A 288,358-nucleotide genomic window follows, 5' to 3' on the forward strand; every position below is an offset into this window, starting at 1 on the left:
CAATTATGCTTCTGATGTATAAACGAACTATCAACAGGTTATCAATAATTATTTGTGAAACTTAAAAAAAATGCTGTATATGCTAAACAAAAGAATAAAATATAAGTTTCGTTTTTAAAACCCTGCAAATAGCCGAATAAAACCATTTAAAAAAATATCTTCAGCAAAAACATAAGTAACAACCAAACACGGTAAAGAAGTAAAGAAACACGATGCTATTAAAGAGGGAAAAGGAAATTTACTTACTTAAACTTATTTACTTAAACTCTTCCAATCGCAAAGAATATCCCACGCAATCACCTCGAAACGCCCGTTCTGTTGTAAAATGATTCCGAGTTAATGCGATAATTAGCACCTCATTACACCTTCAAATATTTACATACGAAGGTTAGACGATTTTCCGTTTCGCTAATGCTCTTATTTACCCCCACACCCAAAAACCGCGTCGCTGGATGATGATAAATCTCCCAGCGAAACGCTCCACCGGTCAGCATAATTGGTTTATAACGATCGGCTTTCCGCTGGGTAAAGTCAAGCACATGGCCTACTACGGTAATCATAAACGGTGACTTCCCCGCGCGGCATAATCCCCAATCCCCCATTGTTGACTTTCAATCACCGGTGGACCGGTGGAGTTCGAGCAGTATCCGAGTATGCTTCACCCCTACACGCACGTTCTGACGTCACGGCCGAAGGATCCATCATGGTGGTGCGTTGGTCTACCAGCATTGGCCATTGGTTGACCATGGGTAAGCATCTGTGCCGGTTCCCAGCGTAAAGTGAAAGTTGACCGGACGACCAGGATAATTGTTCTGTTTACATTAGTTTGTCACGAATATTCAATTTTACGCCCCCGGAAAGGAACGCTAACTGCTGTTTGCTCCGGTGCTGGTGGTCCTGTTGGACAAACAGTTTGGTTTGACAGCTCAGCGAAGGTTGTAGTCAATATCCTTGCGCTCGCCGCAAGCAGCTCGTCCAAGTGTTACACCATCGTATCATTGTGCGTTCGCTTGTTTGCTTACACATCCGGGATAATCCCACCGAGGATTTAGATGCACTTTGCACCATGCTAAGCATGACTCCCGTGGACCGAGTGGTCCCGAGTGTTCGCAGCTCGGCTCGACCGCCATCAACACCGTCCACCGCACTGGCTGCGGAAACGCCGGCCACAAGTACACGGGCCCGAGAGTGCAGCACACACGAGGCACTGGCCGCGGTCATCTTTGTTGGGCAACTGTTTTCGCTCATGCCCATCACCGGTTACGGCCGGTCCTCCAGTGATCCGCGAACCGTCACGCTGCGTTACCGTTCCGTTCGGTTCGCATACGGCTGTGTCACCCTCTTTATCATGCTGACACTTGTCGCGATGCTGGCCGCATACACGGTCACTCAGCCCTCGTTCGGTATGCAGGAGGCCTGTAAGTAAACCGTCTTAAAGTGAGCTTGAATTCGGCTTCATCTTTTTGTCCCGACTAAAATGCTCTCTCTCCCGCTCTCCAATACAGCATCACTCGTGTACTACGCCGTCATCGTGTTCTTCATGGTCGAACTAATGCTGCTGGCACGCAACTGGTGCCACATTATGGGCCGCTGGTACGTCGACGAGCTACCGTTCCGGAGTGAACCGTATCAACCACCGGCCGGCTCCCTACCATTCCAGCACAAGGTGCGCCTCATCGCGTTCGGTGTGATGTTTTTTGCATTCCTCGAGGACACACTCAACTTCGCGTCGGCGTATCAGCTGAACGAGCTCCACATACGCTACTGTCCCCATCGGAGCGGATTTTGGAAGAACTTCTTCCACCGCGAACATCCGTACGTGTTGCGCATTATCCCGTACCATGCGGTACTCGGTTGGACGATCGAGCTGACGATGCGGATCGCCAAGTTCACCTGGCACTACGTGGACGTGTTTATCATCTGTCTCAGCCTGGGACTTCAGCGTCGGTTTGTGCAGTTTAACGAGCGGCTGGAACGGCTCGATGGGCAACCGCAAACGCAGGCCGTGTGGCGTGGACTTCGGCTTGACTTTGTGCGCCTGTCCGAGCTGGTCACCTTCGTCGATGAGCGCTTCTCGAAGCTGATCCTGTTTAGCTGCGCCAACGATATGTTCTTCATCACCGTGCAGCTGTTTAACAGTTTCGAGTAATTATTATTCTATTCTTCTTTCATTGTGAGCGCGTCATAATATCTGAAAAGAAGTTCGTTGAAAAAAGCGCGGGAAAAAACGTTTCTCAGGATGGGATTTGATCCCACGACTTGTTGTGTAACAAACCATCACCACTATCACTGCACCACAGACATACTTCCAACTGGGAATCGCTAAATGTTATTCACATTCAACGCTTTCTTACAGTCTGAAACCGACAACCGTGACCACGATTTACTTCTGGTATTCGCTCGGATTTCTCATCTGTCGCTGCTTTCTCATGCTGTTTGTCGTATCCTCGATCAGCCGGGCCTCGGAACGTCCGCTGGAAACATTGCGTCGCTTTCCCAGCTCAAACTGGAACCTGGATCTAAGGCGCCTTTGTGACGCGGTGGCCACCTCCGAGAATGCCCTCTCCGGCAAGCGGTTCTTCTTCGTCCGGAGGCCATTAATACTGGCGGTAAGCTATTCCGAGAAAATGATTTTTTTTTTACGGCGCACCTCGCTTATCAATTGACGCAATGATGCAGCGTTGCACAACAGTAAAATACCGTCGTCATTGCCATTACTTATCGGTTGATTCACCAGCAATGCTTGCCCATAGGGCAATTGAAAACACACACGCCTTTATCAGTGTGCCGGTCCTTTAGATACAGAGCAAAACAAGATACGCTTTGTGGTACTGCACTAGATTACCGTCACCCTCTCTAAAGGGCTTTGTGTTTCGATAAAGCAGCTTTAAGGCTGTCCCGTTTTAATCTGGCATGTATTTATTGGAGCCTCCATTACACTGTTACTGATTACATCTCGCTTCCCACAGATGGCCGGTACGATCATCACTTACGAGCTGGTTTTGCTTGATCAGGTGAAGAAAACTCCCGACACGACGAGAGACTGCACATTTTAAATGGATCACCTTACAGCTTCTTCGCTACGCACCTCGTCAACGTACTCCCCAAGATTACAGAAAAAATCCCACCCTGCTTGATGATCGATGATTAAATGGAAATAAAAAAAACAATTGAAGTGCATGCATGTGCGACTAGTTCGACCATTTTATCGACCGGAAAGAAAGGACCAAAGATAGAAACGCTGCTCAGTGTTCGATCAGCACCTCGTAGTTCTTGATCGGGATCTCACTGCCACCGTACGGTATGTAGAGCGTCTGGTGGCTGGGATGGACTTTGCCCGGTGTCAAACTGCCCATGTAGTGCGCCCGGCCCACGTACAACGCCTCGCCGGTTGACGTGCGGCCACCAAACACGGCATTCGGCGGTACGCTACCGAATCCGGACGGTACCCAGGACACGTTGCCACCGACCAGCACCTCGTACGAGTGCTTGGGAATTTCCATACCATTGTGGCAGACGTACGCGATCTGCTTGGTTGGCATCACCTTGGCCGGAAGCTGATCACCATCATGGAATGCACGGCCAACGTAAATTGGGGAGCTGTCCGAATCGTGTCCCGCCAGGATTGCGTTCGGTGGCATCGGTGCATGTGCCGAGCAGTGTTGCCAGTTCGCTACAAAACAAAGCCACTCGATCAGTACGGGAACTCACAAGGGAGAAGGGTTTGATGTTGCCTAACACTTACAGCGCTGCTGTCCAACGAGAACTTCATACGACAGGAAGCTTTGTTCCGCACCGTTGAACGGAATGTAGAGACATCCGTGGGATCGGTGTATCTTGCCCGGTGTCAGGCTGCCCTCGTGGTGTGTACGTCCAACGTACAGCTGCTCACCGGTGGTTGTGTTACCGCCCAGAACGGCACCAGCCGGAACATGTCCATTTCCACTACCGACCCAGGAGAATCCGGTACCCGTGAGGACCTGAAGCGGAAGTTTTTATTAAGGTTAATTGATGATCCCTTCCTCTTCCCTCTCCCCCCCAAACCGGCCCATTGCGCAACGTACCTCAAAGTGTGTCTTGAATAGTTCCATACCATTGTGCGAAACGTAGGCCGCCTGTTTCGTTGGGATCACCTTGGCCGGCAGCAGGTCACCCTCATGGTAAGCCCGGCCGACATAGATCGGCGACCCGTCCTGGTCATTTCCGGCGTGCACCGCTACCGGTGGAATGCCCTGGTGTGCGGTCCACGGAATCCAGTTAAATCCTGCAATTTAATCCGAACCGGTAAAGATAACAGTGAAGAACGCCCTTTCACACCGTTCCCGGTCTCTACGCGCGTGGAGGGATGATAAAATAAAACCCCCCCGTACTGGATCTCTACTTTCGATGGGGTGGCTCTATTTGTTTGTCACCCCTTTTTTTCGATTTTTTAGCCATTTGTCGGTGATAAGAAATCAATGGGGCGTTGGTATGACCGATTGCGGCACGACACCTTTAGCGCAAAAAGATAACGATACTCCAGTCCAGTTGATGTTTGTCGCACTTTGAGAGTTACGTGACCAGGTACTTGATGCACTCAGGAAAATACAATCATATTTTATTCGATTCAGTTTTTCTTCTGGCTAAGGCCTTCGAATAAAACGAGTGATAGAAAGTATCGCACATGATTTGCACCGGATTTCCCCAGAACGGTATTGCACAAACTGCTTGCAGATTGTTTGAACAGTTGATGCAGATCAAACACAGGTTCGATAGCTCAATAACACATTCAGTTGCAGTTTCAGAACGATAAAAATATGCGTAAACGGCTGCTTACCTGAGTTCATCTTGTGCTGGAGATGTTAATAAATGCTTTTAGGAAAAAAGAAATAAACTAATGAATCGTAACGGAACGGGTTGCACACCACCTATCTCGGTTGTGTTTCGCTTTTCGACTAACTGTTTGGGGCGGTCGGTTGCTGGAGAAGTAAAATAAATACACTACACACTGATAAGAACGGTCCAATGTCGTTGTGTTTCTACCACCATTACGCACGCACACGCGCTGCAGACATGCACGCACACCGATCCGCCAACGGAATGCTTTGAAAAGTTTGTAAACGATATCAAAAGTGTTGCAGTTGCCACTGATCAAACGTTGTCACCAACCTACACATAGAACGCTGTTATCAGCTTATCGTTTGGGAAATGATTCATGCATGATATAGACAGGGCGTACTACACTCTCGAGGAGGGTTTAATGATTCATCGCTAATATTGATGTGCAGATGATGTGTAACCAACCACCCGCGGGGGCAGGTGCTGTTAGTTACAAACAGGTAAGGGTATCGAGATAGTATGACTAGTTAGTAAACGCTTGTATCATCTTTTTCATACTAAGAGCGATAAATATTCTGAATGGTAAAACGAATCCTTCACACTCACTGCCAATGTTCGATTGTGATCGTTTTATGTCTTATCGGGTGATCGATAAGGGACGGAAGTTGCTGGTACTGTACTGTAGATGGAATACCTTGTGTTTGTTTGTTGATAAGGGTGTTTTTTTTTTTAACTTTTATTACTTTTTTGCCGTTTGCGTTGGGATACTGTTTTATCTTTTTTTTTTGATTACCTTTAGTGGTTTTTCAGCATGATTTAACTTTTGTGGATTTGTGTAAAGGAATTTTGGAAATTTGACCTATACTAATTTGAATCAGATCATGCGTTGGTTACTTTGCTTTAACTGTTTGATTCTATGAAATAATGTTACTCAAAGTAAAATGAGAATTTTATTTGTTTTGTTTTTATATTTTATTTAAGTTCAATACATCATGTCGTGGTTATACGGATATCTCTTTATAGATGATTAATTAATAATAATAAATGTAACTAAATTGAATACTTAGAAAAAAATACAACAAAAAAGAATTTAACAGCTCATTATTTGTTTATAAATAATTTGTGCATATTTTTGAAACACTGTTTTTGTTTTAAATATTTTTAGTAAATTAATCATGTTTTATCTGTTCCGTACAGCAAATTCCATTTAAAACACTATTCCTAAAACACACTTAAACGTCATGAGCATTATTATGTTAACACATTTATATTTTTTTTTTCGTTCCGTTAACTATATAGTTATATCTAAACTTGCGAAATTGATGGATTTTTAAATTTTTTGATATTAGGCTTTTTTTTTGTTCCAGTAACTTTTCTTACCGTTCACAACGCTCGCGCTCGGTACCACGTGCTCGCTCGGGTGGCTGCACGAAGCAGAAACCGAAAATTCACCCCTCCAACAACCCCAACGGGAGCGAAAGATTGGTTCATTTTTTTGGCTTGGCACAAGCGGTTCAACAGCTGAATTGTTGGGCCCATTTGAGGGGATGTGAAACGCGGAAGTTGCCCGCGTCGTTAGATTGCTGCTGCGATGAGTTTCGTGTGAACTTTTGATAAAACAGTTTGAATAATCGTTGCTTGAGCGATTATATTTGGTTAAATTACCATTTTAAATGAATATCCTCGGTAGATCTTAGAATAATCGTGTATGTGTGTGTTCACAACAGCCCAAATCTCAGAAGAACGAGAAGGCACAAGAAGCAGTGCAATGTAATCTAATATATAATCTAATATAATCATTATCGATAAATTTGAATCAATACAATCGGGAATGATACCATATCGAGAGCAGTTCAGTTTGTGGAGTCAGCAGGTGTGAAAGGCAATGAAACTTTATAGTTGCGTGGTAATAAAAATCGCTCCTTGCGGGCTTCCATTTGTGGTTTGCTCCATGGTGGGGGAAAACAAGTTCAAGTTCAGCGCAACTGTCATTTCAAATGGTGAGTGTAGCATTCCGCATAAAAATAGTTTTTTTTCTTTTGAATGGTTAAAGAATAATTGGTTAATTTATTTAGCTTATGCGTGTTGTAATAGTTTAATTTTTTTAATTTAGATATTGAAATTAAGTAAGTGTAGTAATTAAATTATTTTAGTTTTCAATTAACATCCATTTATAATCATCGCTCTTTGAAGTTCAATCTTAAATATTTAATTGTATATTATTTTACTCTTTTTTTTATTTAAAACTTTATGTAACTGTTTGAGGTTATTTCAATCTATTATCCTTACGTAATATTGCACTTCAACTAACGCTGCACTAGTTTTTAATTTTTCGACTTGTTTTCGTCGACATTTTTTATAGAAATATTATTATATTATATTATACTAATAATAATATTTCGTTTTACTATTATTGTGATTAATATAATATTAGAAAAAATATTATTAATATATTATTATAGCTGACTTACTATTTATTTAAAATCATAACCTAATTTTGAAGCGTCGTTCCACAACACGATACTCTACTCCAATAAACAAGGTCAACATTAATTATAAGAAGGTTCTAGATTTCATTGCACCATTGCCAACACTTGCTTTCGTCAAAAAATCAAGGCCTTTAGCAACACTGCATTCAGTACAGGCCCCAATTGAACTTTTGTTTGAAGACAAACCAACAAATCAAACAGTACCCCATAACGTCTCTCTTCTTACATATTTCCACAGCCAACAAAAAAATCACCTCAGCAAAAACCAACTATGTCATTTATTATCCTTTTAACCACACGGCACCCGTTGCGCATCGTTCCGCAAAGCAAGACATCTGCTTACCACGATCGATTACCCCGATCGAGCAGCACTCATTGGTAAGCAGCAGTGTCGGTCATGTGTAAACATTTTAATTTGCTTCCAACGTGACGTGCGCCGGTCCGATGGAGTCGGTCAACTTCCGGGGGGCTCGGACGAGCGCGCGTCGCCGTGGACGCGGGCGTGGACAATTAATGTAATTTTTATCCCTTTCCGAGCTGCTTCTCCGAGATTATGATATGATATAGGCTCGCCCGTCGCCCATCGCTACCAACCCGGTGACCTCTGAACCTGCTGTTGCTAGCGGGTTGCCTGAGCATCTCGGCAAAAGCCACACCTCACCCAAGCACCGAGAGTGACCGAACGCCGGTGGTTTAGAATAATTGCTCCGCGTCGGGCTGCGTGTGTGTTTCCGCGAGGTGCGTATATGAAGCACCCGAAGCGATCGCAACATCAGCATTCCGTTCTCGATCGTTGCCGGCGACTGTTGTTGTTGATCGCTCGCCAGTCTCCGCGCGCGCGCGCCCGATTTTCGCTGGTACGGCGTGGTATAGATTTGATTTTCGAAACGTACCGGTCAGTTTGCTGTGTGGGTTTACTATTTTGAGCACTTTATTTCACCGCTGTGTACCGGATGTTTGATCGTTTGGTGTGTGGCAAATGCAATTTTTGGTTGAGTGAACTTTATCGAATGACAAAAGTGCTAATGTTTGGTCAATTAACGATCTAATAATAACTCGCGCAAATGGACAAACTATTAATGCGATTTTTTAAACAAAACAAACGAGCTAAAAGTGATGTTTTAAGGCAGTAAAAGTTAACTAAATAACGGTTTTTTATCTCCCATCTCCCAACAGTGAAACAATTATTATAGTGACTTTGAACCTCAGTGTTTAAAATTGTTCGATAGTTGAAAGATAGTTTAAAGTAAAATAGGTAAGTGATTGAAGAAAATAACAAGACTTTAAATGTTTAAAGCCATTAACCTATTGCGCTCCACGTGGTTAAGTGAATTACGCTTTAAAGTGACACTTCGTTGGTGGGAAAATCTAATTGATTAATGTCAGTTGCCCAAAACCTCTATTCACCATCATCCGTTTCGTGTCCTGCAAAATCTAGAACAAACAATCTTGCACGCAGCAGCACGCAGCGAGAGGAATCATTAATCCAACCACAAACATCACATTGCGGACATCTTCAAGGTTTCATCAAGATTGATTTTTTTTTCCGCGCTGCTCACCTAATCCTTTGCAAAACACTTTTTAAAAGCTCGCACAATTCATTATCACCATGCTGAAAGATCGTCCGGGCGGCCATCGTCCGCGTCTAAAACCGGCCATACATCAAGCCCCACGGTGCGGTTGTTGCCCTGCACAATGCGTGGGCTATCCAGAGGCGATGCTTCAAAGTTCAATTGTCACTCCAGCAAACAAGTGCTTGCCGAAATTCCACTTCAGACGCCACCGTCAGCGATTCTACTGACGCAACCCGGAGAATATGGGAAGTCAGAATTGTCAGAAGATTTCAAACGCTTTGATAAGTCATATTTCATCCATGCTGCCGAACAAAAGGGAAGCTCAAGAACTCCCCAATTGCTGCCAGCTGCCTTCATCCAATTGCAAATAGATACCGGCCGCAAATAGGCGCCGATGATGACGCCGGTACCAGAAATAGAGAGGCCCCCCAATAAAGTGTGGAATCAACAGAAAAAAATGATTTGCTAAAATTCACGCTTCTACGATTCCTCGCGTGAAGTGCTTTTGGGGGCGCTAAGCAAATGTGTGTTTTGTGTGTGGGGGAGTTTTTTTTTCAAAATCCTTATACAAAGTGTAATGGTAAAGAATTGTGGAATTGCCGCGGAACAGATAAAAACCTATCTTTCCTTCCTAATGTATCCACTCATTGCTGCTTGGGGGTACTTTAAACTGTGTCGTTTCGTCACTATCGGATTACTTCCGCATTGATGCCGTCCGCTTCACACTGGCCACCCAAAACGTGCCTCGCTACCGGACCGGGTCTCCGTGGGGTCTGATAAAAGCAAACAAGTTCAAGGGCTGCCCGTACGCTGATGTGATGATCAACCTGTCAGCGTTGGACAAATGACAATTTTTTTTTTTCTTTCGGGAGGGACAGTCACAATTATGACATTGCGCTTGATCCGGTCAATGGTCGTAAAAGGGTTGTGCGTTTGTTTTCCCACGAAAACCTCCGGTGACCCTTCGGGACAGGTTACGGTCCCCCCCGCTCCCCTTGAGGCCCACCCTTGTGCACAAACCAGTAGCTTGTTTGCATTGGAACAGTTGCCGCGTACAGTGTGGTGACGTTTAATGATGGATCTCGGATCCGGATCGTGCACCCTGGTTATCTCAGCTAGAACGCGACTATGCAACACCACAGAAAGCATTCGCTAGGCCTTAAAACAAAAAAGCCGCCCGATTTAGTGTGCCCGGGCGGGCTACAATTAAAACTGCCCTCCGTTCGCTGCGGGTTGACTACGGGGTACGATCGATTATACGCTTGCGCGGCATGATTGATTAATGCACACGCGGGTGTATGGGAAACAAGACTTCCCTGCTAGGGTGGTGCATCAAGCGATCAGGTTATCAGGTGGCGTTCAGCGGGTAATATGGAAGCAAGTGTGAAAAAAGGCCATCCACGTGGGATAAGATCAATCAATTATTGCACACCGGCATCGCCCGGAGACTTGTTGCGAGCATCCTATTATTTTCAGCTAGCAAGGGTATTATCGTAGAAGTAAATGAAGTTTTGAAGTAGTGACGGTAGTATCATGCTACGAGCTGATCAGAATTTTAGTTTCATTATAGATCAAAGGAAAGTTTTTCTAAACGAATAAATAGGAGTAGCATTGTTGCAGCGCTCCGGGCGAGAACTCAAACCTTCAAGGGCGAATGTTGTTAAGAGCTAGTTTTTATGTTCATTTTTGTGCTCAAAAACCAGCCTTTAATATTCACAATTTTTTCAATTTATCATATAGCAACATAATCAAAAGATTCTGCTTACGATAATAGAAAGGTTAATTAGAATTTAAGAAACAATATACATTTTTAATTTTTTAAAAAAATATAATTTAATAAATAATTCATTTTATTTTATCCGTGAAATTCGCATATCTATTCTCCATGGTTGAATTCTGATAGACGGAAAAAGTTGCTCTAGGCTATTCACACATTCCTTGTTGAGGGACTCCTAAATACTTACTCGCCCTAGAAATCAGATAAGACCGAATAAACGACGTTCCCACTATATATGCCAATGACTGTTGAAAGTGAGATTCGAACCTCGTACCTTCGGTGTATTAGAGCAATCACCGTCCAGAGAGACTATTCGTTTACCCTTCTCGATGATTGATTGAATCCCTAGATAAACCAATCATGATGTGGTTTTTGAGTTTATTTACTCTTTATTGTTTATGGAGTCGTTTATCATATTATTTATGGAGAACATTTTATCTTATAAATCAATTTTAGTTTAAATTTAGAGAACGTAACATTCAATCAACTAACTTACGTCAAAGTTAAATATTTAAAAAGAACTAAACTACCTTCGTTCTATAAAGAATGTATAGGACGAGTTCATTAAATTTGTCGAGTATAATAGACCGTTTTGTTGTTAATCATTCCATCCAATATTGTTGCTACCAACAGCGTCTACGTTTGCGGCACATCATTTCATTGACGTGTCCAGTTGACAAACGGAATATTTAACACGCGGCTGCTAATTCCATCTGCCAATGAACTAATCTCAACATTTCCGGTTAAGGAATCCGTTTCCTCGTACCATCGCAGCGTGGTGCTACACAATTATTCAATTGAATGCGCACAACACAGTCCGAATTTATGTGTGTTTTTTTTTGTTGCTAAATATACTGTTATAATACGAATGGCGTTATTTTGCATACCGAAAACACTTGACACGGAGTTATTGCTTTCACCTTGACCGTACCATGCAATTATTCGTGAGTACAGGTTATTTTTTGGTTGATTTTTAACCCCCCAAGTCCCCGTTGTAATTAATCTACAACTACTGATCTACTACGCTGGTCCGGATGCGTTTTCAATAGACGTCATGCAGCGATAAGTGCAGCACGGCATTTGAAGATCTCACATACCGGAAGTATGTGTCCGTCTTCACACACTACCGGCACTTTCGGTGGGCAAACATTTGAATAGCAGCAGGAATTAACCGATTCGGTAATGGCGGTAGGCATGATTGGTCACTGTCAAGGTTTCGTCATAAAAGTGAACCCCCCCCTCTCGAAAAACGAGCCTCATTCACGAAGCAATTCCCCTTTGTGGTGGATATCGTAAGATCAGCGTAGTTTGCGTTATGTGGTTTTTATTACTGTTACATAAAATTCCTAACCAAAACAAACAGATGGAACATGAGTGGAAAAGCTTCCCACTTTGTGCCGTGGCCAAGGCCAAGGAAGTGACCGCTTCGAAACGGTGGGCCAACCGATCGGTAGATCGATAGGCGAAATTATTTCACAGCCTTGAGCGACGGGGCCCGGGCGCGGACATTAATGTGGTGTCGTAAAGTGTCCCGCCGTTGTTATCGACTCGACCTGCTCGGAAGCACCGTTTACCGGTGTAACGGAGTTTACCACGCAGTGCAGCAACAATTATTGCCCTGCGAATGGTTCTGGTTGTCCGTTGCTCGTGTCGTGCGCCGTTCAAGATCAACGGGTGCCGGAAGATGTGCATGCAAGGAGGATGTGCATCTATAGCGTATTATCCCACGAGTAGCTGTACTGTGCAATAATTCAACACACCGATAATTATGTGCTTTTCTCCACAGTCTGTTTGTACACCTATACGCACGGTCAAGGTCGATGTTCGTTGGACGCCGGGACGGTTCGGTGTCGGTAGATAAGATCTGCGATTTATAATTAAATTCTACCGTATTCCTTCTGATGCGATTATTATGCAATCTGAACAGGTTTAATCGAAATCGTATGTTCTAAATTTCCAAACATTATTGAATGTTTTCAAACAGTTGACCTTTAACCTTCAACCTAATTGAAATATTTAAAATGGGGAATAAATTCTTCTGCTTTGACGTAAATTTGAAAAACAAAATTCTTCTGCTTACGTCAAACGCACCGAATCGATCGATAGAATCTTTCCAGCCAACGAACTATAGTGCGAAAACATGTTTTAGTTCCCATTCCGATACCTTTTAGAACTAGTTATGTTGATTATGGTGTGGTATGTTGTCTTAAAAGAAAAATGAACCACGATATGCCATCTATCGTTCAATTTTTTTAAGTACCAAAATTATGCTAATGTGCGCGGGAAGATGCTTGAACCGCAAAAGGTAATTTAAATTAAAATTGCAAATACATTCTATATCCAACAGATGTCACACAAAAATGTTGCAAATTTTAGTAAACAAACTTACTTCTCACACTAGTTCTTCTATTATTAATCGTTGTGTTTACGACCAATCGAGCCCAAAAGGAGGGAATCTCCCTATTATCCTCTCTATATTCCGCGGAAGGCGCTTAGCAGGAATTATCCTCACCACACCAGCCACCGGGTAGCGGAATCTCCCAATGACGCATTCCTAACCAGCGCGAGCGGTTGGCAGAAATGACGTGACGTCGCGTAGAGTGGCGTGTTTTATGTATGCAAAAGCAACACGGCATCAATCGCAAAGCCTAGAACGCTATTAAATTTGCATCAAGCCTGGGAGGCACGTTTTCAGCCTCATCCCGGTACGCCACGGTGCCTCATGATTTATGGGCGGATGCGGGCGAACATTCGCCGAGTGTCCTCACGCCCTTACGATTTAGAAGTGTGAGAGATGGAGAGGAAGAGCTACAGTACGGTAAGATTCGCTTAACATTCACCGACCGAGTTTGAGGCCGGACAGTAAATCCCATAACCGCGTACTCTTGCAAAAGATCCCGACCTAGCGGATTTGTCTAGCGAAGGCACCATTTCCGGTAATTCATGCTGCCTCAAACCCGTCCAGATATCTATTGTCCCAATAGTGGTTGTCCAACAGGCAGACAGTAGATTTACGCAACACTCGCAACATCCACCGCACCACACACCAAGTATAGACCCTCAAGGGTGATCAAGGAAAGAAAATGGTGAAAAGCGAGAGTACTTCAGCAAACTCACACCAGAAGGATCATGGACGTAAATGGGGCAAATTATCAGCCTCCCTATATGAGGTTGGGGAGGTTGTTTGTTGTAAACAATGGCGAAACCTAGCCTTGCATCATGGGTTTGCAGTCGGAGGTGCCCACATTGCCCGGTGCATCATCGACATCGTTGCACACGTACACCTTGACGGGTCCGGTTTCCACTCGATATGGGTTGATCCGAGAATGTAGTTCAAAGTCAACGGCTTGATAAGCACTTGGAATATTCTGATGTAATGTTCTTAAGGAATTCTTAACGTTTTTTTAGGTTAAAAATTCTTCATTTATTTAAATAAGTATTAATTTGGCCCACACTGAGAAAGGGTTTTCAATCTAGTACTTCTAGACACTTACATATCCTGAGAGTCTTCAAGTTAGAATTCCACATAAAACACACCTAAGGGCAAGTACGGATCATTCTGTCGCTGTCGGTGATTGCAGCTTGCAATTAATGCTTAGACCCTGATCTTGCCGCGTGCAACTCAACAAACCGTAACCAGTAAATAAATGTTAGAGAAGCAGCGTCTCGCTGCGCCACGAACAAACAGAATCGTACAGAAATCCCCACTAAATCACCAACACCAGTTTGTGACGCGATGTGGACGAGAACGGTTCACGATTGAGGTTCTTGCGTGCATCCTCATCCACAAGAAAGCACCGTAGAGGTACTGTAAACATACAAAAGCAAACCAATTTACCTCTTTAGTAATAAAGTGATACAAAAAAAAGAGCGCGGAAAGGCGCCACATAAAGAAGGTCTCCCGTGGTAGCAGCATCCATTACGGTCTCGGCCGTGTCTCGTGCGTGTGATAAGTGAACAAATATTTGTCTTGTGATTATATTGCTGACAGCGGTGCATTAAGGAAGAGGTGCTGGAAGCGACAACATTCGAGTAAAACAAGGGCGTATAAGGAGCCACACGTCTGTTTAATGAACGCACGCCACGATGCGTAATCAATTCATCATTAAGTCAAATCAGACGACGTACACGTGAGCGCAAGTACAAGTATTGCCGCGCTGTAATAAAATCACGCCACAGCAAAAGAAATGGGCATCCCCAGAGCATCGGGTCGAAGAAGAAAAAATGCAACTGTAGCCGGTTCTCGGGGTTCGTCGCTCAAGGTTTGAGGTGAGACCGATTAATGTCTACCGAGTCAAAAGGTGAACCGATGATCGCTTCTGCCCCAAACCCCTCCGTCTCCAGCTAATGGGGCTAATGAACTGTTACCGCCCCTAATGGGGGGATGAACTTGTTCCCCTTGCCGGAAATAGTGCTTTTCCGTTTCCTTCTCACATTGATCCGCGTCGAAATGCTCTGCCAGTGCAATGTTAATCCTTTGTAGGGAATGGATATGGGTGGATGGGACTTTTGCTGTTGTTTGTTTGCTTCTTTATCGTTTGGTGGATTTTTTTCTGAGCCCTTTTGCGGTTACGCCGATGATTCGATAAGGATGCGCAAGCTACTAGAACTGGACTTATGTCTTTAACCATTTATTTATCTTTTATTGTCAGTGCTTACTTGAATAGGGCGGTTTAAAGTAGTTAAGAAAGTTTCTTGAACAAAACGATCGTCTAAAGAACAATACGTAATTGAAAAAAGATCGATAGCATAAGATCCAATTCCATGATATTGACAATTCCATGCCTTGACATTCTGGGTTTTACACTGAAGGTCGTGAACTAATTTTCTTTGGGACTTCCAGACCCTCCAGAGACCAAGACCTCCAGAAATAAGGATTAACTATCCCGAATAAAATATCCAGAAGAAGTCTAGTGTGATAAATGTGATCGTTTAACCAAGAATAATAATTCTTTAAATACATCTTTATGCACACACAACAAGATCGATCTCACAAATATGATGAAAAGCTATATAGCCTATACCTACAGTAGATTATAGCATGAATACATGAATAATAGTATGGTCATACGTTGAAATCCAATAAACCATTCCCTTCTTCAGTACGACCGCATGATGTTATCGCGTCCTTCAGGAAGACGCTCCTCGAACAGCTATTCCGAGAATCCGGTCGCTGTCACCGGAGATGCCTCCGATAAGTAGTTGCTTGCCACCCGCGAGGCTAGGCACTTTCTTGGACATCTTCCGCCGCGTTCTAGAGCACGCGATGGAATGTGTGTGTACGCATTTATCAATTCCATTCGGGGACAGACGCAGACAGGAAACAGCGGCGACTTCTTCGGGACGTACCACTTTATGACTGCAATTGTCGCATAAAGAGCTGGGCTCGAAACACAACACAGCGTACCAATGGGTCGGTGGTTCCAGAGAGTTCAATATGCTTTATGGGGTCATCTGCAGGCTATGCGTGAAATCATGATCTTTCCCCATTTTGGTGGCATTGAACTTCACACCACCGGATAACCTTAGCCCGAAGCTCCATAGCCAATTGTTTATTGTGCGAAGAAGCGTCTACGGTGCTCTCTGCGCACGATGTCTTTCACACAGTGGGAAAGCTTTTCGAACTAAACAGCTCATGCATGTGTGATCGATTAGAATAGATAAGGCACACCCATTACGGGGACTTGGAAAACGGTCGATCACATCACTAGCCGACGTACCGGTTGTGTGGACCGTTGCGGGACCGCTGTTTGACATTCCGAATTTACCATTCCGGCGGTGTAGATTGTTTGACTAGGCGGCATGATGGGAATTAATGTGTGCCAAGCGTGTGGTTACCACTACCGTTTTAAAGCAGTGCAAGCGTCTGGTTCATCCATTGGTGTACTACCGCCCCAGCAGCATCTGTGTGCTGTCTAATGGGCTTGGCCGGTGTGTCATTGTACAGTTGATGATGGCAAACCCGTAGTATTGAGGAATACACAGCCACCAAACGGAAACGTGCCTTCGCTGGACGTAACCATCGGTGGAATATTTCAAGGCAATTCAAGGTAAAACTGTACGATTTAGATGCGGTTCGTTGAAGTTTTGCTTGTTGTATGCGTTACAACTAAGGATCAGCGGATTAATGTTAGAACTCTTTATAAAATAAAGACCTGCGTGCTGGATGAGTAAAGATGGGCCCAGAACCAACTTTGTCAAGTTTTTTCACTTATCACTTATCTAGTTTTTTCACGGTTAACATCATTGACCGATTGGTGCTCTTTCGGGCGATCATACCTTGCTGATATCTTGGTACACTCCACCCAAATCATAAATATTAAACCATTAAATAGTATAAGTTTTCCGTGACCTTGGTCGTCTCTCCATGTCATCCTCGAAACTATAGGATGAGATCCTTACTTTGCAGTTTGTTCTTTAATAGTTCTCTCCTTCACAATCGAGGACCTTTTTTCTATCTTTCGTGAAAGGAATCATTAACCAATCAAAAAAAAAAATTTGCAAATACTTCAGTCACTCGTTTGGGAGATTACCTGCTGGACAGATACTAGTGGTCTTCTGGGCTGACACTTTCATAAAACAAAGTCCACCTTGTCCAGATACTATTTCACTGTTTGTCCGATGGATTCAACCTTTCAAGGAATCTATTCTAGATTCTACTGCTCTTCGTGGCAACGTCTGTTGTCGGATAGCTATAGCACGAGTAATCTCTGTCTAGTACTCTGGTCTTTCACCAGATGGGATAAACGTCAAATCGATCATAGTTGGTAGATACGAAGTGCCTCACTACATGAAGCTCTCTTCTATCTTCTGGGACTGTATCTCTTCTTGGCGTAATATGACCTACTCCTAGATCATGCCTGTCATTTCTGGCTTACTAGATTTATTTTACCTCGTAGCCGGAAGGTCAGTCCTTGCTACGGGGGATTGGTCCGGATGGGATTTTGGTTCGGCCCGCTCTTGTGAAGACTGCGTCTTTACCATCACGCCACCGGGCCGCCCCAGGGAATTTTTCGTTTCTTATTGTAGATGAATATTAGATTATGGTTTACTACGTTTATTATAGTACGTACGTTAGATTATAGTAAAATAATTATAGTTAGACATAGGTTCGTTTGTATTTGTTAGTCTGTTAGTATTTAATAGAGAAGAGCGTGATTGGTAGTTGTATAACGAAATAAGATAGAATAGGATAGGTTACATAAAGATAGGGATAGCCTTTAGAATAGTTAGCATAAGAAAATTAGGAATACATAATGTTAGCTAGGACTAGATAGGTAGGATTTTGGTATAAATAGCGGTTAAGGATTAACAGACAGCATCAGAATTTATATCCGTGTAAGGGGAAACTCTGCCCGAAAATAAGCAGGAGCAAAAATCATAGATCTAAAATAAAGGCCATACACTTCGACGGAATTTTCTTAACTTCGCCTAAATTCATACTACATGGCGACCGTGATCGTGAAACTTACGACGACGCGAACTAAAGCTAAAATTTGAGCGAGTGAACTGAATTAAAGATCCCTTTACGAATATATACACGGAAATACCAACCGTCATTCCCCGAATCATCAAATCAAGGTCGAACGGTAAAGTGTGTAATTTCGGAAGTGAGATAGTGGTATTAGCCGAACTCGTATGAAAGTGCATCGACCGACGTCTGGAGCAACGACCGACGATCGCATCGACCGACAGCCGATACCCATGCGGTGTATCTGTGGGAAAAAAGTGTCGCAGGACGAAACAGGCATACGCAAGTGAGAAAGAGAAAGGAGCGATGTTCAGTGAGATGACAAAATACGTGCACTACAAGATGAACAGTAAATTGAACGAGCGAACGAGTATAGTATGATCAGCGCAACGAATGGTATGCCAAAGGAGGGAACATTAGTGAACCTAATGCAAAGAATAGTGGCCTGAAGGAGAAAGCGACAAAGTACGGCGTATCGCAAAGAGCAGCGGACGGCCGAAAGAGTGTTTCATCAGCGACGATCTGAGCAATACTAGCAGTGTGTAAGGAAATCAGAGCGAGCACGCGGGAAGAATTGTACGAGAACTACAGTGTGAGTGAACAACGGTGAGCAGCGGTAACGATATTGCAACGGGAGCATGCGGAACACTTCGACGCAGAGTTCTAAACGAGGCATCGACGGAGAACAGCGGTAACAATATTGCAGCAGGAATATGCGAAACAAGCAATCGCGTGTATTACTTCCCCCCTTTCGTGAGTAAAAAAAAAAAAAAAAAAAACTATTGTAGTAATTGTATGATGATTGTAGAATAGTAACGAACATACAAAAGTAGTTTGAATTATTTAAATAATAGTCTAGCTTAATATTTTGTAATTGCTCAATTATATTTCGGTGCCCACTATTCAAATACATACAAAAATCATTTACATTAACATACACTTTTTTAACACAAATACTTGCTATCACTACACTACTACACTCATAAAACTGTCACGTCACCCACATGCTCGCCTAAATGCTATCGAGAATTCGTGAATACATAAAAAGGTTGCAAGATATTGAGGAAAAACTAAAACCAGGTGGTAAAAAATTTCGCGGGTGTTTGATTGAACAATATAGTGCTTCTGCCTATGACTTATACGTGAAAGTTAAACACCTAACAGGAAAACTAAAGGACACAGATCCAGGTACAGACATAGATAGTATTAACAAATCTGCAAACAGTTGCTACAATAATATCCTCTCCTACATTAAATCGCAACTACAAAACAGAGTTCATATTAAATTAAAAACCTTAGCTAAAGTTATTATTGTGCTCAGACGTTGGAAACCTAAAATGGAAGAGTTTGATATAAAGACTGCAGCGACATTAGTCCATCTGTACGACGGTAATGCCGACAGTTTGGATAATTTTGTAGGATCAGCAAATCTATTGCGAAGAATTTACCCAAAAGATTCAAAACAAATATTAGTAGAATTTCTCAAAACCAGGTTAACAGGAAAAGCACAACTAGGGCTAGCCCCAAATATTACTGATTTTGAAACCCTGATAAATGATGTGAAAGAACGATGCCAGGAAAGAATAAACCCCGATAAACTCATAGGAGAGTTAAAAGCAATCCGTTATACAGACACTAAGTGTTTATGTAACGAAGTAGAAACACTAACCACGAAATTAAAAATAATGTACTTAAAACAAAATATTCCGGAGAAGGTTGCCAATGAAATGACAGTTAAGCGGGGTGTCGAAACACTAATTGAAAAGGTGAAATATCCAGAAACAAGAATAATATTACAAGCAGGACAGTATTCTTCCATATTAGATGCAAGAGAAAAGGTGTTAGAAAGCGAAAGAATACAAAACTCTACGCAACAAGTACTGTCATTTAGACAAAAATTTGATACCCCAATTCGTCCCTTTAACAGTGGCCATAGCAATCAATACACCCGAAATATGTTCAACAGACCACAACAAAGAGGAAATTTTATCCCAAACAGGCAAACAAACACTAGGTTTCAGCACAATAATTACTCCAATAACACTAACAGACGATTTTTTAGAAACACGAACAGAAGCAATAACAGGGTATACACGACACACGCCATCGAACAGGAAAATTTTTTAGAAGAAAACCCGCAGCATACCGATGGCCAATCCTAGCTATAAACTTGAATGCTAATAATATTATAAAAGTCAGAGTTAAAATGTCAACAGACGATTACAGCCACCTCATAATAGACACGGGAGCAGATGTTTCTTTGTTTAAAATAAATAAGATTAGGCAAAACCATCAAATATTCGCACAGAACAAAATTAACTTAACCGGTATCACGACTCACTCAATAGACACTTTGGCTACTACAAATACAACTATAAGCTTCGGTGACACTTCCGTCAATCACCAATTTCATCTGATACCAAAAGAATTAGATATTGGCGCAGATGGCATATTAGGTAGAGATTTTTTTGCCCAATTTAGATGTGTGATCGATTACGAGCACTGGTTATTAAATTTCAACCATAACGGTTTAACTATCTCCCATCCAATAGAAGATTACACAAATGATGGTTTTATGCTACCAATACGAAGCGAAGTTATACGGAAAGTGAATCTACCTAATATAATAGAAGACTCTATCGTTCTTGCGGAAGAATTCAGGCCAGGAATATTTTGCGGAAATTCAATTATATCTAAAGAAACTCAATACGTTAAGTTTATCAACACAACAGATAAGAACGTATTTGTAAGTAATAGATCATTTAAACCTCAAATAGATTTAGTAAAAAATTACAATGTAAGCAAGCAAACCTACCCCAAAGGCGTTGATACTTCTAGGGTTAAAACAATAATTAATACAATAGAAACAAAAAACGTGCCAGCATATATTGAGAACGATTTAGAGAAACTTTTATCGCAATATACAGATATATTTTGCATAAACGAGGATAAAATCACCACAAATAATTTTTATAGGCAGTCACTACAGTTAAAAGATAACATTCCATGCTACATTCCGAATTATAAACAAATTCATGCTCAAGCAGATGAAATTAAACAACAGGTTGACAAAATGTTAAAGGATGATATTATCGAACAATCTGTTTCATCCTATAATTCTCCAATACTGTTAGTACCAAAAAAATCAAGCACGGAAAAGAAATGGAGGCTAGTAGTAGACTACCGCCAGCTAAATAAGAAAATAATGGCAGATAAATTTCCTTTGCCCAGAATCGATGAAATACTAGACCAACTTGGTAGAGCAAAATATTTCACAACACTGGACCTCATGTCGGGTTTCCATCAAATTCCCCTGGATACAAAATCTAGAAAATATACTGCGTTTTCAACCGCTTCAGGGCACTATCAATTTAAAAGATTACCATTCGGACTAAATGTGAGTCCCAATAGTTTCCAACGTATGATTACAATAGCAATGGCAGGATTAACCCCAGAGAGTGCTTTCGTTTATATAGACGATATCATTATAACAGGATGTACTGAAAGGCACCATCTCGATAATTTAAAACGGGTTTTTGATAGACTACGTCATTACAATCTCAAATTAAACCCTCAAAAATGTAAATTTTTCCAAACTGAAGTCACTTACTTGGGTCACAAAATCACAGACAAAGGAATATACCCAGACGAATCTAAATTCGAAGCAATAAAGAACTATCCCAAACCGCGTAACGCCGACGAAGTTAGAAGGTTCGTTGCATTTTGCAATTATTACCGCAAATTCATTCCTAACTTTGCGCAAATCTCGAATCCTTTAAACAATTTGTTGAAAAAAGGAAAAACCTTCTGTTGGTCACAAGAATGCGAAAACGCTTTTGACACTTTACGCAAGAAACTTTTGTCACCTATAATCCTAAAATACCCTGATTTTTCAAAGGAGTTCATAATCACTACCGATGCATCAGACACAGCATGCGGAGCCATACTTTCACAAATAACCAACGGAAATGACCATCCCATTGCTTTTGCCTCTAAAAGCTTTACTAAGGGAGAGAAAAATAAGCCAACCATAGAAAAAGAGTTGACAGCTATTCATTGGGCTATCAATTACTTCAAACCTTATGTCTACGGTCGAAAATTTAAGATTCGTACTGACCATAGACCTTTGGTATTCCTGTTTAACATGAAAAACCCAACCTCCAAACTAACACGAATGAGATTGGACCTGGAAGAGTTTGAGTTTGAAGTAGAATTCGTAGCTGGTAAAACCAATGTCGGTGCTGACGCCTTATCAAGAATCATAATCAATTCAGATAGTCTGAAATCATTGTCAGAACATACTAATGAAACTATCAGCAATCAAGCGTTAGTAGTAAAAACTAGGTCAATGGCAAGATCTAATAAAGAGGAAATAGCGCCAACAAGCCAGAAGGATAGCAGAGAAAAAATAACCACACCATCGTTTTGGAACACAGAACATTCATCAGAGGTAAATAAGTTGCTAAAAATTCAATCGAAAATAAGCCAAGGATTCATCAAAATTTCACTTGTTAATAGCAAATGTAATAAGGAGTTAGACAGTGAAATGATCAGAGTACAACAAGATGGAAGTCAGGCGCTCGAGTCTGCTCTTCTAAAATTATGTGGTTCTGCGAAAAAGTTTAACAGAAATAAACTAGCTATCTCTATGGAGGACGAACTATTTAAGCAATACTCGTTTCAAACCATTAAGGAAATCGCAAACAGAGCCATTTCCGGTTGCGAGATCATTGCATTCAAACCACCAAAGTGGGTCACGAGAAAAAATGAAATAGAAGAAATATTGACCAATTACCACACGTTACCTTCGGGAGGACATGTTGGCCAATATCGTCTTTATTTAAAGATAAGAGAAAATTACAAGTGGAAGAACATGAAAGAAGAAATTCAGAATTTCGTGAAAAATTGCGAATTATGCAAAATAAATAAAGTCACTAGGCACACAAAAGAAACGACCATAATAACAACGACGCCCGCGAGTCCATTCGAAATAGTTTCAGTAGACACGGTGGGTCCATTACCAAAAACACCCAGAAATAACAGATACGCGGTTACTATACAATGCGACCTTACAAAATACATAGTATTGATCCCAACACAAAATAAAGAGGCTAACACAATAGCAAAAACGCTTGTAGAAAATCTTATATTGACATACGGAAAATTTAATGAAATTCGGTCGGATCAAGGGCTAGAATATAACAACGAAGTGTTAAAAAAAATGGCGGAAATACTTAAAATCAAGCAAACATTTGCGACTGCTTACCACCCTCAAACTATAGGCGCTTTAGAGCGCAACCATAGAACCTTAAATGAGTATTTGAGAGCATTTACCAACGAGCATGGGGATGATTGGGATGATTGGGTGAAGTTCTATGAGTTTACATACAACACCACACCACACACAGACACTGGATACACTCCATTTGAACTGTTGTTCGGAAGAAAATCAAATCTTCCGCAAGATATAGTGACAAGCAAAGTAGAGCCATTATACAATCATGAACAATATTATAATGAATTGAGGTTTAAATTACAAAAGTCTAATGAAGTGGCACGAAGAAAATTAATTGAGCAAAAGAAAAAAAGACAGGTAGAAACAAACTGTAACATAAATCCTATTACGATTAGGCCAGGAGATGCAGTATATTTAAGAAATGAAAATAGAAAGAAACTAGATCCAATCTATTTAGGCCCATACACGGTAATTAAAGTCGAACAACCAAATTGTACGATTATTAATAATCATAGTAAAAAGGAAAGTACTGTACACAAAAATAGATTGGTGATACGATGAAAATCTACGCTATACGATTTTCATTTTTAAAAAGGGGGGAGGTGTAGATGAATATTAGATTATGGTTTACTACGTTTATTATAGTACGTACGTTAGATTATAGTAAAATAATTATAGTTAGACATAGGTTCGTTTGTATTTGTTAGTCTGTTAGTATTTAATAGAGAAGAGCGTGATTGGTAGTTGTATAACGAAATAAGATAGAATAGGATAGGTTACATAAAGATAGGGATAGCCTTTAGAATAGTTAGCATAAGAAAATTAGGAATACATAATGTTAGCTAGGACTAGATAGGTAGGATTTTGGTATAAATAGCGGTTAAGGATTAACAGACAGCATCAGAATTTATATCCGTGTAAGGGGAAACTCTGCCCGAAAATAAGCAGGAGCAAAAATCATAGATCTAAAATAAAGGCCATACACTTCGACGGAATTTTCTTAACTTCGCCTAAATTCATACTACATTATCTTCTAGGACTAGATTATTGAAATTACTGTTTTCTGAAATTTCATGTATGTCTAATGTACTGTCGTGAGGGATCTGCGGTGCATTGATCAATAAACTAATTAAACAATACCTGTCCTCTCCATTAAGTTCAAAACTACTGACAACTTTTTGTAGATCATATTTCAAAGTTGAAGTTAAAGTTGAAAACATAAACATAGATCATATAATGTAGTAAAGTTTTAAAATAGTTTCTCTCGATGCGTAAAACCATTGATTGTTGAAGTTCATTCAAAGCCTACTTTTTGGGCAGTTAAAATATATGTTTCAACCGTGCCGAAAGATATCAGGCTGACATTTCCCCTTGAATTCCCCTTTTTTGAATAGAAGAAACTATTCGAAACTTTTATAAATATACTTGATAAAATGGTTCGAATATGATCAGAATTAAAGTTTTTTTTTCAAATGTACCCAGTAAACAAACGAGAGAGAATAAAGATATCCTTAATAAAAAATATTTTAGATTGTTTAAAACAATCATTTAAATTAAGAACAAAGAACTGGTAACTAACCCAGCCCATTCTGGTACCGCTAGTCGTTTTATGATCATTCCACAACAGCTGGTTCGTCCACCAGTTATGACCGATATTCGTTTACCGTTCTACCAGTTTATCGTGATCTTGTTTGGCTTTTCGGGTGATGCAGTGCCATTTCAAGGTTAAAAATCAACTTGTCAGTAGTTTCGCTTTCAGGCTTTCGGGTACCTCGGTGTCCGGCACACACCGCGCCGTCTGGCGCATTCAAAACCAACGGCTTATTATGATAATTTATGCGAGATCAAATTTACAGTTCATCGCTAGACGCGGTCCGCTCGCGACCGCCAATTATGATTGACAGCGGTGGCGCTCACCTACCGGAACAGAGTTTGAACAGTACATCAAACGATTCCAATGATTTATATCACGCTTATCATTTGAGAGCAACGATCAAACGGGAAACGCATTAGAAATAAGATTGTTTTGGTCTGATTTTGGACATCTTTAATCGCTCACTTCACACCTCCATTTCGCTTGGTTCCCATTTTACAACGGAAAATTTAGCACTGCTCCAAAAAACATTCCAAGCACACCCTTCGCCCCCGCACCTAATCGCACCGCAACCGCCATGGCACCGGCAAGGACACTCACGCTTTCACTCTGCGGTACGGCTGCAACACTCACGCTGCTAGCGTTCTCGACCACGATCGGGCCCGCCGATGGGCAGGCACTCATAACGCCGCTCGATTCACCCCTGCTGTCGAGCAAATACCGTGGGCTGCGCGAGATCATGTTCAACTTTATCGGCCAAACGGGCAACAATAAGAACAAGTTCCTGGTTAATCTCAAAAAGGGGGTAAGTAACGCCGCGTATTGCGTGTTAGTTGTGCTATTCTCCTTTCAGTTTAATCCTGATTGATTCACTATTTAACATTTTCGTTTCCCTCTCTGCTATTGGCTGCGTTGCAGAAAATCCAAAAACAGTTCGGCCCAGACGAACCATTCTTCTGCAACACGACCGGCATGCGGAGTGCGACTGTACCGACTTCCGTCGACAGATTGCGGCCCGGCGATATCGATGTCGTTGGAGCGATTGGTGACTCGCTGACGGCGGGTAACGGTGCGATGGCTACCAACATTCTGGAGGTGTTGATCGAGAACAAGGGTCTGTCGTGGAGTATTGGTGGGCAGGGAACTTGGCGACAGTTCCTCACGCTGCCGAACATACTGAAGGAGTTTAATCCGAAGCTGTACGGGTACCCAACGAAGGATGGTCTATCGTCGCGGAAGTCTTCGCTGTAAGATATGAAAGTAAACATATCAAGCATTAGCAATTAGTTGCACTAATATGCACAATTCTTCTCCTTCAAGGTTCAACGCAGCCGAAGGTGGTGCCATGTCGCAGGACATTCCCTACCAGGCACGGAATCTCGTCAAACGAATGCTATCCGATCGGAACGTGGACATCGCGAACCACTGGAAGATGATCACGCTCATGATCGGTGGTAATGATTTCTGTGCCGAAATTTGCTACATGGCCACGCCGGAAAAGATACTGCAGTACCACGAAAAAAACATCCTCAGCGCACTGCGCACCTTCCGGGATTATCTGCCCCGCACCTTCGTCAATCTGGCCGCGAGTCCGAGTAAGTAGCGACACCCGGTGCTTCCAGCGCAGCAGTATCACTAAAGCCCATTCTCACCACCTTCCAGAGGTTGATATACTGGCGCGGTTCAAGAACAAACCGCAAGAATGTGTTTCCATGCACGTCGTCGAGTGTCCGTGTCTGTTGGCCACACGGTTCCGCAAGCAGCGCCAACGGTACGTGAAGCTGATCGAGGACTGGAACATGCTGCAGATGGAAATTGTCGCGCGGGAAGAGTTCCGCACCCGGCCCGATTTTGCCGTCGTTTATCAACCGTTCACCATGAACCTTACCTTCCCGGCGACACCGAACGGTGATACGGACTTCACGTACATGTCGCTGGACTGCTTTCATCTCAGCCAGAAAGGGTACGCCTTGGCCTCGAACGCACTGTGGAATAATATGCTTGAACCGGTTGGGGGTAAATCCATGAACTGGGAGAGAGAATTCACGCTGTTCAAGTGTCCTAGCGCGGACGTACCATTTCTGCGTACACCCGGCAATAGCTAAGGACATCGGGTACTGCACCGCACCTGTAGGAAAGCGCACTTTATCTAAATGTGATATTAAATCTATAAACACACGCACACATGGTCGGAACGGGTGGATTAGACAGGAGCGTAAGGCTATCCATACATCAATCGTTTTAAGGTTCATCTCACTACTCGCTGTAGGGTCATACGATATGCGTAACGGAGACTGGACACTGCCACCATTAACCCCGTACACGCATTTGCTATAATTCATGCGGTATCCTTCATCATACGTATTCATTGTATTACCACCCGCAGGAACTTCTCATTTAACAATAAGATTTTTACACTTAATTCAACAATGGTGGGGTGTTATCCCAAGTATTTCTAAGCTGCTAAACATCCGAAAATGCTATCCACTAATGTCGACTTTCGGAAGAAATTCTATGCGCGATTGTAAAATAAAACACAAAACATCATAATTTGTTTCATACAAGCAGAAAGCTTTATTGGTTAGTAATTGCGAGGCGTATATTTTTTTTTAATCATACCCATTGACAGATATGTTTGCACATTAGTGTAAAAAATCGCTTTTTATTTGCGATATGAATAATGCTTTGTGTGTTAGTAAAATAAGTTTGGCACAATAAGATTGTGCTTCTTCATATAAATCGTGTTTGCTCCGCATGGTGCGGGTTAGTATGTAGTTAAAATCAATCGCGTTTGGCTTGCGACAATCAAGTAATGTGTTGATAAAACATTAAAGCACATTATGAAGATTATTTATCTGTCGTCCTTGATCCCCGTGGCACGGGCGAGAGACACATAGAGATGCTATAAAAGCTCGGGTTCATTTTACAACCGATTTCAAAACAGAATACAACGCTCCAACGAAAGCAACGCGAGAACGTGATTGAACCGTCTCTGTCTGTAAGCCTTTACGGTCTTCGTAGATGAGCTTCGTGGCCTTCGAAATCGGTTGCACAATTGAGCAAGTAATTAATGTAAGTAATTGTAAGTAATATAAACATATAATCAATGTTAAACGCATTTTTCCAACGCAGCATGGATGTTTTACCATTGTTCCTGTCGCTATTGCTATTATTGAACACCAATGACGCTACGATCGCTCAGGAGGAAGTGTCCTTTCTCGATGAACCTCCATTTATAACGCTTTATCGGAAGATACACAACTTTCTGTTCGACAATGTCGGTCCAAATGCGGACCGATTAAATGAGGCACGCTCACAAGGGGTATGTCAATGTCGGTCAATTGCCTTGTTTGAATTTCCCTCGTAATCCTATTCGCTTTCCTATTTCTGGTCTAGAAAATACAATCTCCCGTACCATCTGAGCAAGCGTTTCCCTGTCCTACGGAAGGTATGCGTAGTTCCAAAGTTCCCACCTCGGTTCACGAACTGCGTCCTGGCGATATCGACGTGATTGCGGCACTCGGTGATTCACTAACCGCCGGTACGGGAGTGCTGGCAACCGGAATTCTTGAGCTGATCGTCGAGAATCGTGGCCTGTCGTGGTCCATCGGAGGACAGGGTACCTGGCGTCAATATCTAACCCTACCGAACATACTGAAGGTGTTCAATCCGAACCTGAATGGGTATGTCGTGGCCGACAGTCTATCCATCGACAGGGAGTCGAGGTAATTGATGGCATTGCTTTCCCGCTTGCAAAATAGACCCTCCTATACTATTCTTTAACCTTCATTTTGGGCTTCAGGTTTGATGTAGCCGAAATAGGCGGCATGAGTCAGGATCTGCCACATCAAGCGAGAAATCTAATCAAGCGTATGCAATCGGATCGAACGGTGGATATCAAAAATCATTGGAAGCTGATAACTATTCTCATCGGACATAACGACTTCTGTAGCCGCATCTGCTACCTGCCTAAACCCGAGAAAGCACTCTACCAGCATGAGCAAAATCTGCTGGAAACCTTAAGACTACTTCGCAAGTATCTGCCTAGAACTATGGTTAATATTGTGGCTACAATCAGTAAGCATACGACTCATTGCATATATGTGAGAAAAGAAATAATATTGAAAAGAATCGCCCTCTTCTCTTTCCGTTTTCGTTCTTCTTCCCTTCAACTGCATGCAGATGTTAGCATCTTGAGAACGTTCATCCCGAAACCAGCCTCGTGCGTTACCACCCATTCGTTCGAGTGTTCCTGCGTGTTTGGAGCACAGTTTGAATCCTTTCAACCGCGGCTGGAACGTATCATGAAGCAGTGGAACCGGGTACAGCAGACCGTCGCCGAGCGGGACGAATTCTCCACTGATTCCGATTTCGTCGTTAACTACCAACCATTTCCGGAACATCTGACGCTACCGACGCTCCAGAACGGTGATACGGATGCAGGCATCGCTTCGGTCGATTGTTTCCATTTCAGCCAGCGGGGACACGCGATCGCGGCGAACAGCTACTGGAACAACCTGATCGACCTCGTGGGCAACAAGTCGGAGCTGGTGCGAAGGGAGTTTGAACGTTTCAACTGTCCGATGAAGGGAAGACCGTTTCTTGCGACGAGTAAGAACAGTTTAGATCGATTCTGAAAGTAGACAAATATTTCAAACTGTTACAAACCATGAAGAGCGTTCGTTCCACAGTAATTGGGACAACACTCTAGCATAGAAGAATTATTTGTTATTGTTGTGTTATGCTGTGCTTCTTCTAAGTAGAAAATAAAGTTGAACAGGAAAAACATACTTCAGCCTTGAATAGGGGAACTATCCGGAGAACCCTAAATGTAGAAAAACGCACGTACTACACAGACGCACAGAGCTGTGGAGCACATTTTCTATGCGATCAGCAAATTTTGTGCTCGGGCCGACCCGACCCAGCCACACATCACACACTGGAAGAAGGCATGTGAAGAATTTCTAACAAAGAAAAACGGGCGACACAGACGCGCCGGAAAACAAAACCACTCATAAGCAGTTGCGTTATTTTACGATGATATGCGCAGAGATTCGATCCGGTCGTGCGATCGTAAACAGAAGGACCACTTGCGGAGCGAACCCTTCACAGCAACTCGACGCAAGTGCTCCCAATTCTCCCATAAAGTCATAAAGTCCATAAATAACGAAGGTTTGTGCGTGGGTCGCGCAGCTGGAACCTTCTGCGATTGCTATTTTTACTGGATTGCTTATATCAGCCAATCAAGATTTCGATGAATCATCGACATTAGCCAGAACAAGAGTTGAACTAAGCTAAGGCTAAAGGAAAGACAATAAATTAAAAATGATCCTGCAATCCCCAAATCGACCTCAAGCATGTAAACCTGAGTGGCAGTGCAAAAGAAAAGATTATGGCAAAAAGAATCCCTAGCAGTACTTTTTCTAAAGTATAATTTACTTACCTTGTTCCGGCTGGACATCGTCACAACCATGAACGACCAAAGGATCTTCGTTTCTCGGTGGTGCCTGATTCTCTGGTCCTGCAGGTTCACGCCCCTCGGCATTACTGGATGGCTCGTCGTGTGGAACCGGAGGTATTAACGGCAGTGGTTCTGTGGGTGCGTGTGGAATGCGCATTCTATCGGCACGCCGACATACTAATGCAATTTCTAAGTTTGAATTTGGATCCAACGTAATTTGCCTTTGAAATGTGGCCGGGTTTGTAGTAACGACAGCTGGTGGAACTGTGCCCGTACGTGGAGTAGCTGGCATATCGCCATCCCTTTGTACAGCACCCGAACGTGTAGTATCCGGAATATCGCCAGCCGGTGCTGCAGGACAACAACGAGTTGAAGGTTGGATATTGCTCTCCACTGTTGCAGACACAACACGTGGAGGTGCTGGAATATCGCCCGCCGTTCGTGCAGCACCTGAACGTGTAGTATCCGGAATAACGCCAGCCCGTGTTACAGGACCACAACGAGTTGAAGGTTGAATATTGTTCTCCACAGACATAAAACGTGGAGGTGCTGGAATATTACCAGCCGGATGAACAGCACCTGAACTAGGAGTAACTGTAATATTGTCAACCGGTGCTGCAGGAACATATGGTGGAAAATGTGGAATATCGAAGGGCGGTGCTACACTAACACCGCGTGAAGTAACTAAAATATTGTCATATAGTTCTACTACACCACGTGGAAAAGCTATTATATTGCGAACCGGTGCTGCAGGAACATATTGTGGAATAGGTGGAATATCGAAGGCCGGTGCTACACAAACATGCGGTCGTACTGTACCAGAACGTGGAGGAATATTACCAGCCGGTTGTGTACTAGCTGCTGTCCACTGTTGTGCACCAACCCCTGGTGTAAGTGGTGTATTGTGGACATTTTGACCGTCTACGCCGGTAGTATAATCCCGGTATGTTGCTGGGATGCTGGACGAATTTCGGCGGCCTACTAGACGTACCCGGGGCTGGCCGCTGGACGGGACTCGAGCGGGAAATGGCTCCACCGAAGCTGCTGGATTACGTGGTAGTGTACCACCGGGATACAAACTGCGGCGCGAACTACGAATACGAAGCCGTCGTCCATGGGTATAACCATTTTCGTTTTTAAATTCCTGCAAATTTCGTCCAACCAGCTCCAACCAACTGCTTGCATCAGCAAGCCGATGTTGCTTTCTTAATTCTCTAACATAGTCCAAAAGGACTCGGCTAATCTCCAGGGTTTCCTGGAGACTTTTATCAAGAAGGTTTTGTGCCATGTTTATGTGGTTTTGTTTATGAATTTTGAGCGGAATGTCAATAACTTTTTAAATTTCTGTCGTTAAAATACACTTTCACACACTTTAACAGAAAGCTCAATGGAATGGAGAGCACACTTCAATGGAACACTGCGTTCTGCGACTGGAACTTCGACAATGCGCCAGAACTCTTGCGTTTGAACTGATCGTTCTGCGCCTTCCGAACCGATTGGTACCAAAGCACAGGGTGACCCGTGACGTATGTCAACCGCTATTCAGCAGCTGCTGTCACAATGCCGCGACTGGCTGACGTTTCGACAAACGCAAACACAAACAACAATGGAACGCCAACAGCCAACGTCAACAAATCGATCGTGAACCGGTTTGAACCAATGTGCCGCGCTGTTGTGGGTATCGAAAAGTAATGGTTAAAAGTGTTCAAACTGATTGAGGCCGCAACATGTTTTCCCTACTTAGCACTGCCACAATGCTAGGCGCATTTACTGCTCTGTTTGCAATCGTTTTTCAAGCGTACCTTACTTCCAATGAGCTCGTACGGTTGACCGTCATTTTGCAGCATTTGCGAGATTTGGAGGTAGAATATCCGGTCAACAGTCCACGCGTTGCCATCGGGTACGGTTCCTGCAGTGATTTGCACGTGCGGGCGATAGATTTCCTAGAGTACAGTGACAACATTGGCCACGCGCTAAATGCGAGCGAATATACCTTCGACGACATTACGAACGAGGAAGAGTTTCTGCTTAATTTTGGCTATTACTTCCAACGCGGCGCAGCTGCAGAGTAGGTATAAATCGTCCCGTATGGCTGTTGGTCAACATGTCAAACACTTTTGTGCCTTCCTGTTTTAGGAGATTTACTGCCAACAGGGAGCTGTTTATGAGTTTGGTACAGCGAGCAAAGAAATCGAGCACCATCCAGCATCACTGGGCGCTAGGCGGCAATGCACCGGTCATAGGAACGCGTATGGCGATCGAGGGTGCAAACGTGCTGCTCGGTGCCAAAATGTCCTCAAAGTAATGCAAAGGTAAACTAGAGTCGTGTCGCAGTTTGCAATGAACGTTTGACTGTTGTATACCGACAGATTGAAGACACACCTGCAACCAGAAGTTCGCCTCACCGGAAGCCTTATCGAGGACGATGATATTCATCTGATACTTGAGTACAACACCGGTGACACATGGGGCGATTTAGTTTCACCCCGTGCAAACCGCTACATCCTACACAACGATCACCACAATCCGTACCTGAGCTCGCTGGAAGAGTTCAATGCCGCACTCAGCGGGTTTGAGCCGCATCTGTTCGTCGTGAGCGGCTTGCAGATGATGGACAATTACCTTTATCCCGCAGGAGTACGGGAACAGCTACTGGAACGGGTACGCTCTCAGATGCAGGCTCAATCACGCACTCAAACGCTGATCCATTTCGAAATGGCCAGCTTCGTGGAGTTGGAGTTGCTGCAGCTGTTGCTCCGGGCAGTGCTACCGTACAGTGATTCGATCGGTATGAACGAACAGGAGCTGGACAATCTGCAGCAAGTGTTGCAAACGGGCCGCATCAGCCTGGTGGCCGACTGTAATCCACGCGTGGCCCATTCGCTCGACCAAGCACGCGCCGTCTTTCGGAAGCTGAACGAAGATTTCCACCGAAAGCAATCGAACGCTGGGGATGGAGCAACCCGACGCCCACTTTCTCGCATTCATCTGCACACGCTCGCCTATCAGGCGTTTATTGTGGCCAAGGATGGTCGCTGGCAGCACACAAAACATGCTGCTGCTAAAGCCTCGCTTACGGCACACCGGCACGTGTGTGCGAGTGCGATCGTGAATCCGGATGCGGCGTACCTGCAGATGGATGGAAGCTTTGCCGTTTCTGCTGAACCGGGAGCAAGAAGGATACACTTTAACAACCGTGAGCCGGTTTCGTGCTGGGAGGAAACGCTCGAACTGCAGGATCGTGCACCATCGATCGTGGTGGAGATATGCGTAGCGCCGGTTTTAATATGCAAACATGCAAAGCAAACGGTCGGCGCTGGAGACAACATTTCCGGTGCGGGATTAGTGCTGCAGATATGAGCCCGTGTGCGTGGAAATTGCAAGAGACTGCTTATGAGGTGTTCCACTGTTCCTGCCACAAGAGTTCCCGTTGAAAATCGCCAACGGTAGAAGCTCGATTTTAAAATTGCCTAGCTTAATACGAAGATACTCTTTTTAATTGTGACAAATCAACATTCCATGTTCGATTGCTCTACGCGCCATTCCAATGCAATGCGTTCCAAAATTATAACCACACTCGTTTATTGCTACCTAGGATCAAGATAAATATCATTTTTTATCATTACACATACATGTTTATCAAAATTTAATGAATATTTAAAAGCTAGTGACTAAGAAACCCCGAAAAAAGGTCGTTTGCCGAAAGAATAATTTCACTCGAAATTTTTATCAATTACCCAACTAATGAGACCTTGGATTGATGAAAACAGGGTGGTTTTGGGGGGATTGTTTTGACGCTATCCGATACTTTGCGTAGCAATTCAAGATAGAATTATAAGAAATTAAACAATGACTAGACCAGCCATTTCAAAATACCTTAAGTATAAAAGGTAACCCCAACTATAATAGATGTCGTTCATGAAGATAAGAAACGGCACAAGGTCGAACATTCACCACACGCGGCTAGCTCACACGATTAAAAATGGAGCACCTTTAATCTGCACGTTATGTGGCAGAAAATTGGTAATATAACATTTATTCACAATATTGTAATGGATATAACGAGGAAAGGATTAGGAAGGAAATTAAATAACTGAAGCACTGGCCTTTACAGCGAGATCTAAACAACGAACACGAAAATTGGCAAAGATCTTCCATAAATTGGAAAGGTGAATGCGGAAAATCCTGATAAAAAAAACCATCAACAACAGCAGCTTGAAATGATCATCAGACAGAATTGACTGCTGTCTGTTCACGGTCTCAACATACGTTATCGAAATGCGTGCCAAAACTACTTTTACATTTTCATCGATCCACTGGTCTTTCCAGCCGGCATTTAAATAAAAAAAACCGGATTTAGGCTGTTTTTAACGCTATCAACAAGTTAGTTTCAGGGTTTATTGCATATGTTTCCAGCATATTCTTAATTGAAAGTCATTCGTTGAAAGTGGCACAATTTCTGTTTATTTATTGAATAACTTCTGTTCTTAATCTTAGCCCCAAATATAATAAAAATCCTGGGCGAGGTAGTCGCTTTGAAACGCAGTGTATATTTTGCTATCGATGTTTGCTGTCTCGTTTTTTAAATACTCCATACACGAATGGCAGCGAAACACAAACTGATTCCACTCCTTTGCTAGTTTAGCGACGTTTTATTCATAATTTATTTAGAATAAAATTAACACTTTCCAATAAAAAATGTACTAAAAATTAGCATCCCGTGGTGCTTAGTACATTCTTTTTCCGCAAACTGATTGTTCGGGGCAGAAATATTCTGTTCTGTAACCAGCAAAAACATTCATATCCGAAGCTCTTTCCATCGATCTACATTCACTTTTTACCTTTCATCTTATTTCAGAGTCCTTTCATAAGGTACTCAAGGCACTTGCGACATCCGCTAATCTCAGGACAGTCAGCTATCATGGCGGTGAGCTTCTGCTGGAACCGTGCAACCCGCTCGATGCCGAGTCCCAATGCGCCATGCTTCAGGGCATTGGTGGCATGGTGGGCCAGCAGCTTAAAGCAATACCGCCGCATGGCATTATGTTTGGCATTATCGTACACGGGTGTTTCGCGCACGAGCACCCACGCCATCAGTACGTAATCGAGCAGTGCGTCCCAGTGCCGGGAAGTGTACAGATTCTGTGCCTGACTTTGGATGGTCAGCTTGAACGTGGCCAGATGGGTGGCAGCACGCAAAAATCCATGTCCATCGGTGCGACTCAACAACTTCCTGTTCGGGACGCATGCGTAAATGTTCTTCTTGATGCGGATCAGCTCTTCTTCCAGGGGACAAATGTCCGGCAGCGGCAGCTCACGTCGAATGGCACCTTCCAGCTGTTCGTTTTTGGACACGATCGAACCTATCATGCTTACCAGCTGGTCCTGGCTGTAGCCTTTCAGTATGGTCTCCAATGGAATGGTACCATTCTGACGAGTCATCTCCGTATCGTTCACCTTTGGCTTCTTCGCACTGGTTCCGGGGGAATCGTCAGTGGATGTTTGTGCCGTTGACATTCTTTGCGAACACGGCGAGGATCCACCACTCGTGGACGGCACTTCGGCAAATTCCTGCATTAGCGATCGCTTCTTTGGCGAGCTGCGAAGCGTCATCGTAGACGTGTTTCTCGGTGGTGTTTGCATCGGCGATGGATATGGGACACGATCGCGATTATCCGGTGACCAAACGACCGGTGTACGGCGACGACCACGCTGTCGAGTGAACATCTCTTCCGGCGTGAGTGTCGGCGTCAGGATGCTGTCCGGTATGTTCCCTCTAGGGCTGTCGATCAATCGGGGAGCTAGCACAGCACGTTGCGGTGTGGCAGGACTATTGCCCGTCGTGGGGGATGCATTCCCCACCGTTTCACCCGGTACGACCGGTAACTCGCCCAACGGTGTTCGATTCCGTGGTGTTATACCCTGGTGAGCCATTAGGATGACCCTTGAATTAAAAAACGACAAAACAAACAACTAAAGAAACACAAACACACACAATTCTGCACAAACATTTTCTTCCATTGAAGAGGGTTTACCTGCTGCAAAACAGCGATCAATTTCACCCACTGTGCTTGATCAGGTTGGGAAAACTTTTTACAAAACACGCAAACAAAAACAACACGCAGCACAGAAAACAGAAATTAGCATTACAGATAGGACGCAAAAATAGGAAACTCCACAAACGACGAATAAACAACGAATACAATATACACGAAAGACAATACGCTTTGCTACGCTGTCACACAATGCCTGATGCTGAGCAGAAACTTCGTATTTTCCCGCTCGATCAGAATTTTCCGTTGGAACGTTGCGAGTGTGTGCGTGCCGTAAGGGTTGCTTCCTCTCGCTTTGACATTCCGCCGCACGTCAAACGGGACGATGTAAACAAACAAGCTGATGAAAACACGGAACGCATCGGTTTGGGCTGCATGCATTGCGCGATGGAAAATTTAAAAAATCACAGTAAGCTCATATTGATCGCTCGGTAATTGTTGCTGGCATCGAAATACTTCCCAATTGGGCTTCATTTCAGACGATCAGGAAGTGACGGGTGTGTCACGAAGTGGCCGCGTGTGTAAAAAGCCATCCAAATTGATGGACTTTCAATCGCCGGATGATATTGAGGCGAAGCAAAAGAAACTTCCACCCACACAACGGCACTCCGCAAAGCTGTCCTCGTCACAGGTATTCGAATAGAAACGCAACTAACGTTCATTCATCACATTATTAACACCATTGCACGCTACACTTTAGGATGATTTACTTTCCCTACAGGACGATGTGCATACGGAGTCGGATGAGAATGAAGAATTTCAATCGAACGGTTCGAGCGGAAGTGAAACGGACAGCAGCGAGGACGATGCGATGGACCATGAGGAAGGATACACCGGAAAGGACGATGGTGACAAGAGCGAAGCAGAACTAGTGATTGATTCTACGTCGAAAAGAAAGGTACAGACGGCGAAGAAAAGAAGCGATAAAACCAAACGTTCCAGCCGTGGTGCTAAATCCGGAAACAGAAGCTCTGCCACGAAGCGAAGAAAAACGAAGAAGCGTACCAATTCAAACTCACTCACGCACAAGCGGAAGGATAAATCGGGCCCGGCTAATAAACCTACCGCTGCCGGAGGCTGCTTGCCAACCGATGTAGCAGCACACCTTAGCCTGCTGGGCGATAGTTTAACCATTATCGGCGAACGTCTGAAGGAACACGAGGTAAGCGAGGCCGATTGCAATACTATTCGTTATGGAAAGAAACTAATCTCTAGTTATTGCTCTTGCAGGGCCAAATTACCGTTTCAGGCAGTTTATCGGTACTGTTGGACAGTTTAATTTGTTCGCTTGGTCCACTCATGTGCTTGACGCTGCAAATACCCGGATTAGATCGCAATTCGGACCATCTGCGGGGATTGTTCCGTACCACGCTGGATAACATCGCCTACGTAATGCCCGGTTTGTAGCCAGGGTAGCGGTGGCCAACCATTTTAAAATGCTTTTTATGTAATTAAGTTCCTTGGACAGTTCGCCAAAACGGATAAACATACAAAAACCAAATATAATGGTACTTCATCGCTTTATTGCAATATTATACTTCACTGATCACAATTATTCACACCTTACATGTTTTTTTTTTACACGCTGCCTTTAAGTTAGTATAATGTTACGAATAAAAATATATAATTTAACATCGTGCAACACATTGTAGGTTCAAAACGGAGCCGGATCGGTCTGTACACTGATTTGTTTACTTGTGACCGGAGGGGATTCGAAATACTTTATTAAAACGATTGAATCAGCAGCATCAACTCTTCCTTTAGAAAGTCGGTCAGATTCTTGGATTCGTTTTCGTACATAAAATTAAACACGACCGTTGGAACGAGTCGTAAATCGTACAGCGACTTATCCAAATCTTCTCGCTCGTCGAATTTCTGTCCACCGGGCAAAAGCAGGGCAAACTCAGCCGATTCGTGCATCAAACACGACTGGACGAATTCCCACACCTGGCCAAACTTTTCGTACACGTTGAACGTACCCTGCAGGTACACACCGTTCGGAAATCGCACACGGATCAGCGAAAACTTGTAACGATTAATCGTGCGTAGCTCCTCCCGTTCGCGCATCGCTTTCGTTTTGAGAATTTGCGCCTGTTCGATCGCTTCGGTGCGCAGCTGCTGCTCGCGCTTGATTTCTTCCGCCGATATTCGGAAGAAATCTGGCGGCAGATTGTTACGCTTTACCTGTGACGGTAGCAACACCTGCAGATTGCGGTCCAGCACTACCGGAATCGTTTCGGCAGCTTTCAGTGCTTCAAGCAACACCTCAAGCGAACACTCCGGATCGATGTTATCCTCCGACCAGATCAGGTGCGGTTCATTGTCCAGCTCGATCTCGGCAAACCCGGCCGCACGGAGAAAATCGAGCGAACCTTCGCACACCTTAATCTTGTCGCAAAACATACGGTTGCTCATGCGTAACTTCTTGTACTTCTCCTCGTTCGGGTTATTTACGATGTTTTCGATACATTTGGTTAGCGTTTCGATGCACACCTCGGCCTTATCTTTGGGATTGCAGTTGTAGATGATCAGACAGGCCGTAAGACCCCTATCGGCTGCCAGCTGCTCGTAGAGAAATTCTTTAATTTTGCCTTTCCATTCCTTGTACGGTAAAATTTCATCCCCTATCATTGGGCAGCGGAAAAATACACCCCGAACCGCATAATCACTGCGTGCCTCCTGGGCAGCAGTATCCGGCTCGGGTGTTTCCTGCTCCGATGTATGGTCCGTTTCTTTGGCTTTCCTTTCCGCTTCCAGCTCTTTGCGGACCTGTGCGCGGATGGCTGCTAGGGAGGTGTTGAACTCCTTCTTGTCCTTTCCTTCGAAGCGTGCCAGTGCGGCATTTGCAGCAGCTTTCGCTTCGGCCGACAGTTCGTTCCGTTTCGGTGGAATATACACGTCCTTCTGCTTCGACGAGCTGGCCTTCGATGGTGGTGGTGCTTCCGAATTGAGCTTCCTTCCGGGACCGGCAACGCCGAGCTTTAGCTTCGCTTCGGCTTTCTTTTTCAGGAAAAAGTTCTTTATCTTACTCGGTGCCATCGTTTGTCGTCGTTGTTTCGTTAGATCCTCGGCGTATGCTCCTTGGGCAGGTTCAATCGAGCCACCGAAAGCTTCAGCTCCTCAATCTCCTTAGCAGTGCCTAACGAAAAGGGAATGATGACAGATTTCTAACTATTTCTGACTCATTTCGTTTCTTATCACTTTGAGTTGATGAGATGAAAAAAACAAACTAAACTCATGTGAAAGATGAGTCACCGTCGATCGATACTTACTCGGTCGGATGAAACGGTTCGTTATTCGGTTGCCGTACTTGCGCCAGGATAATGCGATCAGCACCAACAAGGCCAGCAGTACGGAGGAAAAAAGTTGTAGCAAAAACAGCTGAAAATCCGTAAAATTGAACCACCGCGCTCCGCTTCCGAGGGCAAACTTTGCCAGCTGCAGTGTTTCGCACAGAAAGCACCAGCCAGTAGTCAACAGTTGCAGCTCGTACGCGCCGGATTCGCCAACACTTTCACCAGCTGCGTCGTAAGTGTGGCCAGCTGCTGGCGATACTGCTGGTGGGTCAACCGTTCCTGGCAAGGATGATTGCGACGAGAACGCTGCCGATGCTGCTGTGAACTGCCTGCGCACCGAGTTACACACCAGGAGCAGAGTGTCCGATAGCACCTGTGTTATGTTGAGTGACGAAAGCGCATCGAAAAACATCGGAATCGGATGCGATAGAAAAGAATACGATATAATTGAGCAACAGAAAGTGGGAAAACACACGCGAGGGCTTTTTCTTTCAACTATTGCAGTTTTGCAATGATGACACTCAGGTTTGCAAAAATTGATCTAGGTGTTCGATATTTACGTTTCCGTTGTTTTGGCTGTCAACCGACCGACCGAAGAAGGAGTGAGCGTTTATGTGCTACAATTGAATCTGAATCGAAACCAAATTGGGATGCATTTTCAACACGTTAATTGCCTTTTTAAACCAACACACACTATTAATTCGATTAAAATCACAATTCACGATCCCAATTCCATAGAAAAAGTAGTCTTTTTGGTGCTAAATAGCCCACATTCTGCCATTATCTTCCTCTACTGAAACTGCAATAACGAAACACGACCGTGTACGTGCACCTTGAGCCCACAAACAAATGACAGCTTTCCCAGCTGTCACATGACCTGCCTTTGACGGCTGAGCAAAAAGAGTCTTGTGATCAATTGCAGTGGCTCCAGGGCGAAGAAATAGTTTCGGGCAGGCGTATTTTCAGCTCGTTTTACACACATTTTCCCGACCCAACCAGTATTGACGCGCAACGAAAATGCCCATCTGCGGACCGAAACTTTCCCTGTGCGGGTTGATCATCTCCGTCTGGGGTATAATCCAGCTGGTAAGACTGCGACCTTCCCGTTTGTTTATCCGAGATCTCCCCCCGAACGGGATGATGAATAATAATCGATAATCGGATTCATCTCGGAATGTGTGCTTCCGTGCTTCATACCCATTTCAGCTGCTGATGGGAGTGTTCTACTACATCAACAGTGTCGCCCTGATTGAGGATTTACCGCTGGAGGAGCATTATAGTACCCCGCAAGAATTCTATGCGGCCGCTGACGTCGCGTACAGTCAGGTGATTAAAATCGAAGCATCTTATCAAATGTGTCATGATATGAGACAAATAGTTAATCGCATTCTTTAAATGGTTCCAGAATGCTTATAACTGTTGGATCGCTGCCTGTATCTACGTCGTAACGCTGCTCGTCTCTGTACAGCAGTTCCATGCAAACAGCCGCTCGACGGTCGCCTAAATTCTCCCCTCCCATTAGCACCATCACATCTTCATACTCTCCCCTGCAAGAGCAAACAGCACCTTCGGGCATAATTTGATATGAAGGGCCGGTACTTCTAAAAACAAACATGCGAAGCAACTGCTTTTATCCTATGATGTAAATATGTGTTTGCCCCAATCTGTTACCAGCCTCGTTTTCCCTTCGCTCTGCGAACAACGTACGTGTCTGCACAACAACATTCCGTCGTCTTGTTTTGAATTTCGGTTTCGGGCCCAGCATTAACATCAACAAAGGCCCAAAAATTCTTCAGTTTCGTTTCCCTAGTCTGTGTTTCGACACCAGGCCACATCAACAGATGATCGTAGTTTCGCCTGTTAGAGAACCATTATCATTATGAAGCCATACAGTGAACAAAACGTGAACAAGTCCACACAACACACATTAAAAACCAGTTCCGGAAGGTTCTTATAAACCTACTAGAGGACACGAAACCGTTTTGTCTCCCTTCCATCTCTGTATGAGTGTACACTCTGAAGGAGTGATAAATGTAAAGAAACGGTAAATATATTATGAAAGTTTAAACCCAAAAACAGCAATAGTGGCGTTAAGTTTGAAAGCATTTCCCTACATCCACCGAATCGGATTTAAAAGCGCTCCACTTGGTTCGATTATTGATGTAATAAACAGTAGTAAAAAATATGTTTTATGTTGCAATTTGTATACAATTCATAACAACAACAAAAAATGTCCCACAATATATATCTTTTGCTTGTTCTTTATTTGCTGCTCTGTGACGATAGATGAAACACACTCACGCATAAAATAAGCTATACGCTAATGGGGATGATAGATAAATCCAACTACCCTTACTTAATATTACTACTGATAATATTATACCACCGAAGGAAAATGGATTCTTTACGATTCGATCTACTCTATCCGATAAACTTCATGCTTATATTTTCTGCGAAAAAATCTTCTTCGGTTTTGAGATATTACTGTTTCATTTAAATTTGCCTGAAACCTGTAAAACAAGCCTGTACGCGAAAAATGGTCTAGCTTTTGATTTGCAACAGACATTTTGTTTGAATTGTTAAAAAAGACCAAAAACTCCTAATGATGTGTGATGTGGCCAAATAAATGTGATCAAATTGGATTGAAAAAGGATAATTAAAAAAAAATTTATAAACACGCACAGGCGATTGACGAACGATGGAACGTTCTACAATAACTAATGTGAAGATAATATAAAAGTCTTCCGGATACTGCTTCTCTACACCATCGTCGTTTAACCGTGCGTCGTATCATCATCAACGAAGTCGCGCGCAACTTCCTTCGTGACGCAATCCACGTGACTTACCTTGTTGCGGAACCGCACACCGTAAAACTTGTGCGCCTTCTCCATCAGTTCCGGTCGGAAGGTGGTCGTAATGAACTGGGCCCGATCGCTCTGCTCGTGTATCATATCCGCGACCGCACTGCGATGCTGTGCATCCAGCGCTTGATCGATTTCATCGAACAGATAGAACGGCGCCGGATCACACTTCTGGATAGCGAAGATCAGTGCTAGCGCGACTAACGATTTCTGCCCTCCGGAAAGTTGATTCATTTCACGCATCTCCGCATCGACCTGCGTAAAGGACACGCGTATACCGATACCGGTGAACTCATCGGACGTTTCGACCTCACGCTCCATATCGTTACCCTCCGCATCATTCGTGGTGCGCAGTATCAAGTGTCCATTGCCCTGGGGAACCAGCTTCTTAAATACCTCGGAAAAGTTGGCCGCTACCTGCCGGAACGTAAACTGAATCGCTTCCACTTTACGCGCCTCGAGCAGCTGCATCAACTCGCAGATCTTATCCTTGCCCACGTCCAGTTCCGCCTTACGCTTGTACAGCTTTTCCTTCTGCTCGGAAAAGCTCAGAAACTGATCGAGCGCTTTCTTGTTCACGTGGTTATACTTCTTCAGATGCTGGTTCGCCTTTTCCAGCTCCTTGAACAGTGACTTCAGTGACATCTTCTGGTAGCTGGCATCCACGTTCGGGAGTGCACCCAACCCGGCAATCTTTTCCGTGCATTCGTCGATCTTCTGGTGTAGCATATTTTCCTTCGTTGCCCACTTCTCCATGCGCTTGCCGTCCTCTTCCAGCTTTTCCTGGGCTTCCTTCTCCTTCTGGATCCAGGTTTCGAGCTCTTTCTGTTGCGTTTTCTGTTGCTTTAGCGCTTCGCTAAGCTTGCGATCGACTTCCTCCGTGTCGGAAAGCACCTTCTTGATGCGCTTTTCTGTCGCAACCACCTCATTCCGGCAGTTCGTTAGCTGGCGCTTGCGATCCTCAACGGATATTTCTTGCAGTGCCTGCACGAGCTCATCCTTGCGCCGGAACAGATTGTTCGTGAGCAAATTCTCCAGCTTGTTCTTCGTCACCTCCAGGCTCATACGCGACGTGAAGGCTTCCTTGTTCTCCTGGTTCAAACGACGAATTTCATCGTTCAGCGAATCGACCTCGTGCTGATCCTGTACCGACAGCTGTGACATCAGCTCCTGATGCAGCTCGTTCTCCAGTCCCTCCTTGGTGCTGGTCATCGCTTCCAGATTCGCTTTACACTGGGCCAACGAACGTTCCTTCGGGCTGCGGAAACGTTCAATGCGCGACAATTCATCCTTCATCAACCGTATGTCCGCCTGTATCTTCTCGAACGCATCCTTCGACTTGCCCTGCTTCGTTTCCGTCTTTTGCATCTCCGACACGATCGAGTTAATGTTCGCTTCGGTTTGCTTCAACTCACCCCGAAAGTCGGACAGCTCCTTATCGTGCTCCTGTATCAGCTGGCTGTACTCGGACCGTTTCTTCTGCATCTCCAACCGCGACCGGGACGTGTTAAAGTACCCACCCGTAAGTGATCCCTTCGACGAGACCTGATCACCCTCGAGCGTTACGCAATCGAGACCGGTGCTTTTGGCCAGCTCGGTTGCACGCTCCAAATTACGGCAGATGAGCGTCTTTCCAAAGATGTATCGCAACGCTTTATCGTACTGCTCTTCGTACTTAAGCTTCGAAATCATCGGTATCGAATCGGGATCTTCCGGATAGTCGTGGATCTTTACCTGCAGCCGGTTCAATGGCATAAACGTCACCTCGCCCGGTAGCTTTTGTTTGTTCATCTCCTTCAGAATCTGTGTACCGACGCGGTCCGATTCGACGATGTGATGAAACAACCGGTTACCGGCCGTCACCTCAACTGCCGTGTAGATCGATTTGTCGCAGTTAAAGTTCTCAATCACCGGACCATAGTACGCGTTAGCAATGTCCGCATACTCACGGCCACGCTGCTGGAAGCTTTCCAACACTTTGCGCACCGAATCGCGACCATTTAGAATCGGCTTACCAGCCATCGATCGAAGAGCCTGATCTGCCCGTGCCAATTCCTCCTTATATCCCGACAAAGTCTGCGTCACCGCTGTTTCCTTCTTCCATATATCATTCCTCAAACTCTGATAATGATCCTTTTTCTTCTTCAGCTCGTAAAAGTTCTTATTGTGCTCATCGATCTGAACCCGCAGCTGCTCGAAAGATTCCGTATGCTCCTGGATTTTCTTCTCCAGCTCACTCTGCTTCGAAATGTCCTTCTTCAGATCATCCTGCAGTTTGTTCTGATGCGAAATCTTATCCTTGATCTGTTTGTTCAGCGATTTCAGCTCACCCTGGATCCACTTGTCACGTTCCTCCTTGGACGAAAACTGTGACCCACGGCCCTGCTTTGCGTACAGTTCCTTGCGCTTTTGCTCCTTCAGATTCAACTCACGCGAACATTCCTCCTCCTTTCGGCGCATTGCTTCGTACCGTGGCCGTACCTGTTCCAGCTCCTTTTCCTTCTCCGCGATCGTGATCTTAAGTCGCTCCAGTTCCTGCTCGGCCCGTTCCTTCGATTTGTTATCGCCCTGCACCTCATCCGAGAGGTCGGAAATCGTTAGATCTAGCTTGGTTTTTTCACGCAGCAGTTGCTGATGTTCGGTCGCTAGTACCGACTTTTCGTCCTTTGCTGTCACTACATCCTTCTTGGCATCTTTCAACGATTTCTGGGAATTTTTCAGACGTTCCTGTGCTTTTTGGATTTCCTGCGTCAGAAGCATTTGTTTGTCGCCGGACGATTTCCGCTGCGTGTCCAGCTCTTCCAGCTGTTTGCGTGTTTCCCGCAGCTCCGTTTCGTAAATGACGTACTCGAGGGTTCGACGCGCCTTGTCCCACTTCTGATATTCGGACAATTCTTCCTTCTCCTCCTCCAGCGTCTTCAGCCGGTCTTCGATCGTACGCAAATATTCGGAAATCTTCTCCAGCTTGCCTTCGCTTTCACGCAGCAAATTCATCGATTCTTCCTTACGCTCGTCGTACACACGCGTTCCGGCCACTTCACGGAGCAGCTTCAATCGATGCGAATCCGGTGCCGTTGCCATCTGATTGATTTTACCCTGCTTCACGATGTAGTACGGGTTGGAGTTGGAAAATCCGGCCGATTCCAGCAGATTGACTACCTCCGAACGTGGCACCACCTTCTTGTTGAGGAAATATTGGTCTTTCTTGGCTCCGATCACTCGGCGCAGATAAATTTCTTCCTTGTCGATCGGAACGCGATTGTCCGAGTTGTCGAAAATGATTTCCACGTAAGCGGACATTGCTCTCGGGCCAGTTCCCTCGTGAAGCAGTGCCTGCCTTTGCTCTGGGCGCAGATGCGTAAACTCGTCGCTAAGGACAAACTGAATTGCGTAGAAGAAATTGCTCTTGCCCGATCCATTTCGACCCACCACGACATTGTGTCGTTTGTCGAAGGGCTCCACGACGGTTTGCTCCCGGTAGCTCTTGAAGCCCTGTATGATGACCTGATGTTGGGGTAGTTACAAGTCATTAGTTTGAGATGAACAACTAACAATTGAACACGAAATAGTTTACCTGTTTTATATGCATGGTTAATGCTAGATAGGAATTCTTTTTATGCAAAACCACACTCAGGTTCTTCTTCTTCCCTTCTTCTTAAAGATGGAGTTAAAGATGGAGTGTTCTGATGTATAAGAAGAAAACGGTTAATTTACGCTATAAAACTTTGCAAATCGCTTACATTACTGTCTCGAATGTTGAAGTTGCCAGCATAAATCAAGGAAACATTCCAGAACCGACGTTATTTCACACTTTGCTTGAGTAAGAACAACACACAACAATGCGGCAACAAAAAGCCACCCGCTTTATGGAAGTGTTTTGTCTTCCCTTTCGAACTATTCGTATTGCATTTAACTATTGCACGCACAACACCGGTTGTGCTCGCAACTAGGCGAAGCCCAACCAAATTTGGCTAACTTTTCCAATAGAAAAATGCGTATTTCGAGTAGGACGCCACTGTATAAACAAATTTCTCCTCAGACACGCTTTGACGAGTTAATCGACTTTTTTTTCATCGATTATTCGTTTCGTCGACAAAACAACGTAAACAGTCCTTTGACAGCTGCCAGGAAGAGCAGCTGTCACAATAATGCGCGCGAAATCAAACACCAACGTCGCTTTGTTTTTGAAGAAAAGTGGCAATTTTGCGAGTGCTGTGGTGGTTTGTTTTAATTTTAGAACGGTATAAAGGCGCAATGATAAACTCCAGACAAAACTATCTGAACGCAAAGCGTTTTTCGGCGGATCTGGCGCTCGAACACATCATACCGCACAATGTGTGCTTCTATTTGATTCCCCCCATTGTGGATCTTACGATCGATGAGTTTGAAAAGCTGGCACTGGAAAGGTTGAAGATGCTGCGACTGCTGGAACAGGCGACGGCCAAAAACCCGAAAGTATTTTCCGATGCCTGGCGCGATGAGGTTCTCGCCGATGTTAACCAAGCCGGGCTGCGTACGTACGCCAAACTGGCCCGCGGAAATTTAAACGATGATGTAAGCAAAGCCGCTCGTCGAAGAGATTATTTGTCACATTTTATACTACGGTTTGCCTACTGCCGGTCGGAAGAGCTGCGCAAATGGTTCGTGGCTCGGGAGATGGAACTGTTCAGGCTGAAGTTTGGCGCCTTGTCGTCGCGTGATGTGAAAGATTTCCTGGAGGTGTACGAGCTGGACTACAAACCGCTGCCGGATGAAGAAAAGCTGGAAATTTCGGAACAACTGTGTGCCAGCACATTCAACCTAACACGGCTGAAGATCGAAACACAGGATTTCTACGCGGTTCACTTCACCGAAGTGTTGAACCTGGTGCGCGATCGCAAGTGTTTCCTGAAAGGGGGCACCGCTTACATTACGCTGGAACACTTTGCACACGTAATCGGCAAGAAGCACCAGCAGCTGATTGAGGACGGCCTAAAGGGCCATCTGAGATTGCTGCCCACGCTGGAAATCGACGAACGGTTTTCGATGCTGCTGAAATCGATCCACACATCGTACACGGGCAAGAACTACACGGTCGCCAAAACGGGAGCAGTGCCGATCGAGAGTCTCGATCAGCTGTCGAAGAAATCGTACGCTCTATGTATGCGCAACGTGCACGATACGCTGCGCGCGACACATCACCTCAAGCACGTCGGTCGGATGCAGTACACGCTGTTCCTGAAAGCGATTGGCGTTACGATGGAGGACGCGTTACGTTTCTGGCGTGAAGAGCTCACGCGCGGCAAGGTACCGATCGAGAAGTTTGAGAAAGAGTACGCGTATTCCATTCGGCATAACTACGGCAAGGAAGGATCGCGCATCAATTATTCTCCATTTTCCTGCATGAAGGTGATCACCACACCGATCGGTCCGGGTGAAACGCACGGTTGTCCGTTTAAAAATCTCGATCCGAGTTCGCTCAAGATGAAACTGACCGGGTACGGACTAACGACACTGGATGCGGACGAGGTTACAGGATATGCGGCGAAGGGCCATTATCAGATAGCGTGCGGGAAGTACTTCGAGCTGCTGCACGAAACGAAGCTGGACGAGGGCATTAATCATCCGAACCAGTACTTCGAACTTAGCCAGCTGACGATGAATGGCAAGGAACGATCAAGGCAAGGTCACGCACAGTCTAAAAACCGGAGTCAACCGAACAGCCAATCTACACAGGATGGTGGTTCGAGCTTTGTGATTGATACAAGCACACTAAACGGTGCGGAGGAAGATCTGGAACTTTGGGAAATTATGGAATCAAATGATAAGGAGGCGGATAAGGATGTTACGATACGCGATGATTCTGTACCGAGCGACGTCAAGAAGCAGCTGACTCCAAACCAAACCAAATCGACCCAGGAATGGGAAGACGATGATTTCGATATGCTAGAGTTTAACGAGTAAATAATGAATGTATGTGTTGTAATTTTTGTTTGTTTTCAAACATAATACAATTTAATTGGAATAAAAGGTTAGTTTTAAGGTTAGCTTTAGAGGCAAATTAACTTAAAATATATTGGAAAAGTAATTAAAAATGGTCGTTTGACAAAGAATTCTTCAAATCACAAGAGCGAACAGATAAACGCCTGAAAGTATGCAATGTGAAATGAAGGTAGTTCACACGGTTCGAGTTACACTGGAACACTTTCTCTACTAACTGTACGTTAATGTGATTAATTATCGAAACAATTTCTCCAACACATCCAGGTTAAGCGTTACAATAATGCCCAGCGGCGGATCAAACGGTAGGCGGAGTAGGCGATCGCCTAGGGCCTCGCCGTGTTGGGGGGCCCAAAAAATTTGTGCCGATTGTGCAATTTTTGAAAATTGAACAGCAGAGTTAATTTATAGCACAAAATTTAATTCAAAAGGTAAAACATTGATCAAAAACATCTTCCTTGGTTATATAAAACATTTGTTTCTATGTGATAAATTAAATGCAGAGAAGAATATCGACTTTGTGACTTTAAAGTATAAACGAAATTGCACCAGGATTTCCGAATGTATAGTACCAGGAGAGCATCCACGGAAGAGGTAGCACCTTGTACAGCAATTTTGGTCGAAACCCGCCGAAAGGTATGCAATGTTTAAACACTAACTTTCCCGTTTTTCGTGAAAAATTTCTTCGAAAACTACCTGTTTCCGAATTTCAAGTACCAGGAGAGCATCCACGAAAGAGGTAGCTCCTGGTACTGCGCCGAAAGGTATGCAATGTTTATACACTAGCTTTGCAACCAACTTGCAATGCAATGCGCCGTAAGGTATGCAATGTTTATACACTAACTTTCCATACATACCAGCTGTTTTCAGATTTCCGATACCAGGAGAGCATGTTTTTCAAGAGGTAACACCTGGTACCAGGATGTTGCACAACACATGTTGTACAACACATGTTGCGCAACATATGTTGCACAGCATCTGGCATGCAACATGTGTTGCGCGACATATGTTGCGCAACATATGGCATGCAACATCTTACATGCAACAACTTGGGTGTTACCTATTGAAAAACATGGTCCGTGGATGTTCTCCTGGTACTATACATTCGGAAACTGGTAGTTTTCGAAGCAATTTTTCGCCATCAACGGGAAAGTTTATGTTTAAACATTGCATACCTTTCGGCGGTTTTCGAGCAAAATTGCTGTACTAGCTGCTACCTCTTCCGTGGATGCTTTCCTGGTATTGGTAATCTGAAAACAGCGGGTTTTATATGGAATTTCGTACCAGTCGACGGAAAGTTTGAGCGAGATGAAGGATGCTTTCCGTTTTATTGATCTTCCTTACATTAGCGATCGCTCTCACGAGTTTGATGTCGACCTTGGGCGAAAAATCGTAGAAGGCGTTGGAGTAATCAGGAATCGTAAATGTACGTAAATCGTGAAAATGTGATCCAAGTAGTAGCGTTATGGTTCTCCTTAGCGCATACAAACGTTTATATATATATAGACTAGCTTACTAGGCCCGTTTACAGGGCTACGCAACAGAACTCTGAGGTGTACGTAAGGAAGCTTTCTTTCCGAGACTTTGCTGGTGTTGTTAAATCATGTTTGAAGTACACCTCCCTAACACCGATAATGCTGCAGCAAAATTATAGGCCCCCCTTTAAAAATTCCGCCCTGAGCCTCCAAGGGGATTGATCCTCCACTGATTATGCCGTAACAAGAATGAATAACGTTAATTTTTTATCAAGAGCAAAAGCATCATGCAAATAAGAATTTGGGGATTTTCAATAAATCTAAGCACCAAAGAGTAATACAAGTAAATAGAACATTGTGTAAAAAAGCTCTTTGATTCTCATTGTGGTTTATTAAACAGATAATTTTTAAATTCAAAATTTCATAGACTTGCTGTGCCGTTCATCATTTTCTTTCTAAATTGCATTATCATAATTCGCTTGGTAGTAGCAGCTTATTCTTTGTCATGCTAATAGTGTCACAGCATTTAGCACTCCTATCTCGTTCCATAGAGCTAAATTCATTTCGTTCCACCATCAGATACTGCACAATCCCATCCGAGGGTCTGAAGGTCAACAACTCCACACAGCGAGAGCCGCCAGTAGTACCACCATCGACGATGACGTAATGCTGCTACAGCGGTGCGATGAGCGGCGCAACTACACACAAATTCCGATTTCTGTACCGTACCGGAGGAAAACAACAAATGCAAATAATTCAGCATTCAAACGTTAGCAAAATAATCGTAAGGTTCGTTTTATTTGTAAATATCTTCAAAAATAAGGTAATAAACGAAAGCAAAACGAGCTTACCAATAAATATGTTCCATTGATTTTCTCTATCCCAGTGCAGCACACGGTGCTGCTGCAGCTGTTTGCACAAGCTTACAGAAGAGAAGGGTTTGCACAAAATTGCATCGTTTTTTTTCTGTTTTGTATCGTCTCGTATTATTAGCCTTCCCACCTGCTCACACTGGCACACACGCTGACTTCCTTCTGCTTCTGGTCGTCGTTTACGACAATATAGATATATTATATACATATACATTGCACGCACGTGTTTGCAAAATATACAAATTTAGAAACTTCTTTTCCTATTTTGAGAATCGAAAGAAAAGTATGCGTGCCCGCCCCATCTAAACTCCCATCTTCCGGTGGATAATTATTTCCTTGTTAACACGCGTACACTAAAATTGCTTCACAATTGGGAAAATGATCCTTGCATTATGGCATTACTGACTAAATTCTAGCGCTTTTTCCTAGCCACTCAATGAAGCAAATAAATTGAAGTGATAATTAATGCGGCATGGTCGAAAACGTGGCCTTACAGAGGCCTGACACGTGTAAGCTATTTAGATAGTTTGAAATGGACACTGGCTAGAAGGTTTCCTGTTTGCTTTCAAGAACATTAAACTGGGAAGCGAAAAAGAGACCATTTGTGACTGGAATCATTTGTTACTGTAATGATACGCACACATACACATATTTATCACCTGGGAAGCAAAAAAGCGATCATCCAAATAAATCCGCTATTAATAAAAAAAACGAGAAAACATATAAGAACTAACATATATGACACTATTGCATTGCATTACATTCGAATCGTGTTTACACCGCGGCGTACGGAATAAAAAGCTCAAATCCAACGACTAGAAGCACTTGTTGTTTCAATCGAACCTGCTAAACATTTAAAACAAAACAATAAATCTGACTTGTTACTACCGCTACTAAAACCAACCTGCCGGTGGCGGTGGTGGTGTTGGGGACTTAACAAACTTATTTCTAATCCCTAAACCGAAACTTGTTTGTTCCTCGTTTGTCGCATTTGCACTGAAACTTATCCTTGAATAACATAGAAATTGGTTAACACTAGATTTATCCACCGTTTTTACGTCCCCCCTCTTGCTTTCTATCGCCCGTTTAGTGGTCCTAAAAGTCGCCGCAAAAAGCGACACTCCTAACACGCACAGTTATCAACTCTAATACGATAAGGCATTTCTGTGTTTCACAATGACAATAAGCTTTGTTCGCTGTGTAGTTTTGTTTCGCTCTTGCTACGGCTAATGTTTAACTGCTGGCTAGCAACTGTTGCTGTTTCTTTACGTTGAACAAAATCGAACTGTTCCTCCGCGAACGTCCTGCGCACGTGGTTGGGTTTGTTTTTGTTGCCACACAAACACACTTCTTACAGGAACAACTTCTTGTAACGCCGAACGCGTAACACCTTCGACACGTTAAAGCTAAAAGCAGAAAAGCACTCAGAACTTGCCCACCAGCGTGATCGTACAGCCGGAATTGTGATGTTCGATCACTTGCTGCTTCAGCTGGAATATGTGCTGCTTCAGACTGCACACCACACCGCCCAGTTCGGAATTTTGTGCCTTCAGTTCCTTTACGCGATCCTCCAGCTTGGAAATGCGTTCCAGCTTTCGCCGCCGGCACTTGGAGGCGGCCACCCGGTTTCGCAACCGTTTCCTTTCCAACTTGATACGTTCCTGCGACTCCATATCGATCGGGCTTACGGGGGGCGATTGGTTGCTGGAGGTAGCCTGTGGTTCCTCCTTTACAACTCCCGGGTAATCTGTATCGAGTGAAGAAAGAATAACTATTAATAAATGCTATTCAAGATAGGAAAGTACGACAACTGATCATTGACTAACTTACCCAAATTGGTGTACGTTATTTCTCCACCGCTCATGCCATTATTGTGACCGGAAGATAAGACCGTACTAGTGAGATTGTTTACCGTTACAACGGCTGTTGTGGGGACCGTTGGACAAAGCCGTTCCACCGGCACGTGACTATTGTTATTATTACTGGTATTGCTGTTATTGTTGTTGTTCGTGTTAAGCTTGCTGGTCGTGTCCTTCTTGTGGATGGACTGCAGCGCATCTTCGAAACCCTTCGCAAACTGTTCCTGCGTGTCCTTCTTGTGGATGGACAACAGTGCATCCTCGAAGCCCTTGGCAAACTGCTGCTGCTCGGAGGTTGCCGAAGGTGGAAAGATAATGGCACTGGGTGTCGGCGTGGGCAAAGTCGCATTGGTGCTAATGATTTTCTCCAACTCCGGTGATACCAGCTTCAGCATCTGCATATCGGGCGATGGCAGCACCGAAGGCATGGTGACCGATGTATTGTAGCGGGTTTTACGCGCCTTCCCGGGGGCAAGGTTTAGCTCGAGCGTGGCAGGCCGCTTCAACCCGTTGCCGTTGCCCGTCGTCACACCGTTCGTGGTGGACGGTACGAACTGGGCATTATTGTCCTCGTAAAACGACTCCATCGTGTTGTTGTTGTTAGGGTGCTTGCTGTTCAACACGTTGTTTCGCATCTTGCTAATTGGATTCAGGCCTGCGTATCGGTTTATTGTAGGAACAATGCACTACTAATTGCACTGCCACGGATGCAGCTAAACGTATTTATCCGTTTTGTTGTTTTAGGACGAAAAAACGTCAAATGTCAAATTGCGTACGATAAACAACAACCTTCGCTTTTTTTTTTGCTCTTTCCACGCACTGACACTTGTTCGGTTTTTACACACTCGCGCACACACACATATTCACCCGTCTGCTGAAGTTGCAATCTTCATTAACAATAACGCGTTTTTGAAGGTTAACGAGTGGCCGTCCTCCGTACTGAAAGTGCTTTGTAGCAGCTAAAACTGATATTTTATCTTCAGTCGCATTAGCAAACACAGCGACTGACGGAAATCTATCACAACAAACACACACGGGAAGAGGAAATGACAGGCAATTTGAAGCGCACACACACACTCATGTGAAAGATACACTTGCGGAATATGTATTTGCTTTTTTCGCCTAAGGTCACTTGGATGTTGTTTTCCTTTATAACGTTCACACCCTAAGTTCTGTGCTGATAATTGTGTGTATTGTTAATATGGTTTTGCGTGCATACAAATCGTACCGTTTTATCTGCCTTGGTCGTAGCTTTGCTTTGTCGCGCACGCACACTTCCTCATATGTGTGCTCGGAACACACACACGCGCACGCACACACACACGTCACAATACGAAAGACCGCGCAATAATAATGAAAATGTCCCACTAGTGTGGAACCGCGGAACAACAAAGTACACACCACTTTTCACGGCTCTTGTATGTGGAGACGCACACAACCAAACACGCGCGACAAATGAGATTTCGCAATGCAAGGCGGCCTACGCCTAATTTATTGGTACGTGTTTTATGACGGGGGCGTCCACCCAAAAACGGGATTCACGCCTTTACGCGACAATGTTTCACCCTCAATCGAACGACACTTAACGCATTTGAAGGCTCAACAACGAAAACTCGCACAAGTTTGCTTGGTCACAACAAAAATCTCGGAGTAAAATGTTCTCGTGACGGAAAACGATCGCCCACTGGTGCACTGGTAGCACACCGCAGCAGCAGCACACACACGCGCCCGTCCGGCTTGAAGGTAGATAAACGAATGAATCGGGAATGGGGAAAAAATGAAGCCGACTTGAAAACCCCGTGCGTTTGTGCGGGTAGTTGTGTGCGGCCGTGTTTTTGCTTGGCAACATATGATTCATGGTGCTAAAAATAGCCACGGGAGACGTCATCGGTCGCCGCTCCGATTGGCTACCCGTGCTCGGGTTTGATCGTGTTGGGTCGGTGCTTTTGCGCGTGTATTTTGTACTGCGAACGTGTGGTCGATTTTTGCCTGTGTCCATCCCACCCCAAACCAATAGGAGATGCCTTTTTTTGGGGAGTTTCTTGTGGGGCTGTTTCGCCCGCCGGAATGCTTGAGCGACAGTTTGAAATCGCGCGACCGGGCAAAAATCGGCCTGCTGCGTTTTCGGATGCGAAGCAATGCGTATGCAAGAGTTGAAAGCTGTTAAATCGCGTCCCCCCTACTCGATTTATACAGTGGAGCACGCATTTTGGTGCAATGGTAGCTTCGAGATGGGGGTAGTAAATTTTGTAATCTAATTGTATTGTTTTCCTTATTGTTATCTATGAAGCATGATTTGAGGTTTTTAAATTTTAAGTTCCACGAAACAAGATTAATAAAAAACTACAGTAAATTCAAATGTTGAAAGAAGCTTTTCAGAGAAGTTCAAACATTATAAAACAACATCAGAGTGTTATTTATCTGGAATAACATAAAATGCTATAAATGCTCTCATAAAGAATATCACTATAAACGATCATTGGGTTCTTTTTTTTTATTGCTCGGTGCCAAAGCTGTAGGAAAAACTTTGATCAAGACCAATGTCATCAGAGAACCAACGGCAAGAGTACCTGTGACATTGTTTAATACTGTAGGATTGAGATTTGAAAGCAACAACAATAAAGATAGAGGAAAATCTAAGAAAATCTAATGAAAATTCACATTTGTTCGGAGACATTACTGTCTCAGTTCTATACTGTGGAAGGTCAGCTTATTCCACGTGTACTCGGACAATTTATGAAGTTGCTTATGACAAGAAAATGGTTTCTGCAGCAGAAGACAGACATTTCAGACCATTCTTTAATCTCCCGAAGACATTCTGAAAGTAGAGACAAATAGTTGGCCAACTCAAAGTTACCAATAAAAATAACATACAACAACAGTCTGAAGTTGTTGAAATCGTTGGATGTTGATATAGAACGGATTTTATGTTTCATACAAAATATTCGAAAAAAAATCATGCATAATATTCATTATGCCACATGAATTTTAAGTCGTCTCGTGCCGACGACTTAAGCACTGGAATGGATAGCACTCGCCACAAGAACGTTGACTGTATTTATTAAAGTCTGGTCTATAGACAAACTATAGACGAAAGCATTTGTTAATTCTCTAGCGTTGCAAATTGCACAAATTAATTGTTTTCGGTGAAAATTTTCAAAAATGTTTAGCAGGACTGTGACGTAAACTCGTTTCATGCACGATTTGCAGTTCTAGCGTCTAAGTAAGCCAGATAAAAAATAGCGACAATGTTATTGGTAGTTTGTCGAAAATATGACAACGCGTAAGCACTACCTGGCGACAGAACCTGTACCGCACTGTACGGAATAAAATTAATGGAACGGTGGTGGGTGTATTGCACGGGGTGGATGCTAATGTTTACCATATACCCCCGTTTGTCGTTCGTATAGCTTTTACTTAGCACGTATGCCTTCAGTCCAGCTTCGGCGGCGTACAATCCGGTTCCGAAAAGCAAAAACCACCGTAAGAATCCACTTTATTTTGGGTAGCTCATTCAATAATTGCCGTTGTGTGCGTAGGGGGAATCGCTTGCAAACGGTGACAAACAATAAAATTGTTGATAAAAACAACAATAATATTAATTATACGAGGGACAGGTAAACGAGTTTCTGTGTGTATTTTGTTTTTCTTTCGCAAACGTAACCCTTTTTTGGCACACAAAACGTGTAAGCATTGCGAATGCAGAACAGGCCAGCAGGAGTATAGAGTTTTTTGACCTTTGTGCCGCATTTTAGCGACAGTTGATTTGCATCTCGCAATGTGGCAGTTACATTTGTGCTAACGTGCTTGTTTTAAGCAGGATTTTTGCAAAGATTTAAATAATTTGCACAATCTTTCAACCTTCAGAACACACGCAGTCTGATGAATCAGAAATTTGTAGATTTTAGCATTTTTAGATTTCAAATAATTAATATAAATTTTTCAAAATTTCAATAAACCACCACGTGTCAATAGTGACATTGAAATACGGCTTTTAGTTGTGGTAGCACGTTTGTGCTTTCTTTTGTTACTCACTGTACGCTCTCAACGTTTAAAAAAAGCTTATCATAAAACGCTATAGCGCCACATGGTCGAGGTCTCGGATGACCGGATAACGGCCGAATTCCATGCGACATCAAGAAGAGAACGTGCAGAAGCGCGTCGAAAGCCTTCCCCTATCATTCTCTGTGTGCGCCAAGGACAAACGGGCCGTGTTCTACTTCTTTCCTGTCAAATCCGGCGTTTTGTTGCGCTTCTCCAAAGCATTGAAGTCGGAAGCGACAAAACAGGTTGTCGGGACACGCACGAGCATGCAGCACGAAAGTGCAGTGGGAATGTGCACTCTAGCTGCACCCGGGAATGCATTGGTGGTGTTTTGGTGGGAAGGGTAGAACAGAGGACAGGCAATCGCTCCGAGGGGTAAAGATAAGCAGAAACACGTTACAACACGAACTCTGGTCGAGATCTGTTCTCCCAGAACGTGAACGCGATCCGTTCTGAGATCATTCTACCCATATTGCATGCCCTCGCCTCAGTCGACGGTTTGTTGCTATTTCTATCCTGCCTTTTCTATGCTGTGTCCCCACGCTGAGTAGGGTGCACAGGCTGGGATTTTATTTATCTTCTGCGAGTTTATCGGAAAGACGAAACATGCTAGCGAACTGAGACGAAGGTACGGACAAAACAACGAACAACTTGTTGTGTTTAAGCCCCTGCCTACCATCCCGCGAGAGCGTCTTGCGAGCATTTTCAAGAAGCGAAGCAAGTCAAAAGAGGCAAATACAGGCCAGTGCGCGTGATGAGTCATCGCACAATTATTTCCACGCCGTCTTGCCACGGCCATCCCATGCCCTTGGGCCGTCCGGTTCCGTCGTCTTTGGGTATTTTTTTTTCCCCCGTTCGGTTGTTTCTTTTTGGGTCCTTCGCCCGCTATGCGGACACAGGATTGCGTACAAAGCGATGGACGCTGTTTTGAACGTGGGATACAAACCGATTGACGTTATGACAATATCTGTGAAAATATATGTTCTTAAATTATTAAAGTTTAGTTTCAATTTTAAACTTCAAATTTGCAATGAAATAAAAAATTGCCGTACTAAAACCTCTTACGGTTGCAGCATCGAAAAAACAGGAAAAATAATTAACTTGTGCTTTTAGAATAAAGGTGGTAAAGTGACCTCAATTGAGCACATACACTTGAAGGCTCGGCCCACTCGAGATTCGATCGCATAGCACAAAAGCAAACACTATTTCCGCATTTTTGTAGAAAAACAGAAACTCATAGGTTATTGTGTTGATAAAATCAGGCACACACTGTAGGTTGCTATAGTGATTTATTCTTGTTCAAAAGCTAGATGTATATTCTTGTACATTTGTTTATGTTTCAGGAATCAAGCTATTATTACAATAAAAATGATTTTTTTTAAATTCAATGTAATGAATTCAATCTTTTTTATTAGTAACTTTCATGGTAAAAATAAAATAATTGGAAAAGAAACTACAACAAGAAAGTAAATTGAAACGAAATCTCTCACAATCACATGTTCCACTTGCTTGCGCACGTGTTTTGGCGGGAAACGAATGGCATTTCCTTGTCGAGAGCATTTTCCAACCCCCCCCCCCCCCCCCCCCCCCCCACACACACACGCGCCTCTCACCTGTTTCGTCGTGTGTTTTCAGTTTTTGGCAAATCGCGAGCGGCTGCCGTTCCGAGAATCATGAATGAGTCGCCGTGCACATCAAGGTGCGTGCGCGTGCGCGCACCGGCTTGGGGAATTCCCACCGAGTTGGACCAGGTGGTATTGTATGCGGGCCAGAGATCGAGCTAGTGAATGGTCAAGGAAAAGATAATGCTCAACATGTTGGTGCGGACACGTTGGTGCTTACGTTAATGCTGCGCACGGAACCGGATGAGATGGGTTTCGACGTCATCGATGCAAGTTTTTCGTTGGAATGAAACGTCGGAACGGAGCGAGTGTGAACGTTGTTTGTTTTGCTGTTCGTTATGTTACTGATGAATCGAAAGGATGTATGAGTAAACTTTGTAAAGAATTGGTTTTTTGGAAAAGCATTTCAAATTCTAATTGTTATAACAAAATGTATCCAACCGAGAATCCCCGAACCGAGCATATACGAAGCGAAGAGCCTTGATACTAAAGTAGTAAATAAATAAAATGTTATCCAATTTATGGATAGTGTTGATATATTGATTCTGATCTTACTTGCTATCCCTTTGGCAATATTAAATCATAATAATATCTTTTTAAAATGTTAGCAATTTGTTTTGGGGGTTTTGTAGTTATGCCATTGTTTATAAATTTATAATTAAATAATCATGATCATCACAGAATCCTTTTTTTCAAATCGACGATTGAAAAACACGATCGTTTCCGCGTTGAAACGTATTACAAGGTGTTATTTAGTATATTAATTAATATACTAGTGTAATATTAAGTGTTGTTGCATTAATTTCCCACTAGATGGCGCAACGGGCGGTGGTTTATTTGTCAACGGTGCCGGTCTTCACACGACAGGGCCGGTCCAAAATCCCGGTCGAACTAATCGCTTGTACGCTGGACGGAATATCCGGCTATGGGTTTAATACGGTAAAAAAAAAAAACAGAAATGGCAAGCCTAGCCCTCTTGAGGTTGTTGTGCCGATGTAGAGGAATATTTCGTTAGAACGGCCAGACCGTAACGACTGTAAACTTATTGTAAAGAATTAAATTATTTCTGCACCTGATCCCGAAGGCGAAAAGAACTTAAAAAGCATCCACATTGCAGCATCAGTTGTCATGGCCAGTTTAACGATCCATTTAGAGAATGCAACATGGATTCTGGCTCTGCCTTACTAACAACGAATTCTGTCAAAATGAAAAACCATGATGGTTTCTTTATTCTGGTTTTTTCTGCTGGAGTTAACGCAAACGCAATAGCCACGTTCATACATAAACTTCGAAAAGGCTGTAATACTTAACAACGCGCTATGCGAACCCTGCAATGGATTTGAATCGGGATTGCAGCTTGCTGAGTTTACCAACAGATGTCGCCATAGTAAACATGCGCCACTCGAAAGCACATGGTTCCAACTTCGTTTTAAAATGCACTAAAATAAAATTATTAGTTTGATAAGGAAATCCAGATGCTCTTTAAATTTAACGTCTAGTAATTATCTGCCCGCAGATTGATTACGATTCTTTTGTGTGTAATATCACCTAAAACAATCATTATCCGATTTCTTCTCAAGGACACGAAAACCCATTCACACTTCAATCCGCACTACAGAATTGAAAAGATTCCAGACACTCACGATTAGCGGGATTTTTATGCACCTCACTCCTGTCTCGAGTGTCATCGTGTGAATGATTAGCATGAATAGGAATTTGCTGGGTAGAAAGTACAATTATAGTGAACCTATTTTTAGAAATAAAAAAAATCCAGGAATTGTTTGTAGGGTAAAAAGCTTCTTCAGTTCCGGTAAAGTTAAAGAGCAATTGCAAATGGAAAGCACTTGACTACATTATGATCTACTCTAAAGGAAGAAGTTCCCGCTGCAATTCCCGCTCTTTTGATTGGGTCAATGGACAATAAACAAAGTACTTCACTCAGCTTCTGGTATCCGTTCCTCAGATACTTCAACAACCTGTCTCGGCATAATCTACATGCCTTCTAGTCTTCACCTTATCAGTTCCAACAATGATTAGTAGTAGGCATTTCGATAAGTCGAATATAAAAAGAACGTCCAACCGTATGGAGTGCATAATTCTTTCGCACGTTCTCTTTAGACGAGGACCAACAACTCGTAGACTAGTATCGGAAAGTGTATTGAAAATTTAAAATGAACACAGCATCGGTGGTTCTACTGGTGGTGGCTTCGATCGCCCTCGCCCAGGCAGCGCCGGGACTTCGTGTGGTGAACGGGGAAACGGCTACCCTCGGGCAGTTCCCGTACCAGGTGCGACTTACGCTGGACGTTGGCAATGGACAGCGTGCCCTGTGCGGCGGTACTCTGCTGAACGAAGAGTGGGTCCTAACGGCAGGCCATTGCGTACAGGTCGCCAAATCGGTCGAAGTTCATCTCGGTGCAGTAGACTTCGACGACCAAACGAACGACGGACGGCAGGTGCTGGTGTCGACGGAGTTCTTCAAGCACGAAAGATACAACCCACTGTTCGTGGCAAACGATGTGGCGTTGGTGAAGCTTCCGCAGAAGGTGGAGTTCAGTGAGCGTGTGCAGCCTGTGAAATTGCCGACCGGAAGCAGCGATTATGCCGGCGAAACAGTCGTGGTTAGCGGGTGGGGTTTGATGGAAACTGGAGGCTCAGTAGCACAGGAGCTTCAGTACGCCACGCTGCAGGTCATCACGAATTCCGAGTGCCAGAAAACGTTCAGCCCGTTGGTGGTCCGTAAGACGACGCTGTGTGCCCGCGGTGATGTGAAGGAATCGCCCTGCAACGGTGACTCCGGTGGTCCGCTGGTTCTGGCCGAGGATAAGACGCTGGTCGGTGTGGTAAGCTTTGGCCATGCGTTGGGCTGTGAACGTGGCTTCCCAGCTGCATTCGCTCGCGTCACTGCTTTCCGTGAATGGGTAAACAAGCATACCGGTGTGTAAGGTGATCGGTCCCGATACGCAACAAAATCGAAAATAAAGCAAAGAATACGACTCAAAAAATATGTAGCAAAAATAATTATTAAGTGAATCTGATGGTGATTCATGCAACTTTAGACCGAAATGAATGACTCTGATTCTGTATTACGAAGATTCATGAACCTCCAAAGCGTCGAATTATATGAGTTTCAAAGTTTTACGTACTGAAAAGTTCGTTTTTAGCAATATCTACGCATATTTCATCTAAAATATGTACTAAACTATAACTAAAGAACTTCAAAAATCTTTTCCGAATCGACTCGCTATTGGGAGAACTCTTCACTGAATGATTCTTCTCAAAATGTACAATAAACTCAGCGCCGTAAAAAAAATTGAAAATGAAATGCATCTGTTTTATTTGTTTTCCTTTCTGGGGCAACATATGCGTGTACACTTGTGTGGCCATCAAACGTGACGCAAACATGCAACATGTGCTGTAAGCCCGCACACATTTACACGCATTCTCACCCTCCGAACGTTCGTCCCTTGCCCGTAGGCTCGTACTCTTCCGGCTGTTGTCGTTGCGGTTCGGGCCGCAACACTGCACGCACTTCGGAACATCGTCACCGGGACGAAACGCTTTCAAAGTAAGGCGACTGTTAATCAAAGGTAAAGTCAATTACTCTATATGTACAACAGGATCAAACTTCGCACGCACACACAGACATGCTCTCACGCGAAGAGATATGGTATCCACATCTCGATGATTATTGCTGACGATTCTAACGATTTCACTCCAACCTATCTGCAAACCTCTAAACTCTTTCACTTTCCACTGCCTGTACATTCTCTGGCATTTGCACGTACAGTAACGCAATAACAAAACTCAACGCAACTCTGTGAGAGTACAGCATTTGTATGCTAATTTTGTTTCCCTTTCTTTATCTCCAGGAATCTTGCTATGATCCTGCTTTTTTATGGTAAATAGAAAGAAAGTCGAAAAAATGGCCATCTGCTGTTAGCAGATTTCGCACTCTCTTCAAAGAATTTGTTTTGTTATAAAATGAAATTTCCCCATTTGAACAGATGAGTTAGTAACTTTTCGTTTTCAATGCTGTCGTCTCTCTGTTTGGTGTTGTTTCGTTTCTCTGTTATTATTTAGCGTGTTAATTTTGATTCTTTTTGAAGCGAGAATTCACACAATTAGTACGCTAATTCTTTTTCTTTAAACGGAACCATTTAAAAAAAACAAAAACCGCGACAGCGAAACAGAAACAGATGAGTTTGTTTGTTTGTTGAATTAATGTTTCTTCCCTATTTTCCCTATAGCTATAATTTAAAACCAACAATTTTTTACATAATTAATGAGCGGGCACACTTTCCACATGTTGCCAATCTCACGTGACCGTTTAGCTTTACTTTCATACGGACTGCTTCACCGACGCCGTACGTTTCGAACATTAAATGCCTACGCTACGCTGCAGGACATACGCTTGCTTGCTTTTCTGCGTGTTATTGCTGTTTCGGGTTGTTCCTTCGTTGCTGTTCCACTGTGCCAAATACTACGCGTTCACGAGGTAGATGAAGATGCTACAAAAGCGATTCGTTTCTGTAAACATAGCTCGTTTCGCTTGTCCAAAAGCGACTGACAGAATATTACCGACAGAACAGTGGCACTGTGTGGTGATGTGATTTATGCTTTCGACTGTAAAATGAAGCTGTTTACTGTAGAGATTCGATGGATCTTTCCGAACTGAAAAGCAGAAAAAAGTGGATTACGCTTGTTGTGTAGTGTAGTAATGGCTGTGCAGAACAATAACAGAAACACAGAACACCTCTAAATATTACGTTAAATAGAGAGAAAGAGATTGTGCCAACTAATGTAGAACCAAATTGGAACAAGTTGGCCTAAAAGACTGCAGCCTCTATATTAAATTCCAGTAGCTTCTATTCCGAAAACAGCAAAACCGTAAGCGTCGATAGGATCGAAACAAACCAAAAGCGCATACGATCGAACAGTGGTAGTTCATCTTCCGGTACAGAAAGTAATTCTTCCCCCCCCAACAACATGGGGTCAGTTTTTCTCCCGTGCTCTAAAATTAAACAACTCGCAACATTCACGAACACGGGTTTTAACACTTAACGAAAGGTTCCTAAGGTAGTTTTTATGTCAAGGAAGCGCCATACGTCACGCAGCAGCGGTGACGCTTTGCAGAGTGTTACTCCAGGTTATGTACCGGATCTCCAGCAGGTTTTTCTACAAGATCTCGACCAAGCCGCTCGATGTTGCCGTCCCGCTCGATCCCTGCTGCTGCTGCTTAAGCGTCTGCACCTCTTTCTCCAGCTTTTCCACCCTGGCCCGGTACTCTTCGTTCTGCTTCTGCGACAGTTCGAACTGTTTCCGCAGATCCTCGATGAGTTTTTTTAGCTCGACCTGCTGTCGTTCGAGCAATTCCACCACCAGGTTGGACGCCGGCCCGCTTCCGGACTTCGAGGAGGAGGATGAGGAGGAGATAGACTTGGTGGTCGTATGGTGATTGCCTATCGTGGTGACACGATGATACACCGCGCCTACCCGAGGCCCCGGTGACGATTCGACCGACACGACCGTATCCTGGGGCAGTTTGGTGGGCAGTGACGAAATGATCTCCATACCGGCAGCGGTCCGAATCCGTTTCACACCATCCGCCGACGTTATGATGTGCCGATTGTGGCCACTGGACAGTCCGTTCGCAATGCCGCTGCTACTACTACTACTACTACTACTAACTTTCGTCTGAACGAGGTCACCGACGGATTTACCGGCAGCCGTCACCATCGGAAACCGTTGACCCGATTTCGTCATAACGATTTTGCTGATCGGTTTCGTGCCCATGCTACCACCGGACGATGGTATAACATGTGACCGACCACCGATAGGAACTCTGGAAAAAGGGGGTAAAATCAACCAGTGTGTTTTTGTCTATTCGGTAACGTATTAGCGGATGTTCGAATTTCTTACCTCACTGATGCCGATCCAACCGCTTTCTTGTATTCCGACGAGGATACACGCTTAATCCCACCGACCTCACCGCCACAGATTTGTTTAAACTCTTCCGGCGATAGAATTTTGATTACTTTATTCGTTTTTATCGTTGGCGTGGCACCCGTGCTCGAGTGATGCACGTGATGCAGGTGTGAGTGGTGCAGGTGCGATGAGGCAGGTTGTTTTTTGATGATTTTGATTGTCTTCGTTTTCGAGTGCGTGATGTTCGTGCCGTGGATGGACGATGCCGTGTGGAAAGTTTGCTTTTGTAAATGGTGCGGTTGCTGTTGTTGCTGCTGTTGAGTGTGAAGGTTTCTCGTTTCCTTGAGGGCGTATTTGCCCGCTTCCGAGAGTACAATTTTCCTACCGCTCTTGATAGCGGACGTTATCACGCTGCCACCTTCGTCCGTCGGCATAAAGGCGATACCGTGCTCCTTGAGCATTTGCAGCGTGGACGAGTCGAGATTTTTCGGATCCGTCTCCGTACTCTGCTCCAGATTCGTTATGGCATCGCTCAGACTGTCCTCCTTCTCGATGAGCATGTCCGTATCGTTGAGCGGGTGGTCGGAGTTCTCCGACAGATTGGCATTACTATCGTTACTCAGTTCCATCGTAATATTATCCTCTATCTCGTCGTTCTCGCTCACCATCGCGCTTTGCCCTTCCGCATGACGTTCTTTGTGTTGTTGCAGCTCGTGCATAAGACTATCCGTTGCCTCCTTTATCTGCAATTAATTTGAATAAATTCATTAACATTTCGTTCTAATTCATTCTTGCCCATTCTTGCTTTCGTCCAATTCAACTTGTTACATTTAACTTATCTCTATCTCAAGCACATTGGATCTTTAAAATCTTTGACATTCTTTGAAATGAATTCTAACCATTCTACCATTCTAAACATTTTTCTTGTCTATATTAAACAAAACGTGAACAAGAAAGGTAAGATTATGGATAAGTAAACTTTCAACTTTAATGGCAGTGCGAAGCGACCGAAGCTAATGTTATTGCATTTATCGACGAATATTGTTAGAACATTGTACAAGTACAATCTAGAAAAGGCCAGTATTGCATCCTGACTATTAATACTAATTACGCTTACGTTAATATATGGTCGATAATCTGTAATAGCTACCGATAGATCATGATGAATTGACATTTGAGGTGTATAAGGGGATATCTGCAGAGTATGTAAGCAGATGAAGACATTCCATTTACACTATTCCTCGAAAATTCAATTAAGTGAACAAGAATTGAGTCATACACTGTGCGACTAGTAGGTGTGATTTGCCTGAAGAATTATTCTACTATACATACCCCTACTTGTTCACTGCTTGCGGCACGTAGCTCGTTCGCCAGCTTCAGTATCCGCACTAGTTCCATCTGTTTTGTTGTTTTGGCAAGCAGTATCGGTGACTTGTCAAACTTGGACAGCGCATTCGGATCTGCACCATGCTGTAGTAACATTTCCACTACCTTATCGTGACGTTTTTCAACCGCCCAGTGCAGTGGAGTCATTTTTAGCTACAGTAAAACGCCAATATTAGCTAGCAATCCGATGCGCACTTTGAATCTTCACTTACCAAATCCTTTGCATCCACTTCACATTTGTTGCTTAGCAACAGTTCCACGATCTCGATGTTCCCATGGTAGGCGGCCATATGCAGAGGCGTTCGCTCGACCTTGGTCTTTGAATCCTTGCTTATGCCGGCCCTTAGTAATGCCCTGCATGTTTCGATGTGGTTGTGCCGTGACGCTAAATGCAGTGGTGTTGTCCCGAGCTGATAAATAATGAAAATGGAGTGTTTAATAAAAGTTGTAGTGTATGCAGCTGTGATCAAATCGTATGTCTCACCCAGTCTGCAGTAAACGGTGCGCCACGGCCCATCAAATCGAGCACTTTCGGTGTGTTGCCTGTTCGGGCTGCCTGCAGCAAAGCCTTCCCGAGATCTGTTATCACCGATTGATATTTCTGAAATGAAGATTCAACCGGAACGTTGTTAAGGGCATTCGACCCAGCCGGTTATGTATCTCATTCAAACCACAACTTACATTGCTGCCGATGCTGCCCGTAAGCTTCTCCATCGATTCTTCCGAATCATTGCTGGTTATCATATCCACGCCAAGATTGTCAAAAATCTTCTCCGTAAACATGATCTTTCGGTCGCGTACGTTTGCGATCCGCTTTCACTATCCGTGCGTCCCTCGTTCGATGGTGCGCTTCGTTCAACGGCCGGAACCGAGTACGTCGGAAAGAAACTGAAGTAACCTGCAAATGCAAATACGGATGAAACGAAAGAAACGTTGCGCGTTTTCTTACGCTCACTGCACCAAAAGAACGTAACGGAAGCAGAAAGCAGAAAATCCAGTTTTCCAGCCATCCAGCCTTCCAACACCCTTCCCTACGTTGGGAGTGCTGTTGCCCTTTTGTGCTGGCGAGCGAACCTTTCACCCGAGAACCGGAGCAACTTCCGTGTACGTTTTCCTCCCCCCTAGCTATGCTTATGATATTCACGATTCACCGGAATTTGCACGGGCGCTTTGCGGTGCATTCCATCCTAGCAACCAGCACAGCAGTGGTGATTGATACGTGAAGGCATTTCATGCTCGAATTGGTTCCAGCGTCCACAACTCCGTACGTGGAGCGGAAGTGAAAATGAATCTAAATTGTACACAGCTGCCAGTTGATTCCGGCGCAAGTTTCCACGGATTTGGAACGGTCCGGGTTTCGCCTGGCTGGCAAAAACAATATAAGGGCAAAAAGAACGTTTTGTTTACCACTAAGAAAAAGAATTTCCACGGTCGGCACAGTTTTGGCGTACATTGAAGGTTCTATTTTGTATTCAATATTTTGACAGCAAGTAGTTCGCGTTGGTGTTTGAAGTTTTTATCCGTGCGATTGAGGAGCACGGTGGGTTCACTAGTGGTGATGCCATTTTGGCAGCTTTTTTTGAGGAAGCAACATTATTTAGTGAAATGCGCATAAACGTTACTCGAATATTTCAAATTGGACTTTAAATTAATGTGCGCGATTTTAGCAAATGCTGATCGGTTTAAAATAAAAGTTTGTGAATTACAAAACAAAAATAATATGAAAAGGCCTTTTAAAACCTTGCCCATCGATCGCCCACGGTGCACACGGTGTGGTTCCAAACAGTGGCTGTCAGGTTACGTGTCAAGGAGCCTGGAGAAAAATTAAATCGAAGAAATTGTGCCAACATGTCGAACCGGGCGGTCGTCGGAATAACGGGAGTACTGCTTTTCACGCTGCTTATCGGCACCGCATCGGTGGCCGTTGCGGAACCCGGCGAAACATTGGTGCTGCTGGACAATCTGGCCATCCGGGAAACCCATTCCATCTTCTTCAAATCGCTCCAGGAACGTGGCTACAAGCTTACCTTCAAGCTAGCGGATGACGCCGGGCTTGTGCTGTCAAAGTATGGTGAATTTTTGTACCAGCATCTTATCCTGTTTGCTCCATCGGTGGAAGAGTTTGGTGGATCGTTGAGCGTGGAAGCAATCACGGAGTTCGTGGACAATGGAGGAAACGTGCTGGTGGCCGGTAGCACCACGTCGGGTGACCCGCTGCGCGAGCTTGCCTCCGAGTGTGGGTTCGAGGTGGACGAGGAGAAGGCGGCTGTTATCGATCATCTGAACTATGACGTGTCCGATGCCGGCGACCACACAACGATCGTCGCTTCGCCTGATAATCTTATCGATTCGAGCATTATTGTTGGCAGCCGTGCATCGGTGGCACCCTTGCTGTACCGTGGAACCGGACTGTTGGCTGATCGCGAAAACCCGCTCGTGCTGCAACTGCTGACGGCGGACAGTTCCGCCTACAGTTATGTGCCGGATGCGCCCATCAAAGAGTACCCGCATGCTGTTGGCAAGGGAACACTTCTGATTGCGGCTCTGCAGGCACGCAACAATGCGCGTGTTGTGTTTTCCGGATCGCTGTTCTTCTTCTCCGACGAAGCGTTCCTGTCGCCGGTGCAGCGTGCTCAGTCCGGTAGCAAGCATTACGCCCGTTCCGGCAATCAGGAAGTCGCGATGGCCATCAGCAAGTGGGTGTTTGGTGAGAACGGTGTTATCCGTGCCCGGTCGGTCAGTCATCACAAGGAAGGCGAATCGCAGCCACCGTCCGCGTACACCGTGACCGATCCGGTGGTTTACACGATCGAGATCGAAACGCGTGCCAGCGACGGCCAATGGAAGGCGTTCGAGGCATCCGACGTGCAGCTGGAATTCGTACGGATTGATCCATTCGTGCGCACGACGCTCGTACCGGTGGGTGGTGGTCGTTATGAGGCCCGTTTCCACATCCCGGACGTGTACGGTGTGTACCAGTTCAAGGTGAACTACGATCGAATCGGTTACACGCACCTGTACTCAACGACGCAAGTGTCGGTGCGTCCGCTAACGCACACCCAGTACGAGCGGTTCATCCCAAGCGCTTATCCGTACTATGCGAGCGCCTTCTCAATGGTGGTCGGTATGTTCCTGTTCTCGTTCCTGTTCCTTCACTTCAAAGACGATGGGAGCAAACCATCGTCCCGTCCAACTGCTGCAAACGAAAAGAAAGCACAGTAGGCGTAGTGGTTCACCAACTACACAAATGGTCGAATAATAAAATCGAACAAATATAAGTAATACACCAGAATCTCACAACGTAAGTTTGTATGTTTTATTTTCCATTGTTTTTCATTTCATTTTAATTCCTTTATTAGATTCCATTCTGTTTCCGCCCGGCAAACTTTCGGTGATGGGGTTTTATTTTACTTAATTACGTTTTAGTTAATGAGTGTGAGTTTTCTTTTTAGGGCGAGCGAAGTAAACCAAACACTCAAAGGGTTTCTAACGCAGTAGGCGAATTTGTGCTATCTCTCGAAGAAAAAAAACCTAAAGTGATGGTGGAGTACGGCCAAAACTAGGATTGCTCATGGTTTATGCTGCAAACGAATGCACCTTTCTTGCGTATGTTTTTGCGTCTCTGTAGAACCTAGCGTATTTTTCTAAAACAAACAGTCAATATCGATCGTACGGGAATTGCACTAAAACTGAATGATCAAGATTATACTAACACAACACATGTTTTGCGTCTTCAAACGAATACTTCTCGTGGGATGCATTATTTCCGTACACCGACAAACACTGTTCGATATGTTCCGTTCCAAACGACAACTTTAGTTTGTTTTTTTTTGTGCTGCAGTTTCGGTAAAATGTTGGTGCAATGTTGTAACTGTAAATGTTATATTCATTTTGTTCGCATTATTTCCCTCGAGAGGGCAACTCACAAACTATTTACATGTGTGCTTCTTTGGCATATCTTGAACAAAAACAGCGGGACTAAAATGTTCTAATTAGATAAGAAAAGTTGTAATGTGTTTGTTGTAAGTTGTTTTTTTAAAGAACACGTTTCATTTGTGGTCACAGTTAGGTGTGAGGTCGAAATATTTGATAAACATAAAAAGATAGACGGTACAAAGGGTTTCACAAGATCTTTTTATGTGCACCGATTTAATGTTGTTAATTAGACTTTTTTTTATATCGTATTTGATTTATGTTCTTCCCCACCCCAAAGCTCCCGATCTCCTAACTCTCTCACCCCCGCGGAGTTGAGGGTATATTTGAGCTTGATTTTTTTTAAAGTACGCACAATTACAAGATGTGTTACGCGTGTATGGTTTGTGTAACAGTGTCACGAACTTCATTAGCTCCCAAATGAGCTTTTCCCAATAAGTAGTATCCTAACCGATCATCTACTAAAAGGTAGAGTGTTTGCGTTTTTCAGCAAATATCTTAATGTATACCGATTTAATTATGTTTTCCGTGTTCCTAATTTGCCCTTCTTTGTTCTTCATTTCAAACAACACACAACTGGTTAAGCGCAGCACTTCTCTACGTAAGTTTTTGTTTCCAAATACACTAAATATATTCCTGTATCAGGGACTACAAAGAACTGAAGGGCGAGAATGGAAATTACATTCTCCAGGTTAAATTTGTTTTCCTTTCCGGTATTGTTCCTTCGCATGTACGCTTTCAATAATTGGTTTGTTAAATGTTTTTTTTTTAAATAACCCTGTAATGTGTGTAGGTGAGCTTTGCCTTAAAGCATATGTAGTAATAGTAAGAGAGCATTTATCGTCCTGTCTTCCTGTTTCTGCTCGCCGTTTGTTAAAGTCTTGTTTGTTCGAACGACCAATCTTTTTTCGTAAACCGAGTGTGGAAGCGCAAATGGTTGTGAGTAGAAAAGAACAACAACATTAGCATAACATTGGCATAGTGAACAACGACGGCCATGGGTAATGGTAAAAGTAAAGCCGGTAACGACTAATTCTATGATTATGCGAAGCTGTATGACGCCACTGTTCAAGTCTAGTTTCTGCCAGCAGACTACACGCTTTTGTTCTACAAAGGGAGAAAAACAAACTGGAAGTTCCACATTTATCTGTTGGTTCATTTCACTTGCTCTATATATTGCAATATATTATTGCCATGTTTCACAGTACCAGCTCTGTGGGGCTTAGCTTAGCTTTCCTTGCTGTTTCGCTCCAGCTACGCCATCCAACTATCTATTCGTAGGTTTAAAATCATGACACATAATGTCCTTTAAGCGCGTGTAATTATTACTATTCCTTTCACTTATTCACGTTTTCTCACCAGCCCGATGGAAATGGTTTTGATTGCTTGTTTTTAGTTGTCTATTTTTCGGTACATGTGGAGAACTAGGGAACACAAAGCAGAAACATAAATAAATTCGGTGAGCAAAAGACCCTTCTACGATAAATTACAAGATACCCTTGAAACCTGCTGGTTGGTTTGATTTAAACAAAGCTAGCTCTCCTTAGTACGATCGGCAAACGTATGAGATCATCTTTCGAGCACGATCTCGTCATATAATTCTCCCATAATAATAATACCTTTTATCGCACAATTACAACCAACGCAAACAATTGACGACATTAAAACCTGGTGGTTATTAGTGAAATAAAACACCGGTTCCAAACCTATGCAGAGCATTTTCACTCGTTTTTCACTTTCACTTCTTTCCTTCTATTGTTTAAAACATTTATACGTGTCTCTGTGTGAGTTTTCTTTTCGTCTACTCTCAATTGAACACTGGTTTTCCTCTTCATGTTTGTAAAGTTGCTTGGAAAAACTTTTCCTTTTTCACCCTCGTTTTTCTTTGGCTCGAATGGCAGCAGTGGAAATGTTGCGAAGGATACACTTCTTTTTAAATTACTTTTTTTTAAGTTTTGCTGCTAATTTTACAAACATGTTGTGTTTTGTTCATTACCGGTACGGGTAACGGTGCAAAAAAGGAAAGTTTTGGGATTCGAAATGAGAGTACAGGGTTACTCTAGTTAAAACAATTCTAATAACTGCTGTTGTGTTACATTCAATGTGCAAACCCCTCTAGCTCTCTGTGTTTGTCCTTTTGTTTGTGGTTGTTTGGTGGTGGTGGGTGGCTTGATTTGTTGGGTTAACAATTCTTTTGGAGAAGGAAGGAGTAGTGAAGGATTGCTTTAGAACAACAGCTCATCTTTGTCATCATCTGGAACAAGAAGAAAATTGAGCAAAGGATGAGCGATGAGGATGTGGCATTATATAGGGATAGATAAAGAAAACCCCCTCTCTAAAAACAACTACTTTACACTAAATGGGGCTACACATGTGCACGGAGTATGAATGCAGCAAAAGATAACATACCTGAAAACGAGATAAAACAATCGAAAAAATAAAACAAATCCTTAACAATACATTAAATTAAAGAAACAAAAAAATAAGAACAAATAGTAATGTAAACATAATAAGGTTTTTTTTATTGGTTTCGTTTCTTGTTACTCGGGTTTTGCTATCTAAAAAACCAAAACTTTTCCTATATATCATCTTAGCAAGTAAGTTTAAAAGCGGATGTACAGAATAAAAGAAAGATTAATAAACACGTGTATCTTTTCCGCGTTGCAAAGCCGAAAACAATAATTTAATACCGATCGCGAAAGTACGGCAGTAGTACACACAAAAGTACAATTTAAACTCCTTAAAAAAATCGAAACAAAGTACGATCAGTTCTTCCTGTTTCTTTTTCTCGTTCTATACACACCAACCACGTCTATAGGCTGCCTATACAAATTTTGCCACATATCGCAAAATAAGAGTAATATTTAATAATATAGATAAGGCTTAGTAACTACTGCTAGAGTACTACTACACATACACTAATTTAGTTCGTAGTTCGTGTTTTGTATTTCCCTGGCTTTTGCAGTATTTTTTTAAAGGTAAAGATTTGGCATTTACACAAAGCATAATTGTGGTGTCTGTATAGTGGGGTTCGTACCAAATAAGAGTTAAACGTAAGAGCTACGACAGCTGCCTACTACTAAAAGCCACTTAAGCGCACGAGAGAAATAGAGAGAGAGAAAAATGCGTATGAAATGATGCAAATGTGAAAATGGGGGGGGGGGGGGTCCTTGTCCCCTTTGGGGGAGATAAAATGGCGAGCAGCTGGTAACGCGGGAAATCTCTATAATTGCAATCGTATATATGAACCGGAGGCGAGATAGAAGACCGGTGTAACACATTTGGCGCCATGAGATGATAACGTAGTGGTGTGGTGAGATTACGCGATGATGATGGTGGTGATGGCGAAGGAATGATTACTATGTGGTGCGATGACTGATCACTGGAACGGATCGGCTTCGAGAGCGCATTCGCCTGGTGTGGTGTTGTGTGGAAGGAGTTTACTAAAGCAGGGTACTCTCGTACCCTCAGGAGGAAGCTGCCGTCGTAGTAGTGGTTGTGGCGGTGATCGAGATGGGTTGAGATTGAGATGATTCTACCACTGCCACTGTGGCGGATTGGTCAGCTTTCGAAGGTTTACCTTTGCCACCGGAACCGGACAGTGCGGTCCCGCTGCTGGACAGCGTTGTGCCGGTGGTACCGAGCGTTGAAAGGGTGCGCTGGTGCGGGAACCCGCTGGTCACCAGACTGCTCTGGGATGAGCTGTCCGAGTGAAGGTTGTTGTTATTGCTGATGGAGGCAAGTGACATCGCCATCGGATGATGCGTGGGGCTTTGCGACGGTGTACTGTTGGTGCTTTTCGCTTTGCGGAACCAATTGCCCAACTTGCGGCGTCCGAGCGAGTTGGAACCATAGTCCGAACCAGCCAGTACTTGCTGTTGTTGCTGCTGCTGCAAGGATGCTGTCTCCTTGGGCATTTTTCGAGACTTTTTCGGTAGTGTGTTACCACCGACAGCACCCGGTCCACTGCTGGATGCTGCCACCGGTGGCATCATGGTTGTCGTGGATGGTTTACTGTGAGATTCTTTCGCGTACTGCGAACCGGCCGACAAGGACGAAATGGTACTCGCCACCGATGGGCGGAATCCGCCACTACCGGAATCGACCAGATCGTATAGATTCTGATCACCACCACCGCCGTTCTCCGCCTCCTTGCTATCGTCCACGTACGGGAAGTACTCCCGATCGGAAAGGTTATCATCGTCGAAACAGGACGCTGCGCCACCGTCCAGCTCGGACACGAACAAACTTTCACCGCAAAACTGTCGCTCGGAGGAGAGTGTGTTAAGGAAGCGCAGTTTGCTGCTACTGCTCCGGAAGCAAAAGTCGAACCACTTGTTGCGCGTGTCACAGTACAGCCGGAGAGCGTTTTTGAGCGTTACGCCAAACATTTTACCATCCGGAAGGTTCAGGATTCGGCAGTTATCGAGAAAGATGCGCCCCTTGTAGATGTAGTTGGTGCGCTTGAGCAGATCCTTCTTGCAGTAGATGAGCTGCCGATCGAACAGGAACAGTGTGTACGTGTTGTTCCACAGGTTCGGTGACATCCGGATTGCGTCGGTTTGCAGAAACAGCCGCGTGCTGTGGACGTTGATCGATGGACCTTGGAAGTTTTCGAACCGTGCCTGGATGCGGGACAGATACTCGCTGTGCCGTTTGCCTGCGGAACCGGAACCGTTCGAGGTGTATAAGAAGAGGGAAAGCAAACATAAGAAAGAGAAAGAAAACAAAATCGCAAAACAATGTACATCACTACAAAAGGAAGAAGCACACACACACTGGATGGGAGAAAGAGACATCACACATACTAGTCGCTACAGTAGTACATATGGGCATAGTTGGCATTGGAAAAGCAAATCATAGCAATCATACCGTTCTCTATAGGGATATCGTTTCTTTTTTGTCGTAATCGCAGGGTGCACTAAAGGACACAATGGGTAAACGTCAGCGGCAAGCGCAAGATTCGATAGATGAAGATTATACATCCGACTCTGGCCCGTCGACATCACAAGGGTATCGCAGTAAAAATGGTGGTGCGAAAAAAGTGAAGCTAGAAGATGGTGAAATGCCACGTCGACGCAACGACGTACAATCCACCGACAAGAAACCGGCAAGGTACATCCCAATTTCTACCCGCTACAAACGTACAAAATTCACCACCATCACAAAAATCAGCCGATCGTTGGACGGGCGGAGTGATAGAATTGAAACGGAAAGTGTACGGGAAAGTGCATCCAGAGTCTTCCATCACTGAGAAGCGGTCGACAAGACCATTTTCTACACAAATTCTAGTTGGTAAGCATACATGCAAGCGCATCTCAACAGTCTCGCACATAAAATGCTGCCGTTCCATTGCCATTCCCCTCGTCGATACTCACCTTCGTTTACCATTTCCGTAACGCGGCGCATCGCCGACAGTGCCATCTCGAACACCTCCCGGCAGTCCATCGTTTCCAGCTCGGATTTGGTACACTTGCGCAGGTTAAGCGTCGGCAGCAGCTCCTTGCGGGTGAGCGAGTGTTTGACTAGTTCGCTGAGATGTAGCGGGTAACGACATATCCGTTGTATCGGCGCTAGCAGATGTGCCGACAGTGGTAACTCCGGTAAATTTTCCGCCATTCGACAGCTGTGTAAATGGAAGCGGAGATGGTTTCGGTCAAAAGGAATGTTACAATGGCATAAACAAATTACAAGCTACACCTACTTTTCCAGTATTTGATTCGCTTCCTTATTGTTGGCGTAATTCTCCAGCTCCATTAGCGCACGTGGGTACGAGTTGCAATAGGAAGAGTACACCATAAACGCAGATTGCTGTAATAGTCCATTAAAGCAACATATAAATTAGTACCCTTCCAACGTACTTCCATCAGGCATGCACCGTACGGTGGATACTTACATACTCCAGGAACACTTCACCGATCCGATTGTTTGGCACAGCGACGCGTAACGCGTCTAGAAAGGTTTGCTGGAATCGCCAGATCTTTTCCAGGTTGGAAAATATTAAATTCACACTTTCCACCGAAAAGATGTCTTCCCGCTCGCGCAGTGGTTTAATGAAGCTGTGGCAGGAAAAACATATAAGAAAAATGCGTTAAGAGTTAGTGTCGCGTTGGAAAATGGTTTGGATTAAACATGTTTTTTTAAAGCCTTTCTACTAAAGTGTTGTACTCGAGTTATTAGTCTGGAACCTCAACACCAAGGTCCTGATTGGCGTTTGAAAACCTCCACTAGGACTCTTTTTTTTTGAGATCATCGGTACGGAGAGCGACAGGCTCTTTCTTCGTCCTCTGTCACTAACATGAATCTTAACTTTGAAATTGAAATCGCCTACTAGCCGTCGCAATATAAAGCAGAACTGGACCATAACACCATTCTCAAGATCATTGATATTCACCAAATGACATCAATAACAGATATAAATAAATATTTACCCTAAACACAGCGAATTGAGCAACTTCACGAAGTTAATTTCCGTCTCCAGCAGCTCCTTGATGATGTTCTCCTTCGTTAAGTCATGACTAGCGGTACCACCGTCCTCTGGCAGTCCTACGGATGCTGCGGACGACGACGCATCGCTCGCTACCGACAGTCCGCCCATCAGTCGGGTACTATCACAGTTGCTACCTTCGATCAGCGTGGAAGCACTGCTGCCACCATCATCATCCTCGCACGCGCCATGATGTTTGCCCGCCTCACTGTTGCTAATGATAAGGATCTGCTTCGGTTTGGCGTACGTCGGCACAATCTTCACAAAGTCCTTCGGGAACCATCCACAATCGGCCGGTTTACGGTCAGCATCACCACCACCACCACCAGTCGCCGCAGTCGATACGATGGCGTCCGATTTTAGTCGACCCCACCACCAAGGTCCCTGTTCACGCTTTAAAACCTCCACGAGGGCACCCTTCTCGAGACCGAGTTCTTGCGGACCACCGGGACGGAAGGAAAACAACACCTCGGCAAAGGCGGGCTCGACGAGTAGTTCATCCTCGACCGCTACCGCTTCATCTTCGTCCGGATGGGACGATATGCTCTCGCTATCGCTCAGGTCTAGTTCGGTCGGTATCGTGGTGGAGGTGCGTGTATGCTGTCTTCGACGTCGGCGCCTTCCGTCCACCTCACAATCACCGCCCGGTGCAACGATGCAGTCTAACCCGGACGGTTGACTAAGCGATTTGCCACTCAGCCGTGATATGTTGGTGACGTTTTCTTTGTCCTTGCCCTTGAGCGATAGCTTGTGCTTGAGAATGGACGAGCTGGTGGTGCTGTTGGTCGTGGTGGTGGACACTTTCGCTGAGTTGGCCCTCCGTACCGGTACGCCAGCGACGTACATTGTGTGTGGTGGGGGTGGTATCTCCTGAAAAGAAAAGGACATAATCGATCGAATTAGACATCACACACACCGCATTCATCCGATCTGCCGATCCGATCTACTTACTCCATTGCGTACACCGTCCGGCACTCCTTCCGGGTGGTGTTCGAGTGGGTGAAGCTGCTGCAGTAGCAGATGCTGATCCGCATCATTGTCAAGCTCGACCTGGATGCCCGAATCGCCGCTATTACATTTGTCCCGCCGGTGGGACTTGGTCTTGCGGCGCTCCTTGCTCGATCGCCAGATCAGTGGCCCGAAACGGTGGTGATGATGCGATTGCTGCTGTTGCTGCTTGTCGTCCACACTCATCGTCACTCCGTTGTGCTGTTCCGGTGTGGCAAGGGTCACCGGTTGAGTGGGCGCCTTCGAGGTTTTAAAATGGGAGAACGTTTTGCGGAACTTTTGCAGTACGCTTTCCGAAACTGAAAGTGGAGGAACGGTATGCTTATTAAACTCAGTCTATAAAAGTAATGTGTAAGATAGTTCAAACTAATGTTGGATGAAGCTGAGTAATATTCATAAATTCCAGTGAAGCTTTAAACTGAATCTAAATATCTCTTTTGAAGATTCATGAATGTCTAAGGATTCTTGATTCTATGGGAACCCATAGATATTTGGAGATTCATGATTCAGTGAATCAATTAGTATGAATCTTTCTCTAAGGATTCATGAATCTTTGAGAGTTCAAGGATCGTTAAAGATTCATGGATCTTTGTAGATCTTTATTAATCCTTGAGCAACTATGGATGTCACAGAATAAATGAATATTTGGAGAATCGACTAATGATTTGAATGACTGATCACTAAAGATCCATATATTCACATTAGGCACAATACTAGTACGAACCTTGCACTGGATGATGGGTGGACACTTTGGTTTGGGCAGTCTTCTGATGCGGAGATGACGATGATGGATGCTGATGTACATTCGTGGTGGGACTGTGTTGGGCATTGGCACCGACCGTACCTAGGTGGGGATTCCTTGCATCCTGATTGTTACGACCAGCCGGTGCCGCTTCGATCGGTGCCTCCGAAATCGATGGACTAGAAACGGCTCTTAGCTGAAGGGGCTGCCAACGGAAGAAAGAACGGAAGGGTGATAAATTAAAAAGGGAATCAAAACAAAGCTTACTTAAGTACGCCGCCAGTAGCTTATGAGTCACTGGCTGGCTTTCCGTTTGATTGGCCAATCGGTTTAAAGCAGCTGCGGGGTACGATATCGGGGGTTCGTCCAAATTTTGCTATTTCATTTTATAGCACCCCGCACAAACATCTCCCCCCGTTTTTTTTTGGGGGCGCGCGCGGAATCGGAAGGAACATGCGATAAGTCGTAATGCACAGGATGACCGTGCTGGAACGGGTGCCTGACGGCCTTGTGCAATAAAAATAGCACTTCCTTTTCCCAGTGTGCAAAGATTTCGATGAGGATGAAACAGTGTTTCGACGGTGCCATTTTATTGTCACTCATTTCGGGGGTCCACCAACATCCAGAACGAACCGAACCCACCGCAAGATGACGACAGTTCGGGCCGATTCGTTCCCCGGTCGGGACACTTTCCGGATGTAGGAGGCTTACGAGATTGAAGGACAATGGGTATGAAATATTTGCCACAGGTTGGAATTATCATGTGAGTTGTTGTCAACTCAAAGTCCTCCCGTAGTTCGTGTTTGTGTGTATGTGCGATAAGCAGTTATTTTTGTACATTGAATGAAAGAAAATATGATATGTTTTTTTTTGCTGAGGAGGAATCATTACTTGTTTTGCTACCGTTAACTCTATTTTTATCCGCACTATCAGTTGCTCCAACCTGGAGATGGTGCTTACGATTGACATTGTCAGGGTGGTGTCAAAATGATATGATTGCGAATAAAGTAGTTGCAAATAAAGCGAAACGAGATTTGTGTTCTCCTCCACCGCGGATGGTGGATGTGTGCGCCCCCGGTTCCGCTTCGGAAATGGGAAAATAACGATGCGTAGTTTACTTATCGTCGATACATGAGATCTTATCGGGGAAACAGTAGTAGAGCTGTTGCTATTAAATTTACAAGCCCAGCATGACCCTACGGATGTTTTCATTCTTATCAACACCGAACCGGCAGATGCCACGTTCCGCGCCGAGTGTGCACTCGTTTTGCTCTCAACCGGTGTTGCGTTTATTGGAGCAATCGGGCCATCTAAAAGCCTGTTCAGCGATAAACCGTGTCACAAAGCACACCTTTCTCCCAGGTCAGGACCGGCAGGGAGTGGGAGTAATGTTACAAAAGAAAGGGCGATAACAACGCGGGAATGCAACGACGATGATGCATCGGGGAGGGATAAAAATGCAACGTGAAATAGATACACAAGAACCATGTGCGATAGATGGACAGATGGACGTGATAAAAGCATGTGCCACTCCTTTTTAATGTTCAACATTGATCGAAGCCTGTTCAGCACTGTTCGGGAATTCCCCAGTGATGATGGTTGGGCAGCTACATAAATTGTTTGCCAAATGTAAAAGTGAGTGGGGGATCGTCACTTAACACTTAACCTTAGCCTACAAAAAATTGTTCCGGACTAACATCACTGACAAGCCCCCCGGAAGGAGGCAAAACGACAACTCAGCATGAGCTGGTACCACCGCCAATCGGTCCGATAGACGTGGAAAAGGATTATGCTTGTCAGGGGCGTGATGATGATGGATAGATGAAGTAGTTAAGACGAACCCACGTGAAAGTTCTCCACTAGTCTAAGATAATTGAGGGCAGATCAGTGATCAATGGCGATCGTGAATCGAATTTCATCTTGACTAATACCTCTCATAAGGCAAGAATTTGACTTAAATTCTAGTGTCATTCGGACTTGAAAAGTAGGTCGTTAAGCCCTGAAGATGAAGTACTCTAACAAATATTGACGTAGAACATTTTCCAACAGACAAACACAACATAACCTGTCAACCCAAATGTGCTCCATACCGTCTGATTGTAACGCCACTGGTATTCTTCCGCACTACTACCGTCTGCCATTGGAAAATCATCATCATACTCCGAGTGTAACGCTGCGTAACGCTCCCGGACACTAGGCGTCACGGGATGCAGATATCGTCGGTGGTACCCAATGTCTCCATACCCAAGGTAGGAACCGTACGCCCGTAGAACACTGCACCCGAGACGTAGCTTTTCCTTCTGATGCGGATGGTGTTGGGTCACTGTAGCTCCAGCAGCACGCAGTCTACTAATACTATAGGATTGTCGATTTTTGACTAACATTTTCACACGACACCGTTGTCTCTTTTGGTAGGTTGTTTCCATCTACACAAGTCACGCTTTCGGGAAGAACACCGAACTATATACCTTTGCACTACCTTTTTAGGCAATTATTTCTCCTTCAACACTCACACTGTTTGGTATGGTCAGGTGAACACAGTAATAAATTAGACTGTAGAATAACAAAAAAGTAATATTAGCTTTAACTAAGCAGGGCAGAACGTTCGGAAGGACACACTATATGCGGTCAGACTCAGCACAATACTGGCATCTGGCAGATATTTTTGCACTACCGGGCGGCCACTGTTCCTCAACTAAGTTTGGTTGATTGACAGGTTACAGGAGAAAAGATACAAGGTGGAACTTTCCACACGTAGATAACTGGCAATACTGTTCCGCGGAATTGTGGATTTGGGGTTGCTTAGAGGCTCTTTTTTATTCGCATGTACGCGTCTTATCGGTCTTGTACGAAATGACGTTCCGATTCCCGCGCAAGGAAGACTTTCCGAGTGGATGATTGATTGGAGGATTACTTCGCCCAATGGGAGAAAAAACGAATGTGTATGGCCCCCGCCCGTTCGACATGGCACAGAGTTCCACACATCACCGTTTCGGGGGGGACTATCTCTCTAGTAGTACCGTCAGCAGAAAAAATGTTGCAGATAAGTTGCGCCTCAATCAACAGTTTTGATATTGGGAGATCCGAGGAATCTGTTTGCGTTTAGTATATCAGTTCTACGAAAGGTTATCACACCCCCGGTTTACAACTTCGATGAGTAGTGCAATGCGGTACCCCGATTAGTAATGCAATCGGTAAGGTCTTCATCTTTAGGGACCACTTCTCGTTACTTGATCACGCATCGGCGATACCATTGAGCCATCACGGGCCCATACCGGTCCGGTATCGGTTGTTTCATCATCGCGGCGTCGGTGGGTCCTTCTTTTTGGTGGAAATCATTCCCGATTACCGTCCTCCCCGGTGTTGATTTATGGCGTTCGAGCTCAAAGTCACGAGATCGCAACCGCAATTTGTGAGTGCCAGCGCCTTCGATTTCCAGCGCTTTCTAGCAATCATCAAATAAGTCCGGCCAAAAAGGGACCAGCGGAGAAGCCCAATCTATTGAACTGATACCTGCACGTCGAAATGGTTATAAATTACCGTATACTGCTGCCTAGCCAGTGGTAAACCGAGGCTAGCTAGTAGCTGCCGTTATCAGTTAATTGCACGTTGGAAATTATACACACACAACACAATAGCAGGACCTTATTCTTGGTTGGTTGTACCATACCGGGGGAATCTTTTGGCACAATATTTATCCCAACTGGGCGTTGATGATAATAATGATTGGAAGGGGGTGTGCGGCCTTTTCTTCCTCGCTTTTTTTCGGTCACATCATCCACTGCACGAGACAAATGTCACTGTTAATCGATCAACCAAACTCAATCGATCATGACCCTCGGCGTAACGAGCGAAACAGATTATTTGCACGTGACATTAGATTCGCATGGTCTGTGTGGTCGGTGCTCCATATTATTCAATCGGCCATTTGTCGAAAGGATTGCTATTTATTTTTGTTTTTTTTTTTATCATGAATGGAAGGTGGGCTAGCGGGCATTGCACGCGGAAGAATCATGCACCATTCATGGGCGAGATAGCAGCTGTAACGAGTAACGCATGTGGAGAACGCCGAGATCGGGCACACGAAGAAGGGTAATTGGATTGAAAGGGAGTTTGGAGAAGATTTTGGAAGAAAAGAACGAAGGTTTTGTAACTGCTTTTACTTATGAAGTTTACTGAGCAACTCTAGACACTTTGACACTTCAAATCACGGGTATTCTTCTTCTACTTTGAGACCTGTAACGCCTTTGTCTTTTTATGGATTTCATGCCTCTAAGCACCCTTTTCAGACTTAAGCCACTCATAAATGAATAGTAAATTGCTGTTCTTATGGGGGGGTTTTGTGCTCAGAGACCTGCCCGTTTTCACGCAACATAAAACCAATAATAACGCACAATGTCTCACACTCTTGTCTTGATGCCAGTTCTCGCTTCAGATCACATAACCCTCCGCAATTTGTTCGCCTGCGAATGAAGAAGATGTCTGCCGTCTTGAACTTGACCCCAATTTATTCCACACAAAACGGATGCTCTTCGCTTTCACTGCTGCTTCAGTGGGCCTGATGCTAATTAAATGTGTCTCGAGTGTGCAAAACCGAAAGCCTGCAGCATCATGGGTGCCGCTAGCTAATTGGGTGGGATTCTGTTGTCTTTAACCGAAAATGTTGTGCCATCTCACGACAGAAAAAATAAAAACCGCAAACACTTCACGACACTCACTGTAGTAAGGAAGGCCGGACACACTGGTGGCCGAGCGCGCATAAAGGCTTTAATAAGAACCGAACTCGAGCGCGGTCGCGATACGAACTGATTGAGACTGAAACATTGCGAGAGCTGTGCCCATAATGTGCCGCTTTATGGTTCGATCAGATACGCCGGCCTATCGTCCTAAGGAGGGAGATAGGGTTGAAGAGAAGAAGAATAAAACGAGCAGAGGTAGGTCTATCAAATCGGATTGGCACAGGACCGATGGGCAGACACAATGGTGACGACAGCGAGACGTGGATGTTTCTATTGTCGGTGGTCTTTAATGGCGTTCACTGATTAGTAGCCCTGTGTCCATTTGGCACCAGAGCCTGAGCACGATGACGACGATCCGTTATCGTATTGGCACTATCAATTTCAAGATCATCAAACTCCATGGGAAACAGGGTAAAATTGCCGGTAAAATCCGGCTGTGCGTTGAAATAGTTTACAGTAAAATGTAGCACGTTAAAATGATTCTTCCCATTAAGTGCAGTCCTTCCCTTAGGGCAATGCACTTCATGCGGAGTACCGTTTAATGTTTGCCCGTCACGTGAAGCCGTTTAAGTAAACTTTAAACCCGGTGACATCCACGGTACCACGAATCAGCTCAGCTGAATCTCTTGCTGATGGGTTGTTCTGATTTTTACTGCACATTCTTACGAGCTTACTGGATGGACGACGCCTTAATCCAAAAAAACCCATTTTTATCACCATCTGGCCTGTGATCGGGTTATGTTTGATTTTGTTATCAACATAAGCCGTGCCCTTACCTCCGGAATGTCCTCCGATGGAAAGGGCTCCGATAAGCAAGATGGACGATCGATACGAGCTGGTAGTGTTAATAAACGAGGCAGGTGTAAGTTGGGTGGAAAGGTACAAAAAAAAACAGTTATTTCAATTATCCTTTCCGATACTGCTTATCTGACATCTAATTCCTTCTTTTCATCTGGTAACGCTTATTCATTAATTATTGTTCCATTGTTTCGACTTGTATTACATCGTTCTTTTATAATAAATCACAAAGCTAGCGCGTAAGTTACAAAGCATAGCAACAAAGCAATCACAATGATCACAGTTCGTATCATGCGCGTTTCGTAATAAGAGATAAATTCTTTGTTGGTAAAGAATTATAAAAAAAACACACAATAAATAAATTAACTACTTCCGGCCTGTATTACTCACAGGCGCATCTCGGATGGATAAGATATTATTTCACCGACAGTAAATTTCCTCTGCCATTGATCGTCTAAAGCCAATGTCCGATTAGTCACGCTTGTTGTTGTTTGGAGATACTGCATGTCTCGCCGTCTCTCGTAATGCTAGACACGGAATTTGATGTTTCTATTTGTTTATTTTATTTGCTTTACTGCTTCATGCCAACACATTCCGAGCTCGTACTCGTGACCATTCTGTTTTGTGCTAATCACGCCGATTGTACATGGTTTTGCAATCTCCAATCAGCGACGATCTGATTTTGGGTGTAAATATTTTGGGCGGCAGGTTCGCGCCATTATCATCACACCACCGTCGGCGGCATGATTGTGATTGATGAACTGTGGGAAAAAGCTGTGGTTGTTTTATTCGCTACCTTTCAAAAAGCAAATAATAGCCTCTAACAGCAGGTCGGGGAGATGTAAACGCAAATCTTGCGTAGTATTTAAATTGTCAACAGTGGTACGATCGTTCAAGGAGGCGATGAAGATCGATCGATGAAGTAACTGGAAATAACCTGTTGCAGTACGATGCAATCTATGCAATTATGTTGCCGAATGTAGTGCGTAGAAAAGTTGCATATTAGCACATTATTTTAAATGAGCATTGTTAGACAAGTATCTGCTGGTAAATGGATAAATACATCTAGCTTCAAAGTCTTGTTTAGATCTAATGCGTCTGAGCGAACCCATGGCCCTGTGCCGCGATGTTCGGTAAGGTGCACCAAACGTTTGAGGTTCGAATCTCATTCGGATCGGCAAGCTGCATATGAAGGATTTGACTTTTCCTCTGCATCGTAAAGTTTTATATGGCAAGTAGGCGCATAACCCCTACACTAGAGAACGTTTAAGACAAGTAGAAGAGGGTTTTTTAGACCTAGGAACCTAGGAACTTGTCGTATCTATTTTACAAGCACTAATACTAATTCCAATGACCATAAAGAAGGGGGTCTCTCAGGTTAATGTGTTACGATCGCTAATTTTCCCCGCTGATCCACACACTAATTAAAAATCGATCGTAAAATAGCAAGAAACTAACTGTGACCTGTTACATTGGCAAAGGAGGAAAACCAGCACCGACACCGAATGGTCTCGTACAAATCAAATTAGAGTCAATTAAATAGAGTCGGCAGTTCCCGTCACCGGAACTACCATAATCCGCCCCCGTACGGATGTGTAGCGGATGGAAACGGATAAAATCGTAAACCTGCTGCAGCAAAAAAAAAACCCTTTCCTTTCCGACTGACTTCATACCCAGCCACACTGACGCAGGTGACATGGAGCCACAGAAATGCACACCCACACACACACACATACACGCATAAAACACATCCGCCAAGGTTCTTTTCGTACACGGTGGTGGGTATTTTCTAACACTTGCCCCGTTCGCATCGCAGCGTTCGTTAGTGGAAATTCAATTGCTGCTCTGTTTTTTCTGACAGCTCTTTACACCACGCCGGGAAACAACTGCTGGAATTGAGAAGGAAAACCCCCGGAACCAGTTTCCATCTGGGCTATTGAATTCCAATGCGCGTTAGCATCGTTTTCGAGTGTTTATTCTGTTAATGATTAAATGCAAAGCTCTAGCTACCATTTGGTGGAAGAATTTCGCTTGCAGCAAAACTGGGTCACTCTGGGGAGATTAATGAATTTCGAAAACATACCATCATCCCCATCACTGGGTTCGGTGATTGGATATTCTAACGAATCTTGGCCCCGTTTGGCTATTTGTCTTTCTAAAGTGCTCTTTCGCGTACTTTAAAGCTCTAATCAGAAAGTTCCATTAGAGTATTGTCATTAAAACGATCCTTTTCCTATAGTCTAGTGTCTTGCAGTTGGGTATTCTACACTGAAGGTTGTGGATCGTACCTTATCTGGACCGGCATCCCCAATTAATGGTTAGAAGCCTTCGAAAGTAAATATTATTCATAGTCTTTTGAAATGAGTTTGAGATAAAAATACTCAAGAATATTATTGATAACATCCAACAAGGCTTCAGGAGGCAGCGCGTAGGCCTAATAAACCCTTAATGTCCATGTCTAGAAGTTTCTGTCCGGGTGTCCTATTTATACGTTAACTACAGGAGTTCTAACTGCATTTAGGCGCGAATTTGTGAGAGTTTAATTTGTTTCTTTAAATAAATAAACTATAAAACTCGGTGACGAATTAAGCCATGAAGAGGAAGGAAAAGCACATTAACATGAGCGCAGCAATTTATATCGAAACGATCGTTATCGGGCCAACCAATTAAATACGCATTCCATTAGCCATCCAGCCGAACTGGTGGTTTAAGCTAATGCTTTGTTTTTTTATAAAAACCAAAGACAAAGTGCGGAAATTGTGTCATTTGTAGCCGATAACATCAATCGCATCTTCGCATGCGGAGCGGATTCCGCGAGATGACGACGCTTTTCGAAGCGTGAACACAACCCAAAAACTACCCAAAAGGAACAAAAAAGATTGAAAAAAAAACCGCCAACAACCTTCACCGTCCGTTCAGTGTGTCACTTTCAGTTTCTTTCTCGATTTCCGACAGCTTTACAACACCTCCCCAAAAAACAAAGATACACCGCTTGATGGCGCTTAATGTGCGTAAAATTGTACACAACGCCACAGCCACAGCGGTCGTTTAGCGAATCGTGTACAATGAGTCGAAAACCGGGCAAGATTGCATACCCGATCGGTCGGCAGAAAGGCAGAAAGCAAACAAAAACGGGCTGCTGCTGAAGATGGCTGCTAATGATGGATGGGTGTTGAAAGGTGAATGTGGGAGAAAGAAGCTTTTATGCAATAAATGATAACGGAGCGATCAAATGTATGATTTGCTTTCTTTTTGTGCATGGCGAAGGGAAGCCACAGACAAGTGCGCAGGAGCAAAGATGGGTGGTGGAAACTCAGGGGCCACCGGGGCAAGGAAAGGGATGCACGGGAAAACAAAACACCGATTGTGTAATGATAATTTTTCATTTCCATTACACTGGTGTGGTATACCGAATTGGACGGGTTTTCCCTTTTTTTTTTGGGGGTTGTTACAAGCATAATCGTTCTGCATCCGAGATTCGATAAGGGCATTGACGACCTGGGCAACCAACGCTCAAAGTTCATTTCCACTTGTTACGTCACAACCCAAAATTTTGAACTTTGAACAGGAGAGCTTTAGATTGTGAAGGAATTACAAGGATCTCTTCGTTGGCCGTATGTCCTTTGATTGAGTTTTGTGAGCCCTCCAACACAAGTTGTCGGATTTGTAGGCTCCTAGTGGATGGCCACGTGGCAGATGTGTCTAGCACGGCAAAGATCCTTCAGGCGCAATAACCACACTGCTGTAATCCGAGACTTTGGAACTTTGACGAACATCATCTCCACGGCAACATCCCGCCATTGGTTGCGAAGTTCGGGGTACCTGCGGTGCCACACTATCCCTTGTTCGAACTCTCCAACGAACTGGAACGGTTTTTTGCCCGGTTTCCCTTTTTTTCATCTCCATTCCTTCCGTCCTTTTAGGTTGTGGGATGGAAATTTTAAGACAACTATCAACAATGCCTCGAAGGCTCTGAATAAAGAGGACACAGCACAGCAGAGCCAACAGCTGTCAAGTGTTAAGTTCCTCGAAACGAAGCGAAGGTCTTCCAGCGGTGATCATCTTCCTCGGCAGCTGCTTCGAACCGAACTAAAAGTGATGGTAGCGAGAGACCGCGTAGGAATCGGAAACCGGTGATCGAAGCGGATTGGAACCAGATGGTGGTGCGGACTGCGTCGACGATCTCCGAATGCGAGATCACTCCGGCCCAAACGATGCAAAAGAGCAACCGATCGTTTTCGTCTACCTTCTACCTAATGATGATTGAATGATCCATCTGGCCGGTGCAGTTAGAATTTCACTCCCGGGCTCAGAAGCAAAGCAAAGGTTTGCGTCCGGGGGTCACCGATCTGGTTGGCAATCACGTGGATTATGAATCACGGTGCGGAGTTATTTGCTTTTGCCCGATGGTTACACACGGAAAGGTGGGAGCTTCCGGGCAGACATCATCTCAACCCTCGGAACCCCCGGAGGATTGGGGGTGGAAACATTGAAAAAGCACTGGGAGAGAAAACGAGATGCACCCGAGTGAGAGGAACCATCACACACACACACCTACACGCAGCGGATTCAAAAAGCATCAGCAACAGGCGTAACACCACCATCATAGAGAGCTGGCCGTAGCCTCCCTCACGGTCATGGTTATATGTTGTTGGGCTTTGTTTCCATCGTTATTTCGTTTTATCTTCAAATTCAATCGTAATCGGAAGGATGCAAAGCGTACGGTGTGTGCGTGTGTGCGTCGGAGTGGGTGGGCGAGGTCAGATTATTGGAGGAAACAACAGTAAGCTGAACCTCCATTGGCCGTCCGTTGGCCGACCGGCGAGTCGGCTAGAAAGTAACAGCGGCGTTTGATGTTGGAGCCACCACGCGCGTCAGAGTTTAATGTTTGCTTCTGAGAAACTACCTCCAAATTGGAGTAAATTGTAATAAAAGTATTATGAAACAATAAAACTCACCTCAGTGAAGTTTCTAACAGGTCCAGAGCAGAGCTGGGACTGATATGTTGTTGGTACGTGAAAAAGCACTGTTTAACACATTCTGAAGAATTCTTCCTGAGCTTTCATTGCACAAATGTAAAATCGATCACTCCTTATGTTAAAACTTTCAGTAAAACTTTCATTAGAACAAGAAACAACGAACTTTTCCACCAAAAAAACAAACGGAGGTTAAATAACTGCAGTTCCGGTCTGCATGGATTAACGCGACTCACTCAACTCACACTGGCCGTTACGTTACGTGGCTGGGTTTGATGGAGGGAGGGTGAACTGGTGAAATATGCTTATTGCTCTCACTTTGATAATCAATAGCCCAACCAGTGAAAAAAAACACCCGGATGCCGTAGAAATTCACCCTTTTCACACGATTTGTTTATTTTTGATGGCGCACGGTGCAGCAGCGGCACTGATATGATTCGATTAGCTCATCTGGTGGGATGAGGATTTAGGAAAAAAGGCACGTGTTAGCTTATTCGGTGGTGGTTGAGATATGGTTGGACACCGCGACACACCGCAGTTACAACTGCGGACAGCTCCGGAACCGGATCTGAGATGGAACTGAAAGCACCACAGCGCACCGGACCTTATGCTGGCGAGGCTCTTGACAGTGTCTCGTCGAATATGCATGCCCCGAGAGCATACCGTCGTGCTGTGAGAGAAGCGGTACCGGTTTCCGAGAGAAAACTCATCCGCGGACGTGCCGGGGAGTGCACAAAACAGCAGCGGGATATATAGAGCCCAGCTTCTTCTTCGGCCATGGACGGTTGTGCGCAGCCGGGGAAACCTTGGGTGGAAAACTGATTCTAAGCTGCTCCGTGTGAGCGGGAGAGAGAGCAGCAACAGCACGCCACCCGACGGGCTGGCAATCCGAGCTCAGTTCAATACACCCACCCAGCCCGGCACAGAACAACGAACCGGCGGCGGTGGTGCACATGCTCCTATACACCAGACGCACCACCTACAACAACAACGGAGACCGAACACGAGTGGGAAAAAAACGGTGGAAAGCATTGGGTGCAAACCGCACGAAAAAAAGGCTCATAGATGTTACGGGGTACGGGCGGACGACGCGGCAGCAGGTTCAGAGAGGTTCCGAATAGCTCCGAAATGTAGCCAGGATCGCACCGTGAAGGAACGGACCGGAAAAAGGAAAAGGACAAGGGGCTATGAGATGAGAGATGAGCTGCTATTGTTTTGTGGCTGGTGATGTTTTCCAAGCCGGCGAGAAAGAGAGATGAATGTTGGACAGAGATGTATGGATGGTAGATGAGCCATCTGCTTTATGTGGCTAAGGATTCGAAGAATTGTCCTTGTTGGTATAACACAGCATCTTTTGCGTGTGTTTGATAGAAGATTGAAGAACAACACAGGGTAGCAATGTAATAATATTTTGTAAATAATGAGACAATATTTTTTATTAGAAAAAGGTTTTGATTAAATTTGACACTTATAGCTATGGAAAATCCATGAATGCATCGTAGATCAAGCAATGCTTCTATCAAACAATTCGCGCTCTGTCACGTCAACAGGGACCCCCCAACCACCCCATCGTTATCAACATTGGTATTTCCATTTTTTTGCTTTTACCCGTCAGCAAATTCAAGTGGCTGCTGGGGAATGATGAAAGGCAACAAAATGCCGTACGGAAAATGCACAACCTTGCATTGCAACATCGAGTGCAAAGCGTGTGTTGCACATGCACGCAGAGGAGTTTGATCGCTCCGCTACTACCCGATGATGGCGGTTCGACTAACGAAGCACAACAGAACACTCTTTCTTCTGGCGGTCCTTCCTAGAGAGATGGTCCATCGAAGGGAAAACACTCTAACCAGGGGTGAATATTATTGGGTGGGACTTGGGAGGGAAAAAAGCGAGCGAACGCTAAGTATCCCGCCAAACATCGGGAAATTTGGAGCAAGGATAATGGCAATAAGTACCCTCAAAACGAGTGAAGCAATATGCTGCGACCAACCTCGTGCCATAAGGGCATGCACTTTAAGGTGAATAACACGTGAATAAAACAAAGGAATCCAGATACACTTGGGATGATTATATGGCGAAGGAAGTTTTAACCAAACAACAATCTAAGTTGAGCTGCCATTTTTAGAGCATAGAAGACTTAAAATCTGTCACACAAAATAACAGGTCAGCTGATATCATTTTTAGTTTGTACCAACCTTCAAACGAGTTCTGTCAAAATTTGACAGTAGTCGGACAATATCCTAGTAGGCTAGAGCAATTTGTGTGACGCAGTTTTTGTGTTTTGAGTAAGCATGGAAAAGAATGAATTTCGTGTGATGATAAAATATTGGTTTTTGAAGGAGAAAAATACAGTTGAAGCCAAAAATTGGCTTGATGAAGAGCCTTTGGACACTGCTCCACCAAAATCAACCATTAGATATTGGTATGCTAAATTTAAATGTGGTGAAATGAGCCCTGAGGACGGTGAATACAGTGGACGCCCAAAAAAGTTGGTTACAGACAAAAAGATTAAAAAAATCCACAAGATTATTAAAAGCAACCATAAAGTGAAGTTGATCGAGATAGCTGACACCCTGAAGATGTCTAAGGAACGTGTTGGACATATCGTTCACGAGTATTTGGATATGAGATAGCTCTGTGCAAAATGGCTGCCGCGCGAGCTCACATTTGACCAAAAACAACAAGGATTTGATGATTCGGAGCAGAGTTTGGAGCTGTTTGAGCGAAATAAATCCGAGTTTTTGCGTCAATATGTTACCACAGATGAGTCTTGGCTTCTCCACTTCACTCCACAGTCCAATAGACGATCATTCGAGTGGACAGGACGCGATGAACCTGCTCCAAAGCGGGGGAAAACGCAACAATCAGTTCGCAAGGTTATGGCCTCAATTTTTCAGGATTCGCAAGGAATAATCTTCATCGATTATCTTGAGAAATAAAAGACCATTAATTGCGTCTACTATATCAAATTATTGGAGCGTTTGAAGGACGAAATCGCCAAAAAAAAACGGCCACATTTGAAGAAAAACAAGTTTTATTTCATCAAGACAACGCACCGTGCCACAAATCAATGAAAACAATGGCAAAAACTCATAAATTAGACTACGAATTGCTTCCACACCTATCGTATTCCCCAGATATGGCTCCCAGTGACTATTTCCATTCATCAGAACGCAAAAAGATGCTCGCTGGGATAAAAAATCGTCGAATGGAGAGATGGCCGCCGAAATGCCTTTTTTGAGGCAATTGACAAATGCTACTACAAAAATAGTAACCAAAAATTGAAAACCAGCTATAACCCTTGAAGGGATGTATATGGAATTATTATAATTTTGCAAAAAAAAGTGTTTTACTGTCATAGGCCAAACAATCATCAGCCCACCTGTTATTACAACTGTTGCTCGCATCATTTATGTGAATAATTTACAAGCTGTTAAACAATTATCCCCAACTCGGGAATATAAATTAGAGGAAAATTTGAAAAGCCGTAAGGCAACCCCGTGCTTTGGATTACCTTCATTAGTGTTAATGAATCATTGGGCCAATGTCGTCAAATCCTTGTACTTACCGTGTTCGATGTAAAAATAGCCGACAGCTCCAAGTCATCCGTCGTTAGATTGCTGCGAGCGAGAATGAGAATGAGAACGGGAAAGAAGGACATTAATTGTACTGCGCCAAATGGGGGTGTACCGTTTATTGCTCCGGCAAGGATAAGTTAGTTACCGTTCCGGCGCAAGTTGACGATGTTCTCTACTAAATTGAGTTGTTTTCTGTCTTTCTGCTTTTTTGCAAACTTTTACGACACGTCTTAAAGAGATGTTTACTGTCTAATCGTAGGGGTCAGGAAGGTAAACATCAACATGTACCCAGCAGGGAGTAACGTGACCTTCCCGGTACGGGGTAAAATGCCGACTATGACCACCCGCTCCCTCTATCTCTCTGAGTGTGCCGAAGACTTCGATCAACCGATTGAGCCGGTTTCTTTGCAATGGAAAGCTAAGATGTCACAGGATACCGCCCCGTGTACCTTACATCACACAATGAAAATAAACATTTTATGTGCACGGAATGTCCACCAAACTTCGGGCAATGAATGGCGTCTATATCTCACTCCATAAATTAACCCTCATTCGAACGAGAAAAAACGAAGGAATCTCCCAAACGGGATGGTTTTTGTTGGTCAACTGCACACAAGAGAGACCACCATTAGAATCTACCTGAATCACTATGAAATCTATTATCCCGGGATTTGTTTCCTTCCATTTTGGGCCCTGCACCCACCACCATCAATCCCTGGAAGGATTTTCCCAACCATGTCCAGGAAACGAGACTATAAACAAAAATTGCTGCGGACATTAAAGATACCGCACTTCACACAACACGAGGTGGAGATTTTATTGCAGCATAAATCCATTACAGCCCCCCAAGGTACACCACAAGTGGACAAATAAAATGCGGAAATGCGGTTGAGGCGGACACTCACTCCCGGGTCCGCCGCCATGAGCAATTAGACCATTGACGGGAAAAAGGATTTCTAATCACAGACCGGGTGGTCTAGACAGTGAGCAGCGGCGAGGAGTGAAAATTATGGGTTCGGTTTGGGATCAAATGATCCGATCGGACAGTAACATGAACCCCCGGTAGGATGTCTGATCAAAAACTCCGAACCCAACGACGACGAGGCAGGTCGTGAGGGCGCCGGATTGTCGCATTAGGAGAATGGTGTTCGTTTCAGAAATTAAATTGAATTTGACCACTCGAAGACCACACAGATACCGTGCGTGTGTTTGAAGCACCGACACTGACAGTTCTTGCCTACTTGTTGCAGATAAGAACTCGGACCAGTCATACAGCAGCATACGCTTACGACACTCACGGGTTAACTCTTTTGCGAGATAAATGGCCATCACAAAAGTGCGTGAGTAGGAAGCCGTTTGTCAACACCAGCGCCCTGACACCTGTGACGGGTCGGGATGATATCTGGGTGGGTCAAGCCAATGAGTCACATAGACCGTTTTTAAAACCCAGCCACAATGAACCAGCATTCCCACGGTTAGGCAAGCGCGCGTGCCTTACGTCTTGTGGTCACAGGAAAAAAACAACAGACGCGTAACATCTTTTAAAATATCACAAAACCGTGTGCCACATCACCAGCGTCCCATTCGCGGCACAGGTCGGAAGGGGACAATACGGGGGCCAGCAATACACAACGGCAGTAAATAAAGATTTGCGAAACGTCAACCGGCGGTTAATTTCAGCCAAGACTCCATGAGAGAGGCACACGCGAACCCGCGTTCGGTGAAGAAGCGTAATGTCGCTCGACGAAAGCGAAAGACGATGGACACACGGTCGGGTTGTGGGTTTATTAATAGAAGTAGTTTAAAATAAACTATAAGCCGTAGTACCACCGTACCGAACCGAGAGAGCCAAGAAGGAAGAAGGTTGGTTTGATTGAGTAGCGAACTTCCTTGTATTAGCGTGCCTGACGCCAGCAAGTGTGAAACAGGAAGTTGGTGCATGTTTGCATTTTTATAGCATCACTTTATTAGGAAGGTTGTTAGGGGCCTGCATTCCAGTGCAAACAATGCATCTTGAATGCAAAAGGGCACGGTGCAAGGATGCTAGTAAAACTCGAAATCGAAAGGAATTAGAGATATGATCGGGAAATGCAACGATCATTTTAATTGGTGACTGCCAATAAATCAATTAGAATATTTGCTATAAAATCTTTTTAATGGTTTCATAGCGTTCTATAATTTGCAACAAACCATTGATCGCGTGGATTCTCCAGAGAGGCAGTATGTCTTGAAGGAAGTGTTCGGAATGTCTAATTTATAAAAAAAAAATTATTACTATAGTTCGCTACAACCCAAAAGTTGTTTTTTGAGGATAGTTATGTGACAGTTTTTATGCAACTTTTTCGGTGATGGGAGACTTCATATTAAAGTGTACTCCAGGCATACTACTGCGCTGAGTCGTTGACGTTCATATCGACATCAATATGTGATGTTATTAAACTTACATAAAATTTTCGTTTTATATAATGTATTTTACTGATGAAAGACAGTATAATTCAGTGAAAGAGAATTATGGCAAACATTTAAATGGATTGCACGTAATTTCGGTACGTAAAGAACATATTGAATAGTTAAAAATATCCATTAAAGTAATAATTCGCTTCATCGGCTCATACTGATGTTTAGTAGATGATTATTAGAAAGTACAGGCAATCCCCGAGATAGGCGGTTCCTCTTATACGCGGATTCTGAAACACGTGATTTTTGAAAAATCGACAGCTGGAGTTAGTTTATAGCACAAAATGTATGCAAAAAAGTTGATCGAAAACACCTTTTTAATTAATTCTAATGCATTTCGTCATAAAGTCGCCTACTTTGCTGAATAAATCAAGTGCACAAAAGGAAGTCGACTCTGTGACTTTGAAGTATAAACGAAATTGCACCAGGATTCGGCTTACTTTGATGATTCGGAAATTCAAGGTACGCTGATTTTTCCCGGGTTGAAGCGGTCCGCTAAAATAGCGTATTTCGGGGACTGCCTGTATTCTGCTTTAAGAAAAGCTGCGAGTTCCTGTTTGTGTTCCTAGTCGTCCTTTTTATTTTCGTTTCTTTTTTATCATCATGTAGTTTATTTTAAGCTTAAGTCTATTTTCCTTTAAAATAAAAATAATTCAAATTGTGAAATTCGATTCCACCTCAGGTATCCTCAAGATATTTGATCTTTTCATCTGTCGCGAGTTGACAACATTATTCGATTCGAATGCATCGTCGATTTGCCATTAAGCTGACATTTAGTTGACCATGTCTCAATCTCTCCGCTCTCCGAGCACTAACATGATCTTTCTTTCCACCCACAACTGCAACCAACAATGTAATGCATTCCCTTTTTATTCACAACATTTGATGTGCTACAAACGATTCTACAAAGTAAACATTACAAATATTAGATTTTATGTACGCTTTCCTATGCTCAATCACCATTCGCTTCCAGACCGGACACTATGGCGGTGAACAAACGGGATCCGATTTTCCGTTAGCGGGAAAGGATGGAGAGAGTATTATACCGAAGCAACAAGCAAATACGCCGGTCCAGGGGTTGTTCTAGAACACCCCCAAACATACAGACACAGACGTGGTCGGTTCAAAAATAGCGTATAATAAAACCTCCCCCCGAATGCACATGAAGTCCGGCAAAATACGGCGCAAATTGTACGATCGTGTCTTTCATTGTGCGGCGGGGCGAGAACCCCGATTGATTGTAGGGGTTTCGGTAGATAATCAAGCAACGGAAAGAGTTGGCCGCTCAATTAGACCACCGTTGCGGGCCGAATTTAATGTGAGCAAAAATGGCACCATTTCATAAAGGTCACAGCACACTGGTGGCTGGGAGAAGAAAATATGGGTTTTGCAAAAGCTGGCCTTAGAATGCGTTCTACACCTACACCGTGTCTCGGACACGTATACATCTCGGTGCTTGTGATTGGAATGACGCACACGAAAAAGGAAACAGAAGGACTTCGGGGCATCGCAGTTGATTGGCGATGCAAACGTTGGTGGAACGAAAGTCTTTACAAAAATAGATTCAATCGACATCGCATTCAGTCGCAACCATTTAAATTGTTCCCCAAAAGAAAAGCAAACTTATCTTACATACACTGCAGACATCCATTAGCGAAGGAAACTCTGTCTGTTCGGACGTAGCAGTAGCGCCGCAGGACCGAGATAAAGCCATCGCGGTTTCATTCTGACTACTTTCTTCAGGTTATCATCTGGTAAAGATCAAATATTATAAGGTCCCGCGCAAAAGGGCACCCAACGTTAGGGGCTACTGTGTGCGCCGGAGATGGTAGTACGGGGCAGATACTTAGAATTGCAAGACCGGTTGGTGGACCGTTTGTTCTGGTTTGTTTGGACGTTCCTGTGCCTGACAGCCAGCACAACCAGATCGGGGAAGCGAAAGGAACACAAAAAACGATGCTCCGTAGATAAAAGCACTAAAATATGCGCCTTATGTTCTGGCACTGGTCGAGCGGGAAAGGCCCCGAACAGATGATCCCGTTTGCCCACGTTCGGCCACGTTTGATTAATCGAACACACTCGCAATTGTATCTAAAACTCAACCGGCGCACCATCACCACTAACCAACACAATTCGGTTTCGGCACAGCCGTGCTGAAAAACAACAGATGCGATTGCGAGCTTGTAGAAGAGGTAGATTTTCCATACATCCGAAATACATCTCCCACACGCCGTGACGCTACATTTGGAAAACCCCCAAAGTCAATGTAAACCGTGCATGAAGCATAGGCAAAATGGAAACTTGGATCAAACGTGCCTCTTGTTGTGGTCTGTTCTTCTGTGATCGAGAGGGGTGAGATGCGGTGGTACCACCACATGGTATGTCGATCAATCTTTCACTTTTTCTTCGACATTTCGGGCGAATGGACCGCCGTGTGGCACAGTTTTGTGCATAGCTTTGCGAAATGCTGCTAGGAAAATGGCAAATGGTGGTGTGGTTGCTTTTAAAACGTAACGTTTTCCGCATGGTCCGTCGGATATTGATCACAACAAACAGTGTCAACCAGTGTTCTGGGAAGATGCTGGGAAAAGAACATCAATCAAATGAATGGGAGAAGCAAGTTTAGTAACATTTTATTGATTTTTTTTGTTAGAAGGCTTATTTTCACCACGCCTCAGCGCTTCGGGGAAATGGTCCGGGATGGGATTTTCCACGCGGGCCTGTCGTTTCGTTTGTCATTGCGATTGTTTTCTCTGCCCTAAAATTAAGACCAAAAAGACATTTCAAGCATTATAGCCAGTTTCGTAGTGGCCTCGAATGTCAACTGCACATTCAAATGCAATAATCTCGATAAGAATGTTTTCAAGATTGGTGGACATCATCTCTCAAACTCAAAAATTCAAATTGAATTCTAAAAGGTTTTCATTAATCGGAAAATGAAAGCAAGCTTTTGAATTTAAAGCAATTAATATAAATATAAATAATTATATAAATATAGATATTATTTATACAAATATAAATAAAAATCTGTCTGTATGAAGTTCGCTGATGAGCGACTAGCCTAATATAGACTGAATAAATTGTTTAAAACCAAAAAATGACAGAATAAACGTATGTGTTCCATTTTTGTTATACATTTATAGGAATTTTCAAGAACAACCTCAAAAATTGTCTTTTTTCTGGTAGCCTTCCACTAAGTACTACTATTAAAATCATCATTTTAGTATAAGCGCTATGACAAAGTGATAAAAATGATTAATTACTTAACCGCAAAAAAATATTAAATTATATAAATATTAGCAAAAGTAAATTTTGGAGCATTTTGTAACTTTAAACGATAAACAAACTCTCCTTTTCACGTTGAAAGCAAAAGGGAAAACACACAAACTGTAAATAGAAATTTGTACGAATTAATCAGAGCATTTTTTCGGTGCTTTGCTACGAACAATTTAACTAATTTGACAACCGTCATTAAACGTTGTAGACCTCCCCAAAAAACACAGTTTACACAGCATTGCCCCATTTCACCGATCCGTAACACATTAAGCAATGCAGGCAGGAAGACGAAACATAAGACCAAAAAACAACAGTTGCAAACCTTAACGCATAAAATTAGTACCAGCTACTACCAGTGAAGGGTACGACGCGATACGTAACGAAAATGGTGGCAAATGGAAATGAAAATGGCTTTGCACAACCCGACCACCCCACCCGGCCCGGCCATATCTTTTCCGCTTGGGGGTGACTTTTGGTGGAAATTGTAACGGATCGATGGGGTGGGGGTGGGGGGGGAGGGGCGAAGGCTAAAGTAAACAGAGTCACAATATAAACCCATAACGTACGATGGGCGATCATCGATCATCCCCGCAACAAAAAAAAACAAAGTCGAAAAGCTGCAAAATGACGGACACTGCAATCGGGGTGTGGATAGGTCGGAAAAATGCATGCATTTTCCGTGGAAAACCCCCGTTGTGGAGTTTTGCTCATTCGGGCGAACTTACCCGCTGCTGCTGGGGTAAGTGATATAAGTAAAGAAGGAAGCAAACATTGCAGTAAAACCGTAACAGAAAAAAACAAAAGGAACCCCCAAATAAATGGATCAAACAAGCTCGGTGTGGGCTCGGTCAGTTCACATTATGCTCGCCCTGCCATGCTACGGGGCAGCAAATCATCGGGCTCTCTCGGGCATTGCATAAGCCGCGAAGAAAGCCTGCAAGAGTTTGATGGGTTTCTTTTCTGTTATGTATATTTTTTGTTTGAATTTTCGGTACTGCTTCGATGTAATGGTTTGGTGCGCAAACACACAAACACACACACACATGCTGGGGGTCTATAGCGCCTCATGGTGCATCGTCCCCAGCCAGCTCTCTGCATTTCCAGCCGCAGCATGGTGGTTATGATCAGGGGGAGCATTTTTCTGGTTTGTTTCGCCTTTGAAGTCTTTCCTTTCGAATGCCGGACATACCCGGCCGTTGTTCGGAATGCCTTAGAAACTTCCGAAGAGACGACACAACATTGTCACGCAACCCATGTGCAACCACCGGATTTTTTTTCTGTTTTGTTCGTTTGTTTATGTCCGTATCGGGTGACCTGCCGTCCTCGCGCCGTTTCGGACGCGGACTGTTCTGTCTAATGTTTATGTTTATATATACACAACCGCCGTGTGCGCGCCGGGTGATGATGTGGGGCTCCCGGGAGCTTCAACGGGGAGCCGCCGCGGCGGCTATTGACTTTTTGGCAGTTTCTTTCGGTTCGGACTGTCCGCGACCTTGCACGGTTTGCTTGGCTGGGCTGCGCGATGGCGCCGGTGCACTACACGCCGTGGGGGGCTAAGAAACTGGTGGAGTTTGAGTGCCGCCACACACACACACAAGGTGAAAAACATATTCGTATTTTCAAAGCATCCTAAAAAAAGAGAAGCGAAATCATTGATCCGTGCGTTTACTGTGGTATGGAAATCGATTGCCGATTACCGTAGCACAATAGCCGTGCGAAGTAATCGGTATCTAATTTCTCGTGAAGTTGCTCAGGTTCAATGGCTGGTTTGCTGGTCAAATTAAAAGTTATTTCCGGATTTTTTTAATTGTGTTTTTTTTGTTTTTGTTCGTTACACAAGTTGGATGATTGATAAATCAAGGGCATTAATTAACACACTGGAGGATCGTCGTCGGTGATCGCTAGAATATATATCTAGCCCTTAGACATCTATTAGTTAATTGGGAAGTAACACGGATCATTTCCGTAGATTATTTCATTCAGCCCTATATCTGGCATGATCAGAGGCAGATTTACACTTTTCCGTGCTCCAAGCGATGGTAGCTAAAGGGGTCCTCAACTGTTTTCCATAATATACACAATCTAATATTAGGAATACTTGAAAATAAATAAATAAATCATTTCAGTTTCATCAAGTACCATTTAATTTTCTATGCAAACCAGAATCTTCAAAATATGCTACAATAGATAGCCTAATGTAATGCTAATAGATAGCCAGGGAAGATAGCCAATCTTCTTTACCAGCATAGGGACCTCTAGAGGTCTAGAAGCCCTTCTATTTGAGGCCTTCTAGAAGGCTTTCTTTGACTTCATTTACCCGTAGCTGGAAAGCCAGTCCTTGCTGCGGAGAATTGGTCTGGATGAGATTTTGGACCGGTCCTTTCATGTGAAAACTGGCGCCTAAAACCAAAAATACCATCGGACCACCCCAAAGATGGGCATAACCATACTTATTTTACCTAACATTATAGTCAGGTTTATATAATTAAAATTCATAATATTACTTATGCTATTTTTTTGTTTAATTACATGTATGTTAATTTTAACGCCTTTAGCAATTTTTTCTTTAGCTTTGGAGTATGAATGCAATTATTTCTGTGTTTACGCAATTTTTTGATAAAAAATCCTGCCTTCAAAAATACAAATTAAAACATATCCCTTGGTATCACAACTATACTGCTCGTTATGTGTCTTTAAGGCTTAGATGTACATTACTTAACAAGTTTATTTTAGAAACCAGCATCAACTAATGTTTCACTAGTAGGCCAAATTTAATCTTCAATATTTCTTGGTTGGTATGAGATAAAAATTGCTTTTCCAATAATAAAATCGAAATAAAATGTTTAATGGAAGCACGTCTTGCAGCTACGATTCGGAGCCCTCTTAAGGTTTGGGACACCCACCGCCGCTTACAGGAAGATCCGCCTCTGGGCATGGTACAAGACATGCAAACAAGAATGAACCCAAAGTGGGCTCTTATAGAAAGCGAAAAACATTTATCACCTGAAGAGACTAGAAAATGATTTATAGACTAGAAAATGTTTTAAAGACGAGATATTACATGAAAAATACAAATGTTGGATTACAATGCATAAAATTGGGACCTCAATCTCCCGTAAATGCCTGGGATTGGTTCAATAAAGCTATAAGAAATGCCTAAGATTTTACAGAAATAATTGACACTTATTGCAGCAAGCCCGTAATTAGTATAGAATTAAATAAATACATACGAACTGATAATTTATAATAATTTTTAAATCAATAATCTAGCGATGGTTCAAATTGGATTCAAGTTCAATTGCCCGTGTTGTACCCATTACACTTGTTGCTTAATCCTTCTAAGCTCTAGGACAAGATGCAGTAAAAGATGTCGTCTATTGAGCGTTTCAGAAGCGGTCAAGTGCTTTGATAAGAAGAGTTAAATCGTGCATTGACTACAACGGTTTCACTTTTAATTAATTTGATACAGTAATGCGAGCAAGATTCCGCGAAGTAATTAGTGGCGGTAAGATGCATCAAGATGATGAAAAGGAAGAAATTTGAGAAGAGTTTCTGTCAACATGAACTTCAGGAAAAAACCATTCTTTCATCCACCAAAACCTTGACCCGCTTTAAATTGGGTGCACCTGGAAAAAAGGGTTTGTACTACAAAGGTTTTGTGCAAAGTCCATCTACCGACCATGACCGAACCGACGCCTTCAAGTGGTTGAAGTGTCTCGGTGTTCGATTGATTCCCGCAATTCCCGCGCGTAACTAACCGAAGCGAGGAAGTCTGGTACACATCGGCAGTTTCGCTATAACGCAGCACTGGCCGCCGCGGACAGATTGGTGGGATTTGTGTGAGGTGTTGTATCCACATAACAATAGCTTGTAAACTTGGCAATATTCAAGTGGTCGGAGCTTCCCGGGTGACGTGTATTCACGCCTGGCAATCCGCATGAAGTAACGCAATGGAGTTATGTCGCCGACGCGAACGATATTACAGGGTTTTCAACGGTCATCTTACATAGAACCGAACTACGCGATGGTAATTCCATCGAATGAATAGCTGCAAGATTTGTTTCATCTTACTTAGCGCGCACATCGCAACATTTACGGCATGAAATCGATAATTAATGCCACATGTGGTGACCATACTGGCGCATTATCGTGCGTAACATGGAACGCAACGCGGTTGTTTACCACGATCTTGATATATCCCTAACGGCAAGCATTCCGGGAGTTCACGATCGCGATGTGATGCGGCATCGTTTGAACCGCCGGGATGGAAAACTATTATTGCCATCCTCTCCGTTGGAGAAGCAATTACGTGCGTGTGTTTGTACTTTAATCGCTTTTATTATTGACGAAGCATCGAAGCTCCACAGCACGGCGCGGGAAAAAAGAATCCGATTACCCGCTGGAGGAATGTTTTAATCACTCGATCGAGAATGATTACTGGCAGAAAACTTAGTATGAGATCATGAATTTTTAAGAATCGTCTACGTCACCCAAGCACGCGTGATGATTATGCATTACTCTTACTAAAAGGGGGAAAATTCAGTTCCAGTAGGATTAAAAACTAACATTCGTAATGGCGCCCAAACCGTGTGCGGCTTCCACTGCACGCAATCGATCATGTTATTGCAGCTGCCATCAAACGGGCTGCAACACGTTACGATCATGGAAGCATGATGCAAAAACAGTGCTTTATTGTACGGTTTCCTGCCCGGTGTTACAATCCTGACCACGGCATGCACCCACCACCACCATCACCCGGCACGGCGGCATTCGTAACTTCTACGAATTCTTTCCATCCCGTGAATTATGCAGCTGGATGGGCAAAGCAACAAAAATTGACCGCGCGCTGGTAAGTGGTGCACAGCACCCGGGGAGAATCGTATTACAACACACTTTCACTGTCAAAAGTGTGCTCCCACCACCTGTGGCCACCTTTTCGCATTCGCTCTTCCTCAAAAAGGAGATGGGATAAGACCGATCCGGCAAAGTATCGGATTCAAATAGCAAATTCAAAGTGTTGCGGTTTCGCCATACCCAGACGGGGGTGTCCATCATTATACTACGGTGGAGAAGCGCGAAACAAGTGATTACACAACAGTCAACCCCAAGGTAAACCATCCAATCGCCAGCAAAGCGACAAACCGCAAGAGCCTTCGCGTCCATTCAAAATCACAAGAACACACGTCTGGTAACGAACTGTCAAAAGGTTCGTTTTGCAGCTTCCCGCCGCTCGGTGTTCCCCAAATACTGGCGGGCCCCTTTAGTGTCCCTTCAGCCGTACAATGGATGGCACAGTTTCATTTCGATGGTTCTGTGTCAGGTGTTTCACCGGGCGATGGGATAAGCAAAAACTGAAACTGAAATGCGATGCACCGTCACGAGTGACACCGCAAACAAATTCAATCGAAAGTCAATTTATTCAATTCCAAATTGGCGGACAACGATCGCGTTTCGAGGGGTTTTCTGCGTGTTTCAACATTATTCCAATGGTTTTACCCTTCTCCGTATTAGTATAGTTTACTGCTGGAAGAACGAAAAGTAGATAAAAGTTGACTGAAATGAAAATAGCACGCTGTCCACTTTGTGTGTTTGTGTTGGTTGTGCGGAGGTTTTGGTTGGGTTTACATTTTCGCTGTGGGAATCATCATCCGGGGAAAACTATTTTCCTTTTTCCATTTCTCAACCACAAAGGAAATTCTGTGCGGTATGCAGGATGTGGAGAGTGACGTGGGAGACTCGCTTCCGGTGACATACGGTTTTGCAGGGTTTCTCGATGTACTTTCAAGGCACGCAAAACGTTCATGATGGAAAAATTGTGACTTTTGAATGTTAAATAGTAGTTTTTTGTATCAAGTTCATTTTTGAAGACGTTTTATACAAAAGAGTTTTATGTAATACAATTATCGTGAGAGTAATTATCCTTGGTAACCTGATTAATCGATTTTTCCATCGATCACGAATCGAATAATTTGTTTAAAAATAGAATTTGAATAAGCAAATTAAATTCTCTATCTTTTTTTAAATTATTCTCAAACTACATACAAGCATACCTTCTAAACTAATCGTATCTTTACGCCAGAACGCTCCTGATTTCCTCATCGACACCGCATCATCGATTTTCCTCATCGATGAAGAACACGAGTTCTTTCGATCTTTGACTCTATCTACCCCGAACACTTTTTCGGTCTTCCAGTTCATCTTATCGTTCTGCCTAATATTGTATTTAATGAATTTTTCAAGAAGAGTTAATCATATAAATTTAAAGCATTGAATGCTAGCAGTAAATATATTAATTTAATTTTTTCTCGAGAGTTGTCATGTACAATTGTACATATAATTAATTTATCTGTACACAAATCTTATTTCAGAAGCAAATTAAATAGCAACAAGCATTAAACCATGTTTCCACAATGTCTTTCAAGATTTGAATCCATGAAGATTTATGAATCATTGAGGATTAATGTATATTTGTAATAAAGGATGAGAATCATTTATTTCAAAGATTCGATCAAGTTGAAGAATCTGCATTAGATTTACCCACTTATACACTTGTACTGAGAAACCCTGCTAGACGGCCTGTCAGCATCCGGTGAGCAACAGTCCAAACGGTGTCCACCCGCAGTTAGAAGTCTTCATCAGTATGGAAAATAAGTCACAATAACCAATCCGGAAGGTTTCGATCTTCCTCATACGAACGGTTTTTACATAACTTCCACACGCATACGATCGGTTTGCGCTCTCCGCAAAACGGAACCAACTCGATCTATACATTATTTAGCATCACCCTCTGTGCTTAATGAAGCGAGTTTTGGTTGGTACGACGGTACTACCAAAACCGCTGCAAATGGGGTGTTCGTGTTTATTAAAATTGCTTCCATTTAACTTTCTAGTAGCGTGCACCACATGAACGATGCAAAGAAATATTCAATAGTTGGAAATTTGGATGCGATAATGCGAAGGAAAGGCGAGTTCGAAACCGATCGAAACGTTCCGTAGCACCCATTAGTGAGCGATGTGGTTGTTGTGGTTGGGTGTAGGCTGCTGTTTTCCCATTTCCATTTTTGAAAACAAATCCCGATCCGACCCCGGATGTGAAGTCTTTCCCAGTTACCTACACACGGTCCTCGTGCCGACGTCCCCTTCCGGCTAGAACAAATATCGTGGGCCATCAGCACGAATCGAAACCAACAGTTTAGTATGGCCAGGCGGAAAAGTCAAGCATGTGGGGATGAAAATAAATTGCACCAGCTGGTGGAAAATCATTTTCTTACACAAAACGCGCTTCGGAATGAAGCAAACGGTGCTAAAACGAGTTTGCTTCCTATTGCACTTGTAACGAAGCTTGAACCACAATTGTTGACCTATGATGGGAGAGATTCTTTGAAATTCTCCACAGCGACAGCAGGAAGAATGGTTGTTTGAAGAAATGAATAAACTTCCTGCCTTAATAGATGAAACGCTCGAGGAAGCAAGTCAAAAACACGTGGGATTTCCGACATGAAAGGCCCAAGTGTGTGTGTGTGTCAAGTGCGTCTTCGACAATGTTCGGCAAAGTCGGCCAAGAACCGTACTCTTAAAATCAATACTAATATCCGCAATGTGTCGACAAACACTAGCGCGGCCGGGGCCGCGTGTGTTACTGAAAAGGATACGGTCCAAAAGCAAAAGCCAGCCGAGTGGCGTTGGTTTGTGCTGATGTTTAAATAAATTATTCACAACCCATCCATTCCGGAATGGTATAAAGCAAGGGCCACAACAATCCAGTTCGCAGCTCGTTCCAATCCTTGGGAATATCCTCGTCAGGGAAGAAAACCGTTCTTTTTGCTTGCCCTTTCCGGGTTGTGATTAGATATGTTCCAGCGTTTGAGAATGTGTGTTTTATTTCACTTTACGGTGTGTATGTATGTTTGTTTTCTTTTCTTGAACTCCAGGCACAGGCACAGAGTTCGCAGCAACCGGATATGCGTTTCGGTGGCCGTGAAAGCACAGGGTGTAGGTAAAAATAATTCCCAGAGCCACATACCGGAGCCGTGCTGGGATCTTCCAGTGCTGCCTTTCTGGACGGGGCATCGGGACCATTGCACTGTGTGCGAGGTCAACACACAAAGCTGTCAAAAGCTGGCAGTCTCTGCTACGCGGTACAAACTTTCTCAGACACCAGAGCGAATCAGAAATCGTAATTGGTAGTGAGAAGATAGAAGAATAGCTAAGAATGAAAACTCATTCGCCGCAAAACGCTGGGACTGGGTGGCAGAAGAACGTTAGAAACTGTCCAACGAGAGAGATATAAAAGAAAAACATGGAATGAAGAAGAGAACCAAAACAGGAAGTCATTGACGGTGAGGAGGTCAGATACACTAGGCAGCAAACCAGGTTACCTCCTCGAAGCTGCTGCAGAAACCTACCGCTTGGTTTGCTCTAAATTATTCATTTTACGATTATGGGTTTCGTACCGAGTTCGACCCCAAGCAAAAAAGCGGAACTTACGAGTACGAGCAGTAGTACGAGCAGTTGGAGATGGTTGTTTGGAACGAGCCTGGCCCGAGTATGGACCTGCCACTTCGTTCTGGTGCCCGGACCACATTCAAGGAAAGTGCTGATAATTATTTTCTTATGCTGGGAGCCTATAACCAGACATAAGGCGGCCGGAGAAGTTGATAGTTAGTTTCGGAAGTTATGCACACCCAATAACATGTGACCTGGATTATGTTTTTCGTCTGTGGTTCGTTTGCGAGACCCTCTTGCGGAGCTCTTGACACACTGAACTTAAGAAGAGGCCATTGAAGTGTCACGTTTTTTTTTGTTCGGAGTTGGTTTGTTTCAGCATCCTGAGCGATATTTATCGGTGCGATGATTGCGATTGCGAGAGCATTGATTCAAGTTCTAGGCGAGTGCTGGCTGATGAAATTTGACCATCTTCACTGCTCTTCATAATTAGACCCTTTTCGAAGAAGTGAAGCAGCCTACCAGGAAGCAGTTTGGGTGTGTCGAGTTAGTTTCAATCGCTTGAGTACATGGTGCTGCTGTAGTTCAAGAAAGAGAACGAGAGAAAGAAAAAAACACGACCCGAACCACCACAAGAACGATCACTGGGTGGATCATCCTCATCATCTACAGTTACGGTGCAAAAAACATAAAAAAAGAGCAGCCCAACATAACAAAACGAGCATAATAGAACCAGATGATGATGATGATGGGATGCTCATTTCGCGATGAGATGGACACGCACTTGAGACACTGGCTGGCAAAACCCGGTGCTGGCATTCGTTTGGCGTCAACAAGAATCTGCATCTGAGAATGATTTGAAATTTCACCCCGCGCGAAGAAGAACAGGACGCAGATGGCACTTCTTGGCGTTTGCTGAAGGAGGTGGCGGAGGATCATCAAGAGAGGGAAACAAAAAAATACCAGAAGGGAACAAAAATTGATACTCAAAGGCATCAACAGAAACAAGTAACGCAAGAAGACAGCGCGGATAAGACGCGCAAGAACGAAAGACAATGTGTGGAGAATTCGGTTTTCGAAACGGCAAATGAAACGGAGGCCTCGGTCCGTGTAAGATTCAAATCTTTGGCGAAATTGAAACTTAAGACGACCGGTTTGCAGAAGAATCCAAAGAACATGAAGCGATTTACTGCAAACCCCGCCAGGTTTATGATTCTGGGCCCTGCAATTACCACCCCTGTCCATGTTGTTGCCAATTTGCACGAAGATGATGACACTGCAGCACGAAAGATGGCCGGTGCAACGAATCGTGTGCAACAACAAGCTTATCCTAAATCTTATCCGTGAAGATGTTCCAAGAAGTTGGGTTGTTAACAGTAATCGCACAGGTAAGCTCAAGGGTTCCCCGAGCTCGGGGTGAGTGATAGGCTCTAATTAGAGCGATAAATTATGAGTATGGGAAGGATGTGTGCCACCGCCAACACAAATGGGACAGGGGAAATACAGAAGCCCTAACAATTAATGGCATCGCTTGGAAAGATTACAGTCGGCAGAAGAAAATAAAAACAACCAAAACATGCTCGCTGGATAATGATGAGAAAAAGGTCACATGGCAGTAAGGGGTATGTGAAGGCATCACCAGATTTGGAGGAAATGCCTGCCGAACTAGAGCACCCGAACAAGTACTTCCACACTTCCACCATCTGTAAAATATATTAGTTCCCAAAGTTGGTACTTATATATTTGGAATGGATATCATAAATGATTTAAACATTCGTAAACCGTGGGAAACTCCGCATACTTTCCTGGTGGTGGTGTAGAAAATTTTGGGAAACCCCTCATTTATTGGTGTTGGACCCGTCTAACTACCATCCCATTTTGGGAAAAACCCTCCAAACCTTGCTGTGTGTGCGGCTTTCTGTCCCTCGAATCGAATTGCACCGGATGTACACCATGCACATACCTGGTGGGTCTCTGTGCACGGCACATATTCTTGGGCAACCTTTTTGAAGCAAATTTTGCTTCCTTTTTAACTTGTTGCGCACCGGAACGAAATGACCGAGGGATGGACCCGTTCATGTGGGATAGAAGCATGCGAAGTTCAACTCATTCGTAGCTCATTTACAGCTCCAAGTTGCAATCCAAGTTGCATGGACGTGCAACATGAACAACCAAGAATGACCTTTGACATGTAGCACCATAATATAACCTTGGGAATTAAATAGGCACAATGAGCAGTTATGCTGGTGCAACAAAAATTGTGAGGTGCAAAATGACGTGCTTAATGTTGCATTAATATTCACAAGACAAGAAAAGGGTTTAATGTTTCTCCCCCTCTACGAACTTCAACATTACTTCAACTGATGCTTCATTTTGACATCCATTGTGGCCATATTAATGATGGATTTGTTTCAAACCAAAGAAAAAAGAAGAGCTTTGTACCATCATTATGAAAAACAAAATCTGTTCCATTCCGATGCAGAAAAATTGGGACATCTTTTAACGAAGAAGAGAAAAAAAGGGCAAAATGGAAAACTTGGAAGCGGTGCTTTCGAAGGTGAATCAGTGAGCTGGCGCGCCGACGTTGATCTAATTACTCGTTTGCCGGTACGGTGTTATTAAGTTTGAAGTTTGAGGTCTCTCCCTGGCTCACTCCCTGATTTTGGAAAGTGTCGACGAAGTCGTCTGAAGGGGTGTGTCACGCTGAAGTGAGTTACTTAGTGGTACTTCACCGATAAGCTGGAAACGCGGGAAGTGGATTCAAAATTGAGAACTGCCAAAATGACAGCCTCAAAGTCGGCGGGCGCGCTAGTTCCTTCCTCTTTTCGGCCGTTGTCGCAACACTTTTGGCCCTCTGTTGGCGAACGAGACGGGCCAAATTGCATTTCATTACCCAGCGTCTACCTTTTTGGAGGACACACGTACAAAAAAATGATGGAGATGTATAAAACAGAAGCTTCACGACAGGAAGGCTAAGACAACCGCACTCAACACGACGGCACACACCACCAGCGAAAGACAAACCAACATTCATTATAAACGATTTAATATTTAATGACATAATACGAACCAGACAGAAAATTGTCGCTGGCCTACGAGGTGGAACTAAGAAGACCTCCCCCATACTCTCCGCGGTGTTTTGTGGTTGTTGTTCCAACACCAGATTTCGGTCTTCGGTTCCCCACTAGAGGCACGTTAAATGCACTATTTGTGCAGTTGGGGAAAAAAACACATTAATCATTTTTTTTTGGTTTTACCCACACAAACATAAAATAAACATGCGCACGGAAGCACCAAACCAACCCACTACTAAATCCCGGTAGCCAATATCAAAGAGAATTCGAAAGCGAAACTAGGTTATCCATCTCTGTAAGGTCGTTCCGGGCCACGAGAGCTGGACGAACGACGGATGTCCACGAGAAGCGAACACGACACCAAAAGCAAACTACAAGATAGTCCACCGAATTGACCATATCCTACCACTGTGGGAGTGTGTTGCTAGCTGCCCGGTCAGCTGATACACGCGTGGAGCGCTTACTGGTCCGCTAGATAAGGGCCCGGACGAAGAAGGGAATACTTCCGATCTTTGTTAAAAGCAACGTGCGCTCGACTGATAGTTGGCGTGTGTGTGTCATTCCCCGTTGCGAAGAAAGATGCCATGGGAACCGAACGGGGGAAAGGAAGATCGATAGCTGATTAACCACTATCGATACGTCCACACAGTACAGCACAAACACATGCTGCTTATCGAACAGTGCAAACATGCGTCAAGTTCTGGAAGATACAAGAATTCCTCAAAACACCAAAAACTTCACTTCCTTTGCACGGTTCCTCCGAACACGGTGTCGAGCACGCCACGATAACATCACCACTTAGTGTACGATCGAATGTGTAGATCGAAGTAGATCGGTGCGTTAAGTTCAAGTGCACCGTAAACTGCGGTGTTTTATGAGCTTATTTGTAAGACGACGGTGAGCGGTGTAAAAACGTGTGCAAGGTTGAATTCTACACTTTGGATGTTGTTGTTTACATCCCTGACCACCCGAGATCTTTACGATCGTAATGTCACTGATCTTTACCAGATGATGGGCTTGAGGAGGCATAACTCTGATTGCAGCACCACCATTTCCGGGGGAGTTTTGTACAATTATATCACATTAATTTACGCTATAATATGAGCCTCAATATTTATGTCTGTCGTACAGCGGTAGAAACGCTTTCTCAGAATTCTAGCGACTTGAGAGTGATCGTAAACATAATTGAACGAATGCATCGATGGTTTTATAAGCAGGGCGCCAGCCATGATAGAGTTGTCAAATTTCCACGTACGGTTCGCGTCATCTGACACCTTTACACCACGAGGAAGCCCTTGTCTGTCCGGATGTCGGCAGGCACTGGTAGAAAGATCAATCTCAAGGGCACACACACATTAGGGATTCCACGGTTTGAAGGGCGTAAAGATCTCGAAGACTGATGCTTTCCTTGACGTGTCTCCCTCTAGTGGATCGTTCAGGGGAAGAAATGGGATGAACTCGGTAAAGGTTATTTAAAAATGTCTTGTTGAAAGATATGCTCCAGCGTCGTAACGCGCTCCCTTCATTCATCTCAACAGAGGCGAGAACATAACACTTCACTTATGCTGCGTACACCGGTAGGTTCTATATCCCCGTCTAAAGAGTTCTCTTTCTCTCGAATAGAATTCCTCGCTTTTTCAAAAGAGCATTCTAACAAATGTGCTGTTTTTCTATTTAGTTTGGGCTTCGCATTGCTTCCACTCCCTCTATCAAAACGAAGTGTCTCTGTAAAATAGCGATGATGTTTAAAAAGTTCTACCCGCGTGGTAGTATCATCTTCGGGTCGTCCGTGCTGACGGCAACAGGAAACGACCATTTCTTCTGCCTTCCACCACTCGGCAGCCTATGCCGTGGCCGTGCCCGGTCGACGGAAGGAAAACACGGTGTTGTTTTTGTTTGTCTACCAACTGGCAAACACACGTGTGTGCATCCACATGGTGTTCGGGCAAGCATTAGAGTTTCCCACTCACTCGGATGTGTTTAACCGCGAGCAATACTACACCAAATGGGGGTTGGTGGGGACAAGAATTTTCCTTCACCAAAAACGGAAAAACCCACACGGTGTGGTGAGCGGAAGGAAAAGTCATCCGTCACTGTTGTAGCAGCGGTTTTGGGTGTCAGAATGGAATGATTGTGTTTCCTTTTCTATCCTTTTAATATCATTAGATTACAGGAATGTTTTAAAAGGGGAATGTTTGAAGCTTCTTTGAACATTAAACGTACGTGGGAAAATGACTTTTATTGCGCTGCGAAAGGAAATCCCGTCGCACACGGCTCGCATGTGTGTTGGCTGCTGCTCGCGTTACATGTTTTTCTATTTGTTTTGTAACACAAGGCGTTGGGCGAATTATGAATTGGCTATCCCTTATTGGAATTAGAGATGAGAATAATCACTCTTTTCAATGATTTTAATCAAAGAGTCAAAAAGTAAGTTTAAAGATTTGAAACCTTTACTCACTCTTTTGCGATTAATTAAAAAGTATTGCAGTGCATTAATGTTTTTACCACTCTTTTGCGTTTATACTCACTCTCACTCTCTCTGTGCCGACTAGAAACTCACTCAGGAGTGAGTAAAATTGTTGAATCACTCTTTGGATTATAATCACTCAATCACTAATTCCACGTTGAAGGTGTCAACTCTTGAAATCCCAGAAAATCCCTGCTGGCAGCAATGATACCCCGGAGGTATGATTAGAAGAAGGATATACATTTAAACGCAGTTCAACCAAAATTAGTCCCAACAAACATGGGCCAAAGAACCGGAGGAAAAATGAATGTACAAAAAATGTGTTTAAATTAAAACAAATTTTATATTATAATTTACAAAGAATCATTAATTACACGTACAGAATCATTTAAATCCAAAAGGAGTGATAAAATAGTTTTACTCACTCCGGAGTGAGTTTCTAGTCGGCACAGAGAGTGACAGTGAGTATAAACGCAAAGGAGTGGTTAAAGAAGTCATAAAAACTCTTCATGCTGATTTATACTATCTCGAAGGTTTCAACTCACTCACTCACTCTTACTCAGCGTGCACATCTCTAATTGGAATGCTAGCTTTATTAGTGTGTTTCTAAAGTAATAAACTGAATTAAATAAAATTCCCCAGAAACGATCATAGCAGCAACTGCATTTAATTGCCCCAAAACAGTCAATGCTTGCTAACGGAAAGAAGGACTCATGCTCATTCCGCTCATGCTCCACATTTTGCTCTACAAGAGCCTTCTTCCTGCTTAAACATTCATGTCCCGTGTGCAATATACAGTGCACGGGGTGGTAAAGCACGAAACAATAATCTCTTTCCATCCGTGCGGGAGATTTGGTTAGATAAAACCGAAGCCGGAGAAACGTGTGGGTTTTGTTTCGGATTATTCCATATCAAGACTTACAACTAACTCACAATTTTCCGACATTCTCCTGCTTGTTTCCCCCCCTCCTTACAGCGGGCCGGCTGCATATGTGACCAACGGACGACAAAAAATGATGAATATTTAAACCGATCCAGCGAGATACCATTAGCCCGGTGTGTCCCGGGCAGAGATTCGAAACATTACCAAGCATTTGCCCCCGTCGCCGAAGAAGTCAACTGACGGCCGGAGCTCCAATTGTTTCGATTGTTTTCGTTTCTCTCTCACGTGCTTGTTGTAACTTCTGCGCACCGGTGTGGGCGCGTCGGTCCCGGAGGCGACCCAGAAACGGGACACAACATTGAAATGGGATCGGACGTGTAGTAATCCGGGGAGGTGGAAACGGTGGAAATGGGTTAATTTATTAGAAATCAGTGGGGAACTCGCGGTCATGTGCGGTATGGAGCAACGAGGAAGAACTTTTCCACCCGGTGTGGTTCGAGAACGGGACACACTGTGCCCTTTTTTTTCTCCCAACCGGGACACTAACAATAAAACGAAGTTTAGTCGAGGAAAACTAATGAAAAGTGAAGTTGAAACTCGATCCCCTCCCCCGGGGCGGACCACCGTTAGGGGCTGTGTGGCGGACACGGATGGGTAAGGTTTCCTGGTCGTGGCGTTTGTAGCGCCTCAGGGGTTGCTACTGCTCGCTGTCATTGCATGCCCTATTGGTCACTGGAATTGATGATGGGGGTGGGTGGTTTTGAATTTCTCCTCCCTCTCTATCCAGTTCGATGACACTCAGCTCCTAAGATCGGCCACGCGTTAACGACCCCCTGGAAAGTTAATCGCGATGGTGACAACAATCGTCACGAGAGTCTTTGGGGTTTAGTTGAACGAAGTTTAAAACAAATCCTTTAGTAAACATTTTTTTATCGAAGCCACAAAATTTAATAAAAACTTAATTTATTTGACAAAAAAATAACAAAGAAAGAAAAAATTACATGAAAATATGCAAGTAACATAAAAATATAACCTGACTTTGACAAAACATAAAAAAAACAATGAAAACCAAATATAGAAAAAATAAATATAAAAACAAAATGTAAATTCTTCAGTGCAGTACTAGCAACACGAAAAGTGATTTAAACATATAAAACAAACAGTAAGGAATATAAAAAAAATGAACGAATTCAATAAAACTTTACAGCTTTAAGCTCACCGTGAAGACCGTGTCATGTCGTAAAAGAGAACGAAACCAAAGCGGACAGCGCGGGGACAAACAATCTTTTCCAACCGATAAAGATCAACCGGTTTCTTTAGTTTCGGTTGGCCCGACGAACCGATCTGTAAGCGCGATTGGAATGCAGACCGGAGATCGGTGCACCACCGGTGTGTGGTGGATAAGTCACCGGCGTCGTATTCTACCGCCAGCGTATGTGCCGCCGTACCCTCGGAATCAAAACGTCTTGCACGTGCATTGGGGAAAGCCTTCGGAATTCTTGGCCCACGAAGCAAAACAACCCTATACGAAAGCCTATGGTAAACGGGAATAAATCACGCCATAAAAATGTGGGTCGTTAAGTTTGACGATACTGAGATGCGTGATGTCGCCGTCCGGCACTGGATGGATGGACGCCGGTGTTCAATGTGACTGACCAGAGGAACATCATGAACCTGTGACCCCATGGATGCGTTAGATGGGGTGTACCGGGACGTGGACGATTAATTTTCCCATCGCAGACCGCAGTGCATTTCTCTAGGCGGCATCATGCGGCCGCTACAAATTCTTGAGCCCCGGTGCGCTTTAAAAGATCGATGAACGGTCACGTTTCTCTCACCTGTCCGTTTGTTGGACGGTTCGTGCAGCTTCTTCGTGGCGACTGGCGACGTGGTACACGACGTGGATGAATCACTGCCCGTTGGAAAATAGTTTCTACCAGCCACGCCAGCAAGCAAAATTAAAAAAAAAACGGAACCAGTTCGGTGTGAGTAAAGCCAGCAACACAAAGTTCCATTATCTGGCTGGTGCTGTTCCAACTATGGACAGGAATTTTGCAGCTAGCATCTCTGCCCTTTAGAACACATCCGCTTTCCCGTTTGGCTATGGGATGAATGCAAGGAGGTGCAAAAATGATGGACAGCTGGGAAGAAATGGAACGAAAACCGAGCATAAAACATCCCCAACCGATGGGGATGGGGAGGTCGTTGTCCTAGAAAGCCGTACCGGGGGCAACGATAAAACGCTTTGCAAAATAAAAATGGGAAGAAACGTTATGGGACGACATCTTCATTGTAAATAAATTTGCCCCCAACGTGACGTGCTTCCACCCCCATTGCCTTGAATGTCCTTACTTTACTCCCATTTTAACTTGCCTAATGGAAACGAAAAAACTAGGAAATGGTGGGAAAAGTTTCCACATTAAACATGCTGTACTTTGCTGGCACGTCCGTTCCTGGGACCAGCATGATCATTTTGGGGCTATTTTGCCTATATTGCTGATGCTGATGGCAGAACGCCTCTGCTCGGAGGGTGACAATGTGACAGCATAATAATGAACGAACGAAGGAAGGAATGGAAGGACACATAAGTTGGGACACAAATCGATGCTAATGCACGACAAACACGATTGAAGCACTCGTTTGTGAGAAGAAGTTAAGGATATGGGTGGTAGCGCAAAAAGGACCACCTTCTCACCCCCCTTTCGATTGCTGCCCGTATTATTGAAATTAATGATGTTTTCCAGTTTTTTTCCGATGCGTCAAAGCCACCCCCAAAGCCACCAGTGATGAGGAGGAGGGATACAAAATGACACCCATAAATGATTTTGATGAGAAAACTTTAGCTTTTCGGTTAGCGCTGTTGTGCTTGAACGCTTAACAATTTGTTCTACGTGTAAAAAAGCGGTACACAACATGTTTCCTGACACAATAAGGTGTAAGAAATAGCATATTTTTTAGCAACATTTTACAGCGATTAAGACGCTGAAATTTAATGAATGAAATTTCACCATTAATGCTCTCGGGGCGTTTAAATTCTTGGCGAATTAAATTAGCCGCACCACGGTAAACAATGATTCATCAGCAAACGATGATGATTCCCACTGATTGCAAGCCGAGAGTCTATTGTTCTTAGCTTTGCGTTTCCCGTAGGGCGCACACAGATCAGGCTGGCTGGTACGCGGAATCGTCTACACCGATTATCTAATGCGCGTGATAAAACCGTCGATCGCAGCAAAACCGTTTCCTCTTGAGAAATTCGTGACTCAGGCCGACTGGTTTCGCAATGATCAGAATGATCACACGCGCATATCTTTTGATTGATGCAAATTTAACGCAACACATCGTCGCAACCACCATTATTATTTGCCGGGGCTATGTGCTCACATTGCGTGTACGCAAATGTGTCACCTTTTGCTCGGATGAAGAGCATTGGAAAGTGCCCCATGCCGGGTATTATTCACCGGTATGCTGGATTAACACACAAACACCGAACACAAAGAGCATCGCGGAATGTCACAACACACGCTGTACGCGCTGGTGTACGGCAGCATAAGCGCACAAAGCCGCCAAATAAATCATGTCCTTTCGCTGGTGAAAGCCTGACCATTTAAGATGCCACCAGGCGTACCACGGTAGTATCGAAATTGGATACTTTCAGGTCAGGATGGGAGGCTGGGGTATAGTGGTTTGCGAAGAAGATTTTCACACGATCAGACCGGTAACGAATCTCATCAGTTGATAGGATAAATATTTTGGCACCTACTTCAACATATTACAGGGTATCCCACAATTCTTTGACAGTTTCCCAAGGTTTTTTGATTGCGTCCCATCAATTTTTGAATACGTTCCACAATTTTTTGACTACGTCCCACAAATTTTTGAATTCGTCTCGAGGTTTTTTGACGGTTTCCCAAATAGTTTTGGAATGCTACTTTAAATAAATTGTCTTTCGGTTGACCACAGTATCCTGCAATTGTATTGAACCACAGATAAGGGAGAGAAGGTCACAGGTTCAGATGCATTCATGGAAAACCGTTGGCCTCTCTGTATGTCATCTTTGAGGCGAAAAATGGTTAGGGAAAATCCATCGCTGCGGATGAGCTGCTTGGTTAGCGTGCTAGCAATCCGCATAGAGATTTTACCGTCAAGCTCATCACCAATGATTGATTAACCGTAAACATCTTTCTTTCTTGTGTATCGGCACAACAACCTGAAGAGGCCTAGAGGCCTATCATTTCTGGCTTTTTTTGTTTCTATTTATCCTTTGTCGGAGAGTCTGTCTCGTGTACAGAAAATTGTTCTGGATGGGATTTTGGACTGGTCTTGTCGTGTGAAGACCGGGGCGGATACCTATAGATCACCGGACCGCCTCAATCAGAAAACCTCAGAATGAATTCAAAATTATATGGGAAACCGTCAAAAAACCTCGGGACGAATTCAAAAATATGTGGGACGGATTCAAAAATATATGAGACGCAGTCAAAAAATCTTGGGACGGATTCAAAATTATCTGGGATGCAGTCAAAAAATCTCAGGACGGATTTAAAAATTGATGGGAAACTGTCAAAGAATTGCGAGATACCCTGTAACAGCTACAACAGAATAAAGTCAACAATTAGAAAGAATTAGCGGCAAAAGGGTATTTGGTGCCGTGACCAGGATATTTTTTAAAAAGTGACGTTTAGTGTATTTCTCCGGGCTGATTGTACCCGCGAACCTAAGGTAGAATGTAGAGAAATGGTTTTGTAAATCCTCTAGTGTTAAATACTTCAATTCTTCTAGTATAATACAGGTAAAGATTAATTGAAAAACTAAAAAAAAATGCCTCCTGTTTGTCACCGTGTGACATATCCTGAGTGAAGCATTACATCGTAGTAGCCGGTCTTAAATCATGCGCTGTACCCCCCACCCCAGTCTGTGGTCTGGCTGGTTGCTACCGGTTCGTCGTATTCCGGTAGTGAGAGCAATTTAAAGCAAAACGACAATACGTCGGAGGCTGAAGGGAAGGCTGGCGATAAACGTACCCGTCCTGCCGGTAGGCAGACAGGATCTGAAAAGAATGATTCATCGTCACCGTATGGATGGCAAAACACAGAAAGAAACTGGCTGCTGTGCCACCAATTGGTTTGTTTATATGCACGGAACGTTAGCGCGCAGATGTGTGTTTATATGTCGCTCTTCTCTTGCCGTTTTTCCCCCCGACAATAGAGAAACAGTGCGCGCAATGTTGTACGACACCATCTGAAGTGCATGGAGGGTGTTTGACGGTGTGATAATAATGTCTCGCCAACCGACGTCTTATGCTCTGTCTCGCGTTTGCTCGCTTAGCCCAAGTGTTACTTAGTTACACTTCAAGCAGTGCGCGACGGGCCAAAGAAGATTCCACACACACTCACTGTTTGGACGGTTCCGCTCGGCACGGCGAAGCATGAACGGGAAAATTTATGTCACGCTCACTTAAGCCCAACCGAGCGGCTCCGGCGGATACGACGCGGACGGCGAAGAACAGGCGAGAACAGCCTGGAAGCTGCGGAAGGCATGGCGGACTGGGAACAAAAGGGATGCTAGGAGATGGGACGCCAAAAGCCATACCTCATAGAAGCGCCGCTGCCGGGCAGAAAAGGACGAGCCCGTGTGAGTGTGGACCGGTGGTAGGTGGTACGGGAGAGCTACCGGTTTTTTGGACCGGCCCGTAAATGGAGTGACCGTGTCTTCATTAAGTGTACTGATTGTTTTAGATTGTTTCGAATGCGGATACGGTCGGAAAGCCGCCGCTATCCTGGGGCTGGGCTGCATTCGAAATGCCTTTGCTTTTATGGTGCCCAATCGAAACACCAACGGTCGGATAAAACATTATCGAGAGTGTTATCGATCGATGCCGAAAGGCAAAAGCCTCCGTTCTGGATGAACAATGTTGAACGGTTTCACTCTGATCCGTTGAATATTTTATTGGAAGCTTTAGAGGGCGATAACGATTAAGTCTAGACCAAAGTCTTGTTGGCTGTACACTGGTGGAAATAAATATATAGGCACAGTTTAAGTTGACCATTGATTGCTATTAATCGCAGCAATTTCTTTAAAAATAGTTCTTCATTTACAGTGGTGGCAATTGGTATAAGTCCACTCGTGTGAATTCGTTACATTATAAAACTATACACTGTTTTTTCCCCCTTTTTTAGATTAAATAAAGAATCTGGATTGGTTTGATCAGTACAATAAGATCACTTGTCGGAAGAAGAACAGTATTAAGTGAGTTATAATGTGTTGTTCCATTGTATAATTCAGCTTCCAATTAAATTTAATTGAGGAAAAGCACCTTTATTTATTTAATTATCCGACTATTGATTTTGATAAGTAAATTATGGAGGGTTTGCATTTATTGTAGCATTACTGGACCTGTCATTTAGACAGGTACACTCCATTTTTGTCACAATATTTGTTGAGGTTAAGTAATTCTACCGATATTGATGAATGACTTTTGTATAGCTGTTCTATAATACGAACAAATAAAATGAGAAGAATTCCAGCTTTCGATTATTCTTAAATAGGTTCTCATAAATCATGCTTATTGCATAATTTAGGGTTAATGACATTTTGTTTGAAAAATAAATCAACTTTCCCACCCAACACATTGATGCTACTATTATTGCTAATAATCAATACTATTTAATGTAAAAATCATTTAAGTCAAAATTTAATCTGTTTTATGAAATTGCTTTACAATTGTGGAAGACCACAATTAAGTGACCATCACTGTACCTTTCTTTAATCAGTAGAGTTTCTCTACACAATACCGAACTAAATTGGCCAGAATCATTCAGTCACCACGTCTTCACATTTAATATCATTAGTGTAGAAAAGTTTAGATTAAATTTCCATTTTTATGGCCTTTGACTGATTTTTAAAGTTGCTATTAAAATTTAAATCGTTTCGTCTAAGACTCGAATGGGCAATCGTGCCCATTTTACATAATTTAAATGGAGCTGTTTCAGCGAATTGTTTCAACCATTACACTGTCAACTTAACAGTATAAACAAAGATAAGTACATTTGCATGGAAAGTAACCCAGCTCCTGAACACATATACGTACAGTGTGAGCAATAAATACATTGTTATGCACTATCAACTAACCGTGCCCTCGTTAAGGTTCATTAATGCAGCCATTAGCACCCCGGTAAGTATCATTTTACACGTACTGGTGGGGGACTTTCACAAAAAAAACGTTAACCTCTCGCGGGGAGATTCACCATGTCTTAGACACGTGATTTTTCTACATCATTCTACAACACGCCACTATTTAAACACGATTCTGTAATGGCGGGGGAGGAATAAATAGGCTTACTGTTGTTGTTCTTGCACATGCTTGTTTATGTGTTTAAAACAAAGCCCGTAAAAAAATGTTACTCTATTAAAGATGAATTTACGTCGCTGTTCGCTCGTTCAAGGGGGAACATAAAAACCCCGAACCATCCCAAAGAACCGAACCAGTCGACAATGGGGTGGGGGGAGGGAAGGTGTCCCATGTAGCGTTTCTTGAAGCAAGAGAACGCATCACTAGACAACCAACCCCGGAAGTACGGTTTGTGGCGCATCGTAATTGCATTTCGGCTAGGGGGACTTCTGCTCGGGCTGATAATTTCATCCACTCTCCCCCTATACACTTGGGGGCTCGGGGACAGTTATGGCTTTCGGAATCGTTTCACGATCGGTCGATCGTTTGAGTAAAGAGAGGGGGGAAATGCAACACAACCAGGATGATGTTAAGGTTTTAAAAACGCCTCCAACAAACATAATTTATCGTTCGTAATCGTTTGCTCTGTATATAAATGGGTCTAAAAATGTCAAGCATCGCGTCAAGAAATTCAAGTTCCGGTCATTGCCGGTGAGAGACGGAAACCGCACCATTTCGAAACCGCATCTCGCACACGCGTGTCTCCTACGCCGTTTTTTGCTCATACATCTACAAAGGCAATTGGTAATCGCCAACGGGGGGGGCAACATATGCGTCGCTACTTACATCTGGGTCTCATTGTCACAGTGCCAACTGTGTCTGCTCGTATCGAGCAGCGGTGGTGGTGGCGGCGACGCTTGCTGACGGTCGCTGGCGCTCGTTTCGCACCGTGCCGTTTCATTGACCACCGGCGGTTCCAGTAATGGATAGCCGGGGTTTCGCAGGTTGATAATCGCTGCCGCATGCTCGATGACGATCAAACTGTCACCGTCACCGTTGGCGCTTGATGCGGGCGATAAGTTACGCAGCTGTTCGCTCACAGCCTCCACCGGTGCGACCGGTTGACCTTCGGCGGCTGCCTCGGTATCGTCGCGTTGCGCCGCCGAGGTAAGCTCCATCGTGACTTCCACCTGCATCGCATCGGTGGCGACCGTTTGCACCGCACACAACACGGCGTCGTTCGGCTCCAATAACAGCTTTCCCTCTTGATCGTGGTCACCCGATAGCATCTTATCGGGCTGATCGTTGACATTAGCGTCGTAGCGATACGGGGGGGACGATCCGAGACTGTCCTTCTTGAGCTCTTTTTCGCGCTGCTGCAGCACGTGCGCGTCATCGTCGTCCGGTTTGGTTGGACCGTGCACCGGATCGTACGATTCGAGTGGTTCCATCTCTTCGATCACTTCTTCGGTCGTTTTTCTTCTTCTCGTCCTACCGGGCGCATGTTGTAGCGATTCTTCTTCACCGACAGTGAGCCTTCTCGGGGACGAAACTACATCTGCCATAATGCAATCAACGCACAACACACACACACAAACACACACGCGAGATCTTCGCAAACTTTATGGCTAACGACACACTCTTTGCTCAGCAATATGGCGGAGGAAGAGGTAGCATAAGATCATAATCATACACCGAGGAGGGAACATTTCATTTCGGTACACTAATTTATCTTGCCCGACCCCGCTAGGATATCATTTTTCACAAAGCATCATTAAATAGGAACACTTCACCATTACGCACGTACGCTTGCACTGGGAGTGGTGTGGAATTTTCACTCACATTTGCACACACACACACAGGAAGTAAAGCGAGGCGTTGTTTTGGCATTAACGTAATGTAAGATCACACCAAACACGGTGTTGATATGTGTAACAGGACACTTTGTGCCGTTCGATATGTAACTGATATGATTTTGCTATTCGCTTCGATCACTAACTGCTATAGGAATAAATCAATAAGTAAACAGTTGTTCACGTCGTTATATTTACAAACAATATAAGCTCCCTGTTTAAAAGAAGGCTAACACAGTTGAAGTTGATCAGTTGAGGAATAATTTAGGATATCATGAACTATTAACACTACGAAGGGATTTAAGCGTTTTGTTTGAGAGTAGTTATTCGAATATGAATTATGTTTCAATAGGTCTAAGTATGTATTACAGAAATGGGTTAAAATGGTAATATTTTAAAATAAAAAATTGTTTATCCGACGTCTGCCAATCCATTATCCCGACCTTTCTGGTGGACTCCATTGCAATTTGGGCCTACCACGCCTACTCTGTGCATATGGACAACCTAAAAGGACTTTACGGGTTGGGTCGTCCGGTATCATTCTCATGACGTGACCGGCCCACCGGAGCCTAGTGAGTCTAGTCCGATGTACGACAGCATCTCAGACAGAGCTTATCATTGCAGCGGCTCTCACATTGTCCTTCCTCACAAACGGGATCAAAAATCCTCTACGCAACTAAGAGAAAGTCGCCAGTTTGGGACAAATTTTTGGGCTCAAAAATCGAAAGTCCATGTCTCAGAGGCGTATGTTAGTACTGGAGCTATAGAAATTCTAGAGAAATTTCCTCAGACTGTAAAAAGACTAGTTGGCAGCCTGAAACCGACCGGGTATCTCAACATGAATGTCATTGTCGGGACAGACCCTTAGATAGATGAGTTTTGGACGACTTCGAAATTGCGATCTTCATCACTATGTAAGTTAGAATTTGATAGTAGAGGCCGTTGGTGGTGCTGCGATCAATTTGGGTTTTGCCTGACGTTAATCTTCAACTCGAGGTTTTTTGCAGTCTGCTCGATCTTCGATCCGCTACATAAAAGAGTCATAAACCAATGTCTATGTCGTCAACGTATGCTATTGACTTACGTTGGATTGGAAAAAAAAAATTTAATATATTCTTTATGATCGCTGTAAAAGGATGATCTTTTGGCCGCTAGACCAGGTGCCAGCAATTCCCCATCATAGAGGCCGCAATATAGGAACTAAACCAAATCGATCCCATACCATTCTGTTTTATCGGCACAATAACCTCAAGATATCTAGGGCTGCCATTTCTGGCTTTCTTTTCCGCTTTGTCTTGCGTATACGAGATTGGTCCGGATGGGATTCTGGACCGTTCCTGTCGTGTGAAGACCAGCACCGCTATCAATACACCATTGGAACACCCCATCTCGTCCCCTTAATTTTCGATAATTTTGAACTACTCACAATATTTTTAAAAACTTATTTAAATTTTTGGGCTCAAAAACCGAAGATCTTACAAAGGAGGCCCTTAAGCTAAATGAAAATAGCTGTGTATGATGGACATAAACACTTATGTGGAATTAAAAAGAAGCGTTCAAATCGCATGAATTTTTATTCCGAGTTCTCAATTCTCGATATTTTGAAAATATTGCTAAGAAATGATCGTCTTTGAAGTTTAAAGTCACACAGACACTCCATGCTAGCTGAACTGTAGCTCAAAGTAATTGTATCTCGATGTTTAACAATAAAGCATTTTTTAAACATGTTTAATGTACTTCCCTCGTAAATAAACTAAAAAAACATTGTTAAACTCATTAGTCAGTGTACAGCTCACTTCGATAACATGCAGTTTATCATGCGAGAACGGCAGAATAATCGATAAAACGGTAGCCTTTCTCTTCGTGAAACTGGTGCAAGAGATCTCCCGGTTTGCAATTTACGCATGTCACTGCGATCGATTACAGGAAGCATTAATTATGCAAATAATGTAGCCGCATCGAATTAAACATATCTGCGTAAAATGGTAAAAACCGCTTTCAGTTCTGCTGGCAGTTGAGGCGTTGGAAAAGTAATTAGTGAAGAGTGGGGGTAAAGGGGTTTGCAAATAATTAATAAAAAGAGATTTTTGAACATTGAAAATTGTGCGCGCCCGCAGGGAAATGGTAGCAAATGTACATCAGCAGTATCGCTCTGTATCGCGCTTTCGGGACTGGGTTGCTTCCCTATTTTTTCGAAAGTTACCATACCACCGTCGTTGGCGATGCACTCGAGTGCACCAGTTTGCACGAGAGGTGGAGCAAGCTATCGAGACGTAACAAGTGCATTTGGGTGTGCAAAATGCAGTCTCTGACACATAAATACCGCCCCCGTCCAAAAACCAGCCACCCTCCCGGATTCGAAGGAAGGTGTAAATTATTTTCGCAATCGATAGAAGACGCGCACGAACGGAAGCGCGTGCGGTGACGGTCGCGGGACGTGGGCCGGGGCAGGTTGTTTATTGATCACCTGCAGAGAGAGAGAGAGAAGGAAAAAAATAAGTCGGCCATCCGAGCGCGGCCAGAAACGGTTAGCAGATCAATAGCCCAGGGTCCAGGGCGGCCCTTTGTTCGGTGGTTCGTCAGGGTTGCGTGCCGGTTTTGTGCCTTTTTTTTCGTTGTTGCTTCTTTCGCATGATTTGGGTCGCGACTGGCAAATCCATCCATCAGCAGTCACGATTCCAGACCGAATGCACCGAATTGCTTCTCTTTCTGCCACCACCACTCCGCTCCAACAAAGTCTCAGTACACAATCAGGGGTGGAAAAAATTGTAGAAGACGCATCCAAATGTTCCCCACAGCATAGAATGAGGAACGAAAAATGCACCAAAGTTCAATGCCTTCGTTCGTGCGCCAGAAGTTGGGTGCTACTGCTATCTGCCGACGGCTTCTAACTTCAAAAGCACGCACCTGCATCAGGTGGAACGAAGGAAGCTTTTAGGTTTGGTGCAGGCGAAGGGGAAGCGAAACATTAACGACCCTTCTTAATCTGCCCGGGAAGATTGTGTGGCTGAAGCTGGAAAAGCGTACCGAAGGTAGCGGCTAGTATAACAATAATAATAATCCACAAATATTATCCCCTTACACGGGGTATATAGCTGCCGGTAGGGCATGTACTTACTGTACTGCTCTCCCCAAAACAAAAAACTCCATGGAATGCGTAGATACTTTCAAAGCTACATAGCACATTGGAACCACGATGGCAACGTGCAAGGCAACGTGAGGGGTTTTTTCCGGGAAACTGAGGAGGGAGTCTCAACGGAAGGCAAACAATGCTACAACTGCGACTGACTTGGGATGGCCGGCTGTGGGATCTTCTGACACCAATGAGACGAACATCTGCTGCCGGGGCGATCTTTGGGTCACGTTCACATTCACTTTGCGGTTTGGAAGGTTTTCGTGTGTGTTGTCTCCCGGAAAACAAGCAACATGTAATATTCGTTTACTTTTATGAATGATTACCTTTGACAAATAGGTTCTTCTTTGCATACCGCAGGGACGGTTAAACACGGCTTTTACTGCGTGTCTCGTAAAGTACAGTAATTCTTGTTACGGATCAACAGTACAATACTAAACCGAAGTAAGTACAGTTAGTACCTGTGATGCACAATATCATTCACAAGCATTCTCACCAAGTAGAAGAACTCAAGCGAATCAAGGTAATATACTCAAAAAAAATACGGAAACATGAATATTGTACCAGTTTAATTAAATATTTAAAAGAATATAATTATTAGTTCATGGTTTGAATTAACAAGTTAATAATTATTTTATCCATTTGACACACAAATTAATTTTACCATTTCCAACAACACAACTATCCAGAAGTCTGCTGAAAGTTCAATTCCCAAATGCATTGATATTTGGATTTGGCATCAGTATCATCTCCATAAGATCTTCGGTGGATGTTTGTGTTTGATTCTCATACTTAAACTATTAAATAACTTAACATGTTCATTAGATTGGTTGGTAGGAAGATTCTACAGTTTTATAGATCTGAGCAGCTTCTGAACATTAACGGAAAATGCTCATTATTCGAAAACTCGTTTTATAGGAGTTTTCTGTATGATATTAAGGTTTAAGTATGCGAATACCAGAATCGTTTACTGAGTTGTTAAATTCCGCTTGTACCTTAGATCGATTTGATTATAAACGAATTATACTCGTATTTACATCAATCAATTGCAAAAACACGTGCAGCTGCAGCGAGCTACAGTCCGTTTATTACGACGTGTAAGTAAACGGTTCGTTAGCACCGGCTGTGTGTAATAATTAAAGAAACACGAATCCAGAGCGATTACTCTGTTGTGGTGGTAGCTGAAATTAATACACACTCTATTAAAACTTTTCGCTATCAAAAAAACCAAACAAACAGCTTCATCGTCGAGCTTGAGAGTGAAATGAATGAATTAATACATTACGCATTGAAGACGGCAAAGGTTTGCAAAAAGGTTTGCTTCCCCCTCGGGGGTACGATCATCGGCGATCAACAACCGTTTTGGTCAGGTAGTTTGATCTTGTTTGCCTCGTGCCTGAGGTTTATGGACCGGTTGGGAACCAAATAACAGGTCCGCGCGCTGGTTGATTAGCCAATAAACAGTGCGCGCATGTATCGGGTGGCCCGGTGCTAATGGATGGCCCAAATTAACAGCTCACTCTCCCTGCTTGTGTTTTTTGTCTTCTTCTCCAAAAATCGCTGCTTTCCAGCTGCCCTTGAAGCGGTCGCACGCGGATAAGGATGGTAGTAGGTTAACGCGTGAAAGGTGTCCCAGCAATAGCCTCATGTGAAGAAACTCTCAAAACAAAATTCAGTAGAAAGAGCATGGATTTTTGCAGCACCAAAGCAAAAAAAAAAATCCTTTCTATCATTCTAGTTCCTTTCGAACGAACACAAAAGGTCCCGATTTTTGGCTAAGGATGGTTAAGGAACAAAGCAATTCCCGTGTGTATTGAATTCCGACTTCCCTTTCCTAGTTTTCTTTGTTCAAGGTGAGATACGAATCACATCCGTTTGAGAACGAAATTCAGGATCCTTCCACACAGTTCTAGCCAATCAACCGTGCGCTGTAAACGGACGCCTAAAAAAGGACATCAACACCAATACGCACACACACACCTACAGTACATGCAACAGGCACGATTCCTCATTTCCACGTGTATTCCAAGGGGCAGCACAGTTTTCTTTCCACGGCGTTTGTAACTAATTTATGCACAGCTGTTAGCCGCTCACACAATCCAAGGTCATTGGTTCAACGGCGCGAAACTTTGTAAAAATCACCTTGCGGCGAACGTAAGCCAAGGAAAACCTTCAACTGATCAACTTCATTTGCGCGCGTACACTCTGAAAACGGCAGGTGATTCCTGGGCCGATGTTATTTCTTGGTTTCTTCTGACCGCCTGTGTATGGTCGTTATCTGCCTTGCTGATCATCACCCTTTGGACGCGATCGCATCGATATGTTGATGTTAAAAACGAAATGCACTCCGCACAGACGGTGTAATATAATGCACACACAGCCGCATACATTCACACACGGTGTCGCACAATAAACAATACCAATTGAGGCGCTATTAGGGCACTGCAAAACTACACTTACACAACAGGCCGCACTTGTCGATGCGTTGCACTGTTTCCGAATGCAGTCACGGTCGCACTATACGCTTGGGCCGAAAAATTATGCACGATTTTAGACTACGCGTTTAGCTCCCAACATTCGCGTCCGATCCGTTTGTTTATCTTTTTCAAAATGCCCGTTGGCTGACAGTTGCGGTGGTTAGAGCGAGTGTGCCCATAGTGCATTTTGACCGTGAAAGAAATTCACACTGGGCGCCGATGATTGCCTTCTTTGGCCTAAAACCAATACGCGAGCGCCATCTAGTTTTGAACGTACAAACCATTGCGTTACATTTTAAAATGCCCGTTAGAGGCGACATTTTGAGTGGTGGTGCGTAAAAATATCACATTAATTTTTATTCTCTACGTTTTTTGCTTAATAGAGGGAAGAGTTTTGTATTAAAGAACATTCTGACATGCGAAATAACATGATAATAAATACACTTCACTCTATTCTGTGGTGTTATCAATGTACCAGAATGTAAAAAAGTGTGAACCGTATTTATAGCTACATTTGAATGTCTTTTATCCGGTGTCTCACTTACAATCCCATCAATTGAACAATAAATTGAATCTTCGATAGCATACCGTAACAAACTCAATTTTGTAGTCTTTTCGTCCCGAGCACATTAAGCGCGACCAGTCCCAAAATTAGTCAAGCGTAAATCAATCCAGCAGACACGAAAGGTGTCTCGTAGTGGACCAGTATATATAAAAAAAGCTTTCCCGTAAAAGTAAACAAAGCGAGATAGGGAAAAGAAAGCTTTTTTTATAAATCGCAATGATCCACACCTCGCCCATGGCTCGATTCGGGTATTTGCAAACAGATTTCCACCGGAGACCGGAGATTTCCCCCAGGCGCGCTAGACCGGATGGTGGATGAATTTTGTAGAATTCTCTGCCCTACAAAATGGTGCGAATTAATACTAGGATAAATCAACGAAACGAAACGATACCCTTGTCAATCGACCAGAAACATTCACCGCCGTCAACCGTCAAGGGTTTTTGGGGATGCTTTTTTCCCTGCTGCTGCTATTGTTGCGAAAAGCGAATGTTTTGTTTCTAGCCACCTTCCCTACAAAATAATACTCTTAAGAATTCCCCATCATCACCGCTGGCATCATCGCACATCGAGCCGGTCACTAGGGTTTTGCAAAGGGTCGTACTGTTCGTGGCAACGCCCTTTTTGTACTGCCAATGTGTAGCCCATTGTGCTCTCGAAGGGATTGGGAAGCATTTGTAAACGAATCTATTTTACTACGTGCTAAGCAGTGTACATCATCGCCCTTCCCCACCGCCAGCTGGCCTTTGTTTCTTTTGCGGTACACGGGTGGGAAAATTTTGATACGATAAAACTGCTGCGCGGCGACCATAAGTTAGGCACGGTATCGGGTGGACATGTAGGGATGATTTAGGAGGATGAATAAATTATTGCGCCAAATCGTGGCGATGTTTCCCGGGAAATCAGGGTAGATGTCTTAGTTGAAAAAATTCGACCGCAATGTTTAAGATTGCAGGGAAACTTCTTGGGCCGTAGTACTATTTTGTCGGAAAATTCTCGGAAAAAACACGGTTCATCGATCGATACAGTATCTTTTGCTTTCGAGGAGCTAAAAAAGCGGGAAGTAGTTATCCTGTGTCTGTCACATTTTGCTGGTTGTACATGTCTGTTTTACTTTAAACTCCTGTGAATTCGGAATTCTTTGGAATTTCTATAACCGACATTGATCTCCTGTGACCGGATTAATAAATGATCCTTAATGAATTGATCATTACCCGAAGGACTAGCATCCCTTGTTTCGGATGATAAATCCACCACATTAATCCATAACATGGGTCACTTGCCTTGTCTGGGATATTACAACTCCCCGAAACACACATTGCAGTAACCGAATTGGATGTCTAAAGTAAACGGATTACGGTGCATGGATATGAGGTATGTTTGAAGCGGCGATTACCATCTTGACCAGTGGAACAAAGAAATCCACACGTAGAGTAATGTCATTTGCTTTGCTTTCGTTTCTTTAAGAGCAAACAAGATAAAGAATGAAAGCTTCCAAAGGCAGGGAAACACCATTCAATTACTCACCTGTAGCGCATGAAGGACTTTGGCAGGGAGCGACTCTTGAGTTTCATCTCAAATTTTCGCTTGATGGAACCGGGCGCTAACGTTGTCCCTTGTCCCACGGTTCGAGGTTTGGTCGACTGAGGTCTTCAGGTTGGGATGCAAATCACGTTCGCGGTTGTATCGGATGTACCGCGGGACGACGACGATGACGATAAAATCCGTGGGGAAGAAATGATACAGATTAGAAATTGGGTTGACGGTAATATGCAACAATGAATTATTAAACCGATGTCCAGCGAGATGATTGTTTGGTTTGAAAACAAAAGGAAAAACAAAAGTTATTAATTATGTTTACACCTTTCCCAGATGTAAATGATTGGTGTTAGCACATAAAGTGAAATTATTTATCTCTCGCACAGATCGACCAACGATTCACTTTTTCATGACAAAAAAAAACAAAAACTCGCCTGATATCATCCCTGTCTAACCAACCGAAAGATAGATTATCTTTCCGAGAAAAAGAAATTGAGAACAAACGTAAAAAGTTAAGCAAATTACGTTTGTTTCGCTTGTGCAGCATTCCACGGAAAAACACAGCCACCCAAAGTGAAAGCTCAGGTGACGAACGGTGCGCAGACAGCAACAGCTTCATCCCCGGTTTCGTGTTCGGCTTTGCGTCATTGCCAACCGTGTATTTTGTCATTTACGGTACCAGGGAAAGGGCGATAAAAAATCCTCCCCGACTCCTGATGAAATATGATTTTCCTTCCACCGCCAATGCCGAGGAGGCAGGAAAAAAAAATAAAAGGGTTCCCTCCCGCGAGGCAGAAGAACCTTCAGGGTGGTAATGATAATATTTTCTCACCCGTATTCAACACCACCACCGCCCTGCATATTACACGCTATCGTTTTGGTTCAGAAATTCATATGAAAATATTCATACGAGAATGATGCTTCCGTTTTTGAATGAACGGATCTACGGGACCGGTCTTTACGAGTGGTGGCCATCGCATCAATACCACCTGCGTGGCACATGTCGGGCCGAAACGTTGAGCCTGAGCAAAGTGTGTGGAAATACGGTTCGCTTGATTTCGGTATGAATTTCCACGGCCGTCCGTCTTGTCAATGGACGGAGCACACTTTGACAAGGATACCGGTGGCATTTGATTTGCAAAGGTTTACCGGAACGATGACAGCACAACCGGGAGTCCGGGAGTTTTATGTTTTGCTGGTGCGGGAAAACACATCGATCAGTACCCGATTATCATGGACTCGACAGGAGAGCAGATTGAAAATAATAACAGATTGTCACTGTGTGAAAGAATGTTTGACAATAAGTGGGGGGAAAAAAACATATTACAGCATGATGTGATAAATTCCACAGAAAAGAGGTTTTATGCGGCCCGAACAATGCGAAGCTAATTTTTCCTTACATTGGAATGTTTTAGTTATTTTATTTTTTTAAAACAGGAAAAATGGGCAGGAAAATTAATGAAAATTGCTCTATTGATGTGGTTTGCTTAAAATCGTACCGATCGTAGCTCACTAGATTGGTTTCAAACGAAGCGTTATTATTGGGGTGCCATGCAGATTGCCCACATTTAGGCGCATTCATATTTTGTCAAAAGGAACGTGTTGTCATGAATACGCAGCAAAATTGTACGAAACGTTGTTGCCCGATTCGTGATCACACCTCAACGAAATCATAATGAGGAATGTTTCAATTCGCATTCTGCGAATTATTAAAACGCGTTTTAATTGATATTACTCGCGCTGATTGCTTACCTTGCTCGGGCGTCGCGTGGTTCGATGCCAGTGCCAGTGCAAGCTGTGCCGTGCTGATTGCCAACGGTCGTTTGCTGATGTCGCTGCTGTTTGCCCTGATTGGTACGGTTGATTTTTCCGTTCGCGGGCAACGCACCCGGTACCGTCGCCGCCGGCGGTGTCATTGATGCTGTGCCGCTATTACTTTTCACCGTCGACGACGCACCACCGGAACAACTGCCAACTCCACCGACGGTTACGACGGTTTGACCGGTACCGGCCGGTACCTTCCCCTTCGACGTGGAGGCACGGTCACGCGTAATTGGCATCTCGTGCTCACCGAGAAACGTTATCGAGTTTGCTTTTATGATCGTGCTGATGATGTTGCTGCTATTGCCACCGGCACCGCACTGGCCGTAGCCGGCCGATAGGCCATCGCTCGGACCGGCAGCAGCACCGTGGGCGGGTTTCGCTGCCGGACCGGATGACATCCGGTAGGACATTGGGCCGGCACCATCGTCATCGTAGAATTCAAAGTTTTGCTGCTTGCGTAAAATGCGTTGCTGGTGTGGTTGATGTTGATCCTGATGATGCTGCTGCTGTTGCTGTTGCTGCTGCTGCTGTTGCGGCTGCTGCTGTTGGTAATAGTGATGCTGTTGGCCGAAGCTACTGACACCACCGTAACTGTTCGCCTTCACCGGCACCGGTACGGCGCGCCCGTTCGCGGATGTACGGGTAGCCGTTGGTTCGGTCGCCGCTTTCGACGTGTTCGGCCACATGATGGCTGAACCGTTGCTATTGCTACTGCTAATGTGACTACCATTGCTACTATTGCTACTACTGTTACCACCCGCATCGCCACGCGGCCCACCCGCACACTCCTCCACGGCAGCACCATTGCCAATGTATATCACTTCCGCCGGTACCGCACGCTTCACCTTGCGGCTCAAACAATTATCACTACCCGATTTGGACAAGTGTTGCGCATTCTGTTCCGGCGAATGTTCCTCGCACTGCAGCGCACTTGCAGTTGCGCCCGCGGACGACACGCCACAGTGTGGCCAAAAGTCACAGGAGCTAGCGGTACAACTGAAAGTATATAAGAAAACATGCGTCATGGTACATGGAGCGTATTTACGGCAAGCCAAACGTTTGCTGGGTTTGTTTCGGGCTGTATTAATTGCACCGTGATCCGGTTCCTTGCACCAAACTCCCCCCGGGGTCGGTTAGATTTAGCGTGTTAGAAGGAGCTTTTTAGAGGAGCTTGTTACTGCTTGAGCAATTGATTTAGTTTCGTTTTATTTAACTTGCCGGCACCAATATGTTACGAGGGAGGGTGCGTAGGAGGTTTGGTTCCTTATAACTACCATTCTCGTTCCAGAGCACCTTAAATATTCACCGAACACTTCACCGCGAAACAAAGTTCGTGCACAGTCAGACTTTTTTCAACTACTGGGATCAACTACTTAGTACATCGAACGGGTTTTAAAAAATCTGTACATTAACGCTTTGGTTTAACATGTAACCGATTGAATGCTTGTTAAAATATATATCTCCTTTTATCCTCGTGTTTATAAAGTTCAATATGTATTTGTACACCTGTTTGTCCACCCGGCTCAGCACAGCGAGCGGTTAGCTGGTCGCACACAGTAGGCGGCTACGTTTATCGTTAGTAAATTTATACGCTAGTTTAAGACCGAAAGTTCATTTCTTTAACACCACAACATCGTGCCGTGATTGTTGGTTTAAATTGTTTAACGATCGCAGTTTAAGTTGCCAGCAGTGTTTTGGAAGCAGTGCTGTGTGTAAGTGTATAGTCGTGTGTCGGTTTTTTTGTTATTGTAGAAAAAGTTTAATAATTCGTTATCTATATTGTATATCCTTAGATTGTTTTGATTAGTAGTAGTAGTAGTGGTAGTAGTCAGTAGCATTCGTATCTCCCATGTTGATTAGTGTGTAAGCGCGTATTTAAGTTATTCGTTTTTAAAATCCTTCCCATTTACTTCGAAATGGTCCAAAACACACACATGACTTATTCCGTATGTGTGTGTGTCTTTGCTTCTGTTTGTAGTGCATCCCGCTGTGTAAATATTTTACGCGAGTACCAGCAACGGGTTGCCAGCACCATTCGTTATTGACACCAGTATTACGGGGTTTATAAGGTAGCGGAAGAGGCATATTCATTATTTCACCAGCGTACGATGCTGGCCACCATTTGACAACACTGTGTGCATGAGTGTTTACACGGTTAGTAGTGGTTCTGTTTCGGGAAGGTAGTAGCCTGCCGTTCTTCTCTGCCCAATAATGCACATGGATATCCAGATAAGTGAGTGTGAGACTACGTGTACGTGTCGATGTGTCTGTCTACGGTTAAGTGTGCATCTACTACACACACGAAACGCGTGTGGTGCCGCGCTCAGGGATCGTTACAAAGCTTGTGTGAAGCGCCATCTGCATTAGCTTAGTGCGGTTAGTGAGTGCGTGCCATAGTTCAATACCTTCCAGACGATGGCGTTCCGGCGATGGTCGGCGGTGGCATTGCATTCCGCGCCGCCGATTCCCGATGCATTTGCACCTTGTTCTTGGTGGCGTACAGGAATTTCTTCACCAGCTCCGCCTCCTTGAAGGTGGCTATCGGTTGCACCGGTCCCGGTTCCGCACCGTACTCCGGTGTCATTCGTCGTTCGTCGTACTCGGAGTCGGGTGTCTGCTGGCGCATCAGGTATAAGTCACTTGGTTTTTGATAGCCCGGTACGGGTGATCGTTCCCGCGATACGGCCGATCGAGCCTGTCGGTAGGCCGACCCCATCATGACGGGCGAGCGTGCCATTGTGACGCGGTTCAGCTCGTACGGTAGCTCCGGTTCGTACAGCCGGTTTAACCCACCGAACAGCGAGGTCTGTGGGGAACGGTTGCGCGACGTGGATGACTGGCTGGTGGCGTACTCGTTGCTGGAGGAGTTGGTCCCGGTCGAGCCGAACACACGATCGTGCGAGTACGAGCGCTTCTCGTTCGTCACGTACGTGCGCTTGTCGGACATTCGATCGGCAAGCGGCATGCCAAGATTGTCATCGAACGATTTGCTCTTGTCGAACTCGTACTCGTACGGATGGGTTAGACCTGCGGCTCCCAACCCGAGTCCGTAGTTGTTGTTGTCGAAGGATTTGCTCTTATCGACCACTTCCAGCGTGTGAGAGGCGGTTTCCCGGCGCAGACGATCGAGCGTACTGCTTGGCGAGATGCGACTGTACATGTGGGCACCGGCCAGGCTCAGACTTTCCTGGCTCAGGAGCTGTGCCGTGGTAGGGCCCTGCTGCTTGCGGCCTCCACCCATAACGTTTGGTGTGGCATAGGTGGGACGCTCCTTCGGCGGTACCGTTCCCAACCGAACGACCACCTTGTGGGGCATCTGCTGCACTGGCATTTGCTGGCGACTTGGCGATCTTTCCGAGAGTTGGAGCGACCTGACGTGGATCCCACGTGGAAACGGTGCCGAGATGGAATAGCCCGGATGGAGACAGGAAGAAACATTAAATTGAACAGAGAGAGAGAGAGAGAGAAATAGAACAGGGAATTAGTGTGATACGTCTAACGGTCATGAGCCTGCACTTTGCGCACTACCGGACGTGGACAGGCAACGTTCTTTACGGACAACTTGCTCTACAGTATCTCAAATAGATCTAGAGAACATAGGCCTACGCAGAGCTGAGTAATATAATACTAAGGATGAACCAAAAAGTCACAGCCAAGCGGCGGATGTGCGGATGGGATAATAGGGTGTGTTCCAAATGTGTCTGGTAATGCTAATGCCCGTTATCATGCCCACGATTTTGGCTTCTTTATCTTGCTTCTTGGCATTTCCCAGCTGAGTATTCGAAGCGGAAGCGTGTTGTTTGGTGTGAGGATGTGTGTGTCTGCAAGCGCGTTCCAGTGTCGGTTGAGCTAGGCCAGTGTCTGTAAGGTGTAGATTAAAGAGCTGTGCTACATATAGAAAATCGAAGTAGTGCCATTTTGTGAGCCATCAACGCTTCTGTTTCGATTCGTACAGGACGACTACGTCACACGTCCTCCCATTTTGGATTACCACCAACAACCGAACCGTCAGTGTCCGATCCGTACCCAGTTTGAGGCTAGCAAGCGTACCACCAGCGTTCGAGAATTATCAAAGCAAAGGTAGTTAGTATCTTGGTGGTGGGGAAATAGAAGATAAATCCGTTAGCGTTATAGTTATGGAGCATGTGAATATGAGGAGCAGTATGAATGCAGCGAACTCCAGCAAATGGAGCGAACAGACAAATGAAATGGTAATGAGTGAATTTGGAATGTCTGATGTGGCATGTTCATTTCGATAGCGTACAGCACTACAGTAATTGAAGTTCTGAGATCTTTAGTTTGGAGCAATTGCTCTGGAAGAAATAGACTGTATTCTGAAGATCACATCGTGTGATCTCATTGGAGACAGTGTAACAGATGTGTGGAATGTCTAGCATAGCATTGGGGTTACCCCACGCATTTGAGAAGGGGTTCGGCTCTTACTGTGGATTGTGCTCGGATTGTGCAGTACAGTACGAAATCAACACGAAATATATCGAACGTGAGTGAAGATCGTGAAACAGAGTGATAACCAAACGAGTGTGTGTGTGTGAGTGATGTTGGCGGTGATGATTGCAAGCACTAGGTGACACTACTGAGCGGCAACGGAAGATACTATGGAGGTAGAAAATGAAGCCACTACTGCCACAGCTATCACCTACCTGGATCGGCGTATTTTGTAATCACCACCGAGGGCCGTTGGACCCGGCTGAAGTCGCACATTACCCCGCAGCTGATTGCGCCGATAGGTGGAGCTGGGGCTGGTCGTCGGTACGTTCTCGTCCCGGCTGTAACTCGAGCTGGACGAACTCCGGCTACTGGTGCGCATATAACCCTCGTCGTAGCGTAGCTGCTGCCGCTCGAGAGTGCTACTGCGGGAGCCCGAGCTCTGCCGCGATACGAGCGACGACTGCGAGCTGTTGTTGCCCTGATCGCCAACGCCTTTTCGTTTGCTGCGATCGTCCGGTGTCCGGGAGCGTTTCTCCGGAGTCAGAGATCGCTGCTTCTTCAGGTTCCGAGCGCTGCCATAATCGTCGTTGTTGTCGTAAAGTCGTTCGGGTGTTAGCGATCGCTGCGATTTGAGCAGACCGTGCGATGTTCCAGCTGATAGGAGTGCGCTCTGGCTCTGACTAGGACTACCGCCGGTAAACGATGCGCGTCCCTTCATCTGATTAATGTAGGACGTGGATGATTTGTAGCTTAGTGCCAGGGAGGAGGACTGATCTTCGCTGATATCATCATCGTCGTCCACGTCGTCGTTAGAGTAATCTGAAAGTAAAAAGATGGAAATGGCATGTCAAACACTGGCCTACACACGCATCTCGAATTCGTAACTCACCTGATCTAGCACCACTATCACAGGAATTGAGTCGTTGATTACCCACCGAATCGGATCGAAAGCCGTACGGCAGGCCCGGCGCAGAGTTGGCCTTGGTCGAGAACTGTGATCGGCGGGAACGGTGACCCGCGTTGAAAGCACCGCTCCCGATAGATCCACCCGCAGCATCGAGCGACTTATTCTTGTCAAACTTGCGCAACGACTCGCTTGATGCGTAGCCCAGTGTAGCTCGGTTCACCGTGAGACTGTTGCCCGGTATGGCTTTCGGAAAGATCGGCGAGTTGAGCTTGGCTGGTTTCTCCTTTTTCGTGAGATAGTTCGGTGAGTTCCCGGTAAGGGTAGCGAACGTGGGCGAACGGTTGCGCCTTATTAGAGAGCTTTTGAGTGGTTGCTGTTGTACAGCGGCGGCAGCAGCAGCAACAACCGGCTGCTGTTGCAAGCTGCCCATCGAGCCGGTTGGATTAAAATCGTAATCAAAACTTTTCGAAAAGGCATCCGTACTGCTGCTGCTGCCCGGTCCTGTCGATGCCCCACCGTATCCGCCGCCCCGCTGCTCGGCCGCTTCCTCCGGGGGGCGCCGGTTCCGTCGATCGTACTCAAAACTTCGCGAAAATACCATTCCCTTCGGATTGTGGTTTTCATTATCCACCACCGAGAGGAATATTCTCGTGCCGGGTTTAATGTCCCCGAGGCGGGTTTTATTGGATTGTTGTTGTTGTTGCTGTTGCTGCTGTTGCTGCTGCTGCTGCGTGTCCTGAAACGCGGGAGGTGGCGAAAGGATGGGAGTCACGGGCGGAGGACTTCCATCCGCTAGGTTACGTTTTATCGAAAGGCATGCCGGACGGTTGCCTAGCGAGGCGGACGATGCCCCCGGATCTATCTTCAGTATCGTTACATTGTCCTGTCGCTGCTGTTGGTTGGATGGACGGCTACCTCCCTTGCCACGCGATTCGTTGCGGTTGATCAGATCTTCCAGCTTGCTGGGACCGGTGCCGGAACGGCCTGTGTAGCGGTTTTCATCATACTCGATGTATTTGCGTGTTACTTTCGGACCTGCTGCTGGTATGCCAGCCGACATGCCGGGACCGCCCGTGCCGAGCGGGTAGGATCCGGGCCCTCCCCGGCCCGGGATGGGTTGCTGTGCGCCGGTGACCTGCACCCAGCCCGATTTGTTGAGAAAGATGCCATTCTTTTTGACGTTTTCACCGAACAGGTACGTCGGCTTGCCGCCGTTCGCTGCCGTCCGGTAGTGCATGCTGCCCTGTTCGTCCTGCTGTTCGGCGTCCCCGTCCTCGCCGGTTCGTTCGCGGTTTCGTTGTTCGGTTTCTAGTGATAGTACGGTTGCGTCGTCCACCAGACCCGCGCCACCATCCTCCGCATCCGTTGCCGTGAGGAAGCTGTCGGAGGATGTTGGATCCTGCCTGCTGCTCACCGGGAGCTCCGGCAGTGGGAAGTCACTGATGTCACATTCATCGTTGCCAATTAACTTCGTCAGTTCACCACCACCATCGTCAGCGTCCGGCTGCAACCGTTCGCTTGTGGTTGTTTGTGATGCGTCTACGTTCGCGTCCGACGCGAGTGTTCCAACCGAAGGCTCGGAATTGGTCGGCAGCACTTCCTGGTCCGCTGATGGCGTTGATGGTGACTGGTCCTTTGATCTGTCAAAGCAATCAAAGAGAAATGGATTACAATGGATTGCAAGCTATTGTAGGTGTACAGGTGTACAGAGAGAAAAGCTGAAGCATTCACTTAATTAGAGGGTTGAGTGTTCGGTAAAAAACAAAACCGGTGTCGCGAAGTAAAATTCGCCTTAATGGGAGTAATAGTACGCTTTCTGAGCGAAATGGATGTTTCTCGTATTAATTCACAATTCACTGCGCTGTGGAAGCTCTTTGTCGGAAGCAATAATACAATTTTAATTAAGACCATTTGTGCGAATGTACTACTTACACAAGTAAACTTCTAGTGGTCCACATTTAGGCAACAGTAAAAGAATGTTGTTGAGCCCTGCAACACACAAAGCTGTTGCCTTCCCAACACATGCGATTGTTTGTACTGCGATGCTTTAGATGGCAAATGAACATAAATTGAAGCCCAGTTGTCCCAGTTGTAATTCTGGCAGGAAAATGAGTTTCATTTTCGGAAAAAGGCATGAAACAATGGCGGAAACGGTTGCATGATTTCCGGGTTTTTTTTTCTATTTTCTCTCCTGCCATTATCATTATCACGAAACGGGACACATGACGGCGGAAAAAAATGGGTTTTTCTTTTTCCAAACTCATCCTCGCTTTAGGTTGTTATTGCGCTCTGGAGCGATTTTCCCGTCAGTTCGTCGGGGAAGTGGGTTTTTTGTAAAATTAATGAAACTCATTCAGGAACGTTGGCTCGGAACCTTTTCTTGACACCAATTTTTGCTGATGCGAGATGCCACCACCGGACGCTAGAACTGCGGCGTGAGTGAAAACACAGTCCCGGCTTCCGTCCCGTGACCGACAGAATAGACAGGCAAATATTTGCCGATCTTGATGTCTTTGCTCGGTTCGGGCGGAAACGAAACCCCACCGATCTTGCGTTTCTTCCTTGCGGGCACAGTAGACCATTCTTCTACACAGCGAGATGGTAGGATGGTTTTCGTTTTCAGTGGCCCCGGAAGGCGAAGGCATTCATCCAGCTCGGTGCCGGAAAAAAGGCGTCAGTAATTAGTTTTTCCGCCGAACGTCAAAAGCGTGTTTGTTTGTCCCGTTTGGAAAGCACACAAGCGCCAACGTGAGTGAGTGATGGGTGGTTGGGAGGCTGCTTCGAAGAGACGTGAAGATGAAGCTTTTCCCATTGCCATCAAGAGTGTGATAAAAATCTTCACTTTCTATCAGCATGAGGGTAAAGCAGCGTTGATAAGATTGCACGATAGCGTAGCTTATTATATGCGATACGAAGATCACAACATAATCAGGATTTGTTTGAAGAATGTGAAGAGAGAGAAAATTCAAGAAATTCTTCGAAACAAACGCAAAGTGTCCAACATCGCGGACATCATCGTTATCACTGACTGTAGCCAAACTGCAAACTGAAACTTTTCTAATTATTTTTATCCAAACCGATCTTTCAAACGGACCAGGTACGAGCTATTCCATCATATTCATTTCACTTCAATGACCTCCCCCCCCCACACCGTGCAAATCCTCAGGTGCAATTACTTTGGACCACTTCGGTTTGGGAGGGGAAAATGGTTCATTCTATCCAGCAGGGTGAAAAACATTTTCCCAAAACCAACCGACCCCCGGAATTTCCACGCGGCGAAACCGCTACATTCCACGGAGATCCACGATCTACCCAAAATTTGCGCCCATGACAGTCACATTTGGCGTGTAATCATTTATCATTATTTTAAATAACTCTTTCATCAAACCGAAACCTGTTTCTGTGAAAGGTGTGACATCGGTGTGACTGGTGCAGGCAGGCTCGCCCACGCGCAACCACGCGGACGAAGATTGATTTTGAAAGCATAATTAGGGAACCGTTGCCGTGGGTTTGGTGGCAGGCGAACAAGCGCATTCGCGTTCGGATGCGGCATTTGATTAATGCTTCACGGCTGGGCAGTGTTTGTGTCACCAGCAATGGTTTGCGTGTCACGTTGGAGGTTGTTTAAATTCTGGAGGACACACAGCCGAAGGATGTAATGCAGGGTGGATAATTTAGTGAGCTTAAATTATTTGTGAAGGATGTGGTTCCGTTTCTTCTGTCATTTAAAAACTCTTCGCAGAGATTGAGCGAAAATCGTCCTAGTATGTGGAATTGTGGCTTCTTGTGGAGATAGTTGTAAAGAAATACAAGAAAACAAATCAAGTAATGGGAATTTTCTCAATTGAAGAAATCTAATTTGCTTAATCACTGATCCTCAAAAACCAAAAACTAATCATGCTAATACACTTGACGTTAGTAAAATAGATCAATCATTCTGTGTGGCACAAAAGTTTCGAAATTTTCTTTCAAATATTACCGAAATCTTCGGCGAACCTTCCGTTTTTTTCCCGGGAATTGAACTGAACTTCGCCGTAGTGGTATGAAGCAATTTAGCCGAAGGCACAAGTCACTAAAGCACATCAAAAGTTTCGGGAACATCCCGGAAGTCGTGTGTACCATGGCGAATTGCTCACTGAGAAGCCTCAGGAAGCGACGAAGCATCCAGTTGGATCTTACGAATTATATCGTTCCAAAGTCGAACAATTCATTCCGCACGCACATTTCATACATGTTGCATACATTGGGAGTTTCCAAGAACTCCGCTTAGCGCAGAAGCTTTCGTTTCATTAGAATTAATGTCTGCTCTGGTCGATTATCTACCTACTGGCCCGTGGAGTAGGTTGACCAACTTTTTCCACGAAGCTTTCGGGGTAAATGGGAAAGTACGCAGCTGACGGTGAGGTTTTCTAAATCCATCCATCGCTCACGCTTGCGTTTTAACAGAACACACGCAGTTTGTTGATGTTCCGGTGCTCGTTAAAGTTAATTACTCAACAGCTTTTCCCACGCTCCCATCACTGACGAACGGTGGCGTGGAGGAAAGCGTTATTCGATTCGCAGATTGGTGGCGGATGGCTGCGCAGGGATAATTCGGAACGATAGCGCGGGGTCCAAGTCGCAGATGTATAAAAAAATAGACTCCACATTCAGCAGTTCTAACTGCTCCACTCAGGGGAAAAGCAGTGCCCGCTGGATGATAATAATTTTCCAGTAGAAACGTTCTTACCATCTAGCACTTCTCTCGCTTTCTTTATTGTACCGTGACAGTGACCCATCAGCCTTTTGTAATTTGTTCCACGAAAGGAGTAAAAATGATTACGCCAGCATTACACAAGTACGCGAAGGATGAAACTGTGCGATACGAATTTCCAAAACAAAAAAAAAAAGCTCACCCGGCAAAGGCAGCGAAGATGTGCGAAAATTAACGTGGAAAAAGGCGGATTGTAAAAAATGTGAAATCAGACAAAATGAGAACATAATTACTAATCCGCTGTGCCTGATGGTGGCCTAAGCCTAACGAGAACGGCTTTCGCCGCTCGGATGGGCGCCGCTTGTCGATCGCGGGTGTGTGCTGTATGTATGTGTGAAGCAGCGAAGCAGATGGGTTCTACTCTCCCGTCTCCACTGGTAATAAAATGTTTAAATATAGCAGTTTTCTGCTGTAGCAAGCATACTGTTCAGTCGCTTTGGCTGCCATAATCTCGGATAATCTCAATGGGATGAAGAAGGGCAGAACGGTATGTTAGCGTACTGCTTCGAGTGTTCGAAACATCAAATGGACGAGATAAGGCTCGTGAGTGAAATGTTATACGAAGATGTTGCGTATTTTAATTGCGCGTAGCGTAGATTATGGTAAGAATGCTTGCAGAAATGATCTATAAAAATTGTTAATTTTCAAGCCAATCTTTAACATATCTTCAAAATTATTCGTTTTTTCATTTGAAATATAAGTAAATAAACCTTAAAATATTCACAATAAATATATCCATATAAAACAATAATTATAAAAGGACTAGAGTTACTTTACTTAAAGTTTAGAGACAACTAATCAAAAGAAACTAATAGCGAGTAATGATGAGATCAACCTCATGCTTATGTTCCTCAGGGTTCGACCAAGTTGAGGTAAAGGTTGTGGGTCTCATCTGGAATGGATGTGGAAAAATATGTCAGGGTGATTTTTTCTGCCAATAAAGGGCTGTTTGAGCCAATAAAAGGCACAAGTTTTCTGCCAATAAAGGGCTGTTTGAGCTGCGGTTATAGCTTTCGATTGGTTCTGTTAAGTCCGATCAGATGCCTGTTGCTGAGTGACGAAAGCACCTTGGAGGAAATGGGAAAATATATACTTTTTTATGATAAAGTAGATTCAATGAGTTGAAAACGTTCACATCAGCGCGCAGTCAACGTTCAATATATAACTCCAAATCAGAATGTTTTGACAATGTACTTATGTCTGTTGAGTCGTGCCAGAGGTTTCTTCTCATCTTATGTCGATCGTTGACTAATCTTAGGCCTAGATACGCTAGACGTCAGGCGTGATAGGGCGCAAGCAATGTTTGTTGTCAGCCTAATTTTTGGTAACACTGACGCTCCTGATCTCCTGATCCTTAGTCCCTTTCTATGCCTTGCACAACCTTAGAACTCGCGATCTCCTGTGTTTACCATGTCGCCATACCAAATCCGAGCACCGTGAACCGTTTTTGGAACCGTTTTTTTCTTTACTTGCTTTGATTTTAAATTGTCTCTAGCTGCTTTCCTAACTTGACTCTCTTCCTCGAAACTTTAACTTTACATATCCCCATATACCAACTTTCTCTCCTCTTATCCTCTAAACCTGCTTTATATCTATTGTTAGATTCTAGGTGTAAATGCATCCTAAGATTATTGTTAGTAAGTTTGTATTTTAATTAAGCTTTTAAGAAAAAGCTTTTAAAAAGATAATAATAATGAAATAAAATGAAATGAAGAGAATAGTTGCGAAATATTATCAATAACATAGATGCATATAAGAGCATAAATTGACAAACGTTGTATTAACCTTGATGTAGCTAGCAAATCTACATTATTTATTGATGGAGTTTATATTTGTCTAATTTAGGACAAATCTTAAAGCCTACATCTATCCGCTTCTGTAATGATGACAATATTTTACTATCCGAGGAACTCTTGAATAAACATTTCATCGGGAAGCAATCCTTAGCCACTGCATGATGAATTTGTTTTGTTGATTGAGCACCCGGCATTAAGTCCATCGATTTTCGATAGCCTACCACATGACGGAGCACAACCCCAACTAACCCACCAGAAACCGTTTAGCGCTAAGAACTAGCATGTTTTTGCGAGACCCAATCGATACGGAATAAATCGCCGCTCCAGCCGCATTAATAGTGCGAAAAGTATCGATGCGTGATAAACCTATCTCTCACGCCGCAACGTAGTTCCCGTCCCGCAACGCCAAGTTAATTCTGTGGCCCATCGAATGTATCTCACCCTCCCGGTGGCACAGCGCATAATGGCGATTGGCATCGTGTCACGCGTTTTACGAGTGAAATAAAACTCCATCCACCGAAACAACCCCTCCGGGGGACCTTTCAACGTGCGGTGCCATCTTGCGCGCTGCTGGAGTTGATTGCGGTTTGGGACTGCCCGTTTCGCGTATGGAAAGCATGGCGAACGAGCGACAGAGAGATAGAAAGAAATCTGTATTCCAAAATAAAGAGATTAGACGTGGCGCCACAAGTGAGGCACAAGAAAGGCGATGTGCCACATTGGAAAAGGATCAGATTCAACGACGTTCGGGACTTATGGTGTACTGGCGGCTGTGCCGGATAGCACGAGTTCGCAGTTAAAAGGCTTTCGCGGGCGGGTGCTTTCATCAAAGAGGCATACATAATTTAGCGGAAATGGTTCCTACGATTTCCGGGTGGCGTATCCCATTACAAAGGATTATTTTACGAGCGAAAACGGGAAAAGCGAGAAAAATCTCTGCTTTTGGGGTGGAAATTGCTTTAAAAGATTTCATATGAGCAGTAAAGAAAATTGGATGTATGCAAGGACAAAGCCATTAAATCATGCAGTACGGTGATGCACAGTTTCAGATAACAAAAGCACCTCGGTTATTAAGAGTAAATCAAGAAACTGAAGAGCCGATGTTAATTTTGATTGGTAGCAGACGAAACAGCACCAATATCGATTACTGAGCTTGGAATGGCTTTAACGGCTGAGCAAAGTTTAAAGTGCAATTTAAAGTTTTCCCAAAGAAAACGAGCGTGTTTTCCTTGCGATGTTCATTTAATGGTTGCACAAAGAACAAAAAAAAATAAGTTAATTGCCACGTGTTCTGGTTAATTAATAGCGAGCTGCTTAAGTCGAGCTTTGGCAAGGCCTACTCTAACGACAGTTTGAAGCAATTTCGGTTCGAACGTTAAACGGAACAGCAGGCGGCGGAAAGTTTTCCCGCTAAAAGGCTCGGCTTCCGTGCACGAAGATGCCACCCACCCCGAGGGGGGGTTAGTGGTACAATTGTTATGAAATCATTAAAACTTGTGCGGTTTCGCCGGTGTTTCGGTTCGCAATTATGAAAATGATCGGTACTGTCTTTTGGGGCTGGAAAAGCCTTGCCCAACCCAGTAGGTGGGTGGGTGCTGTAGAAAATGCAATCAATATTTCGACACCCGGCAGTAAAAGTTTTTACCATGTGCACCACCCACATAACGGTGTGACCTCTTGCTATTCAGAAAAGAGATGTCCCAAATTGGGTCATATATAAAAAGGAAAATTAAGTTAACACCTCCTCACTGCTGGTGCTGTGCAGCGCTTCAGATCGATAAGAAAGCCAGCGGTTGATTGTGATAGCATACAGCACAAAAGGGTGAAACAAAAGAGAAGCTTTCCGATACGATCGGCGAGAGAAGCATCGTCAGATGTTTCACAGCAATAGAACGTATGTGGGCACTTACTTTAATGAATATGAAATTATTCTCCGATTCTGTGTACAGCAAACACAGTGCGGAAAAAGCAACCAACAAAAGACACGAAGCACTATGCTTTTCTTTCCCCTTTTAATCCCTGCAGAGTTTCCCGAGTTTTCCTCTCGAAATCGATTACATTGCTGTTGTCGTTGTTGCATTCTGTTCTGAACCCGAACATTCCAACCAGGAATAGCACGAATCGACGATATCCAGCCCTCGGCATTTCGGTATCGTACTTGAACGCTTCACAATAGAGAGGCACACTTTCACGCCATTTGCCCAAAATTCTCCTTTCATCAGTGAAGGTTCGATCTATGGTGGCTCCCCGGTACGGGTGCTTCCATTTTCCACGTCCCGTTCGCAATGATTTTCCATTTTTCCGCACCAATTTCCCGTAGTTTACGACTGAAAAGCCTGGCCTTTGCTAGGATGGTTTATCAGCGGAGGAAAAACCAGATAAATAGGCTGAATGGAAGCAAAGATAATATTTTACTAGAGTGGTGAAGCAAACTATCGTCTCCGCATTTTCCAGGAAAATTCCACTTTTCACGTTTCCCTCCCCGCTTGGTTGGGAAATGTTTTCTTTACCGGCTTGGGGAAGTGTTGCGGGTGTGGGTGAGGTAAATAATGACATTTGGCCCCGTAATGGGTTCAATAAAATGGATGGGTTTTGTAGAAAGAAAACGGTAACGATCGTTTATCATAATGCACTTATTAGTTTTGTTTTGATAATACAAACTTTTAAGTGACTGATTGGCTTGGTAAGGAATGTTGAATAATTTTGAAAGAGAAGAACAATTTAAATAGACCGCTTTTAGAATGTATTCCTACTTAATATTATTTTGAATAAGAACAACAAATATAAAAGTGTTTTATAAGTCATAAGTGTTAAAGGATAAAAAAATAAAAATATATATAGCTTACTGAGCAACAATTAAAAGTGAAATATAATTCACTGAAAAGTGAAAAAGAAGCACAAATTAAATGGACTGCTTTTAGAAAGTATTCATGCTTAATATTATTTTTAATAAGAAAAATATACATAAAAGTGTTTTATAAGTCATAAGTGTTAACGGATAAAAAAATAAAAATAAATATAGTTTCACTGAACAGTGAGAAAGAAGAACAATTTAAATAGACTGCTTTTAGAATGTATCCATGGTAAATATTATGTTTAATAAGAAAAATAAATATAAAAGTGTTTTATAAGTCATAAGTGTTAACGGATAAAAAAATAAAAATAAATATAGTTTCACTGAACAGTGAGAAAGAAGAACAATTTAAATAGACTGCTTTTAGAATGTATCCATGGTAAATATTATGTTTAATAAGAAAAATAAATATAAAAGTGTTTTATAAGTCATCAGTGTTTAAGGATAAAAAAATCAAAATAAATATAGTTTACTGAACAACAATTCAAAGTAAAATATATTTTTGTAAGAAGCAAAGATACTAAATCTTTCAGAAATTAAACCAAAGACTGTTAAAGTACATCTTCAAAACCAACAGCTTAAAATAAATGTATTCAGGGAAAATCTTTCACTTCATGTAGTTATCCAAATTTGTTACTCTGACGTTCACCACAGCTTCATCCAAAGCCGATATCGAGTATCTTAAATCTATTAGTAAGTTTTTTTAACTTTCGCTTACAGATCCACCTGCTTCTACGCCTGCGAATAGAATCCCGTCTAACGAACACCGACATCCACCACCGGGAGGAAATTTTAAGCCCGAACGAAAACACCCCACAAACAATGGCTTAACTGTCGATGGAGCAGCCTGGTGGCTGACGGGTTGTCGGACAGGAATTTGTGAAGGATCATGCGGTGAGTCGTACGGTTTAATCTATTTGCCACCACCACCACATACACACCGAAAAAAAACAACACTACTGCATTTAACCGTAACCTTTCGCTGGAGAAAGTATTAACTACGTCCAATGCAATACACCTGCAGGAACCACGAAACGAACCAGGAAATCTTTAGGGGGCTCTTGCAAATGGAAGTCTACGCCACGACGAGGCCTAATCCATCTCTAATCGGATTGGAGTTTTCCCGTACCCGTTTTTGGTACGTTGGGTGACGTATGGGAGGGAATGAAGTTCCTTGTGCGATCTGCTCCAAGTCCGATCCGTTCGATCGCCTTAGCAGCATGGGCCAGCTAAAACTATCCTAATGATTCGAAGGCTTGAGTTTGGTGTGCACCGGGAATATGTCCTTGTGAAGTTTCATCGAACGTACCAGCACAACTGCGTCCATCATTTATGCCCTTTGTGGACGCACGTGGTGACGGTGGATGTGAAATAACCAATTGACCACCGTCCTCCCCGATCCCAGAACCAATCCGGATGAAAAGCTTTTACGGCAAATTGATTATTTTCCTTTGTTTTCCACGTAATGTATCTCACGCGGATCCAACCTAAGCCAGTCTTAGGTAAAGATTTTCTAGATTTAATATCTCCACCCCGTACGCCCACGACGCATTCCCTCCATTTTATTGTGCCGATAATTAATGTACGTTAAAGCGTGATAACTTTGTCGATAAATATTTACCACACTTCCGGGCCGGGAAACGTGGACGCCAACCACGCTGATGGAATAACTGGTTGTTAATTGATTTCGTTGCCTCACCGAACGGCGCGCCGTATGAAAGGTTTTGTTGTCTGCGGTGAGTGAAGAATTATGTAACAAAATGGCCGACAGTCAGTTGACGGGTGGGGGGGGGGGGGGGGCGGTTTCTGGTGCGCCATTTCGGTTAGGACTTGTGAAAACAAGGACGTGCGTTCGCCTATCATCCGCCGTAAAGCTAATCGCCGTAATAAGAGCGAAAGCGAAACATTGTGTGTGTGTTGAATGGAAATTAAAATGAAAAGCTTTTCTCCGATACCGGATTCCTTTCCCTTACCTGTGCTGAATGAGCATTGTGCTAATCATTAGTCAGCAGCAGCAGCAGGCAAAGGTAGGCTGATGCCAATTGATGCAAATTATTATGATTGATGAAGCCTTATTCGCCAATTTGGCGATTGTTTATTGCTGAACAATGGCCGTTCCGTTATTAAGTGGTGTCCATTGATCGAATTGTCAGTCGAGTCGGTTTTAATGAGAATAAATCGTTGTTAGGGAGGTTCACTTCACAAGAGCTTTCAGATGAATTTTGGGATCCCAAGATAAGAAGATAACAAGAACGAGGCGAAGCTTTCTACTTGATTTATCCTAGTTTGAACGTAAAAATGTCGGATTTCTTCAAAAGTTTATATAAAAAAACACAAAGTACTCTTTCAGGTCTCAGGACTAATATTAATGTGGACACTAGAGATGAGAATAATCACTCTTTTCAATGATTTGAATCAGAGTAAAAGAGTGGGTTTAAAGATATGAAACCTTTCAATCACTCTTTTGAGATTCATTAAAATGTATTACACTGGATAATTCACCTTGATACCGAAAACCTGGAAATTAGATTCGTATTCCAATACGTTATGAAATTAACCAGGAATGCAAACTTGGAAAAATAAATCGTATATTTATTTAATTCCATTATGACGGCCGAGGACCGTGTGATCAATTTTTAACAGTCCTTGTTAAAACAAAAAAACAGTTTAAACGAAATTATATTTTTACTGTGGTTTGCAATAAACAATTTTGATGGATGTTATTGGCAAAGCCAGCTGAAAAATAAATGTACAAAAAATATGTTGATATTAAAACAAATTATATGTGAAAAATTTATAAAGAATAATTAATCACACCTACAGAGTTATTTTCATCATCCAAAAGGAGTGATAAAACAGTATTACTCACTCCGGAGTGAATTTCTAGTCGGCACAAAGGGTGACAGTGATCATAAATGCAAAAGAGTGGTTAAAGAAGTCATAAAAACTCTTCATGCTGATTTATACTCATTCACTCTCGCGAAGGTTTCAACTCACTCACTCACTCTTACTCAGCGGGCACATCTCTAGTGGACACCACTAAACAAGAAATACCTTCAATTAAGCTACTATTCGAAGCCGTACAATTAATTCTAAAAAAATTCGCCAAAATTCTGCAACACTTTTATCGATCTTCGCCAGCTTTCACCAGAGCTTGAAACGTCCCCGATTACGTGGGGTTCGCCATAATGTCGATCATAAAATCGACCACATTTAGATTGCATGCCAGAGCGCTTATCACACAAGTGTGTGCATATTTATTGCCGGAATGTGCCGATTAGATCCGGCCTAAATGATCTGTCTGGTTGCATGGTCGCCGTGCTGGAGAGATAAATTGCGCTCTTTGTCTCTGTGCGCTGAATATCAGCTGGATGTGTGAATAATAAGCATACGCGGGGTGGATTATATATGTACGGGCTCGGGTTACATAAAACATCCCATCGATCTGGGCACACCAACCAGGCCACCAGGAGGAGCCTCGTGTTCGTGTGCTTAACAGAGATTACAAAACTGTGCTTTAAAACGAGCGATAAAATGTTTTATGCATCGTACGTTTCATGGAATGTGGCATGTGTGTCAGCGAAGGTTTTCCGCGTAATGTTCCGCCTTTCTTTCTCTAGGCCCCTAGCAAATTGGGATGTAGATATTGAATGCAATGAATAATATAACAAGCTAATGCATGATTGGAGCATTTTTATGGGAGCTTAATACTGAGAAATTTTCTTTTTTTTTACGATAAATTACCGCAGAGCTACTGAATGGTTGCATTACTGTAATTAAAAGGACGCTTCGTGCAGGAAAAGCATAACAATGAGAAATGTCAGCAGAATCGAATCGAGGGCGCAATATCGATGCCGGAATCAACTCAAACCAAGTCAAGATTATTTGCAATGTACAGGCAGTCCCCGAGATACGCTATTATAGGGAACCGCCATAACCTGGAAAAAATTCGCGTAACTCGAATTTCCGTGTAAGTCGAATCCTGGTGCAATTTGGTTTATACTTCAAAGTCAGCGAGTCGACTTCCTTCTCTGGACTTAATTTTTTCCACCAAATCAGGCGATTTTAAGAAAGAATACATTAAAATAAGTTAGAATTTGACCAATTTTCATCTTTTTGCTAAGATTTTGTACTATAAACTAGCTCATCTGTCAAACTTCCAAAAATCGCGTATCTCCGAATCCGCGTATAAGAGGAACCGCGTATCTCGGAGACTGCCTGTACCTGCACTGACTAGCATTCGATGAATCATCAATGAGTAATTCGCCCCGTACTTGATCAACAAGTACGATGGTGTAGAAGATTTTTCTCGAACAGCTTTAATTGTACAGTTGTTGGAATTATGCTACTGCTTTTAATGTTTTTAAAGCCATAACGAACGAGACCAACATTGCTTTTAATCTCTTCCAATGAAGCAAAGCTTACCATCTCAACAGGTTCCAGTGCTAAAATGAAGTAAAAGTGCGGAACGGCAAACCTCCAAACGGTCCATTAGTGGAAAGCTTTTTTTTTCACAACTCTGGTTGGAAAACCTTTTAAAGTAAGGCCGTTGCAACATGTGAATGTGAGCATTGCATCTGTTATTGCACTTAAATGCAGCTTCCATGGCTTGGCCAAACAAGCGTTTCGCTACGGAATACTTTCGGAAAAAGCTACCGGTACCGATGGCACACATACATGCACACGGAGAAAAGCGTAGCCAGGCGAGCAGGCTGGACCTTATCACACTACGCGCCACCAAACACACATGCAACCGATCGATTTCTGTCGGAACTTACCGTTCGGTAAGTTCCGGCTGCCGGAAGCAGACAGGCCGTGTTTCCGGTACGGATTGCAACCACCCGGCACACCTGTACAAGCTCGATGTAGTGTGTGTGTGTGTGCGATTGTACGGCTCGTTTGACAGTAAGGACTTCCGTTTCGGTGGTGCACTCGTGCGAATACTGATAAGGCATGGAGGCAAACATTCACCGTAGCAAACAGAACTGGAGCACCTACGACGAGGCGCAAGAAGTAGCAGCAGAATTTCATAGTTTGATTATTCTATTATTGAAAATTGCATTCGCTTCTCGTTACCCAATCTGGTCAGCTTCCGTTCCTTGCGTTGGCAGCGGCGCAGCTGAAGTGCGCGAAGGTGATGAAGTACGTGTGTGATGAATCAATTGCTCTGCATCATTGATGCGTTTGTGTGTCGATTGGTCGCAGTAGACGGGGTGCGGTGTTTTAGAGCACCGAAATGGAGCATTGTGTTTGGCCCGGGAGCTGCCAAGCGTGTTAGGCCGCTGCCGGTGTTTATGTACGGCAGCAGCGGAGGGTTAATTTGTTAGTAGATAGCAGACAAAAAACAGGATGGAAATCGAACAATCTGCAGCTTAAAGGGGCTTAGTTAAAGCCGAATTGAAGCTCGACCTGGAAGGGATTCTATCGCCACGAACGTATTGGATCAATTAGCGCATACCGGACAATGTCACCCTCGGTAACCATACGACAGCCACACTGGCATAATTATGTCTAACCTTTCCAGCTTCCCATTTAATTACGCCGGGATGTGGTGTTATTGTGGCGAGATAAAATTCACAGCCAATGACACAATTTTCCCCGCTTAGTTTGTGTGTTTTAATTAAACAGCTATATGGGTGGGATGTTTGCCATTCAAAGCTCTTTGTTTGTTTTGCTGGTTTGAAGTAATAATATGATTGTTTATCATTATATTAGCGATTGCTGCAGTATACCGGGTATGAATAATGTATTCTAAATAATTAAATAATCGCTACAAATATACGCGAGAGCGTTAAAAATAGAATTGAATACCATGGAAATTTATACTCATGAAAATTAGTACAAAAGCTTATTAAGTGCTTTTTAGCTAATTTCACGAAGTGTGCCATGGCAGGGCATTAAAATTCTGGGAACTTTTGGTTGACGAAAGTCACAATCGGATCTAAAATAATTTTATAACGAATGATTATTTTGAGTTCTGAGTTCTATTGGTTCTTTTTTAATAAATTAATTTATTAAATTTTTACTCTTCTTAACTTAATTTCCGTAATGAGTTCCAATAATATTCCATACTTGCATATATCTGAATAAAAATGTGTCTTAGATCAACGTAGGCAAGCTAATTTTGACTTTACCAAATATTTATTCCTGAGTGCCCCATGTGTGTATCGAAATTATTCAATTGTGTTTCCCACCTGGTTAATAGTTCTACAGATTTTTTGAGACGATTCGCCTCGTCCGAAAATACACGAAAACAATGAAAATGTCAATTAAAAAAATGATTCCTTCATCTTGACACCTTGGCACTTCCGTCTAGAACTTTCTCACCACCCAATCGAGCCTCGCACGATCAAATGCTCTCAAATGGTTCCATCCGGTTTCCGGTGGCCGTAAAAATGAGTCACACTTTGTTGTGATTTGATTCTCCCATACCGCAAAATCGCAACCCATCGATAAGGTTTGCAATACGCCCCGCGCTTAGTCAGTCACATGCAGCCAAACGACGCGCCCGTATCGTTTCGTCAATGAATAATATCGATGGCATTACGCTGCAAAAACTGCGAATACGTCCATGGAACATGAGATTGCATCGCTTGCCACGGCGATGCTGGACGGCAAAAAGCTTTCACAAACTGATTGTCTTGGACTAAAGAAAAGCGCTTGGCGCTACCATCTTCATGGTGTTGTTTCGCGATACCATTCGGTCGCTAGAGATTAGTCGCCTTATCGATTGCCAAAACGGCCACCTTCTCGAAACATATTGGCTATCAATGAAAACCGGATAAAACCAACTCAGGTCGTCCACACGTGTGTATCATCCCCCGGTGGTGTGTATTCTTCCAGGGGGCTTACTTTATTGGGTTATAAAGGGACCCCGAATGGCCGCGTGTCTGACTGCGGGGCTGTGACTCAATCTTGGGGTGTCCGCTCCGCTTCTTCCAGCTGTGTTTATCTTATCACGATGCCGGGGAACCAGTATTGGTCGTGTGCTCGATGTGCGGCCCCACGAATGCTTGGGTTTTGATTGCCGGAAGGGTACCCAATTTCCTGGCCGAGCGATACGGGCAAAACATTCGCGCCCTATGCATATCTCGTCGAACAGATACAGACATACACATACAGACAGAAGAAGACAATTGATTATCACACCTTCATATATAGATAAGCTGGATGGTGTTGTTATAACAAAAAGCACGTTATAAGTGGTGCTGTTAGTCACTGCGAATCGAACGTTTCCCGCAGGTGAATCTCTCGGAAGGAGGATCAAATTTTTACAGTGAAGTAGGAGCAGTGCATTTAAATCATCAACGGTATGTAGTGCAGTTAGATTTGGATCATAGAGATAATGCTTTTGGTGCAATTGTTTGTGAAGAAGCTGCTGACATAGAGTTAATAGTGTAATTAGTGTAAAGATGATAAGTTTGTCTAAGCAAATTTCGTCGTGAGTGCTTAATGTTAAGAGTGAGTCAAACATTCCACTGGATGAAGATATGAAGGTTTGATAAACGTTTTCAAACCGTAACATTGTTAATGACATACGTGACAAACGTATTGTGTAACGCGTAAAACGAAGTGCTTAAGTAACGAGCAATTAGTTTTGGTCGAGTTTAGTGACTCATCATCCGTTGTTCACTTCGTTACAGCAAAATGGACACGTCAGTAGAAGCGGTGCTGACTATTAAAAGACAGAATATTGTTGGTGACAGACCTCTAACGATCACACTGAAGTTAAAGATATCCCAAAGTGTCTCAAGAATAAATGTTTGCAAAATATTAAAGTGTAAAAGTTAACGACTTATATAAACAACAAAAAGATTGAAGAGAGAAACTCAATACAATGCAAGTATCTCTGTAGTGAAAACGCATGGAATTCTAACTAGAAAATAAAGACCATCAAAAAATTCATTTCAATGAGTTCGGTTAATTACACTTGTGACAATTTGACAACGTAAAGTAGTTTTTCTTCTTATCTATCCAATTTGTTTTGTGATAACATAACAGTTTACTATCTAGTAAAGTGTAACAACGCACTTAAACAAATCCCTTTACGAATTCAATTCATCATAAACGAACGTTGAACTGAAGTCCCAACTCGTCTCGAAAAATTCCCATCGAGAAATCAGTGCGATCAGTCACAAGACCCAGTTATCATTACGGCCACGCCAATAGTGATAAGAGTTGATTCTGGTTATAAAATCACACACCCTGTAATTGATGTGTTTCCATCCCTTGTTTCTACAGTGTCGCCGTTTGGGGGCCGATAGACAAATGGCAACGAGCAATTGGGAGAAGTTTGTGCTTCTCCTGTGGAAGAACTGGATCCTACAGAAGCGCCACTACATTCAAACGCTGTTTGAAATTCTAATACCGGTACTGTGCTGCTCCATTCTGCTGCTCGTGCGCGGACTGGTCGATCCGGAGTATGTCGATCGCGACACGGTGTTTAAACCGCTCGAAACTGACCGGCTAACGCATCTGGCTAAAATGGCGCAGGAGAAGAAGTTCGAGTTTAAGCTTGCCTACTCGCCCCGGAATGGTTTGCTGGAGGAGATCGTACAGAACGCAGTGCGATCGTTGAACGCGAATGATCCTGAGGCGCGATTAAGCTATGCGTCGTTTGCTGATGCGCGGGAGATGGAAAGCGTACTGGTGGAGTCGACATTTTTGGCGGGCGTCGAGTTCGACGACAGTTGGGCCAGCTGGACGATGGGAGACGCAGTGCCGGATAACCTGACGTTCGCTGTGCGGTTTCCGGCCGAGCTGCGAAACGACGAGTTCCAATTTTCGAACTGGGTTACAAACATGCTGGTGGTACCGTTCTCACCGCGGTTGCGAAATCCGGAAGATGACGATGGTGGCTCTCCGAGTTATTACAAGGAAGGATTCCTCGGGATACAGGGAGCCATCTCCAGGGCATTGCTGGAACGCCGGCTAGCTGGTGTCGCGTTGCCGACGGTACATGTGCAGAGATACTCGTACCCACCGTACTACGATGATGCGATTCTGGAGGCTTTGCAACAGCTGTTAGCGCTTATCATCGTCATATCGTTCTTCTACACCTGCATCAACACGGTCAAATACATCACCATCGAGAAGGAGAAGCAGCTGAAGGAAGCGATGAAGATTATGGGCCTTTCCAATTGGTTGCATTGGTCGGCATGGTTTGTGAAGTGTCTCATCCTGCTGACGGTCTCGCTTTCACTCATCACGCTACTCCTTTGCGTAAGTACCAGCTGGAGATAATGAAGCGAAGCCAAGCGTTTGATTAATCGGTGTTTCTCCTTCAGGTTCCCTTTAGCTCGGCGGCCATCTTTGAAAATTCCGACTGGACGCTTATCTGGTTCTTCTTCTTCATATACAGCATCAGCACGATCTGCTTCTGCTTTATGATAAGCGTGTTTTTCAGCAAGGCCAACACGGCGGCCGGTATTGCCGGGTTGCTCTGGTTCGTTTCGCAGCTCCCGTTCAATGTGAGCCAGCAAAACTACGACGAAATGGCAACGGGCGCAAAGATAGGCATGTGCCTGCTCTCCAATTCCGGCATGTCCTTGGCAATGTTTCTGACCGTTCGGCTCGAGGCAACAGCGGTTGGACTGCGGTGGTCAAATCTTTTCGAACCGGCCACCATCGATGATGGTTTCAACATTGGGCTGGTGATCATTATGCTGCTAGTAGACGCGGTGCTTTATCTGCTGATCGCGCTCTACGTGGAGCAGGTAATGCCGGGCGAGTTCGGTATAGCACGACCGTGGTATTTCCCCTTCACGAAGGAGTTCTGGGTACGCAACCGGACTCCATCGCGTGACACACTGTTTAATCGCGAGGAGCAGAGCGCCACTACCGATTCCCGCTACATCGAGCAGGATCCGGCTGGGTATGCTGGAGTGGAAATAAAGCAACTTCGCAAGGTGTACAAAGGAAACAAGGCGGCAGTGGATGGGTTGAATCTGCGGATGTACGAAAACCAGATCTCCGTATTGCTCGGACATAATGGAGCAGGCAAAACGACGACCATGTCCATGTTGACCGGTGTCTTCTCACCCACTTCTGGGACGGCGCTTATCAACGGGCACGACATCCGTACCGATATTGAGGGTGTACGATCATCGCTGGGGCTTTGTCCACAGCATAATGTGCTGTTCGACGAGATGACAGTGGATGAACATTTGAAGTTCTTCTCACGCCTCAAGGGTGTGCCGGTGCAGTCAGTCGGTGAAGAGATCGATCGGTATCTCAAGTTGCTCGAGCTGGTGGACAAACGTGATGCCCAATCGCACACACTGTCCGGTGGTATGAAGCGAAAGCTTGCCGTTGGCATGGCACTATGCGGTGGTTCGAAGGTGGTACTGCTCGATGAACCCACCTCCGGTATGGATCCGTCCGCCCGGCGTGCCCTGTGGAATCTACTGCAGAAGGAAAAGCAACATCGCACGATGCTACTATCCACGCACTTCATGGACGAAGCGGATGTGCTGGGCGATCGGATAGCGATCATGGCGGAGGGCAAACTGAAAGCGGTCGGATCGCCCTTCTTCCTGAAGAAATCGTTTGGCGTTGGATATCGGTTGATCTGCGTGAAGGATGCACGCTGTGACAAGCAGCGCCTGTTGGCTATACTGCGGAAGTACATCCCGGACGTTACGATCGACACGGACATCGGTTCGGAGCTATCGTTCGTTTTGAAGGAGGATTATATTGACGTGTTCCAGCGGCTTCTTGAGGATATCGAACAGCAAATGGATAGCTGCGGCATCACCAGCTACGGTATCTCGCTCACTACAATGGAGGAAGTATTCTTGAAGTAAGTGTTGAGGAGTTGTTTGAGAAGAATTGCATTTAAAGTGTAATAATTGTTTGTTTTTTGTCTTACCCAGAGCCGGTAGTGACAGTTTTGATGAAACGGGAACTCATACAAACGGTGCTGTTGTAGAGACAGGCAGTTCAGAATGTAAGTGCGCTTAATGAGATGTTTTCGAACAAGAGTTACTAAGACGGGTATCTCCCTGTAGATGCATTAGAACGACTGCACCTGCTGACCGGTAAGGAGCTCCTGTTGAACCAAATACAAGCGCAGCTGCTCAAGAAGTCTTTATCGACCGTACGCGCCTGGATTCAGCTGGTGATGATGTTTGTAATTCCAATATTCTTCGTCTGCATGACGTTCATCATCACGAGAAGCATCTCGGCAGGAAACGATCTGCCCGCACTGGCGATCAACATGGATGCTTACGCTAAATCCATCACAGTACTGCAGGGTACGAACGGTGATCCGGCAAGGGTTGAAGCCTTCCAGAATATGTTTGCAGAGCAAGGCGATCTAGTCACGATCGAGGAGGATATGACGGAGTACATTGTGCGCAAGGTAAGTTTCTCTCGCTTCTATCGATTAGTAGGGGCCGTGAAGGCTTTAAATTCCATGTTCTTGCATTCCAGTCCAAAGAGGACATAGCCTCGGTAAATACGAGATATTTCGTGGGTGCTACCATCGCCGGCGGTTCATCGTACGTGGGTTGGTTTAACAACAAAGCCTTCCACACGGCACCGTTGGCCCTGAATCTAATATACAACGCCATCCTGCAGGCCCAATGCACCGAGTGTCGGTTGCATGTGGTGAACAAACCGCTTCCGTATCGGTTGGACACGCAGCTGGAAAAGCTCAACACCGGCCTGAACGCCGGGTTTCAGCTAGCATTCAACACGGGCTTTGCGATGGCATTCGTGACGGCGTTGTACATCATGTTCTACATCAAGGAGCGCACGTCGCGTGCCAAGTTGCTGCAGTTCGTCAGCGGTACCAACGTGACCATGTTTTGGCTGCTTGCTTTCATGTGGGACTACACACTGTTCGTGCTGAACAGCTTGGTTTACATCGCAACGGTGGCCATCTTCCAGGAGGAAGGCTGGTCGACATTTGAGGAGCTGGGGCGAGCGTTTCTGCTGCTGCTTTTCTTCGGATTTGCTGCCCTGCCCGTCACGTATCTGTTCTCGTTCCTATTCAGCGTGTCAGCCACCGGGTTCGTACGCACGATGTTCGTGAACGTTCTGTCGGGTGCTATATTTTTCACCACGGTCAACATTCTCAAGTTTAAGGGCATTGATCTGAACGATGTGGCCGAGGGCCTTGAGTGGGTGTTTATGTTCTTCCCCAACTTTATCCTGAGCCACGGGTTGAACAACCTAAATGCGGCGTCCAGTACGGCGAACTTATGTAGGAAGACTTGCGAGCTGCTTGGTCCTCTGTGTGACGTTAACAACTTGTGCGCGAACGATGCACGTTGTTGCGATCTGGAGGTGTTCTCTTTCGGCAAGGTTGGCATCATACGGAATCTACTGTTCTGTCTGTTGATTGGATGTGTCAGCTTTGGATTGCTGTTTATGCTGGAGTATGGCGTACTGCAACGAATGTTCCGTCGGACATCCAAGCCTAGCCCATCCGGAACGCCTAACCACCCTAGCAGCACCGACGTAGATTCGGACGTGCTGGATGAAAAGCGTCGCATACAGAATCTCAACCGAAAGGACATGGATGGACATAACTTGCTGTTGCGCGATGTGACAAAGTATTACGGCAATTTCCAAGCGGTAAACAGCCTATCAATTGGCATCAACCATTCAGAGTGCTTCGGGCTGCTGGGCATCAACGGGGCCGGTAAGACCACGACTTTCAAGATGATGACCGGCGATGAGGAAATTACGTCCGGTGATGCTTGGGTAAAGGGTATCAGTCTGCGTACGGATATGAACCGGGCACATCGTCAAATCGGGTACTGTCCACAGTTTGACGCACTGCTGGAAGATCTGACGGGCCGCGAAACATTACGTATTTTTGCGCTACTGCGAGGCGTACGAAAGCAAGAGGTGAAAAATGTGTCGTACATCCTGGCGGAAGAGCTGAACTTCACGAAGCATCTCGACAAGCGCACGAAAGCGTACAGCGGGGGCAACAAGCGAAAGCTCAGCACGGCGTTGGCACTGCTTGGTAATCCATCGGTGGTGTACTTGGACGAACCGACCACCGGTATGGATCCGGGGGCAAAGCGACAGTTCTGGGATGTGATTTGCAAGATTCGTAATTCGGGCAAATCGATTGTGCTGACGTCGCACAGCATGGAAGAGTGTGAGGCCCTATGCACCCGGCTAGCCATCATGGTGAATGGGGAGTTTAAGTGTCTCGGTTCGACGCAACATCTGAAGAATAAATTCTCCAAAGGATTCCTGCTAACAGTCAAGGTAGCACGGGGAACTTCCGAAGCGCAGCAAAAGCGTGTCGCCGGTGTGAAAGACTTTGTAATGAGTCGCTTCAATGGGGCAGTGTTAAAGTGAGTATTTTGGCTGGGTGGTCGAAAGCAGCGCCTATTTCCATAACGATATTTCATTGTTCAATCTTTACAGAGAGGAATACGAAGATTCGCTCACGTTCCACATACCGGTGACGGACCTGAAATGGTCCCAGATGTTCGGTCTGATGGAAAGCTCCAGACAGTCGCTGGAAATAGAGGACTACGCTCTCGGTCAAACGTCGCTCGAACAGGTGTTCCTGTTCTTCACCAAATATCAACGTCTTACAGAGTAAACCCCTCTGTGACTGTGGCGCGTCTCTTTAATTGAGACTAGCAACGACAGACACGAGACACAAACGAACAAACATTTTGAGAAATATGTTGCAAAGTAAGCAAAAGCGATGTTTGTTTCAACGACAAATTAAAAAGGGGGTGCACATTAAATGTTTGTAATTTATTGTAAAAAAGATTGTAGTAAGAAAGCAGTAAGTTTAGCATGAAATAATTTAATACATCGCAAGTCAAGGTTGTTATAATGTAATCCGTTGTTAGATGTAGTAGACATTGATGACACAAAAATCAATGGCAGTAGGCCGGTTGGACGGTGATTCGTAAACAAATCTAAATTTAGCTGTCACATCCATTGCTTTTTGAGTGTTGTGAACATTTTGAACTATTTAGAGGTAAGAAAAGTAAATAAGTAAATTCCACTTACGAATTGTGTATTAACGAACAAATTTAGCGAACAAAAGTTAGGTGCATTATAGACGTTTTACCTGAAATGAGAAAAAGAAGGTTTCAGCAATTAATTAAAGATGAATTCTCGTGATTAGTAGGTGAGTCTGAATTTCATAAAACATTGTAAGTAATTGTCTGTTCATTTTTTCATGATACATAATTTGAGCCTGGGTGATATGATGGATAGAGTTGCGCCGGTGATAAGAGGTTAACGTATCTAATATTCAAGTACCATCATACACCGTCAGATATTGGGCGAGGACATTTACATGCATGTGTTTTAATATTCCTCCCCACGCCTAATGGCGTTGACGTGGAGTGAATAATACACACCTATCCGTTATAAAGTGTTGCTTTGAATAAAAGTACCGTGGAATGCCGGAGTGGGGCCAGATGGTGCCGGAAGAAACTAAATGAACGTTTGCATCGTAAAACGACGGCCCCAGTAGTGTCAACGGTAAAAGGGGTCATCGATCGATTTCTTTAGGAAAAATCAATTTTCCAAAAGGTCACTACCGTTGGTAACCTTTGCTGCGTGTGGTAAAGGACATTGGTGTGTTATTGGAATAGTTACCCACACACGGATACAGATTGCCGGCTAATAGTTGATGACGTTACGGGGTGGTTTTATCAGCCCCCCCAAACTTCAACACCACCGTAAGGTCACACGCAAACAAAAACACCTTCAGCTAGCGTCACGCGTGGGAAAACACGCGTTCAAATGCAGAACCAGCGTGTAATAGTGCTTAGTAATGCTCGCATACATAGGCTACCCGGGCCATTAGTAGCCAACCTACAAAGTTGGCTGGTGTTGGTTAGCGCGATTTGTTGATAAACATTCGTACGAGTGCCGTAATTGTGGAGCTTGCGGCTCGTGCACGATGGAGACGACCGCAAGATCGTACCGCGAGTGGCACAAATTGATTCGGCCCACAATCAGTTCAACGTGGACATGCGGCACAAGCGGATCGTTCCTGCTTTTTTGCACGGTACAGTGTTTCCGGTGGGAAGTGGTCAGTGACGTTGGGAAGCATTAAAAAAATGGTGTTCATTCAGTGGAGTTACATTATTGGTCTTGTAATACTTGGTTGAGTGTTTTGGCATTAGACGGCAAAGGAAGATAGTTGTGCAAAGTCTGCAAACAGCACAAGTGATACCGATAGTGACGCAACGTGATCGTGATTGTGACGCATGCACGCAAAAGGTACCCGTCCAATTGGCTCAGATTGTGCGTAGAATTTGATAAACTAGAGAAGTTACGCGACGTTCTCGCTTATGGAAAAAGTGTGTCCAGACGCGATAAGGGACAGGGAAGATATTTATTCTATTCCGTGACACATGGCGTACTGCTGAATTGCGCTACCCATGCTTCGACTTGATGCTGGAATGATAAGAAATGAATTATCATGCTGGTCATAGTGCATGGAGTATGATTCACTCAGTATGATTCCCATTGAAAAATGGGCCAATCATATTGTGTTTTGATTCCACATTTATCATGCATTAGGGGTTTTAAACGACGAATTGTGGACTTAGAAAAATTGAAACTTGTCAACCGAATGACATTGAGGTGCGGAACTGTTAAGGACACTATTTTCAAGATTTCTCAAACGCTTCGCCGAAAATATTAGAAACCAATGTGAAGTTAACAAGTTTTTAAACAATTTCGTTCCACTTGCTTAACACCACCCATCGACAAGCGTGAATCGTTTTCTGCAAACGCTTGTTATCGTCATCATAAATGTTTATCTGTGAAACGCTATTGAAGATAAAATTCATCAAAAGCCAATTACATTCCGAACGCGTGTGTGTGTTTCTATTGAATGATAAGATGAACGACTGCTAGGATTAGATAAGTGCTATTCATCGCATTGATGAGAACACCCCGTTAAAAACATCGCCAATTTTGAGTGCAAGTTGTGATTACCTTCCCAAAGCGCTACAAAGCTGGACGCAAATAAAACGTTCCGGTTCCTAATGTAACGTTAATTTTTGGACGTTCAACAGCCCTGTTCCAAAATCTCCCGCAATGGCGTCTACCTCGCGCTGGAGCAAGTTTGTGCTGCTGCTGTGGAAGAACTGGATCATACAGAAGCGCCACTATGTGCAGACGGTGTTTGAGATCCTGATACCGGTGTTCTGCTGTGCGATGTTAATAATTGTGCGAGGCCTCGTTGATCCGGACCAGGTGCTTAAGCCAACGATCTTTGATCGTTTAAATATAGGATCACTGGTTGATCTTGAAAGTGGTAAGTACACTGTGGCGTGCTATGTGCTTGTATGTGGTTTCCTTATTAAATTTAATCATTTTCCTGAATAGTTTTTCCACCCGTATCGTTCAGTGTGGCATATTCACCTGAGAACGAGGTACTGCAAAAGCTGCTCGAAGATGCGCTCGATACGGAGATCAGAACGATGCGCAATGTGGCATTAATGTCGCTGGAAAATGCACGTGAACTTGAGAGCCGGTTAATGCAGAGCAACTACATCGGTGGAATCGAGTTCCCGGATAGCTACGCTGTGAGTAATCTATGTCGGAGATTAACAGTATCCAACTCTCCAACCCATTAATTGCCCCCCCCCCCAAATCTTACCACTTTAGAATATAACCGAGCTGCCACAAAAGCTTCGCTTTGCCGTTCGTCTTCCGGGCGAATTGCGCTTCACCGGATGGACATTCGGTAATTGGCGCACCAACTTCATGGTCGTACCGTTCGTGCAGGGGCTGCGGAATGCCAACGATTCCGATGGTGGCAGTCCAAACTATTTCCGTGAAGGTTTCCTCACACTGCAGGCCGCCATTTCGCGAACGTTCATACGGCGGCAGAGTGCCGATTATGCACTGCCCGGTGTATCACTGCGGGTAAGTGAGTCATCGCTGGTCATCGAAGTTCGCACGAGTTATTTAATGTTGTCGCATCTAATGTCGTCCACAGCGATTCCCTTATCCACCGTACTACGAAGATTTGGTGCTGGTAGCAATGGAGCGTTTACTGCCGATGATTATACTGATATCGTTTTTCTACACCTGCATCAACACGGTGAAATTCATCACCATCGAGAAGGAAAAGCAGCTGAAGGAAGCGATGAAGATTATGGGCCTACCGAACTGGTTACACTGGACGGCGTGGTTCGTACGATGTCTCATTCTGCTGTTGATTACCATCTCGCTGCTGGTGTTCCTTGTCAGCGTAAGGATGCGCACCAGCAATGCTCGCGACAGGGAGATGTATCTCTTTCACTCTTTCCCTATCCCATTGCAGGCAAATCTAACATCAAACACCGATTTGTCCGTCATAGAGTACGCCGACTGGACGGTGCTGTGGTTCTTCTTCTTCACGTACATTTTGGTGACGATATGCTTCTGCTTCATGATGAGCGTCTTCTTCGACAAAGGTAAGCAATGCCCTGTGTGCAATCCAGAAATCTGCTGCTGATGATTAATCATCTTTTGTTTAGCGAACACTGCCGCGGGAATCGCTGGACTAATGTGGTTCCTGTTTGCCATACCGTTCAATATCGCCGTGCAGAACTACGACGAGATGGCGATGGGAACGAAGATAGCTTCCAGCCTGCTCTCCAACACGGCCATGTCGTTCGGCATCATGAACATGATCCGGCTGGAGGCGAACCAGGTCGGGTTGCAGTGGAGCAACCTATTCGCATCGCCCTCGATGGGCGACGATTTCAGCGTGGGGCTGGTGATGGTAATGTTTCTGGTCGATGCACTGCTCTACCTTGCCATCGCGCTCTACTTCGAGCAGATAATGCCGGGTGAGTTCGGTGTAGCGAAACCGTGGAATTTCCTTTTCACGCGCGACTTCTGGAAGCGGAATCGCATCGAGGATGGGTCCGGTGAACGGCAGAAGATGGAAAGCTCGGTGTACTTCGAGCAGGAACCGAACATCGAACGTGCCGGCGTACGGATCGTGAATTTGCGCAAGGTGTACGGGAAGAAGGTGGCGGTGGAGGGACTGAATCTGAACATGTTCGATGGACAGATAACGGTGCTGCTCGGCCATAATGGTGCCGGCAAAACGACGACAATGTCCATGCTGACGGGAATGTTTTCACCCACTTCTGGGACGGCGCTGGTAAATGGATACGACATCCGGAAGGATATCGAGGGTGTGCGGTTCTCGTTGGGGCTCTGCCCGCAGCACAACGTGCTGTTTAACGAGCTGACCGTGGCGGAACACTTGAAGTTTTTCTCGCAGCTAAAGGGCGTAACGCGGGACAAGACGGAGAGCGAAGTGGAGAAGTATGTCACCCTGCTCGAGCTGACCGACAAACGGAACGCACAGTCCCACACACTGTCCGGTGGCATGAAGCGCAAGCTGGGCGTCGGCATTGCACTGTGCGGTGGTTCCCGGGTGGTACTGCTCGATGAACCCACCTCCGGTATGGATCCGTCGGCCCGGCGTGCCCTGTGGGATCTGATCCAGAAGGAAAAGGTGGACCGTACGGTGATTCTTTCCACGCACTTCATGGACGAAGCGGATGTGCTGGGCGATCGGATCGCGATCATGGCGGAGGGTAAGCTGCGTGCAATCGGGTCACCGTTTTTCCTGAAGAAAAGTTTGGGTGCCGGGTATCGGTTGATTTGCGTGAAGGATGCGCACTGCGACAAGCAGCGGGTGGTGAATATCCTGCGGAAGTACATCCCGGAGGTGCGCATCGAGACGGACATCGGGACGGAGCTGTCGTTTGTGTTGCGCGAGGATTACTTGAAGGTGTTCCAGCCGATGCTCGAAGAGCTGGAGGACAAGATGGGTAGCTGCGGCATATCGAGCTACGGGATATCGCTTACCACGATGGAAGAGGTGTTCTTACGGTGAGCATTGGAGAAATGTGTGCAAGGACAGTTAATTAACTGGTGTGTGGTGGATTTTTTCTTTTGCTAGCGCCGGAAGCGATTCACAAAACACGGACAATGGAATGGCAGTGACCAACGGTCCTGGATCTATAGATATGAGTGAAAGCAGCGATATATGTACGGAGACAAAACACAAAAACCCTATCGATTCCGGAAATTGATAATTAAATCGTACTCCGTCTCTCTACTTTCAGACGCACTCGATGGACTGACGCTACTGGACGGATCGCAGCGGCTATTCCAGCAAATTTATGCGCAATTTTACAAAAAATTCCTCACAACAGTTCGAAGCTGGATAACACTTTCGCTGCAGATGATAATACCGGTGGTGTTTGTGCTGCTGTCCTATCTTATTTTTGTAAACTCCTCCGCTGGGCGAGATCTTCCCGAGTTGAAGATAAACTTCGATGGATACACCGCATCCTTAACGGTGTTGGAGACGGCCGTTGGTCTGGAAGCGGCCACTGAAGCATTTCGCGAACGATTCCGTCAGGAACCTCCAGTACATCAGCTAGTTGTGATCGAGGAAGACATGAGTACGTACATACTGAACAAGGTGAGTGTTGCTTTTCAAAGGAGGTAGATACCATCACAACTGATTGCGTTTTGTATCTTCCAGTCAGCGCAGGACATCGCGGCATTCAATACCCGCTATTGGGTGGGAGCCTCCCTGAGCAGTTCCATGTGTACGGCATGGTTTAACAACAAAGCGTACCACAGTGCACCGCTGGCGGTCAACTTGATTTACAACGCGCTTCTACAATCCCGTTGCCCCGACTGTGAGCTCCAAGTCAGCAACAAACCCTTGCCGTATCGGTTGGACACACAGCTGCAGCGCTTGGAGACGGGAGCAAATGCAGGCTTTCAGCTCGCTTTCAACACCGGTTTTGCGATGGCATTCGTGTCGGCCCTGTTCATCCTGTTCTACATCAAGGAGCGCATCACGCGCGCCAAACTGTTGCAGTTCGTGAGTGGCGTTAATGTGACGCTCTTCTGGACGATCTCCTATCTGTGGGACTATTTGGTGTTTGTGGTGTCGGCGATATGCTACATTGTCACGCTCGCCATCATCCAGCAGGACGGCTGGAGTACGTTCGATCAGCTCGGCAGAGTGTTTTTGGTGCTGCTGTTTTACGCCTTCTCAAGCCTGCCGGTAACGTATCTGTTCGCGTACCTGTTCCACGTGCCCGCCACCGGGTTCGTGAAGATGATGCTGCTGAATGTGCTCTCAGGGACGATCTTCTTCACCGCCGTCTCGCTGTTGCGCTTCGACGGTATCGATCTGCAGGACGTGGCGGACGTGCTCGAGTGGGTTTTCCTATTCTTCCCGAGCTTCTCGTTGACGCAGAGCATGAACGCGTTGAATATGGTCGGTGGACGGGAAGCGTTGTGCCAGCGGGCCTGCGAGCAGATCACGATCTGCACGGAGGAGCTCAAATGTTTGCTAGTGCCCCAGTGTTGTGGTACGAGCGCGTTTACGTTCGATCAGCAGACGGGCATCAATCGAAATTTGCTGTTCTTCACCGGCATCGGGTTGGTAGCGTTCGCGATCATACTGCTCGTCGACTATCGTGTGATGAAGAAGCTTTTCGCTCGCAAAGCGCACAATGTTGAGGTATCCAGCGAACAGGGAGACACTGACTCCGATGTGCTGGAGGAGAAACGTCGCATTGCTGCTTGCAGTGATGGAGAGCTGGCGTCGTACAATCTGGTGCTGAAAGAGCTCTCCAAGAGCTACGGCAAATTCCAAGCGGTGAACAAATTATCCGTTGGCGTCCGGCACTCGGAGTGCTTCGGGCTGCTCGGCATCAACGGGGCGGGGAAAACGTCCACCTTCAAGATGATGACCGGCGACGAGAACATAACGTCCGGTGATGCTTGGGTGAATGGGATCAATTTGCGCACGGATATGAACCGAGTGCACAAGCACATCGGCTACTGTCCACAGTTTGACGCGCTGCTGGAAGAGCTGACGGGCCGGGAAACGCTGCACATCTTCGCGCTGATGCGTGGCGTTCGCCGAAGAGAGATTAATGGTGTGTCGCTGACGCTGGCGGAAGAGCTGAACTTCACGAAGCATCTCGACAAGCGCACGAAAGCGTACAGCGGTGGCAACAAGCGTAAGCTCAGCACGGCGTTGGCACTGATTGGCAACCCGTCCGTGGTGTACTTGGACGAACCGACCACCGGTATGGATCCGGGGGCAAAGCGACAGTTCTGGAACGTGATTTGCAAGATTCGTAATTCGGGCAAATCGATCGTGCTGACGTCGCACAGTATGGAGGAGTGTGAGGCCCTATGCACCCGGCTAGCCATCATGGTGAATGGGGAGTTCAAGTGTCTCGGCTCGACGCAACATCTGAAGAACAAATTCTCCGAAGGTTTTCTGCTGACGATCAAGACCAAGCGCAATCAGCCGGATGCCGCCGAGCGGGTTAAATCGTTCGTCACTAGTCGGTTTACGGGGTCTGTGTTAAGGTGCGTTGTACAAATTAGGTGCAAAATTACGAAACGGCTTTTGCGATGATTAATATTTCTTCCATTCCAGGGAAGAGTACCAGGACTCGCTCACGTTCCACATCGCACGCAGCAACCAACGGTGGTCGACCATGTTCGGTCTGATGGAAACATCAAAAGGTCAGCTCGGCATCGAGGATTATGCCCTCGGGCAAACAACGCTCGAGCAAGTGTTCCTGTTTTTCACCAAATATCAAAGAATCGCAGACTAAAGGCAATACCCTCGTGTGGGGGTGTGTGTCAGAATCAGTCAACGTGCAATGGAAGTGCAACCAAATTGTGATCAAACAATATATTAATTGTTACCAGTGACAGGTGTCGGTTTTAAGAATTGTTTCCAAAACAAAGTATTGATTTATGTGATCTGGGGATGGCTGAGTAGAACAATAAACAGACTAATGTTGTCTTTAAACAAGCGGTGATCGTAAAAGGTGATTATTTGTTTAGAATATTTAGTACTAATTGGTTTTCGGAACGGGCGACATTGAACCATTTGTAACGTAATATGGTAACGGCGTCAGTTACACAAGTCATGCTTCCGAAATTTATCCTTTCCACCACAGGAGAAGCAAAGGAAAGGAAAAACAGTCCTGCAAATCGTCTCCTTCGCCTACCGCATCTGCAACAATGCGTTCGACAAGATGACAGGACATGAATTTCTAGCATGTGTCGGATTGCTTTCATCAATCATCAGCGGCCGGAGCAAAAATTCATCCCTTCTGCCTGCGGCTAACGTGACATAATGCCGTGCCGCGCTAACAAGGTTACGGCCGTGCAGCACCATTACCGAGAATGTGATTAATTCCGAAACAAAGCCAGGCTGCATGAACGGCAAATGAAATTAATCAATTTTGACAACACTCTCCGAGCGGAAGTAGCACATACTCGCGACGCACCCATCCCACCCCACCCAAAACTTTTGGTGTTCTATAGCACCAGAAGTGGAAGGCAGAATTAAAACCAAATCCACTGGAAAAAAAAGAAATGGAAATAAATAATTTTTCCTTCCGGGACAGCGATCTCGCGATCCCGATGTACTTCGATGGGTTATGTTCCTTCACATGCTCGTACAGTTCCTACAGGTGGCATCGGGGCGCGATTCCCGGATCCTTTCCGCTTTCCGGTGAAAGTTGATACGAAATTTATATTAAAACAAACACAAAACACACACATTCACGTAAAACGTCCTGTACGATGGTGAGAGCGCAACACCGCGAATCAATATTGAATTTCTGTCAATGTCAATGGCAGACGCGCCGGCCGGTAGTGGGCTGGGTGGTAACGATTATGTTTGTGACTTGGTCGGGTGCCGGTCGGGTATGGGTAATCGATTTTAAAACAATCAAATAATCGTTCATATTCCATCATCAGTCATGGACAGGCGGTTGGCTGACGCAAGTAAGACGTCATCGTGAGTAAGTGACGAAGTTCGTACCTTTCGTAAATTGTTGTTTGATATGATTTTGCGAGGGAAGTTTGCAGCAAATTGTTCGTTTTTCTTTTATTATTTTTGAGAAATGCATTGAACACGGTTTTGGGACAAGAGAGATGTACGGGTGCGTGCTGTAATATTACGTGTCGATCGTGTTTTAGTTTGATATGCTTCAGAATTTTAGGCTTGATTCGAAAGCTTTCATTTTGTTTTTAATGTTAACCTTAATGTACTACTCTGATTGTTCATCGTAAAAATTCGTTACCTTTTTATGATTGAATATGCTGAAGATTGAAATTTTATTAAAATTTGTGCATTTCTTCAAATTAAATCCACGCCAGGATTTTATTAAAATTAATTTAAAAAAACATATTAAAATGTTTATGTTTATAAAAAATGAATTTAAATATCCATAAGCTTTTCGTAAGTATGCGTTTCTTGTGCAGGGGATTAAATAACGGATGAACTTGAACTTCAGATATTAGTGCTTGATTTACACTTCATTTTTATGAGTCAGAAATTCGTTAATTCAAACATGAATTACTATAAGATCGAGATGAATCTAGAACGACTCATACGCAAAAAGAATTATACTCTTAGATGCTTAAGCAAGAGTAATCCAGCCTCAAAATCTAACGAGTTAAACACTACGAATGAAAAAGAATGGAAGAATAATTGGCATTACTTTTTCGAACATTCTGAGGCCATTTGTACTATTCTTTGAAATTATGAATTTATGATTATTGATAGTTTAATTTAGTAAATTGGTGGTGGAATCTTGAGACATTGTCGGGTAACAGGTAATTAACAGTTAAATTATATAAAATATTTTTAAAAGTTTTACATAAACTTAAGCTTAACTTAACTTAAATTGTATAAAAATTCTTCATTGTCCATACGTCCTCTTTACGCAAGTTGTTCTCATTTAATGACAATTAGACGCAAGAAACAGGCTAACGGCTACTTTAAACCGATGACGCGACCATGCCAGGTCAAAACCAACGCCAACCATCCAAGCAGCCAACGCACAAAGAGAAATGACCGAAAGCGGTTTGACACACACAATGCGGACCGCGGCCAAATGCTGCGAAGGTGTTTGCCGTGCTGTATTTGTCGCCACACCAGTTCCACATGCCCGATATGGGCCTGAAACCGGTGGTGGGGCCATTATCCATTGTCACAGGGAGCGACACGGATTGGCATTTGAGTGGGCAGCCGCTCTCAGGTGCTTCAACTCAAACGGTGCACCAAAAATCACCCGGCGCAGATTAAAGATCGACCCGGTGGTTGAACGATTTCCGGTGAGGTGGGGAGGCTTTGAGCATGGTACGGGGCGTTTCAGGCACGTGGGTGTACCAGTAGGAGCCTCTAGCTTGTGGGGTTGGTAATGAGTTTTTTGGCATACTTTTTGTTTGCTGGTCAACGGGTAAGCCGCACGTCTAAGGAACGTGATCAGAAGTTTGGTAGACGAGTGTTGATTCTATTTCCAAGTGGTTTTTTCTTGGGGGGAAGAAACCACTTCGATTGTTCAGTGATTTTTGGAGCTTTCTTGTTGATGAAAATGGTAAGTATTGATGTTTATCTGGTGAAATACGAATTGTCTGTATGGACAGTCCTGTTTTTAATGTTCCGTTATGTTGGAGGAGGATGGCAAAGCATTTCTTTTCGTTCGTTAATAGACATTCTTAATAAATCTCAACAGAAACAACAACGTTGTGTTATGAGTAGCGCTACAAATTATTGGAAAGTAGCTCTTTTTAAATAGCTACACATTAATATATTATTTGATTGCAAGAAAAACGGTATGGCCAGATTGTCATTTCTTTAATGTAATTAGAATACAAATTTAATTACATTCAAACCAAAAATATCACAAGCTAAAGAGTGTTATAAAATTGTAAGGTACCCCATAACACCCAGTGGCTAATGAGCGAAGGTCAACCATTACACGCTGGCAGCTTCCAGTGGCGCACCCCCAAAAATAGATCCCTCGATCTTGAAATCAAACCCACCAAAATTTCGCTCCGGTCAGCAGTTCAAAGTTTTGTGAAAAAGAATCAAAATAACATCCATCAATAAAGAAACCATTTGCCCCAGTCCATTTTTGGCGATGGCCAGTTCCCCTCCGCTCGTCTACGTAGGAATGAGACAAGGGAGGTATTTACGATTTAGCTGCCCATCACGAGTCAAAACGGTGCACTTTATCGAGCGCGATGCATTGATGGCGATGGCGAACGAAAAGCCTTCCGCCGGCCGGTTGGGAAATTGAAGCCGATCGATTTCCATCGACTCCAAGGACGAGGTCGTGTGGACCGTAATGGACCCGGGCACGAATTTTGACGGTGCGCCAATGTGTGTTGATGATTTCTGGCCAGCGATCAAGCACACTTAGCGTGCAGCCAATTTGACCGACAATCGGGGTATGCATCGGGGTCTCCGTTTCGATGGCAGGAAAAGCCCTTGGAAAGTGAGCTGCGAGCGTGGTGGTAGAACTTTTTGTTTGAAGAAATACCTCTCCAAATGGTTCGGTGTGGTGCGGCGGCAGCTCAGCTGCCAATGGATGATAATTGGAAATTGGATCATCAAATCGTTTAGCAGGTTCAGCAGATGCACCGTCGGGCTGGGCTTTGGTCTAGAGGGAAAAACTTTTACATCAAAGCTTAACGGCTAGCCCTCCCACCGATGATCGCCACCAAAATCGTCCTTAAAACGGTGGTATGCCCGCGTAGTGCAGTGTACGGGGTTTAGCTGCACAAAATCCCCCCCCGTAATTAGCTCCGGTGATGCAAATACTCGAAAATGAGGCTGATACCACTTTCCGCAGCAGCGGTGCAAAAACCGCAATTAAATTACTGCCACAGAACGAGCGCGATAGTGCTTGATGGGCTTTCTTCATCGGATCGGATCGAATTATGTGTCGGTCGTTTGGTATAAGTGCCACGGGAATAAGCGGCTGATTGGCACGAGCGGTGGTAATGTTGCAGTTTTGGGGTGGTTTGCACTTGCAACAGCACATTTTTGCAGCACGTGAGAGTTAATTTACATGCAATGAAGCTCAATCAAAAATTTGTTTTCGAATACGAATGGATTAAAAAAAAGCTTTATAAAATAGACGTTTACAGAGTTGGATGTTCTGTACAATAAATATGGTATTTAATAGTAATATGAACGATTTTAAAAGAATGCCTTATCTACTCCAGTTCAAAAGGAACATTGCGTGTGTTAATCAATCCGTTTGTTAGTAATTCCATAACAGCATACGATAAGTATGCGTATTGTTAAAATTTCATTAATTACCAATCGATTATTACATGTTGTCCAATAAATAGGAGCTAAGAGTTGCAAAAAGAAATAGTTACAATTTTTTTTACGATTTCGCAGCAGTTTTATAGGGAATTTCCATTTTTTTATAATTTTCCACGTGTTTTAAAGTAGATTTTTCACCAGCCTACTTTACAGATGCTCTAACCGGTGCACGATCCTGCTCAGCAGGCTGCAAGAGTTTTCTGAACTGTTGACGCACAAGTGCCGTCGTCTTTTACTGCATTATTCCGGTCTTTCTTGTGGACGCTTAGTTCCACGCCTGCTCTGTCCATGAGGAAGACTTATATATAATTTACGGATCAGGTAGTCCGGTATCACTCCAAAAACTTGGAACTATTTTTGCCAAATCATTAAAGATCATGAAATTAAAATGCCTACATTTAGCCAGCTAATGAAACCGGAGGTAAAATTTATGAGTACAAAATAAACGAATTAAAATATTATCGATTTTTAGTAAATACCAGCGTGTTTTCAATAATGAATTAAATCAGAACGTTGCAAAAGATGAGCTAAAACAGGTGATAGGGTAACAACGGCATGGCGCCCTAATAGGAAATTCATAATGTAAGCTTATGTATACGAATAAGGTAATAAACTTTGAAGTATTGTTTTATATTAAACAAAAACTCCCATGAAATGACCAGCACACTCCCTTGAAGTTCAAAATTTTATTCGTTATATAATGGTGAGTTCCTCGTAGAGAACGTCGTTGTAACGTTTTTCTTCCATAGTTATTCCATTAATATGGAGTACAAAACTGCTTCTAATAGTTTTTCTCTTGAACGTCAACTTTGGACACAATGCATCTTAGAAGTGATCGATGCTGTTTAGTGGAAATGCAGCTCCCTTACTACTCCACTATCAAGAAGCATTTATGAAGAGCTGATTGTTACACGCCGATCTTTTTCGGCAGACCAGGCGAAGGACTGATCCTTTTGCTGAAGACTTAGTGCGACGGTAACGGAGTTTTCTCGGTGAAACTGAGGTGGTGATTCGTCCCGCTTACCAGACCTTCCCGCTAGTTGCTTCTTATCCAATGCTTGGGGAGCCTATTCAGACAGAAGAGGGTAAGGTGCCGAAAACCAGAGCTCTGATAAAAGAAACCGACACTGTTCGCTGCTTCTACTTCAACCGATTTACAAAAAAAACTTGAAACTTGAACTTGAACTTGAAAAACTTGTTTTATTGAACAATTGCTCCCGCTTATATAGCCATTTTAAAAAAAAGTCATAGCTTCCTTAAACTATTTTACTGCGGTTTACAATGTTACATTTTCGTATGGTTACTTCGATTCAAAATTCCAAAACGCAACACAGATAAATATTAAATTTGTTATTACTTGATGGTGGCATAATGACCCTAATTTTATAACGAATTTAAACAACTCCTGTGAAACATGCGACATACTTGCATATCCACTTCATTTCGGGCTGCTCGACATGCACGCATTGTGTGCCGCTTCCGAGAAGAATGAAAGATTGCTGCACAGCTTTAGCGCTGAGCCCAATTCGTTAAAGCATTTTACAAAACCATAGCACCCTCATGGGTTTGTCTCATGTTAAGGGTTTCTCCTTTACATGACTCACATATCGAGTCACAGAAACGTGGCTCGAGCTACACATAACCTTTCCAGCGAATAAAAAAATTGAAACACATTCTTGCGAACCACCGAATGGAAAAAAAGGAAAACAACCAAACAAAATTTTCCATTCTAATGCCCATTTTTTTCGTTTTGTATTGTGAAAGTTTATTTCTGCTCGGGCAAATGAAAAAAACAAAAACTTTCTGCCTGCGTAACTATATGCAACAAATTCCGGTGATGTAATTTATTAAATTTACTCACTTCCCAATTGTTTTTTTGTATGCCGATGGAAAGGAGAGTACCCGCTGTGTGTGCATGATTGATAAACAATTCGATCTGAAGCAGGCACACAAAAACACACACAAAGGCTCGACCATATTCAAATAACACTGAGCTAAAGCATTAAAAATTAACCTAACAAAACCGTAGAACAATCGAACCCGGTTGTTTTGCGTTTGCGCTTGGGCGGAATGTGGGTTGGCGCGCCGGTTAAAAGCAATTTACTTTCAATTTATTTCACCGTACAATATGCGAAAAGTGTGCGTGCGTGTATGTGGAAAAGCCAGCGTATGTGCGATTGTTCTTTCGATTCTTAATATTTCTACTGAGCCAAATGGATGGAAAAAAACGATTCCACGTATGCGTATTTGATGGCGCAATGGTGGAACAAGCTGGTTGCTTTTTTGGGCGAAACAAATACGGAATACATTTTAACTCGCGAAAGGTGGCCAGTACGTGCGGTTTTCTATGGGTGGTGCTTGTGGAAGGTCGAGTGGAAAATCTTTCCTCTCGTAAGGTAATGTTTTTTTTTGTTTATAAATCGTCATTCGTGGTTTTGGGCTACGGTGTCTCCAGTAGTTTACTCCCTGGTTTAGGGTGGTTTTACTCCCGACGTCAGAACTCTTTGCCATCGATCCACGCCCGAAAGGCAATCGGACCACCTTCTTGTTTTTTCTTACCTCACAACACCATGCAACACACCGGATGGTGTGCGTATGTGTGGGCTCGGTTTGCGTATTATTTATGGAAATTTATGGCAAGATGGTCATGGCAACCTTGATCACCTGGAATGCCACCAATCGATCGATGGTGGAGCGGTGCGGTGGAAGGCAAGAAAGGCAGGAAAAACTTGAACCGCCTCGATGGCAGTGAAAAAACACCCGCGCATTTACCACATTCGTCTGGCAACAAGTTCACCCCGCCTGCTTATTGAGCAAGGTCTCGCGAACATGCTACACACTGCACGGGCGAAGGCAACGTGAAAGCTGCGAAAATGTTTGACAGATGGCGGCAATGGTTGTTGCATGTTTATTTAAAGGAAAATATTGCTGTCGGTTGCTTAGTTCTAAGCGAAACGGAAATTATGTACAAAACACTGATGCTTCCATTTTCATTGCGTGAAGAGAAATCTCCCTGTCAACACCTCAAAACGTGTTGATGAGCTCGAGTTAATCGAGAAAAAATTGTGCGTGAAACAGTGATGAATCAACGGCACATACTGGGCATGGGAAAATGTGTTAACTGCAGCATAAATCAAGCGGACCATTTTTCTCGTCCATTTCGTTACCGCCCTAAATCGTTTGTCCCAGATTCCGTTTGCCAGATTATCTCATCTCGAGCGAACGATTGAGCCGTCAACCGGGGGGCTAAGCTGCGTTTTTTTCGGTCTCTCTCTCTTGTGACGTGCTGTTTAGCCTTTCATGCAATTAAAAGTTTCACATACGAAGCAAGATGGCAAGAAGCGTAAAAGGTATTGGAATGTGGGGGGAACTGCAAAAGACGATGCTGTACGAGATATTCGGTTTAGAAATATTTGTTTCCATTTTTTACAAGCGATACATCCTACATCATTAATGTTTGATTGACGATTGTTTGCTTCGAACATGATATGGAAGTCTTTCTTAAAGCTCTTAAAGTCTAAATTCTGGAGAGCTGGAATACTGCAATAGCTTTAATATAATAAATAATGAATTAAGCAAAAGCATAAAGTCCCTAAAATAGGAGTATTATTTTAAATGATTAATTTTTTATGACTCGTAGAATATATATCTATAAAAATGGAATTGAAGAAATATGAAATCCTAGATTATATAATTCTGTAAATTGGAGTCATTTATGAATTCCCCCTGCAAGCAATAACAGATGTATGACGACATGAAGGCAATACCATAAATCGAACTGCCGACAATTGAAGAAATGATTAGACATTAGAAACGACATTAGAAACTATCAACGAAGATGAGATGAGATGAGGAAGAGATGAGTCAGATTCATGAAACCGAATGAATCTTCGACCTGAATCTCTACTTAAAAGATTCAAAAATCATCCAAAATTTATGGCCACCAGCTTCACGCCTATTTCCCTCTCCCACCGCTCCACAACTCATTCTTTTCCAAAAATGGGTCCAACTACCATTCCGGTAGTTTAAGGGGCATGATCCGGTACTGCTCTGAAGATTCATGAATGTTTTGACAGTTGACTCCTCATTAAAAGTTCGTATGAATGACTTTTCTCGAAAGATGACTAGATGACATTGTAGCGTTCCGAATAAATACAAATGTCATCTGTGAAAGCTTTAAATTTCCGCGAGACATTGACTACGGGGCCCAGGTGGTCGAACAAGGAATTCCACTCTGCCTATCGTTGCATCGGCCAAGTTTTTCAGGTATTCTTGATGTTCGGGGCCAATGACTAGTTTGCTTTAGTATTCGGTGTTGACTGGACGTACTGGACTTCCCCGTAGCAAGAACTTAATTATTTGAGCTCTCTGTTTATGTCTTTTAAGTTCATTGTGTACTACGAACTATGTCATTCAGCTAAAAAGATGTTTATTGTTGATTATTGTTACAACATCATACACCTGTTGACGTATGTAGGGAATCTCAAACATTAATGTTCACAATTAAACAGTTGATCTTAACTTGTATTCAACTTTATTTTGATGGGAAGGACAACATTTATTAATTTTAAAATACAACCAGGACTTCTGTAGCTTGTTACTGATTAAATATCAAAAATTATTGTGTCTTGTCTCCTTCTGGTGGAATTGTCGTAGCAATTGATTTAAATAATATAGTTTTTTAAGAATTTTATTCTGAAATGGTGTCTGTTTCTATAGGTATTGAATATGGAAGTATAATTACATGCAATTAAATGTACCTTTTTTTAAATCATGCATTAGATTGTATTCATTGTTTCTACTCAAAAAGGCATCGCATGCTTATGCAGTTGTTCGATCGGTCCAAATCAAGTATGATAACATCTTCCACGCAAGTGTTTCACGCTCTGATACTTTTAAATTGATGTATTTATGCATTGCAACGACAACTCGCAACATATCGAAATCGTGTGTGGCGCACCACGTTACTTAATCGCAACGCAAACGCACGGGAGCTCCGAATCGCTTCGAAACTGCCGGCAACATTGCATAAAATTTGACAGCAATTATTTGTGGCGCTTATTTCGAGTGATGCTTCGAAATGGTTGATTATCTTCCGTACTCATATCAATTTCATAACTTCCACTCGCTCATCGCGCTTAGATCGGGCTAGGAATGGGTGGGGAAAAAAACCACTGTGCCACTATCAAATGCGGCATCATCTGCGGCAGAAAGCTACCGATATTTTCTCTACCAGTAGCGTTTACAATTGGTCTTGTCTGGTGCGAACTGTCAGTCAGCTCGGGGTTCGGGGCGATATCTCTGTCCACAGGCAAAGCACCTTGCCGACTACCACATGTCGGTGGTGTCGTTGCGCAATCGAACCGATTCATTGAACTGGCGTCCCTCGCTTTGCGTCCGTTCAGCGGCAGTCGCGTTCGGTGTGCCCTTCGTTTGCTTTAACCGCCACCAAATGGTTGAAGCAAAATTTTGTGATACGATCGAGTTCGAGAGTCAGCGAGCGATGCGATTGCTGCTTGAGATAAGTAAGCTTCTGCACACATCGCGCACACGGAATCCGGTCGTTTCAGCTTTTGGAGCTAAACCAGTATCGAATGGCAGAAGGTACTTTGCGTCCAAACATGGTTTGCCAGACCAGTTCGGACCACTCCGCAAGGGGCGAATAGTTGGAAAGACAGCGAAAAAAAAAGGTGAACACTTCTCCGTGTGGGATTTTTTGTGTGTCGCGGACGCCTCTCGTCGCGAAGATTCGAATGTCGGATTAGTGCTCGAAGTCATTGTGGGAGGATGTTTGATTGTTTGTTGTCATTTTTGGCATACCATAGGTGAATAACCTTCTTCTCTGTACCGTGGACGAACTGGTGATGGTGATGGTATAAAAATATGCAGATTAAATGAGCGGCACTTTGATTCGTTTAGCACAGAATCCGAAAAAAGCTCGACAACGTCACACGACTGACGTGTATGGCGAAAGACATTGCGTTGATAATTTATTCTAAAAGCCTAAGCAATGATGGTCGCAACCCCAGTTGTGCTTTCTTCGCAACCTGAGTCACATTAATAATACCCATTGCGTAAGTGATAATGGCCAAACGAATGGCCGTTATCTACCATTGTATGGGAAGCTTAATTGAAGCTTTCGGGAGTTCTTCCACAGAAAAATGGCCTGATTTGTGGCGATGTTTAGACGAGCGAATTAAATACTTATGACCTTTAGGGAGACACTGTCACCAAGCTGTGTGGCTTTGATCCGTACAGCAATCCGGACGGAAGTCCTGGCGTACACCAAGGATATGAGCTGGAGACGCATCCCCAGGCGTTAATTACGTTAATTTCGTTAGAGAATTCCCGTTAACTCGACTGTTCTCCTCACCCATACGTGCTGTTTGACCGAGAGCCCTCCTTCACCAAGCATGCAGCAACTGTCGCAAACAGACTATCTGCTGGCAATGGGAAGAGAAATAAAGGGAAAATGTAACGATGGTTGTGGCATGTACAACATCATCAGCATTAAATGATCCGATGGGTTTTAGCCCGAAATTTTTGGTTGTTTATGCGACGTGAGCGTGCTCGGTGATGTGCTCCACAGGAGCAGCGCTTGAAAACGGAACAGTGTGTAATAAATTTTGCCATCACACCGTTTTACTACGCACGCTAATTTAACTAGCACTGTACGAGTAAACACAGCAAAGTGTTAGTTGTTGTGCTTTTTTCCACTCGCTGTACGACCCCCAAAAGGTTTTTGCTCGCAAGGAGAAGATCATCATCGTCTCATCGATCGTTGGATAAATGACACAAACAACCGGTACGACCGTTACGATGAAGTATCTCACACACCGTCGTCACTCTTCTCGGTACTGTTATTCTATCTGAGCAAACGAGGTGAAAATTATCAATTAATTTTCTCTCCTCGTCCAACCCCATAGCGACGCCATAGTTGATGTAGCGGGCGATATGTCATTGCATGCAGTTGGGGGGGGGGGGGGGGGGGGGTGGGGGGGGGGGCATGAAAAGTTTCCTAATCGCAACTGGTGTACATACACGTGCTTAGCACGCCCGTAAACAAGGGGCCCCCAGCCCACTACGATGCTTGAAGAAGGGCGAACAACATCATCAACAATTTAATCATGTTAGAGTTTCTAATTTTCGTGGCAATTTGTTTGGTGGATTGTTTTAGACGGCACGGAGTTTTGGGGAACAGGTGCGAGGGGTGATGTAGAAGAAGTGAAGTCCTCTCCACGTGTGAGTGTTGGAAAAGCATGAAAATAGATGGATTTGGAAAACTTTGGTAGTTTGATCGAAGTTCGCTCGCCGAAAGGAAGCATAGTGTCTCTTTTGCAGTGTGTTCCATGAGCTGGAAGGAGTTGTTTGGAACATGCAACATGACTTAATAAGTTTTAAAGGAACTCTGTCGCTTAGGGTGCATTTTCCGAGTTAGCTTGCGGAAGGGTTTTGTGTGTTGTTCGATCCGTAGGAATGTGTAGGAGACTTTACACTAACTAACTTTTATTTAAAGAATGCAATATCCAGTTATTTGAATTTGAGAAAGTTGTGTTTAAAAAATAAAATAATAATAATAATAATAATAATAATAATAATAATAATAATAATAATAATAATAATAAAATTATAATTTATAGTTTTTTTCATATTTTTCGTTCATAAATTTGTTAAGGTCAAGAAAATTGGATGTGAAAAAATTATAAAAATTTATTGACATAGAACATAGACTTCGTCAGTATTTGACAGTTTTGACTACTTCTAGGAAATAAATGAATTTTAATTAAAAACCAACATGCAAATAAACGATCAAAACACATTTAATTTACGCTGATTTCGAGAGAGTTCCTCAATGTGTCTTCAGACAAAAATTGTTGTGGATAAAAATATCTCTTTAAAAATGGCTGTCTATGACATTCAAGGTACGGACAGGATATTAATCTAGCGTAATAGAAATATCACAGGCATTCAAATACGCAGGACAAGTATAACGAAGCACCTCTGTCACCGTTCTGTTCCGCACCGTACTCATTTTCAGGGACGCAAGTTTTACTTGGACTTGCGACTTGTGCTGCCACAAGAGCAAAAGTTTTCATACATATTAACAAGAGCACAGAACAGAGAGACGAAGCAAAAACGGCCCAACTTTTAGAAACCTTCAAGTGGCAAAGTATTTGCAAAATTTTAAAGAGAACGACCAGCAAACAAAAAAAAACAAACTAGAAGCACTTCCTGCCATTTTATCGACACGGAAAAGCTCTTCATTCATCGAGCGATTCTTTTCAAACAAATTTTACCAAAAGAACCTAGCACGGTGTCGTTGTATGCTGGATGCTGGAGCGCAAGGCGTGCAAGAATATAAACAAAAAAATAAGAAGGGAGAAGGGTTTTCCTAGCCCGAGGGGGAAAAAAAGGGAAAACTCTTGTGCGATAGCGTATCAAACGGTGAAGTGGCTTTGGTTGCAGCTTGTTTACGGTGAATGATACCTGACGCCGTACCACGGAGCGTGTCTCGTCAAAGCTCGATGCGATGAAGCGGAGGGTTTTTAAGCATTGCAGATTCGTTGCAGAGGAAAATATTTTTGGACAAACTGCATCCAGCTGAATGGAAATGTATTCACACGGAGTGGATGGAAATTGAGATTGGCAAACGGTGCTATCGAGCGGTGGCGTTGCGGTGCAAGAATATCGATCGAATATTGTACCAGGGAAGGCAGAGCATAGAATAGGCAATATTTATTACATTTTTACATAATTTCCCTCTCATGTGATTGATATGCAACGTTTGAGGTTTGAGGGAGTACAACGGCACTTGCAAGAGTTTCCGTTTTTTTCCTAAGAAAATACCAACACGAACCACAAATTTATTCACTTGGCTCTGCATGTCAAACTTTCTATAGAAACTACACACACTCAAAAGAGCTGTCTCAGCCATGTGTGATTGCGTTACATTTTTCAACTACATTGTGCTTCACAAAATGCACATAATTGATGTGCTATAAATATTGCAACCTTATATTAATCTCATTACACGTGGGGCGGAACAGTTTGTTTTTGCATAAAAATGCAGAAAACTTGCTGCCCCGTGCCGTCCGGGAAGTTCCAACGCGAAAAAGTGTGGTACGCGTGCAGCGGATCGAATGAAGCTTTAATTACGCGTATAAATCATGCTGCGGTACGCAATTAACTGCACATTGCTGCGGTTACGTCGCCCAACGACGACGGCTGTGGTGTCACTGTCATCCGGGCGAAATCTGCTTATCAAATGCAACCGACAAATCGCAGCCAACGATCTGTCAACTGTCGTCAGTGTGTCTCTTATCGTCCACCCCTGCTTAACGGACCTCCCCGACGATGGTGCACGGCGGCATCAATCAGCGGTACCGGTGGATTACGATCATTGCGCTTCTAGATTGTGGAGATTGCTTTTCCCGATTTCCCTTGGTGGTGGAAATGGTGGAACATCTTGTGAACCAGATTGTTTACTGCATAGATAATCTAGATCCCCCACCCCCTGTGATGCTGTAAGAGGACGGTGGTGCCGTGACCAGGATAAATTTGTCCAGTTTTCGCGCGCGCGACTGTCACATAATCTCGAAGTGGTCAGGAAGCAGGTGCGACGGTGCGATTGGGAGCGTACACCAGACACCGGACGGCTTCAATTGCTTGCGCCTGAAGTTGGCCTTAGCTTTCAGGAAAGTGAAAATGTTGATTAATTGTGAGATGCAGTTGGCACCCGGTTCCCGGAAAGTGGGACGGATGCTGAACGGCAAACAAAACAGGGCGGGTGTGTTGGACCGGTTGGACCGAAAGCCGAAAAAGCGGCCAACTGTTGGCTGATGGTGGTGCGCGGATTTATGAGCGCGTTAAATATTGACAGCATAACCGACGCCTGCTGTGTTACGCGCGGCACACGGATGCCGGTGCCGTCGTTCAAAGGTTACGTGTGGCGAAAGGGTGAACCGATGAAAGAACGGGCACAGCTCGGTGATCTTTTTGGTAGGTAAAGGTGGAAATCGCGGCGGATTAGATAACAGCTTGCCGGTTTATGTTTATGGTTAGGAAATGCTTGATGAAAGTAAAAACAAAACACCGCGCCGGAAAATCTTCTCTCGGCGTGATAAAATAGTTTCAAGCAGGAGACATCGTTAGTGCAATCGATTACGATATCTTCATACTGTTGCTAAGGCCGCAAAGAAGGTTCATCTAAAAGGCAGCCTCATAATGTGACCAAAACGGAACCAAATTTTCACCGCACGTAGCACGTATGGCTGTGGCGGTTCGATGGGAAGCCATCATGACCGAGGTCATCATATTTATGGTTCCGGTTCAACCACAGCATCCTTCTGCACCATGTGTAGGAATATTTCGCAGCAAACGTCGGTGTGGAGGACCAGCTGACGTTGATTACGATTTAAAGTAGTGCCGTTCACCTGGTCTACTACTAGCCCTTTTGGTGCACCGCCTTCCGCACAAGCTTTCCGTCGATTAATCAAATCACCTCAAAAACCACACCACCTCGCACGTACTGTGTGTGCGTGTGTGATATTATGCTTTACACTCTCCTAAACTGGATCGTTTTGTTACGCGCTGTTTACCACGTGGTGTACAAGGCGAGCATTTGAAGAGAGCCTCTAATTCCACCATCCCTTCCCCCCCCGAGGCTCTTCCGGAACGGATCGTAATCGGGTTACCGGTTTCGGTGGGGTTGGTTTTGAATTCAGAACTGAAAAATCAAACGAATCATTTCGGTTACACTTTCACCTTTCGCCGGCGCGCGCTGCTTTGCTTCGCACCTTTGGACAAAGCAGATTAATGATGTTACTTTGTCTTTTGGCGCGTGCATGAATAATTTGTTCGTGCGGTAATGATGATGATGTTGATAGATAATGGTGGAGGTGGAGGTGGAAGGGTTGGGGTGATCGAAATGGATTGATTTGTTAAAAAGGGCGTCTCGGGGGGAGTGGTGGTTTCTTTCGTTTTACTTAAACAATTGTGTAATCATTATGCACAATTTGTTTTCATTTACTTTGTTCATTGCAGATAACTAGTGGTGAATGTAGATATGCTTCGTCTATAGGAACATATAACCGTGCAAATAGACATGTAGCGATTTTTCTCAGTGAGACTTTTCGCAATGCTATTCGATGAAATGCGATGATAAGTTCATATATAAAAAACGGCTTTTCGTTTAACAAATAAAAAATCGGTGTAGGTTGTGTTTAAAATTATATTTTTTTGTAAGTTGTAGATTATAAACGAATTTATTCAACAATGAGGAGAATGAGGACACGCTTTTTGGGCAACACAGAGCCTACTGATGCGTTTGATTTTGCATGAGGAGCTGGACAATGTAATGATTTGACAGCCTTAGTAGGCGCTAAATTGTTCCGAAATGAGTTGTGGGTTTTTTTTTGCAAGCTGTGAAATTTCGCTGTAAGAAAAATCGCTGCATGTCTATTAAGATTAAGACGCTAAGATAAGATTTACAGATAAGATCTGACAACGTCATCAGTTAGTTTAAAACTTTATTCGCTCTAGGGAGGAAAGGTTTAGCATCCCTTAGGTGTGTCATATCCATCTTGCATCTTTCACCTTGCTGAAGTTTTCATACTTCGTTTACAGAGGCTTGGAGCCAGTATGGCCTCTTTACTTTAGCCTCTTTTTCTGGAGAAATGCAATAACGTCGAACAGAAGCCTAGTGCCGGACATACAAACAATAACATCAACTACAACTACTACAAGATGAAATCGTAAAGTGCCATAGTGACTAAAGATGGAGACCGATATCAAAGTGGTCTTGACCACCCCATTAACATGAAACAACTTACCAAACGATGAAAGTGTCAGCCAGACAACCACTCAGCTTGGGAAAAAGCTCTCAGATGCTCGTGTATTTCGGAGTCTGGATAGATACCGAAACTTTAAATCGTATGTGGTTCCTTTCCATGAGTCCTCCAACAAGGAAGAGAAGCTCTATGACTTTCAATCCATTGTCTTCACTGGGAATTCTTCACTGGTTGGCGACTTGCTGCTTAACATACGTTCCTTCAGAAGTTGTGGAATCGATGTGGATACATCCTAATAAAATACTCACATTCTTCTTGAAATATCACGTCAAGAAGAACGCGATTGTTTGAACGCGATTTATTATTATTATTATTATTGTTTATTGTTCGTCTGCCGAAGACGGCTTAACGAGGCATTACAAGTGTAACTTAAATTTAAATTTAACATACATGTGAGACTTAATACGTAACGCGTAACATTTCTTTGAACGAAGACAGGGACATATTAAAATCGAATTCGTCGTAGCGATCGTTAAAGCGGCGAATCATCGCCTTGCCTTGATTTAGCCTTGTTGATGGTTTAGACCTCACTGGGTGCAAACGTATTGCCGTAGACCGAACGTCCTAACAATGAGCTTCTGATATGACCAAAAGAGCTTTGCTTGGGCAAAAGACACTTGGAATATCTACTCCAGTAATATCAACGCCAAAAAGGGAATGACATGTTAATCCCAAAGGAAATTATAGAAAATTGATCCAAATGCAGATGTTCTTTTGCTTATCGGCTTCTGTTTGGGTTTCGATAAACTATCATAAATGTGATTTCAACCAATGTTTTACTTTCAATACGTATAATTAGAATGTTATTAATAGTAGCTAATCGTATTTCGCTTACATATATAACATTGTCAGTTAATAAATTGGAATGATGCTTACTACATGAACAAAACTTTAACAGATCTCTAGTACCACCTCTTGCTTATGGATGTTATGTGTTGAATCTGAACCCTAGTTCCTTCACCTGATGGATTGATAAATCGATTTTTATTAACCCCAGTACATTAACCACCGTTGGTTGGTTGATTGGATTCAACCAACCTTCATGTAGGTGCCCGCCTGTGCCAGAAAAGCAGAACCCCAAAAAAGATGCCGCACATGATCAACTACAGCCCACCACCAGCCCTTAAATCAACCCTCCTTTCGGCCGGACCCTAACCGGAAGCAACACGTCCCGCAGCCCATTGCCATAAATCTTCATCCCCATTTGGCCCTTCCCGATGAGCTTACTTTAAGCTTACCAACCGTGCATGGTGCGGCTACATGAGCGCAGAATAATTGCAGAAACATAATGAGATTCTGCCAGCGAGCGAACGAAGCTTTAAATGCGATGTTTGCCGTTGTTCGCACGCACCACCATCCACCAATACGCATCGCTGTGAAATCAAAGGATCATCTTTCTCGTTTAGTTTATTTCTAGTGGGAAGCGAATCCTTCCAGTCGGGCAGAAGCGGTATCTGGTCCGTTTAGCAAGATTGCATTTGATCGGCTTTACAGCGAGCGCGTATGGTACACGGGTCTTGATGGAGCCCGGTTACGAAGCGTGCATAAATCTTTCAACACAAGGATTACCACTTCGTTGTAGGATGCAGAATCGTACCCGGTTGTGTTGTGGGTGTTGGTGGTGGTACGCAACTGGTTCCCCATTCGGTACAGTGTGTTTAAGGGAAGACACAACCGTATGGCTCTGACGCTGCCGGCCTTATATGTGTGTAGCTTATTTCGTTCGCACGAGCTCGATAAATATTGATCGAGCATAACGGGCATTAGCTGGCGTTCGCTGGGTGTTCGCGGAAGGGGCACCGGGTTGACCGGATGATGGTACCGTATCCTGGTAGCCATGTGGGGCTTTACATTGTTCAATGCTTGATGGAAATTCCAGTGTTCAATAAAATTTAATAACCGACCGACGCTGCTCGCATGCAGCAATGCTCGAACCGGCAACGCCTTTGCCGGAGGGAGGTGGTTGAAAGTGAACTGGAAATGGACCATAACTCGATGCCGATGCCGAGGACATAAAAATTGATCCTGGCTTCGGGCTGAACGACCATAAGAAAACAATAACCGCGCAGAATTGATGTGTGAAACAAAAAAAAAACAAATCTGTTCCTGGCTGCAGTGTGAAGCGACGTTTGGTAAATGTGTAGAATGTTTTAAAATTGTGAAAAAGCCATTCATTTTTGGATTCTGATTTTGAAAAAAAGATTGCATTTGACGCCAAAGTTTTCTTTAGCAGCACAACAACCTCAACAGCCTCAACAAGCCTACCATTTCTGGCTTTCTTTGACTTAATTTATCCGTAGCCGGATAGTCAATCCTGTGTACGACCAAAGTTTTACTACTGTTTTGTTAAGAATTTGCACCAATTCTGAAATTAATTCCAAAAACTTCTTACCTTAATTCGAAAGATATAAAAGTTACGGCTTTTATTTGTTATGGAAAATACGACTCTTCAGTCGTAAAAAAATGACTCTTTTGGATTTGTTTGAAGGTCAACGTTTTAACTTAAGCTATACTTTCATTTGACGCTTGATATGCAATATGTAATAAACCTTTAAAATATAGCGAACATTTTGATTTTAAATAGCAAATTTTTACAAAAAAATTTTCAATTTTACTTTCAAAATAAAAGCTCGTTAACATTATTTTAACATTAAATACAGGCGGAAGCACGAGAAAGGTTGCATTGAAAGCTCGAAGGTTGCTTATTTCCTTATGAAAAATCACACTCTCAAGAGTACAACATTTGTTTTAATATAAAAAAATTAGAATTTACCAGACTTCCTTTGAAGAATGGAAAAAGCAACCAGGTTTACAGTCTTCAACGCCATTCCGTTACAAAACGTTTTGTAAGAAGATTTTTAAATCTGGAGCTTACCTTTAAATCTGGCGTAAATGGCGAAAACTTAAAGCTGATTCACAATTTTGGCAGATAATTTGTTTGTATTTTGCTTGTTAAGTAAAAGGAAGTAGATTGAGAAATAAAAAAAGCTTTTAAATAATAGTAAAATGTATAAAATATATGATATACATTACAAGTCCTTCGATTGATAAATATTCGAATAACTCTGTGTAACGATTCGTAATAAGCTTTTGTAAGAAATACGCTTTAGTGAATTGAAGGATTGCATTTTTCACTGGAGATCACTTAAGTGTTGAAGATTAGTTATTTTTCCATATTTATTGCTTAACAATTATGAGTCCCAACAATATGTTCCTGACGACCCTTTCGTCGAATTGCTGTTTTGGTTAAAAATATTGTTTTCTATGTATACATTTTCCCATGTTTTATATTATACCAAATATCCAATCCAACCAAATCCAGCTCTGGATGAAATTCGGCTTCAAAAAATTAAAATTTTAAAGCTGTCATCGGCATAAAATAAAATTGTCTCATCAACAAAATAATCACCAACCCCAACCAACCACTTATCTCAGCAAATTCATCCAACAAAACCAAAGCCCCCAGCACAGTATAGCTTCTTGCGACTCTTTCCGAGCGACGAGCAACTCCATCCCCACATCCCGATCGGCATTCGACAAAAAGGGGTTGTCTAATAAGATCGGAACTTTGCCTCCACCTCCACCTGCCTGCATACCCGGAGGGGACGGATGAAAACAAAGTGCTTGGGGTGTTTTCGCGCGCGCGTTGCAATTAATTTGGTGCAACCGACGAACCACTTTTCCGCGTTCGTATCTGCAAAAGTTCGGGCTGAAAGATTCGTTCGTTTGCTTGTTGGTTGGTTGGTGTTGCTTTGCTGGAAAATCACGTCATCTTGGGTATAGTGTGGTTTAGTGTCTGGGATAACGATCTACGCTGGTGCATATTTTAGCAGGCAGCCTTGCAGTAAGTAAAGAAAGCGGTGGGCGGTTTGCTTTCGCGGTGTGGAACAGATTTATCGAGCTTATTCTGTCGCCTTTTCGTTGGTAGATTTCAAGCGGGCAAGAGATGGGTAAAAAACTGGGAGCCTTCTGGGTGGGTTCCGTTGTTGTAAGGCACGATAGATTTGTAGTGCTGTGCGATGAAGCGCCATTTTTGTTGACTCGCTACACAAGGTGCATAATGGCGTTGATTGAAGAGGGATGCTGTGTAGACAGTTGTTTTGTAATGTTGAAGGAATTCGGGGAAAGCTTCAGTAGCTGTACTTATCCAACAAGAAAATCATGGTTGACATGGAAGGTCTGGCTAACCACAAACTTTTTATTTTCTAATATTTATTCTCTAATAAATATATTAAAAAAAAAACATTGAGTGCTAATAATGGCTTTAAAATGGCGTAAATGAATATCATCAACAACAAACATTTCACGCGTTATCAATTGATAAGCCGTAACAGATAGGAATCACTTCCCAAGCACCCCGCCATATGACAGGTGCTTGAGGTTGTTTTCTAAATTGGGTGACGACCCTTACGCGCACATAAAACAGAAACCATTTTGTCGCACATAAAAACACACGCAATGTAGTACGTACGCACCCAAAAACACACGCACTCCGAACATCCGATGTTTTTTTTTTTCGATGGGAAAAGTTTCATTTTTCTTAATGACCCTTAGCCGACACGCCACCCAACACGGCCCAACGCAAGAACGACCGAAACAGCACAACAAACGGTTACATTAAATTAGGATTAGGAAAGGATACTGTTTTGGGGTTGTAGTAGAAAAAGGTTGTAGAAGCAGCGGATAAATATCAGCCGGAAACTGTCACGTGAAACGACGCATCGTCTGATTTGTTGGAGATGAGTGCCGTGTTTATTGTGCCGGGCGCGTAGAAAAAGGGGCTTTTTTTATTGTTTGAGATGACACGGGATGACCGAACAGATGGTGTATTTAGTAGTGCTCTGATTAAACAACCCTTGACCACCATTTTTGTAAATTTCAGCACCGACTTGGCGATCGTGCCTGTGAAGTCTTAGGCCGATGGGGGCGGTTTTGCTAAATGATTTTCGATGCTGAACCATCCCGACCCCAAGGACCTAAAGCACTCGTCCAGAAACACTCATTTAATCATGATTGGACTCATTTGGGGGCTCTCTCTGGTCTGGTCTGGTCAATCCCAACTAAAACCCCGGGAAATGTTTGTCCCAAAACGAGCCCAATAGCCGGCGGAAAAAGGTGCCCAGAACGGAACTGCGTAATGCGTTCTCCACTGCTGGAATGTCCTAGAAGCAATATAAAATGATTATGCCCGTTTCGGTTCAAAATGGTTCGAGGGGTTCCTTTGGGGCATTTATCCTCGAGAGAGGAGGAAGAAAAGGTTGATAATGACATGAGAGAAGGGAAAAAGGAACAGATACGACACGTGCTGCTGCGCCTCGATGTGATATCGTGCGCTTAATACTGTGGAGATGTTAGGTTGCTGCTATTGCTCCTGGACGCTATCAGCACAGTGAAGCACTCGATGCAAAGAAAAAAACAAGGCATGAAACATTACTCGTCTCATTATCTCACACCGGAAGGGCTGTGAAACTCGTGGGAATAATCAATAAACGTTCTGTTGTAATGCTCCTTTGCTTCCTTTGTGTGGAAAAGCTGACAGTGGCAATCGGAGAAAGAAATTGCGGTTTGCGAATTGAATCCTTCTCAAATTAAACCACGATACCGATTAGACAACCGAGCCCGTCCAAAGGGTTTACTGTTTGCTGTCGTAATATTTTAATGCCACTCGGACCACTGAAATCGGACACGTGACGTTTCGCTGCGCTGAACGAGGGTTTCCAATTCCGTACAACACTGCCAGACACCTGCTAAACACAACTTGGGTCGATATGTCATGCACCGAACACGAGGATAAGGATGGTACTTGGACAGAGAGTGTCTAATTGGAGCCGGGCGGGCACTTTCCCCAAACATGGTGGCCGAACAACTCGCAAACGATGGACGTCGAGAGCGAAACTGTTAGCATAACATTAGTGACCCGAACAAGTGTGCGAAGGTCTTAAACTTGTTGGTCCTGTGCTTTACAAAGTTCCGGACGGTGTGTGTTAACCCTGTCCGATTGGTACATAAATCACACTACTGCTGCAAGTGCAAACATTGCCATCGTTGTACAATTAATTCGATCGTTAATTAGGTGGAAATACTGTTTCGGATTCGCAACAGCAGAGCGCGTTACAGCGCGTCTAGGTTCAATGGTTCTGAAAGTGCCCGGTCGATCTGGTTGTGGACGTGACGTTCTGGAGTGGTAGTGACATGGGCAACCATGGCAGAACCTAGCCCACGTACTTTGGGGCAGCCTTGTTTGGAATTCATGGCGCAGCGCTCGGGAACTTCCGGTCGGTGCAATGTGGCGAATGATTGAGTCCATCGTATTCCGACTAATGCAAAAAGAAAGAAACATACTACATAATAAATTTACTACTCACGCCAGGCTGAGTTGCTTGATCGTCGCTAATAATTTGAAGCGGTTTTAGAACCTACTTCGATCTATACAGCTACGATACCGCATACTATACTTCATTAATCATGTTTGTTTTTAGGCTGTCCGTATCTTTCGTCAATATAATTGGTATCATTGGCATGTACCAAGTTAACTAAACTGGGGTTGGATAGGTTCTGCATAAAGATATGAATGAAGGATTATCATTCATCCACTAATCGTCTATTTTACAAGCTTAAGAAGCTCGTTTGGGAGTTTACATTTTACAGTATTATGGCGAATCGATGTAATCTATTAGGAACGAGAATTCATAGGTATATTATTTATCATTACTATTCATTTCTTATTTATTCAGCATCCTTTTTTTCCGTAGTTGTCTTCTGTTAATTCTCATTATTCATTCATTTTTTTAACTAACTTATTTTTTATCTATAAAGGATCTAAAAAACATAACGAAAGTATGAATACATTTGTTGATTGAGTAGATTTAGTGAATAAATTTCAGTTGAACGAAGCCGGGAGTATATAGAACTTATATAGCTCTAGTACTTACATACGCCCGTGAGACATGGACTTTGTCCAAAACTGACGAAACCCTCTTAGCCGCGTTCGAGAGGAAGATGCTCAGAAGGTTTTTTGGCCCCGTATGTGTGGAAGGACAATGGAGCCGCTACAATGATGAGCTCTGTGACTTGTACGGCGAACTTATCGTCGTACAGCGGATTAGACCAGCCTGAGCTCCGGTGGGCAGGTCACGTCATGAGAATGACTCCAGACGACCCTGTCCATAGAGCCATTTACGTCGTTCACATGGACAAGCGGAGGCGTGGTAGGCCAAAATTAACACGATGGCGCTCGACTGTAGGCGATTTAACAGACTCCTGCAGCAGGTCAAGACCTCGGAGCGCCGGATAACTCAAATTCATTTTTTTCATTTAACACCCAATGGAACACCAAAAATTTAGAATGTCAATAAAAAATGCATTTTGTTGGGAAAAAACGGGTAAATTGAATTGATAAGCATTGTAAAATTTTGCACCATTAAGATCAACTATTTTAGCCTGGTATGCTGACTTCAAACACGGCCATACAAGCACATGATCATGATGCCGTACATTCTAATTGGCAAAAGTTGATCATTGAAGCGTGAATGAGCGTACAAGTGTACTAAATGATATTGAATAATGAACTGGTGTATGATCAATGATTGATGAATTTCTTGAAGATAGCAGATAACTTGGATGCATCATTCTGAGACTGTTTAGAGCTCTTCATGTTCAATTTAAGTTTTATGAGTCTACGATGCATGATGCTCACTACTAGACACCGAAATTCATCATCTAAGAGGACATCAGTATTAATAAGCTGGTATCAGAAGATACCAAAAAAACTTGACCTTTAAACATTCAACAAACAGATAGATAACATGGAATTTGTATAAAAATCCCTTAAATAAGTAAATTTTTGATACATACACTATGAAGTGGGAATTTAAGTATAATCTTTTTGTATATTACGTAACAAAAAGTAGAGCTCCCCCTCCCCACTTCCCTATCAACGTTACGTAATAATTGAATGAGCCCGTATGTGGGGAAGAAACGTTTTATTTGACGAAAGGGACGCGCTTTTTTCGAAGTAATAGATTTTTTGATAATAAAGTGAGCAGTTAATGAAATTTTGAACAATTCATTGTGTCTTTTTGCTTATATTTTAATAAAAACATAATCAGGTGTAATACAAATAATTTACCAATAAAGGCTTGTGACGATCGTTTGAAAAAGCGAGAAACACAATAGATTTCCCCAGACACCTCTCTCCATCCATTCATTTAATGCTGACAACTCCGATCAATGTTTAACGTTTATGAACACAATGATCATTACTGGAAGGTGTATAAATCCTGTACACGCTTCATACACAATATTCCAAGGAGGAGATTGATTGAAGAGCACTCTAACAAACGCTTTATTTCCTTAAGCTACTGACTGGGTTTCCAAAACGTCACCCGAGAACACATAAACAAACAATGGTGTTGCTTCTTATAAGCACCATTCTACCACCGGGTACGTCAATCGTAAACAGTGAGCGTGCGAATGAGCTTTTCAATCATCCCCCACACACGCTTATCGTTGATCTATAAAGTCAATCAAGCGCCGGGTTTTGCGTTTAAATCCCTTCCCCCAGGGGTGCTGTTTCTGGAGCGTGGAGCGAGTGAGGGGATGCCGGATGACAGAAATGCCTGGCCTGCTTGGATATGTATTGTATCGAACCCCGGTTCATAGTTGACGCTCAATCAAACCACACAGAAAAGCAGAAAACCCACCATATTTATGCTGTGTATGGTGTGCCGGATCCATACCTGTACAGCTTGCTAGACACTGGCCGAGGAGGGAGTAATCTTGTGGAGGTGTTGAAATAACTTCATCATAATGTCAACCGAGCGGAGGTGCAGGAAAAGTTTGCATGGAAGGCAATCGGGTCGGGTGTGCCTGAACCGGGGAGACCCAACAGTTGTCTGCTAGAAGAAAGGTTTGGTACAAAAGCGCTACACATTAATATGGATGCCGTTTCGGTTATTCGGCTTGTTTTTGGGGAACCGTGGAACCGTGCTGCTTCTTTTGCGTCAAACGTCCCGACAGATTTAGACCGCTGTTACCGGCGAGAGTCGCTTGTTCATATAATTCTAGACAGTAAAAACCGAGACACCTTTCTCGTTGGGAGGTTAAGTGTACAAGGGGTGCCAGAATGGGCATTGTCGCGGAACACTCGAAAGTGCCATTTATTCTAAACGTTCCCACTTTACAGAAGCGATCCCATTTCATGGCCGCTCATCCTTTCGTGTGCTTGAAATTCGACTTGCTTTTGGTGTGTGCGAACACTAAGCGAAGTTTCACGTACAGGGTGTGGTAATGTAGTTGCTTTTATTTGACATTTTAGCATAAATTAACATGTACTGGTTCTGATGTGGTATTCTAGCACAAAAAAAGGTTCGGTTTGTTGAAAGAAATTACCATCCATCTCGAGTCCCACCAAAAGCACACCAGTTAGACGGTAAAATTCATTAACAGCATTTCACCGAACCAGATGCCCTGGGATCGTGGTCGAACTGTTTGTTATTTATTTGGCAGAACATTTGCCGTGGCTCAGTTTTACTGATTTCGTGCAAATTCTTCATTAATTTTACCACCGCTGGCGAAAATTTCGTTGAACATTCCAGGCGGTCTGCGCGCATTTACAGCACAGCTCGGACAACAGTTTGCCGGTAGTAAATCGATCAGCTTCCCCTACTCGGGAGTCACACGGGAGTCAACATCGGTTGGCTGTGTGTGAGGTGTGTAGTAAAGTTCCACCAAAATTAAGTTCCACCACTCGGCACATCCGGCACAATGATCGAATCGAGTGTTTGTTGAAGTGAACCTCACAGCCGAACGGCGCTCTCCGTAAATCACGGTAGCTCTCCTTTGGACTTTTGCTGGCAGTGTACGTTCCTTCCTCAACAGGTCGTTCTCACCGTTGGGACCAAGCCCATGAAAAATCCTTCACTGGGGTTTTCGCACTTTGCACAGAAGTTCAATTTTCCGCTTTATCAGAGCCCATTTCTTTCGCCACCGAAGAGAGCACAGAGCAACTGTTTATCTTTGCGAATCGGGCAGAAAGTGTTCGCGCTGCGGGAAAAAGTGTGTGTGGCATGAAATGATTGACTTTGAAATTCTTTCCTCCACAAAACCATTACCAAAAACTGCTTTTCTTTTTGGGGAAGATGAATGTTTGACTTGGGCAGCGAGATGATGGGTCGTGTGATAAGGTTGTTATAGTTTTGTACAAATTGAATTTCACGCCGGAAATTGGGAAAATATTTATGGGAATTTATGAACGATTTTGCTCGGTTGTGTTTAAAGAATGTTTGGTGTAGGAATACAATAAACACAGAATAATCAGGGAAATCAGGGGGAAAAGTACGATAAACATAAGCGTAATAATTGAATGAAGTGTTAAAATTTATTATACTTCAATTTTTCAAATATTTAACCATTTTTATCTCCTTAAATCCAGAGATCAACCGTACCTGACGGTGACATTCATTCTTTCTATAGGCACGGATTATGATGTTACATTCCATTTTTACGAGCGCTCTCCATTCACGGAGTGTAACGGGGAGCTCACAGATTAAAATGCGAGCACACACCTAGCAACCCTGGCACCACCGTGATACAGTTTTCCACCGATGAAGTCATAAATGGTCACATTCATCTCGGATGTACCAAACAACGAGCAAAAAAGAAAAAATATATACACGAACACATTAAACACAAGCACTTTAAAAAGGTAACGACGGATCGCTTCATCGCTTGCCGGTTCCCGGTCGTATTTTGTACCGGGGTGGATAGATTTTCTCAATCCCGTACGCGGTGGTGCTGTGAAAGGGGGAATGAAGCGCGATGGCGGGCAGCAGCAATTGCTTGATTAAGCGACAACCAGAGCGTAAAAAGGATAACATAATCGTAAATGAGCTTTACACATTACGGGCAGTGCAGTGGCGGAAGTAACCGAGCAGTTAATGGGTATCCTGTCGCCGAGCTGTCTAATTTGAACGCATCCCAATGGCGATGGGGTTTGGTTTTCTGCGCTGATGGCAATGGAGAGCAATAAATTTTTGTGGCAAAAATAAGCATAAATAGTGCAATTCTTTCAAAAATGTTATAAAAATATTGTGTTATAAAACTTTTGAGTTGCATAATAGTTTTTCGAATAATGATCATGGTATCGAATTAATGCGATCATGGCTTTAAATTTATGACAGTGTTGGAAACAATGGAAAATTTACGACCTCGAGTGCAGGAAAAAAGAAAATTAAGCGTGCAGTTCAATGTCCCAGTTTTTTCTCTTCCAACAACCGACATCGCTGTGACAAGCTTGCTCGCACGTTACAACTTTTTTACACGCCGCGTACGACGGAAACCGGAGACAGCACAAAAGAACAGGAAAACAGAAACGACGAACAAACATGTCTGTCCCATTTCTGCCATTACAGCCAACCGAACCGAATCTTTTTCCGCTGACCTGATTCGGCTGGACAAGGGAAGAATGCGAACATAAATGGGTATGTTTCGTAATAAAATGGTCCATAACTGAGTCCACGCGAAGTTACGGATTGGTACCACCAGGGCAGTTGAACTATTTTGTTTTGGGTTGTTTTTATGTCGGCGCTCCATCGAGCAGAGATCCATCTTCCGAGCGTTGCGTAAAGAGTAAAAAGGACACTCTAACTTTCCTTTATTTTGCTTGAGCCCAGCACCAGAAACATGATGTCGAGTCGAAAACGAATATCGAAACGAATACTGCCCGAATCGAGGATCTTCCGATGAGTTATTTATACGATCTGCATGGGACATGCTTCGAGCAGCAAACGTGAAGAATGTTTCCGATTGACCGGTACGATTGCCCTGGTGCCAATCACGGGAAAAGGGAAGAAAAGGTATTATATTCTTTTTCTGAAATTCTTTCTCACATACTTCAGTTGAGGTTTCACTGAGGTTTTAAGGTGAAACACAGATAGATCACTTTTAGTAACATCTGTTACATTCTGTAACCGCACGTGTCGCATTATTGGCTACATGTAAATTGTTTAATGAAATATAAAACCTGACAGTGTTCTATAATTAGAAATAATCTTTCAGAAACAAAGAGAAGATGTGTGAAATTGTCCTGGAACTCCATCACATCGCAGAGGAAACTATTATAAATGAGTTAGAAAATAATTTAAATGTGACAGTATGGTAGGAAGCTATTCGAAATATTAACCATGAGCGCTCGCACACTTTAAATCAAAGCATTATTTTAACAACTGTCCTACTACCAGGAAAAACAATATTTAATAATATAAAATAAATTAATATCACAGTCAAATGTTGATCGTTTAAGAGTTTTGTATACAATCTGGATAAATTTACAGATTTACGCATAGAGCAGAATACTACGAAAGATGCGATACGCAGTTACGCGGTTCTCTTTTACTTAATTCTTGGAACCACAACCCTCGACCGGCAACATAGCAATCGGTGGAATTTTATCCATTGTCGGATATGTATTGTAGAAATATAACAATTTTCAACGAAATAATGCAGCAATCCTCAGCAGTTCCACAACAAATTCCTGTGTATCGGGGGAAAAAATTGAAAGTACAAAGATGGTTTATCGAGAAATTCAGAGTTGGCAGACTGAACCAGCAGTTCGCAGGAATCAGCCTTAGTATCGTTGTGAAAAGCAAAACAGGTATCGTTGTAAATTCCATCAAAAAGACAAATCAATTGTGTGGATTTGTGGCTCAAAATAGTATTGCAAGGTTTGAAAAAAATGCAAGATGACAGTTGTAAATAGTTTGATTCAAAGCATGCCTGCAATTCATTGAAAAGATGCAAAAATAGCTAAAAACTAAATTAATATAAACAAAAATAGTGAAATAAATTTGAACATTTTTAGTTAATAAAATTCTGTTATTGCGTTTCACACTGATAAAACATTATTATAGTACAATAACATAATATTGAAAATATATTCTTTAATTTAAGCTTTAATTCAATACGAAAACTTGAACAGCGGAATGATTTTCCTACTCAATTAATAACTTTAACTGTTTCTCCAATCAACGCTCATCTTCAATCGGGTATTACGGGTATATATTCCCGAAAGCTCATTTTACTCTCGTGGCCTTCAAATTGGAATATCAAATTCCAAAGCATGAAACGACAGAAAACATTTAATCCTTCTCCGAATCAATGCTTCGATCGATCGATCTTTATCAATTGTATTGTTGTGAAATTTATTCCGGATTAATACGATTTCTCCTATTAATGTAGAGAATCCAGTGTTCCAGCAAAGCAGTTTGAGTACATCCGAACGGATTTACCATTATTTTGTCTTCTACTATGCTTTCGTTTTCCATCATTTGTCATTTGGGAAGCGAGTTCAGAGTGCACATAAATAAAATGGAAATTTGAATCCCTTGCCCGGTGCGCCTGTATGAAGGAGAACTGAACCGCACTGGTAGAGTTCCTTGGAGAGTGCAATTCGAAATTTTTGCAGCGAAAAAAAAGGAAAGGAAAAACAGCACCGGCAGAATAATCGCCAGGACTACCCGGGAAATGGCATTAGCAACGGCAAAAGTGATAGCATTTCGCTACGTTTCTGCGGTAATTGCAAGATGATCCATCACAAAATTTGAGTGTCTGGTCTAGGTTTTTTTTTCTCTTCGGTTCCCAAGAGCATACAGAGCTCAACATTATACGGGCTGGTCAATCAACGCGCACAGGTCGTCAGCATGCTTTCCTAGTCGTCATGAAGGCCCGTGTGGACGTTCCGAAAGGCACCCCGTGAGCTTGCAGCCTGAACCTTGAAGCCGTCGTAGCCTTTTACGAGCGGTTCATCATCAATCCCTAATTGTATCGTCGTCGGTAGCGAAAAGCTCTAGCAAAATGCTCAGCTCATTATTTTTTATACAGCCCCCAAAAGCGAAACACTGTCCTCCCTGGCAGGCGTGTGCTTGATGCAGATAGTACGAGTTGTACTGATTTTGCGCAAAAAAAGGGGTCCCTTTTGTGGGGTCTTCGTTCGCGAACGAAACGCGCGTCTGCTCAATTAGCATCCAACCCAATTTGGGACTTGCCTCGTCGATGAACAAACAAATTTAACCAGATGGAGCGTTGGTGTCGGGATAGATGAATGAGCTAACGCATACTGCGCTATGGCTCTAATAAACTTTAATTTTTCTGTGTAATTTGCGAACAAAGTGACCATACGAAAGTTTCAGATGTGTGACCACTTTTTTCCAAGGTAAATGATGCCGATGCCGTTTCAGGAAGTACAGTTTTGTCAAGTGGAAATATTTTGTTATTAACTATAAAAAACAGTAAAAACTGTTAACAAATTTTGGATTTTTTTTGTTATTTAGCATTACTTTAAATCATACTGAGTTTATCAAAATTTTTAAGAGGTTGTTGAAAAATAATTGAAATTAAATACATATTAGAAAGCAACTATTAGAATACACTCTCATTACACCTTGATGTTGATTGAGTTTGAGTTACGAAAATCACTCTCAAAGTTAATTTTCTTTTTGAGCATCTCGATGTGATTAATTCCTTTAAAATATAAAACCATAAATTGTGTTTGAAACTTTTTTCTCAAGCATCGGCACAATAAATAAACACATTTTGTAATATTCAAAACATGGTAAGAAACAAACAATTATCAGTGAACGGCGACCAGATTCATCATTCTTCCAAAAAAAAAAAACAACGCCATTTCCTTTCGAGAATTGTATAAATACCGTTTGGAGCGCTAAAATGCTTTCCGGCTGGAAAAATTATTGCCCAGAAAGTCGCTCAAGCATCAAAGCATAATTCATTATTCATAATACCTTAATCGGGCGTCACAGTTGATGGATTAGAACGCTACGAAACTCCATTAACCTGGAGTGTGACGATGAATAAAGCAACTGGTACTGGCTGCAAATAGCATTCTAACTGTTAGGCGATGGGGGGAAGGGAATGCTATTTTAAACGATCACACCACCAACTTCATGCCAATCAGTTTCAATTTGTTGTGCGCGATCGTCCGCTCATCCGTACCCACTCCCCCCCATAAATCCACTTATTAAACGCGGCGAGGTGGCTTAAAGCGTGGGGCGAGGTGATAAATAAAATACGATTGCTGAGCTTTCGTACGAATGGCGCCCAAAAGCAAACGAACGATCCGGCCCGGTGACCATGCAACAATGAAGATAAACAGCCTCGTACGAAGCTGTTCGTCCACTGGTACGGGCCACCACACGCACATCGATGGAATGGCCGAGCTTGAGATTAATCTGGAAGTTGTACAAATGCCCCACACGAAAGTTTTGTCCTTTCTGTTTTTTTTTGTTCGCTTCCTAATGTGTTCGTTGGGTCGCGATGTGAGTGGCAAAGTGCGTGAGAGATGCATTAAAAATGAGCCCAATTTAAAGACAATTTGCAGAAATTTACTCACGCCGGTCGGATAGACTATGATGGATGTGGGTCACTTCGCACGATTGCGTCTTATAAGACTGGAAATCTTTCTTAACGTACCTGGAAATAAAGGAAAGAGAATAAATGTTAGAAAGTGGTTGACCAACTGTTGGTTTTGTTTGTTCAATAAATATCAAAACTCTCTTTGCTGAAATATATTAAGAACGTTTCTCCTGGAAGGGACACTTTAAATATTCTTCTTTTCATAAACTAAATAAAGATTTTTGCTCCGAAGCTGCTACCAACTCCTCTGGTCGGCTCCGGTAAAACACTTTTTATTTTATTTTCTCAAAGCTTTAGACTTATGGAATACAGGCAGTCCCCGAGGTACGCTATTACAGCGGACCGCTATAATCCGGGAAAAATCCGCATAATTCGAATTTCCGCGTAAGTCGAATCCTGGTGCAATTTCGTTTATACTTCAAAGTCAGCGAGTCGCCTTCCTCCTTTGGACTTAATTTTTTCACCAAATCAGGAGGCTTTTTATAAGAAAACATTAAAATGAATTGTGCTTTTAACTAGCTCAGCTATCAAATTTCCAAAAACCGCGTATCTCCGATTCCGCGTATAAGGGGAACCGCGTATCTCGGGGACTGTCTGTATATGGTGGAGGAATATTTGGTTTGGCCAAGTATTTTTATATATAATATAGAATATTTGGTTTGGCCAAGGCCACGAATTTTTATTCAACGTTCGAATCCTTTTTTTTTAATAGCATCGTTTTCTAATTGGTGGTTTAGATCAGTGAACTGAATTCTTGAGATTTTTAAAAAGAATTTCAAACCATTTAGTATAGGAAGACAGCTTAGTTAGTTTACTGTACCAAATGCAAATAAGAAAGTGGATAAATGGTTGTTAAAGCCTTCGAATTTGAATTACATTTATTTTAATTGTTGTTGTTATTGAACATATTAAGAGCAAGAAAAGAATTCCACTGTATAACTGTCAAATATAAACGGATTCGCTCTTGGATACAGGATAATTCAAGATACGATTTAAAAAATTATGATTTCATTGTTTAGTTTTGAATTTCTAAATTTGTTAACAAAACTCTACAATGGTTTTATAACAAAATGTTAGTAATATAGTTTACTACAAGCGCTTCCAAATATGCTTATAATGCAATACTTGTTATGTAAGAAATTTTTAAATTTTCTTCTATATTAAACCTTAACTACAAGCACTGTTTCGTAAAAGTTTAGCAAATCCAATATTAGTATAAATTGTTTTGATTTTTTTTTCAATATTTCCCTTTAAAAATAATCAAATTGCAATATCACTGAAGTTTTGGCAGCGCAGCTTATTCAATCTCGGTACTTTTACTGGTTTGAACAAAGGTTTTATGGCATCCCATGGAAGCAATCGAGATGGGCTAACGATATTTCATTCGTTAATCTCTTCGCCTGTGGTTTACCGAATCCACGGTGAAGCCAGCATGCGAGCGCAGCAACAGGAAATGGAAAACGAAACCGCTTGAGGGGTCCCAATTTGATGGACTCATTGTATCCCCAGGAAAGGGATTTAAAAGGTGTACGTGAATTAATTGCTGCTGCATGGGAAATAAATCTTGCAGGATAAATCGAGGATTCGGAGACTTGTGCTGCAGCACCATGCATAACGATAATTATTAACCATTGGTTGCTTTGTTCCAAAATGGAAAGAAATTCTTTCACCCATTAGACACACAAACAAAATGGACAAATCAATTTGCATTTGCAAAACCAAGGTACCGCGTTCGCCCATCCAGGACACGGTAATGAAGTTCTATTTTTAGACCAATCCCGATCGATCGTTATTCCATCGAGACAACGTGCTGTGTCAAACTGTCATGTCTGAGTGAGGTCTGAACACACCGATGACTACGCAATTCTATGACAACTTCACTCCGAAAAAGAAACATCACCGAACCGAACCGGACAATTTTGTTCCATGTTTTCCCCCCGTTTCACCCCGCTGTATTTTAATGATGAGCCTGGAAGGTGACAAATGTCAGCTTCATTCGCCATCTTTTGCCGATGGCGCTTCGCGGGGTGCTGGGGATTCACCAGGGATTGCGCGAGCCCAGGACGAATCCCGTTTTGCAAAATCTGTTCCGTAAAGGCAAGCTGTCCAAAAAACCTGGGAATGGAACAAATCCTTCGCTCCCCTTCCCTCCCCAGTGCGTCGTAAAACTTCATTTGCATATATTTCGGGGAGACGCGACGGCCGCGAACCGGTCTTGGGAGCGCGATGAGCGTTCTTGTGGTTCTTGATGCCGGCCCGCTTCACGGTAGGCAGTTCACGATCACGGAACGTTCTTTTCCACTGGAAACGTTGTTTTTGGAGCTTGTTCTGTGGTCGTGTTGCTTTCGTTTGGAAGCGGTTCTATCTTTTCAGTCAGTCAGTGGCTCTCGTTTTTTTTTTTGTGACAAGCTTGACGCAACCGGTTCTTTAGCATTTTGCATAAACTTTAGCCCGGTCTACCGGCATCGACCGACAGCAGTGGAGCGAAATCAAATTGTGCTGAATTTGGGAAAAGATTTTTGCCTGCATTTTTGTTTGATATTTTGGTGCGCGGATGGAAAGTAAGTTGGAATAATAAAGAGTGCGAGCGGGCAAGTTTTTTTTGTGCGAGCTGCACTTTACCTCAACAAACGGTGCGGCACCTGTCTGGTGGTGCAGAATGCAGCCTCGTTTACCTTGAAATCCAAATTGCCCGATCCGTGTGCCTTCGCATTGCGCATTTGCGTGGCATTCGTGTGGTCAGTGTGCTGGTTTGTGCAGCGAGTTGCGAGTGCGGTTGCTGCAACCGGTTGTGGCAGCAAAAAGGGATTGTCAATATTATGGCAACATCCCGCTGATCGACCGCTTCATGAGTTCATTAGGGTGAGTAGTTCATTTGGAACATGCGAAAGACAAATAAGTGACATCCCGCGTGTGATTAACCTGCGAATAGGAACAATCGCCCTTTTAAGAAGGGCATCTTGCAATTGACAAGGGTTCTCTCATTAACTTTGTGACAGTTTAATCCGCACCAGTTTGGGATGAAGATCCCAGGAAGGAGATCAACTGTCGCAATCGAAACGGCTTCTATCTGCTCGACAGAACATTCGACGCTGTTCTTACATTCGAAGCCGAAAAACAAAATGGAAAACAGATACTTTTACTGCAGCCTAGGTAACAAGCTCGAGTGGAAAATCAAAAAAGGCTCAATCAAGGCCGACTCGAACCGGACTAATTGGACTCGGCCGTAAAACCGTCGAACCGGTTCTGGGGCGCTTCTCGAACCGCGCGATCAGCCCGTAGTTGTGTCGTAATTATTTAACGACTTTCTCAAACCTATCGGCACGGACCAATGGAACGAGCATAAACAGCCGGGCTGCAATAAATTTGCACTTCAAATCGGTCCAAGCATTTGGGGGTGGGTGCTGGCGATATTGACGCAGACGAACGTATCCCTTAGAATGTTTACGAGTGGATCCCTCTTAGACAACAGCAGCAGCAGTTTTGACAGCGGTTTTGAGGGAGAGACTTTGTAGCAGAGCATTAATCGCAGATAAGCCATTAAAAAGTAGAAAAGTGCACTTGCAATAGCACTTGGTGTTGGACGGTGTGCGATTCCAATAAAATTGAAAGCAAGGTCTGGATATTGTGAAGAATGGTGTGGGGCGAGAGAAATAGGACGATAGTAAAAGTTGTAAGCTAGACATAAAATCCTTTCACCTCGATGATCAGTTGTACCGCACTGTAGATTTTTATCAGACACCCTGTACACATTATAAAACTGTAACAGGAATCTCAGGCCTATGGTACTTAAGTACAGTTACGTACATACAAATAAGCAAATTAGTTAAATTATTTGCACTAGTTAGGACTAGATCTTTCAGTCAGGAAGAGGAATAGACAGAAGAAGAAAAAGAGGAATATAAAAATAACAATATGCAATTGTAAACATTACTACACTTATTATTTAGAATACTGCTAAAATAAAGGGTGTCCCCGAAAGTATAAGCACGATTTAAAAGTTAGACAAAAAAACTGTTCTAGAAACCTAATGATTATTTGATAAATAGAATTGGTGAAGTGTTCTGTACAATTTCCAAAAAAAAAAAAAAAATGTAATCGTATGCCAATGATCGCACTTTTGATCTGACGCCTCCCATCAGGCTCAGCACAGACTTGTCCCGAACGATTTTCGACACTTTCTTCCAGTCTTTTTGAAAACTGTCGATGTCCTCCGCAGCTTTAAAATGCTTTCTCAATTGTGCCATGGTTAGCGTCCAAAATATCTCAATCGTTCTGGCTTCAGGGCAGATCGGGGGATTCATTTCCTTCGGCAAGTACCGTACCGTCATACTGTGCGATCGTGCCTTTGGCATAGTGGACAGAGGCCAAACCTGGCCAAAACAACACTGGCCCAGCATGTTTTCGTTTCATGATCAGCAAACGTCGATTCAAACACTCCCGGATTTTGGAATCGGTCCTGGTCGTCTCCGTTGTCACAAACGGTTCGGACATCATACCGCATTCGCAAATGGTTTGCCACACCATCGCCTTTTTTCCGATTTTTTGGGGAAAAATAGATTTGTCTAGCTAGCTAGTAGTTCTGAATGTAAACAATCAAGCATATTAAGAATCAGCAGTTTTACGTCATCCGTTTACTAGATACGTCATTTAGAAATCGTGCTTATACTTTCGGGGACACCCTTTATGTTTAAGCATTTTCTTGGAAATAGAAATCGCTGGTAAACTATGTGCTGATTTCAGCAAAAAGGGGACATTTTTTGCAATACGGTTAAAGCTGTCTAATTTGGTCGTGTAATAAAACTAATCATTGCAGCACATAATACATAGTTCTTGTTATAGGAATTAAGATATTGGGAGATAAAGGTTAAGATCTTGCTAGTGCATCTTGCATCTTGAGTAGGTTGCAACATCACCTTTGTTAGGAACGGCCGGGTCGTAATGTCAAAAAATTGAATTAAACTAATTTTAAACCTAATTTAAAAGCTTCCAAACAGTGTACCTTTTACGTTGCTCTTTACGTCAAATTGTCCATTTCCTTTCCCAATTATTATATTTTTATAACAACCTTTGCGGCGATGATGATGCTCAGAACTTCCCGGTGCACGTTTTTACAGACAACAAACCGAGTAACCGGTGCAAGAACCGGGCATCATCCAATCAAGCCTGAAGGCTTCCGCGAGTCTGCCGAGTATTCCATTGAATCCGGAAGTGAGACATTTATTTGAAGGAGCAGGTGCAAAACCGCATCAAGATGATGCACTTTGCCGCGTTGGGCGCGTCTCGAATGGAATGGAATTTGACGTCCCGAGGGTGTTCCGTTTCTCCTGCCCGCGATCACCCAGCACAGCATAGAACCAGCGAAGGCTTTCTTAACTAGAGACCTTATATATACGCGTTGGGTCGTTCGTTTTTTGTGTGTCATGTGTGTTTGAAATGGCACTATGCTGCTGTGGTTTCGTTAGCAAAAGTGCGCAACGTAAAAAGAGCTACAGCTGAATAGAGCAGCAAGGGAGCAAAAAGAGTATCGAAGAAAAGGAATCGAACGGAAAGACTCCGCTTCGTAATCCTTTCATCGGTGTGTACTGGTGTGCACCTGCCTCACACGGAGCATCGGCATACACAGCTGTAGCCACGGGTTTCGATTAACGAAGGTAAACCTTTTGCCGCACGAAGCAAGTTCAATACACATTCCTCGCTTTTTTGCCTGTTGCGATAAAAATGATCAACTTTTGTGTTGGAAGCAAGCAGCGGGTTTGTATGTTTCCCCGTGCCGCTTTGTCATGCCGCGTGCGCGATGCCGATTTAGGTAAGCGGAAAAAATATGAAGAATTGCAACGACATAAAGCATCTTCCCCGGCCTGTCGAGTTGAAAAAAGCGAACGGAAATGAAGGACACTTTGCAGGAGGAATTCCAATTTCCGTCGCTGTTTACTTGTGAGCATCCTTGGTTGGGAGGGGTGCTGCAGATGCAATCTTCCAGGGATGTATGTGGCAACGTTTCATGTTTTCAGCTGCCCGGCTTGCATTGATGTCTGTCCATTTCCATTTCCGTGCTGTTTGCAGCCTTCAACGGACGGCAGGTGCTTTTGCAAATTGCAACAAATATCTTAAGGGCTTTTAACTAATTTGTGCAAAGCTGGGTGCACTCGGGTAATAGAACGAGCATGTAAATAACGAAAGGTTATTTGCCGAAAGATTGTCGCTGCTAGAAAAAATCATCTGAATGCATACTTAAGTAGCTTTTGCGTAAGAGATCCCCATTCATTCGCTTCATGTTGCAAATACGACAAGCATTGCACCATCGCATCGCACATAAAACATGGAAGCAACAAGTGTTTACTTTTTACAATAAATTGTCAATATCAGCTGTAAAACTCGAGGTGCAGTTGTATATATCATATTGCATTACTCACGGCTCCATGTAACAGAAGAACCTTCCTCCACTTCTCTCATGTTGTTGCAAATGTTGTCGAATTTATTTCGAAGGGTTTCGGAGCAACACGAACAAGGTATACATACAGCAGGTATATTGTTTGCATAGCTCAACAGATTAGACCTCTCGAAATCACTAACATTGAGTCGGTGTTTGATTCGTGCAATTTTATGCAGCTTCTTGTTCAGATGAATTCACCAGAACCTCGGAAATCTCACAAGTAAACTTAGATTGTTCTTTTATGTTTATTGTATGTGTTTATTGTACTATGTATAGTGATATTATAGAACATTGGGACTTGTTTTTTCATTATTTTTACTTTACTTCCAATGTCTTTTATGTATGACGATGAGCTCGGGAGGTTCATTCAATCTCACCTCAGGTATCCCTGCGTCCTTGGTTTCACAGGCTCCCGGTAGGTCGTGCGTTCATTCGTATGATGTCTAGACTTATGTCGAACCATTATGCAATGAATGCGCACCTTCAACGTATAGGTATGTCCGACTCCAAGGTTTGTAGCTGTAGTGTTGGATTCCATGACATCGACCACATCGCTCGGTCATGTGGGGAATTCGATGCAGCAAGACCCGGACTTCTAACAGCCGTTCGGGCTTCAGGAAGATCCCCTACTGTGCCAATTCGCGACATTCTGGGTCAGAAGGACTACGTGTACGCGCGGATTCTGTTCGACTTCCCCAAAAGAGATCGGAATCACTCTATGATCCCCCCCCCCCCCCCCCTCCCCATCGGTAGTAAGCACTATCGTTTGTTTTGTTTTTATTTGTTCTTCCTTTTGTTTAGTCCTTGTCACAGATGCTTGTCCCTCGTTTCTGTTGTCATTACTGTTATATGTTCAATTGCTGTTTTCGAGGATACACTAGGGAGGCTTTGACAGTCGCACCTATATAGGTTGGTACAGACGCTACCATCACGCAGTAATAAATACAAAATAAAAGTATTTATAAGGGACATCAGCCTTCACGGATGTCAACGAATGAAAGGCCCCCAATATCCTGACTGGCAAGCTGGTCACGATGCCGATCATATGAGCTCATCTTTCAAGCTCATCTCACCGACCAAAGGACACCGCGACGGCCTATCTGAATATCGGAATGAACTGAAAATAAAGCCCACAGAAAAAGGAGGACACGACGACTCCAAAACGATGCAGCTACTCCTAAGGTGCATCGCAATGGTGAGAGAAGGAAATGTCCCACACCTCTTATTGTTGAACTACTTAATATTAAACGTAGTCTAATAGATATACGGCCTGGTCGTTCTACCGATAATAAAAAAAGTGTCTTCTATGTAGAAAATTGTGCCTTTTTGTCCCAAAATAGTCTGAAGTTCATTTATTACATAAATGTACTAGCAATAGCACGTTGATCAGATGCGTTATCCAGGCATCATGTTGAACAATAAATGGACTTTAAGACATACTTGGATGGTTTCCTCTCATAGCTTAATATCTCTGCAATCCAATGCAATTATTCAGCTGAGACATTGCAGAAAAATGCCGTGAGAAAAACAACTAAGTAACAGGTGGGCTGATAATTGTTTGGCCTTCGTTCATTGACCTAATTCAACATACGTCCCTTCAAGGGTGTTACACCGATTATAGCCGGCTGTTGTTTTTCGTCAAATGTGAGCTCACGCGGCAGCCATTTTGCACAGAGCTTTCTCATATCCAAATACTCGTGAACGATATGTCCAACACGTTCCTTAGACATCTTTAGGGTGTCAGCTATTTCGATCAACTTCACATTACGGTTGTTTTTAATACTTTTGTTAATGTTTTTAATGTTTTCCTTAGTAACCACCTTTTTTGGGCGTCCACTGTGTTCACTATCTTCAGTGCTCATTTTACCACATTTAAATTTAGCATACCAATATCTGATGGTTGATTTTGGTAGAGCAGTGTTCAAAGACTCTTCATCAAACCAATTTTTGGCTTCGACTGTATTTTTCCCCTTCAAAAACCAATGGTTTATCATAACGCGAAATTCATTCTTTTCCATGATTACTCAAAGTACAATAACTGCGTCACACATATTGCTCTAGCCTACTAGATTATTGTCAGCGTGCTATCAAATTTTGACAGAACGCGCTTGAAGGTTGGTACAAACTAAAAATTATATGGATTTAAATCTACTAGCGCGATCTATGTGTTAGGCCTAGCAATTTTCAGCCGACCTGCAATTTTTTTTTTATTCAGGAACGACCAGGCCGTATTGCTAGCCGACCCTTAATTATTGATTTCAAATTAATAGTAAGTAATATCCTTCGACAAGAAGGAGCCCCGAAGTGCCTTTTAACTTCCGATATTGGTAAATCGATTTTAGAACTAACAGTATCATGCAAGCTCATACACTATTATTTAACACCTTTTACACCACAGCAGAGCTAAAATGTTGACCCACGACTGCAAACAAATGAACAAATACCTGTTATTCCCTGTAAAGGATCTTTCCAACTGCTTTCTAAGCGACACATTTGGTAGCATATCCGGATGTGGGTAATTTTAACGACAGGTTTTTACCTTCCAAACTGGGTTCGAAATGTGTAATGGAAACCGCTCCAGCGCCAGCGAACCAGTCACCGGGATACACAGTCAGTGGAAGCACTCACCGAATGCACCTTACCGTGAGCAGTGGCAATTGCAGTTTGGTAATTCAGTGGTGAACTATCCACCGTATATTGATGCGATAGAGCATCCCAATGCTACCATTGCATGACTTCATCCGGAGCCGAAAACATTCGATAAGTAGCAACCGGATGGTGGCTTCGTCAGCAGCTCGTAAGCTTGTTTGCTATTTTAATGTTCTCGTTGCGGAGTGCGCTTTGTGGTGAAACACATTTTCTTCCTCGCCTCACCTCAGGCGGACCCACCGGGAGGTACGCGGATCGGGTGAAAAGCGTACGATGTAAATTAAACGGCAAACAAAATGTCAAATTAGTTTCAGTGTCGGGATGGGTACGGTTGCATTAAGTCGAAGCGCCCAGCGTATGTTTTCCCTTTTTTTTGTTTGATGCTGCTGTTGTTGTTATTGCTTGCCACCGCTCGAACGAAAGAAAACGCTCGACAATGTGTCTTGTTCCCCATTATGGTGTTAGATTTCCACTCTGCCTTGGAATTTCACATTCGCGCAGAAACGAGTTTTCACTTGAGGTGAGCAAGAGCTAAACCGGCGGCTAGGAGCACATCTGGTACGGCGGCCGACAGTACCACGCCACGGAAGGAAGCTGCCGTCGTCGTTAGTGTTCCCTCCCTCCACCAAGCGTGTGTGTGTGTGGATGAGCGGAAACTAAGTGAGTTTAAGGCATAAACTTCTTCGCTTTATGGCATGTTGTTTTGATATTTTTTCCTCAAAGCCCCACCAGCCGGAACCGACGAGTTCCAGCCGGAAGTCCCGTGTGCTGTGCGGGTGTTTTTTTTTGTTTCGTCCAACCATTGAAGGAAAACAATTTCCAACCTCCAAAAGCCTAACAGGTGGTAAACTTGTCAATTCTACGAGATTGCAGGGCGTTGTTTCGCCCAGTAGTTCGCCCGGTGTTGCTCGGTGGGAAATTCATTGTCAGTTTTGTGCTAGTTTTACATTTGATGCGATGAGCTGTTTGTGTTGCGGTGAAAAGCTCACCGCCCGAACGCGGCCGGAGATGTTTTATGAATGGCTTCATTTTTCGGGTGTAGTGATTGCTCAGCTCAGGGAAGCTTTCAAGGAAATCGTTTGCGGTTTCCTAGGGGCGCTGAAATGCGGGCGGTGGTACATAAATAAGAAGTTTTTATAGCTTTTAATGCGTTGTGCAATATTTTCAAATATTATGGAAGTTTTATGGGTGAGAAAATTGAGATCCGTGCTTTCGGTGGTATATTTTTAGACTATATAGCTCGTTTTATTTCGCTATCAACCGAGCTTTTGTAGCTTTTATCCTTCGCGAGCGATTGGCGGGTATTGAAGGCATTCCGAGTAAATTAAATTTTCACGGCTTTTTGCTCGTAAAGTACGAATTGTAGTAAAGTTATCTAACTCTCAGAAGTTTATTGGTCAGGAAATCAAACAGAGCAATTAAAAAAAAACACTATTGTTGGAATACAATACTGATGTATTCGCAATGATATTAAAAATCAATGATCTATTGCCTGGATAATGGGCACGATTCACATACTCACTGAGAGCTGTTACTATTAATTAACTTCGCGTCCATAATTACTAGTAAAAGGAAGTATCTTCGAAGTCTTTATTATTCATATTTTTCGTCACACAAAAGGAACCGCAATTATGTCCATTAAAGAAACATGGTGTTCGCAAACCGCATCGCCCAACAATCGTTAGGTATCGACTTATTTGGCGATCGCTGTCCAAAACTGTCCAATAAACTGTATGCCAAAAAAATAGCTCCCATCCCCTTGCGTCGATTGCAAGTAAGTTGACCGCATATGCATGAGCACGTGCGCGGAAGAAAATTGGTGCGCGGTGAAGAGTATTTTCCATCCCCATCGCTCAGTTGTAATTCACCAGGCAGGAAAACAAGTACACCATCATCATTTATTTGATTAATGGGTTTCGTTTTGAGTGGCCGTTAATAAGATGCCGGTTTGCCTGTTTGCTTGCCCAACCGACCATCGAACAAGAACGGCTCGATAGGGAGAAAGCCGAGGGGGTGTGCACCAAATGAGAGCTTCCATGCCAAATCGAATGCAATGGTTTTCTTTGGCCACTCTTGCGGCTTCCTTGGCTGGAGAGATAGTTTTTCTTTGTTATCGTCTGCCGGATAGTTTCAATGCGAGCAGCAGCATCCGTTTCTCCGGCGGCTGATGAATCGAATCGTCGGCAAGCAGGCAGTTGTTTAATTTTGCTTCATCGATCACGTACGCAAGCACGTGCGAAAATAAAGCGCTAGCAGCGTAAACGAAACAGCCCGCAATCGCACAAGGCTTGAGGCTTGAGAGGGTGATCATGAGCAAAGGTGTGGAAATTGATGAAATAAACCACCGAAATTGCTCATAAATCTGAACGGGCTCGTCGATTGCTTGTCTAAGCATTTTCACCGAGGAAAACAACATAAACATCGCGTAGGAAAAACACACACCCAATACGCGGAAGTAGCGGCCAAGGTCGCGTCACCGACAGCCGACGAATCGGGTAAAATGAGGGGGGCCTGTGCGGTGGATAAATAAATCTCGATTTGTTGTGGTTCGGCTGGTCTTATCTCACGGTCCCACATTCAGCCGCACCTGAGCGTGTAACGCCTTGGTGAGGGTTTTCCGCACACAGAGAATGAAAAGAAAGTGAAAGCATCATCAAACGTTCAAGTGCGTTCAGTGCAGCCCTCCCAGAGCCACCGTAAGTGGCGCGCCGTTCAATGAGCTGCCTGCCGGGTTTCGTTTTCTTTGCCACCGGGCCGCATCAGCGAGTACGAGCATCGCGGTTTAAGGGCACTCGCTGATTTCCGGCCGATAAAAAATGAAGTCTGCCGAGCGCGGAAGCGTACAAAGCATACACATCACAACACTACACGCTGATCTCTCCGATGACGCCACTTCCGAGGATGAGTTTCCACACCGCAGCGAATCGCTGTCAGTGACATCCGTCAGACTCGTCAAACGAACATTTGGAGCTTTCTATTTCGTGGATTGGTGGGAAGGTGGCAGGAACGCGCGCCAAACATGCTGGAGGACGTGATTTAATGATAGGAGACGTGAAAATGGCCATCGATAATGGAACAGCTTCATCACATCTTGAGCGGTGGCGTGTGGGCCGCTCGTTTCGCTGTCGGAGTATTTCCACACCGACAAACAGTAATGAATCAATAATTATTGAAATTGATAGACGCTTCTTCAACGTTGGAGAAGTTTTTTGTGCTTTTGATTTGACACACAATGTCATAAGGGAAGCGAAAATCGCCAAGTCACAGATATAAATATTTATAAGCGGTATTGTTGGATGTTAACAGCTTTACAACCGATGGTGCTAGAGAAAACTCGTGTAGAAATAATAGTGAAACGTGTGAAAAGAGGAAATGATATAAGTAAGGAAAAGACCATCATGATTGTAGAGAAAAGAAGAAAAATTGTTAATTAATTTAATTAATTAAAGTTATTTGCTATGTACGAAACTTTAGTAAGTAAAGAGTAATTAAAAAGATATATCAATTGAGAGTCTTAGTCGATACAACCATATTATTCTCTCAGTAAAGTCGCTGATGTCTAATATAAATCAATCACGTACATTAAATGAAAACATATTTTTTCTTTGAATGTTCAAATTGTTTACATTTTGCCTTTCAAAAACGTATCAACGTATCAGGGATCGATCAATGCCACTAAACCCAAGAATAAGTAATTTATTTCATAGTGTTAGAAAACTGTTGGGTTTTATAACCAGTTTAATGTAAAAAAAACTTTTTGTACTGGACACGATTATTCCGTGTGCCAAAAAATAGGTCTTTATTCTACTATTCGTCATATGTCAAAATAAGTACCTTAAAACCGTACTAAATGTCCCAGCATGGCATAGGACGCATTTAAAGACTGTAAAAACTGTAATATAAACACCATTCAACAATATCTAAAAAACGAATCTAGAATTACAACGCTAGGAATATAATGAACTCCAATTGATGAAATAAGATAACATTTAAAATATAACATCACCCCTACCCACATTCCCATAGCCTTTCCGGAAAATCCCTCATTTCTATTAAAAAATGATACCTAATTTCCAACATAATACCCAAAATAGATCTTTATATGTTGCAAAACGATAAATAAGATAGGTTAAGATTAGCTAGGATTAGAGCTATGAATAGGATTGGACTTGGATTTTGTTTTATTTCTTTATTATTATTTTTTCCCTACGTTTCCTTTAACCCAAAGCGGGTTTTTATATTCAAACTTTTTCCCCGCACAACTCCCGTCACAACGCCTAAACAGGTAACTAAAATCAACAACGAAAAGCTCAAAGATTTGTTACGAATAACGGGGAAAGACAGATTCGAACCCGTTACATAATTATCAAATAATGTGTACACTGTACTAATTAATTGTTGCAATCAAATATATTCTTCTTCTACTACTACTACTACTACTATTCGTCATTACAATCGTCGTTGGGGACCTTTTACTCACGGTGGTAGAATTCTCAACACATAGCAACTTGTATTAGTAATGCTTTACAAACAAGATCGTCTATATGTTGAACGTATAGACTGATAATGAAAATTCCAGAACTACAATATTCATTGCACATAACGACAACTACATTAGTCCTTCAACAAAAATTACTGGATAGAATTACCCTTACTATAATTTGAACGAAAAGAGTTTCATGAGCACGATCATAGATAACAGACGATCAGGTATTCGACTCCTATCGATGCATAGTAACAGAATCAGGAACTCTTAGGATTATCAGGAATATCTGAATACAATCTACTCGACCGATATCAGAGGATAGTCACTGCGAACAATAACAAATACTTCCAACCGGAGCTTTGTATTTTGCAAACCTTAAAAACTTTAAAACACTCCCTTATTCCCTTTGGAACTCCAATTTTTTTCCTCCATTGTGTGCAGTACTACCAGGAACGATAAGTTACTACCCTGTTTACAACTAACTCCCGGTTGGGAATTGCAGCCCGCGCCGGCCGGCTTCCCAATGTAAGTTCCCAACAATTTACTGGCCCGAAAGTTTACGCATCTCGTGTATCGCTCGCTCGAAATGAAAATAATTAAATACAATTTCGGAATCGGGCCCCATGGTTTTTATACAAATTGACCCAAATTATGCTGCCCTTTTTATGCTGTGTGTGTGTGTTACTTTTTTTCTTCTTCTTTAAATACCGCCACGGGTATTGGGCGGGAAATTGAAACTGAACTTTTCGGAACAGATCCGTGCCGGAAAAATGCAGACGTTACACGCTCATCATCATATATCCCACATATGGTCCGAGGCAATGGTCCGAGTGCGCAGGGAAATACAGATTCGACGTTTCTGGAGCAATTGAAGGTACGATATGGGCGAGATAGTGGCCGGTGGTAGACCAATGCAAGCAAAGGGTAGGGTTTTTCGTTTTTATTACCCCTTTAAGCAGGTGAAAACTGTGGCAGTGGAAACAAAAACTTTTCCACACACCCCACACGTAAGCAAGCATTTATTTTGTCCGAGTTTTAGTTTCGGGTTAAAATGTGTAACTAATCTAAACTGTGGAGAGATTACTTAAACCCTCCTTCGCTTCCAAGTGTGATGGATGGACGGTTGGATGGATGGATGTGATGGAAGCATATTAAAATTCAACACTACGAGCTCGTGTTGGGGGGTGGAATTCACAGCAAAGTTCGGCACGTGTTAGCCGAATGCGTTTGGGGATGAAATTTGATGACCCGGTTAGCTTGCACGGGGGGAGGCTTTATATGTGCTTAACCCACATGGTCGCATTGTTTTAGTAGGCTGTATGTTATGTTGTAAATTAAATCATAACGCTAATCTAACGTTTGGTAAAGTGATCCATACGCTTGGATAATTCGGCAGACCGCATGATGTGATGTTGCGTCACACACACACAGACACATTATCTAATCTACTTATCATCTAGTTTAATCACGTCAGGTGATTGCAAGTGGCTCAATTACTGACATGGTATTTACATTATGTCTAAAAAACGGATTAAATTTTAGTTTTTATAATTTTTTTTAAATTTCCTAGAGCAAACAAATTAAATTATATATTGAGGTCTAGAAATGATTTTGTTCAAAGTGTTCCGCACCCTCCTAAGCCCATCAGAACTACAAATTTTGGTGAAAGATGAAGTAATTTCTCAACATAATCAGGCTTTATTTTCATCGCGCCCAACGCGACACAAGTTTAAACAAGGTCTACAACTTTGCCACAAACTGTTACCCTAAACTAGACGAACTGAACCCCGGACCGGGTTAAGTGGTAACAGATTTGCTTGATCCATCTTCGGTTTGTTCCAGCTTTGCGCTGAATTATTAAAGAAACGTATTAAAGGATTACCGGTCTCCCCGAAATACATGGATTTCGTTCCACCATGATCGGTGTTTCGGCCCTTTACGGTACGGTTCACTACTTCCCCGAACGATATAATTTAAGGCAACAAGATCGTTCCAGTTCCCTTTTTGCTACGCGATAGCTGCCGAATCTGACGGGGAAAAACAAACAGAACAAAATGTTTGAAAAACCTAATTTTCCTAACCATTCGCTCGGACCGCGCTCGGATTCGGACGATGGATGCTAAAGGCCATTTTGACTCATGCTGACACTGGCACACCCCAATCCGCAGGGTTTGGATGGAAAACTGGTCGCTTTTTTTTTGTTATCTCCTCCTCAAAGTACGTCGAGAAAATTGCCAATGATCTGCAACTGATGGCCGCAGCTGGCCGCTCCTTTGTCGATGCCGCAAGGTGGGCAGCGTAGTGTACTTGGCGTTAAGGTTTTTTGTTTTGTTCTGGTTTTATTTTTAACACACTCACACAATTTTAAACGAGAATGAGCCTCGCGGGTATTGAAGCATAAAAGCAGCAAGCGTGAATAAGGTGGGATGAAAACTAGCTTTTCAACCATTTTTCGACAGGATTTTCTTACGATTTTGCCCAGCGAAACCGGGCGCCCCACCCGGCAATGGTCACCAACATAAAAACAGTCTCGATGGCGCAGGCAATCGAGGAAGCTCACAGGAAAGAAGGAAAACAAAAAGCGAACCAACCAACCGGTATCCGGCATCGGGAAACTAATCCTTATCATCATTATCTGGGCACGGGCAGTGAAGAAGCAGTCGCGGCAGAAGAAAGGAAAATAAACCTGTCCTGCCCCCTTATTTTCACAGCGCCGTTTGCGACATGAGGGCACAGCCTGTGTTGCGGTTTTGCTGCGTGCCTCGATTACAAAATCGTCTCGCCCATCGCTTCCTGATTGTTTCGTGCGTAATCGTGATGAGGATCCACGAGGCTTGGCAAACACGGGAGTGATTAGGTGGAAATTGAGTGCAGCAGCAGCAGCAGCAGCAGCTCAGCTTACCGGCCCAGCACGGTGATTGCTGTTGGGGCACAATTTTCAATCACAGCATTAAGCATTTGGAATTATTCGGGCGATGGCTTAACGAGCGGGCCATGAATGATCAAATCAGATCGCAACGTTAGTATAATAATCGAATAATATACGATGAGAATATGGTTGCCAACGGGTACCCCGAGTGTAGTAAATTTATATTGAAAGCAAATGTGTTTATTAAACGTTTTGAAGGTTAGGGATGTAAACGAAAATAAATCGTCACATGATGATGGCACATTAGCGGTTTCTTTGTAAAAGACCAAAACGACTTTACAGACAACTCATATCCGTTCCTCCGTTGTTCTTCCAAAGAGCTCTAAAGTCGCAGAGGATATCCCGTAAAGTTGTTTGACAGCTTAATACAAACTGTACTTTGTTCTGAGGAATATCTGTGGCTACTACATAAAATATTTAGCCAAGTCTTGTCTATGGCCCTGGCGTCCGGCAATTTGAATTTATTCCTCTAATTATTATGAAAACAAAAAACTAGTTATCTTTATTGCTAAGTATTTGATTTGATTTTGTCTCCTCATTGATTATGCAAGAGTTACTTGTAAGTGTAGTTCTAGTCAAATCCATAGCCCATTGTGATTGTTTTTTTTTAATATTTCCATGGGTATGAAAACAATATTGGGGGTATGAAATAATGCCTATAAATATATTTCAATCCATATGTTGATAGCAAATAATATATGAAATGTAGGAACTTCATACTATTTGTTAAAAATTAAGTTGCGTGGAGCTTTAGAGCTTTTTGGTTTACAAGGACAGTACCAATCATTTTGTTTGGTTGACCTTTTTCGTGGGAAAACTTAAAAAATCTTGAAATGTTTTGTAATATGCGTAAAGCATTCAATTATGCGAGTTTTGCTATGAGATCTAAGAATCATCATCATTCAACAGAGGTGAATGTCAGCCAATAGGTCCAAAGCCTCTATAAAAGGAACAAAAAAATCATTATTCGACCTATACTACTAGGCCGGTGATTTGTTTGAAACCGATGATGACCCATTAAGTAATTTATAGAATTTTGTGACTCGTGATATCGTTATTCGAAAGGTTACAAATTTTCGAAAATACTGTTAACTGTGAGGCGAATAAATAGGAAAGTTTTTAATTGTGAAAATCGCAATATTTACCGTCGAACATTATTTGCACAGGTTCGGCCTTAGTGGCATATTCCTAATCTTGGAAATTCTATTACGGCCGCAAAATGCCTAAATGACACTAAGCATGCTTAACATTCACCTTATGAATTAAACATATCACATAATATCGAGAATTTTAAGTTGCAGTCAGCTTAACTTGCAACAAATATTTCTATTCGTCAAAAAAACAAATTTTTACTAAAAAACCATACGGAAACAACACGTGAACATGCACTTGAAACTCAAGTTTGCTTTGCAATGTACCATGAATATATTTTGAAAATGAAATTTATCGTTAGCAGCATAAAACGATTTTTTTTTCATTTTGCCAGCTTCGAGAGCAAAGTGATTATTCCTTCTCATGCAAATTATGCTCCAAAGTTTATGGATGAACGAATCTCGGAATGTCGTTTTCCGCGAATTTTTTCCCTTTGTTCCGTGAAGCATTTTCCGTGTCCTGTATCCTACATGACAGGAAGCACAATTTTTCTGGTACAGTAATTATTAATACAGCACACCTTGACTGATTTACCCTAGTTATGGTAGAACAAACGGAACGAAGTAGGTTGTTTTTCCCTTCCGACCAAGCGCATCGTTTCCCTGGAAACGACGTCCCATTGACATGTTTTCGAGCATGAAATAATCTTTGCTGCTGGGTTTTGCATTCTGATCACTTGCGTTGCACGTGTGCGTTAAAATCGAGTACGCTTCCTTTTCCTTCGCCGCAACACAACAGTAACGGAAACAGGCCGTAGTTTTTTCATCGTTTTTTCTCCCCACGCCAATTGCGTGGAAAAATGAAATGAATTCTTTTTGCACTTATTAATCACGTAGCCGTGGTGAAAACGTTGCGCGTGCTCTGGCCGAAAATAAAATTTAAACTCTATAATCTGTTCCCATTCGTTGCGCATCAAGTTCTTATTCGCGCTGTCGCGTTCTGGATCAGGAAATGAGTGTTTGCGAAACGGCCTTTTTATCATTCAGCAGCGCCAACGCAGTGTGCATCCAAAGCACCCAGTCACAGTGTGAAATATATATATTTTAAACGGAACATTAAACATTTGGAACTGCTGGGTCTTTTTCGTTGTTGTTCGCTACTGTTTGCTTCACTTGTTTCACAGTGAATAAATTCACCGAAAAGCGATTGGCGGGATTGGTATTTGGCAAATTGTGCGTGTGCGATTCGGTCGGTGTGAAGTATCGAGCGTTTCAAAATGAATGGAAGCCCGCCCTGCATGGGGAGGAGGAGGTTAAGCCGTTCATTCATGTTAATTGGGTATTTGGGTTTCGTAATGAAAAGTTTTAATTTTTCATCAGACACTGTAATCAGTGTAAGAGAAAACTAATTATCGCTTTTATGGTTTAATTGCTTAATGAAAACAAACCAAACAAAACACAAACACGCTTTAAGAACAATCTATCGGAAATGCATTCCGTTTTAGATGTTGATGGACAAGCTAAACGGTTTATCTGCTCAATTCGTTTGCTTCATTTTCAGTACCGAAAGGATGTTAATTCTGTTCCGTGGTTGTGCATTTCGGTATGCGCTTTGTATTGTGCGTTGGGTGAAGTCGGCACCCCCGGGATGGAGGGGTAGTTCCGGAATACTGTACGTTTTACCAATTATTCTGCAAATTTAACATGCAACTTCCAAACGTTATTCAGGGTACCGAGGGTTGAGCAAATATTTGCCCATCTGGCGGGGATGTAGACCATGTGCTAAGCACATCACCGGCATTACCGGCTCTAATCTAATCCGACGCTATCCCAATACGGGGGAAAAAGTGGCGTGTTGTTCCCCGGGTTTTATCTTCACCGTATCGTATGCATAATGCCAGTTTGGTTGGAAGCAAATTTTTCCATGCATATTTTAAACGAAACCCATCTTTCCGCTCGAACGGCCGAGCATGTAATGCGAATGTAATTTCGTATTCCAGGGCCACCGTCCCTGCTGTCGGCCATCGGCTAGCAACACCCGTCCAAACAACAGATTGTGTCTTACGGTCCCGCGCGGTAGGTGAGAAAAAGGCGGCTGAAAATTCCCGTTTTGAGACGAAGGTAATTTGCTGGATCCACTTTACGCAGGACAATAAATCGAAACAAGCGGCTGGCGACAACTGGCCCCATGAGGCGAGTGTCGTTGTTGAGCAGAATTTTTAAATGTTATTTTTTGTCTGTGCTCCAACCACGAGGCTAGCTTTCGACGAGGAAGCCCAAAAGAAAAACCCTCCCAACCAAATTGGTAATGGCGAATAAGCTTAAAAACAAAACACTTACGCATCAAAACGGTTTAGTAGGAAAAGGGTCGAATAACTGGGCCGAAATGCCGAAAGAAAACTAAATAAAAAAGAAGAAATCAAACCTTCTATCGAGTGAACCTTTTTCTTAAAGGCTTTTGGTACGGTTTCGGCTGCCCCTTGGATCCGTTGTGCGGCAGTTTTCCCAAACCAAAAATGGTTTACCGATCCGTCCTCCCCCGGGTTACGCTGAGAGTGGACCGGAGAGAGCCAATAGACGTGAGCGGAAGCACGGGGAAACTTTTGCCTCACTTCACTTGACCCTGACCCGTCTTACGGAACGGCTCTTCGCATGAACTTCGCGTGCACCTTTCGATGACCCGAACAAAGAACGGAGATTTTCACTTTTCCACCGGGAAGGCTTTCAGGCCATCGCTTGAAGGATGTGTCTTCTTGAGGATGAGATCACACTGTCTTCACACACGAAGGTACACTTCACAAAACACTGTGGCACCGATGTTTGGTAAGGTTATGTTGAATGCTTCACTGTAGATAACAAATCAAACACAAACACTCACACACACTTTGGAGTTTTCCAGCTGCAACGTTGCTTCAGGCATGCGATCACCGACGAATTCGGAATGGAACACATTTAGGTTTTGATCGGATCGTTGAGTTTTCTCAACAGTTTACGCTAGACGAGAAAACTTGGCACATAAAAGGGATGAACAACTTTTACAAATTGCTGCGTTGCTTCTTTTCTGCTGAAGTTCCCTTCGAAACACAAACGTCGCAAAACATCACTGCACTTGAAAACGGGGCATCGTTTTTCCAAGATCTCTCTTACTCTCGTCCGACTAAAGCTGATTTAAAAAAAAATCGAGAAGGAATCTTTACAACATTTTCCACCGCATAGTGTTACTTCATACATTCGAACACAAAAGCCACTGACCACTAATTCACCCGAACCTGAAGGCCCCCGGAGGCGATCATACGGGAGGAAGGAAACAAAACTCACTTTCATCAACACAACTCATCATCGCCCAGTGGCCACCTGCGCTCTCCGGAGCGCAAATAAAAAAAGAAAACACAACGAAACGAAAAAAAGGAAGGAAAGGAAAATGTGTGTTCGGAATGGAAAATGAACGCTCGCATCCAGAGTACGCCGGGTAGCGATTTCCCGTGTGCAACAGAAAAAAAACGACGCGGCATTCACGCAACAATCGGGCGCGCAAGGCACGTAAACGACCTTCCCGGTTCGCGAGCGATCCCCACACACACCGACTAAATGAGCTGTGAGTGAGTGGAAAACCTGTTGCAACGATGGCCGCACTTTGTATTTCCCCACCCCCCAAGACAGAGACCGGAGATCCGAACGGTGTCGGGGTGCCACAACTCCATCATGAAGGGACACATTTTTAAGCCGGGAGGGTTGTTCAGTGGCGCCGAAAAAGGGAACGAAAAGGGAAAGAAGCAAAAAATCAGCCTCAGAAAGGCAATACATCAATCAACACTACTTGCACTTGCACTTGAATGCACTCGCATTTGTCAATCTCTCGGCGTCACCATTCGCGTCTTCGAGCCCCTTGCGAGGAGATGGGGCTTTTCTCTTTCACCAAATACTTTTGCTTGCGTTCGGTAAATGCGGGGGGGGGGGGGGGGGGGGGGAAAGGGGGAGGAAGAAAACATAAGGGCCTCTAATTCGACAAGCTTTTCCAAGAAAGATGTTAGCGATGCTGAAGAAACCTAAGCAAAAGACACATTCACCCCGGGGTTCACCGTCACCACCATTAGAGGGCACCACCACATTTTTTTCTCTTTTCCTTTTTGCACAATTACCCATTTGCCACGCATTTGGTTCGCTTGCATTCTTTGTATAGAAAACACACGCAGTACACATGGGCGCACACATATAGCAGCACCCTTAAGTAGCGAAGTAGGATCACACACTGGGAGAGTTGAAATTCACAGCACAACACAGCACAACACAGCACACGCTTCCGCTCGACAGGCGGACCGGCAGTAACATATCCTTTATGCTACGGTAGGCATTCTTCCCTACCTTCTATACGATCAACTGAACCGGAAAAATACTCCTTGCTACTTGCACCAGCAACCACCCCCCTTCACACCGATACGTCACTACACTACCTTTCCCGGATTCTGGTGCGTTGTTCTTGATGGTTGGAGGAAACGCAAAAAAAAACCGCTTCCACGTCGCTCATCAGCGTACCAAACAATGACGTGGGTGAAATGTATCCCTCAGGAACGATGGCAAAAGGATGAAACGAATGATGGAAAAGCTCAGACACAGGCGTAATTCAACCACCGACAGCATCCACCAACCACACAGGATAATGGGCAACGAGCAACGAAGCACGAGTAGTAAGCAAAAAAAAAGGAGCGGGACGAGTTAAACAAACAAGACGGAAAGCCTTCGGGAGGCTAATAAACAACAAACCGGCATCCTTCAAAGTTGCCACTGGAAATGGTTATCACGACTGAATAAACACGGACAGACGCGCAACCGCACTGATAGTAGGGGCAGCCATCCATCGACGAAGCGATCGTTCCCATTCGATCGAGACTTTCTGCCCACACTGAAAATCAGTTCAAACTCGCCAAACAAATCTCTTATCTTTGTGACACTTCCACTGACGTTTCTCTTCAGTGGGCGAAAGCTTCCCTCCTTCAAATTTTCCCCGGGAAAAGCTTCTTTTCTACAGAGAACACAATTAACATTCCTTTGCGCCCAAAACGACTCTACCTGATATCTGCAAATGGAAGTACCTCCGCGATCCTTTGGATCACCACTAAACTAGCGTAACCTTGGTTAAGCTTTCCGGAATGTTTCACGTTACCTGTTCACTACTCCGCTAGCTGGTCGACGCACGACGACGGCGACGTCACGACGCGTTGCTTCACCGACGGCGCCAGAATCGAAACTGACGAGCGTGGCGCTTGTTGTTGTTTTGGAGTCCCCTTTGGAGCCACCGGCGTTGCTGCCGTTGATGTCGCTCGGTTCCAGCCCAGCATCCGCCACGGTACCCACGGTACACTCACGGCCACTCAGCACCGGGCTCGGTACCGGAGCTTTCGGGCGCTCGGTGCGCAAACTCTCACTTTCGTTCGGGTGAGTGCCGAGTGGGGCCGTTCGGTTGCTGCCGGCATCGAGCTCTGGCTTTTGTTTTGATTTCGTTCGTGGAAGCGGTGAGGCTGGCGAGGTGGAGGTGGTGGCGAGCACCATCGAAGGGGATGATGACGAGTGGGGCTGAGTGCCGCTGGATGAGGATGACGATGTTGGGGGTTGTAGCGTAAAATCGAAAGCTTGCGCACCGGAGCTTCGTGCGTTGGGCAGCGAGGGCGAGGAGAACGAGGCGGTCGTCGTGATGGTGGAGCCGGTCGTTGCGGTTGGTGGGGTGGCCCCGCTACTGCTTCGGTGGCCGGTACCGCTGCTGGTTGTTGTCGGTGTTGTCGGTGCCATTAACGAGGTTGTCAGCGTCGTTTGTGGCGCGGTCACCGTAGACGCGAGAGCCACTGGCGATTCCTTCGAATCCTGCAAAGAGACCGTGTAATAAAACGGAAGAGATAGAGAGTAATGCCGCGAAAAAGAGAAGCTGAACATTGCGAAAGAGAGAGAGAGAGAGAGAGAGAGAGAGAGAGAGAGAGAGAGAGAGAGAGAGAGAGAGAGAGAAACAAATGGTCGAGCAGGCTCTGCCGTGAAAAGCTCTCGTAAGAGCGTGGAAATGTCAGCCAAAACATTGTTGAAAATATCAACGTGAATCTTGCGTGTCAGATTTCTACCGATGGAAAATCCCTAACCCTGGCGGAAAATCGAACTGAACGCACTGCGAAAGAGAACAATTCCACAGTGCTATCCCACTCAACACCGGTCGGCACCGGATATTCAAGGGCAGCTGCTTTTAATGCTGCTGCAACCCCCCGGTGAGGCATTCTGTTCTGCTTCATTCCCTTGGAGCGGGCGAGGTCCGTGGAATTTATGGGCGAGTTCGCATTAAAAAAAGGGACACACGAATCGTATCGGCAGCATGGCGATGAAACGCGTTTCCTAGCAACGATCATAATTAGCTGCCTCGTAGCCGACGGCCCCGACGATGTGATAATTATTCTAACGGGCCTGGCGGTATTGCTTTGTTTCCCTCATTCCTGATACCAAGCGGTGTCCAAGAAGAGACCGGCTTTCCCGGAGAAGCTATTAAATATTTAGTATTTATGTTGTGTCTGTTTTTACAAGTGCTATTCAAAGCAATTACATTTTGCAAACCATGGGTTAAAATTTGGCAAGCGCATGATGGAAGATAAGGCCAGACACAGCAAATTTCGCAAATTCCTTTTTTATTCAAACCTGTCTGACTAGGATCCTGACTAGCTTTTAAATTATTCGCACCATCTACCCTATCTTTTGTGACTTTACCAGCTACGTCAGTCTTGATATGACCATGCCCAACGACGTCGTGCTACCTATGGTCTAAGTTACTCATAGACCAATAGACCAAGCTAATAATAGTAATGGTATCGAATACAGGACCAAATCAAATGCCATCTGGATCACTTTCCCGTCCACATGACTGACTATTGAGCTACGAATAATTAAAAGCCCAGCAAGTCCAGAGAACGCTAACGCTCAATGTGTTCAAAGTGCCGAGTGAAGTAGAGCTGGAATGTTTGATTGGGGCATGGCTTTTATTGGACAGTTGAAATGTGGTTTCTACATGTATGTTTCCAGTATTGTTCAAAATAAGAATGGAAAACCGGGACATAATAGGTCATGTCAGATCTTATACCTCATTACTAATGGTTTATACATCAGTAATCAGAGATTAGAGGGCATTTTTATCGAGGGTTTATATGTTTTTAAGAATAACTAAGGCATAGTGTACTCGTTTCGTTCGTTTTAGAGGATTCTCCTCGGGTCGTTTGGAGGAAGTTCTATTCTTTCTTCTAATATCAACATCTATTCTTTATTAAGAAGAACATTCCTTCTAAAGCCGTTACATCCAGGAGATGTTTTTTATATAATTTGCAGAATACATTCATCATGATCTTCATATGTTGGGATCGGAGAGGGTGTCATATATTACGAACTGCATCCGCAGGTTTAAACCATCACTGGGGAACGATGTCGAACTGAGATAATTTGTTTGATGGCAAAACGGCAAGAAATGGAGAATAAAACGTATCAGTAATTTCCCATCTTGACGATCCAAGAGCACCTGGCCCTGGAGGATATACGATGGGCAATTCACCGTCACTCGCTTTACTTTTTTCGACCTAGAAGTACTCGATTACTGTTTGTTTGATCGATCGATCGATGCAGAACGCTCTTACCGGCGAATCTCAGAATGGCTCGATTCGTTCTTGGGTTGGAAAACAATGGAATTAAAATTCTCCATTAAATCCGGCGCATTGGAAAAGAAGCTTCAAGAGCACGTATGGTTCAACTTCAACATCGAGCAAAGCAACGTGATATAAGATGTCGTATAAATGCGTACTTTTCCGTTCAAGTCCCTTTTTTTGTTACTAATTCCACGGTTCCATTTCATGCAACCATTTGAGTTGGATTGCAAAATTGCTTTGTTTTTTTTTCTATACTGCGTCCTTACTGTGGTTTGCTTGCATTAGCGGCCCTTATCTGCCACAAAGCAAGGACATGCGGTGTTCATCGTCGTCGCCGTCGAGCGCATCCTGCAGAGTGAGTGATAAAATCTGTACGAGTGGCGATTAAGTCAGAAAATTCCGTCCAGTTCCCTGTTCCCTCTGCCCCGGGGAGTTCGGGCAATTCATTCTTCACACCACCATACACACGTGTGGTGGGTAGTGCATTGACCCACACCGGTGTACATGCGGTGCCGTGCCGTAGCTGATGGAAACCTTCAACTGACCTTTTCTTCTGCGCTCCATTGCATAACAGCAGCTTCCGGAGTATCTGCGCTGGCGAGGTAGAGGAGGAAGGGAATAGTCAGGGGGAGAGGAAAGAGGGCCATGCGTGAAGGCATCATAAAACGGAAGACCAGACCCATCCATCACCAGCGTAACGAAGGAGCGCTGAATTTACAGCCACATGCAGCACTGGCGGTGGCGTTCCTCACAACGCAGTGCCGTAGGCAACGCACAAGGATACGAATGTAAACATATCCCCGAGGAGCGGGTGCGGGAGACAGGGAGACGCCTTCCGCTCGCATCTTTTGGCTTTTTCGTGTTCGGTCGACACCAATCCCCCCAGCACCCGCAGTCACTCCCGCACAATCGTGGAACGTGTCGAAAGTGTCCAACCCAAAACAGCTCTCGTGGCTCGTGTGGCTGCTGGGAGCATACTTGAGAATCTTCATTTTTCTCCCAAGACAGCGCAAGTTTATGAGTTTTCTTCGGTGGGGGTGGTCCTCGCACAGAGCGGGGCAACAACAACAACAGCAAAAAGAAGAAGAAGTTCAGCGTAAAATATCCCACCGTATCTCGCCGTCACCTCGTCACCAAAACATCGCGCCCGAGACCGTTTTGCCTTCCATCTTCTCATGGTTTATTCATTTGCCCGAAAGGCAGAGCTTTTGCTAAAGTGCCCACTTTCTGGTGTTGGGTTTGGATTTTTCAAGAGCTAACAGTTCGCCCATCGCTCGGTCTCCCCCACCCTGAAGTGCCGACCGGGAACCAGGGGGGGTTTGGAGGTTTGGAGTTTTCCATTCAGCGGTGTGTGTGTGCTTACTTCGACTGCGGCAATCCGTTTGCATGTTCATTAATTTTCATCCTTTCAACGGAAAGCTTTCAGGCATTTGCCGAGGGTTAGATGGCAATAAGAGTGTGTGTGAGTGTTTTTGTATGGTTGGGTTGGGTTCATCCTTACGCGGTCGGTTGCCAACGTTTGTTTCTTTGCCCGGTTGAAGTTGCTTCTATTTAAGCGCATTTGCCAATCCCCTTGTTTATTGTTATTTATTTAGTTACAGAACGCCATCAGCCAACCGGGTGAGGGGGGGGGGGGGGGGGTGGGCGGGGGGTTGGCAAAATGTTGCAAATGAGAAATCGTTAGCTTAAGCATGTTCTGTTCAATGAACGATTAAGCTGCTCTTGTACTGCTGCCGAGACAATGCAAAGCAATCATCCAGCCAAGTACGTACTGGTTATTACCATTTTTTTATGTTCAATCCTTGGCATGGAAACCTTTAAACTGGGGTGAAAAAAAACCAAAAAAATATCCAACTTTTCCATGCCTGGTGACAAATGGTTGAAGAGCTACAACAGCAAAATGTGTTTTAGTTTTCCTTTTTTTCAAAACAATCCAAAAACAAGCAACAAAAATCCTTCAAAAACCACATGAAAACAAGTGAAAGTAGATAAAAACGTCGTCTCTAAGCAGGCGGCGGAAAAAAAAAACGCCCGCTCCAAGGTACGGTGTGATCGGCGCAGAAAAATGAGCAAACTTTTCCACCAAAAACTCTAATCTCAACCAACCCCGGCAGTGTAAACACACCTGGGCGTAAGAGTGATACCGCGTGATACCACGGCCCTTGTAGAGCGTCGTGGTAGAGCAAGACGGGGAAACCCGATGAACCACCGTGGCTCAGGTGGAAATGGTTTTTCGCATCACCGAAGCGATGATGATGACGGTTAGGTGTGCGAGAGATGATTTTTTGTTTGTTTGCTGGACTTTTTTTTTGTGTCCTTTATGGAGTTGTAGAATGCTCGAGAGTTACGAGTGTTTTGCTGGAGTTTGAAGCAGATATGGAATCCATAAGCATTACCCGGAGTGATGCTAGAGAAGGTTAGATTTTTGGCTCGTTGTGAGTAAAGTTAGAGTCATCCCTTTAAACGCACAAAGTTCGCCTAAATGTATGCAATCGGTAAGCACAGATTCGATGTTTTCCCACGACGAACCGCGCGGTGTAGAATCGCAATCGCTATCCGCATTCGCAGTGAACTATTGGAAATGAGTGGCTGTTGGGGGAGATTAAATAAAGCAAGTGGTATTAGTTAAGGCACATTTGAATAACCACCTTTCGGTGGTCTCGCTAAATATAAAGCCTAATGAGCCTTTAGCGTATAATCTTTAACCGATAAGGCCTTTAAATTTGCAACTCCGTCAGCAACTGCACTGGATGTCGCAGGGCGGTAAACACTGGGAGGAAATTTCTCCCCAACAGCGCCGCCTTATCCGTTCGGAGCCAATAAACGTCACCACAGCATCTGCTAAAAAGCCTCGCCGCGTAAGGGCCGTAGGCAGCGGTTGAAAATGGCAACCCGTCGTTGACTCGAAGGCTGCCCTTAAAAGCGTAGCAAGGTGGTTGGTATTTACCGTTTTCGCAGAACGCTCCGAAGCTCCTACTCTGGCCTCCACAACATCCGCCATCAATCAACAGCACAGTTCAACAAATTGGCAACAACCCAGTGTGTGGCAGCGAACCCTTTCCATCCTGCACGCAGTGTCTTACGCTTAAGTGGATTGTGTCACAAACCTCTTACCGTGTACAGCTCACTCATTCACGGCCGGAGATGTCAGGATGCGGCGTGCGGATAATTAGGACGCGTATAAGACCCGCTTATGACGCACCAGTGCCGCTTCCGCCATAAACTGCCAATGCCCCGAAAGGGGTTCGGGGGGAGCTGGCAAATGGCAAACGCATGGCGTACGCGCAAACACAGACAGGTCGGGAAAAGTGACAAAACCCACGTGCACACGGGCCACATCCGGGTACGTGCTTCGGGCAAGGGCGTGCAGGGATGTTGACCTCCCCCACGCTTGGCACGATAAACTTCACCCAAAGTCAACGAAAAACCAGCAGGCTTTAAATATTCACACCAAAATTAAGCATCTTCCACAGAACCGGGTCCCGTGCCCAATCCTTGCCGTGGGGCGTGTTTGCCGCGCGCGTGTGTGCGAAACTTGATGTGTGTGTTCCACGTCTGCCAACGGGAGGGGGGAGTTTGGTATTGCCCCGGCGTCTTGAAGGTAGCATGGGACATCCCGAGAAAAGCAAAGACTTTACGGTGTGCATTAGCCTTATTATCGTTCCCAGCACGGGATGCCGGGTATTCCCTGGTGCCTTTCGACCGTTTCCGTTTAATCTTGCTTTTGGGCAACGAACCACAGAAGCTGAACGGTTTTCCCAGAAACCCGAAGAAAGTAAAGCTCTGGTGACACGGATTTCCGCTTCTCCCCACGGAGGCGAAGGAGTCGAGGAAACCAACCACCCCTCCACGAGGTCTCGCGCAGCCTACGTTCAACATCTTTTCAATTAATTAGCTGAATTATTTAGTGCTGGTAATTATGACGCTTGTTTCCATCCGTTTCGTCCATCCGCGTCGGGGTTACGCCCGTTGCAAAGGGTCACTGGACGTTAGCAAGTTGTCGGTATCACGTACCCGCAGACGAAACCTTGATGAAATGGCACGCCGTCCTAATGCCGATTATCCAATCCGATTGCTCTATTTTCGGTAGCAAACTTTCTCCACGTAGTTCGGCTGATTGCCCAGGGACAGTTTTAGATCAATTTCGGGCTGCTTTTTTTTTCTTTTCGTGCTGACAAGGGGATATCGTTCGTATCGCTTTGGCTGCCACCACGCGCATGGTTTATGGAACCACCGAATGGAATGGTGGATGTTGGTGGAATGGTGATCAAGAAAGCAAGGATATAATGGGACTTCCGGTGTATCAGAAAGTCACGAGATTAAGAACGGAACCAGACCGGAATGAGAAATGCAATTGGGATGACATTGACGGTAGCGGTTAATCCAGCTAATCGAAAAATTCTTGGGATCGTTTGAAGGTTGATACAATACAGGTTTGGTCCTGATGAGCGGATAAATGGGGATGGCTAATTGTATATTTTGTTGAGACGTGGGTCTGTGCATTGCCGAATACCAGATGGAGAAGAGAAAGAAATTCTAACAACCCCGCAGACCTTCCCCAACAGCGATCGATCGATTGATTATGTACATACATTAAGCAGAACGATACGAAATGAGCTTTGAAATGGTAAACATTCCCGTAAAAATGTATCCTTTTACGAAGTCAAACAAGAAACACTCACCCTGCGATTGTTCTGCAGCGGTCGTTCGTACACCTTATCGCTCAAGAACACCTCATCGTCATCTTCGTCATCGGTGAAATTGTCCTGTACCGGGCGCTTCGATCGGTGCTGCTGTTGCTGTGATCGTACAAACTCCTTCCGCCGGGTACTTCCCGTCGTAGGCTTTCCACTTCTTGCGATTGGACCACTCGCACCGGTAGCCGACACAGCTGACGTTCCGCTGGGATCTCGGCCAGCTTTACCTTTATCCGAATGCTGCTCCCTTACTGCTGGGGATCGTTCCTTTCGCGATGTTTCGGCGCTTTTGGCCTGCTTTAAGGATCGATCGCGAGATTTACGCTCCATGCTTGAAGTCGCTCCCACCGAACTTCCCGCAATGCCGGAAGGACCCGTGCGAGCGTACTGGGATGGTGATACCGGGCGGACATTCGATGCTGCTTGTTTCGATCTTGCTCTCGCTTCGCGTGTACTCGGAATGGTACTAATCGGCGGGGGAATTGGTTTGTTTTTGCCATTCGTTTTGGTGATCTCCGCATACTCGTGGCCCATCGCGAGGAGAGATGCCGATCGGCCCGTGAACAGCGGTGTGGCGCGAGATTGTTGCATGCTGAAGGATTTCGGTAGTGTCGATCCTCCACTAGGTCCTGGTCCGGAGCCTCGGATATTGTTAGAACCCTCGCGAATTACGCTATAGCCGGCCGGGTCGTACTCTCCTGTGCCCGGTTGGTGGCGCCTTCCCGAGCGCATTGACGATGGTAGAGTGTTGGACTGATGAGGACGTCGTATTTTTGAGTAATGGGACACTGGTGAACGACGCTCCAGCTGTGGATATTGATCGGTGTCGGTACTTCTGCTCGATCGACTACGACGGATGGGAGATAGCAATGCTTCGTGGCTTTGACTGATCGAGAGCCGTCCGCTAGCGACCAGTGGAGCGGCATCATACGATGGACCTACCATCGGGATCGAGTATGGCGGATTCCGCAAGGTTTCGTACGTTGGTTCTCGAGCTTTCTGCAACCCGCCACCCGTAATCGGCATCATGCCAACGTATGTAGCCGGTGTCTCGTAAATCTTGCCTCCTGCCATCAAATGAGTTGTCGATACCTGATGCTGCGGTTGCTGCTGCTGCTGCTGCTGTTGTTGTTGCTGATTGCCGCGCTTCACCGCGCTGACATGCTTCATGAAGTCCTCCGCGTAAGGTGGAGCTTGATAGTATCCTGCCGCTTCCGATTGTGAGTGTGACATTCGGGCACCACTCTTACTACGCGATCCCCCGTGTGCCGTATCATCGAAGTCGGACGAGAAGTAGCTAGACGAGCAATCGCAGTTACGACAATCCGAGTAGCGGCAGGTGTCGGAGAAACTGCACTTGTCCACCTCCACGCTACAACGGCGACAAGTTTCGGACGCAAAGCGACAACTTTCCGAGCTGCCAAAGTACCGTCGGTTGGCCGGATAGGAGAACAACGAATCTCCAAGGCTCGAATCGGACATGTTGCCTCCGGTTCGACCATACGGTTGTTGTTGCTGTTGGCCCTGTTGCTGTTGTTGTTGTGGTTGTTGAGATCTCGTTTGAGTGGGACCTCCCTGGGCAGAGGAGTGATCCCACTGCGTAGCTACTGCCACGGATGATAATGGTTGATACTGTGGTTGAATTTGTTGCTGTATCTGTTGTGGCTGACGGTAAGAACCTTCACTACGGCCAGATGCTTCGCTCAGAATAGAAACGTTCGAACTTACTTTGTAGATTTTGGCACCTGCATTGGAGCTCATCAGACTACGATGTTGATCATCGCTCAATGCTGCAGCAGCTCGCTGATAGTAGATCCCCGCATTCGATCCCTGCAGACGACGCTGCTGCTGCTGCTGTAGAGAATCGCTCGACGAGGAAGATTTCTTATGGTTGAGCTCCTGGTAGTAATCGGAACCGGATGATACAGTGCCTCCAGGCTGATGCGGTCTTTGGTAGATGTGTTGCCTTGGGTTATTGGCAACTGTCTCTCCCGGGTTAGTGACCGCTGGACCGATTTGCTGTTTGTAGTAGATTTGCTGCAGAGGACTATAGTCACAGCTGAATGCTACTGGCGTCGTTTCGAGCTTATACACATTAGGATTGCTTGGATTGTACGACTGGTACTGTAGTACATTCTCACTGGCGTACAGGGAGGTCTCATCCACCAAATTTCCCATGCTTCTCGTATGACTCTCAGGCTGCTGCTTAACAGTTTGTTCCTTTTGTTGATCTTGCAACTGCTGCTGCTGCTGTTGCTGTTGCTGTTGTTGCTTTTGTCTCTGATAGATCTGTTCATCGATGTCTAACGATTTGGCTGAAGTTTTGGTGTACAGTCCGCCAGACTGGCCACTTCCTGCCGAAGATCCACCCGAACCATGTTGCTTCAGCTGCTCGTAGATGTTCTGCTGCTTCTGTTCGGCCTGTCGCTGCTGCTGCAGCTGGTGATGATGGTGCTCATGCTGTTGTGCGGTGTGCTGTGCTCCTAGACCGTGGCACACGTCACAATTCGCATTGCTGCACTGCTGCACGCACAGCTCGCAATCGATAAACTGAATTTTCTCATTACTTGCGTCCTGACACGACCGCTGCACTGGAACGCCCTCGCTGGCACATCCCTCCGGGGGTCGTTTCGGTTTATCTTCAAAGTAAATTTCTTCGTATATGTTTTCCTCGCCCTTATCGCCCCCCTCGTCCAGCCTGGACACGGCTTCCGATTCCGGGCTGATCAATTCCATCGATTGCGGTGGTTCCGGAAGCGGTACGTCCATCGATCCCGCTGCCGCTACCGGAGCCGAGCGTTGCTTCAGCAGGCTCTTCTTGGAAGACTTGAGGCCCTCCTTCAACAGGTAGTAGTTGAAGCTTTTGATGCCTATTTCCCCCTTTAGGAACCGTTTACCTATTTGGAATCGTCCACCCTTGGAACTGCCAGTCTCTCGGTCACCGGGCTTTACCATGATATCCTCGGAATAGACATCGCCCACTGGAGGACCTGAAGCAGTGCCACCTTCCAGACCAGCCTCCGGTTCGTTTCGTTCGTTTTCCTTTCGTGAACCCGTGTTGCGACTTTTGCGTCCTCGCTGTAGCTGCTGCTGACGTCCAGCATCCCGGCCGAGACTCCCCTCCTCCCCGGCACGACTAATGGACAGCCCCCGTATGGTGCTGGAGCGTTCGTCCCCGGTGGTGTAGGTTCTACGGTCCAGGCTTCGGCCACGTCCGCGGTCTAGCGTTGCCGTGCCGTATCCGGCTTTCGGTCGCACACCGTCTGAGCTGCTTGACTCGTCCGTGTTCAGCAGACGGTTCAATAGTTCCGCACTGGTGTGGTGGTTGTACTTCTTCCTTCTTGGTTTTACCTCTGGTACATTAAGACCTGCCCGACGAATTGATTCCACGTCCAGCGTGTAGAACTCGCTCGAGCCACCGGCACCACCACCACCACCTATCTGCAGGCCGCCGGAGCCACGCGAATAGTCCTTGCCGACCGAGTTGGACTTTTTCTTCGATATCATGTAAAACTTGCGGCCTGGATCGTGTTCGGGCCCACTGTTCCGGCGCATGGGCAATGCTAGATGGCGGACATCTTCCGTGTACGCTGGATCATTGATGAACTTCTCCCGTACCGATGAGGAGGAACGTTCCTTCAGCTAGTAGTGGAAAGGGATGAAAGGGAAAGAGTAGAAAAGAGGCTTATTTATCTGCGTTCTGCTGACGAATCAGTAACAGGCTTTAAAGCACTTGATTTGAAAATAAAATGAATTAAGGTATTCCGAGAATAGGTGAGCAAGAGTTTGAAGAGACTGCAGAACAGAACCGTGAGCATTGAAAGGAAAAGATGGAAAGTAATTATAACAGAACGATTAACGCTAGCAAGCAGATTTCGGCGTACTTTTAAAAACTTTTCCCTTGCTTTTGCTTGCCAAAACACTTGTCTTAGAATCATTAGGCCTTGGTTGGTCGCGAGCATTCGCCATCCAAGCCAATTAACTCAAGAGCGACCAATTTGAAGTTAATCTCGTTTCACTCTTATCTTCAATTCTATCTCCTTCTTCGCTTTCATCCTCGGCACGGATGGATTCGATTTCCGAATCGGACAGGCCGCAGCACGGGAACCCAACGTTTACTTACCCGAAATTTGCCCTTCTTGCGCTGCTTCTGTCCGGCCGGTGGTGCGCTCGGGTCCACGAGGGAACCGGCGGATCCGGTCGCAACGGTAGCCATTGGACCGGATCCGGAGCGCCTTCGTTTTGCACGGAAGAACAGGAGTCGCACTAGCTACGGGGCGCACGGTAGCGCAATCGACCACAGGCTACGGCTGTAGCCCCCCTAATGGAAGCTTTCAATTACGCTACTTTGGCGGTGAGATGATGCGATGAGCGGAGCATGATCTTTTGCTGATACTGGCGATGGAATGAGCGATGGAAGAATGGTTGCTTCATATTTGCCGCGGGGCTCACGATTGTAAAGGTATTTAATCCGTTTCGAATTAGAAAACAAAAACCATATAGCTCTACACTAGTGTGAAATGTTGGCTTGAGTGGCGGTAATCTGAAAATAAAGCACACAAAAGACAAAGTATGGCGTGAGTTATGAGTGCGGTAAGTTTCACTTATGTACAATGTAAAATGACACATTGGAGCATGCTCGTTGCTATGTGGGAAAAATATCTACGCTCTCAAAAAACTTTAAATAACCTAGCTTTGATTTTGCCAATATGTAAATTCAATATAAATCCATTTTTTAGTTTGCGCAGCGACACGCATTGATTAATGGATAAGTGCAACGCTGATCGAAATGTGACGCTTGGAAAGCAAACTACCATTACCGTAGCACTCGAAATGCTTTCGTCGTAATGTCACTGCTCTGGTGACAAAATGATTTATGACCTCCCAAGAATCCCCTCCACAAGGCAGTAAGATTCCGGAAGCGGGGACGAAAACAAGGGCAAACGGTTGTCAGCTGTTTAATCGCATCGCACACAGCACAGCACACGGTGTAGTTTATCAACCACACCACGCCAGTGATGCGAGATTGATAAGTTGACGTTTGATTTGGAATTAAGTGCCGACAAAACGAAAATGGTACCGATGTCGATGAATGAAGAAGGTTCATGTAGTGAAGCATTAAAATTTTCAAGCGTTGGATTTGTTAACTTTAAAATTCTTATACTAGTAATGGCGTTAAAATAGTGCTGCTGGAATGTTTGTTTGCAAATCGATAAAAATAATAAATTTTTATGTTGGGCCACCAATGGAAGTTCTCAATGACTTTTTGCATGCTAATGGAAGTACCTGAAACCTCTAATCTCAAAGATCCTCGCATCAAAACCTCGAAAATCGACAAATTGCCTCGTGCTTCGTTCGATTGAAATCACAAATTTGGCTTCCTTTCACGGAATACAAACATCAGCTTCATTCGCTTTCAAAACCAATTTCAACAATGCTATTCTTCAGCAGCTGTTAGTTGGAAATCACACTGTATACCGCAATATTTTGGCAGCTTGCCAGCTATTTTTGAATCCGTTCCGATCTAGATGTTTTGACTGGGACCCATATATTTTTGGATTCATCCTGAGATTTTTTGACGATTTCGCATATATTTTCTAATGCTACTTTATGGAGCAAAATTATTACTGAAAAAATCTCAGCTCACGTAATGCTTCTGGCCAGGTATACTAATAATAGTTGACAGTTGACGATCGATTTCGTTAGGTTTCGTCAACTGTCGGAAGGTGAGTGCCAGGGGCACTTAAAAACAGTTATTATAAATACGGGTGCAACGCAATAAATCACCGTCTTTTTTCTACGCTACATCAAGTCCGGTAAATATTACGAAAGAAAATAATCCGTAATCCACAAATCCGTACAATATGATTAAAAACTATGAATTATGAGGATGCATGTATAAATATTATTTTGAAAATTCTTCATTCCACCAGCTTGTCTGCACAATAGCCTTATTTGCTTTATTATAAATCCAATTAATAGGTTAACTTTAATACGATTTCATATGTGGTTTTGTAGAACTTCCAAAAGGAGGATTTAATGGACTCCTCGAGTCCGACAGGATGGAGCGGGAATAGGATTTAACTAAACTAAACTTAATTTCGCGGAGCTGGATAATCGGCTTACTTAAGCGTTATTTGTAACCAATCAGAGCAAGGTATATGAATATAAGAAGACATGTTATCCAGAGCAAATTGAGATTTCTCAATATGAGGATAGTAGTCCGATTATAGCCCGATAGTAATCGGATAATAGTCCAATAGTAGTCCGATTATAGCCCGATAATAGTCCGATTATAGTCCGACAGTAGTCCGATATAAGTCCAATAAGTATCCATTAATAATCCGATGATAGTCCGATCATAGTCCAATGATAGCCTAGGACTATCATCGGATTATTAATCTACGAGTCTTATTAAAGAATTTTGGAGCGCTGACGTTATAATACTAGAAGACTAGCATCTACCTCCAAATGCGTGTATTTAAGTTTTTGGGTACAAAACTGATTGGTACGTGATTAAATTAATCGGTTGTTATACGGGAATGGCTGAGAACTTATTGTCGCCGCTGGAATGTACCAAGTTCTAGGCACCACGAGCACGACCGAGATAATGATGCATCCTCGTTACATTGTACTTTGCATCACGGTTTGAAACTTTTCTAGAAATATTGCTTGGCCTAATATGGAAAAAATATATTACTTTTTAATCGTTATTGTTGCACATTCAGTTTAGTATTTCCCAAAAACTTAAGCAATTGTATGAATTCATTGGAACTATTTATGCACGCCGGACTGCGCAACTGAAGAGAACCCAAATGTTGATCCAACTGTCCGGTTCAACAGTGATAAATATCGCTTTAAAGCTTTCCAGTTACATTCTGTTGCCGTCCAAAAGTAACAATGAACGATAATCGTCGTGTCACTGTTACAGCGAACGATTTATCTACTAATCCCTTAGGCTGCCAAAAAGATAGCCAGCGAGTCGTTGCGTCCAACGTGCGTCCCAAGATGAAATACGGCAGCAGTACACGTGATCCAGCAGCGTCAACGTTAGACGGGTGAACAAAAAAGCGAATCAAACATCAAACTGAAAAAAGCAACAGCTAATAAATTGCTTCATTCTTCAACGCAGTTGCTAAGCAAATCGTATTACAGATCCACTGTCGGGTTTTGTGAAACTTCAACTACATTCTACATTCTACTGCAGACTTGGACGAAGTAAAATGCTCCCATGCAATTCGTCATGAGCTTTCTATAGAGCGTATCTGTTCTTTGTAGTACTTATAACATTCGGCTTGTTTCATAAGCTTTGGTACTGCATTGTCTAATGCTGGGTTTTCTCGTTTCATTTACAGGTTCTGTGAAACTGTACGAATCTTCTGTACGAATACCATTCGCGAATCACTGTTCGTCGAACGGTAGCAGCCAGCCAGGATGAACCTATTTCCTACGATGGATGGGTAGACATTTCCTGTCCCTTATTATCCGGTGTACTCTGCATAGGAATGAATGGGTCTGGTCAGTTTGTTCAAATATTTGATTCAACGAAAAAAAAAAGTTCAATTCGACACACAATGAGTACCATTTATCTTGAGTGCGTTGTTTTATTACCTAGCTACGAAGATACGAAGAGTAGATGAAATGAAAGAAACGAGCACGGTAAAGCACAAAGAAAAAAGCTGCAAAAATCGATTCTCAACACAATTGAGATGTTTGAATCTTGTGAAATAATTTTCCACCGAACTGTTTTGCAACAACCGAGGCAAAGGGGGCTAAGGGAAAATATTTTTCACCCGAAATGCTTTTCTACAACATTTTGGGTCTTCTTTTACGTTGTTCTGCTCTGTAACGATTGCAACAGATTTATATCCCATCTGTGCGAGTGGGTCCAGGAAGGAAACGAAACTGTACGGCACTGTGCCACTTAGATACAAATCATCGTCATTAAATAAGAACATAATTTTGCAATCAGACCACTTCGCACGGGGAGAGAAAGTTTTGATCCTGCAAAAGGTTGAACCGGGGGAACGTAAATCCGGAATTCAATAACAACAGGAAAAGGGATTGGAAGCTTCAGCTGATTCACCCAACAATTTTTGCTTTTGTAAAGTTTAATCAAAGGAAAAAAGGAAAGTGGAATGTGTCACCAAATATTACATTTCAAGGATAAAATAAGCAACATTGCTTATTTTGCTTAGCAACATTAAGCAACCAAAACCAGTGCTGTAATTAGAGAATAGAATATAGAGCTTAAGTTCTCAGTGCTCAAAAAGTTGAATTGTCCTTAACAAGCTTTTTCTAGACTAAATATCCAAGAGCTAGAAATCAACAACTTTAGGATATGAAACCAATTCAAATAACTAAATTTAGAATTCATCATTATCATCATCATTTACTGTTGATTGTACTAGGAAATAATTTATCGAAAACACATCTCCCTGCTTCGTCACATTATCGATAATGGCATGTCCCAAGCGTACAAGCACAATACCCCAAAGCACTAGCAAAATACGATAAAGTTCGCCTGTTTAAATAGCACAAAGTTGTAAACTTCTCCCAGATTGTAAAGATTCTCCCAGATGAATAAATGGTTCGCAAACTTGTGCGTTCAATGGGATGGTTTTCCTTCCTTACACGAATATACCGATAAGTAAAATTGTTCATAAATTGAATCTTCCACAAGCGAAGCCACACGTCCCGAATGGAGCGAAAAGTTCAAATTACTCCATAAACTTTTCCACCCAAAAACCATGCCAACCGCCGAGAGTGCGGGCCAGTGGAAAACGTTGGGTGCGATGGCGAAAAACCAATACGCCCTTCACCGCGACCACAGCGACTCAAGCCATCGCCATCAAGCCCGAAGACTAAAATAAAGCAATCGTTTTCTTTGCAGCGAAAACTATGTGTGCTTGCCTATATTCCCCTTCTTTGCTCCCTTTAAAATTTCCACCATTTTTGGCATTCTTGTAGCGGCAGGTTCTCAAGACGGAAAGAAAAGCAAAAACAAATAACCCATAGTAGGGCGTACCCCTGACATGGGTAAGCGTCCGTTGGACATTCCCGGCCAAGCAAAGTGTGCGTGTGTGTCATCGGGATGGTAGTACGGTTTGGTTTGGAACGTGTGTCACCGATGTCCCCGAGGGCGAAGTGGGAAAATAATGGCTCGTCGTGGAAAGAATTGGATTAACCGCAAGCTTGCGCATAAAAAAGCGATAAAAGATGAAAACATCCGCAACACCAACCACTCCGACTGCCTCCGGTGCGCTCTGCTTTCCGCGACGCAAAGACACGCACGCACACACGTACGGTGCCTAAAATATTTTCCCTTCAAAAACACCCTGAACAGAGCGAGAGACAACATCGAGCCCCAACACCCTGGTAGACTATTCTCACATTAGGGCGATGGGTGTTCTGGGGCCGATGTTTTCAGGGCCTAGACAAAAGGTGTGCGATTTTAGTTGTCAGAGTGTCCTTGATCGGTGTGTGTGTGTGTGTATGAGTGTGTGAATTTTTGAGTACATGGCACTCTAAAAGCATCGGAAGAACCTGAATCGCTTCTATCAACTTCCCATACGTTCGCTTATAAGTGTGTCGATCGCTTCAACATGGTAAAGATTGCTTAGATTGGTTCTTCATCGTTCCGTTCTTCGCCTGTTCGCTCCGACATTTTGCTTCGTTATTTGCTTGCATTATGTAGTTGTACAGGCCAAATGGAAATATCATTGGATGTACAATAACCTGTTGTATTTAACTTGATATAGGCGTTATTCATTTGGAGAGACTTCAAATCGAGATGTAAAAATAAATACTCTTTAGTTAAAAATAATAAATAATGTTAATCTTTGTAGTCTAAATCCAAATTCTAGTCTTGTCTAATTCTTGAGTAATTCTTATCCAATTTACACTAATTAAATGAATAATTAAAATGATTAAAACTGTAACTGATTTTATGAATAAAAAAGGAAAATTGTTGACCCTTGTTATCATAAAAAAACCAGCATTTAATACAAGAAAGTTTAAATTAAATGTTTTAATCCACTCAGCAACTTCACAATGCTTGCCTTAATTTGTGCACAACTTCGTAAAAAAGTCGCTTCACTTTTATTGTGTAGAAATATGAACCCTTCATGGCTCTGAGCAAAATTCCAACATTCCGGCATACCGGCAGGAATCAGATGCAGGAATAATAATAAACCATTTAAAATGCTGTCACCACGCGGGGAGCAAATATTTACTATTTTTACGGGCTTGCTTGCATGTTGTTGTGTGATATGCATCCAGCGGCGGATCAAACGGTAGGCGGAGTAGGCGGTCGCCTAGGGCCTCGCCGTGTTGGGAGGCCCCAAAACATTTGTGCCGATTGTGCGATTTTTGAAAATTTAACAGCAGAGTTAATTTAAAGCAAAAAAAAAATATTTAAAAGGTAAATAATTGATCAAAAATATCTTCCTTGGTTATATAAAACATTTTTTTCTAAGTGATAAATTAAATGCAGAGAAGATTATCGACTTTGTGACTTTAAAGTATAAACGAAATTGCACCAGGATTTCCGAATGTATAGTACCAGGAGAGCATCCACGGAAGAGGTAGCACCTGGTACTGCGCCGTAAGGTATGCAATGTTAATACACTAACTTTCCCGTTGCTCGTGAAAAATTTCTTCGAAAACTACCAGTTTCCGAATTTAAAGTACCAGGAGAGCATGCACGGAAGAGGTAGCTCCTGGTACTGCGCCGAAAGGTATGCAATGTTTATACACTAACTTTGCAACCAACTTGCAACGCAATGCGCCGTAAGGTATGCAATGTTTATACACTAACCTTGCAACCAACTTGCAATGCAAGTTTGGTGCATGCAAGAAACTTGCAGCAAGATGGCGCCCAACTTCGTACTTGCATGCAAACTTGCATGCAAGTTCTTGCAAGCAAATTGTTGCGTGCAAGTATGCAAGTTTGCATGCAAGTTTGTATGCAAGATTGCATGCAAGTTTGTTGCATGCAAGTTCTTGCATGCAAGTTTGTATGCAAGTTTGTATGCAAGTTTGCATGCAAGAACTTGCATGCAAACTTGCATGCAAACTTGCATGCAAACTTGCATGCAAACTTGCATGCAAGAACTTGCATGCAACAAACTTGCATGCAAACTTGTATGCAAGAACTTGCATGCAAGAACTTGCATTCAAGAACTTGCATGCTTGCATACAAACTTGCATGCAAGTTTGCATGCAATAATTTGCATGTAAGTTCTTGTATGCAAGTTTGCATGCAAGCTTGCATGCAAGTTTGTTGCATGCAAGTACGAAGTTGGGCGCCATCTTGCTGCAAGTTTATTGCATGCACCAAACTTGCATTGCAAGTTGGTTGCAAAGTTAGTGTATAAACATTGCATACCTTACGGCGCATTGCGTTGCAAGTTGGTTGCAAAGTTAGTGTATAAACATTGCATACCTTACGGCGCAGTACCAGGAGCTACCTCTTCCGTGCAAGCTCTCCTGGTACTTGAAATTCGGAAACTGGTAGTTTTCGAAGAAATTTTTCACGACCAACGGGAAAGTTAGTGTATAAACATTGCATACCTTTCGGCGGTTTTCGACCAAAATTGCTGTACTAGGTGCTACCTCTACCGTGGATGCTTTCCTGGTATCAGAAATCTGAAATTAGCTGGTTGGTATGGAATTTCGTACCAGCTGACGGGAAGTTTGTGTGAGGTGAAGGATGCTTTCCGTGTCATCCATCTTCCTTACACTAGCGATCGCTCTCACGGGTTTGATAGTGTGCAATAGCAATAGTGATGGGCAAATTTATTCCACACTGCAGGTGTCACCTCTTGAAGAACATGCTCTCCTGTTATCGCAAATCTGAAAACAATTGTGTTGTTCATCGCCTAAAACATCAATATGAGCGAACCAGGTTTCTAAGAAATTTCTCTGATTGTTACCGTAGAAGTAAACCGATTGAAAACTGTACCTTGGGCGAAAAATCGTAGCAGACGTAGGACTAATCAGGAATCATAAATGTACGTAAATCGTTGAAAATATGATCCAAGTAGTGGCGTTATGGTTCTCCTTAGCGCATACAAACGTTTATATATAGACTAGCTTACCCGTTTACAGGGCTACGCAACAGAACTCTGAGGTGTACGCAAGGAAGCTTTCTTTCCGAGACTTTGCTGGTGTTGTTAAATCGTGTTTGAAGTACACCTCCCTGACACCGATAATGCCGTAGCAAAATTATAGGCCCCTCTTCAAAAATTCCGCCCTGGACCTCCAAGGGGATTGATCCTCCACTGTATGCATCTATGTATTGGTAGCTCCAACCTAAGTGTCCATGATTTACCATGATAAATAGCTTGCCTCGTACGCATAACCCAAAGTCGGGTTTATCGTAGATTTCCATAGGCTTGCTGTTTTTCCATACTCGAACATGTCGCCTTCACTTTTAGCCCCTTCATCGTTGTTTTTCCTTGCCCGGCGTGGCAGTCATGCTGTCGACACGGGAAGCTGTTTAATGGTATTGTTTTAGCAGAACTTTTCAACCAACCGACCAGGAATGTTGGCATAGCAGCAAACAACACAACGGTACACAGACGGCGAAACAGGGGTGAACAGAGAAAAATAAAACAAAAAGCAGGCCGAGAAAAGCTCACATAAAACTAGAATCTGTTTCCACCATTTACCACTAAATCAGGCCCTTCGGTTTGGGTGGAAAGCGAAAGGGAACGCCACAACTCTGGGTGCTGGGGAATGGTTCCAAACCCCGGGGTCGCTGGGAGAAAAACTATTTCCAGCCCGTAGCACGGAGGGGACAACGTGCAGCAACGTGTGTAATGAGAAATTGATTCAGTGTTTGCCACATGTGATGGATTTTCCCGCTAGTCATTGTATCACGTGGTACAAGCTACGAAGGTGGTACAAATAGACCACAGAGACCCGGGCAGCAAATTGCAGGTGGAAAAGCAGGTGGGCCCGGCAGGTGGGGGCCAAATAGCGTTTGCCAAGAAGATTTCTATCGATTTTATGCAGCAACGCAGGTGGCCAACGGTTGGGGATGATGTTCTGGGGGGTGAGTTTGCTTTGTTCGAAAATGTGACCAACAAACGAACGAAAGCACCCCTGGAGCAAGTGGCACAAACAATTTGCAATTCTTTATTGGGGTTTCTACGTGTGGCTTTTTATTGGAAATAGTTTTTATTATGTTTTACTGTTTACTGTTAGCGAAAGTATTTGAAGCTTGCAAGTATTTGATAGCAATGCATTCGAGATGGACTCCGAATTGTAGATAAAAATTTGATATCGAAAAATTCGTACAGTTTCGGTCTTTTGCAAAAAAGAAGCTAAAACTCTTCAACAGTGGAAAGAATTTATCTCCACTCGCCGGTGTAGGTCGCACACCTCATCGTTCCACACAAAATAGCATGTCTGCTAATAATTAGCAGTATGGTAAATTAGCAATTCATTCAATTAGTGGCAAGGGAGCCTTAAGCAATGAAACGGAGTTTATCGGTGTGCTCAAATGCGGTGGATCCAGTTGCTTTCCATTATTTGTTGAAGAGAAAGATTGATCAATTATGGTCTTCGCTGGTTATCGGTTTTATTATTGTTTATATATTTAAGAGAACTGCGCTTCTATACTATAATAATAAATTAATAAAATCTATTAGTAAATATTGAAGAATCCAAATAAAACTTGAACAATATTCTTGTGGACAAACCAAGCTAAGTAATAGTACTTAGCATAAAATTACTTAGCTTAGAAGCATAGACAAATTATTCTGTTTGTTTGGAACGCCTCAACAGAGGTCATACATCTATTCTCTTTTGCTACGTTCAACTAAAGACTTCAAGAAAAATCCCTCTTGCCAGCAGAACAATCGATCAAACGGCTGTTGATGATGGACGATTTATTTCGGCGTAGCATCCCCCCGCCCCAGGCATAAGCACATTTATTGACGTGACGAAAACGAATAGCAATTTGCCTCTCGGTACGAAAAACATACACCTGTGGGTAAATAAGATCATCAGGTGCACACATCCTTTGCTGTAATATATTGCGACACAGTGCTGGGAGCAAAAACACGGCCCAGAATGAACCGTGTTGCACGCACACATATCATACCGTGCCCTATGTTCCATTTTGAACACGTTAACAAGTTGCGATAATAGAAATCACTTGCAGCGTTTGGCCGGGGTTTGGCTGCAATGGTGAGCATATTGCTTCACGCTGCAAGCCTGTAAAGCTGCTGCTTATGCAATCAACCCTTCCGTAGACGTCCTTGGTCTGCACCGGGGAGCAAAATTTAATAGAACCAACCAACACCCGAGCCGACACAGCCTACCCCGGGGAATCCGGACACGATGCAGCTGTTCCCCGCTGTTTCTGTCACGCTGCAACGAAATTGTCTTGGTTTGGTTTTCTTCGCCGAAAGCTGCACATGATGGTTTCTCGTGACGTTTGCCCGAGAGTATAAGACCCTTAACTTAGGCGAGGCTTTCCCGAAGGCACAGCATCTTGCTGCCAACGTCAAGCTGAAGGCTGAAGCATGTCTTGTGACGTTTTATTGAATTAAATGTAAAGAAGTTAGGTGCAAGAATGCACCTGCCGGATTCTAATAAAATAAGATTTCTACAATATTTCTAAAAAACTCCAACTAAACTGTTTGAAGAACCAAAACTCTTGCGAGTTTAAAATTGCGCTGCGTCCATCCTGGAATCTTATTCTAACAAGCAAAATTGAATTATAGCAAGCGCTAGAAAAAGACTGCTCATACTCATTCAACCACAATGCCAGCATAATAGAGCCCGATGTTCTTTTGGGGTTGGTAAAAATAGTTCTCGTTACGGGCACGGGTGCAGACACGACAGCACGTCAAACGATGCATAACAAAAAAAGGAAGAAATGGAACCAACCGTGCCCTACCGATAAAGGGAGGAAATTGGCTTCTTGTGTGGTTTTGTTGCGACGAGAGGCCGACATTTTGCGCATCATCGGGCACGGTTTGCTCATGAATAAATTACCCGCAACGAAGCCGACCAGTCGTAACGCCAACGAGCGTGCGAGTGTGAAACAAAGGTTCCAGCTTTTGGAGACTTCGGGGCCACCCTTTTTGGGGAGGAAAACCGCGTGGACGCGACGTAATCAGTCATCTTTTGTGCATCTTGGCCGACTTCTTGCCAAGTGTCGGTGGGTCCAGCTAGTGCCGCATTGACCCATCGATAAAATCTCATTAAAGGCTCGTGCACTTAGCGGAACGTTCTTCATCGGCGTGGCGTCCCTACGCTCGTGCGGCATCAATCGGTCCGGGTTGGGTGATTATTGTCATTTGCAGGCCAATTAGCTGCTCGGGGGCAAATTATTGACATTGATTATTCAATTACTATTCCGCGTGTGATTGGATTTTTTTGTTGTTGCTTACTGTACGTTCGAGAAGGCTAATTGAGAAATGGAAACGATACGATACGGATACGATTTACATTTCAAACGAAGGGACGCCATGTTGCTAATAAATTATTATCAATCCATTTCTGACACATCCACCCTGGTGGGTATTGCACAATTTTTGCACCTTGGAAACATTGAAACACCTTCTATATCTAATAATTATGTGTTATACTGTTGGTGATTGATACGTAGATTTCAGCACAATATTCAACTAATTTTACATTCCCGAAAGACTTTAACTGGAACTTCAATTCTTCAACGTGTTTCAATTGCGTGGACTGTGGACGGTTGCTTGTCTAGTGATTGACTATCTTGTTGCTTGTCTGTGACATGAATTACCTATATGATAATAATCAGTTAATTCGATATTTAACCGGGACGATGTACTGCACACACATTAAACAGTACTGAAAATGGCATAGATGAAAAAAAACATCATCTGCTGATTGCACACAAGCTAAAACACATCGAACACAACACCATAAACTAAACGATTCGTTGTATCGATGAATTATTTATGCGAGGTAAAACGAATAAACTCCTATTTTCTTTCATGAATTCCTGTATTCGAGTAGCTATAATCTCTCTAAATACAAATCTCTCCATATAAAAATTTTCGTAAGAAACACCATAACGCGGAACGCACGTGCATCGTTCGCGATTGATTTTCGATTTTTCGCGATTGATGTGAATTTCGACTTATTTGTTTATTTATTATTTCGTGGATTGTTCAACATTGTTTATCCCATTAAACAAACTACGCAAATTTTTTATAATAATAAAAATTTGTGTTATGCACAGTCGGTTAGATTTGCATAGCGTTTAGCATTTAAAAACTAAAATGCTATGTCAAGTTTTTGTGTTGAAAGATTACCTCCATGATCATTCGCTCACGTCGATGTTTAAGGCGATGAACAAAAATTAACGGTTGATTTCTGTGGTGAGCTTCTACTTACTGAACTACTTCAACAATTGATTATGTTTTATAGCATTCTTTGATCCATTAGGTGCAGGGCCACGAGAGTTGACAAAATGCTGACAAATTTGTCCAATGACCAAATCAGCTGGTCGACTATGAAAACCACTATACCATAGCCGCGCACACAATTGTTTTCAGATTTCCGATACCAGGAGAGCATGTTTTTCAAGTGGTGACATCTGCAGCTTGGGACAAATTTACCCATCAATATTGCTATTGCATACTATCAAACACGTGAGAGCGATCGCTAATGTAAGGAAGATCAATAAAACGGAAAGCATCCTTCATCTCGCTCAAACTTTCCGTCGGATGGTACGAAATTCCATTCTAAACCAACTGTTTTCCGATTTCCGATACCAGGAAAGCATCCACGGAAGAGATCACCTTGTACAGCAATTTTGGTCGAAAACCGCCGAAAGGTATGCAATATTGAAACACTAACTTTCCCGTTGTTCGTGAAAAATTTAATCGAAAACTACCAGTTTTCGAATTTAAAGTACCAGGAGAGCATGCACGGAAGAGGTAGCTCCTGGTACTGCGCCGGAATGTATGCAATCAACTTGCAATGCAATGCGCCGTAAGGTATGCAATGTTTGTACACTAACTTTTCGTACAAACCAGCTGTTTTCGGATTTCCGATACCAGGAGAGCATGTACTTCAAGAGGTGACATCTTCCATCCCCCTCCCCCCTTCTCCTGGCAAGCTGACGACCAAGATGGCGGCCAAGATGGCGGCCAAGATGGCGGCCAAGATGGCGGCCAAGATGGCGGCCAAGATGGCGGCCAAGATGGCGGCCAAGATGGCGGCCAAGATGGCGGACCAAGATGGCGGACAAGATGGCGGACAAGATGGCGGCCAAGATGGTGGACAAGATGGCGGACAAGATGGCGGACACAAGATGGCGGACAAGATGACGGACAAGATGGCGGACACAAGATGGCGGCCAAGATGGCGGACAAGATGGCGGACAAGATGGCGGACACAAGATGGCGGACAAGATGGCGGACAAGATGGCGGACAAAATGGCGGACAATATGGCGGACAAGATGGCGGACAAGATGGCGGACAAGATGGCGGACAAGATGGCGGACACAAGATGGCGGACACAAGATGGCGGACAAGATGGCGGGCAAAATGGCGGACACAAGATGGCCGACACAAGATGGCGGTCAAAATGGCAGACAAGATGGCGGACACAAGATGGCGGCCAAGATGGCGGACAAAATGGTGGACAAGATGGCGGACAAAATGGTGGACAAGATGGCGGACAGAAGATGGCGGACAAGATGGCGGACAAGATGGCGGACAAAATGGCGGACAAGATGGCGGACAAGATGGCGGCCAAGATGGCAGACAAGATGGCGGAAAGATGGCGGACAATATGGCGGACACAAGATGGCGGACAAGATGGCGGACAAGATGTCGGACAAGATGGCGGACAAGATGGCGGACAAGATGGCGGACACAAAATGGCGGACAAGATGGCGGACAAGATGGCGGACAAGATGGCGGACAAGATGGCGGACAAAATGGCGGACAAGATGGCGGACAAGATGGCGGACAAAATGGCGGACAAGATGGCGGACAAGATGGCGGCCAAGATGGCAGACACGATGGCGGACACAAGTTGGCGGAAAGATGGCGGACAATATGGCGGACACAAGATGGCGGACAAGATGTCGGACAAGATGGCGGATAAGATGGCGGACAAGATGGCGGACAAGATGGCGGCCAAGATGGCGGACAAGATGACGGCCAAGATGGAGGTCAAGATGGCGGACAAGATGGCGGACAAGATGGTGGACAAGATGGCGGACAAGATGGTGGACCAGATGGCGGACAAGATGGCGGCCAAGATGGCGGACAAGATGGCGGACACGAAATTGCGGACAAGATGGCGGACAGAAGATGGCGGACAAGATGGCGGACAAGATGGCGGACAAAATGGCGACCAAGATGGCGGACAAGATGGCGGCCAAGATGGCAGACAAGATGGCGGACACAAGATGGCGGAAAGATGGCGGACAATATGGCGGACACAAGATGGCGGACAAGATGTCGGACAAGATGACGGCCAAGATGGAGGTCAAGATGGCGGACAAGATGGCGGACAAGATGGTGGACAAGATGGCGGACAAGATGGTGGACAAGATGGCGGACACAAGATGGCGGACACAAGACGGCGGAAAAGATGGCGGACAAGATGGCGGACAAAATGGCGGACACAAGATGGCGGCCAAGATGGCGGACAAGATGGCGGACACAAGATGGCGGACAAGATATCGGACAAGATGGCGGCCAAGATGGCGGACAAGATGGCGGCCAAGATGGCGGACAAGATGGCGGACACAAGTTGGCGGAAAGATGGCGGACAATATGGCGGACACAAGATGGCGGACAAGATGTCGGACAAGATGGCGGACAAGATGGCGGCCAAGATGGCGGACAAAATGGCGGACACAAGATGGCCGACACAAGATGGCGGTCAAAATGGCAGACACAAGATGGCGGTCAAAATGGCAGACAAGATGGCGGACACAAGATGGCGGCCAAGATGGTGGACAAGATGGCGGACACAAGATGGCGGACACAAAACGGCGGAAAAGATGGCGGACAAGATGGCGGACAAAATGGCGGACACAAGATGGCGGCCAAGATGGCGGCCAAGATGGCGGACAAGATGGCGGACACAAGATGGCGGACAAGATATCGGACAAGATGTCGGACAAGATGGCGGACAAGATGGCGGACAAGATGGCGGACAAGATGGCGGACAAGATGGCGAACAAGATGGCGGACAAAATGGCGGGCAAGATGACGGCCAAGATGGAGGTCAAGATGGCGGACAAGATGGCGGACAAGATGGTGGACAAGATGGCGGACAAAATGGTGGACAAGATGTCGGACACAAGATGGCGGACACAAGACGGCGGAAAAGATGGCGGACAAGATGGCGGACAAAATGGCGGACACAAGATGGCGGCCAAGATGGCGGACAAAATGGCGGACACAAGATGGCGGACAAGATGGCGGACAAGATGGCGGCCAAGATGGCGGACACAAAATTGCGGACAAGATGGCGGACAGAAGATGGCGGACAAGATGGCGGACAAGATGGCGGACAAAATGGCGACCAAGATGGCGGACAAGATGGCGGCCAAGATGGCAGACAAGATGGCGGACACAAGATGGCGGAAAGATGGCGGACAATATGGCGGACACAAGATGGCGGACAAGATGTCGGACAAGATGGCGGACAAGATATCGGACAAGATGGCGGACAAGATGGCGGACACAAGATGGCGGACAAGATGGCGGACAAGATGGCGGACAAGATGGCGGACAAAATGGTGGACAAGATGGCGGCCAAGATGGCGGACAAGATGGCGGACACAAGACGGCGGAAAAGATGGCGGACAAGATGGCGGCCAAGATGGAGGACAAGATGGCGGACAAGATAGCGGACACAACATGGCGGAAAAGATGGCGGACAAAATGGCGGACACAAGATGGCGGTCAAGATGGCGGACAAGATGGCGGACAAGATGGCGGACACAAGATGGCGGACAAGATGGCGGACAAGATGGCGGACAAGATGGCGAACACAAAATGGCGGACAAGATGGCGGACACAAGATGGCGGTCAAGATGGCGGACAAGATGGCGGACAAGATGGCGAACAAGATGGCGGACAAGATGGTGGACAAGATGGCGGACAAGATGGCGGACAAGATGGTGGCCAAGATGGCGGCCAAGATGGCGGACAAGATGGCGGACACAAGATGGCGGACACAAGATGGCGGACAAGATGGCGGCCAAGATGGCGGACAAGATGGCGGACAAGATGGCGGACAAAATGGCGGACAAGATGGCGGACAAGATGGCGGACAAGATGGCGGACACAAGATGGCGGAAAAGATGGCGGACAAGATGGCGGAAAGATGGCGGAAAGATGGCGGTCAAGATGGCGGACAAGATGGCGGACAAGATGGCGGACAAGATGGCGGCCAAGATGGCGGACAAGATGGCGGACAAGATGGCGGACACAAGATGGCAGACAAGATGGCGGACAAGATGGCGGACAAGATGGCGGACACAAGATGGCGGCCAAGATGGCGGACAAGATGGCGGACAAAATGGCGGACAATATGGCGGACAAGATGGCGGACAAGATGGCGGACAAGATGGCGAACAAGATGGCGGACACAAGATGGCGGACAAGATGGCGGACAAAATGGCGGACACAAGATGGCCGACACAAGATGGCGGTCAAAATGGCAGACAAGATGGCGGACACAAGATGGCGGCCAAGATGGCGGCCAAGATGGCGGACAAAATGGAGGACAAGATGGCGGACAGAAGATGGCGGACAAGATGGCGGACAAGATGGCGGACAAAATGGCGGACAAGATGGCGGACAAGATGGCGGCCAAGATGGCAGACAAGATGGCGGAAAGATGGCGGACAATATGGCGGACACAAGATGGCGGACAAGATGGCGGACACAAGACGGCGGAAAAGATGGCGGACAAGATGGCGGCCAAGATGGAGGACAAGATGGCGGACACGATGGCGGACAAAATGGCGGACAAGATGGCGGACAAAATGGCGGACACAAAATGGCGGACAAGATGGCGGACAAGATGGCGGCCAAGATGGCAGACAAGATGGCGGACACAAGTTGGCGGAAAGATGGCGGACAATATGGCGGACACAAGATGGCGGACAAGATGTCGGACAAGATGGCGGACAAGATGGCGGACAAGATGGCGGACAAGATGGCGGACAAGATGGCGGCCAAGATGGCGGACAAGATGACGGCCAAGATGGAGGACAAGATGGCGGACAAGATGTCGGACAAGATGGTGGACAAGATGGCGGACAAGATGGTGGACAAGATGGCGGACACAAGATGGCGGACACAAGACGGCGGAAAAGATGGCGGACAAGATGGCGGCCAAGATGGCGGACACAAGATGGCGGCCAAGATGGCGGACAAGATGCCGGACACAAGATGGCGGACAAGATATCGGACAAGATGTCGGACAAGATGGTGGACAAGATGGCGGACAAGATGGCGGACACAAAATGGCGGACAAGATGGCGGACAAGATGGCGGACAAGATGGCGGACAAAATGGCGGACAAGATGGCGGACAAGATGGCGGACAAAATGGCGGACAAGATGGCGGCCAAGATGGCGGACAAGATGGCGGACACAAGTTGGCGGAAAGATGGCGGACAATATGGCGGACACAAGATGGCGGACAAGATGTCGGACAAGATGGCGGACAAGATGGCGGACAAGATGGCGGACAAGATGGCGGCCAAGATGGCGGACAAGATGACGGCCAAGATGGAGGACAAGACGGCGGACAAGATGGCGGACAAGATGGTGGACAAGATGGCGGACAAGATGGTGGACAAGATGGCGGACACAAGATGGCGGACACAAGACGGCGGAAAAGATGGCGGACAAGATGGCGGACAAAATGGCGGACACAAGATGGCGGCCAAGATGGCGGACAAGATGGCGGACACAAGATGGCGGACAAGATATCGGACAAGATGGCGGCCAAGATGGCGGACAAGATGGCGGACAAGATGGCGGACACAAAATTGCGGACAAGATGGCGGACAGAAGATGGCGGACAAGATGGCGGACAAAATGGCGACCAAGATGGCGGACAAGATGGCGGCCAAGATGGCAGACAAGATGGCGGACACAAGATGGCGGAAAGATGGCGGACAATATGGCGGACACAAGATGGCGGACAAGATGTCGGACAAGATGGCGGACAAGATATCGGACAAGATGGCGGACAAGATGGCGGACAAAATGGCGGACACAAGATGGCGGCCAAGATGGCGGACAAGATGGCGGACACAAGATGGCGGACAAGATATCGGACAAGATGGCAGCCAAGATGGCGGACAAGATGGCGGCCAAGATGGCGGACAAGATGGCGGACACAAAATTGCGGACACAAGACGGCGGAAAAGATGGCGGACAAGATGGCGGACAAAATGGCGGACACAAGATGGCGGCCAAGATGGCGGACAAGATGGCGGACACAAGATGGCGGACAAGATATCGGACAAGATGTCGGACAAGATGGCGGACAAGATGGCGGACAAGATGGCGGACACAAAATGGCGGACAAGATGGCGGACAAGATGGCGGACAAGATGGCGGACAAAATGGTGGACAAGATGGCGGACAAGATGGCGGACAAGATGGCGGACACAAGATGGCGGACAAGATATCGGACAAGATGTCGGACAAGATGGCGGACAAGATGGCGGACAAGATGGCGGACAAGATGGCGGACACGAGATGGCGGACACAAGACGGCGGAAAAAATGGCGGACAAGATGGCGGACAAAATGGCGGACACAAGATGGCGGCCAAGATGGCGGACAAGATGGCGGACACAAGATGGCGGACAAGATATCGGACAAGATGTCGGACAAGATGGCGGACAAGATGGCGGACAAGATGGCGGACACAAAATGGCGGACAAGATGGCGGACAAGATGGCGGACAAGATGGCGGACAAAATGGTGGACAAGATGGCGGACAAGATGGCGGACAAAATGGCGGACAAGATGGCGGACAAGATGGCGGACACAAGATGGCGGACACAAGACGGCGGAAAAGATGGCGGACAAGATGGCGGACAAAATGGCGGACACAAGATGGCGGCCAAGATGGCGGACAAGATGGCGGACACAAGATGGCGGACAAGATATCGGACAAGATGTCGGACAAGATGGCGGACAAGATGGCGGACAAGATGGCGGACACAAAATGGCGGACAAGATGGCGGACAAGATGGCGGACAAGATGGCGGACAAAATGGTGGACAAGATGGCGGACAAGATGGCGGACAAAATGGCGGACAAGATGGCGGACAAGATGGCGGCCAAGATGGCGGCCAAGATGGCAGACAAGATGGCGGACACAAGATGGCAGAAAGATGGCGGACAATATGGCGGACACAAGATGGCGGACAAGATGTCGGACAAGATGGCGGACAAGATATCGGACAAGATGGCGGACAAGATGGCGGACAAAATGGCGGACACAAGATGGCGGCCAAGATGGCGGACAAGATGGCGGACACAAAATGGCGGACAAGATGGCGGACAAGATGGCGGACACAAGATGGCGGACAAGATATCGGACAAGATGGCGGCCAAGATGGCGGACAAGATGGCGGACACAAAATTGCGGACAAGATGGCGGACAGAAGATGGCGGACAAGATGGCGGACAAGATGGCGGACAAAATGGCGACCAAGATGGCGGACAAGATGGCGGCCAAGATGGCAGACAAGATGGCGGACACAAGATGGCGGAAAGATGGCGGACAATATGGCGGACACAAGATGGCGGACAAGATGTCGGACAAGATGGCGGACAAGATATCGGTCAAGATGGCGGACAAGATGGCGGACAAAATGGCGGACACAAGATGGCGGCCAAGATGGCGGACAAGATGGCGGACACAAGATGGCGGACAAGATATCGGACAAGATGGCGGTCAAGATGGCGGACAAGATGGCGGACACAAGATGGCGGACAAGATGGCGGACAAGATGGCGAACACAAAATGGCGGACAAGATGGCGGACACAAGATGGCGGTCAAGATGGCGGACAAGATGGCGGACAAGATGGCGAACAAGATGGCGGACAAGATGGTGGACAAGATGGCGGACAAGATGGCGGACAAGATGGTGGCCAAGATGGCGGCCAAGATGGCGGACAAGATGGCGGACACAAGATGGCGGACACAAGATGGCGGACAAGATGGCGGCCAAGATGGCGGACAAGATGGCGGACAAGATGGCGGACAAAATGGCGGACAAGATGGCGGACACAAGATGGCGGACAAGATATCGGACAAGATGTCGGACAAGATGGCGGACAAGATGGCGGACAAGATGGCGGACACAAAATGGCGGACAAGATGGCGGACAAGATGGCGGACAAGATGGCGGACAAAATGGCGGGCAAGATGGCGGACAAGATGGCGGACACAAGTTGGCGGAAAGATGGCGGACAATATGGCGGACACAAGATGGCGGACAAGATGTCGGACAAGATGTCGGACAAGATGGCGGACAAGATGGCGGACAAGATGGCGGACAAGATGGCGGCCAAGATGGCGGACAAGATGACGGCCAAGATGGAGGACAAGATGGCGGACAAGATGGCGGACAAGATGGTGGACAAGATGGCGGACAAGATGGTGGACAAGATGGCGGACACAAGATGGCGGACAAAAGTCGGCGGAAAAGATGGCGGACAAGATGGCGGCCAAGATGGCGGACAAGATGGCGGCCAAGATGGCGGACAAGATGGCGGACACAAAATTGCGGACAAGATGGCGGACAGAAGATGGCGGACAAGATGGCGGACAAGATGGCGGACAAAATGGCGACCAAGATGGCGGCCAAGATGGCGGCCAAGATGGCAGACAAGATGGCGGACACAAGATGGCGGAAAGATGGCGGACAATATGGCGGACACAAGATGGCGGACAAGATGTCGGACAAGATGGCGGACAAGATATCGGACAAGATGGCGGACAAGATGGCGGACACAAGATGGCGGACAAGATGGCGGACAAGATGGCGGACAAGATGGCGGACACAAGACGGCGGAAAAGATGGCGGACAAGATGGCGGCCAAGATGGAGGACAAGATGGCGGACAAGATAGCGGACACAACATGGCGGACAAGATGGCGGACAAAATGGTGGACACAAGATGGCGGTCAAGATGGCGGACAAGATGGCGGACACAAGATGGCGGACAAGATGGCGGACAAGATGGCGAACACAAAATGGCGGACAAGATGGCGGACACAAGATGGCGGTCAAGATGGCGGACAAGATGGCGGACAAGATGGCGAACAAGATGGCGGACAAGATGGTGGACAAGATGGCGGACAAGATGGCGGACAAGATGGTGGCCAAGATGGCGGCCAAGATGGCGGACAAGATGGCGGACACAAGATGGCGGACACAAGATGGCGGACAAGATGGCGGCCAAGATGGCGGACAAGATGGCGGACAAGATGGCGGACAAAATGGCGGACAAGATGGCGGCCAAGATGGCGGACAAGATGGCGGACACAAGATGGCGGAAAAGATGGCGGACAAGATGGCGGAAAGATGGCGGAAAGATGGCGGTCAAGATGGCGGACAGGATGGCGGACAAGATGGCGGCCAAGATGGCGGACAAGATGGCGGACAAGATGGCGGACACAAGATGGCAGACAAGATGGCGGACAAGATGGCGGCCAAGATGGCGGACAAGATGGCGGACAAGATGGCGGACAAGATGGCGGACAAGATGGCGGACACAAGATATCGGACAAGATGGTGGACAAGATGGCGGACAAGATGGCGGACACAAGATGGCGGACAAGATGACGGACAAGATGGCGGACACAAGATGGCGGACAAGATGGCGGACAAGATGGCGGACAAGATGGTGGACAAGATGGCGGACAAGATGGCGGACAAGATGGCGGACAAAATGGCGGACAATATGGCGGACAAGATGGCGGACAAGATGGCGGACAAGATGTCGGACAAGATGGCGGACACAAGATGGCGGACACAAGATGGCGGACAAGATGGCGGACAAAATGGCGGACACAAGATGGCCGACACAAGATGGCGGTCAAAATGGCAGACAAGATGGCGGACACAAGATGGCGGCCAAGATGGCGGACAAAATGGTGGACAAGATGGCGGACAGAAGATGGCGGACAAGATGGCGGACAAGATGGCGGACAAAATGGCGGACAAGATGGCGGACAAGATGGCGGCCAAGATTTCAGACAAGATGGCGGAAAGATGGCGGACAATATGGCGGACACAAGATGGCGGACAAGATGGCGGACAAGATGTCGGACAAGATGGCGGACAAGATGGCGGACACAAAATGGCGGACAAGATGGCGGACAAGATGGCGGACAAGATGGCGGACAAGATGGCGGACAAGATGGCGGACAAAATGGCGGACAAGATGGCGGACAAGATGGCGGCCAAGATGGCAGACAAGATGGCGGACACAAGTTGGCGGAAAGATGGCGGACAATATGGCGGACACAAGATGGCGGCCAAGATGGCGGACAAGATGGCGGACACAAGATGGCGGACAAGATATCGGACAAGATGGCGGCCAAGATGGCGGACAAGATGGCGGCCAAGATGGCGGACAAGATGGCGGACACAAAATTGCGGACAAGATGGCGGACAGAAGATGGCGGACAAGATGGCGGACAAGATGGCGGACAAGATGGCGGCCAAGATGGCGGACAAGATGACGGACAAGATGGCGGACAAGATGGCGGACAAGATGGCGGCCAAGATGGCGGACAAGATGGCGGACAAGATGGCGGACACAAGATGGCGGAAAAGATGGCGGACAAGATGGCGGAAAGATGGCGGACAAGATGGCGGTCAAGATGGCGGACAAGATGGCGGCCAAGATGGCGGACACAAGATGGCGGACACAAGATGGCGGACAAGATGGCGGACACAAGATGACGGACAAGATGGCGGACAAGATGGCGGACAAGATGGCGGACAAGATGGTGGACAAGATGGCGGACAAGATGGCGGCCAAGATGGCGGACAAGATGGCGGACAAGATGGCGGACAAGATGGCGGCCAAGATGGCGGACACAAGATGGCGCACAGAAGATGGCGGACAAGATGGCGGACACAAGATGGCGGCCAAGATGGCGGACAAGATAGCGGACAAGATGGCGGACAAGATGGCGGACAAGATGGCGGACAAGATGGCGGACACAAGATGGCGGACAAGATGGCGGACAAGATGGCGGACACCAGATGGCGGACACAAGATGGCGGACAAGATGGCGGACAAGATGGCGGCCAAGATGGCGGACAAGATGGCGGACAAGATGGCGGACAAGATGGCGGCCAAGATGGCGGACAAGATGGCGGACAAGATGGCGGACACAAGATGGCGGACAAGATGGCGGACAAGATGGCGGACACAAGATGTTGGACACAAGATGGCGGACACAAGATGGCGAACACAATGGCGGACAAGATGGTGGACAAGATAGCGGACAAGATGGCGGACAAGATGGCGGCCAAGATGGCGGACACAAGATGGCGGACACAATGGCGGACAAGATGGTACCAGTCGATGGAACGTTTGAACGAGAGAGATGAGAGATACTTCCCATTTCATCCACCCCACTTGCATTGGCAATCTCACGTGTTTGATAGTATGCAATAGCAATATTGATGGGTAAATTTGTCCCAAGCTGCAGATGTCACCACTTGAAAAACATGCTCTCCTGGTATCGGAAATCTGAAAACAATTGTGACCAGCTGATTTGGTCATTGAACAAATTTGTCAGCATTTTGTCAACTCTCGTGGCCCTGCACCTAATGGATCAAAGAATGCTATAAAACATAATCAATTGTTGAAGTAGTTCAGTAAGTAGAAGCTCACCACAGAAATCAACCGTTAATTTTTGTTCATCGCCTTAAACATCGACGTGAGCGAATGATCATGGAGGTAATCTTTCAACACAAAAACTTGACATAGCATTTTAGTTTTCAAATGCTAAAAGCTATGCAAATCTAACCGACTGTGCATAATACAAATTATTATTATTATATAAAATTTGCGTTGCTTGTTTAATGGGATACACAATGGTAAACATTCCTCTAAATAATAAATAAACAAAAAAATCGAAAGTAACGACTTAGTAACTCGCTCATTCTGTATTGCAAAATGTATGACAGCCTGACTACCCCTCACAATGCATCAGAGAATGAGCGATCTCCCGCCAGGATATGCAATATATACGCGGCATATTTACGTGGAGTAATTTTCCTGTGCATTCGGCTCCATCTGGGGATCATTCTCATTGATGACGGCACCACTATCTGTGTTTGTCCCCGTGCTCGATGGTCTCGGCTGTCTTCCATGAGTCCAACCGGCTTCACCCCGTGGAAACAGGATCGGGTACTGTAGTGGACGCATCATCTGGATGGTCTTATACACTGGCCTCAAGGATCCTGTATAACTGAAGAAGTATAACTGAGTGTTGCATGGCGAATATCCCGGAAGCACAGCGAGCGAACCAATTCGATGGCAAAGTGCTCCTTGGATGCTGTAGTTGTAAATTCCACCACGTATGATTGTAGTTCCATTTAGAAGAGTACAGATACAGTGGTAACTGGTGTTGGTGGTGATATAGCCGGTTCCGATATTAAGTTCGAAGATAGTGATGGCTCTGGCCATTGAAGAAGATGATTAGGGGCGGCCCAGCGGCGGATCAAACAGTAGGCGGAGTAGGCCCCTTCTTACTGCGCTTTTCGCCTTGTCTCATTTCAAGTCCCCTCAATGTTACCCTTCCCTCCTGCATCGTTTTTAAAATTAGAGGCCCCAACTATAATTCCGCCCTAGGCCTCCAAGGGGATTGATCCTCCACTGACCGAGATTACAACAATGTAGTTTGAACAGTATTCTACACGAGGAAATAATGAAGCATTTGGACAGTTTGGGATGAGTGAACGTAAGCTGGACCTACAATCCAGCTTCGAATAAGTAATAATCAAGAAAGACAGATATAGTATCCCAAGAATGCAATATGATTTTATTCATATTCTATGACAATGCTAATTTGCTTTCAACGCAAAATACTTTCAAAATTTCCCGATGAAACGCAGTGACTATTTAAATAATTTCCACTCATAACAAGGGTCGTTAATTGTCCCATTCATAGTAATTAAGGGATATCAAATTTTCACATTTGTTTAATTGCATAAAAAAACTATCCATCATCTGTAGGTGATAAGCTGCTATACATGGGGGGGCAAAAATAGGTCATTCTTTTCTATATTGTTTTGCTTCCAAGAATGCATTTAATGTACTGATAATAACTGATTGACGCCAACAAAAATCACCTCCCTATTCAGCAACGTGCTACAGTCCACTAGCAGTAATCGTTCAAAAATCAAGTGATGGAATTAGTGTCCGCCCGACTGACATCGTCACCCAGAGGTTCGATGGAACATAACATCTGTCAAACCTGCCGGCATTCCATTATTTTCACCGAAAACTCTTTCACCGTTCCACCCTCCCCGACCGGCCGGCCGGCGTCAGTTGCCTGGCCGACCGAATGGAGAAGCATTTTATCTTCGGCCCGCGAGACCGCGCACTGTGTAAACTCAAACCACAAACATGAGCTGACACTGCTTATGATTCTCTAATGATGCGCAAAATTGTACATCTTCAGCGAAAAACATGGCCATTGTGTTGGCCACACAAACACACACGCGCGCAGCACACTTCACACGGGGATGAGCCGACCGAAACGAAATCCACTTCCGCTCCCTGTATCCCCCGGCTGTCCCGATGGCGGTGCGCTCCGGTTTCGGCATTGACACAACTTTGACAACTTTCTGCCACCGTTTCGGTGAGGGAGCTTGCTTCCATCCAGTTTCCAGCCATCAGTCGGTGTAGGGCGCGGCCGATCAAACGAAGGGGCGGAATATTTCACAGCACTGATCGACGGCAGTCTGCGGGTGTGCCTTCCTGGAAATTAAGCATTCATGTACGTCATGGCGATGGAACCGCTTCGCAAAACTAGTGCCTAGCAAAAAGTGATGAATTTTGCAAAACCCTAATACATCATTCCGGTGAAAAGTTTCGCTCGGAACAGGATTTACTACTCGATTTCTTTTTGGCTCTCCATTCCTATCCAGATAAACGAGAAGGATGGCGGCACGAGGTGGAACGAGGCCTCCAGTTGGGGGTTGGAAAAAGTTGCGAAACTATCTGTGCAAATCACACAACCATTTCGTGCTTGCAAACGATGGTTTTGATGAAGTTCTCGGTAATTGTTTAGCAGCCGAAGCCCATCCCAATTTTGACATATTGGAGTAAAATCTCACTGGTTTGCTGGAACGCACACACACACATATGCGACCGCTTGTGAACATGCGAAACAATTTAGTGCAATTGTACGTAAAAGTGGACCCATGTGCCGGATGTAGAGCAGTTGTTTGCAGAACCACCGCACAATAATACGCTCCGACCAAGGGCCATATCTGGTGGTGGAAAACTTTTAACCCAAACCACCGGTTTGCCAAGCGGGCCCAAAAACAACTAAATCAATTGCTAAACGATACGGTCAATCGGAATGGTCAGCGGGCCACCGGGCTTTGTGCTTGCGGGGCAAAGGATCTAGGAAGCATTTCCAGCAGCGCACCTATCAATGGCAGATGGTTGTATAGAATAATTGTTTTATGGACCATTCCATGCCGGAACGAGGCGCCTAACGATCGAGCGAACGGGTGTAATACAAAGCGGTTACTGCTGCTGCTACAGGGCGGTGCCAGGTTGGGTAAGGCAATTGAGTTTGAAATGAATCTTCCGATAATGCCTTGCTGATTGCTGTTCCCTTTGGGTGAAGGAATACAAGTAAATAATTACAGCCTGAGGTTGCATGCCCCCTGATGGATTGATGTTGCACGGTTGGGGTGGGAAAGCAATTTTTTCCTAAACATGAACTAATAAAAAGCATCTAAGGGTTGAAAATAAATTAAAAAGTTAATATTTCAGCTGATGAAAATAAATCATTTAACAGTTTGAACAAAATTTTGTTATTAAATTAAAGACTAAGCTGATGCTGTGTATGTGATGGAATCAATTGGGCATTATCTATTATAAGCTCCTGAAGCCATCACGGACACAAAGCCATTTTTTAAGATTGATATTGATTCTATTATAGCTTATGCTTTCAAACCTTTTCAATACACCAGACACTTTTCTTCTGAACAAATTTAAAATACACCCTTTTTTCGAGTGTGTATCTCTGCTTAGGTCTTCAAGAAAAGTCCAAAACCTTACAGCATAATTGACATTGCCTCAACATTTACCAAGGGATTTTTTTGATGATGAATTCTGTAGGCTCTAAAAAATGGTCTCCTCTATGGTTCCAGTAAATATCGATCGATGTTTTGATAAACATCTGTGTATAGGCTTGATAGATGCAAATATTTTCTCCATTCATGTCAAATATACCCAATCATCCATTCACCGTATTAACCGTAACAGACATTTCATTACATTGATTAAATAATTCCATCACAACCTTATACCTTGCCGTGATGCATTCTTTCCCCCACCCCGCGTATCGGCGTAACACATTGAGGTAATATTTTAAATTTTGATCCTTGAATAATTCATATTCTCATCCCCAAACTCCGGTTGAAGGATGGCAAATACCGTAAGGTAGATGCTGAAGGAAAATATAATACGAATGCCCAACAACTCACTTGCCGCGCAATGGGAGGCTTTTTTTTTGCAAATGCCTCGGTCTCGCAGCATACTGAAAACAGATCTTGAGCGGGGGGCCAATAAGCTTCACTCAATACAGAGGGCCATCATAATCCGGACATCTTTTCGCCAAACCCTTCGGACCGGCCAAATCAAGCTCCATCGTGGAGCATAGCACCGTGATCCGGCAGCAAATCCATCGCCGGTCGGTACTTATCATTCGGGAATGCTCCAAGCAAGTACCTGAAGATTCCACGAAGAAGGTATTATCCTGATAACGCTAATATTTGACAAATAGAAAAAAATTAAATGGATTGGCCTCCCACGAAATGGATTGGACGAAACAGGGGGGCAGGCATTAATGCACAAAATGGCTGCAACCTGTTCTATTTGTGATACTCTGCTGTGCTTTGAGAAACAGCATTTGGAGAATAAAAGAGGCATTAAATAGCTCGTGAAGCATTTAGACGCGTCCTGATCAATGGAATGCTGTAGCAATGTTTTCAAAACCATTACACCATCCAACCAATTTCACCTTTCCCTGTGAGAGTTCAGAGACATCCCGGATTGAGCCGTGGCGAGAAATGGCAGACGTGACCGAGCTGCATGGGGCAAACGAGATGACATTTCTTTCTGACCTCTTTCACGGAAAAAGAGTCAACGTAACCTTTATAATGTTTATCTACATGATCCACGCCTATTCACCGACCGAGAAAAGGTCAACCAGGGGAAAAAAAACGGAGCGATCGGAACGCTCGTGTACAATTCATTAAAGGGAACCTGCTGGGGCGAGACACATAATTTGATCGCACGTTCGATGGAAAGCAAAACAAGTAGAGTGTAATTTTACAGCAGCAAATTGTTCGGTAATTGCGTTGTATAAAATTCCAATGAAACTGATTAAGATTATGTAAATATAATCTTATCTGTTTCGTTTGTATTTACACGAAGCGGCGCCATGGAGCAGAAGGATAACTTAGCCGTTGACCGGAAGATATTGGTGCACCCCTCGCGCACACCATCCAGCCCCGAGTGTGGTGGAACGGTGTCCAGCGGAGGCAGCGGCACAATATTTACTGGCAGCCCCGGAGAACCAACGGCCAGTTTTATTGCTTTGCTTCGTGGTAAAAATGAAAAATCATCCCCACCAACGACATGATGACAGACCGATAGTACCCAGGCCAGGCCTGGTCCCAGTCGTTACTGTCCCAGTGCCAGAGACAGAAACAAGCAAACATTATTCCCCGAATGCTGCAGCGCAAAAGAGGTCTGTTTGTTTGGCCAGTGTCCTGCCCCGAAAGATAAATAAAGCTCGGCCATGTTTGCGAGGCGAAAATATCCATGCCGCATTTCACGGTCCACGCTCCACCAGACGTCGGCTGGGCGGGGATTTGGGGTGGGTAGGCTTTATTTTCCGTATTAATTTTTCCTCCTGCCGGAAAGTGGAAAAATATTTGAATTCCTTAAATTGTTTAGCTAACGTTAAGCTTATTGGAAAAAATCCTCTGTACAGGTACGATGAAGTGCGCGCGTGCAGTGTTTGTCTGCTTTGAACTGTTTATTAAAGTACACGAAAGGCCGGATGCAAGCAGGAATGAGCGATGTACGGAAACACGCGTACTGAATTGTCCGCATTTGAATTTTCCTCTGAAAGCTCTGGTTCAATGAGGGGTGGAACAGTGGAATCAAACAGAAGATGGAAAAGATGCGTCCGAGTGACGCTGAAGTTCTCCCATTCTCGGCCGTGTTTTGCTCGATTGAACGTTCATGATTTAACCTTCATGTGCGAAAGCAACGGCTCAGCTCTTTACCAATCGCGAAGGAAAGTGGTTACGAAAACAATTTTCGAATGAAACGATCTTGGCGTAGGATAATAACAAAGCAAACTTTAAGATGCTCAAAAAAGCACTCCACCACCGCTCGGTTCGTTTCGGTTCGGGAGCGAAAGTTTGACTTCCACTTCTCCTCTTTCTACCGTAGGATGTCCTCTGATCAGGACATCACACCACTTTTCTATCGAACTCGATACTGGTGTAGGTGTAGATTGTGGGTAACGCTATTCAATGAACGGTGAAGCTATTAAGCTTAAACATTTTCCCAATGAATAACAAACGCCACGTTTCGTCGTTTCCAACGGAGCGTCCCCATCGGTTTCGGATCGATCGAGGGAAGAATGAAAAAAAAAACACACACACACAAGAAACTGGGTGAGTGTGGGGTCACTTTGATGCTGTAAACTTTTAATGACAGTTCAGTTTTAATAGCGTACCATCCCCATCCGGTACCAACTTTCTGGAGCATCCCGTGCTTCGGCAATACCTTGTGGGAATATTCAGTCGCTAAAAGTTAGAGAAAGAGAGAGAGAGAAAGAGAGAGAGAGAGAGAGCAAAGGAAGAGAACGAGAGCAGTATAAAATCTGCGCGAACCTTCGTTGAAGAAGCTCTCCCCCCATTCCCTGTCGTGCGCTTTCGTTTCTGCCGTTATTAATATTCGATTGTTATGTGAATCAACATTATGGGAGGCGAAACAAACTGACGATGGTGCTATCGGCTATTCGGAACTTCGTTTTCTTTCCCCCCGCTTTCCCCTATTAGAGATGGATTGTTTTTTATTGACGTGGGCGGTACAAGATGACGTACAAGTTTGGGTCTTGTTATATTGTTTACTCACAAGGCGAGTACTTTCATATTGCAGAAGTTGTCTGCTTGAGCACAATTATGAAATTTAGTTCTCATTTCCTATCTGAGCGTAAATAAAGCAAGGAAAAATTGCTTCCTGAATATCGTAATTAATAGTCTTTCCAATTGGACTTTCAATAAAGTTTTGGTTTGTTAATATCGTAGAAATTCTGAATGATGTTTTATCCAATAAATGTGTTGTTCTATGGAGGCAATTGAATAAAGAAGACATCTAACTGACTTGATACTTAAATGTTTTTGTGTTTGAATGTGACACTACAGTTTGAAAAAAATATTTATCACCAATAAATTTTAAGGAAGAATCTTGATATGCTCATTTATGTATCTTTAGTACTCTATTCTACCATGCAGACATTACAAAAGTTAGGAGGAGACACCCACGAGCTGTATAGAGGCTATGGAACCACGTCGAGCTAAAAAGTTCGTTACGAGGAACGTGAAGTACTGGGCGCCTCCATTGCGCCGCGTGTAAAATTGAATACGGAGGATCGTAGAAAAAGTCCTGCAATCTGTTATTATTATTATTATTATTATGAATATTTATATTTTGTTATTAATATTTTAAATTTAATAATAAAAATAATAATAATAAAAGTCAGGAGAAGACACCCACGAGCTGTATAGAGGCTATGGAACCACGTCGAGCTAAAAAGTTCGTTACGAGGAACGTGAAGTACTGGGCGCCTCCATTGTGCCGTGTCTAAAATTCAATACGGAGGATCGTAGAAAAAGTCCTCCAATCTATTGAAACCTCTAATTTAGAATGAAGTCAACTAACTTCTAGCATGCCTCAAAGCGCATTTCAACCGTTGCATGGCACCGGAATACATACAGCCCGAATAAAATGAGACTCTTTTGCTTTTGAGTAATACATTTCCTTACACCTCTGAGAAAAGGACGTTGAGGAAAACTGAGTAAACCGCCTTAACTGAGCTTCAGAGAAAGATGTTTAAAAGCATTTTTGGTCCCATATGCGTGTGGAAGGATCATGAAGAACTTCGCGATGATGACAAAATTCATAAGCTCTACGAAATTGTGCAGCAAATCCCGGGCTGTGATGTTCTGATTTTATCAATAGAATGACATCGGACGACCTGGTCTGTAAAGTATTTTAGACCTTATAAATAACCAGAGGTGTCGTAACACACTCGAAACGAGATGGAGTAATGCATACGCTAGAAATATTTCGATAATCGTTTTATTAACAATGACGTTCAACTAAAAATAAAATAATAAATTATTTCAAATATCAATAATCAATTGGTTTTATATTTTCTTCCTCCGCGAACGATGTATTAGTGACATTCCCTAGTATACTTTTTGATTTAATTGTAACTAATTTTGTAATATTAACATTGCTTTGTATAAAACAGAACCTAAGACAGAGTAATATAATTAAATTATAAAGGAGTAATACTTCCACATTATGTAACCCATTATGAATATGTGCCAACAATAATACACAACTCCACCACAAATCTTTACACACCTAAATAACTCAAACAACACTGAACAAGAGCAACATAAATGAATATATCCCAACTGCATCTAACAGAGCAGCTGAGTACCGGTCGTACTGCGGCATTCTAACCAAACTCTGCGGTTTATTTGACCCATCACATGAATGAAACCAACGTACAAACGGTCATCAGCCGTCCGTACGTTCGGTTTTGCCTGTACCGATCCAGATAGCGACCAGCAGCCTTACGTTTTCCTATGACGAAACCACCAAAGCCTTTTACCCATTGTCATTTATCCGCTGGCCAGCGCGCGTTGGGAGAAAAATAAAATCCACGGACGGTTCAAATTAGAGATGAGAAGTTCCGGGAAAAGCATTCGAAAGTCCAACCATCTCGGGAATGCGCACGAAGCGCAAATACCAGCTGCGGCACGCGAAATGCAGTGTGGGGCAACCATTTTACGGGCACAATTTTCCCGTGGGATTTTTAGGTGCGCTTGCGAACGGCAAACGGGAGCGATTCTGCCGAGGGTTTCCGTTCTCGAGTCCTAATGAAGCTGTAAGCACGCTGTAGTTACATTTACTGGCACGGCTCAATGGCTTTAGTGCAGGGACTGGGAAGGTGGTTCATGTTGGCAGGTTTAAGCCGGTTTTAAGCGGCTTTATTGTCTAAACAAATGAGTCCCACGGACGGTAAATGGGAGTACGTTGTTTGTTCGTAAAAGAATTGCTGCTTTTAAAGTTGTAGCTGTTTGCTGTTTCTGCAAGCTTTTGTACACTTTACGGTTACACTTTTAATATTGAAATATTTCGAAAAGCGGCTTGTCCATTTTGCAACACAATGTCCTCCGAAACAAAATGAATGTATGGTTAGGGTAAATTGAAAAAAATTAGAGCGCGTCCATATTTGTAGCGTCACTGGAAATTGCAACTAAATATCCAAATTCCCGCTCGAGGCACCGCACAAGAGCAATACCAAAAGCCATCGCGTACAGACCGCAACAGTTCATTGGAGTTTGCAACGGTTGGGCAGCAATGTATTTCAATGGCGTTGTTACCAACAGATTCGCCAGTAATTCCCACCCGACCCGACCCTGCACCAATTCTGGGAAGTTAACGCACGGCCTTGAACAAATGCAACAAACGGCGTAATGAACAAATCGGTTGCAGTGACTGCCCTGCGATAGACATTCGATGCTTTGGAACCGAACCATCCTGACAGCCCACCCCATTGGTCCACCAAGTGCAGAGCTAGGTTAGAACGCACCGGACACGTTACACGTACCAGCTTGGGAAGGACCGGAAGGACTGTCGACACATCCGCTTACGGTGCGATTGAGTTTCAGCTGCACAAGCGCCAACATTGGATGAGGATTATTCGTACGAACGAGCTTGTCATGGATCCGTGCTGCAGTGTTTGTCTGCTGAGATGGGCAAAATTTCCTGCGAAACCTGCACTCATGGGCATGGGAGTGTACGTCGAAGGACGGCGGACGACGACTTGTGCAGACTCAAACCGGCTCACGTGGCACATCCTTTGCATTACAATTGAATCCGGAATGAATTGATTGCCTACATGCAATGCAATGTGCTGCAGCAACCGGTGCATTATCATAACTGATATTAATCCGATTGCAATTAGAACACATGTATTTCTGCCCATTACTACCAGGAGGGGGTCAAATTCTAAGATTTGATTGAAAAAGTGTCTCCAAATTCTTGTAAAATTTAACTACAAGGAGGAGCTTTAGTTAACTAAAACCATTTACAGTATTTGAATCATTGAACTTTCACTTCCATTAAACGTAACTGACGATAATGATATGAAACAAATTTTCACAACAATTGTGAGATTTAAAAGCCTTCTACAAAAAATGCCTCAACGTTCTATCAGGAGGTCATACGCTAATTGTCCAGAACCTTAGCTAAGGTAAATAAAAAAGGCTTTTTTTAGATCTGTTGTTGTAACGAAAAAAGATGTTGATTGATCCGGGGGCGATTGTGAGTGTTCAATCAGCCAAACTCCTCCTGCGATTATTGAAGATGTTGGGTGAGATTTAAAAGTTTATAACGCTCACGTACTCCTTTACGTGAATTTTTATGATAAAGACGACAACTTCCGGCAGATACTTTGTGATCATCTTTCGCTTCTACTCGCTCAAACTTTCCATCGGCTGGTACGAAATTCCATATAAAACCAGCTATTTTCAAATTCCCGATGCCAGGAAAGCATCCACGGAAGAGGTAGCACATTGTACAGCAATTTTGGTCGAAAACCGCCGAAAGGTATGCAATGTTTAAACACTAACTTTCCCGTTGGTCGTGAAAAATTTCTTCGAAAACTACCAGTTTCCGAATGTATAGTACCAGGAGAGCATCCACGAAAGAGGTAGCTCCTGGTACCGCGCCGTAAGGTATGCAATGTTTATACACTAACTTTGCAACCAACTTGCAATGCAATGCGCCGTAAGGTATGCAATGTTTATACACTAACTTTCCATTCAAACCAGCTGTTTTCAGATTTCCGATACCAGGAGAGCATGTCTCTCAAGAGGTGACACCTGGTACCAGAATGTTGCACAACACATGTTGCACAACACATGTTGCGCAACATATGTTGCACACCATCTGGCATGCAACATATGTTGCGCAACATTTGTTGCGCGACATATGTTGCGCAACATCTGGCATGCAACATCTTAAATGCAACAACTTGGGTGTTACCTCTTGAAAAACATGCTCTCCTGGTATCGGAAATCCGAAAACAGCTGGTTTGAACGGAAAGTTGGTGTTTAAACATTGCATACCTTTAGGCGGGCAAAATTACCAGGTGCTACCTCTTCCGTGCATGCTCTCCTGGTACTATACATTAGAAAAACTGGTAGTTTTTGAAGCAGTTTTTCGGTGGTTTTCGAGCAAAATTGCTGTACTAGATGCTACCTCTTCCGTGGATGCTCTCCTGGTACTGTACAATCGGAAATCCTGGTGCAATTTCGTTTATACTTTAAAGTCACAAAGTCGATATTCTTCTCTTTATATAACCAAGGAAGAAATTTTTGATATTTTTTTTTCCTTTTTTTGCTATAAATTAACTCTGCTGTAAAATTTTGAAAAAGCGCACAATCGGCACGAAGGGGCCCCCAGCACGGCGAGGCTCTAGGCGACCGCCTACTCCGCCTACCGTTTGATCCGCCGCTGCTTCAGGGAATTGATGTGAGGGCTTTTGGATGCTTATCTTCTTGATGTACTTCATCTACATTTGTAGATCTCGTCCTCCATTAAGACTATGATGTCAAGTTTCGCTCAACAATGTTTACTTTGTTTGGATAATTGTTAGCAGCGGGGATGTGGACATCCTTCAGTGATACTTTCGCAGATCAATGCTCAGCATTTTGCAGTGTTTTCACCGTTTGAAAGATTCCTCCGACCTTTCCGGAAAATGATGCGGACACTCTGCTCTCGATTTGCAACCATGGCTTCGAAGCTTTATTCTTCTTCCATGAGAGGAAGGTATTAAGATGCACTATTATCTATGTTCAGGGGACACAAGCTGCCTTAAGATGTATAATTTAGACAAACCTCGAGCTATTTGGTGAAGGCTGCACGCTGCTCAAATACATCTTTAATTACAATTCCCGTATTGAGTCCATTAAAAGCTGTTAACTATTACCAAATCAATTGATCAATTAACAAGCTGTCAACAAATTTGGTTTAGCATTGAGTAGCAAAGATACAAAAGTCAAAGCATACCACCAGGAACGCGTATGCAGAATCGTCAAATAAAATCGTTCCTAATTGATTTAAATTGTCAGCAATAATTTAATTACAGCCTAAAGCTTCGTGGAGAAATTTTAATAGCACACCAGGCACTCCACGAAACTGTTGCCATTTGCACTTTGCTACGGGAAAATTGCAACAAATTTACCTGTTACTACACTTTGTAATTAGTACGAAAGTACAACCACTCACCGCAATTACAGTCAGCAAGAACGTGCTTCGTATCTCACGCGAGGCTGTTTTTTTTCTTTCACTTTAAGTTTACAAACACACACACACAAAAACGTAAAACCATTACCGACGGATTACCGAAACAAAATGGTGCGAATATTTTAGCCATAATTTAATTCTACAAACTCCCTACTCGCTGGCACTTCCGTTCGACAACAGTGCCGACCGTAAACAAACGCTAAATCAAACACTACAAACGGAAGGCCACGAACCGTTGGGACGGTTAGCAGTGAGTTCGCTGGCAGCAACGAGCTTTACCCAGCTGCCAGGTCCGCCTGGGATGTGGACATGGTCGCGAACGAAACACCAGAATAAACCCAACCAAGGAAGAAAAAACGCTCCCCGACCAGCACACAAACACACGAATGCTCGTCGTCCCGAACAGTGTGTGTGTCCGGTGGATGGTGGACGAACACGTTTAACACCCCGTTACGTGTACGGCCCATATCCGGTACAAACCCTCCGCACGGTACTGTTTTTCTTTCACGTACACCTTTCACACGCGGGGGCGGTTTGGGGGCTCCATTCATGGCAGATTGTAGCTTTTTCCCAAGCGCACACAATGAATCATTGCTCACTTGAAAGTCTGATCTCTTTTGCGTTGGAACGTGCGAGGACGAGTTCGAGGTGCACCGTCGGACAAGGATGCTTGCAGGGAACGCTCTCAAGACATGAAAGGAGCATAAGAGAAGGGAAATGCAGAGGACCGTACACAAGGACCGTAACACAAGGCGGGGCTGGATGCGGATACCCATTAGCGGACACTAATCTTCTTGTGTTTGAGCAGTACGTGTGGAGGAGTTTATCACCATCCAACCGGTTCGTTGCATTTTCGCGAGCCCTTGCGGGACCCATGAATGATATCTCCAGCATCAGGTGAAACACTCCACAAGTCAACTTTTGCAATTTGCGTTTAAAAGTGTAACGCTCATTTTTGACCAGAATTTTAATTTGAAAACCATGCTAAAGATAAAGGATAAGAAAGGAGCAGCAGTAATAACGAAACAAGCGCACCAAACAATGTTTCACAACTGGGTGTGTTCGAAATGGGGCGTAGTAGCCACGAAGTTGCTAGCTATTGAAAACGGAATCCGCGGAGTAAATTGGATTTTCCCGCGAGTTCTTCCACTCGTGCTGCAAGGCGTTCGCTTGTGCAGCAAAACGGCAGCACTGGCTTCCACTGGCTGGCTGGAAACTGGCGCTTGTAACGACCTTCAAGTATTGCAGCTCTTTTCGCACAACGGTTTAGCTAGTAGTTGTGTTCTATTCCTCCAGCACCACACACTGTGCATGACCTCGAGATGGAAAAAAGAAGGAAAATTGCAGCGGTACGCTGCGAGCTAGTGCTGCATTTCTTGATGCAATTCGTCCCGGGGTGTCATTGACCTAGTTTAGTTGTGTGTCGTACATTGTTTCCAAATGTAACGTGAATGTGAACCAAATTTGTAAGAGAATTTCTATTGCAAAAAAGGCCATTTTAACCACACTTTGTTGCTTAATAATTAGCTTAAAGCAAACAAAAAAATATGTCCAACAAGTAAAAAAAAATCCAGTTGAAAAATACAAACCTTTTTTTTACTAATTTCTTTGGTTACTGCGTTGTGTCCTGTTGTTACTAATTAGCGAATCAATCCTCTCGCGCCCATATGAACGAACGGTCTCGTACAAAAGGCCTGCACTGCTTACTTGTATCCTTTCATGGTAAACACGCGTGATATATACGCACACCAATACACACACGCGCGCTCGACAACACCACACTTGCACGAAACGGACGTTCGCCTGCGCTCTGGGAGTCCTTACCCTGGTGCCCACTCTCACGTGGTACGTGAGCCAAACTAGCGCCACACTCTTGCTTTCACTCAAAATGCACGCTCTTGCTGCCAATCACGTGCTGTCGAGGAGACGATTTTTCCATCGAAACGGTTCCAGCAGAACGGTGACGGCACGCGTGACCAGCGCTTGCTGCTGCTTGCACCACATAGCAACGCTAGCCGTGGCATACTGCGATGCTGTACGGGTTGTACGCCCAGATGCTTCGCTCACAGGGTTGCTTCTCACACATGGTTGTAATTGTTTACTGTTGTTTTATTTATTTTAAACCAATTTCGACTTCACTTTGTTGGTGAACATTATTTACAGTGGATGCTACATTGTAAACAGATGAAAGAAAGCACACACTAACGACACTCAGCGGGGTGTTTGAAAAAAGGAGATTCCTACGAACATTCAACACACACACACACACACACACAACACCCCACCCGGAAATGGGCGAAAAACACTAGCGCACCATGATTCGCGCGCCCAACAATCTGAACCGTGGCTTCGTGGGGCTTTTCTCTGTTTCTATCTTTGCTTTCGTTCGGAAAATGTTGGCCCTAGCGCTCACTCGAGCGTAATTATGTAATATCCACGAACACATACTACAGAGCGCCCCATACCGTATATACCAGGCATCTCATCTCCCATCACCCATCGAAAGCGCGTGAAACTACGAAACGAAATCCACTCATCTGCTCCACCCCAAACGGAGCACTCAACTTGGTGTCGGGCATCGGACTCGTGTTCAGTGTGACTCTCCCGGAACATCAGTACGCGGATCTCTTGGCGTGTGTGGCATCTTCGTCTCAGTGAAACGAAATGCCAAATCGTCTGATGTCTCCGACTGTCAAAATGTTGGGAAGCTGGAAAGGAAGCGTAGGGGAAAGGGGGCCAAGGAGCCTGTGTCTAATGACCCATCCCACTACCGCGGGAACGTCGGAAAAGGGAAGTTCGAATGGTACAAAGTGTGTGGGTGTGTGTGTGGCACTGAAAGGAAAAGTCCTTCCCCCCGAGGGTGCTTTGATGTGTGCTCTGCCCTCTGATTGCCGTCTCGAAGTTGATGATGAGGCTTTCACCTCTTGGGGGGGGAAAGAGGCAATCCGCATTTTGTGAGGGGCAGAGAGCTAGTAAAAAGCAGACACACGGAATGTGTCTAGAATTGGGAATTGAGGGTTTCTTTTTTCGCTTTCATGCCGCTATCTATTTGAATGAAGGCATTTGTTCCGTTCCCAAGAAATTGGTTGTCATTCTTAGACGACACACAAGAATGTTTGGAAATAGAGAATTTCGTTCGGAAATATATTTCCTCCTAATGCATCTATTCGCTGACAGTGATGGAAATTCTTCAATGAACTATTTACACACACACACACACACACACACATTCACAAACACAACTTCCGTACCTTTCCATAAATTGACCACAAACTTCAAACTTTGAAACTAAGCATCAACGGGCACCATTTCACGTTCAGGTTGTTCTGTGATAAACCCCTTTTTTATTTTGGCACACACACACACACGGACAGGGTGTAATAGGGATGACAAAAAACGGAACACTAAAACCCAACGCAAAAAAGAAAACAATCGCACAGCTAATCCCGGTAATGGAGACGCCCTTAGGAAGACATCTAGTTGCGACAGTTGCTCACCGACTACTGCGTCGGGTTGGTTTTGCTCCGACCGGTGGCGACTCGCTCTGGAACGCTGGTTGGCCGAACCCGAACAGGATGCACGGTGTTCGTGTCCTGCCTGTTTTGCAGCACTCACTCTCCGGTGATATACCGAATGTTTTCCGGCTATAAGAAAGGCGTACCGCGATCCGTAACTCTAGCGGGAATGCACTCCCAAACACGAGCTTAGCGTTGGGAGCTTTTTGTTTTGCTTTACGAAAGAACAGGAACAGTGGGAGACGATAGAAGTAGGAAATTGCGCCAAAACAGTAATGTAACGAATCAGCGAGCAAGGTTTGTAACGTTGAAGATGGGATGAAAAGCATGGAGCTTTTGAAAAGCTCTCATTGAAAAGCTAATTATTCGAGAGGAGATTTAGGAAATCAATTCTACACATTTTTCTATTTAATTTCCATTTTAAAGCAATTCAGTCAGTGAACAAATGTACTCCGTAAGTGGAGATACGATTTGAAATGCGACAGGTGTCAATTAACAACGAATTCACAGATTGTTAGGAGAAAAACAGCGATGGAGGCGCCTAGTACTTCACGTTCCTTGTAACGGACTTCCGGGCCCGTAATCACCTAGGCGTAGTTCCTCAGTCTTCCTGCTGCACAGACTTGTCTCCTATTGATTTCTTTCTATATTCATAGTTATAAAGAGCGTCAAAAAGGAAATATTAGGACCTGATTGAGGACATCCAAAAGAATGTCAAAGGACGTTCCATTAGAAGTCTACGAGGACCTGAACAGCTTACTAGATCATTCTCCAAAAAAATTCTGATGGCGGCAAATACAATAAAACTAGATTTTTATTAATGTTAAGTCCTAATCCAAACAATAAAACAATTTTCTGCAATATTCGAAAGAATATTCTATAAATATGATTTTTTTAGTAATAATAAAGAAAATTACCTTATCCTTGCATTGTGCGAATGATTCTTTATTTAATATCATACACATTAAACTTAAGCAGCTACATGCTGTTTTACATGAGGTATTTTGGCGGACATATTACACGTTACGTACTACAACAGTTATCGTTCTGTTTACCAGCATTACCATGCATTTATAATAACAATAAAGCCAACATCATTATTATAAGGCCATCGAGAGCTTAAAGCTTTTCAAAATTATACTTCACAAAGGCATTTTCGATTGCAACCAGAGCATTGATAGCATTACCCTACGTGTGACTCCAGTCGGACATTTCCTGGCCCGTGTGTACGAGCCGCAAAACATTCCGTTCCTTCGCTATGGCTCGTTCCGTCCCGATCGCTATGAGGACTTCCATTAGGCAGAGGACTGTGAATGGTGAAGGGCATACGGTAAATGATTGTTTGATACTTTTTCAATAATGCTCGATGTTAAACTCGATACGTACAAAATAATGAGGTCAACAGCGACATTACGGTAAGCAGATTGGAGGAAAGCCCTTTGGCGTAGCTGTAGTACGCTGAGTACAAAATGACGGCAGCCAGCAGTACCATCTGGATGTAGGTGAAGTATTTAAACATGGCGATCAGTGCGGGACGCCACAGGCCAGCGCCAATGATCCAGCACATTGCGAAAAGGATGTTTAAGGCACACGGTATCACAAGCTCGTATATAGCTGTTCGCCCTGTGGAGATAAAGGGTTTCACATTATTGCATAAAGAATTAAACAGTAAAGAAACCCAGAACGGGACAATTAAGCTACACTTACAGTCGATTAACAGCTGTTCGGCTCCCATGCTCAAGATGACCAGTACGAAGAATATGTTTATGCTACCGAACAGGTAGGTAAGAATTCGGAACGCTCGATTCGTCAGCATGGTTCGGCTGTGCGTGAAGGCACTTCTAGAATGCGAGGAAAAGAAACGATCTCTTATGAATGAGGGCCACTCCAAGATTACTATTTTATTTCGTTCAGTTTAACGCCCTAATAATGCAGCAAAACCAATTTATTCGAGCCAAGGACGTTTTATTAAAACATTCGAGTTAAAAACACCAGCTTCACACCAATGAACACTTAGATCGATTACGCGACGGGCATGTACACGACGAGCCCTTCGGCTGGATTCAGTTTTTTGCGCAGCGACTCGATCGTGGTCGACACAATGACTAGCTCAACACCACAGACAACTGAAACGAGATGAATTGATTGGGAAAATATTGCAAGATTAACCGATCTATTAAACCGATGAAGCCATTAGGAAGGGAGGGACATACCGAACATAATACTGAAGTACACCTTCACCACCAGGACGGGCATTTTGACGCTTTCGAAAAACCGATGAGCGTAAACCACCATCAGCAGTGCGAATACGAGTTGAGCGTAGAGAAATATTTTAAACAGCCTTATAAGAGAGATTTCTTCCTGGAAGTGGAATGAAAAAAAAACGCATTTAGCTACTCTTATCTGGGAGTCCGTACCTTTTGTGAGCTGGAAGATTCATTACCGTCGCAATTCCTATGACTAACAGCACGGCCAGCACCATGTTGGCAAGACAGGGTGATATAAATATTTCTAGCAGCGCTAAAAGACGAGAGAACCAGTGCGGAGTAGGTTAATAAGGTAGTAGGTCAATCGGGTATTAAAGTGTTGCTTACGTTGCTCATCCATGTACTGCATGATCATGTACACCGTGTAGGCCATCGTGAGTAGATTGGCCGAAGCCATCAGTACGCAAAGTATTTTGCACATCATAATGAAGCGTTCCCTGTACGGCTTCCTCGCTGTCCGGTCCTACAATCAAGCATAAGAAATATGGGCTATTGACTTCGGGCTATTATTATAGTACCTTATTATAGGAACTACAATCACATGTAAAATGAACCCATTGGATTGACATAACACAAAACAAAAAACGTGTGACTAAAATTTCGATAAACTGAAAACAAAACCGACGATCGTACAACAGCGCCACGACATTCACTTCATTCTGTCATGGAAACATTATTTATTGCCATGCCTATTGCGTATAGATATATATATTTATACAGATCATCTCACACACTCAGAAGATCGTCGCCAGCTGCCCGCATCCCGCGTAATTCATCTCGGGCAGCATCCAGCTCTCCGGTCAACGACTCCGTCACGACTTCTGTCGCACTACCGGTTCCACGCTGTGCTCCACATCCACCTTAACGAAGTAGAGCAGGGCGGCGGCAAGGCAGATCAGTACAAAAATAGCACCCAGCTGTACGTAGCTAAAGATCTTAACGATCTTCACCAATCGTGGTCGGCGCTGGAAAATCAAAGACGACAAAATTCGGGTTAGCGAATGTTTGATAGTCAATTTGTGCGCTGAACCGAATGCGTTACAGTATCGAATGCGTTACCACCTGTGGCGCTTCGAACGCGTTACGTACCGTTACGATGCCGACAATCAGCGCTACGACGGACGCAAAGTTTGCAAGACAGGTGCCAACGATGATCAGATTCGTGCCTGCAAGGAAGAGTGTTGGAATTAATTACCATTAATACGGAAATTGAGGCTTAAAAATGGGTTAAACACTTACTGAGGGGCAAGTTGGCGATCGGGAACACTTTGCTGGCGAGCGTTATGAAGATGGCAATGAGCGAGATGGCCAGGCTGTACAGGAACACCTTGTGCAGTCGGTTAGTTGTCATGTTGATGGGCAGCGGGTGGAGTCACAAGCGAACACAAATCAATGCGAACGACCGAGGTACGTAGTACATCACCCCTTTATAACTCCTGGCCGTCCCTTACTGGGGGAGCGCAACTTCCCGAATCACATACCACATCCAACCGGGATTGGGTGGCAACAAATGCAGCGGCTCGTGACAGAAGCGGGCTGTAAATGGTATTTTTCCCGAATCTTTCGCCAAATGCACATGCAGGCGAACAATCCAGCGTCAAAAGCAAAACACAAACACAGGATGGTGGCGTACGCGAACAAAACTTCCGTCGTTGTTGTGTTTAAGCACAACATCCGCGGGTGCGTACGGAACGGTGATCGTGAACAAAACACGGAACCTTTTCATTCACGCGCACCATTTGCTGCCCGGAAAATGTGTGAAAAGTGAGCGTGTGAGTTATGCTCTCCGCGGTGCGATTGCGCACGAGCGGTGAGCGTGCGGTGCGTGAGTGACCGGGGGTGGGTGAGTGCTTTGTTGTTGATGGGAGAAATGTCAAACCGAAGTTTACAGTGCGTGACCAGTTTTGCATCAGCAGCGAAGATTTTATTTACAATTGTTATAATGGAAACAGATTGGTTGAAAATATAACTTAAATTTCAATAAAAAAAAACCATGAGGTCACCATTCATTCATTGATAATTGATGTAGGCTTAAAATGGTTAGTACCAATTAGCAAAACATATTTTTCAAATTAATTTAAAATAGTATATAAAATTGAATTCGTTCACATTTTCCACTTGACTGTTCCATGTGAGAGGGCTTTGAAAAGGAATAAGTGTCCTCTCTTCAGGTATCCTTCTGAGAAAGAATTTTGATTATTAAGTATAGTAAGCCAAAAAAGTGCAGACATGACCTAGAAGATCGATACGCCAAAAAGAGAAAAAGAGAATCATCCCCTGACACATTGCACACATTGAATAATGCAATTAAATTTATCTTCGAACATAATAAAAATATATAAAATTACTTTTGAAATAGAAATGCAGTAGATTCCACAACATTTATGCTTTATAACAACTTTGTTTTATCAACATGGCTTTGCAGTTTGATTTTTCGCACATCACTGTACGAGGGATGGGTTTGTTTACATGCCCTACTTTAATGGTTATGTTGGGATTGAGAATCCGCTTTATGAAGCTGTGTAGGGTTCGATATTTTTAAAATCAAACAAATAAATTAATAAACAAAAAAATATTTGAAGAAGTAAAAAGTAAGCCACGTTAAAAAATACACACACTTAAAGTAACACAATCACCGGTTCACTGGACGCACAAATACATACACACACACACACAAACACACATTTTTCCACATGTCGCAGAAGGGTGCAGAGGAATAGTTAAAAATAAACTTGCATCATCCAGCGTTCACGATTTAGCATACGTTCCTTTTTCCGTGCTTCCATTAGTCCCGGAAAATATCACACGTTTTGTAACACGATATCGGTTGTACGCGGTTGGGGGTTTTCACTCTCCCGCAATCCCACCTACACCTGTTCCCTATGACAAGAACAAAACGTACATCGAACGCGGATACTTACCAGCAAAGAATGCTACAGGTGAGCGATGTAGGAACGATGCCCTGCAAGCGGGTGCAATGGTGAACAGCCGTTCGTGGTTGCGTGTCGTTCTGCCAGCGGTTAGTTCACTTTCCAACGCATGTTTCACGCACCCGGAACGACCGAATTGGCCAACATTTTGCCCACAGCAAACGGTGTGAAAAACAAACCTCCGTCTCCGCTCTACGCCAACATCACTGCGGACACGCACAGGCGGATGCGATGATGTTATTCTTGATGCGCAACCACCACTCACCACTTGCGTTCCGGAGCTGCGCGTGCTGCATCTGTCAAACAGCGCGCTCGTTCTACTCGTTCGTGAGTGCCCTGGGTTGAAAATATGAGTGACTTTCATGCAATGCTGTGCGTCAGCTGACAAACGGAAACAACGCGCGAGCTTGTTTCAAACGATTAGTTTTATTCAATAATAATAGTTTTAATAATATCATCACAAAATATTACATATTCCATGAAGGGTTGTTTTGCTCCGTCGGCCCATTCTTCGTCCATTCCTTCAAGCAGCGCTTTTGATAGTGTTGGTGTGGGTGTGTTTGTGTATGCATGGGGGTGTGTGAAACGGTATGTCCAGTGTGTGCAGCCTTGTGGCGATCACTATCGGTATCTATTGTTTCACTGCTCTTGACAATCTTTTGGTATGAACTTTCTTTTTTCCGCCATTTTGTAAATGTTAATGCTACATTTTGTTGTTTTTTTTTGTTTCTTTTTGGTTTTGTAAATCTGCTTCCACTAAGCAAACGTTATTGGTTTGGTTTGGTTTGGTTTTGTATTTATGTATGTTTTTTTCTTCCTCTAAAGAAACGCTTTGCACGAGTGCAATGTTTTGTTGTGTAAGTTTGTGGTTTTGTGTTGTTATATTCAATTTTTATAATCGCTGTTTTTGCTGGGATTAAGTTACTTTACCGTTTACGGGTTGTGCATGTTGCTACTCTTTACTACGCTGTATTTGTTTACTCGTTTTACAGTTTTGCTTTATTTCATTTATCTTTCCGCTCATGATTAAGTACTTACGAGTTTGTCTTCTCTTCTTTCACTACTTGGGTTTTCTGATCTGGGCACAGCGGGGTTTTCCTCTGCCGCATTCATATCATTTCACGACTTTTCTTTTCTTTTCTTTTCAACTTCCATTAGCATACCAAAGCTGCGATCGCACTTTAACTCTTTCATCCTTTGCTATTTTCTTCCCTTGTTCTTTCCCAATATATGTCTGCTTTAACAACAACATCGTTTCCATCAACATCACACATCTTTGTCGGTGTGTGTTTAAGTTAAGCGTACAAGCGTTCTACACTGCAGGTCTAGGACATCTTTAATAACGGAGCCAATAATGTAATGGCTCTTAAAATATGTTGCAGCTTTCTTGTGTTTTGTGTAAATTATCCACCACCAGTCCAGTAGTGCACGCATATGTATAGCTATACTTATTTAATTCCTAACATTGTACCACCGTTGTTGTTTTGTGTATCGATCGATATCGAGCCCGCATGTGTTTATGAATCGAACGTTTTTTGTTTTTTTTTTTTGCTGCTATGCTGTCAATGAGCTCCGTTTTTTGTTTAATTACATTAGCTGATTTATGCTTATCAATATTATCTATGTTATACTTATCTGTTCTTATGTTTGTGTTCTTGTCTTTCTCATGCCATGTGTGTTCTGTCATGTCTTATGCTTTTTAATCGTTAGATGATACATTTTTACTACCCAGCGAACGACATCGAAGTGTTGAATCTGAAGATAAAGTGTGATTCTAATGTTTGTTGATTGGCGTAGCGTTAATAGCATTCACTACATTAGCCACACGTAGTTGATGGAAGCGAAACATGCAAACACCTACGAGCTTTGCCATTTAAAAGAAATGATCGGTTAAAATCCCACAGTAAATAAGTCTCAGCTCAATGGATCGCTACACTCTTATGCAAATACAACTACGCAAACAGTGAGATGAGTTGCCGTGTGCTAGGATGATGCGAGAGCTTCGATAGGAATGGTTTGGTTTAGTACGATGCAAACAGCAAAACGCGTAACTAAAACCAAAACACTTTACCGTACACTACTTCGTTCGGTTAAATCGGTACCTTCACCGTCTTTAACTTGCCATGTGTGTTTGTTTCGTTTCTTATTGACATTATTTCCGTGTTTCATTTTTTTTTTACACATTTTACAATCAACATAATTGTTTAGCTTAGCAAAGATTCGTTCATTTCGCTACACGAACGCGTGTACCATTTTTTTTCTCTCCAGTTTTGCTCTTTTTTGTTATCCTGTATTTTTGCGATTGTTTGTTTTGTTTAAGTTGTGTTCTCATCTTTACTTGTCGTTATGATTTTGTTTTAGTTTTTAGTTAGTTTGTTTTTTGTTTTCGTTTACTTCGATCGTTCAGTTCAGTTGTGGTTGACAATACATGCTGACTGCTGTTCGGTTTTCAACGTTTTGCTGATGATGAGGCACTTTTAGTTCTTATTATTCTCGCACAAAATACATATCCAACTACAAAACCGTTACCATGGTTGCTGCTGCTGCTGCTACTGTGTTGAGTCCTATGCTTGCCTGTGAAAGATGTCTTCCCCGTGGTTTGTCTTTTTTGTTTGGTTTTGAGTTACTTTTCACCGCTCAACGTACAATTGCGGTGGTAGTTTCTGTTCTTGTCATTGATTGCCGAATCAGCAAGCAATTTCGTTTCGGGTGATATTTATTATCCTATTAACAACAGCGCTTTGCGTTCTCAAGGATGCACACGTTGAGTCGTTCCCTGTTATCCGTTTGAAATATTCTTATTGGCAGGTTAATATTTAACTGTAACTTCATTCTTTTTTTAATGTACTCTCTGTACATTCCATAAACGGTAATTATCTGTTGAAACTGACAATCACAACAACATTGGTAGCATTTAATGGATTTTTCTTCTTCTCGTTCAACATAAATTGATGGACATTCTTTGTTTTTTGGGTTTCCCTTTTTCTTACCTAATTCTGCAGTGTACTTACTGTCCGCAATACGTTCATAAACAACTTCATATCAGCACACATACAGCTTTACCTGCATAAGTGTACTTTTAATGTTTGATTTCGCTTGAGTTTTGCTCGTATTGGGGTTTAGCATGCTTTTTTTCTTTTTCAGGAAATAGTTTTCAAATTTTTATTTGCCTTCTCACCTTCTTTCAAACGTTTGCCGTTTGATTCAGTCTCGCTAGCTGCACGGATTTCTTTATAATTTAGTTTTTACGTTATAAATGTTTCGTAAAGTGCTTAACGATGGAGATGTGTACAAAAAAAAATCAAACGTTTGTAATAGAAAATTTGTTTGTATTTATTCACGAAATTACAATAAAATAAATTTATGAAAAAGAAGACTCAAACCAAAATTAATTACCGTGTACCCTTGATGAACTGATTCCAACTTTATTTGGAAGACCAAAATCATAAAATAAACAACAATAAAATAGAATGAATCTTACCGGTCCAAAATGTGATTTACTTGCTACTATACATACGTATTACGTTAACTACTACAAAACTAATGTTTCTACTATTAGCACTAATACTTCTACTACTATCACTACCATTACCACTACCACTAATATTACTGCTACAGCTACAACTAATACGCTTCACACAACGGGGTACCTCTTTCCACCATAATTTAACGGGTTTGAGACTTTTGTTTACTAAGTTTTCTTTATTTTGTATTCATAACCAGCATTTGCGTCGTCTTGACAACTGTTTGCACGTAAAGGGGGGTTTGTGTTTTGTTTTGGTTTTAAACTTTATTTAGCATTTGTTTCTTTTTTTTTGTTTTGTTTTTGTTTTTTGCAAGCGTTTAGTTTCGTTTCAACTTCACTACCGTTTGTATTTGTTGTAATGTTTACACGCACCCGCAAAACAAACCCCGCTGCCGGGCAGCTTTACACTCTTACCGTCACTCCCGTTACTAGGGTGGCATTAGATGTATGCTGAATTAGTAAAATTTATCCAACTTGGTTTAGTTTGTTTGTTTGTTTGTTTTTTTTTGTCATATTTCTATTAAATGGATTTGCTGTTCTGTGATTTTACCTCCGTTCCGTGAGTAAAGGATAGAAATTTTGGGTCTTTAAGATTTATTCTTGAGATGGGATGTTATGGTCTCCTTTTTATGTAATTTCTCGTTCGTTTACAGGACGGGTCGAATGTTTTATTTTGCGGTGGAAAGTAACAATAAAAGGGGGAGGTGCAGTAAATGAATGCAGCAAAAATGGGGTTCCAATTTCGATACCGCTGGCGCTGTGTTTCTTTCTTTCCTCTTCACCTTCGGTTCTTTCGTTTCTTCTGTTTTAGCTTTGTTTTTCAAGATCGGCCATGTTCGGCCACCCGCCGATCACACTCGCACTAGAAAAGCGGTCACAGTATAACTGTTTGTAATCACTACAATCACTAATACACTACAATATAATAATGCTCCTGTATAATACGCTATATAATCCACTACAAGGGTGTTTTTTTGTTTGTTTGTATGTTAATATATAGTTTTCGGTGAGTCTCTCTGTCTGTCGTTTTCGCGTGGAAGGATACTATCATTAAGAAGGGGTCAAGAAAGCCCGATGCAGGAGGGAGGGGGTTCCTCACTACCCTCCCCCTCTGTAGGAGGGATCCAGGGTTTACAACGAGGGGCTTACAACTAGAAATCTCTTTGTGGTTTGGTAGGGGGAGAATGGGGGTTTGCTTAAGTTTGCTTTTGTTCTGTACTACCTGTATTCCGTTTAATAATTGTATTTAGGATTTCATTTACGCAGCCTTACTTTGGGAACTTAACGACACAAACTCAAAACAAACTATAAAATCGAATCAAACAAATCACCATTAAGGAATCCCACGCTTCAATACGTCGTGTCCGGCTAACGTTGTTTATTTACTTTTTGTTTTCATTTTATCTGCTGCTTTTAACACTGCTTTTATCACTGCTTTTAACAACAAATGCCAGAAACAGAAGTGTAGAAGCCTTACAACTTAAAAAGAAAACAAATGTCATTTAACTATGCTTACAGTTTTATTGATCTCTTTTCGAAGAACAAAATCGTTATTCATTCACTAGAAAATAATAATAATAATAATATTAATATAATTAATTATCATAATAATAATAGTAATTTGATGACAAACGGGAGCAATACGTTCCCGTTTTTTCTTCCATTCGCCGTTTCTCGGTTCCATGTTTTTCCCCTTTTTTTGTCCAGTGACTCAGTATGTATGCACGTGTGTGTGTGTGAGAGAGAAAAAGAATGTTGTGTGTGTGTATGTGTGCATGTGTTTTTGTACGTATCGTAGATATAGATATGGTATAGTAGAAAAAAAAACGAAAGAAAACAGTATTTCTTAAGGTTAGTAAAATTAGAAAAAATGGGTGAATGCTCGTAAGTTTCGTCTTAATTCCACGCTGCCATTCTAGCCCTATGCCCTACTACATGTCTTTGCCACTTTTGTGTGTTGTGTTTTGGGTGTAGTTGTGTTAATGAGTATGTTCTTTTCTGTTATTTCGTGTTGAATACGATCAGAAACGTCCGGGGGCATAGTGTTCCTTGCTTTGCATAGCTTCCTTAATAACTTTTGCAAAATTTTCTACTATTTTATTATCTGCAGTTACACACTTTTCTATTTCTGAGTGATGAATACAAACAATCGGCGTGCAAGAAGAAAGAAGAAAAAAAAACAATGCAAACGAGCTGCAATAAAGTGAAAGTAATGCGCAGAAAGAAAGATAGAAACACAAGAATAAACAAGAGGGATGCAAGAAATGGACAAAATGGAAAAACCAACAAAAAACAGCACTAAACATTAAACCGATAATATTCACAAAACCAACAAAAAGGAAAGGAAAAACCAAACAAAAAAAAAACAATCTAGATTAATCAACATTTACAAGGCAGCAGAGTGTGTATGAAACGAGGAAAAAAGAATTAAGTAGTGTAAAGGGTAATTAGTACTAATGGTAACAAATTTTGTTCTAAATTTAGCCTTACTAACTTTCCGTGCTGTTTGATTTTCTCTCCAACAATTCAATTGTTGTTGTTATTACACTTGTAGAATTTCTTTTCTTCCTTAAAGACTTTTTGGTATTAGTATTAGCAAAAACAGAAACACAAAATAACAAATCGCAGTGCCAAAAAGTACAAGAGTTTTAACGAATACCTAAACAAGAACTAAACGTTTTAAGGAAGATAAACAGGGAGCTGAGAAGAAAAACCTTACACACCTAATAGAGAAGCAATAGGAGAAAAAAGGAGAAGAGAAGTTAGAAAAGACTTTCAACCAGTTCCTAATTAATTATAAAGCTGCTACTAATAGACGTAATAACAAGGGCATTTTAAAAATATAAAGAAAACGCTTAACCATACTAATTAAGTTTACTTTCTACACTTTTGTTTGATTTTTTGTTTGTTGTTTGTTTTTCTACACAACGCTACACAGCTTTCCTCCTTCTACCTTTGCTTATGTTTTCTCTTTGTTTTGCTTTCGTCACCCACCTATTTCGGGTTGTTAGCTTAGCTTAGCATCGGTTCTTACTAATAATCATTTCGGGTTGGTGAAGTCATAACTAGGTGCAGGAGTTTGTGTGTGTATGTTTCTTTTTGTTTCCTTCGATTAACGTATTCTGATGTAATTTTTCTTTGATTTGCTTTCAATTAAAAATGTGTTTTGTGTGCTTTGCGAGTGCTCTGCGCGCCTACGTTGTTGCCTAAGTTTGCCTTTAATTGATGCCCAGCCCACTAAGAGCCATTTGCAAACTGGCAGCATTATCCCTTTTGTCACCAATATTAACGAAACGTTGGAGAGAATGGGAGTATAAAAAAATCCATACAAACAATTTAACAATATGCAAACGAAAATTTACTACACTAACAGAAGCATAACAAAACGGGTGTTTGTTTGTTTGCGGGGAAAGAAAGACGAAACTATTTACACAAAAAAAGTTGATAATGAAAAGCTTCAAAAGAAACAAACAAAAAAGGAACAAACAAAATTCAGCAAAAGAGAACACCATTACCTCCTTTTACATGAGGTGGCCATTTTGAATCATTCTTGACATTTGTGAGAAGATCGCAGGATGAAATTAATAGAATGAATGAAACAGCAAAACAAAACAGAAAAACGAAAACACAGTAGGCAATGCAAATCGATGGTTACTTGATGCTATCGCTAGCGCGCTGCGTTGAACAGTGGGATAGCTTTTTGTTGCGCTCCAAATCATTATTAGCTAGTTTGATTTTTTTGTTTCTTTTTACTTGTATTGTAAGCTGTTTCTTTTCTAATCTTTATGAGACAGCGGACAGTTTATGGGCTTGGTAAGGTGCAGGGGAGGCAAAGGCGAGAGTTGTGTTAAATTCTTTAATGAAAACTAACGCATGGGTGGGGAGAACGAGTAACTCAGGTGTGCGCAAAAGTTTAACAACAACACTTCACCGCTTTAGTAGCGATACTGAGCTCTTCCACAATTAGTCCTTACTAGTGGACTTCCATTATTTGCTTATTTTTTGTTCCTTTTTAACACACGTTGACCCCCAACAAACACTCGCTTTAACATCCATACCTTCAACTTTCTTTACGATGCTTTTATCTTTTTCGATTTTATTTGCTACATTTCTTCCCCTGCCTTCTTGCCTTGCCATTTCATTTTCCTTCCATTAGTTTGTTTCATTATGTGTGTTTCTTCTTTTGTTTTGTTTTGTGTTTGTTTTGCGTTTGCTTTGTAGCTTGGTTTGCTTGGTTTGCTTTGTTTCGTTTGTTGCTTTCTTCTGTTTCGCGTTCACTTATCAAATTACATATTTATCGCCTTGTGTCACTTACTAAACGTTACTATCACTACAATTGAATCAGACTACTAATTGTTTGCTCTCGTGTTCTTTCTTTTCACATGGTTTCCTTTTTTTTGTAATATTTTTTTTACATTTATTTTCTCTCTCTCTCTCTTTCTTTCTCTTGTTTTTTTTTATTCCTTTACGGTAGCGATGTTTTATTTTGTGATTTACGCTTTTTGTTTTTAATCTTGCCATACCGATACGCTACACTTCCACTTCATTCTACCGTAACCATTATCCTTTTCTTAACATTCAACATCATTGCCCATCCTTGCCATTGGCTGTGCCGAATATTCACTATAATGCTACCGCTCCAGCACCCCTATCGAACTCTTCTGCAATTGGATGCAGGTGTGTCGACTAAAGGCCCGGGATTTCTTTATTTCGGTTTCCATCCACGCCAGCATAACGAAAGCTAGAACAGTCTACGGTGCAGGGTGGTACCGAAATGGGCATCAAACGCATTTCGCTACCGAGTACTAACGAGTGTGTGTGTGTGTGTGTTTGTGTGTGTCTTTTTTGGACAGGTCACGGTAACTGATCAACCTGGTCATTGCAGCGAAAAATCGTGGAAACACAGCCTAATTCTTCAGCATTACTCCCCGGACGCCTTGGCTGGATACACAACGGAGCAGCAAGTGCCCGGTAGCAAGGTCTTACACTCCCATCCATGTCACGCTTAAGGCCTGTCGGGGAAAAAGGGGCATACGACACAGACACAAGCCACAAGCTGTCACATAGACCTACGATGGCAAGCCTGCCTGTTTAAGGCTCGTGATAAAATTCGGACTCAAAGAACACAGGGCCTGCGACCAGCATTTGAACCATCGCAACAATCCCTTTCGGTTATCGGCGCCCCAGAGCAGCATTTACTTCTGGCTACAACTCTATGTCTCTATAATTTCAACATTTCGAACGTATGTACAAAGGCCGGCATAAGGCCGAAGGTATCCCAGGCTGCTACTTCTTCCTTGTAATTTGTCATTTATGTCAACGGGATTTCTTTTAAGATAATTCCTTTTCACTACACTTTACCTTTGCTAGCTTTACTGCATACACTACACGATGCATTTGTCTACCGGTCGTAGCTGTTGACACTACGGGTGTTCCTAACCTCCAAACCCTAATGTACCAACCAATATATGACCGGGCTGTGGCACTTTGCAAGGTGCCACCCCAGCGCATTATAACGATAACTAGAACGCAAAAGAGGTGTAAGTTGTATAACTCGATAACAATTATTATCCAACAGTATTTTACTATTCTTGCTAGCATCTCTTCTTTGTTTAATTTTTCTTTTCTTCGCAACAGCACTATCGGTATTCTGCTCAAGGGTTGTACATTGTTTGTCCAAGAGCAGCATGGAAGGCTTCCCGGAATTCCGGGAAGCGAAACGGTGAGCTAGAACACGCACTGTCGGAGTAGCAAGAGGTTGGGGGGTTTTTTTTTGTTCCACACGAAAGTTGGTTCAATGACAGAGTAATTCAGAGCGATCCAAGTCTTGTGATATCCAAGCTTGCACACGAAAGACGAAAGACCACTAGCGAAAGCATCTTTGCTCCACTTCCATCGTTTAGTAGGGTGTTTGAAACAGTAATGGACGACCAGGTGGTCAAATGGTTGTGACAGAATTTTCCGATCCCGGCTCGTTGCGCGTTTTGTACATTGCCCTGTCCAACCAAAAACCGGTCCACCGATCAAAACAATCGACCGGATGGACGTCGAGTTCCGGTTTGGAAGGTTTGGTTTTCTTATGTTTTGGAAGATAATTCCGAAGGCATCTCTTTATTTTTCACGTTTTCCGTCACATGCCGTGCAGGAGCGATCACTTCACACTTGCACATCCATTCGGGTGTTCCTTCTCAAGTGCCTTTACTGTACTCGTTTTGTGTCGCTTCGCATCGTACCGCTGCTGGTGCACCATGTGCCACGTGTTCATTTTGAACCGGCACGATGCCGAAGGAGCTTTCTAGCTCACGCAAAAACATTCCCTAAAGGTTTCGGGTGTTGAATTTAAAGATTTGCTATACCAAACTATCCTTTGCTTGATGCCGTTTAGCAACTGCATCAAAATGGAATCGAACGTGTGGGTGGGATGGTTTTCCAATTGGAGGGGGGAGGTTTATGTTTTCTTGCATTTGGTTGTTATCAGATGAACTTGATTTGCTTTGTTCCTGGGGGTTCGCTTCTTTGTTTTGTTTTGTTTGATAAACTCACAGCCCTACGTCGTCGTTCGTTCATTGTTATTATCTAGGCGTAGTTAACGCTGCCTAACATAGATCCTTTTATTCTTGGATACGCCATATGTACCAACCAGTGTTGTGGTTTAACAAATTGAGGTGCACTTCAATTCCTTCACATTAAAAGACAGCGTTCTGTACGAACACAAACCAGTAACAACTAAGACAACAACACAAGAGCCAACTGGGAAATCAATTTGTACCAATTGACACGAGACGGTTAATTAATGATTTTGTCTCCGTTTTGCAACCTAGCGCTCCTTGCAAATCTTTCTGCCGCTTCCGTTCCGAACTC

The 288,358-nt window shown here is 44.1% G+C and overlaps 20 protein-coding genes across 24 annotated transcripts; 11 read left to right on the plus strand and 9 right to left on the minus strand.

Annotated features, from left to right (window-relative positions):
- The first annotated feature begins 1,075 nt into the window (after window positions 1–1,075).
- On the plus strand, window positions 1,076–3,251 carry LOC128302870 (gustatory receptor for sugar taste 64a-like). The gene is made up of 4 exons (XM_053039716.1): window positions 1,076–1,418; window positions 1,506–2,145; window positions 2,357–2,609; window positions 2,970–3,251. The coding sequence occupies exons 1-4, from the start codon at window positions 1,076–1,078 to the stop codon at window positions 3,054–3,056; spliced, it is 1,323 nt and encodes a 440-aa protein (XP_052895676.1). The 3' UTR covers window positions 3,057–3,251.
- On the minus strand, window positions 3,171–4,945 carry LOC128305517 (uncharacterized). Its single transcript, XM_053042997.1, has 4 exons — window positions 4,817–4,945; window positions 4,065–4,264; window positions 3,746–3,980; window positions 3,171–3,673 (listed from the first exon to the last, which is right to left on the minus strand). Exons 1-4 carry the CDS (start codon window positions 4,824–4,826, stop codon window positions 3,246–3,248), a joined length of 873 nt encoding a protein of 290 aa, XP_052898957.1. The 5' UTR covers window positions 4,827–4,945; the 3' UTR covers window positions 3,171–3,245.
- A 16,257-nt stretch (window positions 4,946–21,202) lies between these two features.
- Window positions 21,203–27,453, plus strand: LOC128302871 (phospholipase B1, membrane-associated-like). The gene is made up of 5 exons (XM_053039717.1): window positions 21,203–21,258; window positions 25,473–25,764; window positions 25,878–26,206; window positions 26,280–26,554; window positions 26,622–27,453. The coding sequence occupies exons 1-5, from the start codon at window positions 21,203–21,205 to the stop codon at window positions 27,062–27,064; spliced, it is 1,395 nt and encodes a 464-aa protein (XP_052895677.1). The 3' UTR covers window positions 27,065–27,453.
- Window positions 27,454–27,912: 459 nt separating this feature from the next.
- Window positions 27,913–29,660, plus strand: LOC128304088 (phospholipase B1, membrane-associated-like). The gene is made up of 5 exons (XM_053041220.1): window positions 27,913–28,031; window positions 28,092–28,281; window positions 28,356–28,684; window positions 28,762–29,036; window positions 29,142–29,660. Exons 2-5 carry the CDS (start codon window positions 28,093–28,095, stop codon window positions 29,594–29,596), a joined length of 1,248 nt encoding a protein of 415 aa, XP_052897180.1. The 5' UTR covers window positions 27,913–28,031; window position 28,092; the 3' UTR covers window positions 29,597–29,660.
- Window positions 29,661–32,061: 2,401 nt separating this feature from the next.
- Window positions 32,062–34,399, plus strand: LOC128303751 (ADP-dependent glucokinase). Of its 2 annotated transcripts, none has more exons than XM_053040809.1 (3): window positions 32,062–32,488; window positions 32,557–32,721; window positions 32,790–34,399. In XM_053040809.1, exons 1-3 carry the CDS (start codon window positions 32,148–32,150, stop codon window positions 33,778–33,780), a joined length of 1,497 nt encoding a protein of 498 aa, XP_052896769.1. In that variant the 5' UTR covers window positions 32,062–32,147; the 3' UTR covers window positions 33,781–34,399. The 2 variants fall into 2 exon arrangements, with proteins under 2 accessions (XP_052896769.1, XP_052896770.1); XM_053040810.1 differs by having other exon boundaries at window positions 32,476–32,492.
- Window positions 34,400–34,873: 474 nt separating this feature from the next.
- On the minus strand, window positions 34,874–36,666 carry LOC128303482 (uncharacterized). The gene is made up of 2 exons (XM_053040450.1): window positions 36,456–36,666; window positions 34,874–36,364 (listed from the first exon to the last, which is right to left on the minus strand). Exon 2 carries the CDS (start codon window positions 36,352–36,354, stop codon window positions 35,275–35,277), a length of 1,080 nt encoding a protein of 359 aa, XP_052896410.1. The 5' UTR covers window positions 36,355–36,364; window positions 36,456–36,666; the 3' UTR covers window positions 34,874–35,274.
- Window positions 36,667–36,825: 159 nt separating this feature from the next.
- LOC128303483 (HMG box-containing protein 4) lies at window positions 36,826–38,049 on the plus strand. Its single transcript, XM_053040451.1, has 4 exons — window positions 36,826–36,882; window positions 36,953–37,104; window positions 37,195–37,635; window positions 37,704–38,049. Exons 1-4 carry the CDS (start codon window positions 36,849–36,851, stop codon window positions 37,878–37,880), a joined length of 804 nt encoding a protein of 267 aa, XP_052896411.1. The 5' UTR covers window positions 36,826–36,848; the 3' UTR covers window positions 37,881–38,049.
- Window positions 37,981–39,887, minus strand: LOC128303481 (UBX domain-containing protein 6). The gene is made up of 2 exons (XM_053040449.1): window positions 39,746–39,887; window positions 37,981–39,612 (listed from the first exon to the last, which is right to left on the minus strand). The coding sequence occupies exon 2, from the start codon at window positions 39,510–39,512 to the stop codon at window positions 38,199–38,201; it is 1,314 nt and encodes a 437-aa protein (XP_052896409.1). The 5' UTR covers window positions 39,513–39,612; window positions 39,746–39,887; the 3' UTR covers window positions 37,981–38,198.
- Window positions 39,888–40,662: 775 nt separating this feature from the next.
- On the plus strand, window positions 40,663–42,041 carry LOC128302043 (ribonuclease kappa-B). Its single transcript, XM_053038758.1, has 3 exons — window positions 40,663–40,855; window positions 40,976–41,095; window positions 41,175–42,041. The coding sequence occupies exons 1-3, from the start codon at window positions 40,787–40,789 to the stop codon at window positions 41,271–41,273; spliced, it is 288 nt and encodes a 95-aa protein (XP_052894718.1). The 5' UTR covers window positions 40,663–40,786; the 3' UTR covers window positions 41,274–42,041.
- A 339-nt stretch (window positions 42,042–42,380) lies between these two features.
- LOC128302042 (structural maintenance of chromosomes protein 3) lies at window positions 42,381–46,219 on the minus strand. Its single transcript, XM_053038757.1, has 2 exons — window positions 46,205–46,219; window positions 42,381–46,134 (listed from the first exon to the last, which is right to left on the minus strand). The coding sequence occupies exons 1-2, from the start codon at window positions 46,217–46,219 to the stop codon at window positions 42,544–42,546; spliced, it is 3,606 nt and encodes a 1,201-aa protein (XP_052894717.1). The 3' UTR covers window positions 42,381–42,543.
- A 665-nt stretch (window positions 46,220–46,884) lies between these two features.
- LOC128304655 (DNA primase large subunit) lies at window positions 46,885–48,573 on the plus strand. The gene has a single exon (XM_053041865.1). The coding sequence runs from the start codon at window positions 46,885–46,887 to the stop codon at window positions 48,571–48,573; it is 1,689 nt and encodes a 562-aa protein (XP_052897825.1).
- Window positions 48,574–50,537: 1,964 nt separating this feature from the next.
- On the minus strand, window positions 50,538–54,552 carry LOC128303514 (transcription factor Jra). Its single transcript, XM_053040494.1, has 2 exons — window positions 52,787–54,552; window positions 50,538–52,703 (listed from the first exon to the last, which is right to left on the minus strand). Exons 1-2 carry the CDS (start codon window positions 53,448–53,450, stop codon window positions 52,381–52,383), a joined length of 987 nt encoding a protein of 328 aa, XP_052896454.1. The 5' UTR covers window positions 53,451–54,552; the 3' UTR covers window positions 50,538–52,380.
- Window positions 54,553–60,652: 6,100 nt separating this feature from the next.
- On the plus strand, window positions 60,653–61,426 carry LOC128305976 (collagenase-like). Its single transcript, XM_053043628.1, has one exon. The coding sequence runs from the start codon at window positions 60,653–60,655 to the stop codon at window positions 61,424–61,426; it is 774 nt and encodes a 257-aa protein (XP_052899588.1).
- Window positions 61,427–61,813: 387 nt separating this feature from the next.
- LOC128305975 (inversin-B) lies at window positions 61,814–67,239 on the minus strand. The gene is made up of 7 exons (XM_053043627.1): window positions 67,203–67,239; window positions 66,477–66,693; window positions 66,280–66,396; window positions 66,008–66,205; window positions 65,742–65,948; window positions 64,404–65,152; window positions 61,814–64,326 (listed from the first exon to the last, which is right to left on the minus strand). Exons 2-7 carry the CDS (start codon window positions 66,576–66,578, stop codon window positions 63,660–63,662), a joined length of 2,040 nt encoding a protein of 679 aa, XP_052899587.1. The 5' UTR covers window positions 66,579–66,693; window positions 67,203–67,239; the 3' UTR covers window positions 61,814–63,659.
- A 360-nt stretch (window positions 67,240–67,599) lies between these two features.
- On the plus strand, window positions 67,600–69,081 carry LOC128302009 (dolichyl-diphosphooligosaccharide--protein glycosyltransferase 48 kDa subunit). Its single transcript, XM_053038719.1, has one exon. The coding sequence runs from the start codon at window positions 67,644–67,646 to the stop codon at window positions 69,015–69,017; it is 1,374 nt and encodes a 457-aa protein (XP_052894679.1). The 5' UTR covers window positions 67,600–67,643; the 3' UTR covers window positions 69,018–69,081.
- Window positions 69,082–72,251: 3,170 nt separating this feature from the next.
- LOC128304060 (uncharacterized) lies at window positions 72,252–233,565 on the minus strand. Its single transcript, XM_053041186.1, has 16 exons — window positions 233,473–233,565; window positions 229,335–232,991; window positions 222,156–222,850; window positions 136,559–138,216; window positions 135,882–136,488; window positions 133,626–134,591; window positions 131,149–132,216; window positions 129,385–129,507; window positions 92,050–92,101; window positions 77,948–78,170; window positions 77,167–77,522; window positions 76,160–77,085; window positions 75,625–75,787; window positions 75,433–75,539; window positions 75,107–75,354; window positions 72,252–74,388 (listed from the first exon to the last, which is right to left on the minus strand). The coding sequence occupies exons 1-16, from the start codon at window positions 233,563–233,565 to the stop codon at window positions 73,196–73,198; spliced, it is 12,135 nt and encodes a 4,044-aa protein (XP_052897146.1). The 3' UTR covers window positions 72,252–73,195.
- On the plus strand, window positions 154,230–160,060 carry LOC128304061 (phospholipid-transporting ATPase ABCA3-like). Its single transcript, XM_053041187.1, has 6 exons — window positions 154,230–155,201; window positions 155,267–156,780; window positions 156,854–156,927; window positions 156,989–157,341; window positions 157,413–159,298; window positions 159,372–160,060. Exons 1-6 carry the CDS (start codon window positions 154,248–154,250, stop codon window positions 159,550–159,552), a joined length of 4,962 nt encoding a protein of 1,653 aa, XP_052897147.1. The 5' UTR covers window positions 154,230–154,247; the 3' UTR covers window positions 159,553–160,060.
- LOC128304062 (phospholipid-transporting ATPase ABCA3-like) lies at window positions 161,150–167,780 on the plus strand. Its single transcript, XM_053041188.1, has 11 exons — window positions 161,150–161,201; window positions 162,005–162,246; window positions 162,318–162,517; window positions 162,600–162,860; window positions 162,934–163,188; window positions 163,261–163,393; window positions 163,457–164,831; window positions 164,902–164,990; window positions 165,068–165,429; window positions 165,493–167,351; window positions 167,422–167,780. The coding sequence occupies exons 2-11, from the start codon at window positions 162,027–162,029 to the stop codon at window positions 167,600–167,602; spliced, it is 4,935 nt and encodes a 1,644-aa protein (XP_052897148.1). The 5' UTR covers window positions 161,150–161,201; window positions 162,005–162,026; the 3' UTR covers window positions 167,603–167,780.
- A 40,184-nt stretch (window positions 233,566–273,749) lies between the features above and the next one.
- LOC128303208 (uncharacterized) lies at window positions 273,750–274,590 on the minus strand. Its single transcript, XM_053040077.1, has 3 exons — window positions 274,482–274,590; window positions 274,161–274,397; window positions 273,750–274,081 (listed from the first exon to the last, which is right to left on the minus strand). The coding sequence occupies exons 1-3, from the start codon at window positions 274,588–274,590 to the stop codon at window positions 273,963–273,965; spliced, it is 465 nt and encodes a 154-aa protein (XP_052896037.1). The 3' UTR covers window positions 273,750–273,962.
- A 108-nt stretch (window positions 274,591–274,698) lies between these two features.
- Window positions 274,699–278,208, minus strand: LOC128303209 (uncharacterized). Of its 4 annotated transcripts, none has more exons than XM_053040078.1 (5): window positions 277,963–278,208; window positions 275,369–275,504; window positions 275,218–275,294; window positions 274,988–275,135; window positions 274,699–274,900 (listed from the first exon to the last, which is right to left on the minus strand). In XM_053040078.1, the coding sequence occupies exons 2-5, from the start codon at window positions 275,463–275,465 to the stop codon at window positions 274,797–274,799; spliced, it is 426 nt and encodes a 141-aa protein (XP_052896038.1). In that variant the 5' UTR covers window positions 275,466–275,504; window positions 277,963–278,208; the 3' UTR covers window positions 274,699–274,796. The 4 variants fall into 4 exon arrangements, with proteins under 4 accessions (XP_052896038.1, XP_052896039.1, XP_052896041.1 ...); XM_053040079.1 differs by having other exon boundaries at window positions 275,369–275,530; XM_053040081.1 differs by lacking the exons at window positions 274,699–274,900; window positions 274,988–275,135; window positions 275,218–275,294; window positions 275,369–275,504 and adding exons at window positions 275,550–276,006; window positions 276,131–276,207; window positions 276,281–276,577.
- Between the last annotated feature and the right edge of the window lie 10,150 nt (window positions 278,209–288,358).

Source organism: Anopheles moucheti, chromosome 3 (assembly GCF_943734755.1).
Source record: "Anopheles moucheti chromosome 3, idAnoMoucSN_F20_07, whole genome shotgun sequence".
NCBI classification, from domain to species: Eukaryota; Metazoa; Arthropoda; class Insecta; order Diptera; family Culicidae; genus Anopheles; species Anopheles moucheti.

Coding starts and splice junctions, on each gene's coding strand:
- LOC128303514 (XM_053040494.1), bottom strand. CDS start 53,450: ATGCGAAACAACGTGTTGAACAGCAAGCACCCTAACAACAACAACACG. Junction 52,704..52,786: donor AATAACGTACACCAATTTGG/GTAAGTTAGTCA, acceptor CACTCGATACAG/ATTACCCGGGAGTTGTAAAG.
- LOC128302009 (XM_053038719.1), top strand. CDS start 67,644: ATGTCGAACCGGGCGGTCGTCGGAATAACGGGAGTACTGCTTTTCACG.
- LOC128303208 (XM_053040077.1), bottom strand. CDS start 274,590: ATGCTGACGAATCGAGCGTTCCGAATTCTTACCTACCTGTTCGGTAGC. Junction 274,398..274,481: donor CGAACAGCTGTTAATCGACT/GTAAGTGTAGCT, acceptor TTATCTCCACAG/GGCGAACAGCTATATACGAG. Junction 274,082..274,160: donor GCTGTTGACCTCATTATTTT/GTACGTATCGAG, acceptor CACCATTCACAG/TCCTCTGCCTAATGGAAGTC.
- LOC128304061 (XM_053041187.1), top strand. CDS start 154,248: ATGGCAACGAGCAATTGGGAGAAGTTTGTGCTTCTCCTGTGGAAGAAC. Junction 156,781..156,853: donor ATGGAGGAAGTATTCTTGAA/GTAAGTGTTGAG, acceptor TGTCTTACCCAG/AGCCGGTAGTGACAGTTTTG. Junction 157,342..157,412: donor CGGAGTACATTGTGCGCAAG/GTAAGTTTCTCT, acceptor CTTGCATTCCAG/TCCAAAGAGGACATAGCCTC.
- LOC128303483 (XM_053040451.1), top strand. CDS start 36,849: ATGCATTGCGCGATGGAAAATTTAAAAAATCACA. Junction 36,883..36,952: donor GGAAAATTTAAAAAATCACA/GTAAGCTCATAT, acceptor GCTTCATTTCAG/ACGATCAGGAAGTGACGGGT. Junction 37,105..37,194: donor CAAAGCTGTCCTCGTCACAG/GTATTCGAATAG, acceptor CTTTCCCTACAG/GACGATGTGCATACGGAGTC.
- LOC128303751 (XM_053040809.1), top strand. CDS start 32,148: ATGTTTTCCCTACTTAGCACTGCCACAATGCTAGGCGCATTTACTGCT. Junction 32,489..32,556: donor CAACGCGGCGCAGCTGCAGA/GTAGGTATAAAT, acceptor TTCCTGTTTTAG/GAGATTTACTGCCAACAGGG. Junction 32,722..32,789: donor GGTGCCAAAATGTCCTCAAA/GTAATGCAAAGG, acceptor GTATACCGACAG/ATTGAAGACACACCTGCAAC.
- LOC128302043 (XM_053038758.1), top strand. CDS start 40,787: ATGCCCATCTGCGGACCGAAACTTTCCCTGTGCGGGTTGATCATCTCC. Junction 40,856..40,975: donor TCTGGGGTATAATCCAGCTG/GTAAGACTGCGA, acceptor TACCCATTTCAG/CTGCTGATGGGAGTGTTCTA. Junction 41,096..41,174: donor CTGACGTCGCGTACAGTCAG/GTGATTAAAATC, acceptor AAATGGTTCCAG/AATGCTTATAACTGTTGGAT.
- LOC128303481 (XM_053040449.1), bottom strand. CDS start 39,512: ATGGCACCGAGTAAGATAAAGAACTTTTTCCTGAAAAAGAAAGCCGAA.
- LOC128303209 (XM_053040078.1), bottom strand. CDS start 275,465: ATGATGTGCAAAATACTTTGCGTACTGATGGCTTCGGCCAATCTACTC. Junction 275,295..275,368: donor GCAGTACATGGATGAGCAAC/GTAAGCAACACT, acceptor CTCGTCTTTTAG/CGCTGCTAGAAATATTTATA. Junction 274,901..274,987: donor GTACTTCAGTATTATGTTCG/GTATGTCCCTCC, acceptor ATCTCGTTTCAG/TTGTCTGTGGTGTTGAGCTA.
- LOC128305975 (XM_053043627.1), bottom strand. CDS start 66,578: ATGTTTACGGAGAAGATTTTTGACAATCTTGGCGTGGATATGATAACC. Junction 66,206..66,279: donor CACCGTTTACTGCAGACTGG/GTGAGACATACG, acceptor ATTATTTATCAG/CTCGGGACAACACCACTGCA. Junction 65,949..66,007: donor AAGTGGATGCAAAGGATTTG/GTAAGTGAAGAT, acceptor GTTTTACTGTAG/CTAAAAATGACTCCACTGCA.
- LOC128304062 (XM_053041188.1), top strand. CDS start 162,027: ATGGCGTCTACCTCGCGCTGGAGCAAGTTTGTGCTGCTGCTGTGGAAG. Junction 163,394..163,456: donor GAGCGTCTTCTTCGACAAAG/GTAAGCAATGCC, acceptor TCTTTTGTTTAG/CGAACACTGCCGCGGGAATC. Junction 164,832..164,901: donor ATGGAAGAGGTGTTCTTACG/GTGAGCATTGGA, acceptor TTCTTTTGCTAG/CGCCGGAAGCGATTCACAAA.
- LOC128302871 (XM_053039717.1), top strand. CDS start 21,203: ATGTTAAAGGATGATATTATCGAACAATCTGTTTCATCCTATAATTCT. Junction 26,207..26,279: donor TCGTCGCGGAAGTCTTCGCT/GTAAGATATGAA, acceptor TTCTCCTTCAAG/GTTCAACGCAGCCGAAGGTG. Junction 26,555..26,621: donor CAATCTGGCCGCGAGTCCGA/GTAAGTAGCGAC, acceptor ACCACCTTCCAG/AGGTTGATATACTGGCGCGG.
- LOC128305517 (XM_053042997.1), bottom strand. Junction 3,981..4,064: donor TATTCAAGACACACTTTGAG/GTACGTTGCGCA, acceptor CTTCCGCTTCAG/GTCCTCACGGGTACCGGATT. Junction 3,674..3,745: donor TCTCGTTGGACAGCAGCGCT/GTAAGTGTTAGG, acceptor TTTGTTTTGTAG/CGAACTGGCAACACTGCTCG.
- LOC128304060 (XM_053041186.1), bottom strand. CDS start 233,565: ATGGCTACCGTTGCGACCGGATCCGCCGGTTCCCTCGTGGACCCGAGC. Junction 75,355..75,432: donor GCGAATCAAATACTGGAAAA/GTAGGTGTAGCT, acceptor CCATTTACACAG/CTGTCGAATGGCGGAAAATT. Junction 74,389..75,106: donor TACGGAAATGGTAAACGAAG/GTGAGTATCGAC, acceptor CCGGTTCCGCAG/GCAAACGGCACAGCGAGTAT.
- LOC128304655 (XM_053041865.1), top strand. CDS start 46,885: ATGATAAACTCCAGACAAAACTATCTGAACGCAAAGCGTTTTTCGGCG.
- LOC128303482 (XM_053040450.1), bottom strand. CDS start 36,354: ATGGCTCACCAGGGTATAACACCACGGAATCGAACACCGTTGGGCGAG.
- LOC128305976 (XM_053043628.1), top strand. CDS start 60,653: ATGAACACAGCATCGGTGGTTCTACTGGTGGTGGCTTCGATCGCCCTC.
- LOC128304088 (XM_053041220.1), top strand. CDS start 28,093: ATGGATGTTTTACCATTGTTCCTGTCGCTATTGCTATTATTGAACACC. Junction 28,282..28,355: donor ATGAGGCACGCTCACAAGGG/GTATGTCAATGT, acceptor TTTCTGGTCTAG/AAAATACAATCTCCCGTACC. Junction 29,037..29,141: donor TAATATTGTGGCTACAATCA/GTAAGCATACGA, acceptor AACTGCATGCAG/ATGTTAGCATCTTGAGAACG.
- LOC128302870 (XM_053039716.1), top strand. CDS start 1,076: ATGACTCCCGTGGACCGAGTGGTCCCGAGTGTTCGCAGCTCGGCTCGA. Junction 2,146..2,356: donor CAGCTGTTTAACAGTTTCGA/GTAATTATTATT, acceptor GCTTTCTTACAG/TCTGAAACCGACAACCGTGA. Junction 2,610..2,969: donor GGAGGCCATTAATACTGGCG/GTAAGCTATTCC, acceptor CGCTTCCCACAG/ATGGCCGGTACGATCATCAC.